Here is a 279,950-nt window from a genome sequence, read left to right on the forward strand (position 1 = left end):
CTTCACCTGTACTCCTGAGCACGCTGGTGTTAGGCTCTTGCTACTGTGAGGATCCCTGGAAACTCCCCCACTGTCTGCTTTTTCTGCCAACACCATGTGCCAGATCTCCTGGGAAGCTTCATCGGGGACTTGCATGGAGAAGTGATTGCCCGGGAAGAAGATCCCCTGTCCTGCTAACACAGGTTGCAGAGCGCGGAGGATTGTGAGTGCTTTGCTGTTAGTCGGGGCGAGGGCGTCGGGAGTGGGATGTGCGGGAGGATCCAGTCAGGGGTACCCGAGCCCAGCCCCACCCCAGGGAGCCCGGCTCAGCCCAGCCCAGCCTGGTCGAGCCCAGCCCATTCCAACCCATCCCTGTCCAGCCCAGGGGTGCCCGCGGGGTTCCGGCGGGGCCGGCACGGGAACGGGCAGCCCCTTTGTGCTCACCCGGCCGGTGCTGGCGGGGCGGAGGCGCTCGGCACGGAGGAGACTCGGGGGCTGCGGGGTGCGGAGCGGGGCGCGGTGTTCGGTGCGCAGTGTGCCCGCGGAGCGGACCCGCCGTGGGAGCCCCTGTCCGTCGGGGCCGTGGCTGCCAAAGCCCCAGGGCGGTGCTCTGCTGCCCAACCGGGATCCCGCTGCCGGGCCGGCTCTCGGGCTTGGCCCGGAGACCGCTGGGCTGGAGCTACCCACTTCCCCGAGCTCCGCAGGACGTTGTCAGACCCTGGCTGCCGGCTGCATCGCTTGCAGCTCCCTCGCTGCCACGTTTTTTCTGCCAGACCGTGATCCAGATTTCCCGTGTTAGCATCCCCAGGGACCACCGTGAAGAAGTGAAGACCTGGGGCTGCTGGTGCAGGTCAGGAATGGGATTGGGGGTGTCTGTCCACTATCATAGCACCCGGCTCGTCCTGGCCCACATCACTCACCATCAGTTGGGCACAGAACCACACAAACACCTCCCTGGAGGGCCTAGAGCTGTGTTTGGTATTTATAAAGTCGCTGCTGAACTTGGGAAGACAGGTTGCAAACACCGAGTTCAGACTGCGGAACTGATCTCCATAGTCCCTTAGCAGTGAAGTCCTTAACTGTGCTTTTAGTGTGCACACAGGAGAGCCCCATTGCGAGCAAGGAGATTACTCACTGCTGGCAGTGTCAGCCCAGAGAGACAGCTTTAGGACTTGTTTGCACTGGAGATCATATTGCCAGTTTCCATGTTTGTGTATTTATGTACCCTTACCTATGACTTTACTGGATGTTATACAGCCACACACTCAGGGTTTCCTTCCAGAGGTGGTGCAGCAGCAGAGTCCCAGCATTGGGCAGCTCTCCAGGATGGCTCCATGGAACTGGGCTGTGTGTTCAGGTGCTGCTCATAAACGTTACTGGTGTGCAGGTTCTGTGCTGGTGCTGTGTTCCTACAGGCTTTAAGAGAGATGAGAAAAACTGCTGGTGACGTGACACTGTTCAACAGTGCAATTTATAATGGCTTTTTAATTTAGTTAATGCAGATAAAGAGGCTCTGCTAACTTGCCTGTCCATTAATATCACACATCTGTATGTTTTATGAGTAATATTCCGTATCCTGGAAACAAATGTTAAACTGAGACCTTGAGTTCTTTAAGAAGAACTGAGAATTATTTTAATAAGATACAATATTTTGATAGGATTTCAGGGTAGTTTTCTCTATTTTGATTCAAAATGTTTTGAGGAATTGTCTGAGAACTGGCTTTCTGCAGAATGCTTCTGTCTCTGCAATGCATCTCAACTAATATTTTGTTTATCCTAGCAAAGGGTGAAAGCTTTCCAGCTGGTCAGCATGTTCAGGAGAGACTTGAGACCTGATTCTTGGTTCTTCAGCTTTCTGGTGAGTCTTACTGTAACTTAATTTAGTATTTGAGATAATAGTAATGCTTTATATGAATGTTATGAAACATTCTCTCCAACAGGTCGGTAGCCTGTCCAGGAGTCTCTTTGCCTTTGCAGCCCTTGCCAAGAATCAGACTTCTAAAGGTTAGTGTTTTTATCAGCACTTTTGCATGTTTTTACAAGCAATATTCAGCACAGAGAAGGAACACATTAAAAGGTGTCCAGCAGCAGAAACAGAAGTAAATAAACTATAAACTTTTTCTGATACCTGGTTTTGTGCCTGAAATTGTATTTGCAGAGCTAAGTATTTGCTTGGCTAACCATGAAATTAGTGTCTAAAATTAGGTAAGTACTGCTCAGCTGCTAGTCTTTGTGCCACTGTAACTGCAAACAAACCACATTATTTTATGCTTGTAAATTGCATCTGCAAATGCAGAAGCTGGTAGGAGCTGGGAAATGGGGATAAAATGAAGACATTTCCTTGTACATAGCTGCTCTTGGAACCAGCTACCCTGAGGGCAATCCCTGGGGGTATTACAGTGAGGTTTTAGCTTGGGCTGAGCTTGGCATTGTTTTGTGTATCCCACTGAAGTGTGCCCAGCCCCTGCCCTAGGCCAGTAATTCAGTTTGTGAGCAGATTCACAGAAGTCCCTCATTTTAGGGCCAATGTAAAAACTCCAGTAGCCTGGAATTTTCTGTCACACTGTGCCCACTGAACATCCCAAGGGCTGGATACGGAAATGAGCTCCTGTCTTCAGCCCCTTCAGGATGGACCAGGCAGCATTTCTAAATACTTGGGGATGCTGCAAGAGACTGACCCTGTATTGCTTGTCACAAAAGTGGGTTGGAAAGGCTTTCTGCAACCCTATATTGTGTGTCTTTCTCCAGGTTTTGCTCCTGTCACAATTGAGACCTCAAGACACATGTATGAATATGTGGCCACTGCTTTAGACTGGTGGCATGCAGACAGATACTGTGAGCAACGCTTTGCTCAGTTGCTTGTTGAACCCCGAGGCAGTGAGCAAGCTTCCTTTAGCAAACTGCTGCATTCCCACCACATCAGAGGTTCTGTCTGGCTAAATGAAAGAGATGGTGTCCTTCACAAGCCAAAACGGAGACGTGAGTATAAGTGAGCTTGTACTATTTGGACATGTTCACTGCTTGGTCTTTTATATTCTGACTGGAAAAGTTGCCACTCAGTTTTCACTGTCATTGTGGTACCACCCAGGACCTCTAGCCACAGTCTGGACCTGGCAATATGAACAATGGTGATCCCAGCACATCAGCTGGTCACTGACAAAATATTTTAATGCATTGCCACAGAAGGGAGTTACAATGGGGCTCCTCTGCTCTGCCCTCCTGTACCATCCACCTCTAAAGCAGGTTTAGCTGTGCTCAGCCTCACTATTAGTGACCTGCAGGTCCTGCAGAGCAATACTAGAGACAGGGCCAGGAGAATAGGCACTTCTCAGCAGCAAGCCACCACAGGGCAGATGCCTCGGACATCTTATTTGGGATGCTTAGGAACATGTGTTTCCTTCCATATTCACTTTCTGCAATCCTATTTGCTAGAAACCTATGTTTCTGGAAATTACACTGGCTGAAATGATTCAATCTCAGCTTGCCTGCCTTCCTGATCCCCTCTAGGTACGAGGGAAACAGAAGCCTTGCTCTATACTTGCAGGATGTCCTTGCCTGCAGGGTCCACAAATTCTTGAGTAGGAGGCAAATGAAAATGATGGCTTCATCACAGTGTAAGATGATCAGGCTTTAGCCCATGCTTCTTCTTTTATGCTGGCAGAAATATCTCTTTCTAGGGAACCACATTGTACCAGTCCTGGTGTTTGGAGACAAAACAGACACAAAATACGTGAAGGTGCTCTCTGACTTCCCAGCCCTGCCTGCTGTCACAGCCTGCGCCCACCTCCAGTGGGACACCAGGACCCAGGAGATTGCTACCATCTTCTCCTATGCTGTGCCAGCTTTTATTAATGAGTTCCAGCTCCGTGGCTTTGTTGATGAGGAAGGATTTGTTCGATTTGCTCTCATAGTCCACGAGCACCATTCCCCATATCTGCCTGTGTTCCGTGCTGACGGACAGTGGCATCACTTCTGTGTGACCTGGCAGCAGGAGAATGGGACCTGGGCCATCTATGCTGATGGTAAAAGAAGAGCATCAGCCAGTGGTTTGTGTGCTGTGGGGTCTGCCCCCCAGGCCATCTACGGTCAGGGGACTTTCATTATTGGGCAAGATCAAGATTCCCTGGGAGGCAGCTTCAAGGAGAAAGAGTCCTTCAGTGGGAACATCACTGACTTGCACATCTGGCAGAAAGTTCTCCGCATGGAGCAGATTGAAAAGGTTCGATCATGCTGGGTGGTGGAGGAAGACCTTGTATTTCGGTGGAGCTCAAACACTCTGGAGATTGAAAGCACTGTTCAGGAAGTGACTGCACAGTTTCTTTGCCCAGGTAGATCTCATTACCCTCACTGCTTCAGCTCCCTTCTGCAGAGGGGGTCAGCATGCAGGGACAGTCCAAGAAGCCAGTCCCATCCTTGGAGAGGGAATTTGGTGCAGTTTGTGGAACAATGCTTCTCCTTTGGGAAGAAAAGCAGAAGCACATTCAGAGCTGGGTTGGGCAGTTTACAAATTGTACTTAGAAGCACAGTCATCACTGAACCCTTGGTCATTGAAGACCTCTGCAATGGCCCTAGCAAAGGCAACTGCTCAGATGTCCTGAGGATGATGTGTTTCTGGTGGACCTGGGCTTTCTCTTTGTTTGTGTTTCCACAGGGCCTGTTGAAGAATGCCGAGTTTTTGAAGTTGGCAGCAGTGGATTCAGTTACACGTCTTGTTTGCAGGCTTTGCCTTTTATCTGTCTCTACAGAAAGGGTACAGCAGCTATTCTTTATTTATTCATTACTTCCACAGCATTCATTTCTGGAGGTCCTAGGTAGGATGATGGGCAGTGATGGGGAGGCCTTGTGTCTGCTCTGAAGGAATCATATGCAAAACCTGCTGTAGCTGTGACACTGCTTCAGTTCAGTTGCAGATTACTTTGCTATTCTCCAGTTAAGCTGTGGTTGTACACATTTACATGGCTTCTGGATGCAGTGCTGTAGAATGCATCCCAATCCCGGCATCTCCAGACTCATGGGCCAGGGGGACATGGGGAGGGGGCAGTCTGTCTCTGGGATCTTGTACTAGAAATAAGATAGAGCTGTGAAGTCTCCTTGTCCTGAGTGTCCTGCAGACTTACCCACCACATGAGGACCAGGCTTTGAACATGGCATGTGATAACCACACTGCTAGACACCACAACAATGGTTATGTTTTATTCTCAGATGCATACCAGCAGCTGAAAAAAGCTCATCTAGAATCCAGCCATTCACTTGTCGGCCGTGTGAACACGCTTGCAGAGAGAACTGTGGTGAGTCCTGAGCCCCAGCAGTGGCAGCTGACACCAGAAGCAGGCAGGAGCTGTTGGGGTGGACTTGCTGGCACCTATGGGTATTCAAGGTCACTTTGCCAGCAGTGTGACCAATACAGATGTAACTTGTGCTGTGACCAAACAAAGTATTGCTTCAGGTTGACTCATCTCACTGAGTTTGAGAGGCTGGAGAAGAGTTCCAAATGTCAAGGCAGATCTCCTGTGATATGCCCAGTTAGCCAGGCTAGTGTCCTCACACCAGTGAGGCATGCAGGACATTCTCAAGGCATAGCTGATGATCAGGCAGAATCAGCTCTCTGCACTAAACTGCAACATCTTTTTCATGGCAGATTCCTGAGAGCATCTTTACAAGTGATGTCCAAGACATGAACCTCTCTGTTGCTCTTGGTGCTCTTGATGTCTTGGCAACTGTTCTGAAGGAAGGAGAGGCACCCGTGCTGGAATCATCCGACCTTCTTTCAGTGCTTCAATTACTAAAGCAAGTTTCTGATGTGGAAGTCCAGGAAGGAGAAGAGCTGAAGATGTTGGAGCAGTTGGGCCAGTATTTTGTGGAAGTGACCCAGTTAATCTTGGAAGAGCAGAATATTGAAACATGGTCATCAGTCAGCCAGGTAATGGTGTCATCAGCAGTCTGGCTGCTGTGTACCACAGCTGTTCATCTTGTGTGTGCAGCTCCTTGGCCTGCTGTATGACCACAAGCAAAGAACCTGTCCTTGCATGTAGCCTTTCTGACTGTATTCTGGAGCTTGTGCAAATGCTGCAAACATGGGCATGGAGCCTCTTTGCCAGCTCAGATAAGGACCAGATACCTTACTGTTGTCTTACTTGCTGGAGGTGCAAACAAATTCTTCTGCAAACAAGTGCAGTCAAGTGGTGCCTTCCCTGCAAACTCCTCCAGTGGTTGTCTTGGTTCTCTTCAAGAGACCAGATAATCCTTGAGGTCCCTTCAAGCCTGGTATTCTGTGAGGCCTGATTTACAGGATTACACAGTTTGCAGATTCCCAGTGCTTTTTAGATTCCTTGCTCCCACATCCTGCTCCCTCTGGCATGGCAGTGCCCTTCACTTTATGGTTTGTTGTATTTTCCGTGGGTGGGCTGCCAAGGAGCTATTCGTCATCAGCCCCCACACTCTTCAAAACACTGTCAGGCTTTGTGTGGGGGATTTCCAGCATCCCACCCCCGTCAGGATTTTCCCTATTAGTTTCTTCCCGTCTCACATGGGTCTTTTGTTGTGTCTGTTGTATGATCTGCATTCTCCACCTGACTCTGGGAAATGTGTGGCAGCATCTGGCCTGGCCAATGCTCCAGGAACCAAGCCAGGGACCTCCAGAGATGAAAGGATGCTGAATAGTTCAGTTTACCTCATTGCTTAGAGTTGCTTAGGTCTCTGTGGTCACAATTACTCACAGCTTCTCGATAGTGGCATAGAACCAGCTCTGGCCCAGTGTAGCTGGTGCAGCAGATGTATTTGCTGAAGGAGAAAGGGGTTGAGTTTATGTACTACAGGGGTGGCGCTTGTCTCCTTGCTGAAGGAACTGGGAACATCCTTTAGTGAAGAAATCAAAGGAAAAGCAAACCAAAAGCCTTCACCTCCAACTTCTCTTTTTCTCCCAAGCATTTAAGAAAGCTGTTGTGAGCTGTGGGAAGCGTGAGCTGGCAACGCAAGTGCTGATTTTCATTGCTCCCTCTGTGTTTGCAGGTTATCAGAGGGCCCATGGCTGTTGTTGAGCTCTGCGACAGAATGGTGTCACTCTTGGCTCCACTACTGACAGCAGGGAGGACAAAGATCACGGTCCAGCATCAGAATGTTGGTGAGTGGCACTGGCAAAACTGGGGGAGGGCATCTTACCAAGACCCAGCTTAGTCATCCTGTCTGGTTCCCAGTCCAAGTCAGGAGACAAACTTAACCCACAGTTCGCACTGAAAGGGATCTGTCTGCTACTGCTTTGAGTCTTGACTGGGTCCTTGTGTCCTTGTGGTAATTTCCTGTAGCAGCAGCTCTGCAGAAGGCTGAACCTTAGATCAGTATTTGTTTTTGCCCCTCCACAGGGATGGAGGTCAGGAAGCTGGAGCTGGGCAGGCAGTTGAGCAATGAGGCATACCTGGTCCAGACCCCTGAAAAAGACAGTCACGATCTCATTGAAGTTCCTGCAGAAGAAATGCAAAGACTGAAAGCCAGAGGTGGGTTATGATGCCCATGCTGCCCTGGGTCTCACCTTGCCAATTCTGCATCTTCCTTAATGGCAAGAACAGTCAAGATTAGAGCAGTGGTGCTGCAGTGTGGACTGCTCAGAGCTGTTCTGTGTGCCTGTACCTGTCCTGCAATGCTCTGTCCCCCCAGGTCTCCACAGAGTTGTGGTGAAGAACATGTGGTTTGGCTACAGCTCCCTGCAGCGCTGCCTGTCCGGCACTGTCAGCACTCATGTCTTCCAGGACATGGCTGCCTCTGATGGAGGACAGAAGTGAGTGAAGCACAACCTCCCCCCTCTTAGCACCACTGGAGAGCTCATTTCCAAGTCTGAGATGCACCGTATCTCTTCTGCATGACTCTTGTCCCCGCGAAGTTATCTGCTCTGTTGGGATGGGCTGGGGACAGAAGTTGTGGGGCTGCTGCAGGGTCCCCTCCTGCTGGGGCAGAAGCTTTGGGAGCCGGGATGCCTCTGAACAGCGGCTCCCAAAGCCCTGGAGCTCTCCAGGGAGCTCTCTGGACACTAGGTGGGGATGGCAGCTCGCACATGCAGCACTGCTGCTTCCCGGACCTCAGGCTCAGCCACTGTGCTGCTCAGCTGCCAGCCGCTTGAGATGCTCCAGTTCCTCATCTGCAGTTATGGGGGGACTGGTGGTGGTTTCTGTTTGCCAGGTAATCTGAGGTACTTTCTGCCCTGCGCCCAGGCCCTTTGCTGGTAGCACTGAAGCACTCCAGAAGTGGCTCTGGGTCAATCCAGCTGTTTTACGTGTATAATGTGAGACCCTGTTTTCTGGTTCCTGGTCCTGTGCTTTCCCTGACAGGTACCTGAGCACTGTTGTGGGCACTGCTGTGATCTCTGCTGCTCTGCTTAGTGACTACCAGGAGATCAGCACGTCTGTGCGCTACCGCCTGCAGCACCGTGTCCAGGTACCCTGAGCAGGGGCTCTGCTTCTAATGCTGCACCCTGACATGATAGGCTGTGCCCAGCCTTGGCTCACGGCCCCCAGAGCTCTTGGACTCACATTTCTTTGGGGAGGTGTTTTTCCTGTGCTGACAGACCTTGTTGCAGCCTAGTGAGTGAACTGCATCAATCTGTGTGTGTGTATGGATATGTAATCTCTTCTCCCTCTCTGCCTGCAGGACCTGTCCAATACACCAGTGGGGCCCATCTGTGCCTTCTGGAACTTCAGCCTCAGGTGCCTTGTTTCAGTTCAGGTCCCCAGATTTATGAGCTTTTATTTCACCTGGAAACCCAAACATAACAATATAAATGTAATAGTAAGAGTAGGGATCTGTAATTCTTCTCCTGCTTTGCATGTTGGCATTCTTTATCTGCTGGATTAGAGCACTTTCCTGGGAAGATTTCCCTTGGAAAAGTCACTCACAAGCAAGTGACCTTTAATGAGGTATATGAAACTAAAATGGAAAGCCCTAATTAATTATGATTGTTGCCTGCAACAAAGAAGGGTTGGTCCAAGTTATACAGCCCAACAGACATGCAGGACTCCCAGCCTCATACATACTGCTTGGCACTGAGATGTTTTTTGCTGAATGTCACCGCAGTGAGCACAGACTGGGATATATCATGGATTGGTAACTAAGTCACTCAAGTGCAAAAAAACCTCATTTGAGTCCCAGTCTTGTAACAGGCGTGGATCAGTTTGAGGAAGGTGGGAAGAGGGTGTCTGTGGAAGCAGCTGTACAAAGTGTTCCACTAGCCCTGCTCTGAATTTGCTCTTCTCTTGGCACTGGAGCAGGTTCAGAGGGGCAGCACTGCCAGGGTTTTTAACGTACATGTTGGCGCTAGGCCTATTTTCTTGTGCGTGCCTGCTGAATAAGGCAAAGGTGCTGAGACAGGATGAGCCAAAGGAAAGTCCATATGAAAAGATGTCTCTGATATCCTCCTCTTCCTCCTTTCAACTCTGCTGCTTCTGGGAGAATGGAGTTTCCTCAACACCTTAGCTTTCTGATTAAGTGAATGGTAATTTCCATGCGCCTTCCCTGGGGTTTTTTTGCTGCATGTTAGCCCAGATGCTGGTGGGATGTGGTCCACAGCTGGCTGCTCTGTGGTGACGTCTCTCCCGGACTCTACTGCCTGTTTTTGCAACCACACCACAAATTTTGCTGTCCTGCTGCAGGTGTACAATATGCAGGTAAGCGAGGAGCCTTTCTGTGCTGCTCTGGGGGGTGGATGCCAACCTGGGAGCAGTCTGTGGTTGATCTGTGAGGATTTTGTGTCTTCTGTTGTTTCATGATTGGAGCAGAGGACCACCAAGGAGGAACTCACACTGCAGACCTTGACTTTTATTGGATGTGGAGTTTCTTTCTGTGCTTTGATAGCTACCTTCGTATTATTCTTGGCAGTTGGGTAAGAAAAGTCCAGACACTTGTAGCCTTCCCTGTATTCTTTTATACTTTGCTTCAGAACAAGTAGACAAACAAGATACCCTTTGCTGGTAGCAGAGGGCAGAGAGAGGAGCAGTGATTGTTGGCTACAGAGGGGGTGCAGTGCTGGTTGTTTCTGTGGAGATGCTTGTATGAGATGTGCACACACCTGAGTGTCGTTGGGAAGACTTTAAGTGATAACAGATAATGTTACCATACAAGCTGCTTTTCTAGGGTTAATTTTTATAAAATAAACGGAGCAAAGACTCTTTTTGCATCCTTTCCTGTGACTGCATCTGAGGGCTTCCTCTCTTCTTGCTCAGTGTCCCCAAGAGCGAACGAACAACCGTGCACAAGAACCTGATCTTTGCATTAGCTGCAGCAGAAGCTCTGCTCATGTTCAGTGAACTGGCCAAGACCAACCAGGTAAGCTTGCCAGAAAGTGTTCTGTTGAGCCAGCAGGACCAGGCCTGATCAACCATTATCGTCAGAGCAAACAAAAGTGTAATCACTCTTGTTAATGTTTCATTAATCACTCAAGAACTCCTCCCGGTGCTTGTGGATGTTTAAACACATTTCTACACATAATTTGCTCTTTTCCTCCTGACCATACACACTCAGAAGCTCCCAGAGGACTCCACCTTCTCCTGAAACAGCATGTGATTTCTTTTCTCTCCAGGTGGTGTGTTTCATGATCACTGCCTGCCTTCATCTCTTCTTCATGGCAGCCTTTTCATGGATGCTGGTAGAGGGGCTTCTCCTCTGGAGCAAAGTGGTAGCAGTCAACATGAGTGAAGACAAGAGAATGAAGTTCTACTATGTGACAGGCTGGGGTATCTATAGGCTCTTCTGCATCGGGTGCTCAGAAAAATGTGTCAATTTTTTGTCTAGGAAAAGTTTCAGTAGGATAGATTCCCAAATGTTTGATTTGATTCAGTATGAGAGCTGTGTGCCGCTGCTCTGCAGAGGCTGTATCTTTGTGTGTCAAAGTGCAAGTATTGGAACATGTAAGTTAAAAACATTTCTGTTATTCTGCTAAATCCAAGTGTTCAATACAAAAAAATGGAGGAGGAGGTTAATGGTGAGTTCTTGCTCTTGGAGAGCATTACTAATCTCTGATAGTAACTAAAATATAAATATGTTCCTTACTAAGCACCCTTTATTCTGAGCAAGCCCTTGAGGGACATAGAATTTATTTGAATAAACTGAGTTTCATGTTAAAGAGGAGCCTCTTCAGGTCAGTGCTCCTTGCAAAACACACACCTAGTTGGACATTGGGCAACTGGTTCAAGTATTTTGGATTGTTTTATGTCTTTGATTGTCCATTTTGTTAAAAAAGCAATCTGAAGAGTAAATTGCTTTGATCGGGACTCAGGACTTGGAATGCTTTATACCTAGGAGAATGATGCTGACAGCGTATAAATCTGGTCTTGCAGAGCCGGGACTGATTTCAGCTGCAGTAAATTGATGTTGCTCATGGGGTTTCAGAGGCTAAGCTGGCTCATGCTGGAGTGTGTCTGCTCAGGGGGGGTTTGAAGCAATTGTCTAGAGCACAGCTGACCTGCATGGGTCAGCTCTGCTTTTCCCTGGTTCAATCTGTGCTTTTTTCTGCAGGCTTTCCAGTCGTTATCGTGGCTGTGACCCTTGCAACTTCCTTTGACAAGTATGTGGCGGACACCCACTGCTGGCTGAACATTCAGACCAACGTCATCTGGGCCTTTGTTGGCCCTGTTCTCTTCATCCTGGCTGTAAGTGCCAAAACCTGCCAGGAAGGTGCGATTCCTTCGTGTCTGGTTTTAGGAAAGCACTGCAGAGTCAGGGGTGCCAGCACTTCTGTAGCTAAGGCAATGCTCACATTGTGCCTGCTGCTTTTATAGGAAATGTTTTATTCTATATATGCTTTCACAATATAAATAAATCCCTTTAGCCAAAGCAGCTCTTTGATAGGAAAAACGTGTTTTAAGAAAACTTCGCTGACCAGTTCTTGTATTGGCTGTTAAATTAGGAATGTAGATAAATGTGTAGTTTGACTGTGACACTGCCCTAACTGAAGGTCTGATTTTTATATGGGAACATCTATGCCCTTGAAGTACTATCAGTATCATTATACAACAACACAGTGGCAGAAAAAAGTGCCATGTAAACATGGGTCCAGAATAGACACTTAACAAGGAAGACATTCTGTAGGAGAAGTTTAAATTTAAGTTTTCTAGAGTTCATACATTTGTGGATAGCTTTATGAAGTATTTTGTTCACTGCTTTCTTAGCAGTGATACATTTCTCCCCAAGTTATGACAGTTATTGAGTTCCAGCAAAAAAGCCTTACCTCACTGAATCTGAGATTACAGAAGGTAACCGGGTCCAGTGCTCTTCTTCTGTCAGGTGAACACCTTCGTGCTGTTCCGGGTGGTGATGGTGACCGTGTCCAGTGCTCGCAGGAGATCGAAGATGCTGACACCCAACAGCAGCCTGGAGAACCAAATTGGAATACAGATATGGTGAGCAGGGAAAGGGCTGGTTTTCCCAAGTGTGGCTTCTATGGGTATGAAATAGTGGAATTACTGAAATCAAAGCTACCCTGGGCATGTTGTCATCACCAGGAGCAGCACTTTGGGTCTGGGAATGGTCAGTGTGAGCATACTCAATTGTTTGCAGGGGTGACAGCATGTGTGGGAATGCAGGTCACTGCCAAGCTGTCTGCCCCTTCCTTAGCACCAGCTCACTGTACTGCTAAGCAGCTTGCTGGTGTGCATGCAGATGTCTGGTAAAACATCACTGTAAGGAAGTGAAGTGGCAGCTTGGGGTGTTTCAAGGAACCCGGGAGCCCAACTCAGTGCCCAGATTCCATGGAATTTTAAAGAGCTCTGAGCTGCAGAAGCAGCTCCTCTCCACTTCACAGGACATTGCAATTTGAAGGGGTCATAACTGAGTTTGTCTCAAACCTATCCCATCTTTAGCACTTGTGTGTGCCCCACAGAAGGATGCCAGCCGTAGACAGTGGAGGGGTTTTGGCTATTTGCCATTATAAAAAGCATTTTCTGTGTCAGTTTGGGACTTGGTGGATTGGAAGTAATGCTGTTGGGGATTCCATCCATGGGGAAAGGGGCGATGTGAACTTCTGTAATCAGTCAGTGTAGAAAGACCTCTAAAAAACTGCTGCTTGAGTCATTTCTTTATCATCCTCTGTGGATCTTTATTGTTGTTAGCTGGCGCCGGATACCCCTGCTAGACACACATTGTTCCCCTCTATCATAAATAAATTTTCCCAAATTTACAGGATCACAAAGATAGGGCATTGCTGGAGGGCAGGGTGACATCCATAGACTAGTAAAACAAATACAGAAGACCTCCTTAAAGCCATGATTTGGGGCAAAATAGCTGTTTTCTCATGGCTGATGACGTCAAAGAGCTCCCTTTTTGCTAACTCTCAGTGATAAATAAAGAGCAAGGCTGGCACACTGGAGGCTGGGAGGTGAAATGTTTGGTTTTTCCCCTCTTAATTAATTTTGTTTGCAAAGGAATTTGTTCCATAGCTACCATCTTGGGTGCCTTTTAGTGGACACATCATCTGAAAGGCATTTGCTGGGAGAAGAGAGCCGTCGCCAGCATGGAGACAAGGACAGTTTCTTCTAAACCCCAAGATAAAGGCCAGAATGCTCCTAAACCTGTGCAGCTCTTCCAGGGCAGATTTGCTCAGTGCTCTGTATAACCTAGTGCAGATGCCCCAGGCAGATCATGCTGAGACGCTCAGCAGGGTTTTCAGAGCCAGCCAGGGTTTGGCAGTCACTCTACCAGGACATCCTGGGCTCGGGGATGTGTCCACAACCAAGACACCCCCCGAGAGCTGCTGGCTGGGGAGTGGGTGCTTTGAAATGTGTCCAGGTAACCCTGAGCTCTTCTTCCTGACAGGGCCACAGCCAAGCCCATCCTGGTGCTGCTGCCTGTGCTGGGGCTGACCTGGGTGTGTGGGGTCCTTGTCCACCTCAGTGTCATTTGGGCCTACGTCTTCATCGTGCTGAACTCCCTCCAGGTGAGCCCTGCACCTCACATGTACCTCCCATGTACTCACATTACAGCCAAGCACATATCTGCAGTTTCTTGTGCTTCAGCATACTTTACCTGTTCTAATAGTCAGGGACATTTGTCAGCCCTGAAGTCCAGCCCAGCTTTCCAAAGCTGCTGTGCCGTTTTGTTCAAGGAAGCTAAGTTGATGCTCCCAAGATACAAAATACAGCTCTGGAGACCTTGTTCATCTAATGGCCTTCCAGCAGCAGTCTCTGAAGTGTCCTACTGGTACCACAGCTGTCCAGTTCAAATCTTGTTTCTCATATTAGATTTTCTGACATTAACATGGTTTCAAAATGACAAGCTAATATGTTTGTAGGGAACTTCATTTTTTTATTTGGTCATTTAATGGATAATTAAAATGGAAACTGTCCAGTTTAATGGGGTAGACATCCTACCTGCCTGAAATGAGGCTCATTCCTGCAGGAGATGGACTCTGTATGCCAGCATCACCACTGTTATAATAGGGCTGTTCATGGGAAGGGTCTCAAAAGTCACATCCAGCCATAGCTTGCTTCACTGCTGCTTAGATGGTGTGTGTTCTGGGATGAGTGTTTTCCACCTGGTTCATGTTCAGACATACTTAGAGGTTGTGGCCCAAGCGCTGTAACAGGCAGAGACAGCTTCCCTTTGCTGGGAGGCCAGCTTTATTGCAGGGAGATGAGAGAAAAGGAGTTAAGAATCAAGCACTGAAAATCTTTACCTCTAAAGTCTGTGTTGTCTGCATCCATGCAGCTGCTCCCCAGGGATGCTTCCAGTGCCCGGTGAAAGCCGCGCTGGAATCTGATGGGATGCAGGAGTGTTAGGTGGAACAGATTGAGATGAGGGCTGGTGATCGGAGCATCACACAGAGAAGCTGGAATTGTGTGTCCTTGTAGCTCTGACTTGCAAGACCTTGGGGACATCATCTTATCTCCTTCAGCTTCTTCATTCCTCTTAGGCAGCACCAACTGGCTACATTTGTAAGACTATTTGCTTGTCTTGGCATCCTCCAAGGCCATGGCTGTGGCTACCATACTTCAGAGTCATGTTGTTAATATGTTAGTAGTAATAGGGATCTCCAGAGGGCAGAAAGTAACCCTGGTGTGTAAAGAAACACTTAATACTTGCTTCTGATTTCACAAAAAGAGTTTAAAACTTCTGACAGCCTGTATGTAGCTAAGAGAGCAAAGCAAACTGTATTAGTCACAGCAGCTAGGAGTGCTCCATTCTGCACTGAGCTAGGACTGTTCCCAGGATCTCACGATATCTAAAACTTGGGGACATGAGGTGACAAAAAGTCCCAGAACACGTGCTTGCCACCTGCGATGCAGAGCATCAGGCCTCTTGTTGGCAGAGAGAAAGCAGCTGTAGATGGAGCTAGAGAAGCACTGAACATTGCTCCTGGCGTGCAGCAAAGCATGGTCCAAGGGAACGATGGAGCTCTCTGCAGGCAGGCAGTTACTGGCAGCAGGGAGCCAGCCTCGGGGAGCACGCATGGACTCAGTCCAGCCCCTGGGGCTTGACTATGCCAGCACAGATAATTCCTGCGGGTACCCACACAGCCAGTCCTGTCCCTTGGCGCTGGGTATTCGCAGGTATATCTTGCCCAGTGCTTAAGAACAAATCCTACTCCATGGATCCAAGTCAAGAGAGCAAATAGGTGTTACCCTCCAAACCATTTGGATCCGAAGATCCCATCTCCCTTTTTCCTTTGGATTCAGTAGTAATTGGCATCTCCTGCAGCTTTCACTTACGGATCAGCAGTTTGCAGTGCTTCCCTCTGGAATACTTGGCCAGATCCAGTTCCAAGGGTAAAATGCAGGCGTTATCACCACGTGCACAAGATGGGTGGTTGCTCCAGGCGCCGGTCCAGCAGCCAGGTGCTGCTCACGCACATCCGTCGGCTCTCAGATGGGGCTATTCCAAGGCCAGGCAAGGGCTGCCTCTCCACATCTCCACTAGTAAGGATACCAGAAGAGTGGCAGGAGGCCTTTCCTAACTGTAATTAAATATAGCATCAGTTCTCCTTGCCTCCTTATGTCATGCTTAGGTTACTGAGCAGAAGAGAACTCCAGGCTCGGTGTTGTGAAGAGATGGGGTGAGCAGAGCTGAGAACAGCACCAGATATTTTCATTCAAACAAAAAACCAATCCTCAGGCCAGGTGAACAAATCAGAGCACAGTGGCCCAGCACAGTGTTTCTCTGCCTTGCTTCAGTGTTTGTGCTGTAAAAACATTGCAGGGCTGTTGGAACCAGGTAACCTTTACAGCCTCTTCCAACCCAAACCATTCTATGATTCTATGAAATCCCATGATAAGTTCCCTGTTCCACTGACTGCTGATACCCCTTGACTGTGGCCTGACAATGTCAGTGCGCAGCCTACATCCTTCACGGCTCGCTCGGCCTTTGATTCATGGCTGATGCCAGCAGAGGGGCTGCGGGATGCTGGCTGTCATAACATGGATGCTGGGCATATGGTGTTTTTGAGAGACAAGGAATAACTCCTGAAATCCCTAAATGTGTCTCTGGATGATACACCTCCTGAGACTGAGTGTCACAAACCATGACAACGTCCACCTTGGATGAGATAGGAGCCAAGGTGTCTGCTGGATCAGGATTTGTTTTCTTTCCTTGCTTTCGAAGTTATTGCTGCTTTTGTTCTTCTTTCTCCTAAAGCTCAGTGGGAGCTGTGGCTGTTACGTGGATGGAAAGTCAAGGGTTTGCCCACAACTGCACAGTGCTTTTTTGCCTCTGTCCCTTCATTACCAAGTTCAGGTCAATTTGCAGACTACCCCACAGGAGAAATGCTGGTGGGAAGCTGTGGAGCTGAGAGAAAGCAGGGACAAAGCTGTTCCATATCAGCCCCTTTGCTGACTGTCTTATGGATCGCCTTGGGATTTCCGTTAGGGCCAGTGCACTCTCTCATGCGCGAGTGTTGCGCAGGGAAGTTTTGCTGCTGTGGCTGTTTGTTTGTTTGACTGCTCTTCCTTTATCTGCTGAAAGCAAAGCCTGTCTTCAAGGTTACCCTGTGCATCGACACCAAAATGACAACTTCTCCAGGCAGGCAACACAGGAATTGAGCCGGGAAAAGCAGCAGGGGAGCGGTGCTGCACTGGAGGTGGCTGCCATGGCTGTCCCACAGGATGGCGAGCAGGAGGCTCCCTCCAGCCCATGGTTTCAGAGGTAGCAGCACCAACACCCTCCAGCACCTAACGCTGTTGAGAAACAGCATAGGTAAAACCTGTCAGCTTCAGTTGAGCTTGTAGAGCTGAAAGGATGGTCCTGAGGATGGCTCAGGGCCACTTGCCTGTCTCTGGTGAGAGGGGACAGGAGATGGTGTTGCACCCATGCAGCATGGAGATGGATGGGGTGTGCAGAGCGCAGCAGGACCTGCTTGCTGGACGGGCAGACACCAGGCAGGAGCATCCATCCTGCCCTGTGGGTCTCAGCACACGCTCTGGTCTCACCTGTGGCCACGCAGTGACTGCCCCGCCACGAGCGAGGAGCTCTGGTGTCCGGAGCCCTGCAGGCCGCACCAGCACAAGATGGCGTGTGGGGAGAGCGGCCTCCTCCAGAGCCACAGCTCCACTTCCGCCCGCCGCAGCCGGGCCTCCTCTGTTCCTCCTCTGTTCCCTGCCCTGCTCCCTCCCTCCCCGCGCTTATCCAGAGGGATTATGTCAAGGCAGACCTGCCTTGGCAGCCTGAGCAGAGATCTGGTCTGGGGGAGTGCCCAGCAGTGCTGGCTGAAGGACAGGTCATGGCGCCGTGCCAGGGTACTGCTACCACTGTGCCTGCCAAGAGCTCGCAGATGAGGAGCGAGGCTCGCTGAAGACAAGATGGATTGCTTCTCTTGCTGCAGCTGATTTATCTATCTGCGATAACAAAACACCCCACAGATATAACATAAATCTGGTGGGCCAGATAGGGCTGCCTTAAGGCCAGAATCATGGGTCTGGAGTTGTCATTAGCCCCAGGCTGTGGCCTCCAGGCGATGCTCGCTCTGGCCCTGCCATGGGCACTTTCCCTGAGCACATCCCACAGCGGAGCTGGGCACGTGGGCCCAAGCGTTTGGTTGTGGTGGAGCACGTCACTGCTCGCTGGCCCCTGTGCTGAGCCAGCAACAGCACCAGTTCAGCAAGGAGGGAGAGGATGGCTGAGACCGTGCTGGAGGGAAGGATTGTCCAGCCTGGGGCTGAGCAGAGCCTCTGGGTGCATACCCCATGGAACCTGGGTCACAGGGTCCTCTTGGCGCTGGGGTCTGTCACTGCAGGGGACAGAGGAACTGTCTTCATCTGTGGGAGGCTGCCAAAAGCCCCGCTGGGGTCGGTGCTTGGTGGGAAGGGCGGTTTGCTGCCCAGGTTTCCGTTCCCCAACGATTAACTCCTGATGGTTTCTGCTTCTGAGATCTGAAAGGAGAAAAGGAGAAGGAAGAGGGGCTGGGGCAGGGACCATCTCTATTGAATTCCCTGTGAAGAGCCTGGTCTCAAGTGCGATTATAAGGAAGGTCCTTCCTGCCTGCCTGTCTCTCGCTGTGCTGTGCCCACCGTCTGTGCTTCTTCCCCTTAGCTCAGTCTTTAACCATTCTAGTGCTCGTCAAACTGATTTCCTCCCATGTGAAGCAGCACAAACAAGCCATACATCTCTAACCTTCCTGTGCTCTTTCCTTTGCAGGGCCTGTACATATTCCTGGTCTATGCAGTCTATAACAGTGAGGTAAGAGATGTGCCTACCTGGGGCTCAGTCACTCATCACAACAACTGTTTATCAGCAGTCAAGCGGGGAGTTGTAACAGGCAGCATAGCCCTGACTGTGCTTCTGGAACAGTGGTTGCTTTTTCTCCATGACTGGCTGGGGGATCTGTGGCTCTGCTAGAGCTGCTGTGGCCCTCTCTAATGTCCTTGCTCTGCTCCAGGTGAGAAATGCCATCCAGAGGATGAAGGACAAGAAGAAAGCACTCTCATTCACAGTAAGTTACAAGGCAGCCCTGCTACCCACTTCCTCCACCAGGCACCCACCAGAGGAGAGCCCTAGACATACATTTGGTCTGCTTTGAGGAGGTGATGTTGGAAAGAAGTCTTATGGGGTTTCCTTTGTCTCACTTCTTTCAGTCCTGTTGGACAATGCAGACCCAGAGATAATCTACCCTGATTAGGCAGCTACCAGAGTGGGATGGGGGTCAAAAGTCCCAGGGGCCACAGTGCAGATGAAATCGGTCTTTACAATTGGATCTGGAGCTAGCAGACTCACTTTGTAATTTTCATTGTTCTGTTTCTCTTCCCTGTCATTACAGAACTGCTCTCATCCCATCAACTACTTATCAAGTCCAAGAAACACAACCTCCTGGGAGACAGGGAAACCTTCGGTAGCTGAGAGCACCTTGTCGAGCCCCATGCAGAAAGACCCTCCAGTGAAGAACATCACCAACAAAGGTAAAGGGAGCTGTCATTGCTGTTGGCCCAGGCTGTGTGAGGAGACCACAGTAAAATGTTATTCCCAAGGTTTAAATGTTAGCGCATGTCCATGTTAGTGTCTCAAAATGAATTTTCTTCAGAAAGGGAGGCAAAAGTGGCAGTAGGAAATAGGGGGTTTAGCTTCAGGGTGCAAAAAAGTGCTGCATGCTTCAACCGGTTTGTGGGTACAGTTACGCAGTTAACATGTTAAGCCCTTTACTTCAGTGGGAGATACTTAGGGGACACAGAGCAGAGAGCTCTTATAAAGCATGAATATTCCTACTCTCTAACCTCCAAACTCATGGTGCTGCTTCACCCCCTAGGAAACTTTGGAGCCAAAATTCCCATGGGGATTTCATCAATTATGTCACCTGAGAGACCGGTATGTAATGTCTTCTGTTATTCTTCTACCTTCACCCAGGCACAGAGCGTAGTGGTTACATAGGAGTGGTGCCTGGTGGTTCCAGTGAGGAGCTGGGACTCAGGACACCCAGTAGTGATACCAGTTCTGGCACAAATCCAGTGGTTTATGTTGAATAAGTCCCAGAAGCTGTCTGAGCCACCCACCCTGTGTGAATAAGGAGCCCCCCTCTGTCCCAGGGCATTAGAGAAGTTGCTGAGTGCTGGTGAGGGCCCAGGCAGGGTGTCAGCACAGCATCCATGCTCTCCTTCTAAGTGCCAGTCCACACACACAGCCTTGCCTATCAAAGCAAAGGTTTTGATGCTCATCCTGAAGCCTCTGATTAAAATACAGCATATTGATTTAATTAGTAGCATATTGATTTAAGTCACTTAAAGCATTTGAGATGTATGTTTCATGCCCATAGTGGCCACTCCTGGTAGTCAAGCCAACTGAGTGTTCACCATCTTCTGTAGGAGAGTAAGATGGAGAGCAAGGTGGGCTGGTGGGCAGGAGCTCCTGGCCAGTGACCTGCCTTGGCTGTGCTGTGGTGGTGCCAGAGGCAATTACATGAGCTGGGGCAGGGGCAGGCAACAGGGGACAGCATGTGTTTTGTAGGAAGCAGAAGAGGAGGAGGCCCCAGAACAGCCAATTTCCAAGGCAAGACCTCGCCCCTGAGGTGATGGGGAACCAGCTCTGCTGCCATGCCAGGAGGGTGACTGTGGCAGGGACACAGACAAACAGGAGCCAATGAATCTGAGCCAGTAAAGCACCAAGCAGAGGCTGGTACAGATCAAGGCAGGAGACTTCCCCCAGGGATAACAAATTAAAACTGGGCAGCAGGGGCTTGCTGTCCCTGCAGTGGGCAAGTCACATATGTCCAGGGGCAGCAGGCTGGGTTGTGCTGCCTGCAGCAGAGCGATGTAGAGCTCAGTGAGGTATGGCCTAAAGCAGGGAACAAATTAGATTTGACTACTGTGATACCACTTCCATCTCCCACTATTAAAATGATCATCAGTCCCTGTGCACTTGACATACAAGTGCTGTAATTTCCTCGGAATAATATCCAACACTACTTTCATATGAGTCTCTCACTGAAGGATCTCTCTCCCTCTCTAATATTTATCCTTTGAAAGCCTGTGTCACATAGACAGCTCTTATTTATCCAGTAGATAATACTCCTATAGCTGGCATATCGTTTTGAAGCCACTCAATAAAATCCATATTTTAATCTCTCATGATTTATATTGTGGTTTTGCCGTTCCACCCGGGTGCTGAACACCAACCACTATTCATTCGTAGGTGATGCTTTTCTCAGCCAGGCAGGTGGTGGCTGTGTAAACTGGGAGCAGGGTAAGCTCCTGGCACCAGACAGGGGACGTGGGCCAAAGGGATTAGCCGAGTTTCCTAAGGCAGAGAGCATTAGGAGGCAGCAGATCTCCTAAATGCTGAGGCCTTGGCATTTTCTAGCAGGTAAAGATAGAAAGCGCTTTCCCCCATGAGGGTCACCAAGGTATTTGCTGTATCTTTGCTGCTTAAGCATTGCATTTTTAATATACTTGTTTTCTTTCTAACTCATGTGGATGCAGCAAAAGGCCCTGGATGGTGCTACCCTCCCCCAGATAGGTGCTGCTTTCTGTGCTGTTCCTTATTTAAGTCAGTGCTGTTTTTCCTGCTCCCTGGCTAAATGAGTCATGGCACTTGCTGAAGGAGTGGTGAATGAAGAATGTCACTGGCAGCTGCACAATAGTTTGGATGAAGAGAAGATGCTACTTAAAACCGTTTGAAAACACTTAAAATGACAAAACACAGAGCGAGTGAAGATACAAACACAGACAAGATGTTCTTGTGTTCCAGGTTTTTAAATGTTGTTTGGTGATATTTATTGCTGTTGGGCTGGCAGCAGGAATTTCACACCTCACTTAACCGTTAATGATGGTTAGCATGGTGCAGCCTTGTGTGCTCTCTTTCCACCGCAGAATGGGGGGAGAAAGTTCTCTTTTCCTGGATTTTCCAGTGGTCTCCAGTATGGTGTGCAGCTGTGTCCAGGGACATTGCACCGTGCTTGCCCCTTGGGGACTGGGATGAAGGCTCCAGTTCCCAGCTTGTGCAGTGACTCAGTGTCAGGGAGTTTGTGATGCAGAAGCTGGGTGATGTGGGAGCACTCTCTGACCCTGGGAGTGTGATGGGAGGTTACCAGCAGCCAAGCAATCAGATCTGTACCTTTTGCTAACAGAAGTTCTCCCCTCTTTCAGGCTGTAGAGCTGACAGCATTCAAATCCTCAGGTAACATTTGCCTACATAATTTTCTTTCATTTTTGTGAACTGTGGTTTCTGTGGTTGCTTTTATTTCCAAACTGACTTGGTGGGTGCAGCCCTGGCCAAGCCATTGGCAGATCTGTGTCCCCCTGACGAGATGAGGAAGAGGAGGGTTTTGGAAGGCCCAGCACCAATGGCTCAACAGAGGGTGCCTAGCTCAGGTCATTTGTCTGGGTTCTCCCCAGAAAGACCTGGGCTGCTTTCAGGGGTGGCAATGGCTCTTTGCTGCTTACAGGGTATTTTAGCACAACAGCTGCTGCAGAAAGAGCTGGTGGGTGTTAGAAGTGCCAGGGAAGGTGGGGTGTTCAGACAGGGTTGGATTTATGAGCTTAAAAGCAGCCATTCAGCTTTTTCTGTTTCAGGTTGTAGAAAGGCCAATGTCACCATGGAGGTGGGTAGAATTAAAATCAGAAATCCCTTCTAAGCTCCAGCCCTGAGTGCTGGGGAAAAGCTGGCAAACCTCAGCTCCTTACCTGCCTGGCTTCCCTGCCTGGCTTTGGGCAAGTCACCAGTCCCTCCAGGCCATGGTTGCAGCACATTTAGCTTTATATGTTTTTACTGAGTACTTCCAGCACTCTGGGAGCAGTCTCTGGATGGGATCACTCAAGCAGACAGTGCAGGGAAGGAGCACTGGGGATGGATTGACAGTATTCTTTCCTGCATGGTTACATTCTCTTTTGTCAAAGGCAGCAGTGCATTATCAGGTTTCTGATTTTGCTCCACATTAAGTGTCTAAGCAGGGCATGCTTAGACTATTTTCGAGACGATGCCACCCTGAAGCATTGCAGCTTTCCTCCCTGCAGTGGACCCATGAGCAAGGCAGAAACGGTGGCATCCAGGACTAAATGTGCTGCGGCATTTCAGGCATAGGAGCGGGGTCTCAGAGACAGCAAGACCTACACCCAGCACATGCGTTTGTGCTGTGTACCCCCACACTCCCACCTGCTCCTGCGTATTTTCATCTAGCCACATCTGTAATTAAACTCCAGCTGTGCAAAGAGGTGGGTTGTTTAGTTTGCTTTTGTTTTCTCAGGTAAGACCTCGGGTTGCTTTTAAAGCCTAGTTTTGCCCAGAGGATGGTGGGGAAGCCGGGCTGGGCTTGGTGCCTGGCTCCTCACACACTGACTGATGCACAAGGGCCATAAGCAGGCAGAGGTGCAGGGCAGTGCTGTGTACAGCCACCCTCTCTGCACGCACCAAGAGCGGCTCCTCGCACGCACCAGGGCAAGGGAGCCCTCGGTTGGGCAGTCCTTCAGCCTGGGGTGAATGAGATGATCTTGAACCAGAAGAGCACTCCTCTGCACACTTGTGTATGTGCAAGCTGGCGTGCGGCACAGCGCTGGTGCTTGCTGTGCTGTGCTGCTCCAAGGCTCCAGGCTCAAAGACAAGTGCTTCCAGCCATTAGAAGAAATAATGAAAGGCAGTAATGTCCAGCTGTAGTAATGCCTGGAAGATCCCAGGGCAGCTCAGCGTTGCACAGGCTCCCATCTTCACAGCTTGTTCAACAGAGCCAAGTACTGTGTAGCTCTTGGGGAAAACAGCTGCCAGGGGAAGAAACCTGTGTGCTTGATGGTGGACAAGAGACAAATCATTGCAACATAGATGCTGCTTCTCTTCTCCTATTTATTTTCTCCCAAATAATGTCATAAAAAGAGACATATTTTGCCCCCCGTATCTTTACCTGCAAATTTCCAACCAGCTTTAATGAGTATTGTGATGTACCAGCAGCAGGAACTCATGCAAAGACCCAGGAGGAGCCCTGCCCTGCAGTCCAGCAGGGAGAACTGGTGGGCAGTGGGAGTGCTGGACCCTGTCCACTGCTGGGAGGTTCAGGGCTTAGCTGACCTGCTCACAGTCTCCCAGGAAAGCTGTGCTGGATCTGGGATGGGATCCACCTCAGCCATGCTCTTGTGAGAGCCATGGGCATCGTGCTGGCTCCAAGTGCAAGAGGCAGCAGTGATTCCCTGGAGGGAGGTGGGTGAGCTCCCAGTGGGGTGTTAGCACATGTGAGGATGAAGGCAAGTAAAATCCAGGTAAATATAGGGCCGGTTTCAGACCCACAGAAACGAGGAGTTTGGCAGGGTGGCTGTGGCCTGGAGGTAGGCACAGGCTCCCTCCCCACCTCCCCACCCCCAGTGTTAGGGCTCCCCCCGCAAGGACTCAATTCACGCAGAGAGGCCACACGTTTCAGCAGTAATGAGCTCCAGCCCAGCTGTACAAAGCTGCACACTGCAGCAAGCCACTGCCTGGATTCATTACACCCTTTATGTAAGCAGCGGATGGCCAGGGGGGTTCACATATTTGCACAAACAATAAGTACTGTCTTCCTTGTCTTGGCAAACAAGAGCTCCAAGAGGCCTCCACATCCTCCATCTCTTCAAGTGATGGCTGCTTTGTTTCCCCACGATAATTTCATTATTCTGTTTGAATACGTTTATATGTTGCTAAGCCACACATAGCAACATGGATCTTGTTTCCATGGCCCACCCTTTCTCTGATCAATATCGTGTAATACTGCAACTCTTGCCATACCAGGTAAATAAGACTGGGTTTAAAATAATAGGGAAATTATGAGTCTTTGGGATTCAAAGCCAGTAAAGCACCTGAGTGTTGTGGGCACTTGGAGAAATGCAGACCCCCCCATGCCTACCAAACTGGGCTGTACTGCAGTGGGATGGCTGCTGCCATCCATGCTATGGTCCTTCCCAGCAGGCAGAAGGTACCTTATGCCCTGGTAGAAGGAGGGCATCAGTGCTCTCTGCCATGATAGCACTGGTATTTTCATTAAATCCCATTTAAACCTCATTCTCCAGCATTCTCAGAGCTTGCAGTTGTGCACAGTGGGCTAGTTACTGAGCAGGGAAAGAAGAGGTTTCTCCTTACAGCCACAGCCCCATGCACAGAGGCTGGTTTGGCTCCCTGATGTAAGGACCATATTTCAGAGACCCCTAAATGGGCAGAGGGGTCCATGGGATGGCAGAGCCACCAGTGCCAGACCTGTGGCTGCCTCCACGCACCGCTCCATCCCATGGCAGGTTTGGGCTGTGCTTTTCCACAGGAGTCCTTTGGGAAAGGGAGGGACCCCTGCCCTCCCCTCCCTGCCAACACAGCTGAGACCATCTCTCTTTTGCTTTAGGTTTCTGAGAAGTTTCTAAGTGATGGGCCCAGCACACCGAGGCCCTGCCAGCAGCCAGGAGGACGGCAGGTCAGAGGATATGGCTTCCATGCGGAGGGCTGGCCCAGGCCAGGCAGAGCTGTTAGCCCTGCGCTTCTTCCTAGCAGCATGTGTGGACAAAACCAGGGCAGGATTGGGGCAGCTGGGGTCTCATGGGGCTTTACCTTCTGCCCAAGGATGTCCGTGGCAGCCATGCCCATGCATCCATGCCAGTGAGGACCACTGCCTTCTCTGGCCCTGCTGCCAGCCCATCACACCGCCCTGCTGGGGAAGGGTTGGGGACACACTATGTAGGAAGCACATGCACTAAGGAAGACAGCTGGCTTCAAGCCTTTTTCAAACTGGCTTCTATAGCATCTTCTGCTGTTTAGGACAAAAACCCTCTCCCTGATCTTCCTGGGGCTCCCACCCAGCTGGCGTTGCCCCTCTCTAGCTGGGGTTATGTTTTCTCTCCCTCTGTTCTTAGCATCCTACTAGTGTTTAGAGCACATAAAACATGTTGGGGTTTTTTCTGATTATGATGACAGTAAATGCTGATTTTAAAGGCAGCCTTCTCTTCTTGTTGCAGTGTATCCATGGGAATGGGCTGGTGCTCAGCAGTGCCTTTACACAGCTGAACGCAGTGGAGGGCAGGGGATCAGGGCACTGCATGCTCCCATATGCTATCTCCTGCATTGCACTGCATTCCCTGGTCTCAGCACGGCATGTGCTGGCTCACGTGTGTTCATGTGCTGTTGGGAACTGTAGCCCTCCAGCAGCCCTGTACTGCTCAGGAGAGTGAGATGTGAGCACAGACCATCACTGTGGTTATCAGAGCCAGCCAAGCAGAACTGCCAGCCTCTGGGGTGGGGGCAAGCCAGGGCGAGGGGCACTTCCCAGCACTTGCAATCTTACAGGCAGGACATCAAAGCTATTGCTGTGCTTAGCTGTGGGTTTGCTCCCTGCCACAGTGACCACCATGGGCTATATGGCAAATTCGAAGCCTAAACTTATTGCCCATACACGTTGTTGTTCGTGAGCTCACTTGCAAAACACACTCAGAGTCGCTATGGCAATCCCAGCAGCACTTTGAACCACATCTTGAGTCACCACTGCCTTGAATCACAGCACAGCAGCAGCAGGGTTCTGGTCTCTCTGAAGGCAGGCAGCACCCCAGGAGAGACCCATGGGTACCCACTGCGTGCTGGAGACAAGCACTGCTCTGCTGCAGGGATGCCAGGCAGGACATCCTGCCTGTCCTTGGGGAGCCAGGAGGGGAGGGTGGCACTGACAAGGAGGGTTAGAAAAACAGGTAAAAAAAACCCCAATCTGCCTTTTTAAATGAACTGCAAAATTTATTATAGTGGTTTGCTCCTGACAAGGAAGTTGTTAACCTCCTGCCTGGACAGGAAGGGTGGGGAGTGGGGAAGGGGAGGGATGAGAGGGAGAAAAGGATGCGAGAGACAGAGAGAGAGAGAGAGACACTTAAGGACACTTCATTTTCTGAAAATAAAACATCTTTTACCTCCCGAACCATTTTCTCCAGTTCTTTTTAAGTTCACAAAAAGAAGGCGGCGAAACCGACTCACAGACTTCAGGAGGAAAATGCACAAACATGTTGAAAAGCAGAGACAAACATGCTCTTCTGCATCTAACAAGCTTCCACAAACCGCACAGCTCCTGGCACAGCGTCTGCAGCTCCTCAAGGCACCGGCTCTGCGCAGAGCCACTGCGGATGAGAGCCCCCATGGAATGAGGAGCAGATACCCACTGTGGGAAGCAAACCTGAACCAACCCCAGCCACACAGGGGGAACCCAGTGGAGGGACCGTGGTGGTCTGCATGGTGTGGGGTGGGAGGGAGGAGAGCACAGCTGAGTCCAAGAGCAAGCAGCAGCAAGATCTGACACATCACAGCTGGAGGGGCTGCAGCCAGTCATGCCTGTGAGCCCCTGTCCCATGATGGGAGAGGAACCGGTAGCTCTTTGCCTGTGGCTTTGGCACAGCTTTTGCTGTCACCTGGGGACACGGGGAGTCTTGGGGCTCAACCCGGCCTAGCACAAAGCACAGGACAATTGTTATGACTCCTTACCCGCACACTGGGGCAGGTAAACGCAGGAGGGGGCTGCACATGCTGGTGTAGGGCAGCTCTGGTGTGTTTGCAGCCTGGATGTGCTGCTGGACACTGCACCTCCCTCCTGCCCGGCTGCTCTGACAGCATCTGTGGACAGGAAGGGGACAGGGTCTGTCTCAGGACACTGTCCCAAGGCTACTTCATCCTCATGCTTTGGGAACCAGCTCAGTTCACAGTGCTGCTGCTGCCTGGACACTGTGACCTGCAAGCGTTCCTGCTCTGTGGTCACTGTGCTGGCACCAAGGGCACAGCAGCAGGGCCATGGGCCCAAAGACTACTGAGAACGGCACCCTGCTCCCAGTACCAAATCTCTTAAAGCCTCTGCATCAAAGCTGTGACATCCCAGAGATGTGCTGACCATGGACACATGTGGGCTCTGCCTCTGCCATGGGCTGCAAAGCCACAGCTGCTGCATCCAGCACTGGCAAGCACTGAGGAAACAAATCTCAGCCAAGGGCTCAGCACTGCCTGTCCCTGCCTGCCTTTGCTCAGCCAGGACAGTGGCCGGATGCAGAGCAGGCATCAGCACTGCGGGGAGTGAGGACCAGGGACCTCAGCATGTGCACCTTGAGGTGCTGGTATGGCTGCATGGGGCTATCTCCAGCCCCAGCCTCGGCATTCTGCTTTGCTCCTGCAGAAATCCTCTGCCTCTATGGCAGTGCCTGGGGACACCCCAACCACTGCAAAACCACAACCCGGGGGAAAGTTCACCTCACCTCTCCCCTGCCCTGTGCACAAGGGGCCCTGAGACATGGGGCAGGGTTAAGGGAGGGATGGCAGTGGTGGAGGAACAGCAGGAGAGGAGCATAAATAGGAGAAAAGCCAGAACAGGCTTTACCCTTCCATTGCACTACAGAGATGGGCTCGGTAGGCAACAGGTCAGGCAACGCGTGTGCAGAGGAGCCAGGCAGCAGCGCTGCCAATGGCACAGTCTGGCAGCTGAGCCCGCGGCCCCAGAGCCATCAACTGTCCTTGCTGTGTATTAAAATAAACCATCTGGGACTTTTCCAATAGCACGGGTTAAACAGCATCACTGAGAAGGCGGGGTGGAGAGGCTGCACCTGCCTGTCAGCCCCGGGCATGAGTCCTGCCCTGGCCACGCCGCTGGCAGCACCGGGGCTCTGCCGGGTCCGTGCTGGCAGCTGCACTCAAGTCCTCTTGGCGTGCAGCATCTCGATGAGGAGGTTGTTGCAGGGCACCTCCCCGCTGAGGTGCTTGTGGTACAGGTACTCCTCTGCCTGAATGCTCAGCGCCCGGACCTCAGAGAGCCGCAGCAGCAGCTGGCGGAACTTGTCTGTGGCGTGGGGGTAGTGGCACAGGGTGTACTCCAGCAGCGCCGCGTTGGCCTTCTCCTGAGCATCCTTAGCCAGCATGTGGTTCTCCAGGTACTTCACATCTGCAAGGGAGGAGAATGATGGTGAAGCGGTGCCAAATTCACGTGTCTGCCCCAGCCAGTGTGCTGGGTGTACCAGGAGGGACCTACACTCCTGTGTCCATACCCCTCGTGCACAAAAACACAGCGCAGGAGAGGTCCCATGCCCCATCTCTGCCTGGCCACAGGCTCCCCATCCATTCGCTTCCTCCTGTGTTTCCCCTGACGCTGAAGATGGATGCCCAATGCCCATGGCAGCAGGAAGGCCGGTATCCCCCTCCCTCACCGCCCAGGAGGCTGCAAAGCCAAAACATGTTAGCAGCTGTACCGTGCACAGGGAGCTGTTGCCATCAGCCCCCTTTAATTCCTGAAGGTCGATGAAGTGTCTGAATTAATTCCCCAATAAACTTGGGCTTTCTGATGTGGCAGCCAGGCTCACCAGCCTGGAAACCCTAATCCTCTGCCAGGGTCACAGCAGCTCCCCCCGATCTCGCTGCCAGCTCTGCTGCTGCAGGGTGGGAAGCAGTGCATCAGGCAGCAGCACCACGGCACAGGCAGGGTCTGGCAGCCAAGAGGCCACCACAGCCCAATGGCAGCAGATTGTCCCTGGGGACCACTGGTCTATAACTGCTCTCCAATTGGCAGCCACAGCAGAGGGTGACTGAAGGGACAACCCAGGCTGGTGGGCTGGGGCTCCTCCAAGCTTTTGGGGCAACCTGAGCTGGGGTCTGCTCTCCATGGATGCTGCCTCGGTGCTGGGGTGGCCGTGAAGGAAGCACTGATTTTTAATCTGCAGAACATGATAAACCAGCCCCGCACACAAGTTTCAGTGGCTGTAGGGAAACAGTGCTGTGCATTGCCCCATCAGCCAGCTACAGCCACAGAGAGCAATGACACCTTGTGCCCACCCACAGGAGATCTCGCTGCAAACGCCAGCACTGAGCTCATTTGGGGCAAATGCATTTAACAGGTTTACTGTATGGAGCTGCCCAGCAGCGCTGTGCTTGGTAATGGGGCTGCCAACTCTGCTGCCCATGTCCAGCAGCCACTGATGCAAAACTCAGGTCTGCATCGGCAGGCTGGGAACAGGGAAACCTGGGCATGGTTCTGGCCAAGGCGACAGGGAGTTTGCGGTTTATTTCTGGTTTTCATCCCCCAAAAGCAGGGAGTTGCACACGGCCGCACCCAGAGGGCTGAGCACCTTTTGGGAGGGCAACCTGCGGTGTTGGTGATGGAGATGCCTGAGCAGGAGGGAGCAGATGTGGCTCCTGCACCCATGGGTGGAGGTGTCTGTGGCCTGCCCACATTAACTGAGAACCCCTTTGGGCTGGCCATTGCCCCTAACACTGTTCCAGCCCTGTGAAGCCGGGAGCCTCTGGCTGATGCTGAGAGGCCAGGGAGCAGAGGTGCAGCTGGGGGGGCTCTGGGGGTAACACAGCCTCTGGCCATGCCCACAGCCGGGCTGCCCTGCAGGCTGGGTGCTGCATGGCATGGGCACAAAGCGCTGCAGGTCATGCCAAGATGCACTTTATCAGATCACCCTTCCCTTTCAGTCCTGTGGCACATTTGCTCCTATTGTCTCCCTTCTACCCGGGCTGTTGTTATGAAATCTCTTTATCTGCATAAGGTTATTGTGCATGACATTAAAAAAGAAAAAAAGAAGTTATATTGATAAATGTCGACTCTATCCCCTGAGTTGGCTCAACAATAGCTAGTTCTACTGGATGAACTCACCTGGTTCTCTGAAAGACCCTATTCACTGTTTAATTGAATATTTGAATAATCTTTTCATTCCTGCAAGGAATAAAGAATGTTGTCCAAATAACATTGACTCACTTCATTTAGAGACACTGCAGCAGTTGCAAAGACTGTCCTGTGACAAAGCCTCCCATCACACATACAGATATGCCTGGGATTATTTCTATGCCCTCAAGTGTTCTTCCTATTCACAGCTCCTTTTGTTTGGGAGAAGCTGCTGATAAATTGCAAACGCTTAAGGGAATGTGGGCTATAAAAGCCTCTCTTCCTCCCCTCCCCAAGAGTAGCTGCTTCATGAATGTAAGTCATGAAATCGAATGATAGGTCAATCCATTAAGGCTCTATTAAGCCCTTCTGTAGAACAAAGCTAACCTGTGCCATCCTCATAAATATTGCTATTTTGAGAAGCCCTAATTTTAATTAAATCTCTTTACCTGCTCAGGAGAGAAATCTATTTAGAACTCAAATGGCAGCTCTTGTGAGTGGGGCTTGGCTTTGACTGTGCTGTGGCAGAGTGGTAAATGTGGAAATTCTCTTGTTAAAGGCAATTACATCCTGCACATAATACACAATCCCATCCTCTACAGCTGAGCCTGCGAAGGGCAAATTACTCCAAGTGAGCTCTGCAATATGGAGAGAAAAAGTTGGATTTGGGGCAAAATGATGTATGGGAAAATACAGCTCTTTGAGTCCACGCCCCACCCCCCACCGAAAGCCACTGCTCCAGGGAAGCGATCGGCACAGCAGCCCGTGCTCTGAGAGGATGCTGCTTCTGCTTGCTGGGCTGTGCCATGCTGTGTTGTGATTGCGAGCGGCAAAGGGACTGGCCCTTGCAGTGCCGAGCCCCACTGGCTCCTTTATTTCCCAGCCTAGGAACTGTTTGTGCCCCACCTTATCACTGTTTGAACAGCAAATTATTGTATCTAATGTCTCTGGATTTCAAAACAGCTCTAGAGGAAGAGAGAGCTGCGGGAGGAGATGCTGCAGGTGCAGGACGGAGGCAGCACAGCTCCATGTCCGCAGCAAAACCGAGTCAAACTAAAGGATCATCCAGACCTGACAGGGCCCCAGAGATGGGGGAGTGGATTCCCATTCCCACTGCTCCCTAACCCATTAACCCAGTGGCAGTGCTGCTCCTGGAGCAGGCTGGCTCCTCGGCGATGCTGACATACAGAATGCAAACTCTTCCAGCAGTGTGCATCCAGCACAGAGTGAGTGCAGCTTGTGGGCTGCTGCACTTGGCAATGAAACACAGAGGCACTGGCAAAAGCCCCCCCCCCAAGATGGGACCCCCCAGATGCAGAAGTGCAAGCACAGACTGAGGCACTGGGAGAGGGTGGGGAATGGGTTGAGATGAGGATGGCAACAGGATTACCCCAAACTGGGCTTATGGATCCAGCTCAGCACTAACATCCAGCTGCTGCAGGGACTCAAGTACAGGTTTCCCTAGGGAAATGCCTGCCCTGTCCAGGTGCATTCAATTAGCAGCAAGTATAGGAAGTGAAGTAGCTGCAGTGGCAGAAGTGTGAGCCAGGAGCACGGCAGCCAGATGAGCTCCTTGGAGGCCACACCATCACCCTTGTGCGGGGAGGTCAGACCTCTCACCAGGATGGGGCTGAGGGGAACGTGTCAACACCAGTAAGGAAGGCAGCCAGCAGCCTGGGGTCCCCGTGGTGCTCAGCACCACCCACAGCCACACAGCCCCACCGAGGGCTGAGACTGCTCTGGTGGGATGCTGATGGGCATGCCTGCCTTGGGAGCTGCATCCCTGACTATGGTGCATGGGAAGCGCAGGGTGGGAGCAGGCAGAGCCGCGGTGCATCCCCAGGGATGTTGAGGGAGCAGCAGCTCCGGTGTTTTGTCTAGGTGAGGCGGCCCCTGTGAACCTGCCGCCTCAGCCCGACCGCAGGCTCCGGGATGAGCCTAATCAGGAGCACAGGCAGCCCCTGTCCAGAGCAGTGGCACGGGCCCAGTGACGCAAATCCCGGGAGATAGGGCTGCTGCCTCTGTCAACACACCTGTTTTGCTGCAGCCCTATCAGCCGGTTGTTTCCCTGCCCGCTGCGATGGGCGAGGGACCAAAACAGGCTCTGCTCAGCCAACAGGGCAGCAACATCCCCCATGGATGGAGGCAGAGCAGCAGCAGGGATGTTTTGGACCCCGCGGTGGGGTGAGGGAGCTGGCAGGTCCCAGCCCTTGCTCCTGTCTCCTCATTAAAAGCCCGTTCACCCCATCCCTGCAGCCACCGGCATGGCCAGCCCTGGGCTGGGTGTGCTCCCTCTGGTTTCACTCCCACCCCTCAAAACCCCTCAGCAGCATGGCCATGGCCTCTGAGTGCAGCCACCCCTCACCCCGGTGCCCCTGCAGCAGCACTCACCGAGGCTGAAGAGGATGAGGAACTTGAGGCAGACGTACTCCTGCCGGTCCACTTGGAGCGAGTGCAAGTGCAGGATGAGGTCCTGCGTCCGCAGCATCAGCGTGTTCAGGACAGAGCCGGCCTGGGCTGCGATGGTCGACACATCCACCTGGGGGACAGCGATGGTCAGCCATGGTCACCAGCCCCCCCTAACCATGCTGCGGGGGACCCCATGCAGGGCAGGAGCTGGGCACCATCCCATGAGAGGTATGAGGCTGATGGGCACAACAGGAACCCCATTTCTCCAGCACTGCTTTGGTGCTGGCATTGCGGGCACCCACAACTCCAGAAGCTGCCCAGGGAAGGAAGGAGCCCCTTCCCACATCCTGCCTCTGCAAGTGCGGGTGTCACTGTTAATCTGTCCACAAGAAAGAGTTTTCTCCAGAACCAGGAGCTGGATGGGACAGAATGGGATGGGATATGATGGGATGGGATATGATGCAATATGATGGGATGGGATGGGGCCTGCCCCACGCTAGGTTGGCCAGACTCGGCCAGAAGTAAGACAAAAGTCACCCTGTACCCCCATCCAGCCCCACCACTCGTCCCCTGCCATCCCTGCTGCAGCAGCTGCTGCGGTCTCTGTGAGCCACCACTCACCTCCTGCCCGGTGACCAGCAGCAGGCTGTGCTCCTTGCCGTGCTGCAGCTGCCGGAAGACGTGGTCGAAGACGAGCAGCTCGCTCCAGCAGTTCTGCAGCAGCTTCATCTGGTCACCAACCTGAAACACATCCAGAGCAGCACCACTGACACCATCGCACCACAGCATGGCAATGGCAGCAGCAGGGGCTGTGTCTGTATAAGCCTGTTCCTAGTGGCCAGGCTGTCCCCACACCACCCCCCTGGCTCCCCAGCTCTGCATTCAAGGGTCACCTCCCTCTTACCAGCTCTGCAGCAGCAATGGCTCAAACTCACACCATCAGCTGCTACAGCACGTTGCCGTGTTAGCACTGGACCTGGGCAGGACTCACATGCATCTGAGTCTCACCATGAGCACAGCAGAAAGGGGTTTTTTAGCAGACTGGCATCAGTGTGGAAAAAACAACTTGTTTTCAAGTGCCCAGGAACAGAGCAGCGATTCCAGTCATCAGAGAGTTACATGAAGCAGACTGGACGAGGCCTTTTGTCACCAGGATGAGGAACGCCTTGGCATGGATGCAGCATCAACATGATGTCCTGGAGAGGTGACAAACCTAAGGCTCCCAGGTGACCTGACCTACAGAGACTTGTCAAGCCCCAGGTTTGCTTTATGCATGCATCTGCTTGTCAGCTCATGACAGACAGTGCAAGGGGCATCACATTTGTACATCAAAATCACAGTCTGACTGTGAACAAGCTCCTAGCAAAGAGATGCTGCATCTGATTAATGAAACATTACTTCACCTCACTGCTGGTATCCCCTGCATCACCTCCAGCCCCCCCCCATGGTGGGTGGGTGAAGAGGACAGCAAGGCTGATGCCCACAATGTCTATAGTGAGGATCACAACCCCCAGCACCCTGCAGCCAGGTTACACCTTTAGGCTCACACCCCAGGCATGCCTCACACTGTGCTCACGCAGCACCCAGCAGATGTCCATTGGGAGCTGCACCCTGAACTGGAGGAGAGGAGATGGGCTCTGAAGCAGCTCAGTGTGTTTGGGTGGCACTTGCTGGCTGTTATCAGCACTTGTATTCCCTTATCAGGCACAACCTCCTTGAACCACACACAAATCTTTCACAGAATGAGTGCTGGCCACATCCCTGGGCTGCTGCACAAGGTCCCTGTGTCTCTGGGAAGCCCCTCTGGATACTTTAAGATGAAAGAGGCCAGCACCCGTCCTCACCTCCCTGCCCAGGATGGAAGCTTTGGGTCGAGGGGGCACAGAGTGGCCTCAGTGCAGCACCACAGGGGAGCCACCAGCCATGAAGCATCAATGTACCTACTGCTGCCAGGTGAACCCCTGCCCACACGAGCGCCTGTGATCATGTTCACATCTGCATGGGTGCTGGTGTGTACATGCACGCACAGGTATACACGTACACAGCTATGCTGTCAAAGAAATGCCTGCATTACCTGTGGTAAGAAGATCAACCCAGGATGGGACATGAGGCACACTGCCATCCCCAGCCTGGGGAGCAGGCAGGAGGTGAGCCCTGCAGCTGCCTTCCCTACCACCCCTCCAGGAACCACCAGCTTCAGCAACGCTCTTTGCAGGACCCCAACTCCTTTCTGCAAAGAGCTGAACCCCACCTCTGCTTGGAACCCCCCTCTTCTACAAGACTGGTGCAGGGGTTGTCAGTAACACTTCCCTGCAGAGCAAATTCAGCACCAGCAGAAGAGCTCTGCAGTGCCATTGTGCTCGCTGCCTTTAATAGAAGGAAGACAGATGCAGTATCACAGGGCTGGATAATACCCTCGTTTTGCTGAAGAGGCTGCAATAAACCAGTGCTGGGAGATTGCAAAAGGAATAGAAGTCAGATGAGAAAGAGCTTTATGGTCTCGGAGCCCAGCACTCCCCGTGAGCCACCGGGATTTGTCTCTCAAGTGTGGTGGGTGGCCAGAGGCAGACACAAGCAGCGCGGGGAGGGAGATGCGGTACAGAAGGCAGTGACGACAGCCAGGGCTGCAGCACCGCTGCTCCCCGACGGCAAGAAACCTGCCTGCAGCGAGGTGCAGTGGGTGCAATGGGTCTGCCAAGGTTGGGCTCACTGCCACATCGCCCAGAGCAGTGAAGGAGCCACGGTGCATGGCCCAGCAGCACAGGACGTGAGGTTTCTGTTCAGCCACTGAACAAAGAACTGGGAAAAGCTCATTCTGCATCAAAACAAAATGGAGATTTTCTGCATTTGGGAAGCCCTCTGCCCCAAAGTGAGTGGATGGCTGCAGCCTCAGCCAGCCCTCACAGGGACCCGGGCCCCCGGCATGGCAGCGTGCTGCCAGCACAGCCACACGCTCCTGTCTGGTGCCGAGCTCCTCTGCTCCAGCTGAGTCGCAGTGTTGTTTTGGAAGCTCCTTCCTGTGCCTCATTCCTGAGTGGGACGAGCTCCAGAAGGGACAGGCTGAAAGTTTTGCCTTGAAAATGCCTTTAAAAAAAAAAAATCAGCTTTTCCAGAAGGAGCATTTCAACCATTTTGAAATCTTTCCTTCCTTTAAAAACTACTGATCAGCTTTCCCACACTCTGCAGGTGGTTTCAGCTCCCGCAGCAGAGCAACCCCTGCATCCCAACAGCAGCACGCTCTGCCCTGTGTGGCTCCTGCATGGCCGTTCCTCTCCCCTGTGCCCTTTCCTGGCAGCATCGCAGTACCCCAGAGCCATGTGGCCATGGCACTGGAGGGACATAGCTGGGACCCGGCCTTGCCTTCACCCCAGCACCAAGCGGGGTGTCCCCACGCCCTGGGCTGGGGCAGCAGTGGGTATCCTGCTCCGGCTCCCAACTGGAGCTCACCTCCCCTGCACCCAGCACCAGCTTGGCCCCCCCAGGAGCAGAGGCTGCTGATGGAAGGCCACTCAGAGTCAACCAATCCTCAAAGTGAGGTGGCACGCATGCACTTTCGCCTTTAAAAGTTAGCGCAAAGGATCTTCCTCTTTTAATGTCAAGGCTTTTCCATGGAGAGCTTTATCAAGGACCTGGTGCAATCTGTCTTTAAGAGGCGATTTTAATTATTATTATTTTTTAAAGCAGGCATTTAACCCATTCACAAAACGTGGCAGCAAAACCCTCGCCAGGCAGGGAGAACACTGCCCTGCCACCCAGCCACTAACAGCACCTTGCTGTGACCCACATCAAAATGCACTTCCCTGTGCCAAAGGCCTGGGATCGCAGGTCCAGATGGGAGCAGGGTGTGCAGAAGCATGGGTGGCAGGATGTGCAGGGCACTGCCGGGGTGCAGGGCTGCAGGACCCGCATGTGGATGCAGTTTTAAACCTGCTGCAACAGGCACAGGGAGAGGAAGCCCCTGGGAGTGCTGGGGCTCCCTAGAATGTGGCCAGGCCACCCCAGATCCTCAGCACCCCAAAGCTGGTCAAGGGCAGATGGTGGCACCGAACTGGGGGATGCTCTGGACCGCCCATGCAGGAAGTGGGACTGCGCCATCCCCACAGGCACACAGCACATGCCAACATCCTGAGCTGCAGCCCAGGCAATTGTTGGGTGCAAGCAGGACCCATCACCTTGGCTACCAAGAAGTGAAAAAGTGGTTTACTACCGACTAGCCACCTGCAGTGAAACCCCACACAAGTCCAAGGTGTTAACGGTCAGTGAAGGTCCCCATCCCACTGCCCAGATACCAACGTGATGGGCACTTTAAAGCAAAAGAACATCGAGACTATGTTTAGAGAAGGATTTCGTCTCCCTGCTGGCAGAGCACACTGCTGTGGCACAGGCTACTGCTTTATGCTGGGGAACTGGCTGCAACAATGCACAGGTACTGGGACTCTATGTGCATCTGGGACGAGGGCAGGGCTGTGCCAGCCGGATCACTGTCAGGCAGGGGAAGCTGTCACATTTCCCCCAGTGCACAGGATGCTAAACATTGCTGCAGCATCCACGACCAGAAGGAGATTTTAAATCTGCCAAAAACGCTCTGGCTGCTGGCCAGGAGATGGGGTCAAGATGACCCACGCATGCTAAAGGCAGAGAAGCAACTGACTACAAATAGGCTTTGTCGTGGCTCTGAGATCTCTAACGAGAATCAAGGGAGAGCAGCCCAGCCCCAGGAACCCCTTGGTCTGCAGGAACAGTGATGTCCTCAGTGTGTGTTGCTCCCCCTCACACACTGGTGCTTGCCCACGGATGGGAGGGTGGTTTGCCCCAGCCCCATGGCCACAAGGGGCTGAGGAGGGCATCAGCATTAACCCACCTCCCCACAGCCACACCGTGCCCCTCCACCAGCAGCAGGGACCAGCCCAGCCCAGCCTTCGGGCTGAAACCATGGCAATTTGTTTAACATTCCTGGCTGCTCATCCCAATCTAAAGGTCACTGCACCCCTTGTGCACGACATTTATATATATGTGTGGCACTAACACCTATATAAACCAGTCTAAGATACCAAATAAACCAAACCGAAGCCAGGCACAAAGTGAGCGTGCAAGCGCGTGGACGCACATCCCTCCCTGTGCCTCTCTCCATACATACATACATAAAAAAATTACATCTGAAAGGACAAAGTTGCCCGAGACTCACGACCCAACAAAATATATTTCACCCCCGGCCCATATTTTTCTTCCTGAAGAGATGCTGCAAATCTTCCCCCAGCCCTGACACATCTCATCTAGACTCAGTTAAAGTTCGTATTTATGGGCGTCAGCGCTGACCTCTTCCACCTCCGCCCGCGTGGCCTCGCGCCGCGGCTGCCTGGCCGGCCCTCGATAAACAAGCGGGCCCCCAAATCCCCCTCTGCCGCGCGGCATTATTAGTCTTGCCTCCGAAGGCCAGTGCAGTCCGTAATTCTCTGCCTGGTGACACGAGATGAGCGCCGCGACATCAGTCTCCGCGGCGGATTGGCATGGGGACCCTCGTTTGTCAGTGGCAGACTGACAGAATTACTGGCCCTTAAATGAAACGATATATCTGGGAAGTTAAATCTGTTTTCAATCTGACTGCCCCGCGCCTGCGGGCGGACGTGGCGTGTGAGCCGATGTCAAGAGGCCATTAGCACAGCTCCCCCCTCTCCTTCCCCAGGCGCAGCGCTGGAGCCGAGGGGGTGTCTCTCTAACATCCCCCCATCACGGCCACCCTGCTGGGAGGAGATGGCGAAGCACCCGCTCTGCCACTGCCCCTCGATGGGCTGCGAGTGTGGGAATGGGAATGGGAAGCAGAACTGCCAGCTCCAGAGGGGTCCGGCTCCTGCTCTCTCTGGCAGGGAGCAATGGCTCATCCTAACCAGCCACGAACCAGTGCACCCCTGTGTTCCCGAGGGTTTGCTCCCTGCTCTCCAGGCTCCCTGTGAGGCCCATGGGAGAAGCCAGCAGTCTGCAGAACAGTCCTGCAGCAGGAGCATGTGGGTTCTGGGAACATTCAGGCAGGCAGGGGACACCGTGCATGGGGTCATCTGCCCGAACCCCCCCATCAACCCCCTGAATCCCCTCCCTGCTTGGCATCAGCCCGGCATGATGCCCCAGAGCAATGTCCCAGCACAATGCTGTTCCAGCCTGCATCCCTGCACTGGCCTCAAACAAGAGCCCTTTCCAGCTGAGGACAGAGACCATCCCTTTCACACAGATGTTCCCAGGGGACAGAGAGGCATCCCTTGCTCCCAGGAGCCCTGAGCACCCAGCAGGGACTGCCTGAATGATGGCCATCGATCTCTGGGATCACGATTTTACTCCGTGCTAGCAGGCTTTAGGGTAAAGCCATAAACTCTGCACTAGCAGGAGTTCATTTAACGCCCCAGCAGCTGTTTGCTTTTATGTGCTGGGCAGCAACAGCAGTGGGGTTTCAGGAGCTGCAGAGCTATTCCTGCATCCCAACTGCTTCACTGCATGGGCCCAAGGGAAAGCTACTGCCCTGTGCCAGGAAGGAAGCACTGTGACGGGTTGGTGGAGAGCAGCCTGGGCACCATCCCCAGGGGGGACATAGCACAGAGGGGCCCGGGCACCATAGCACTGTGCTGGCTGGGCTTGGACCTGCCTGGTTAGGCTGTGCGCTGTGGAGCCAGCACAGGGGAGGGAGCCAAGGGCAGCGACAGCCACGCTTTCTCCCGCTCCCTCTGGACAGTGCCCTCTGGTCCCTGGCCCTGCAAGATGCTGGGAATCTGCCCCATGCTCACTGCATGGATAAAGGCAAAAGGGGCAAGCCCCCAGGATGGCAGTGACGGATGGGGACGTGCAATCCTTGGGCACCACACCCCGTGTCCTGGCCATACTGGGGACATGCCCCACTCCCGGTAGGATGCCAGTGGTCCTGCCCAGGGGAGGCCGCTGGCGGTGCCATTTGCCTCCCAGAGCCCCATGGGAAGAGGAGCGCCCACTGATGTGGATTCACACGGAAGCAGCCTATTTTGGTGGCACAATCAAGCTGACAATGGAGTTACAAGGCTACGCAGCAATGCAACCGGGAGCTGCATTTACACTGTTTACAATATCTCCTGCAAAACAACAACCACCCTGTTCCCAAAATCCACGCTGGACACTGATATGATTGAAACGAGCCCGGCCCACCCCCACAATGCCATTTCCTGACACTGTTCTGGCAGCTGGGGGCTATTTTGAGCTATGAGGCTCTGCCACGCTCGGACCCATGGCACTGCAGGAGGAAGGTGATTTTGGCCAGAGCCAGGTAGCACAGCCTCATGCTGGAAGCACAGGAAGGCACCCAGGTCTCCCAGGATGTGGCTCTCTGGGTTTTGGCCCCATGGCTACATTTTCTCTCCCATGTTTGCCTCAGTTTGGGATCGTGGCGCAGGACATGAATGGAAAACGACTTGCTAGAGGGGATGGCCTGGCAGGATGGGGTCAGCTCCACACTCACAGGCTGCCGGCGGCAGCAGCAGCTCCCGAGGAGGTTTGGTGGTGTCCCCTGTCCCGCCAGCCCTGCCCCGGCTGCCTGGCGCTAGTAGGCACCCACCTGACAGCATCGATTTTCCTCCTAAAGGCAGAGGAGGGAATTGTCTCAACCACAATTCCTCAACGTTACATTTTTCAATTATATCTTGAGCTTGACACCGCAGTCACTCTGCGGCGATTGCTCCCACACTGCCCCCGCCGTGATGGATCTCAAATCATTAGCCCCGCCGTGACAGCAGGAATTGCTCCAGCAGTGCAGCCGGGCTCCGGTGTCTCCAGCCCTGAAGTGTGGGGAACCAGGCGCAGGATGGGGACGCACCGGGAGATCCGCAGCCCACCACAGCATCCCATCTTCATGGCACTTCATCCCCAGTCCTACCCGCCTCCCATCTCCCACCCAGTGCAGCATCCCTACCCCTGCCCGGGCTCCTACCTCCAGCTCCTTGAAGAAGATGCAGCTCCGTGCCCACTCCACGATGGAGAAGAGGGTCTGATCAGCCATCTTGCACATGAGGCCGAAGGTGCTGAGCTTCTCATGCCGGCCTTTGCCTTGCTCTTGCTGCAGGCAGGACAGTATCCGTGCCTTGACCTGGGCCTCATCAGGCTCCAGCTGCAGCAGCTTCATGATGATGTCGGGAATGTCAGGAGGGGAGCTGCTGGGGTAGGTCTCTGGGTACATGTAGGTGGGCATGGACTCGTGCACGTTTGTGTAGTGGTCCGGGTACTCGGACTTGATGGCGCGGTTGGGGAAGGAGGGATAGTGGTAGCTGGCGAGCGGAGGGTGGCTGGGCATAGTCATTCCCAGGGAAGGTGTTCCATAGGGGCTGCGCTCGTAGTCAATGGGTGTCAGGGCGGCCGGGTTGGGCGGCAAGGTCTTGGCCATGGCGTGGATGCTGTGGATGGTGGAGGTCAGGCTGTAGTCGTTCTGCACCGGGGACATGATCTGAGGCACAGTCTCCAGCTTGAAGCCATTGGCACGGATCAGAGCTTTCTTCTGCTGCTTTAAGGCACGGTCCCGCTTGTACATGGGTCCAAACTTGTTCCTCCCTCCACGCATCCGATCTGCACGCACAGCTGGGGGAGAGAGGGCAGAGGCTGCAGTGAACCTGCTCAAAAGGGGACCAGTGCTTCCATGCAGCATGGAGGAAATGATGGGGGGGGGGATTTGGTGACTAAAAAGGGCTGGGGGGGGACCAGGGAGACATTCCCAGGAAACCAACCACAGGCTGTGCTGCTCCCAGCCCAGCCATGCACACCACGGATGTGACATGGCAGGTTCAGGCTCTGGCTCTGGTTGGTGTCACCCCCAGAGCCTCTGGGAATTGCAGGAAAGGAAAAGACATTTGGCTTTACCTACAAAATGGGCTGGGGGATAAAGCAGTTTGCATCCCTTGTGGGTTAAGGGGGCAGCCTGAAGCCCGAACAGATGAGGAGGCTCAAATCCCTGGGATTTCCTTGTTTCTGCAGAGCCTGGGACCCCAGAGCCTGCTTCCAGGATACAGCCAAGGAGCAATGCCGTGATGCTGGCGGACTCACTCCGACAGCCCCATCGCGTCTCCCGGTTGGAGCAGAGCAGATGTTCCCTCCGAACCCCAAAGAAGCCCAAGAATGTGTCAGCGTGGGAGGGAGCAGGTGCTTCTCTGCAGCCCGAGCTCGTCCCTCCGCACCGCTCCCGAGGCAGCCCACCCTTGGAAGAGCCTCAGCTCGCTGGGAGCTGGATGGGCGTGCGGAGGGATGGAGGAGAGCGTGCCTGGACTTAGCATCAAAGGGAAAAACCCCTGCGCTAGTTCCCATCCCCGCTGACAGCAGGCAGGGTTTGCTTTTGTGGCTCGTCTGTTACCTCTGCCTCCCCTTCCCCTACTTATCCAGCGGCCGGGGGAAGCAGAGCCAGCCCCCCCCTCCCGGAGAGCCAGGCCACCTCCCAAACTCTTCCCCGGCAGGCTGGAAAGGCGGGAGCACGGTCGGGAGCAGCATTTCCAGGGCGAGCAGGAATGTGCTCCCAGGGGAGCCGCCCCGCGCTTCCTCCCTCATTCCTTATTCATGAAAGCAGCATCTCTCTGGGAGAGGGCAGCCAGAGCCATCCCCTGAGCCGAGGGGTGCTGTGGGCCCCTGGGTCCTGAAAGCCTGCCCTGGGGTGACAGAGCTGCCCCGGGCAGTTCCTCACTTGAGGGGTACAGGCTGCAGTCACCATGTGTGTGTACCCCAGCCCAGATGCCCCGGGGCAGAGCCTGTCACAGCCTGAGCTGGCACAGGTCTGGCATCCCCAGACACACACCCAGCAATGCCAGAGCAGACCCAAATCTCCACTGAACATAGTGAGTTACCACCGCCACTCGAGGCAAGGCCCAGCAGTGCCCAGGGATCCCATCCCAAGCCAGATCCCCATGACCCTGGGAAGGGCGCTCAAGCAGGGACCCCACTGGTGATGCCTACGAGGGTGCTTGCAGTTCAGTGTCTCAAATCCCCCACAGGGGACCACCAGCACACCTCCTTCCCTCTCCCAGCAAGGGCACAAAGGGAGAAGAGGCCTCAGAATTCCCTCCTGCTCCACTTTTCCAGCCGTTGCACCTCACTTGGGACTGGGGCCCACTTGCTATTTGCCGTGTCCCAGCCAGCTGTGGGAAGCAGTCAATGTGCCCTATCTCTGGGGCAAGGGGTCTTCAGAGAAGCCACCCAGGAAGTGCCTGCACCCCATGCATACCCCTAATAAAACCATCCATAGGCAGCCCCAGGGCCACACACCGGGGTGCAGGCAGCCAGCACTGGCAGGGCAGCAGGAGCGGGCCCCCAGCCACGCTGCATCACCCCTTCCTGCTCCATCTGCCTGCCCAGCCCTCATCCCCATGCAGAGCCTCGGCTGACCTGAGCCGCTGCCCGAGCTCTGCCTCCCCTCTCCCATCCCCTCTGCCTCCATTCACCTCTCCCTGCTTGGGGAAGGGGCTCTGGGGGTGCCCAGGGCTGCAGTCAGGCTTGGGTCAGGGTTGTGCTGCTTTTCCCAGCCAGGCTTCCCTGCAGCGTCTCTTCAGGCACTCTGAAGGGTCCTGTGTCATGACTCTGTCCCCAGAATTAATCCCCTCAGGCTTGCTTTTGTCCTGTGGAGCTGGGCGCTCACCTTCAAAACATCACCTCAGATTCCCTGCCCCGAAATGCTAGGAACTAAGGAAAGGTGGGCTTTGGTTTTTAACACAGAAGAATCAGTCCCTCAGGAATATCACCCTCTGATGTGTGACCCACCCGACTAAGGAGCAAACAGCAAGAAAATACAACAAAAATGCTGTTTGGGAGAAGCAGCTTCCTAACACCCCGGCCTCTGCCCTCCAGGACACGGGATCGAAGGAGCTCCATGGTGAGCAAGACAAAAACTGCAGAAAAGGGGCAAGCTGAGACCGTGCCTGTGCTGCAGTCACCCCAGTCACTGCCCCCGCCCGCTCCAGAGCCCTCAGCCCCTGCCCAGTGCCCAAGCTCTCCTGCAGCACTGGTCAGAAGTGCCAGAGCATGCACGGACTGATCTAGGGCACCAGTAACTCCAGCCCGGGGAGGAGAGAAACCGGGATCTGTTTGGAGACGGGGCTGGAAGCCGGCCCACGCCGGGAGTTTTCAGGGGCTGATTTCGCAGCTCGATGTTGTTGTGTCTTACTCCTGCGCCTCTGCTCGCAGGCTCTGCTCCCGCTCCGGGAAGCGAGCGGCTGCCGTGCGAGAACACACAGTACCTTGTGATTAACCCGCACCCTGCCCTGAGCTCCCGGGAGGGCAGAGCCCTGTGCACAGCGCTCGGCCAACAGAGGGGCCTCGCCCCAGCCGGTGCATCCGAGCGCTTCCATCCGCTACAAAACGAAACGATTCCAGGGGCTAAGAGGCGGGGGTGCAGCTGACTCTGGGGCTGGGGGCTCCTTTCTGTGTCTTGTTTTTCTCTTGCAGTCTATTCCCGGCGATCTGTCCCCCCGAGAGTTATTCTGTAGCACATGCTAAGCGTTGCAGAAAGCACAACGCACGACTCGGGGATATCTGGGCCTGACTCTGATGTCTCAATCGGGATCGACTTTTCTGAGATGAGCGAGGTGGTGGCCATGGGGGCTGTGACTGCGCTCCCCGAGAGCCAAGGCGAGAAATCTTGTTACACTAAATGTCACCTAGTAGAGAAATGGGATTCGTGGCGGGTCCGCAGCGGTTTTATTGCGAGCCTCATCATTTTTAACGTTTTCCTTAAGTCTCGGCTTCTGAAATTAACACTAATTCCTACGCTTAAGGAACACAATAATTCCTACGCTATTTCCCAACCGTTCTGCCAGCAAAGAAAATCCTGGAAAGTTGCAGCCGCAGCAGCCAAAACCCCCCGGGAAAAAAAACCACAACAAAACAAAACAAGGAAAAGCAGGAGGCGACGCGAAAAAACGAATTTTTCCATAACTTGGGAGGGGAAAACGGAATTGAAGCGGCCGCGGGAATCACCGGCCCGGGGACGCGGCGGGGCGGCGGCGGCGGCCGGGGACAGCGCGACCGCCACCGGGGAACCGCGGAGAGCCCGCGGGCCCCGCAAGCCCTGTTCCCGGTGAGCCCCGGTGTGCCCCTACCTTCCAGGCGCATCCCCACGGTGAGGCACTTCTGGAAGCGGCAGTAGGGGCAGCGCTTGCGCTGGGTCTTGTCGATCTTGCAGCTCTGGTTCTCGGTGCAGGTGTAGTGCTTGTTGTTCTGCACCGTCCGCTTGAAGAAGCCCTGCGGCGGCGGGCGGAGGCGATGCGGCGGGCACCGGTACCGGCAGCCCGGCATCGACACCCCGGCAACCCCTCCCCGAACCCCGCTTCCGACGGAGACTCCCGCCGTGCTCCCGCCGCCCCCCGCCGCGGTCGGGGCTCCCGTCGCGGCCGCGCTCCCGTCCCGCTGCCAAGCGCGAATCCGCCGCTAACGAAAACCGGCGCGGAGCAGCCCGCGGCCGGCCCCGCTGCCCCGGCCCCTGCAGAGCCCCCTCCCCGCTCCCTGCACGGCCCCAGCCCGCTCTCCCCCGAGCAGCGGTCCCCGCAGGGAGCCGCTCCCCGCACGCCCCGGCTCCCGCACGCCCCAGTCCCCGCACGCCCCAGTCCCCGCACGCCCCGGCCGGTTCCTACCTTGCAGCTCTCGCAGGTGAGCAGCCCGTAGTGGTACCCGGAGACCTTGTCCCCGCAGACCGGACAGAGCTCGTCCAGGTCCTCATCATAGGAATATTCCATCCCCTCCAGCGGCCCTGCTGCGGGACAAGCCAGCGGGTCAGCGAGACGGGACGGGGACGGGGAGCGCGGCCCCCAGCCCCTGCGCTGGGTGCGGAGGGGAGCGCGGCGCGGCGGAGACCGAGCGGCAGGTGCCAGAGCCGGAGCCCTTTATAGCGCCTGGAAGAGCATCTCCATGTTGGTGCGGGCGAGCGGCCACCCCCCGGGGGCTGGGGAACCTCCTCTGGGGAGTGCGGGCTGCTCACGGCGCCGGGGACGGGCTGGGGGCGGAGGGACCTGCCAGCCCGGGGACACGGGGACTTGGGGCCGCTCTGCCCCGCTGCCGGCAGCAGGGTCCGCACCACGGGCCCCGCACCACGGGCCGGCAGCTCCCGTTAGCAGCCGGGGGCAGGAAGGGAGCCGGGGCTCGGTGGCTCCGGGCGGGAGCAGCGCCCGCTGCTCGGCCAGGCCCCAGCAGCACCGGGACCGGTTGGATGACACCGGGCACCTCTCTCCCGAAGGGGTATGAGACCTTCCTTGCTCCGCCGGTGGAGCTGCCCCACGCCATCCGTGGGGAGCAACGAGCACCCCACCTTCCCAGGCATCTGGTCCGGGAGCAGCAGGACCAGTGCGGGAACCGGGAGTCCAGGGCTGGAGCACAGTTAAACGTGTCTGAGCAAGAGGAGCACCCCGCAGCCGGCCCCGCTCAATGCACAGCCCCCAGACCCCCGGGTCCTGCCAGAGCCACCCCTGCTACCCCGCACCAAGAGGCCCTTCTGGCTCCCAGAGCCTGGGGAAGCTGCGTGAGGAGCGCTGGGGCATGCAGCAGCTCCGGACACATCCGCTGGGGCCGCTGATGGTTCAGACCTAGCGCCGGCCACCCTGCGAGGAGCAGCCACTGCCAACAGTGTCCTCCTCTGCCTGCCAGGCAGCGCTTGTTCGCTGCCAGGGTTTAATTCATTGCTGCACATTCAGGGACTCTTAATGAAACGTTCCATGACGGCAGCACCCGGCACAGGAGCACCCATGCTCCCGGCACGTCCTGTTTATTGGGATGATCCCAGGCCAGCACTTGGCCACAGGGAGCTCGAGGCTCTGGGCTGGGCAGTGGAGCTGAACCCATCCCATCAGGGCCAACCCGCTCGGTCAAGAGACCCTTTGTGGCTGGTGCAGTCACAGCCTTGTCCCAGCACGGCAGGACCCAGCTGCCCGCACAGCCATGGGGAGGGAGCTCCTCTTCGAGGTGTTTTAGTGCTCGGGGAGCTACAGGGAGGGCAGTGATGCAGGAGATCTTCGGCTGTGGGTGCCGGGAGCTCCCACACGGCTGGGGCTGTGCCACCAGCAGCGCCCCATGAAGAGGCCAATGCCAGGGCTGCTGGCCCCACATGGTTCATCCCGCACATCTCATCCTGCACATCTCGTCCTGTCCAGCTCATCCCGCACGGCTTGTCCTGCACGACCCACCGCACACAGCTCATCCCGCACGGCTCATCCCACACCGGGTGCGGCGGGTAGGAAGCGGCGCTGGCAGGGAGAGCAGCAAACAGGAAACGGGCTCGGCGGAGCATCGCTCCAGAGCCACCAGCGATGGAGCCCGGGCTAAGAATAGCAGTGGAGCAGCCCCCGGTGCGGGGCAGGAGCGCTCCCACAGCCGGCAGAGCCCCTCGGCCACAGCCCCCATGAGCTCCCGTGGGAGCCGCCGGGCAGCTGTGGAGCCGGAGCTGCCATCCGGGAAGAGGAACCCCGAGGGGCCGCAGGTTGGGAGAAGAGCCGAGCGAACGCCCTGAGGAACAAAAGCAACTCGGAGCCAAGGGCTGCGGTGCCGGCTGGTGCGGGATGGGGAAGGGACACGTGCTCAGCCAGCTCTGGACACCGAGGGGTCCCAACCGCTTCCCACACATCCTCCAGGGTCTTGGGGCTCCCTGTGCTCCCACGGGTAACGCACTGGGGTGACTGGGGAACTACAGTCACCGGGGGCTGGGCCTCCAGAGCCCCTCGGCACCCGGGTCTGTCATTTCTGTGCAGCAGCATGGCCAAGGGGCCAAGGCTACGGCGAGGCCTCGCCCTGCTGCCCGCAGTGTGCAGACCCTCTGTCCCCACACCCTCTAATGGGGATGGGGCAGGAAGCAGAGGCCCACGCACGGCTCCTGCTTCCTCACCAAGCCCTGCCGCGTCCCCAACTCTGGCCTTGGCCGCCACCAGGCCGGGGAATGGCGGCAGTGGCTGGCAGAGGGGCAGGACGGAGGGACCGAGGCTCTCCCCACGGACACGTACTCACCACGCGCTGCCTGCACACGCTGCAGAGTGGGGCTGGCACCGCAGGAGAACCCCCGCACCGCCCGTCAGGAGCTGTGACCCGAGGAGGTGCTGGGCACCGCTGCCCCGTCCGCAGCGGGATGGGCGATTTATGGGACCTGTGTCCGCCGGGAAGGTGTCGGGGCTCTGGCTGCGCACACACCGCCCCGGGCAGGACATCGGCCAATCTCCTCCCCATAGGGGCCAGGCTCAGCCGGGATGGACCCACTTCGGTGCCTTATTGGCTTCTGTGGCCACGTGACCATGCTGAAAACCATCATAATTAAGCTACAAAACGCTGCCCATAAACTAGCATTAGAAAGTGACAGCGGAGATAAGTGGGACCCCTGCGGCAGATATCGCGGCACAGGAGAGAGACCCCGCGGGGAGGCGGGGGGCACCGGTGGGTGGGAGTGCACCAGCACCCACAGCCCTGCTGATTTACAGCCCAGGGAGGGAGGAACGGGGCCACGGGCACAGGGCAGGAGGAGTGTGAGCCCATTGCACCCATCCAGTGCCGTCTCCTCTGCAGGGGAGGGTGGGAAGAGGCTCCTCCATGTGAGGCCCCATGTCTCACAGCGAGAGACATGGTCGGCAGCTCTGCATGTGCCAGAGCGGCACTCACAGAGCAGCCAGCCCCTGGCAGTGGATGTGTGTTTCCTCTATGTCTCCCCATGGGCGCCGTGCTGGCCGTAGGGCTTGGTTTTCCAATCGCCCTGTGAGAACACAAGGGCAGCAAGGCCGGGCGCTGCGGTGAGAGGCTGCACGTTGAGACCTCCCATCCCATCAGAGCAGGGATTTGCTCCCACCGCTGGCCCCGCGCTCCGGCCATCCATCACCGTGGTGTCTCCTTGTGTGTTTGCACACAGGGTCCTGCTCCTTGCCTTGTCCTGCAGCGATGACGGCCCTGAGGACGGGCTGGCAGCCATGACCCTGAGCCCTGTGACAGCACAGCGACGGCTGTACCACAGCTCTGCCCTAAGCGGGCAGCTGCTGGCGCCCCGGTGGCAGGGCAGTACCTGCAATCCCAGGCTCAGGGGCTGGGGAAAAGCTCATTCCTTTTGGCATCAATGCAACCCTGACACAGCACGACGGTGAGGGCCCTGCAGTGCACCCACGCTGAGTGGGGGGAGCAGGGAGAACCCCCATAGCTGTGGCTGCAGGCAGAGGAGCGGGAGCAGGGAGCTGCAGAGCCCTCCTTGTTTTTTCCTCGCTGTGCAGCTGAAGCGAGAACTAAAAGTAATGAAAACAGAGCTGTGGAAGGAGGGCCAGGCCTGGAGCAGCTTCCGCCCCGATCCCCAGCAATTATCAGCCCCGTGCCAGATGTTCCGACGCGATGCCAATGGCAGAGAAAATAAATCTGTGGCCGGTTCAAGGTCCCTGCACGCAGCGGCTCGCGGCTCAGCACCATGCGAGGAGGGGACGGGGCTGCGGGGCGCTTCCTCCCGCCGGGCATTGTTCCCCCGGGCAGCCCCGGACACTTGCTATTTTTGCAGCAAGGTGTTGGCAGGGGTCAGCACGGCCCCCCCGGCCTTGGGCACCTTCCTCTGCGCGGGCTCTTGCCAAGGCTGCGGCGCAGCTCCTGCAGTGGGTGCATGGCCCCGGGTCAGGGCCGGCGCAGAGGCCGCGGTGCAGCCCCTCAGGTCTGCGCTGGGGGCAGTGGGAAGGTGCATGCGGGAAGGCTGCTTCGGGGCCGGACAGAGCTGGCTCCCGGCAGAGCGGGTGCGTGGGGCTGCGGTGCTGGTGATGCCCAGGCCCATCTGCAGCGTTGCGCCAGTGCTGGCACCAGGGCCCTTTGCAGCGGCAGCAATGACCCCTTCCCCATGCTCCTGCTCTCCATCCCCGTCCCGCGCTGGGGTTGTGCTGGGACATGGGACCAGCTATGTCCTAGGAGGCCTTGGATACCCCTGGCAGCACGCACTGGCCAGGGCACCCGGGGCTGTGCTGAAGGCTGTGTGCAGCCCCAGGGCTGCCCAACGACAGGGAGAAGGTGCAGACTGGGGTGACATGCTAATGGCCACAGCACCCAGGAGGAAGGGATGGGTTGGTCCTGCTGCACAGGGCCCTGAGGGTGTGCTGGGGAGGGGATGACTGCTGTTCAGTACCAGGGATGGACCCTAAAGTTGTCTTGACACAGTCATGACTAAGGGACCAGCGCAGCCTCTGCTTCGTGCCCCTGATGGGCTCAGGCACCAGCATGTCTGGCCTGGTGGAGGGTGTCCCTGCCTGTGGCAGGGGGTTAGAACTGCATGATCCTAAGGTCCCTTCCAACCCAAACCACTCTGATTCTATGACTCCATGACTGCCCTACCCTATCTCCTTGTGTCTGGGCCATGGGGCCGGCGTGGCTGTGCCGCAGCCAGAGCCCTTGGACCCATACCACCCGCTGCGGGCCGCCGCCGCCGTGCTTTGGCTCCTTTCTGGTGCGTAGCCTTGATGCTCAGCAAAGCATATCTCTTCCTGGGATTTTATCTCCATCCACTCAGCTTATCGGCGGCGGGGCAGCCCTCCTGCCTGCGCCACGTTCCCGGAGCGTGCCTGCAGCAGGTGTGGTCAGCACTACCGTGTGCCAGAGCCCGCCGCCTGCCCGCAGACCCTGACCGCCGAGAGCGCGCGCGCGGCGGGGGCTTTGGTGGTAGCGTTCCCGGTGACATTACCTTGTCCCCCGCATTCTTCCGATGCCACGCACGCCTCGCCCCGGGGCTCAGGCGGGCCCCGCGCAGGGCGGCGTGTGCAGATGTTGCACAGGCAGCGCCGGGAAGCGCTGGTGGTCTCCTCCCCGGGGGGACTCATTGACATATCAGTCACATAGTTCTGCATAATTGGGACTTGGATGCAGACTCTCTTTATGCTTCCTCTTGGCAGTTGCCAACAACATGAAGCACTCCTGGGTCAAAATGACAGCCTTTTGTTTACTATTCCTGCTTATGTGCCTCATTTTCTTCAAGGATAAGAGCTCTTTATAGGAATCTTTATTGTGATGAGGTTAGCAGAGAGAAAGATTTCTCTCCAGCTTTCTCTCTCTCTTTCACAGCTGATTAAAGGGGTCGGCCCACAGGGACAGTGATGTGGAGCTCCAATCCTGCACTCGCATTGGGGTCCCCCCGGCTGTGAGCTGCACCTACTCTGGTGCAGTCCTACCTGCTCACCCACCAGCACACAGCCCCAAGAAGGATGCCCGGGTTGTCCCGTTCTCCTGTGGGACCACAGGCTGGAGCTGCAGGGAGGAGATGCTACCAGCCTGAGCAAAGGTACCACAGAACCCATCACCCCCAGGAGCTTGAGCAGGAGCTTACCTCTTGAGCGCGCTGTTACCATGCTGGCAATGGTGGCCCATCCTTCATCTGACCTCCACAGTAGTGATCAACCCTGTCAGAAACACCATGAGCGATTCTTGCACCTGAACTTGGCAAACCAACACGGGAGACTTGTGATGGTCCAGTAAACGGCAGCCCACCAGTCTACTGCGTGCAATGGACTGGTTTTCAGGTTTGAACTCCAGTGACAGTGATAGTGACTGGGCAAGAGATGTGAGAGCAGTTGGTGAGAAGACAGGGAGAAGCTCAGGGAATAGACATGGTCAGTGATGGACATCAACAGCAATCCATGCCCAGCCCTGCTGACAATGCACACAGCCATCCGCACAGAGCCCTCCCCTGTTGCTGGCTGACACCAGCACTGCAGGCATGGTGACCAGCCTCCCCTTGCAGCCCTGTCCCAGCCAGTGGCCGTGGGGTGACACTCCTGGGGACAGCAACTCTTTGGAAGAGGCAAGCAGCTTATCCTTGAAAGTTACTTTCCGAAGGCCAAGAGTGGGACTGTGACAGAGCAGCCTGACAAACACATCTCCCAAAGTCCTTGGGCCCGATAATGTATGTCCCGTGCAATGTTGACACTAGTGATCCACCAAAGATCAGGTTAACAAGTTTGACGTTAGTGACAGCGTGATTTGTTCAGCGCTGGCTCTGAATTCATAGAGCGGCTGGCCTTCGGTGATAAACTATTGCAGTGCGTGCACGAGGCTGTGGCAGTTGTCACCAGCCCGAGCACCGAGATGAAAAGGAAGCAGAGCTCTAATCAAAATACAGTGGTCAGGAGAGGTTGAGCTGGAAATTAAAATGTGCTGGTACTTTTCCCACACCACCCTTGCTTTCCAGGCAGCCTCCTGTGCCAGCCAGGGGAGAGGGGAGAGGATGCACCATTGCTTCTTGCTTGGTTTGAAGGTGAGGACAAACCCATTGCCCCACGTGTGCGGAGCATCCTCTGCCACCTCCTGGGGAGCTCTGCCACTGCTGGCCTTCAGGGCTCCCTTACAGGGAATAAATCCAGTGTTAAAGCTGCTCAAGCTGCACCACAGAGGAGGAGAACTGCTGTAAAGAACTAACATGATGGAGAGGAGACATGAGAGCGCTTGGCAGAGGAGCGGGGCAGCAAGACTCATGCCAGGATGGAAGCTGGGATGCAAGAAACCCTCTAGAAGGAGCAGGGAGGGAGCAGGTATGGTGCTGGTGGAGCAACAGACCGGCTCCCCCAAAGCTGGGGACACAGCAAAGGGGCAAGTGATGCAAAGAAAACACCCCAGGAACAACCAGCGAAGGAAAGCAGGGTCTCACTCTGCACTTCTCTGAGGCTGGGGACAGGCTCTGCCCCACACAAGAAGTGCTTATCACGATCCCACAGCTCCATGTTCCAACCCAGGAGCTCTGTCAGGGACAAAATCCTTCAGCTCAGGAGAAATACACGGAGGACTGCACCCATGTGCCAGGAGGCAGATGCTGAACTGCCATTTCTTTGCTATAGAATCTCCCATTAATAAAATAAGGGGCGGGGGGAGGAAACCTTAAACACTTGAGCACAAGAGCTCCTACACATTAAAAGGGAACAATTTGCATTCTGATGGGTTTAGCAGCGCAGCCCCGTGGGAGAGAGCCACGGAGCTCGGGGCTGCTGCTCACTTGGAGCCGCCTTTGTGGCAGCGCTGCGGCTCCCTGAGTGGGCCTTCGCGTGTGCTCCCTAATACCCATGGAAATGTAAATATGTAAAGTGCTTCTTAGTCTTTAACACGCACCCACCTCGGTGACACGCGAGATTGCTAAATGGTTTCTGCAGTTTCTCTTCGGAGTACGCTGGTCAAGGATTCCTGGTGTGTTTGCCTGTTCCCATTATGCCTCCTGCCTGCAGCAGCCTCTGCTGCACGGGTCTCCTGCTGCTGCTCCCTGCGGTGATGGTGACCACCCGAACCACTGCATCTTCTGGCCATCCCACTGACAGGATCATCATGTCGTCCCAGGTGACAGCGCTGGCGTGGCTGTGTCCTGTGTGCCATGGTGGGCACCTTGGTGGTGACCTAAAGGAGAAACCCCATCCTCCTGCCTTCTCTGGGAGAAGGGGAAGGGGACCACCGGGTGCCTGTTGCATGGCAGGGCCCAGAAGACCTTCACTTTTTGCATTGCCCCCACTCCTTTCATCCCCCCTGCAGAAGGACCCCCCTCTGCTTCTGCTCCTGCCACTTAGCCTCCTGCAGACAGCCCCACTCTTAGCAGGGTTCCCAACAGCACCATGGCCATCCCCAGACCCACAAACGCTTCCAGCCCTGGCTGCTACATGGCAAGATAGCAGCAGGCAGGGCACAGCAGCGCTGCAGCACCCAGTGCTGCTCTGGGCTCCATCCCCCTGATGTTGCCTCCCCACCGAGTGAAAAACGCTGCTGAAAAGGAAGCTTCAAGCGAAGAGCAGACACCACCAGTGCAGAACAATTCACATTTATTAGTTCATACAGCTAACACTCGCTACACATGCGTTCAACACTTATTGGTCACATTTCCACAGGTAGTCAAGTCACAGAGCAGAGCAGCGGAGCAGGGGCAGGTCGGGCTGACACGGACCCGCACCAGTCCCACTGCAGCAGGGGGACCGGCTGTGCCATGGCATGCCCGAGACGTGCCAGCAGAGACATTCATTTGGTCATAGTGTAGTGACAGGGAGGCAGCTCCTGAGAGGTGCCACACGGGGCTCCTCACCTCCTCATGCTGTGGGTGAGGGTGGCAGTGGCCGGACAGAGTTTCCTGCCCCAGCCCCGGCTCTGAGCGTGCCAACGTTCACCGTGTGTCATGCCGAGGCAACATCCTGCTTCCCTGATTTACACAAGGGATTGTGGGAAAAATGAAGTGTTTTACTGGGAGAAACCATCACCTGGAACAGCAGCAGAAGGACCCCAAGACTGGGACCGACCCATCCTGGATACATCCTGCAGACCAGCAATGGGCTGACACAAGCACATGGCAGCAAACTGGACCCATTTCCTCCTGCAGCACCCTGATGCCCAGGACATACACGAGGGCTCTGCAAGGTCCCAGGCTACAAATGCAACTTCTGCATCGTGTCTGCACCAGGACAGCGCTGGAACAGTGGCTCGATGGGCACCAACAAAAGCCAAACTGGCAAAAGCCATGTCCTGCCCTGTGGACACTGTCACACACAGCCACAGGACACTGCTCACCCTGTGAACAGTGGCCCATTGTGGCAGCGGCCACAGTGGTCACCACCTTGGCACATCAGTGCTGGGTGAGAGCACGGTGTGCACAGCCCAACGCCTTCCTGGGGGCTGGGAGTCCAAGTCAAAGCCATCACCCACAGGTTGAAATGCTGTGGCAGTAACAGGAACCAAGCCACAACGAGAAGGGAAACAGAACTCCACCATCACTCCCCTGTTCTTCAAACACTGTCAGTATTTTGTTTTTCACACAATCCCTTTGAGATGATAAACAGGATGTCACACGAGGTAGTTTAGTTATGGAAATTGAGTCAATAATGTTATCAACTATTACAAGACATTTTATAAATTGAAAGAAAACAATGAATCACAAAAGGCTTTGTTAAGGTTGATCTCATCTGGTTTCAATTTCTGTTTCTTTTTGCCCTTGGGGGCATTTCTTCCACTGAACCATGTTGCTTCTTTCATAGACTTGTTAGAGGTCAGCTGCGCATGAGCTCTTTTCAATTTCATCTTTTTCAAGGGGAAGGCATTGCCTGGATTGGCCCCACCAGCTCTCTGGAGGGCTGGCTCAAACTCAGATCTGCAGGTCCTGGCCACTGAGAGGGCCCTGCAAACTTTTCCTGACTCTCATCAGTGCTGGCATCAGCTGTAACTGAACCAGGGTTACTCTTCAGTCCACAGCCTGACTGACCCATAATGCTAAAGCTGTACAGACTGGAAACGAAGATGCTGTAATTCATAAGCAACAAACTGAGTGCAGGAAATTCTGCAACTGGCTGCCAGGGACATACTGGGAAATTCCCATTTTCCCCTTGTCCACGAGCACTCAAACACGTAAGGCAGAAGGATGAGGGGATGTGGAAATACAGACAAACCTCTCCCAGCCCTGGGAGCTGGTGTGCCTTCAGCAGGAGTGTGAGGTTACCAAAACCTGCTCTCCATGCAAATCCCCTTGCAACAGGTCAAACGGCAACGTGCTCCTTCGGGATGCTTCAAACACTAGAGCCCACCTAAGCCTTCAGTAGGCAAACTTCCCACAAGCCGAAGTGAAAGCTTTCCCCCTGAAATCTCTACATGGGGCTTCATTCAGCTTTTACTGGGTCCTCCAAACAAGTCATGAAAGCAGCAACTGCTGCAACATCAAAACCAGGGTTTCTCTGGGTCACATTTTAAATACTTATCCCTGAGCTTCTGTGCATTGCAAACAACACACCGTGAACCCGGAGAAACACCACGGCTTGATACTGACATCCCATGCATTTGATTTACACATCATCTACAACTTAAAAATCAGCTTCATACTTAAACTAGTTCCCCAAGTTTCCCCCTTTCTCCTGCCCTTTATGTGGCAGGGATGATTGCCGCTTATTATCCTGAGAAATAACAACATTTTCACAGACACCAAGCTTCATAGCTTCAAATTAAAACCAAGAAAGAAGAAAGAATGAACGGTAAATAGCACATTCACAGGAGAGCTTTTTTTTTTTTCTTTTTTTTTCATTTAAGAAAATGTAGTAAAGATAAAAGAAATTCAAGTTTCTTTAGAAAAAAGGTTGGTTTGAAGGACAAGACCAAAACTCCTGCACCTGAGGTGGTTTTGTTCTGTGCAGAGGCCTGAAGAGCGAGGGCAGATCTGATGTGTGCGGCAGAGGGAGGGACGGGCAGCAAGTGGCACTGATGTGAGCTTGAGCCTTATGGGCTACTGCAGGGTGAGGGCACAACCACCCAGGACTCGCCCTGTGAGCAAAGCAGCCCTGCAAACACACTGTCAGAGCGAGCAGGCTCTGCTGACTCTCATAGCCTCAGTCCAAGTAACACCAGCACACCAGGAAAATGGGTGTTCCTGCAGTTATCACTGTGACTGATCTCTTTGCACTGATCACCCTGGAGATGCCCTGTTCTCTCTTTAGTCTTTGTGTGATGGGAGACAGCAACAGCTCAGGATTTGAGTTACAGAAGGATCCAGAGCTGCACCGCGCTGACCCAGAGCGCGCAGTGGCTCTGCACAGCTCTACGGGCTAGCAGGCAAGAGATGGGAATGATGAGCACCACTGCATTATTAACAATTAGAAAGTAGTTAATGCATATGCAAAACGGCTGGAGAGTTCCCTCCTGCTGCACTGGTTTTGCCCTCCTCAGGTACTTGGCATCCCTGAATGTCCTGGTTGGTCCCCCAGTCCTCTCGAGGGGCCAGGCATGCTGAGGACAAGGGCTCACTACTGACACACACAGTGGGGTCAAGATTCAGCAGCCTGACCCACAGGCAGACAGTGGAAGAAAACCCAGTTACTTTCAAAAAGCTTTTGTTCAGGTCCCAGGGACTGCCCACTCACACTGGGACTCAGCCCCATGAGCTGGAGCAATTTCTGCTCTGTTCTCTGCACAGGGTGACCAGTTCCAACCTGTAAAACAGCAATCAGGACACCTCAGCAGAGCCCATCTGAATGTGTGAGCCTGAGCTCTTCGTATTTATGTCCCAAATCTCTGTTCGGATTAAAAGTAACTCTTCAGCCTTCCATCTGCACAAATGCTATGAAGGAGAGGAGGGGGTCAGTCAGCCAATTTATCTTTCAAATCGGGGTAAAAATTGACTTGTCACAGCAGAAAATTCTACCAAAGACTATTATTGTTGATTGATTCCTCTATGACAGAAGGTCAGATAAGCAAGAGCAGATAGATACCAAAGATAATGAACTTCCCCCTACTAGCATTAAGCACAAATAAAATATGAGTCCCTGTAAACCGAATGTTACGTGAAGAATGGAACAAAAATTCCAACCTTTCCAGGGCGTCCTTCAAACCAAATTCACAAATACATCTAGTGACTGACCTAACATCTCTACGTCTCTAGCTACATTCCTACCTTCTCATAATACCTGAGTTTGCAATGCAACACATTCACTTTACCCTGTTTAAAAAATACAAGTCATTAGAGGACTTGGTGCAGAAGATATTAAGAATGACTGTCCGGTGAGCTAGATTCTGGGTTGATACTTTAGCTTCTTCCTTACTTGTCAGTTTAGCAAGGCTTTTCTACTCCCTACAACAAATGGGTTATTTGGTAACGGATGCTGCTGCCAATCAACTTTTGTAAAATTTGCTTCATACAACAGAAAGTAGAACATTCTTGTCCATTCATCATCAGAAATGAATTTCGGGTTTTTTTGTTGTTGGTATAGCATTAGTCTTGGGAGTCCATTTTGGATAAACACAGAATACCTAATAGATTATTGTTGTTTGATATTTGGCAATGTGATGACCACTTTTATGTACACTAATTAAAACAAACTCTTATTCACCAACAGATCATAATAATTCAATAACTGCAGAACAGAATTACTCCTATGCAATTGTAACGATTCCTTGAGTGTATAAAACAGCGAGCCAGAAGATAACCCGTAATAAAAAGATCATATCAAGCTATTTGGAAATTAAAAGCTGAGAAACACTTCCTAACTTACAAACAGATATACTAACATCTTCCCATTTACACTTGAGGTATGTATGCAGAAGGCTTTCCTGAGAAATACACGCTTGTCCCATTTGACAGTCAGAAAGTAAATGAGATTCACGGAACCACCTTTGGATTGTGGAGCTCTGTCAAGCTGAACTGCTGCTGGGCCCAGCAGCTCTTACCCGTAACATCCTATTTAAATAATGAAAAATGAGCAGCTAGTGGACTTTTAGGAAAGGGAAACCATCAAGCTGGAAGATGCCCAAGCGGGATTGCTGCCATGGGTTCCCTGCGTGAGACCACGGCTGCCGACTATGCGAGAGATGTGCCAAGCCAGTGGGTCACAGCATCTCTTGGGCTGCAACTGAGGAAGCACCCGCTGGGTGAAGGGGAAGGAAAGACAACTTTGGTGAATGAGGTTTTTCTCCTGATCACCATCACATTCATCTCACAGCAGCTTCAGTACCTCTGAGCAGTACTCACTTTGTGCCTTCATCAGCACAAGACAAAAAGGTAGCAAGTGGTCCCTCTTACCCTGAAGAAACAGAAGCTGTTTCCCAAAGTGTTTTTAAAACAGCATTCAAACATTTGTTGATGAACCCTCTTGCTACATCAGATTCATATCTAAGGACACAGGGAAGGAAATCCAGCCAGGGCAACACAGCTGCCTAGGAGAGTGACTGGGTCTTTGAATGTTAATTCTGAATGAAGGAGATGAGAACAAGGTGTCTCATCCAATCTCACCACCACCACCACGAGCTTGAAGCTGTGATGTTACTCATAAGAATACCCAAGTTTAGAAAACAACAGCACTTAGCAATTGCTCAAGCAGCTAACCAGTTGTGATTAACCCAGCTCTCCATGCAGTGGAGTAGTGTGGAGGTTGTGAGATGGAAAATGCAAGCCCTGCAACACCTAGGACAGAACAGTTTACCAAGTACTGCATTAATAGCATTTTCCTGGTAGAAGGAATTCCACAAGCAGCAAAACAGTTCTGGCAGGATACGAGTATGGATTATGCATTCCCCGAGTCCAGCAGAGAAAGCCATGCCAGAGAACACTGGAGTCCCTTGCCCCATTACACAGGTCACACTGAATCACAGGGTACATTAACTGTTGCCAGAAACAGACTGGGATTGCTGCAATTCAGAAGCCTCCTGAGTAGTCAGATACCACCCTGGAGGAACACACTCAAAGGGGCAATCCTGCCTCTTCTCTAAGTAGTGTTTTCCTGCTTTTGTGAGCCTAAAATGGATGTTAAGGAAGTGACAAGAAATTACTTGCAGTTCTCCAGCAACAAGAGTACCTTTGTATAATGCCAGGAGCCTGCTATGAACTGCAGCAATGCAGTTTCAGTCGAATGGAGAGGTGCTGCAGCAACAGTGAGAGGCCAGTGGGTTAGGCTGGGGTTGGGGCAGAGCCCACTCCTGCAGCTCCCAGGAGGGGACAGGAGCACTGAGCCCCTTGCAAGCTTGGGAATATTTATCCCACTGGGGCAGGATTCAGGGAAACTGCAGGAACTAAACCTGCACTTGAAAACTGCCAGGGGGAAAAGAAACCAACTGGCTAGAGAGACTTTTCCTTCTTCTCCACTTCCAGCCTTTTAAAAATTATTATATTTAAAGATAAAAAGCTTGGCACTTCTCTAACACCCACTTCACCAAAATCGTCCATCTGGGATACTAACAGCTCTGTCGATGCAGTGAGGCCATTTGCTCTCTACGACAAATGCTTTTGGATACAAATCATGGAAAGAGCAGTGCACAAACAGCATCTTCTCCTTGAGGTAGTCTTAGTCATCTTGGTCCCGAGCCCCCAAATACAAAAGAACTAACCCTAACAAACACTGTAACATTAAACATCTTCACATTCTGTAAACCGCTGGAGAATGCATCTGCTGCATTCATACAGAACCATGTGCATCGTGTTGAAGATCATACATTCAACTCTGTCGTGAAATAAATATATAGGAAAAAGAGTAAAAAAAACCAAAACAAAACAAAAAAAAACCAAACAAAAAAAGATTCTTGCTACAACAGCAGGGACACCACTGCCCTGGCTCCTGCCTGGATCGCGTTTGCCCCTCTCCCAGGGTGAGCCAGCTCCCTGCCCGAGGCACAGTGTAAAGCACTGGCCTGGCCAAGCTGGGCTCACTCTTTGCTCACACTCGTCTTGCAGGAATGTAGAACAGCCTTAAACAGGAGAGGCAGCTGCTCCAGGGGAACATTCACCATTTTTCCTGGTAAGAGAAAAACCAGAATTAGCAGCCACTCCTGAATCAGATTTCAGAGACACCTAAGCCAGCAAGGCGAGCAATGGTTTTACCTTGAACCTCTCAGAGAAACAGTTAATCATCCTACTGCTACATTAGACATTTGATATTCATTTGGACACAACAGGATTTATTGTTTACTGAATAGAAAGCAAAATAAATGGTCAAAGTCAGATCAAAATGATTTCTCCACAATGGAGCAGTATTTATAGAAACTGGGAAAGACTAAATCCTGTCTCTCCTCAAACTCCCTTGTTGATCTCAATGAGTAAATTATGAGAGCTACTCTGTGATTATTATCTTGTTCATTACGACAGAGTAGGATGAAGCACACAGAGCCTTGACACAGGGAGGCAAGTATCTCCCTTTGCCATAACATTCAGGAACAAACAATGTTTTAGTAACACCAGACCTTGTAGACCTAATTAGTGACACAACTGCATCTGAAAGTTCACCTGCGGATTTCAGAGGTCCAAATGAGCTGAAACCTCGGGGTTACACTGTGAATCTGCCCACTGCTCTCTCTACCATCTGCTCCATAATTAAGCACCATTTCAGGGCTCTCTGTTTCTTATTACTACTCAAATCAGGATTGCACCCTTTTAAGGCAAAATGCCTCTGAGTTGGGATTGAAAGGAGGAAAATAAAAGGAGAACCCCCCATGGTACTTAAAGGGCAGCAGGTCAAAGCAAGGCATGTCTTTTTGGAGCAGGACGTAACACTGCATCTGCCAGCATTACAAGGACAGCTTGCAAACAGCCAGTCTGGCTCGGTGAGCTAGAGCTGATGGGAGATGGGCTTAAAGGTGGGTGAGGAGCTTTGACAGAAGGTCCCACACACACATCCTCCAAAGTTGGCAAGATTTTCACTGTTATAAATTGTTTTGTTTCAAAAGAAGTGAATTTCGTAACTTGTACATGATCCCGTGGGAAAAGAGCTCAAAAGTTACCTGCAATATATCGTATCTCTGGCAAACACATCATTAAATCCGGAAAACGGTTTGGCTGGTGGGGATATTTGTACTCTGTGAAGTCCTGGCAAACATACCAGTACCGCTTATTCAGCTGCTCCAGTTGGGATGCATTGGTCAAACCCCTGATATCTGAAAGGGAATACAATTAGAGCAATGAATGAAAACATGACAAAAACATCCTAGAAGAGCAGCAGCCTTGGACTTACTGCCATTTCTTCAGGAAAGACAGACTGTTTTCTATAACTCTAAGCTTTGTCCCTGCTTCAGAGACTGCCCAGTTAGGCAACTACTGGAATTCCCATCTCCCCTCCTGGCATGCCCGCATCTCCTATGCATCTTTACACCTATGTCTGGGCACAGGATTTCCTTCCACAGAGGGCCAAGATGAGAACAGCTACTGTCTTAAAGTGCTCATCTGCAGAGCTCAACAAACGCATTTGGAGATAACAGCTCCAGCAATCTTAAATCCCCATCTGCCTGGTGTAAAGCAGCTGTATGTCAAGGTTTAGTCCTCGCAGCAGATGCAGCGTAATACTTCCTCAGACAGAAACATGTTGATTTTAGCTATATCATCCTGCCTGAGGAAAGCACTCAACTCTATAATTCACGGTATCATCATATTTCTCCCCATCTGTTTATGAATTATGTCATATGAGCTTTATAAACTTGTCAACTTCTTGTTTTTAAATTTAGCTTTGCCAATGTCAGGTAACATGCACAGAGGAAAAATGGGCATTTCCAAGCTATCAAACGGGCAGGAAGTACAACTGCCACCCTTCAGTGTGATCAACAGCATCGGCATGCTGCTGGGAGTCCTGGGAAGGATCCAGTGCCGTGGAGCAAGGAAGCTGCAGACCCTCAGTACAGAGTCGTATTGTAAAACCATCTGACGGAAGAGGCATTTATCTACTGCCCAAAAGCTGACTTTTAAAAATAATTCTCAGGTATTTCACATAAAAAATTGCAAACTTCAACTAAAAATAAAAGAAGACAGGAAGTTAATGAAAATACATTTTGGAAAACAATGGAGACAGCTCGAGAAGTGTATTATCCAGTGTCAGGAAACTGCCCAGGGAAGCAAACCGGAACCTCAGCCCGGCACAGATTGAAGCGTCAGCACTATCTCCTGCTGGAAATGAGTGGGGGAGGAGAGAGCCTGCAGCACGGTTTTACAGACTGCAACTATCTTTCACACCACAACAGACTTTGGGGACATTTATTTCCAAAATCACAGCTCAACGCCATCCATTGAGCTTTGTCTCTCACAGTTCTCTTCTTTTACAACACGAAGAAACGTTGACACTGGGCCACAACAAACGACCAGCAAGCAGTGGATTGAGACGCTGTGCAACAGTGGAGACAGGGATAGGCACTTCTGAGGAACAAACACAACCTATCCTGAACTATTCCAGCCCTCTGCAGTTGTTAGGCAGCGACCAGGGTCTTCTCACATGTTGAAGAATTACTCTGCATGGATTCTGAAATGTCCAGGGTCTTGCAGCAGCCTGGACTGCCAGCTTTAATACCCTGGTTAGTCAACAGTCCCTTCTTAGGCTCAATTCATTGCCTGCACCTAAATACTTCATTTGGGATTACTTTTCCCTGTGAAGAGTTAGCATTAGGTGTAGCATCTAAAAAGCAGGAAGCCAGCTAGATGACCTAAGTATATATCCTGAATTTTAAATATGTATATCCTGGCATATATATATTATAGATATTTATATTTTATGTGTATTTTATATATTTATATATATACACACATATTTTATATATATATTTTATACAGATATATATCCTGGCATTTTAAATAGCCAGAAAAGCTCGGAACAAATACATTTTCTAGTTGGGAATCTTCAAAAGCTTGTTATGCAAACAGCCAACATTTACTTCAGGAAAAGAAAGTGATGCCAATTAACTGGCTTTAAAATATCCTTCAGTTAATAGCTAAACAATTATCTAAAGCAATAATACTTTTAGATGAAAAGTCTGTTAGCAGCTGGTAAGTCACCCAAACCTTATCCAGAAAGGTTTCACCAGTGTCCCTGCTCTGTTCTTATCCTGGCATTGGTACCCATGGTAAATATGTAGAATGACACACTTACTGTGCTTGTTCCCTGTATTTAAAGGCAACAAAAATTGTCTAAGCAAATGAATTCATTTACTTCCAGGATTTCTTCAGGTGGGTACCCAAGTACCCTGCTCTGCATGTGTATGGGCTACACAATGGTAAACATGGAAGTTTCAGAGCTCGAGTCTCTTCACTGATATCAGATCCCTTCCTCTTATTTCTCATCAGGGAATCAAAGACTGCTTAGACGGTTTCAGAGAATTTCTCCACTGGGGCCAATACCTCCTCTTCATAGACTCACCTTGATTTAGGAAGTTAATGGCTTTCATACACGCATACTCCTCATTGCTGACCTTCAACTGGTTAAATTTGCGAAAGAGGTAGATCAACCGCTCCATCACCTCCATCCCCTCTTCACTGAATCTGGAGGACAGAGATCACACATCAATGTAGACAGGACAGAGTCCATACAATAAAGGCAAGAAGCTTATTAAAATAACTTCAGAGAGTTTAACATCTTCAAGGAGACTTAACAAAATCTGTCATGAAAACTGCCCAAAGTCTGCTGGCACCACTATTAAAGTAGAACTAAGAAGGAAAATTACTCTCACAGACATGACTGCTATAGATATTTTAGCAAAAAACAGCTCTTGGGGATTCAGTTCATCACCAGCCTGCTCTGAGAGGAAAAGGTTGGATAGAGCCAGAAATCTGCACAAACTGCTTGCGTGCTGTACGCACACTGCTTTGCCTCTCTACACTTGTACTTCCCCACGTTTCAATGAGGACTGTGTCTCTCTCGGGCCTCCTCCGGTGATACAGCACTGCAGGCACACAGAGCCCACATCCCGCTGCACAGATACTGCTTCCTGGAACAAAGTATGTTTCCAATAGGAAAAGTGCCTACAATTTCCTGTATCTGTAGAGTGCTGCTGGAAATAGCTTTGTTTTAACACTGAGGAATTACACTGGCCCATGTGCAACAAGTGGCACACACTTCATTGATCTGACAGACAGGTGAGGAAGCTCACCTCCTGAAAATTCCCAGGAGTGACTCACAGAGATCCTGTGCTTCCACAAAGCTGTTCATTATGGTTTGTTCATTTTCCTCAGCTGAGAGTTTCTGGGGTGAGACATATTGCAGGAAGGCTGGGATCCTTGTCACGAGTACAAATATACATGAAACCACAAATAACCAGTGTTAAAGGAAGTGGAACTGCAGGGGATGGCCTAAGGTTGAATTGTGCTAAGTCCAAGGAATGCATGCTGCTTCTTTTTAAACTTTCCCCCTCAAACAGGATTCATTGCACTTCATGTGCATCAAGATGCAAACAGGAAAGGACTGCTGCTAGTGTCACTGTCAGGGATCCTCTGCTGGGATCTAGATCCACAATCCATACCAGCCCTGGAATATCTCAGCAGGCAGAGCTACATTCATTTCTGATTCTGTGCCATTTGCTGAAAACAAGCTGGTTTTGCTCCTCAACGTGCACACTTGCCAAGGGAAGCCAGTGAGAGATGGGCTGGAGAGCATGCACTGATGCACAGGGAATGCAGATCTTCCCAAAATCTCCTGGGAGATTGCACGATGGAGGTTTTGCAGGTGCAGAATGAGATCCTCCTGCTGATAGGGGTGCCAGGCTGCTTCTTCAGGAGTGATGCCTCATGTGTGCACCATGATAAAGCCATGGTAACTGGAGCTGGAGAGAGCAGATTGCTGCCAGTGCCCACAGACACGCTCTGGGACCATCCCACATGGGCCAACAGCCAGAACAGCCTCTTGGAAACACATCTCATAGCAATACCCCCCGTTTCAAAGACACCACATATTGCAAAAATACTCAGAAGTGGGACAGAAGTGTTTAGGGAAGCTTCAGCTGCACTCTGGCATTGTACAGCACAAAGAATACGAGCACAACCAGAAAGCCATCTTTGAATAGAGCAAAAAATAGAACCTTTTTCACTGAAGAATACCTTATTTTGGCATGTGTGTTTGTTTACTTCAAAGTTATTTGTAAAATGCATGGTGGAGTTTGACCTCAGAGAAGTGAAAACAAGCTGTCTGAACTGCAGGTCACTTCTTCAAGAAAGCAATATTGTAAGTGATGAAAGCCTTGTCGGCTAATCTAAAGTTGTACAAGTTTTCTTGCTCTCAAGTTGACATTAAAAATCGTGCAGGTGCAAGATTGCAAAGCTCAAGAAGTTAATGAGCACAAAGACCACTCAGTTGTGTGTTGGGTTTAATTGTTTTTAGAGCATGCACATTTTTACCAGCCACTCATCACTTCATAAATCCAGGAGAGCTCTTCTCTCACTCCTGCAGTTCAACTGTCTCACTTTTCTGTGCATACTTTCCTCCCCCTTTCAAACAAAGCGGTTCTGTTTTTCACAGCCCTATTTCTTCTCGAGGACTGACTCCTACACACACTTCTCGCAGTTTACACCAGGCAAGTTTCTGGCTGAGAGTTATCGGGATCAGCTGGGGAGGAGGGGGAAGGGAAGCGCTATCAGGAGTGCTGGGGGAGGTCAGGAATCTATTCATTTCATATTCATCTCCAGAAAAACAGCACAATGAAAGAAAACATTTGATCTAGCAGACAAACAGAACATTTAGCCAGTTGTTAGCAGTGATTAAAACACAGGGCCTGGGGAGCTCATCCTATGCTTTCATTGGTCACCTACCTAAGCATTAGCATTGCACCCATCATTTTGCTAAGTAAGAACAAGAATTAACCCCCAAGTACCAGACTGGCAGCTCAGTGAGACTTCTTCAGCCAGCTGTGAGATGTAATGAACTTCTGTTTGCAGTCATTACTGATCAATGCCAGAGGAAATGGGGGCTCTTTGAGAAAGCCCATGAGTCAGACACCTCTTTGAAAGAGCTCCTCCCAAATCCAAAGGGATCAGCTTCTCCGCAAGTGTACTGGACAGAAGACTGATGAACTATCATGAACTATCCCACTGCCACCTGCAGACAGTCAAGCTACAGCTGAACTACCATAAAGACAACTGGGAGGGAACCATGCAGCCTGAGACCCCTCACCTGTGCTACTTCCCACTAAATGGCTTTTTTGGTGTGCATTTTCCTATGTCATGATGACAATTAATGATACTTGAAAAGATAAATCAGAAGAAGAGACTGCAGAAACATTCTACTCCTGAGAACATCTATTTTCATCCATGTGCACAGATCTTCTGTGAAGGACTTTTGAGGCGACCAGCTCTGAATTGCTGGTTTCTGAAGGGCGAGGATTCCTCCTTTGTCTTGTTGTCTTACTCTCGCTTGTATTTATCACAAACCCAAAATGGAAACAAACACTTCTCTTTTGAGGCTCTGACCAGGACAGCAGGAATAAAAGGACAGCTGAATGCAGGAACAAGTGTTATTGTGGTTTTCTATGACCCTTACTATTCCTTACAGGAGCAGCACCAGATGCATGATGAATGGCCAGGCAGAACAGCACTGGGAAGGAACCTGCCCCAGGAAATGAGACAGCTGGGTCCAGCTCCTGGCTCCTCCACTCCTTCACCATGGTCTCAGCCAGCCAGCGCCTCTGGGTGTCAAAACAGATGCACAAAGGAACCTCAAAGAACCATTAAGATCCTGCGATGGCTGAGGACCACAGCAGTATTTTAAATCTCTGCTCATCACTTACATCCCCTGGTGGCTCGTGCAAAATCACCATACCTAGCAAGGGCAGAGTGCAGGGTGGGCAGCAGTTTCCATAAACCCTACCTATTCTGCCATAATAATGTGAAATTGTGAGTCTGCTACCAGAAGGAGGATCTGTCTGGCACCAAGACTGCAAAAACCCCACCCAGACCAAAAAACCAACACCCTGACCAAAATGATAAATGAAAAGCAAGCTCCTCAGAGCACCAGTCAGTAAATGATATGGAAAAAACAAGAGCTAAGTTGCAACATCTTTTAAATTTATGTAATCAAAACAAAGAAACAGCAATTAATAATGAACACTTTGATAATGCAGATAACCAGCTTTAAGAACAACCTTCCCACACGTCCAAAGGGTTTTTAAATAAGACTGTCTGTCCTGAATCTCAGGGTTACCCAAAGTGTTGGTTAGTTTTACTCTCCCCATGAAAAAGGCAGTTCATTGGGCTGTGCTGGAGGACAACAGCATCGCTGCAGGAAATTCAAACAGCATCACGTACCTTCCCCTGCAGAAGGAAGTTTTGACTCAATACTGTCTAACCATGGCATATTTTCTACCCTTGTGTTACCTAAAAAAACTGAAAACAGCTGCAGGTGAAATGACCTGTCCTGGGAGAGGTGGCAAATTGGTCACAGGGCACCCACCATCTCCTTCAGCACTAGATCTCACTCCCTTACCCACAGACTCAGCCTGTCATCTCACCTGTGCAGCTCATCATCAGAAGGAGAATACTTGGAGGTGACATCTGCAAGGTCACCAAAGATCTGCTTGCTGTAAACAGTCAGCGAGGAGAGCAGGATGAGCTCCTGCCACGTAGAGCTGAGCAGGCAGGTATAGTCTTTGATGGAGAGTTCACAGAAGAACGGCAGCTTCTTGATCCAAGCAATCTGCCTGAAAAGCAATTCATCCGCCAGACGACACAACAACGCAAACAGCTCTGCCTGAGTCACTTTATACCTGCAGGCACAGTTAATATGAAGGCATAAAATCCATTAAAAACATTGAACGACATCATTTGACCAGGCACTTGAAAAGCAAGCCAAAACCCCACAGGAATTCATGTCCAAGTGCCCAATGTGCCAGTTCCCAGGGTTTTGCAGGAGCTGTAATGGTCAGCACCCATCCTGCCCAGCTGAGGGATGCGAGAGGAGCCACCCCAACTGCTGGGGTCACCCACCCTACCAGCACCCAGCCTCAGAGAGCCCTGCAGCTCTCACTAACGAACAGAATACCCAGCTTTTTTCCACCTATGTGTATTTTGCCAGCTACCTTGCTTATTACTAGGCCTTCTGTACAGTTATTGTAGTCTCAGGGCTGAAACCCATCAAACTCCACTCCTGCACAGCCTCAGCCTGGCCATGTGGCCTGGAACCCCACACAAGGTCTGTGCATGCCAGCTCCAGCCCCAGGCAAGGGCACAGGGCATGCACAGGTTGAGGTCTGGTTTGCTGCTTGCACTGTGATTACATCTTCTCCCAGGGAACGTGCTCCCTGTGCCGATCAAACCGTGAACACATGCACCCAGCAGCCCCCTCACTGTCAGCAGCCCCTGTGTGTGCAGGCAGAGAGGGCCAGGCCAAAAGGACATCCAGGAGCAGGCAGCTCTGGGCAGCCTCTTGCACTCACTCCGTGCACACTCACCCGTCCTCAATGAGCATCGGTGTGCCGAGAGGCTCCAGGTCCTCCGCTGACACCAACTGATTGATAAGACTGTGCGACTGGGGGTCCAGGCTGCGTGTCTGGGGGGGCATCAGAGCCGAGTGAGCAGAATAGCTAAAAAGGTGCGGGAGGTACTGATAGTGCGTGGACACCGGTGTCCCGATATATTGATCCCTGAGCGCAGCGAATCCATTCAGCTCCACGGACCTACTGGAAAAGGAAAAGCTTTTTAATATACCCCCCAAATTCCACCCAATTCATTAGAAGGTTGTATCTAGCTCCATCAGAAATGTTAATAAAAATATGGAAAGAAAACAGAATGAGAAATGCCTCTGTATTTAAACTTTCCCTGGGAATAATTTAGAGTGTGCAGACCAAACAACTTATATTTGCCTCATGTTGAGCCTGGCTCCATGAGCAACCATTCAGATTATCAAAGCATTTCCACCCCAGCTTCCTTAAAGGCTAGAATTTGAGATTGTAAACTAAGTATTTATGCAAGCAGTGAACACAAATATCTCCCAGTTTAAGATGCAACTGAAAGCAGATGGAATGCAAGTCTGAGATGCTTGCTGTGTTTACTATTGAAGGCTGCATCAGGAGGCTGGCACTAACAGTAACTGACATTAATATAACACAATCAATCAGTCACCTAAATGGAGTAATTTATGTTCAAAATCTGAGCACAGTGCAGAAAAAGCTTATTCAGAATGAGCAGTGAAAGGTAACCAAGTTCCCATGAGCTGCAGAAAAGACTTGATATTAAGAGACATTTTAAATACGATTTCTTTTTTTGCCTTCTTTTACATTTGCTCATGAGGGTTTCACCTCCCAGTTCAATTCTCTTCAATCCAGTGGCTGTCTTAAAACACAATTAGAGATGTAAGAATCAGGGAAAGGCAGTCAAGATTACTGCCATAAGGAATTCTTCCAGGGGTCATTCCCACCTTGAAGATGGAGTAGAAACAGGTGAAGGCTGGTTGCTCTCAGAAACTCCATTCCCAGGGGAACTATGGTCACTGTCTCCGTTGTTGCTCCATGACATGTTTGCTTCTCCCTCAAATTCTTGCCCAGACATAATTCTCTCAATCTCTTCCTCTGATATCTGTCAAGCACAGGATTATTATGGTTACTTCAGCTGAGAGAAAGAACAAGGCAGAAGCTCTGTATGCAAACACCTTGACCGTAGGGTCACATCCAACAGAGAGGAAATCACCCCAATACCAGGAGAAATGTTTTGCCATTCCTTTACATTTAACAACATACATGAAAAATTCTATTTACAGCTAATTGTGGTGACCTCCAGCAGAACAATTTAAGTGACGATAACACAGTAGGCAGGAATGGACACATGAAAAGATGTCAAACACACACAGCAACAACCCGTAAATCAGCGGCTGTCACACAGTGAAAAACCTGGGAGTAATTGAGGCCAGCTCATTGGGAACATCACTCAGTAGAGGCAGAGGTAAAGGCAAACGGAAAGTGGGGTAGGCTCTGGTTTGATAAAGCAATTGAGAGAGGCAAGGTGACGTACAAAATTAGCCAGGAAAACACTTTCAGGGGATCACTGTTCACTATTGTCCCCCACAGAAGAACCAGGGGGCACCCAACAGAATCAAGTACCTAATACTTAAAACAAGTATTGGGAGAGTAATATATGTGAAGCTAAAATAGACTAAAAAAATAAAAAATCAGATCAACTGAAGTATAAACTGGAGAAGCATTGCACAAGTAGTGGGATAAATGTAACATAAAAGTTGTGGGGCTTTCCTAATTCTGTGTATGTCCCTTTGTGAGGCTGTCACATAATATGGAAATACCTTGAGTAAACACACTGCAAGACAGTGCCATGCACTCTGAACATCATTAGAGCCAAACATTGCTCACAGAGGCGCTAAAAGTTGTTACCTGGCCAGAAATGAAATGTTTGCTCTTCAGCTTTAACCAGGATCTAATGCTGTTATAAATATCATGTTTGCAAACAGCAGGAATGTTTTACCATTACAGAAACTTTTTACTCTTTGAGCTAGGCTCTCTCTGATGCTGACCCCAGGCATGGCTGCACTGTCTGATTCTTGCCTTTCTCTCAGTCTGCTACGAAGAATCTAACTGAACAAGCTGTGTGTCTGGTTGCTTGGCTTCTCATGGCCTGGTTTTGGGCTGGGGTGACCAGTCTTTCCGCAGGCACACAGAGCCACAGAAAATGCTTTCAGTGTTATTACTAGTTTATTAAAATAAATAGTAAAGTCCTAAAAGACCTCTTTTCTAGAAGCAAGCTGGAAATGGCCATCATTTCTCACGCGTACAGTACAAGCTGTTGGGCTGAATTACTTTGTGCTTTACAAGACATCTCCAGACAAGCTGTGCCATCAATCAGTGAGACATTTACCGGGTGCCCCCCTTGCAACAACTGAAGGAATTGCAGCAGGCAGCCCCTGAGATTTACTGGGAGCTGTGGAGCCGTCCTTGTGCAGCTCACAAAGGACAGAGCGCCTCGAGCCTGGCCGTGCATCCACACAGGCACCTGGGACTGCTGCGGGGACAAGCAAGCACCGAGCTTTATTTACAAATCTACAGTTCATGATGTATTTCTAACGCTCGTGGAGAGCCAAAGCCCTGCTATGCCACAGCATGGCTGAGAAAGGCTCGATCAGATCATCCCAAGGTGCCACAGTCTGAGCCCACCACCACAAGAGGAGCTGTGTGCTAAGGGCAAGAGAGTAAAAGCTGAAGGGAACCACGGAGAAACAGCTGAACATGCTCACCTGGACAGGTCCAATGCTTTTGTTTCTGCCTCCTGGCATGCCATCTTCTCTGATTGCTGAAAGAAAACAAGCAAACCTAGGTGAGGAAGGCTACTGTTTGGTTCTTGGTGAGGAATGCTTCTGTTGGGTATTCCAGAAGTACACAAGAAGGTATCTACTGTTTTGAGGAAAACATCTTTGTGCTTTAAAAGATTCATTTTGTTCATCAAAGCGGTTTACACAGAAACCTCCAGTGCTTTCCAGGGCACTGGAGAGATCGAGCTGTACATGTCGTGATCCTCACCCTAACAGCATGAACACATCGATGGAGCTACATGCGTTACCCAGGGAGTTTACTTTCTTGTGTGCTCCGTGAGTGACAGGTGATGCAGGAACAGCAACTCTTTAACACAATTAATTGCAGTATAATTTGAGAAATGGCACATGGAAAGCAACCCTGCTTCACCCTGGAGATAACCCAGTGAATGCCCACAACAGCTAGAAAAGTACATGCGAACACCAGCCTTTCTAACTGCACTGCACACAATGAACTACCATGAGCCAGACTCCACCTGGGGAGACATGAACCAGTGCTGCAGCAACACGGAGATAAAGCACCTCAGTGGTAACTACTAACACTGCTGTCACTTCAGAGAGTCAGATCTCTACTGCTGTCACAGAAAATGAAGGGGAGATTTTACCCAGCCGGCTGCACACAAAGCTGTCACTGAGCATTCCTGTTACTAGCCCGAGCTGTGCAGTTTCATTTCAGAAGGGCAGCCCAGTTTCTCAATAGAGCAGCTGCATTTTTAAAGCTCTTTAAACGATTTCCAAGGAACTTCAACAAAGTCCAATTAAGGGGATTATCCTGGAGAGGCTTTTCCACCTTCCTTTTCCCTCTGCTTTTAACTTTATTGGCAGAGCAGGCCAGCAGAAGCTGACAGCAATCGAGGACCAGCCCTGCTCCTGGTGTGCTGCCTCTCCCGGGCCAGGTCCCCCTGTTTATCAGGTCCCAATCTCTTTCCCACCATGACCTGGCCAGACTTGGCAGGAGGCTCTCCCCAGCTGCACAGTGACCTTGCTGCTGCCGGCTGGCCTGGCCCTGCTTGGCACACAGGGCTGCAGGAGGCCCTCCCGGAGCAGAAAATGACACAAAATGTAAGGAAAAATTTGTCTGTTGCTTGATTTTAGATACCCTCAGCTCAAATCATCCTCGTCTGCGCTTGCAGCTCGGGGATTACACACACTCAGCTAATGCAATCACAGCAAGGCATCTAAACTGCGTTTTCCTGCATCATAACCCCCTCGTCAATCAATGCACATCACTACAAAATGTCTGATGATTTACAACCACCCCTGTGGCACCTTCCAACAACATGTTACGAGATCAGAAATGCAGTTTCAATCCTTCTACTGCAAACTCTATCACCCCCATGTAACAGCAAGTAGTTTTATTTTAAATGCCAGGCAGCATTCAGTAAGCAAACTGCAGAAGCCACAAACACAGGAGAGAAACCGACTGTGGTTACATTTATAACACAGAAATCTCTTAAGATACAACAAGACAACATGGTCTTTTTAACAAATATGGCTGTTCTATGCAAGCTCTTTCCAAAAAACCCTTAGTTTCTCATGGAAAGAAAAGGGACTGATACAAAACTGAGCTGTCCCAGTTACCTCTCTGTTACTCCTTTTAGGGGTTTTTCTAACATAATGGAACTACAGTAACTGTTTTCCAATTTTGGGGGGAATTTCTCTACTTTTCCAAACTATTTTGTGATCCATAAAGCTTCTCAGCTAATGGCACTGTGAGCAAGGGATGGAAATTGTCCGGATCTTTTGATTTCCAAGTGCTATCGGAGGAAAGAAGAGGGAAGCAGGGTGGAGACCGGGCCAGGAGGTGGCGCTCTGCCCCCGCGGGTGAGCTGCGCGGGCAGGGAGCGATGTGGCTTATAAAACCCCAAACACCGCCCCCGGAGCGGCAAGATCCCATGAGAGCAGAGCAATTCACGCTGCAGACCCTTAGGATACACGTTCCCAGCCAGGTTCTGGCTGCCCTGAGCTGCGCTCTCATCACCGGGTGCTCAGCTGTGGTCCCCAGCAAGTGGAACTCCCAGAAATCATTTGTAATCAAAGCGGTCAGGAGATAAGCTTTCCATCTCAGCCCCAAGATACCCTTCCTAAGAAAGATCCTGGCGGATTTGCAGTAAATTGATGGAAGTTTTAGTGCTTTTGACAGGCGGCTTTCACATGAAGGATGACACTGAAGGCATCAATAGCTACATTTAAAAAACATGAGATGACACCCTTGTTTAGTGGTCCCTCTCGCCACCCCACCAGCACATCCAGGAGGGAAAGGAGCATGACCAGCTACTGTGCTATGGCAGCACCCACTCCTGCTCCAACTCCTGCGAGTTGCCATTAAAACAACAAATCTCTGCCTTCAATGGGTAACAATTCCTGAGATTAAAAAGCCAACAGATTGGAGTGAAGAGTCTATTCTGGTCTATTTTTTATTACTAATTTCTGAGCTAATAAAGATTTTCCATCCTGAAGATGATACTGTAGCATTTCATCAGTCTGTACATAGGGGGACTAAGGGGTGGCTGTCCCTATCCCAGATCACATCTGCTCCTCAGTGACCTCGTACTTGGCAAAACCACCTTTGGCATTCCCAGCCCCACACCACTGTGCCTCATCAACCAGAGAAAGGTGGTAAGTGAAGACCCCCATCACTGTGGAGCAGCTGCAGGTCAAAGCTCACAAAATAAACAGGTAAATCTGACTCAGATCTCTTTGGCATTTTAAAAGTCTATTTAAACACACAGATTTTTGCCACATTAGTATAGTGAGGTATAAAAACAGTGACCATTTTGATCAGGGAAAATGCAAGGTCAGATGTTAGAGAGGACTGTAAATCACCTTCCCTGAAAAAAAGGGATCACAACAATCAGTCCTCCAAATATTTAGACATGTTTTCAATTCATACAGATCTTTCCTCCAATACAGTAACAAAGTACTTCAGAAAGGATTTTTTATCCATGTATCGTTTTGCTGAAACTTCTCTTTTTCTTGTGCAGAATTTGAGAGGAAGAAGTGCAATAGAGAATGGCAGCTGAGGCTGGGCAGCTCACATTGCTAACACAGGTCCCAACCTGTACCTTCCCCTATAAAAAGACCAGTGTTCTTTACCTTTCCTGTTCATCCCCATCTGGAGGCATTTGAGCAGGCGGCAGTACTGGCATCTGTTGCGCTGTTTGCGTGACATGACGCAGTTCTTGTCCCGACTGCATCTGTAAACCCGCTTGTTGCAGATGCTCCTTTTGAAGAACCCCTTGCAGCCCTCGCAGGAGATGATCCCATAGTGCAGCCCCGTCGCTCTGTCCCCGCAGATCAGGCAGGTTCGCTGATCCACCCGCTCATCTGCAAGAGAAGAGGAAAGGCTTTCTGGTCAACAGAACAGCTTCACTGAGTGATCAGAGACTCTCCTGAGGGGAATCAGAAAGGCATGCCGTGGCCTGCCTGGATAGGCGTTCCCAAAGCAGAACGTGGCATAGAACACCAGTCTCACCAGCCGGGCCATAGGCACCGGCTCTGTGCCTCTGGTGAGGAGCCTTTACTCCTCACCACCTTTAGTTTGGGAAACAAAGTGCTGTTTAGATCGTGAGGAGCACACTACAGCCATAAGAGGCCACACTGCTGCCAATGCCTGCTTCTGCCACGGATCAGGGTTTTCTACCTCCATAGGCAGCAGGTCAAACCCTGTCACCCTGGGGCCAAATGTGGCTTCCCTGACATACCTTATGGATTCCCTTAACAAAGAATAGAGAGGAGAGCAAAGAAATGGATGCTGTTTTCTCATCATCATGGCATAAGCATGCTGTGCTGCCCCAGAAGTTTATTCCCAACATAGAGGGTTTTTCTCTGGACATTGCGCTTGGTGCCCAGTGATGCTGGCACCCACTGTGGACACTCAGTAGGAAACCCCTTGAGTTTCTGTTAGGTCAGTTTGATGAAGCAGCAGGCACTGTCAGGTTCCTGCAGATCCATGGCACAGCACCAGAGAGCAGCAGCACATGGCTGCAAGGGGAGGCTCCATTTCTCACCTTCCCAACACCGTGACTGGACACTTGGAGCACGGGTGACAACGTGGCTCTCCCCAGCAGCCCTCACTGAACTTCATGCTGTTGTTGACATGAACGTTGAGGGGAAACAGGGTATGAAGAGCCCTACCTTGGCTGCACAGGCCGGGGTGTGTAAATACAGAAGTCGTGCCTGGCAGACACCAGCGCACACAAAATGCTGTGACACCTTGTGTATTCCCAGGGCAAGCACCTCCCTGCTTCCTCCTGCAGCTCCGGCTGCACCAGCAAAAGCCTCACGACAGACATCAATGTCCAGAGCCCAAGTGAATATTAGTACAAAAACAATCACACAGTGATGTGATTTTACTGTTCCTTTTCCAAATCTTTGGAAGGCCTTTGATGGCTAAAAATGAATACTGAGGACACCGAGCAACAGGAGCTGTCACATTAAATTCAGTATCTTCTGACTGTAACACTGCCTGAGAGACAGAGCAGGAATGATGAGAACCTGTGAGCAAGCAGTTGAGCTCCACACACACGGGTGTCAAAGAGAAAGGAAAAAGTACATGATGGCAGAAGAGAACCCAGATGGATCCTCACTCATGTGCACAGGGAGGCCTAAACCTTGCTTCACATCAACAGGCAGCTACACTTAAAATGATGCCAGCAAGTTGCACCAGCAGCTTTCTCTGTAGCAGATGTTTAGCACAGGCAAACAGCTTGACCCCTCACACACCAGGACAATCTGCCTTCCCTGCCCCAGTGTTTTAACCCATTAGTATCTCAGCAGATGCAAACAGAGCTGCACTTTGAAGATCGGCACAAGTGTGTGCAGGGTTACACACCAACCTGCAGTGTACTTCATGGGGCTGCTTTCCTAAATGTCACGTAAGCATTACATGGATGAACAGATCAACCTGGCTGAGCAAGGTGGTGGCACTGAGGAACAGAAAGGACACTGCTTTGGTTTAGAGCAATGGGACTCGAGGAACCCCACTTCTGTCTTCCACTCAGTCGAGCATTTCCTGTGGGTGCTGGTTACACCAGATTGTTTCCGGTATTTCTTGGCTTGAACACACAACAGTGCAATCTCCAACAGGCAGAAATACCCACAGCTAGAGCAGGACCTAGGAGGTGACAACAGTTCTCTGCAGCTCCCTGGGGATGGATGCTGCACATAGTCCTCCAGACAAGCCTTGGGTATCCGAAGTTTAACTTGAGTCCTGTCCTTTCTCCCTGGAGTTTGTATGATATGTGTATTTAAGCACATGTAGTTAAAGGCAAGCTGCTTAGGAGCATATGCTTTCCAGAGCCTGCCTTGTGGACACAGGCTGTGCTGTGCACAATTCCTCTGTGTCCAACTGTTCAAACCACTGCAGATAAACTCCTCTGGGGCAGGAGCTCACAGGATAGCTACAATCAAATTAATAACGGGGAAATCAGGAGTACATGGCAGTGCTTGGGGGAGACACCACGAAGCAGTCGTGGTAGCAACCTGAGAAACCAGTGCATAGCTTCTTACTACTGGGGAACGCAACAGAAACAAATGAGCTAAATGTAGTAGAATCAGAAATGAAACCAGTTTTCAGTTACACACACCAAGTAAACATCCAGACCAGCTGCTCTCTCATTCATGAGCAACCTCCTCCACAGTTTAAACCCAGGAGAAACCACTAGCAATCTGTGTTAATCTTTAAAAGGTTTGCTACTGCACAGCAAGCAGATTTGCACCTTTCTGCAAGTTTCAGTGCAATTGCTGTAAAACCTTACAATAAAAGGATGAATGAAGGAAACTCCAACTTTAACTAAAAAACATTCACGCTGTCACCACCACACTAAAACGTTCCCAGTTTTACAGGACAGACAACCTCAGGTATGTGCTTAAGGCAGCCCCAAAGGAATGCTGGCACAGATCAGGGCTGAGGCTATCGGAGCATCTTGCTGAAGGGAGGCAGCTAAACATGACTTTGCAGTCACCAAGGGCATAATCTCTACCTTCAGCTATCTGATAAATGCTGGGAGGGGGCCAAGGGGATTAGCCTAGGACAGAAGAGTCCTCTATCTGCAGGGTTTAGCTCAGCCCCAGCTTAACTCCTGGCCCTCCCCCTGCTCCCAACAGCAGTGCCATAAATCGCAGGCACTGGGGGATCCCGAGGTCAGCAGCAGTGTCCGTGCTGGCCGCTGGGCATGTTGTGCCATGGTCCGACAGGCTGGGCTGGAACTGGGGAGCCATGAAAGTACCGGTTTGCACACACAGAAAAGGCAGAGGACGCTGGGGATGGCTGCAGCATCAAACCCCAGCGCTGCAGCCCGCAGCGGATCTCATCCCACGGTGGGGCGCAGGGCTCCCTCCTCACCCCAGCACGCTGATGGCTGAGGATGTAAATGAGGGCTCACTTTCAGGCACAGCTTTTTTGTTGTGGGAAGAATAGGGCCACTGCCTGGCGAACAGGGAAGCCTGGATGATTAAAGTGAGGAGGAATGAGAATCCTTCTCTCACCATCTCCATCTACCCGCTAGCAGGGTGAGGGCGAGGTGGTGTGAATGGCGCCATCCACAAGAACCACACAGGTCTCCCTAAGGAAACTGTTAACTGGGGGTGTTTCCAGATTAAAACGCATGGTAGAACAGCAGCACGCACTGTGAACAAAGACACGGACCTCCAGGGACTCCAGAGCTGCCCGTACACCCTGTAAACCACCCCTCACACTGAAGTGCCAGGTAAAAAAGAATCACCTACAGAAAGTCTGAGGCTTTCAGAGGTCTAAAAAATCCTGTAGGAACCATGACCGGGCCCAGGCCGCTCCCCCTGCGGCCCATGGGTTTGCTGGCTCCTGACCTTTGCTATTTTTCACCCTACTTAATGCAAGCGCCTTGTGTAGGCAATCGGTGGGAGAGCCGGGGCAGAATCGCAGCCAACTTCACAGAAATGGTACAGCTGAGGCAAATTTAAAGCAGTTTTGTGCTGGGGGTGCTCTGAACTCCCTTAACCCTGAAATTTCACTAGAGCATCAAAACACGTAGGAAGTATGGTGATTTTAAAGCAAATAAACCCTCCCTCCTCTGTCTCTGGTACCTCTCACTCATTTCCACACAGAACAACGTAGATCAGGAAACAAAGCAGTTGATAAGAAGTTTTTACAAATACCTTTTGCACGTGTTTTATTTCAGAGAGAAGGCGGAGGAAGCTCCTTCCCCAATCTTCCTGACGGGGCTTACATTTAACGAACTCATACACGGGATATTGCGGCTTTGTTCTCACCAGCCATTGTAGCAGGGGCCACTAAATCAAACAGTTGCTGCTACGACAAAAGCACTCACAAAAAAATCTCAACCTCATCTTGAACCCTGAAGATTTTTATGGCTACTCCCTCGCTAACCCCTCCCCGAAGCCACATTAAAGGCTGCATTGTTTGCAGGGGTCATGGTAGGTTTCATACCACATTTTAATACAATGTAAGTTCGCCCAAGAATATTATGATGTTATACAAGAGTCACAGAAAAGAAATCGCTCCTTGTCTGTTTTATAAGGGAAACAGTAGAAGCAGCTCGCTTGTTTTTTAAGTCTTGCTTTTTCCCCCTCAGTGAAATGAGTAGTTTTGGTAATTTTTAGAAGAAAATTCCTATGGATTTCCAAAAGGAAATACCTTTGAATCCTGCTGAAGCCAGGGCAAAGACACGCACAGAAAACACGAAAGAGCATGAATTCATGAGTGCATGAAAGAGCATGTAAAATACCCAGCAAATCAAGTAAAGTATCAGGACAGGCATCCAGCCCCCAGCAAACCTCCATCACCGCTCCCACCTGTATGGCTCCTGTGGATAAACACCCCGAGCAGGCTACCGGGAAGCGCCTGTGGTGTTCCTAGAGCAGGCGGGCAGCGCGGCGGCATTCCTGGAGGGAACCAGATGCTTCATCTCCGTGGTCCCCCATGGCTGCGAGAAGGCTCGCACCCACCCCTGCAGATGCAGTTTAAAACGGTACAGCAACCACAGCTCCCTGATACTTCTCCTTGGGAATAGGACTGTGTGCCTGTGCAGCCAGCTTGTGTGGCTTGTAGCATCGGTGCTTTATAATGGAGCAGAGACAAAGCCTTTATTTCCTAGAGTGAGGCCAAAAGGAAAGGCACAAACCCTGACCCAAACTCCTCGAGCTGGGATTTGGTCCCGCTGCAAAGCTGCAGTTTGCAAACTTCCTCCATTTCTACCCCAGAACAGGATTTACAGCTAAGAAAATCTTTCATAGCTGAAAAAAGGTTTTCAGACCACACTCAGCGCTGCGATTCATTCATGTATTTAACATCTTTTCAACTGTGTATCAGTTATTTGTTTCCTGATTAACTGGCCCTATCCCACAGGCCCTGCAGTACCCTTTAGCTGGGTCTAAATCTCAAGCTGCTGAATACCAGCTGTTTGAAGAGGGGGAGCAGAAGGGGGAGATCTCACACATGTGTTACTTAAATCCTACCCAAACCTCGCTGGCCTCTGATGATGCCTCAAGCACAAACAAGCGTGTTAAGGTTTCTTTTTCCCCTTATCTTCCCTAACAAATCTTTTCAGTGTCAATTTTTAGTTTCGAGTAAAGCATCTTGATAAATTCAAGGCACAATTGGTGTAACTCCCCCCTTGCTGCCGAGTGCTGCATTGTCCAAACAAGCCCAACCCCAAAACTGGGCTTTTTTTGCTTAAGGGGCTTTTCTTTAACTTATAATCGATGAACACAGGGATTAAATTTTCTGTTCAGCAGCCCCTCCCCAGGACAGCAACGACCTCAGCAGCCGGGCCCATGGCTGGGTGCACAATGGGCTGGAACATCCCGCTCCTGTTCCCCCATGGACCCCAATGGGGGATCCCAGCCCCACGCTGGATGTGAGCAAAGGCACCAGCATCCTTCTTGGGCTTAAAGAGCAGATTGTGCTGCCCCGGCTCAGGCTGGCCATGGTGGGAGCCTGAATAGAATTAACCCTCTGTGAACTAAAACAAAAACATTTGTGTGCCCAGCTGGGATAAAGGTTAATTTAAATGGACAAGCCTCCCCAAGTCCTTTAAGATAAAAAAGAGAGGGGGAAGGAAAGGCTGCCTCCAACCTTATTCTCTGCACTGTAAAAAGATGTTCTATTTACGGAGACATTTAAAAAAGCACCAACCAAGTACGAAAAGAGGAGAAATGCTGCAACAGGGGAACGGCCGAGCGCATCCCAGCGCTGCTCTCCCTTTCCAGTGATTAAACACAAACCTCACAGTCTTATTCCACACTGGGTTTGTTTCTGCCAGGGAAGAGTTCAGTCAAATGAAAACCCTCATAAAAAAAAACCAAGAGAAACCATCGGCTGCTCTTTTTCGGGTAGCTATAAATCAAGAGTGTGCAGCTGATGAAACCCGTCACCCTTCCCTTCCTGGGGCTGGGACCAATCACCATTTGCATATCAAAAACTCATCTGTGAAATGCAACTTCTCCCGGCCAGGCTGGGAGCCCCTGTCCCTGCTTCTCCCCCTCACCCCAACACCCAGCCCTGTGACCCACAGCACCCGCGCCCCATGGGACCCAGCGCTGGCCCCGGAGGTCCTTATCCCACTCCATTGTGTGGCACAGGGAGAACGGACGGGCCTGATCCTTCGCTCCAACCGGTTGTTGCACAAAGAGTTTGGAACAAAAGCCACTGCACCAAAATGTGCCCCCGTTGGCTGGAGCGGCTGCGAGCGGCCTGAGGGTCTCCCTGCATCCCGACCCATGCTTGCTCTGTCTATGGATCCGCTCCGAGCTCGCACCCGCTCTCCCCAGCGATAGACTGTCCCTAAGCCCAATTCCAGAAAAAGAAAGCTTTTTGCAGGGTCCCCTCGCCCTCACTCCAGCACGGCCACACGCTCTGAATCGAACCCTGCCTTACTTAGCCTCTATATTCTGCACATCGATACATTACAAAGCAACAAGATTAAAAACTGACTGAAAATAACCCCCTTGCACTCACTGAAGTTATCAACGTGCAACGATTGCGAATGATGCACAATGAAGAAAACCCAAGATTAACCCATAGCCACCAAAGGCAGCAGCCCCTGCCCACAGGGAGGCAGGGCCTCGGCACGGCTGAAAATAATGACTTTTCAGGATGTGCTACCCGAACAGCAACGTGCTTCCCTTCAGCATCCCGTCCTCACCCCGGAGGAGAGCTTTGCCCCTGTCTCCAAACACGGGGTAGGGGGAAGAAACGCTGTAAAATATCAGTGAACTAGTGCTAGTCCCTGGAGAGATGAGCTTCGTTATCAAGTGCCTGCATGACCCCGATGCTATCAATAATTAACGATACTAAAAAAAGCTCTTCCAGATGGTCAAAGCGATTAGGAAGTTTAAAATATAAACAAATTAACCCATAAAACAAACTAATACCCCCGTTTTCCCCCTCGTTTTTAACCACATAATCCGCGCTCTCACACACACCCCCCCTCCCGCAGCTCGCAGAACACGGAGAGAAAAGGGGGAAAAACCCCCTCACGGCTGCGGCAGCTCCGCGGCCCGGCCCTGGCCTCGCCCTCGGGCCGCGCACCCCCGGCGGCCGCCGCCCGAACAAAGGCCGGCGGCGCTGGGCCCGGCCCCGCTCACCTTCCATGCAGGTCGAGTCCCGCTTCATCCCCCCGGCGCCGCGCTGCTAGGGCCGCCTCATGGCGGCGGCGCGGCGGGGAGCGGGGCAGCGGCGCGGGCGGGGGGGGGGGCCAGCCCGGCTCGGCCATCGCCGCCGACCGCGGGCCGGGCCTATGCTAACGAGCAGTGATGTCAGCGCCGCCTCCGCCGGGCCCCGCGCCCCGCCGCGCCCCTGCGGGAGGGGGGTAATGAGGGGCTGCCTCGAGCGGAGGCACCGCCGCAGGACGGGCCCGGGCACGGCGTCGGGAGCCTCCCGTGGCTGAGAGACCCGCGGGTTAAACTGGTACCTCGGGCACCCCGGCAGGAGGAAATGGAACCAGGGAATGGTTTGGGTTGAAGGGGCCTTAAAGCTCCTCCAGCTCCAACCCCTGCCATGGGCAGGGACCCCTTCCACTGGAGCAGCTTGCTCCAAGCCCCTGTGTCCAACCTGGCCTTGAGCACTACCAGGGATGGGGCAGCCACAGCTTCTCTGGGCACCCTGTGCCAGTGCCTCAGCACCCTCACAGGGAAGAGCTTCTGCCTAAGAGCTCAGCTCAGTCTCCCCTCGGGCGGGTTCAAGCCATTCCCCTTGCCCTGTCCCTACAGGCCCTTGTCCCAAGCCCCTCTCCAGCTTTCCTGCAGCCCCTTTAGGCACTGGAGCTGCTCTAAGGTCTCCCCTTCAGGAGCCTTCTCTTCTCCAGGCTGCCCCAGCCCAGCTCTCTCAGCCTGGCTCCAGAGCAGAGCTGCTCCAGCCCTCGCAGCATCTCCATGGCCTCCTCTGGGCTCGCTCCAACAGCTCCAGGTCCCTCTTGTGCTGCTGCCCCAGGGCTGAATACAGGACTGCAGGGGGGTCTCCCAGTGCAGGCGAGGGAAGGCACCATGCTGCCCACCGAGTGCCCCTGACTCCTAGAATCCCAGGCTGGAAGGGACCTCAGGGATCACCTGGTCCATCCTTTCTTGGCAATGCATGAGCTCGATTGGAGAGCCCAGCGTCTTGCTCAGTTACCAAATATTACCCACTATTTCTTTAAGCTGATAACAACTATCGACCAAAACCATATGCTTGGCTGCAATCATGACGGAGACGCAGTCCCGCGTTACAATAAGCAAACACAAGCAGCCCTAGGCAGAGCTGCCTGCCCCCAGATGCCAGCATGGAGGGATGCTCACCACAGCTCCCTCACCAGGAGAACACACGTGCTTTGTCTGTGACGATACAGAGATTTCCAAAGGGTGAACAGTCAACACAGCACGAGCCATTTCCCAGCCTTCATTTACAGAACTGCAGTAAGTCGCCAGACTAGCAGGAGCACATCATCCTATTGCAGCATTCCCCCAGTCATGCCCAACACCAGCTGACTTAGCTGCCTCCCTCAAAACAGGGACCCCCATGGTGGCACTGGTGATGGTGAGCTCTCCATCAGATGCAGCCATGTGTTTCTCTGCACTAGTGAGTATTTTCATGAAGTTCTTTTGCTCCTGCATTCTCCTCCGGGGATGAACTCAGCCTTGGATATTGTTCAGTTCACGTGTCGTTAGTGCTGCAAACATGAGATGCCCGATAACCTGTCCCAGTGGTCTGCTGTGTTCGGCCAAGCCCAAACCAATGCTCACTATGCCAAAGGCATATAAGGGAATGCCCAGAAACATTTCTGCCAATGCCCAGTTCAACCTGTCCTCCAGACGAATGCACTGACTCCATTCAAAACCCATATTCTACTTCTGTTCCTCATCCTGAGGCTCAACATGCTCTGGGAAATGGCTGACTTAAACCAAACAAGGCACAGAGGCAACAAAAGAGGTCATATTTCACCCGATCCCAAGCCTGAAATTTTATTGCTTTCTGGTGACATCCAGCAACACAAATAACCCCATGTACACGCAAGAGCAGAACTCAGGAGCATCCTCCTGGCCAGGATGGATGGGGCTTGGAGCAACCTGCTCCAGTGGAAGGTGTCCCTGTCCGTGGCAGGGGGCTGGAACTGGATGAGCTTTAAGGTCCCTTCCAACACAAACCAGTCTGAGATTCTGTGATTCTATGATTCCCGCAGGAGCAGGTGCGTAACGCAGGAATGAGCCGTCACAAACCAGTCCTGCACTGGGCCAGGTCTCCAGTTTGCTTATGCTGTCAATATGTAAAGCTGCTGTGTTGGTCCTTGACGTGCTCTTCAGATTGACCTCTCTTTTTTCCCTCTGGAGGTTACCAAAGCAGGACTGTGTGAGGAGCCGGTGACGCCACGCATGGCCAAGGTAAGCGGTCCCCTAGCCGCATTATTGACACAGCTGTTTGCAATTGTGCCTGCTCCCAAGGCTCTGCATTCTTCATCCCATGTGAGCACTCTGCTTGCTCCCGGCACCCCTTGGAGAAGTGTGACCAGAATGCAGAGCACTGATTTTGCAACACAGCAGTGTGATGTGGACACAGAGATCTGAAACAGAGCAACTTCATCTCAGGATAACACACCGACTCGAAGTTACTCACACAACTGCTGCTGGGATTCAAAACGGAGATACACCAAAACCACCCAACCCTGCTAATGCAGAATCTACTGCAGTTATTGACAAAACCTGGCTGGGAAAAAAGGCTAAGTGGCCAAACAACCCAAATCTTTCAAATCAACTCAAACCTCACATTAAATACACGTCACAGTTTGCCCATAATAAATCCTTAGGGGTGGAATAAAAACTGCACAGATATGGAACTGTTCTGTAAAATGAGAAGCCAAACTGGGAATGGACATAGGGCAGGCAAAGAGACAAGAGAGATTAATTCTCTTGTCTGAAACATATAGCCCTACAGCAAGGCTGGTAAAAGGAAAAATCAAGTGCCTGGTCTTTATTTTAGCCTGAATCAGCCAGTTCATACCCCAGATAGAAAAAGCTGACAGTACTGTAGGTGACATCTAAAGTTTTAGAATAAGACCAGTTCATAGCAGTAAAAGCCAAAACCACAGACAAAAACTGGACAAGTGATACTGCCTGGAACTGATTTATTGCCTTGATGTTATGGCCATAAGGGACAGGCACAGGGAGCAAGAGGAGGATGAAGGAAGTTCTCCAGAGCATGCCAGGCATTGGCTCATCCATTACCAGTGTGGTCACCTGCATGCAAGTGAGGACAGGAAAACCACAACATTTCACTGCAGTTTGCCCACAGTGAACTGTGGTGCCAGGCAAAGCAGCCAGATCTGGCCCATGTGGACCCAGGATGGGGCAGCCCTTCCTCACGCTCTTGCCCTCCCACCCTCAGCCACTGTTCCATAATTCTCCAGCTCTAGCGAGGCTTTACCCATTTTCATGACAATCGGGGCTCTGTTGTGCAGACGCAGTTTGAGACATCGGCCCCTTTGTGGCATGAACAAAGTCCAGGCTGCGGATAACAAAACCGAGCCCATCTCAGTGCTGAAGGCAGCTCAACCAAAAGCTGCCTCCACATCAGTGAGCTTCCCCCAAACCACATTTAAATACTAACTCAGTTTGATTGCAAGCAACAAACAGCACCCAAGGAAACACCAGAATCCTGCATTTGTTTTTATTTCCCAGTGCCAGTGGCAGCATCTCCATTTTCCAGCCCAACACGGAGCCCGTGTGGTTCAGCTCTCCCAGGAACAGCCCCACATGCACAGGAGCCCCACAGCTGGGGAATGACACCCAGTGCCTGCACACCAGAACCAAGCTGGTTTGCAAATGTAGAAGAATAAATGTTCTAAACTCAGATTAACAGAGCTCAGCAGCCTCAGGACTGCAGACGTTACCACTGACAGCCACTGCAGTGAGAGAAATGGTTCCAGGTAAACACAGCACATACTTTCCCCCCCAAATCTATTTCCCTCCATCCACATATACAGATATCTCAGAGAAAATCAAAGTAAAATTAAAATTGTTTAGAGAGGCTATGGAAGGAGCTGCAAGAAATGATAATAAACATCCTCCTGACTTCTGATAGTGGTTTAATAACGGATGCAGGTCATTCCTCTGCTCCCAGCATTAAACACATCAGGAATGTGATGTTAATAATCCTGGTGAAGGTAATCACTTGCTGCACATAAATTTAAGCATTTTCCTCCATCTTATTAGTTTGCTTTGTCATCGTGCAAAATGAATCCTTCCACCAATTTCCAGTTTTATCTATTTATGTTGTCATTTGCTTGGCTACTGAATTTGCCATCTCAGGCTATCGAACAGCTTGCAAGAAGCATTTCATTGCAGCTTGCTTGATGGGTGACAAACAGTGGAGACTTGCTCTGTACAACAGAGGGAAAAGCAGGGGGGGGGGAGGTTAAGGGCTCCTTAGAGAGGTCGCCCTCAGAGGAAAAAAAGGAAAACAAATGGGATTGCAGGCATGAGAAGTATATGGTTTTACTGCCTTAGTGGGCAAGTACAAGAAAGGAGAATTGCAAAGGGAGAAGCTTTACATTTCTATGAACAGGCAATTGAGCTCCATTCTAAACCCTTTGCAGAAAGTGCTTCCCTTCTATGGGATGACTCTATCCCATTCTGGGATTCACCCAGTAACCCAAACCCATTCACACAGCATCAGATCATTCTGGAAAACATGGGGAAGTCCTTGAGTTGGGTTCCCATAATCAGTGACAGCCCCAGAGCACCCCAAACACCTGCAGGGCCAAGGCAACAGCGACCCCAGGGCTGGATCTGACCCTTACACCCTCCTCGTGTCCTTCTCCAGCCCTTGTTTCTCCCAGAGGGACAATATTCAGCCATGGAATTCACTAAAAGAACCCCAGGTGCAACAGTGGGGCTTTACCCTGGCATTTCCCACCTACAGATCCAGCACACCCCATCAGCAACAGCAAGTGCAGAGACGAGCAGAGATATCTTCACCCAAACCTGAGATGTTCAGCAGGATGCAGGAGCAGATGAGAGGCACAGAGGCGAAAAGGCAGAGAGCATCTCCTGGATCTGAAGAAGCAGGAATAGTTTTGTGCGCTTAAGAGGTAAACTGAAAAGCCATAAGATTATTTTACACCTGACTTACATAAATAGAAGTCATGTAGCTACACTGGCTTGCTGCAGTTACTGGTGGTTTTAATCACAACAACAGGCCAGGGTTTGTTATTATAACTATAAAAAACTTCAGCACTAATGCTGCAGATTCTGTACCTGCACCAAGCACATTGCTATGACTGCAATTGCTAATGAGCTGGGTTAGATCATTAGGAACATGGGACAAATCCTGCCTGTGAACTACCGGACTCCTTTGTGCCTCTTGCACGTTGGTGGGACTTGGCAGCAGAGGCAGCACATTACAACAGCCCAGAACCCAGCACTGAGCGGGGCATAAAGGAAACACTGAGCAAAGGCAGGAGCATCCCTGTTGCAATTAGGGCTGGCTCCGAGCACAGAGAAAAATGCATGTATTCCATGGGAAGAGAGAAAACATCAACAAGTATCTAGCCCGTGGGGCTTAGGAAATGTGCTACACTGGAGCACTGCTGTGCCCTCAGTGAGACAGGACCCCAACCCAGCTCCACGTGCAGAGGGGCTCACCCTGCTCCATGCTCACTGCCAGCCCCCAACGTGCTGTTTGACACTGCTGTGTCACTGAAGGGTCCCGTTTTCCCAGCAGGAACCAGCTCCAGTCCAGGCTGGCGACCGGACAGGAGAGGGCAGCAGCTGACAGATGGATGGACGGCTCCGCACGCAGCCAACAGCAGCAAGCACAGAACGGGGTACAGCAGTGCTATACAGATATATATCAAGATTTAAAGATCGGCTTTTACTGTCCTCAGGAACAGAGAACTGTTGACGTTTGTAAAACTGTTTGCTGAAAAGGAAAAGCTGAACAGAAATGTCCTTCCAGAGAGTAAAAGCATGGAGCAACTGTTTGGAACACCCACACCCTTCCCAGGTACCTGATCTCCCTCATACTAATACTGCTCTTGCGTTTGAATAGAGCAAAAGCTGGATCCTGAGAAGATGTTATCTCCCATCTTTCTTCTGCTAAACCTGACCCCAGTCCTTTCCTTCTGATAGAGTCTCAATTTTCACATCATCTCTCCCCGCAGCTCCAGGCCCCAGATACCACCCACCCCAGGCAGCTCAAGGTCCCAGATTAAGAGGTACGTGACTGGCAGGAAGAGCCGATTTTACCAGGCTAACTCTAGGGAACAAAATCTTCCATCCTCCTCTCTGCTTGTGAAGCTGCTCAGGACAAACTCTTCACATGGTTAATACTGACAGATAGTGAGGCTGCCATGGAGAGGGGGCTGCTTCTTTGGGTGTAAAGACTGAATCGAACATGCAGCATTTAAGACAATTAGGTTTTCAAAAGGAACTACACTAAACATTTCTTTCATGTGTAATCAAATTATGTTAAAGCAAACCTCATAATTTAAACCATTCCATTGGTCAGCTCCTATTTGTTTTCCCTGCACCCTCATTTTTGCTCCAGATCTGTCACATTACATTAACACCTTTCCTACTCACTGCCTACAGAAATAACAGCCTTCGACATGCCTGCACAATCCATTTGTCCTGCTCTAATTACTTTTTGACATAGCCTCTTTTGCTGTTATCTTGCCTTTTCTGACCTCTGTCTGTATTAAAGCCATTTAAAACAATCTTTAAGCTCAGTATCTATTGTGATGTGTCTTATATGATACTCCTGGAATATCATGCAGCAACATTTTGTAAATCAAATATTTAAATCCATGGTAATAAGAGGATGCACTTGAGCAGGAACACTACAATACTACATATGGGAAGCAGCTACAACTGGTTCTTCATAACACGAGTCCCCAAGACTGCAAGACATTTTCAGGATGAAATTCCTATAGTCATAAACCTGTTCTACATAACCATGTAGCTCAAAGATAAACAGGGTCTTCTGTGTACTCAGGAGCTTCCCTCAATTTCACAGTGAGGAGGAAAGCAGGAGAAAAGAGAAAAGCAGTTATCTTGCACAAAAAGAACCCCAACAACCACCAACCGAACTGAGGACTGGGCAGGGTGCACCAACAATGGCAGCTCAGGATGAAGCATGACAAATCACACCTCTCTGCAAGCCCAGAGAAGAAACCAGGAATCTGTAATCCTGATATCCTTCTGTTTTCATCAAGCCCATTCAAAAAATGTGCCCTCATTTTCCTTTGTGGCTGATTCACAGAAGATGAGCCTTCAATTACCAGCTACTTCCCTGGCTGAAGCAGAAGAGAATGCTCTGTGCCAAGTATCTGCTTTGGCTTTGGAGTCAAGAACTTACTCCACGTGGTGGAACTAATTTTTGGATATCGAGTTGATCCCCATGCACATGTGTCTCACAATACAGCCTAACTACATCTTCACATGCTATTTTCCACAAGATCCATCCTCATGCTAACTTAACCGGTAGCTAGTCAATATTTTACTCCCATCAGAAGATACTTCACAAGCCTACATTTGCTCTGGTTCATTTACAGGCTAATTATCCAGTTCACACAAAGTCTGGTCTTCCATATACAACCGGTACAGATACAAGCAGAGCTCTGCTGGGAAAGCACAGCTCTGTATTTTGTCTTCCAGATGACAGCACTATAAAACCAACGGGGGACAAACCCAGAGTCAATTAAAATACATTAAATGTAATGTAACAATGCTGTGATTTGTCATAGCCATCCCAGAGATGTTATTTCTTTGAATTTCTTCAACTTTGTCCTCAGGATATGAAGAGCCCATGAATGTTGTGGAAAGCTCTTCCCACGACAATTCCCTACACACATTTTTATTTCCCCCTTTTTCTTTCCTGTCAGCAGCCCTGACCACAAAAGCCCATCTCATTAAGGCATCTAAACATAGAAGGAGCTTGTGGATGCGAGACCAGACCAGTCTGCTACTGGTCTGCTTGTAACATCCCTTTTTGTAGAGCTCTTGAATCCCTACGTGCTGCTGAATGATGCTGTCAGTGGAAGCAGCAGGGCAGAGGGTGGGCACAGGCCAGGCGCTTCCAGCTTTATTCTGCAGCATCCACAAACGCACTTCTTGCTGGAATCATTCTTTGGTTTGTAAAGTCACTTTTTCACATCTACTTCCCAACTTTCTTTTGATACAGCTGTTGGAGCAGATCCCAAACAATAATCACTACCAATTACGGTGTCCTCCCTCACATCTGTATTAATAGCATATCTAAAATCAATGTACTCTTCCCCTGGTGTTTCTGTAGAGCAGGTAACATGCACAGGAACAGGCCCCCTGCAAGCCCCAACCTGGTCTCAGAGAGTGGCTGGAGCAGATCAGAGTGGGCAAATAATTACAGATGCTAAAACTAACCCTTCTTGCTCTTTAACTTTATTTTTCCTAAGAGAAACTTAAATTTATTTTCAAGAAAGACATTTAGTTCTCCATTTAAAACAATTCTCCTCATCCAAACCCTTTCAGACCACCACCAGTGGTCTCCCTCATCCTCCGTAACGCAGTGCTGGCAGTAAAGCCAAATGGCTTCTCTTTAAGCAGTTTGTCACCATCAGGAGGGTCTCTTGGGCTTCACATTTCTTCTTAAAACAACCACAGATGTTTTGGGGACATTTGGGAATTCGGGGTGAGTAAAAGTGGTTTGTATTTTAAATTTGTGCTTTTTAACCATAATCCCACATCGCACCCTGAATACAGCAACAGTTCCACTACCAACAACACTCTTCCATTATCACTGACTTTTTGATTTTGTGTTTTTATAGGTCTGTGATTCACTTCTGGAGATGGCTGTAGCAGCAGTACTGCATCACAGTATTCAGTATTGTAACGTGGAAGCTCTAACCGGGTCTGCTGGGGTAGAAGTTGCACCAATAGAAGGAATTAGCAACAGCTACAGCTTAAAGGCAACAAATAGCATAAAATGTGCCTGAACAAATTCAGACACTTGCAATTTGTAAATACAAGTTATCCAGCAAATTGAGTCTAGAGCATCCGTGGTTAATTGGCTGATTTCTTACAGTCTAGGCAGAGGTTTATCTCAGGAAGAGAGCTCCATGCAATTTAAGCCTAACCAGGTACCAATTTATACACCCCTGGATCCTGCTGGAAAACAGATGGACAGATTGCCAGGGGAATAGATTCTAGAGGGAAGGAACAAAACCATCCTAAATTAAGTACCCTTGAAGAGGCAGAGATGTTCAGAGAGAGCTGTAGCGGCTCTGACACTGATTTCAAGCAGAAAGAAACCAGCCTGAGACTGGTATTTGCCCTCAGGTCCTGTGGGATTCAAGCCAAGATCCATAAAGGCTCCACCACTTCTAAAGTCCTACATTTCCTTCCACCGGATTCCAAAATGATGTGGAAACTATCTTGAACTGGAAAAGCAGGAGTCTGAGCTGATGCTGTGCTGGAGCACAGCCGATGGAACAGCTTTTTAATAATATTGAGATCGCATCACATCTAATAGCAGGGGCATGTTCATGCCTACATGAATTACTCAAACAGCCTGTACACACAGGACCAAAGGCAACAGACCACCAGATTTACAACTTTTATGTTTTGCAAGAGAAGAGGTTCCAAGTTCCTCTGCACAGCCAGCAAAGAAGAGCAGCTCTTCCCACAGCCAGCTCAAAAGCAGCACGCAGCAAAGCCAGGGACCTTAATTCCTTGTGCAGGAGCCTCGTACTGAGAGTACACCCAAGTCAGGACAGTGATTGCTTCCTAACAGATGCCTCTCAATTGCCTACTGAAGGAATCCACCTTTCTCCATGACCGCCTGGGGATGCTGGCCCCTAAATTAGAGGGGTTGATTTCCCCTCATTAAGCATGTCCTGAGCTGCACTCCACTGAACACTGCCCTCTTTACAGCTTGAGCTGCAAGCTCAAGAGAAACACTAAAGCCCCATGGAACCCACCGCTCCCACCCTGGTTTCACCAGCTTTGCTGTGTCGGGAACGTGAGGATAACAGATTACCTAAAACAATCAATCCCTCTTTGCTGCTCACAAGGGGCTGAGGAGCTGCTGCAGCAGCGTGTCTGTGTGTGCTGGGGCAGGACAGCCAGCCAGAACTGCCCCTCCATGCCTGCATTTGCATTTTGCCAGCTGAAACGCAGCAGGCCAGGCTGCCTGCTGATCATTCCCATAAATGCTCCCACAATGCAGCGCACCCGCGTTTCACCAGAGGGATTCTCTCCAGCACGAGGTGCTGTAAGAAATGTGGGATGATCTTAGAGGAAACAGGGAAGATTCAGATCCGAAAGGAGAACAGTCTGCCCCAATAACAATGCCTGGATTTCAGTGTTAAATTTTTGACATGCGAATCGTATGATATATTGGTGGTTATTTAAGATAAGCCCACTTGTGTTTTTGAAAGTTAGACATTAAAATCTGCATTTGTGTTTTTTATCATGTATCTTGAAAACAAAGCTCATAAAAAACTCCCCGTGCTTACCACCAGGCACCTTATCAGCAGAAAATATGGGGCTATTTGTGCTGTGCTGTGATGACTTTGCAGCGCACGTACGACAGAAGACAGTCTTTGCTACTCACTAGAGACACTCTCTCTGTGTTCAGATTCATGTACTAGCACAGCGAGGGTGGCACATCGTGTGTGAGAACAGGCTAAATCACATCTAGAAAGTTCCTATGCCGAATTTAGCAAACTATGCTTGTGCTACATTTATATGAGCAAATGTAAGATGTCAGATAAAGTAGATAAGGTATGAGGATGCAGTCAATATTTGGTTAAATCAAGAATTAGGCTTATACTGTTCTAGAGACATGAATGCCGCTTAACAAAACAGAATATAAACATCCACAGGGCAGCAACCTCTCACTGAAAGCAAAAGACATCCATCTTTTCCTGTGTGTATTGCCATCCCGGATATAAGCCTTGCTGAAACCCAGCTGCATTATTGCTTACTATTTGTAACAAAATGCAAACATTTCCCTTGTGCCCTCAGACAGCAATCACAGAGGAATCCCTACACTCCCACCTTAATGTATACTATTGTGGGGAATATAAAGCACTCTGATCTCATCTTATCCACCCACTAAATTGCTCCAAACTTTTCCTTGTGCACATTATCTGCAAGTCCAGGGAGAAGCGGCTTTATGCAATGGCAGCGCAGGGAGTGCGGGGTGACAGTCTAACATGGTGTCCTGCTGAGATCCAAGAATAGCGATGCCTTAAAAGGCAGCGATGTTGAGATCACAAGGAAAAGAGAATTAGGGCACAGCTGTGGAGTTCTGTAGGCTAAAACATAGACTCAATATGTCAGAGAAAATTAAATCACGGAGCTACATGCGATTTCTAGTCTTGTTTCTAACTTCGCTGTAGCTGTGCAGGATTGGGACTTGGGTCACGCATGTGAGTCGCTGTGTTTCTGTACACCGAAATGAACAACTGAATTAATTTAAAAGGAAAAAATCAAAGGGGTTAGGTGCAAACAATAAACACACCCATGTTTTGAATGATGTTTACACACTACTGCAGCTCAAACGTGGTTTTATAGGCAGCCTTCTACCCGGCTCCTGAGGACAAACAGGAATGCCACAGCACTGCTTGTGAAACAAGCAAAGCTCACAGCTTTACCTGCAAAACAAAGGCAAACTGAACCAACATGTTACCGATCTAAACATAGCTGAAAATCCCCTGTTTTCCTACTGTTGTCGGATAAGGGAAAGAGACTCTTCCTTAAAAATGAAGGTACCAAAACTGATAAGAAGCTTTCCCACCTTTTTCCAGCTTGAAGAAGTGATGTTCTCACATTTCCCAGAACAATATCTGCATATAAATTTGCTGGTATATTTTTATGCTTGAAGCTCAGTAACAGCTTTGGGGGATGCCAGGGCCTGCAAGCACTGGCGTGAGAGGCGTGCTCTGAGCACAGAGGTTGCACAGCTTCTCCCAGGTCTTCTCTCCCCAGATCCAGACAAACCTACAGAAGGCACCATCACAGAGGAGTTATTAGACAGTAAAGACTATGGAACCAGTGGGACCCTGTAGATGAAACAATGGGCTTTAGGCAGAGCAGGACAGGCTCTCCCGGCTGAACTCCCTCTCCGGAAGCACTGAGCAATGCCTCACCCAGCACAAGTGGCCAGGCTTTACCTGACAAGATAACTTAAATTATCTCTGTAAAAGGCTCTGAAGGACAGGGACAGATAAGCGAGAAGATGGAGGAGAAAAAGAAGCTGGCAACAAGGGAGCAAGAGTCTGACTGGAACAAGGCATCTATAGTGAGCTTTCAGAAATAACTTGTACTTGAGCACTACATGCTACAGAACAGCAAGAAAACAGAGGTAGGAAGCTGCACATAATTATGACTTTGTTTAGCTAAGTATATTTCCTGTGGAGCTCGCAAAGCACAACTGCATGCAAAGCATGCAGATTTGTTGATATCAGCTATCCTTTGTCCCTAAAGAGCTCAATTATACATCTGATTTGTATACAGAGTTGAAAAACCATTACAGGTTATGTTTGAGCTGCAAGCCAGAGCTGTGGATCAACAACCTACAGGAGCCAATTCCTATGAAGGGATAATAGATGGAGAGATTTCACAAAGGGTAGAGAGATCAGCAGCCAACAGACAGGGAGAAGCTAAAACAGCCCAATGAGGGGCATCCCAGTGAGTGTCCAACCAGGGGATGGTGTCCAGTGGGATGGGAGCTGTTGGCCCACCTCCCACTGCTGGAGTTGCAGAGCAGTGTGCACATGGCATTGCCTTGGAAGAGGGGGAATGTGTATGGGAAATGAGATAACCAAGGGTGTAGGGGATGAGCAGGAGCAGTGTGTGAGTTCAGTTTGCAGTGATGAAGGTGAGAAAGCTGTCTGGGAAACTGCTAACATTGGGAAGGGTCCTTATATATAACATAAGACAGTCCTCGAGCGCAGGTTTTGCACGCAGGGGTACATGTGCACACCACAATTTAATAGAAAAAATCCCAAATATTAGAGACGAATTGCTTTTCCTGAGCAGAACCCTGTATCACTGACTTTAAAGCACAGCCTAGCTCATACATATGCAATGCTCTTCACAAACACTGCACGTGGTGCAGAAAACAATCCTGTAAATGAGCATGCAAAATGAGGTCACGAATTCCCCCAGCACATCTCTCGCAGGAAGGCTCATGGCAGCCACACAGGCTCCCAGTGTCCACACTCAGGTCCTCACGGTCACCCTCTGCCCTCCTCGTGTGGTGAGAGCCCTCTTCCCTCTGCGGTGGGTTTGCGGCTGCGCCCAGCGCTTGCCCTGACCCACTTTCCTGCAGTATTTCTGCATAGCGACAGAGGTCCTGGCAGGACAAGTGTCACCTCCCAGCCCACGGGATTCTCCATTTCCTACTGCTTCCACTGGCAGAATGTGTTCAGCATTTACAGGCAGGCACGCATGAGCACGGCATTTACACAGCCATGCATGTAAACCGCATAAATCCCAGGAAGAGAAGGAATTAGAACAACAACAACAAATCCTGGTCTCATGTGCAGAATATTCCTCTGAAGTAGAGGCAGGGCTGGGAGAGCAGCTAAATCAATATCCATCCGGAGGATCCTCCTATCCGCTTGGAAGAAGCCCGGCGGTTCCCTTCTGGTGAAAGCTCTTTTAAAGGGACTTTGCTCATTTCTCTCTGGCCGCTTTGAACATTCCTATTACCCCGAATCAACCCTGCCCTTTGACTTCAGCCAAAGGAAATACTAACTCACTGAGCCAAGCAGAACATTATTATTCCTTCATTACACCTAGCCAAAGCTCTGATATTGTGAGGAAATGCGTTTTCCCACCCCAAGCCCTGCACACCTCACAGTCCTATTTCAAATCCGCTCAATCCCTACAGAACTACAGTGGATGCACTTGTAGCCCTGATGGCATCTCAAGGCTTTTCCTTCTTTCTCGCCCTAGGTGAAGCATCTATATTCCCTCTGCTCTGAAATCCTGTGCTGAAACTATAACAAGCCAAAAATGCTTCAATGGGAAATTTCACAAACAGAGGATTATGACTTCAGCTACAGAATAAGCAGCAGGAGCAGATGGAACTCTTCAGAAACAATGCTTCCATTTTCATGCAAATTTCCTTAGTAGTTAAAAAAAGACGAAGAAGGGGGAAGAAAGAAAAAAAACCCCACCAAGATATCAGAACGCTTTACAAATGGAAGGGTTCTGAATGATGCTAAAAGCAAAGGGCTGGTAGCTCTGCTCAGTCCCAAGCACTTTAGCAGCAGCCAGGAGAGGAAAAAAAGCAGGACAAAGTAACCCCAGACGCTGAACCCACTCAGAGACACGAGAAGAGAAACGGGAAAGGGAGTGGAAATGTATTTTAGTTTTTATGATGCTCAACACCACCCGCCTTGTGATAATGCATACTTCAGAGCTAGTTCTTATGCTCTTTAAGAGCACAGGCTTCATTCATGAAGCAGCATGACAAAAATTCTTTATCCACTTGATGACTACAGAAGGTGACAGCCACTGAGAAACGGGCAGCCACAGGGACCCTGTCAGAGTGCTAACCTGCAGCGCTCCTCTCGCCCAGTACGAGTGCTTCCCTGATTACAAGCACACAGACATGCATTTTTCATAGCTGAAATGTGGAAACGGAGCCAATTCTTTTGTTATTAATACTGGCAGCATACCCTAAAACACAAACACACACACAGAGTGAGCAGACTCCATTTCTGGCTCTGACACTGACTTGTTACTCAGTTTTGGTCTTCATTCTTCCATCATCTTTACGCCTCGAGTGAGAGAATTGAAGCTACTCCCTAACTCTCACTGTTGTGAGGGTAACTGACTTTGCACAAGGTAACTCTGTGCCATACTACAGTATAAAACACAGCTGTTTCGTGTACAGAACACATCTCAGTGGTAAGAAATGGGAATACTTTGGAAGGCCCGTGTTATTTTTTATAGACTACTTGTTTTAAGTGAGGTTTTAAACACAGGGGAAGCTGTATGCACAGAAAAGCAAGAACGGAACCCACTGCTGTTTGCCCCTGCTTCCCCCTGCATGATGAGCCAGGGGAATGCTGCAGCCAGGTCCCTTCCCGGGCAGATTCCATGTGCCACCAGCCCCACACCAAAGGAGCAGAAAGCCACGGGCAAGACCAGCAGGGATGATCCCTTTAGATCACCTAGCCCAAACCCAAGTGTTCTTGCAGACACGGCCTTTCCCTGGTGCTGCTCCTGAAGTTTTGTCATGAGCCTTCATAAATGTCTGTCAGTTCTTTGAAACAATTTCTATCTCAGCTTCATGTTATTCTTTTAACAAAATTTCTCCTTCCTTTTTCATGTAAAGAAAACATACAGTTAGTTTTATGTAAGACTGCAAAGAGCGTTAAAGTACAGGCCTCTGAACCACATGTTCAATACCAAGAATACTTCTGTTTGATCCCATTCTACCTACACTCATCTCCTTCATCATGTCGATGGCCAAATCTTTTCACTTTGAATTTGCTTTCAAACTGAATCTCCTTCCTTCCTCATCGAGTTATATGGATTCAAGTAATGACAGCTACCAAAAGGACAGAGCACATACAAAATAAGTCCAAAAAATGGGCTCAATAGGTTTATTTTGAAGCTTTTCCTTGCTTACTTCTTAGCAGAAGGATGTACAAGCAGAAACAATCTCCTCAGTTAATCCCTCCTTGACCCAAATTAACTTTTTCCAAACTATTTCTTATATAGTTTCTGTTACAATCTTGCCTGAATGAACTCAATGTTTCAGTAACCCATGGAAAGGAAGAGAAGCAGCAGTGGGGAGGGATATGAAGATAACCAAGGGCTTAGCAAGCCCTCAAGGACAGGAACTGTTTTGTGGTGAGAAGTGCTGCCCTTCACACTGAAGGCTGCTGTAACACGCGATCAGTCAACGAACAGAGAGTAAAACACCGCATCATGAATTTGTCTGAAGGCATCTCTATCAGTTAAGCCCCTCCACTTTCTCTCCACCCCACTGCCAAACTGCATCTCTGCTCAGAGCTGACTTTCTGGTTTCTAACTATTCCTGCTGCCGCATTTCTCACACACGCTTCACCCATTAGCAGAGTTAACGTCAGTGCGGATGACGGCCGTGTGAGCCAGTCCTGCCCTGTTCCTGATGCTGATGAGGTGACGGGCAGCCAGCACCCATCAGAACAGCCAGGAAAGGGATTATTTACAAACCAGCAGTGTCCAAACAGCCGCAAGCACCTCCCTTCAGATTAACACTTGGGTTTCTCTGTATCTACAATAAAGATGATATAGGGGAAGAAAAAGACAAGTATCATTTACGCCCTCAATTCTTAGCTGTCTAGGGTTTAAACTATGAAAAGAAATGAAACATATTTGACCCAGATGCTTGGGGTTTGCCTGTCTGGGTGAGCAAGCTTACTGGAAGATTCCTCCTTCCTCCTTCCCCTCACTTGTTACAGCCTTTCTCCAGGATGGGAACCACCAGAAAGACTCAGGAATAACTGGGATAAGCACAAAGGAGTATTGGCTTTGCCTCCCTTTTAGATGTCTCAACAGATCTCCATTGCTTTTTCCTTTCGACTTGTGTAAATTTTATGCAGCAAAATACAACACCAAGTTGACTACAGTACTGTAAAATGGCTTAAGGGTTGAAAACTGGGTCCAACCCCCACATCCTCCTTGTAGCCTCATCATAACTGACAGGGTCCTGCAGGCCCAGCTCTGCCTTGCAGGAACAGCCACGGCAGAACAGCGCTGGCTGCAGTGCCCTTGCCTGGGGAACTTGTTCTCCGCGACTGCTCCAGCAGTTTATTTCCCAATGGGAAATGATGTTTTCCATAGCTTTAGTGAAACACTGTACACAATGTACATCCAACTGAACAGGACCTACTGTTTTGATAATGAGAGCAACGTATTTTGGATGAGCCTCAAAATATTCAAACAGCTTAACCATTTGAAGATCACCTCTGGCATGGGAGCCAAAAAGAGGTATCTGGGGATTGGGATGTGATGGTGTTCATACACTATGCCAAAACACTGCTTCTTTTTCTACCCCCTACCATTGCCTATGCCCATTTTAGGGCTTTTAGATTATTTCTGCAGATTTAAAACTGGTTTACTGGAGCACTTCTGACTCTTAGGGACTAAAGTTTCAAAATCACCATAGTCTTGTTTTAGGCAGACAGCACTAAATAACTTCTAATTCGGGGTGTCTAATGTACCAAGAGTGCTAGGGCTGGAATCCAATCTCAGCTATAGACCTAAACGTTTTACACTGCAATTTGCCCCACTTGTTTGATTTTTTAAAGCAAGTCTTAAAAATAAAGCATTAGGAGAAAATATAAGGATATTACATTAGGAGAGTTCATTACTTGCGCACCATATGGGGTCTGGGAAGTACAGTAGGTCTATGAAGCCACACACGGGAGGCTGTAAAAGCTCCTACAGTTCAAATACTGTTCAGATAGCTTTTAAAAACCATACTATCCTCAAAGACACTCTTATGGGTTATTTTTTTATCTTTATAAATAGGATCAAAGATACTGTACGCTTTTCAACCAGTGCAACCCATAATTGACCACTCAGAAGCACAGGCATGCCCCAGTAGGCACAGGAACACGTTTTTTAACAATAGCATCAACCACGTTTCAGAAGAATTGTCAAGTGACTCAAGAAGTGAAAGAGGAGACAGAAAGGAAGCTGTCTGGAAACCGGAGAAGTTCCTAGGATGGTTATTGTGGGCAGAACAGACAGCAGATATGAGCTATCTCCTTCACACTCATGACAAGGAGGTGGGAACCTCTTGATCTACATCAATAGCAGCTGTGTGATGCTGATATGAGCCTGGGTCACCATGAAAGCAGCATATTAACCTTTTCCCTCCCCCCCGAAATTGCTTCCTTTGGATGAGTTCCATGTAACTGCCACTTGTTTTTTCATTTCATTTTCATTTTCCCTTTATGCATTCAGCCAGCCCTTGAGGGTGAATTCTGTAGAAATCCGTGTCAAGAATGCCCAGAAGGGACCTCTGACCCCCAGTGTCCCAGGAAGGCCTCATAGTGCCAACATTAGGACATGTCCAAAAATGACCAACAAACCTCAGTAACCAAATAGCCCAACCTCCACCCCAAGGAGGGTGTCCCGTACTTTGGTCTCCCCATGTCAAAATGTCCTCAGAGAAGAAAGAAAGGTTGATGACTGAAAACAAGCAGAGAAAGAAGACTAAAAAGACTGGGAAGAAGAGGAAATGGAACAAGCACATTAACTCCTCCCCACTTATCTCCAGGGTCTTGCATTCCCTCTGAAAGCACTTTACAAAACCAAGATTAGAGCATCCTCGCTATGCAATTCCAGAGACATCCCAGTGTCTTGTTTTACTGTTCCAGCACAGGGAGAGGTTACAGACTAGTCCATGGGAGCAGTGTTGAGTTTTATTAGTCTAAAACCACCAAAACTAGCAGGTTAGTGGAATTCATTCGTTATCAGATGGTCTCACTGGAGAACGCACTTAAAGGCATTTTATGTCTGTCCTGCAATAAAAATGGCAGTAGCTGTTCTTGCCATGCTGCAGCACTGGTGGCACTTGCAAAACAGACGGAAAGACGCCCTGATGTTACGTGTCATTCAGAGGCAGCTTTGCCAATGATTCAGAGTGGGAATTGTCCAACTGCTCAGAGGAAACAATCCCTGGGATGTTTTCCCGCAGTCTGCTGTGTTGCTTTAGAAGCGTTGGAACCCTACTATGACATGTTACTTCTAAGTATAAATGCCTTTAAGTATAAATATGAAGTTGACTGCCAGTAAGTCCGATCTGCATTCCAGCACTAACCATGAACACCGTCCGGGCCGCATAGCGACCCTATTTCCCAGTGGACCAGAAAGGCCAGAAACAAGCCTCAGGGCCTGCGGACGAGACCCAGCCATCTGGCATGGCCCAGGGCCACCCTCCCAATGGGCTCCACACGTCTGGATGCCGAGATCGGGGTGACAGCCCCCTAAAAGGGCCCGAGGCAGGCTACCCGTGCAGCCCGCGCGTTGCTTTGGCCTCCCGAGCGCGGTGTGGAGAACCGGCGCCTTTCCCGGGGGTTCGCTTTGGCCGCATTGTGAGATGGAGACGGGACACAAACCGCTGATGGCCGCGGGAAGGGAGCGGGGCGGCGGCCCCAGGCCCAACCCATCCAAGCCCACCCCACCCCGCCGCCGCCGGCACCCAAACAAGCGGCCCCGCGCCCCGCCGGCGGGGAGGCGAGGAAGGGGGGGGACGGGACGACGGGACACCCTCCGGTGCGCGGGCGCGGCCCAATCAGGAGGCGACTCCGCGCGGATACAGCGAATCGGCGTCGCCGCAGAGCGCACGTGACCGGCTGCGCCCCTGCCCGTCATCTGAGCCCTATATAGCGGGGCGGGGGGCGGCGGCCGGCGCTGCGCGGCGCGGGGGCTCCGCCGGGGCCCGCGGACAACTCCGCCGCCTCCCGCGGGCCGCACGGCGCCGCCGCCGCCCGCAGCCGCGCTCCGCACCGCGCCCGCTGCAACTTTTTGGAGCGCTCAGCCCCGCGCGGAGCCTTCCCCCGGAGCGCGCCGCCCCGCCAGGTAAGGCTTTCACCCCGCTTAACCGCCGGTTCGGGCGGGCGCCGCCGGGGGAGCCGCCGCCGGAGGGGGGGAGCGGGAGCCGGCCCGCAGCCCGCCGTGCTGCCGAGGCGCGGAATTGGTTCTGGTTTTCTGTCCAGTCTCACTTCTGCACGTGTTCCTTTGTTCTCCGAACAGAAGCTGTTCTTTTTTTTCCTCTCTATCCGCACGCACACCGGCCGGTGTAATGCGGAGGGGGGCTCGCTCCTGCGGATGCCGGGGCTGGGGAGGGGGGCCAGGCGGCTGTTTCCTTCCCCCCCATTCCCTCCCCGAGGAAGCGCAGGAACTCTGGCGATCCCCGGCGCTGGAAGTTGCCCCCGGGCCGGTAGCCAGAGCCGCGCGTCGCCCGGGGCCGGCGGGCAGGAACCGAGCCAGACGGGGACACAAAGGCGGGGGCAGCCCCCGGCAAGCCGCGGAGCGGGGACGTTGACGAGGCGGGGGGGGGGGGGGTGCCCCCGGAGTCCCGCTTTTGTCTGGCCCCGCCGGCCGGGCCGTCCGCGATGGCACCTGCCCGCCCGCCCGGCGACGGTATCGCGACCAGCGACTGCTTAAGCGACAGTTGTGGCGCTCGGGGGAGGCAGAAGAGGGCCGAGACAGCCCGAGTCCCAGGCTCGCTCTCTGGCCGTGCAGAGAGCTTTTGCTTGCACGGAGCAGTCCATCAGCCCTGTCTCGCTTCCATTAATTACCAAAACCATTAGCTAACACCCTTCCCCCCCCCCCAACCCGATTTACAATATCCCTCCCATTCCTGCTCAAACTCTCATTCCAGAAATTTTTCTTATCATAACTTACTCTAAAAGAAACTTAATCCGTTTGCTCCCAAACCATCTGCAGTTATTCCCTGCGTTGTTTGCTGTGTACAATAAAGGCTCACTCAACATGCACTTAAATCTGGTATGCTCCAAGAAAATAATGTTCATGAACTTTTCCTATCTGTTTCTTAGCAAAGCTAACTTGCTTCGAAAGCTATAAGTAGAATTCCTCAGCAAGTTTAGAAAGTTGAGAAGGGGCTCATTCCCCCTCCTTGTTTTGCGCAGGAATGCGAGATAGCATATTTTAAAAGTTAATAAGTATTAAAAGCCACGAGGAGCATTAAAAGTGTGTTCCCAGCCCTGGTGCTCGCTGCAGCCGAGGTGCTGGGGTGTGGACCCGTGCGTGGTTCGGCGCTTGCAGCAGAGGTTATTCACATGGCTGTTCGAGAAACTCCATTCATATATCCGACTACCTGGATTTGAATAGAAACCAGACAGCAATTCTTTCGTCCCAGCCACTATTCGCCCTGCTGGACAATAGCGATTTGTTAGCACGCAGGCACAAGCCCTGGGACACAAAGCTGGAGGCAGCAGAGATAGGGGCTTCACTGCACAGGAAATTACAGCTTTTGATGCACTGTTGGCAGGTCTGCCGGTTCAGAAAAGCAACATGACTGTGCCATGTTTAAGAGCTCCTTACTGCCATTTTTAACCACCTAGAATGTCATAAAAGCTTTATTGTCACAGTACATAAAATCATGAAGTCCATATGGTTACTTTTCAGCTGCAGTCGCTGCCCCGTGTCTGGAAGGCAGAAGTATGGTCTGGTTGGAGACTTTAAGTCGGGGGGGGGGGCGAAGGAAGACATTAAAAGAATTTAGAGGACAGAAAACCTCAAAGTGGTTACAAAAAGCAGAGATCTGTTGCTGAGGCAGCCAATGCCTTGCCTGGGATGCGGTGGGGTTAGAATGGACTTCATTCAACAGTGGCTGGACAGATGATTTCATCATAAAGGGGTCAGTAAATTTACTTGGTGCATCTCCTCAGTTGTGGAGGAGGAATTACACAGTTGTGTCAACTTGGCAAATACCAAAATAAATAAGAAAAACAAACCACTCGGTGTCTGGTACCTCCCATTTCCCCTACTTTCCCCCCAGTCTGGAGTTAAAATGAGAACTCCTCAGAGACTGGGCTTTAATCTGCCGATTGGAGCCAATGAGCAGAAATGATCAAGATTAGAAATCTAACCAGTGGGGTTTATTAGCTAAGGAGCCTGCCCCTCGCTGTGCGCAGTGCCTCGGCTCAGGGGTGGAAATCCCTTCAGTCTTCACCAGAGTAGCAGGAAGGTTGGGGCTGTTCCTTGTCATTTTCCATATTTCCCATTATCTGACCCACCACATTAGAATCAGGTAAAATAGCCTAATTTGATACTGGGGCTCTTAGAAGTTCCCAAAGGCATAGAGCATTAGAGAGCAGTTGGGAGTATGTCTATGTGCAAGTATCCCTACACACACAGCGGGAATGACTTAGCTCACCTCTTCACCCAGGAAAAACAATGAAAGTGAGAGTTTAGTATATTGCACTTGTGAAGGGTGTGTGTTTATTATGAACTGCAGAGATACAAAGTACCCCAAAATACAGCAAACAAAGGTTGGGATAATGGCTGCTCCTAAGCATGTTTTATCAATGCAGTCCTTTTGACATTAGCAAAAAGGGAAGAATTTAAAAGTGAGGAAGACAGATCCGTGTCTGAGGCATCCGGGAAGTCTCGTGCCTGTCAGGCAGACGGTAGACTTGCTTCCATTGCTCTGGTGAGCTGTCTGGGGGGGGGGGATTTGCCCTGTGTTGCTAAAACAAACCCCATTTTGAAACAAAAAGAAGTGAAATCCTTTCTGTAGTGCTACTTGGAAGATGAACAAAACACGCATGCATATATATATAAATATATATATAAATAATGTGAGAGGCTTGTGCATAGAGTTTTCAGCTGCTGTTTCAGAGCATTAGAAATACAAATGTGAATGTAAATACTTTTCCCAGGAGTCAGTCTTGTCTGAATAATTATATAATTTCCTTGAATTCTCTTCCTGATGCGGTACAATGCTTTGGGTGTATTACGTCTCAGTAACACTTGGGTGATAAGAATCAAGGGTAGATCACAAACAAGCTATTTTAATTTTACTTTTTTTTTTTTTTTCTTGCTGGTACTTGCATATCCAGAAAGACCCAAAATAACCCTTTGAAAAAGAATATTACGGATTATTTTTGTTAAATATTAAGGATATTGATGGCTCTACCTACAGAGCACCTACAGGTTAAATACCATGGCATTCATAAAATACAGCAATCTCTTCTGTTACCTGCAAGACCACTAATACTTGGTATTCACCCAGAGGCTGATTTTAAAGCCTACCCCTTGAAAGTGCTGCCTGAATAAATATGATGGGTAGTTAAATTCTGCCCCTGCAATTGGATCTTAGAGTTTGAATACCTGTTAAGCGTGTCACTTAGAGTGGAAAGCAGACCATTAGAGGTTAGCAAAAAGAGCTTCTGCCTAATGAAAATAGCCATAAATGGAATGTCTGGGCATAACCCACCCCCATCAACATCTGCATAGTCGGCTTGGACATGGGAATAATCCTGTCATGCACATAAGAGGCTGCTGATGGCTGTTCTCATGTGGTCAGGGGGGTTTTAAACTGCACATTGAAATAACAGATAATATCAAAAGCCAGTTTTTTCCCCAATTCTACTCATGCCTATTCCAGTAGAGAGTTTATAAAGACACCCAATAAAGAAGTAACCCGTTGGCCACTAACAGACTTGGAAGTTGCAGCTCATGCAAAAGACCAACGTGTATATAATCAGAGTATAATATACAGTATTGCATTACAGGGTTAGTTGCCAACAAAAATGCATCAGGTATGCTGAAACCCAGCAATACACTTGGCAACTTAACAAAAAAAATGTGGAATCCTAAGAATTTCATTTTATCTTGCTAACAGCCAGCAGATGCTGCAATCATCTCAAAACCACAGTATTGATTAATATCACTCAGAAGCTGGAAATGTTAAGCACTCAGAAGACAATAACTGGGTATTTTTATGTGAAGGAGAACATGGAAGCAGGGTTTTTTTTCTCTCATAAGAAGCAACACAGACACACAGGCTGATGACATCACCTTTTTAAATAGACTTCAGTCATTCTGACTTTCCCTGCACTGCCTGAAAATAATGTGAACTGTCAGCAGCTGTCCAGAGCCATAATACAAAGAAATTAACACAAGCCCCATGAACGACCATCGCACAGAACTGCGTATTCTGAGCGCACTGAAGTGCTGCACCTCACTATCCAAACCCTTCTGCATTAATCCCACCACCTAAACACAGGTGTATGAATGAATACTGTGGTAAGCTTGAGAAGTAGAGTTCTGCCTGCTTGGTAGCAGGTCAATTCTCACTACCTTACAATCCTATACAACTTGGTAAAGCCCAGACTGAGATGAGATGCTAAAATAAGATGGAGTGCACTCAGTGCATTAACATGCCTCACAGGATGCTGCCAGCAGCTTACAAGGGGCTCCTACATGGCACAACTCACAATAGACATCAAAGTGTGTGTTCTGCTGGCAGCTCTAGGGTGAGGCATGATGGACCTCAGCATTGATGCTGTCATTTCTCACCAAATAAGTAACAGGCACATTGGAACCGTGTTAGTGAGGTCCAACCAAGCATAGGTTATCAATCCAAAATATTCCCGTGCTACATTTAACAATTTTTAATTTAATAAATGAAATTAGTTTATAGTTTTCTTCACAAGTACCTTGTCATAGGAGCATTCACGGCTTTACCACTTAGCTTATTTCAGGCTCAGTGGCAGACAATATATTTACTTCAGCACAGAAGTACACATCATCTTTTCTCCTGTAGAAAGTCCATAGTGCCTTCTGTAAACAACGCTACCTCTCAAAGCTGGTGTCATGAACAAAAAGGCTCAGTCTGGTCTACAGACAGAGGTGGTAGGGGTTTAACCGTACGCACTGTGATTTCCAGTCTCTTGTATTTACTTATTTACAGCTGCATGTGACACAGCACCCTGGTGTGTCAGCACTTCTCATCTACATAATCACAGTGCCTCAGATGTGGGTGCCATAGGTCTTGTGCTTGGAGCTGAAGTGATTAGTCCAAGGGAAGGCGAGAGCTCGCCAAGTCAGAGAGCATTACACCTCATGAGAAAGCCTGGGAAGCCTGACAGGGCAGCTGCATTACAAAATGTGGTTATACAAGGGACAGGAAAACTCTCCTCTGGATCTCAGTGCTACGAATGGCTCTTCAGGTTCAGATTTAGGTGGGGTCTGAAATTCAGACCTTTAAGATGATAACACATCTGCAGACGGGTCACATGACAAATACAGGATCTGGTTATAAAACACAACACATTCAAGTTTGCCATATATTTTTTCTGCTAAAGATTTAAATATCATGTGGCTTTAGCTTTCTTTCTGTTCACTGAATATCAAGGTCAATTAGGAATGATGTCTGGCTAGTACTCTCAGAGCAGATTAGACAGTTGCATCAAAAAACTAGGACCATGTATAGGTCATCTGTTACTGTGACCTAGATTTCTGAGAATCTGTTCAATTTGTTTTATTGAAAATGTGGTACTCAGTTCTGTTTCTCATAGCAAACCTCTATAATAGCAGAAAATAGCTTTATTAGATACTTACAGACATTGCTTACTACTTCTTGCTAAGACACAAAGAAAATCAAATCCATACAGCAGACCTGTGCCTGTCATCCATTTAATTTTAAAATAACTTAAGGTTCCAAAAGGCTTATGCCTTATAATCTAAAGCATTTGGTCCACATGCCAAATACTCAGCAGTCTGAAATACAGAATAGCTTAGGTTCAGCTTTGTTTGCCCTATTTAATTCATCTTTTGCCTTCAGTAACCAGTGGATAGATGCAATATTTCTGCAGCCTAGTCTGGAAGTGAAGAACATACTTAAATATTTGAGTGAGGCTCTCTGGTTTGTATCATCTGTGTGAGCTTTGTGCTGGCCTCAGAAGATAGTTGGTTTGGGTTTCTCAGCCCCACAGCAGAACCAGGCTTCCCTCCTAAAGGTGTTTGCTTACTGAATGTAATGATGTGGCTGTCTGAATTTTGACACTATTGCAGTACATCCACCTATGCTTTCTGGGTTGTCACTCTGAAACCACATAAAAGCAGATTTCCATTTGGAACGTTTTATGACAAATTTCCTCTCCTCGCACAGCTCTTAATCGTTTCAGTTAGAAAGCAATTACTGCAACATAGATCATGCACAAACACACCAGTTTGTTGGTGTAGTTGGGAGAGGGAGAATGTATCTTAAAATATTAGAAGCAATTTTCTGAACACCAGTGAGTTCAGTGTAAAACTACCTATAAAAATAATGAAGCAATGGCAAAATCCACGACTCAAAGCAGTCCACCAACCAAATGCTGGAATTACCATCATCAACATCAGTCCCTATGGCTTGTCGTGCTGTGATACACAACGTATGTGGGACAGTTGTGGTCTCATCACAGAAAAGGCAGGTATAATCATACAGTAGTAGAAAGGGTACCAAAACAAAGACAAAAACAAGCCAGTAGACTGAGATTCGCAGATTAAAATCTCCAGTACTTACTCCCTCATAAATTATACTTAGTAATATCTGTTCCAATTTCTTCAAAGTTCTAAAGCCAGTTCTACCAAGTCGTCTGCATTTTATACTACTTTCATATTCAAACTTTTATGTGCATCTCACAGCACACTGGGACCAATTTATTTTATAGACAAGATAAAAACCCAGCAATATTTGGGTGACGTTATCCAAAGATCATTCTTCTAAATGAACACAAGTACATTTTCCCCTTTCTGTTTCACATGATGGCTGCATTTAAATAGGCTAAATGTATAATTCAGAAAAGAATGGCTGAGTCCTGCTCACCTGGGGGTCATATCCACATCCATCCAATATTTAAAACCACACAAAAGCAAATAAATTAAATATATGAGGGGAGGAGGAAGCCTTTCTTCCAACAGAGTATTTGCCTGGTAACCAGATATGAAAGCAAGACTTTCCCCCCCCAGAAATCATACTTGCTTGTTCTACAAGAGTCTTCAAAGCTACTACTATTTTAAATTTTAACACCTGAAGAACAGTTGCAAAGATGCTGCTGCTGCTCTCTGAGTAGCATATACAAGCAGGGGGAAGAAAAACACAATAGAAATACAGCTGAAGTTCTGTCAGGTCTATGCTGTGTGTGCATGCTGTAGTTTAGATCATTTGTAAGCGAGGCTAGATGAATTTGGTGTGAAAATGTGAGCAAACAGCAGATAAACGTAGTGGAAATTGTTCTGTGTGTAGCATCCTTTCAGCTCAAAGGGAAGTTTTACTTCTTACTGAGAGAATACTATGTTTCCATCTAAGCCAGACCTTGGCAAGTGAAAAGAAATCTCACAAAGACTGGGAGGAGCATGGGGAAGGTGAGAGGATGGATCGTTCACCTGGCTTATTCTTGCTCATTACAATGTAATTGTCATTTTCTTTGCTTCAGTTATTTACAGTTACTGGAAGTAAAATCTTTGTTGCACTGAGTGTATCATGAAATGGAGTCTTACAAGATGACAGCATAAAATTGACCCAGAGCTGCCATGCTGCCGAAACCAGACCAGAGTGAGATTTCAGAGGTGTTTCTCTTGAGAAGAGCTCCCAATCTTGAAGCCTATCAGATGAGAATTGCTGGGTTATAAAGCTGAAAAGCAGAAACTAATTATCTTCAAAGGGACAGCTATCAACGAACCAGGAGGAGACACGATTATGAAAAGCAAATCCTTCATTTGATTCCTCTCCATCCATACTGCTTCCCAGGCAGATAACCTAAGCTTTATCCAGCTAGAATTGCTAATATTCCAAGCTGAGTCAGATGTAAGTCCAAACTAGCATATATATAAAGAAAAAAAAAAGTAAATCTATATTTTCATATTATTATGTACGATCAAGTGTGTGAACAGGGGTACACTGCAGCAGTTAAAATGAGAGTCATGTCACTGGTCTGAAGGTGCAGTGTCCTGCTTAGGAATGAACATTCCCTCTGTTTTAATACAGTCCTCATAAGGATCAAGCCACACAAACAAAACAAGCACCTCAACTTTCTCTCCTGATCACTTTGCAAGAAGATACTTTCCCCATATTTATCAATTGCACATGCAGGTTCTTCAGTCTCACATGGAAGAACTAAAATGATTTCTCCTAAAACACCCGCACCAGGGCAGGCATCGGAGTCAGGAGGAGCCCACACAATGCAGGCTGTGCAGCGTGCACTGGCTCATCAAAAAAGGAAACCTTCATTCCAAAAGACAGGATTCTCTTTAACATTGTCATCATTGCAGGAAGAACAACAAGGGAATCTCAGTTTGCCTATTGAGACTCATATGAGAACAGGAGGCATTTTCTGCCCTGAAAAAGGCCGGCCAAGTCCAAGCAAAAAGGCAATTCTCTCCAACAGAAGAAATAATTTCTACAAAGACTATCATACTGACGACTGTGCCAGCGATTTCTTAAATGCTAAAAGGCAGAAAACAATCTGAGTAACAGAATCATCTGCAGTTTGGATCATCTCTCTCCCTCCCAAAGCGCAGCCACAGGAACTATGCCTAAATTCACAGCTCATGGGAAATCTTTTTGATCTTCACAGAGACTGAGTTGCCAGCCGAGAAGAGCAGTCAGCATAGGCGGAGCTTCTGAAGAAGTCCTCATCCTAAAGTCACCACCATAATAAAGACAAAGCATCCTAGGTCTAGAGCAAAGCAGCACTTCAGTAATGATGAACTGTTAGCATGTTTAATACACCAAAAGAGACAATGTTATTTATATCTACAGAAGCTGCTTACCCAGCATTAGGTGCGCCAGGGCACTGTACCACTGCAGGAATTCATCTCTGTTAAAAATGATGAATCTAAGATAGACAACAATCTTCATGACAACAAATACTATTAACTTAAAATATGGGGGATAAAAGTTCACAGGGAAGCTGTGCAAATTCCTGAAAGAAATATGCTTTCATGGTTACTGAGTGCACAGAAGCTTGCCTCCAGAAGTCTCCGTGTTGAAAAGTGTCTGGAAGGCAGGAGATGATTAGTAGGAAATACGAAAGTTTCTCCTCCTTATATCCTTGGCTGAACACCCATTAGCCACTGGTTTGGTTTTATTTTAGAGTCAGAACTGCTTTATTGATTGCAGCCAACAGCTGCAGTTCAGCAGTGGTCCCAAACGTCAAGGTAGGGTTTTTTCCCCAGCAAAGATAGTTTGTAAAGTTATGTGCAATGAGATGAAGATACACTATTATTAAGACAACCTGGGCTGACATCATTTTTGTTCCATGTATGCTGCAGGTACAAACAGCTCATAAAGGCAGCTCCAGAGCACATCTCTGTTGGGTCTGCTTATCCCTTGGGGCATGGAAAAGCAGTCATGGTCCTGAAGCAGCTCCTTAACTCCTCCCCAGTTTGCCAGCGTGAAATTGTACTGAGTCCTTTGGGAAGTTTGGTGAGGAGGCAGACGTGGCATGTCCGAGCCCTTCACCTCACACAAAACCAACTTTGGAGACAGGATAGCTAGCTGGAGACTAATCCAGTGTGATCAGTCCTGTGTAAGTAGGTCAGCAAGGAAGCTTCTGACTATGGTAATGTCTTGCAGCTCCAGCCTCCCTTCTCACTACAAGCACATTTGACAAATACTTGCTTTAGCAGGTAACAAGGGATGGAGGGGTTGATTCTGAGAGCTCTCGTGTGTGTTCTAGGAAGGTAAAACAAGTTTTGATTAAAAAATACAGCTATTTCACTATTTCAGTGGCTTGGAAAGAGTTCAGTAAAGTGCTTAAAAAAACCCCGAGAACATCTGATTACTCAACCTGGGATGTCAAGAACATCCAGAGTAGCTCACTCGTAAATGCCTTATTTGAAAATATTATCATGTTTGGCAAAAGAATTAACACCAAAGTGATTTTACTTTTCTGCTAAAATCACATCCTGAGACTTAGTTCAGTATTTTCCAAGAATGAGGAATGTATAATATAATTTGTTTCGTTACAGATCACCTCCCTGTAGTACAAAAAGCTTTCCACTCCTCCATATGCTCTTGAAACAGAAGCTCACACATCAAGTTTCTGAAGAGCAAGTCAAACCATTTTTCCCTGCTAAAGCCCATCTTCGATATTCTGCATCCCCCTACAAACCAGAGCCATTGCCAAGCCCAAGGCAGCGTTGCTGTGCTTTAGCTGGCTCATTTGTGCAGGTGAAGATATGAACAGACAGGATGAAACTCTCTAACCTTCACTGGTTTGCTTCAGAGAACTGTATTTCACTGGTGACAGTCTGATTATTTAATTGCTCTCCACTCATCTTTTCAGAAAGCTGCTCAGCACAATGATATCTTTAGGGCAGCCTGTACCAGAACTGGACAGAGGATCATTTCAGCAGTTACAGAACCAAACGCAGATGCAACAGCCTCTATTCCTATTCAATAATTCATTGTTTGCACAGTAGTAAAAGTCAGATTGTGCACACACATGCAGTTAATTATCTACCACAGCAAGTGCTGTTCTGTGCAGCGGAGTCCTTTATGTTCACACATGGGCTACATGCCTTCTTCCCAGACATGTAACTTTGCATTTCACTTTGCCAGAGCATTCATTTATGCTTGATTCATCTAGAGATCCACATTTGTGTCACTTTTCTGTGTAAAAAACGCCAAGACCTGCTAACATCTGATACAGTGCTTCTCCCAGGCCAGTAACAGCAATGTTTTAGGACACAGCAAATAGTCACTCTTAAAAGAGTGTGCCGGCTTGATCAGGTTCCCACTCAGAACTGCATTGAGACCTACCCATTTGTCATTTCTAAATCTTTTTAACATTTGCCACAGCAAATTTGTATCATACCAGTTTAAGTTGTCATACGGTATTAAGTCAAACACCTTGCAAAAGTCCAGGGTATGCTGCACCCACAAGCAGGCTTGTCAACTCAAAATGAGATCAAAAGACCTTGATGAAGTCCTCCATAAATCACTGGAAACCAGTATTAACATCATTTCTCTCAGGTCCCAAAAGAGGTCTGCATTTATTCTCAGTAGCATCATGATCACAGCACTACGTTCTAAAAGGGCAAATGGTTCAGAGTAGTAGCTTTGTCCCTTGATTTCATGTAATCCCAAGACTCGTCAAGTCCAAACTCTTGGACAGTTAAAAAGCTCCAGTGCTAATTGTAGAAGATGGATGAATTTGAAGTGTTTTGCCATGGCATTGTTACTTAAACACTCACCCAAATTTCAGTGAAACAGCAGCAAGAACTAAAATTACTGGCAGTGGTTACATGCTCTTGTCTCCCTGTTGTCTCAAGGTGTATTTGCATGCTTACATCGCTGAGGTCATTTACATCCACAAGCAAAACACTTTTCCAGTGTAAAATTCTACTTCAGCAATCTGTTCCCTCCCTGATTCCCATTGTTACACTGATGACCTCGCAGCATTCCCATTTCTAAGACATTCCACATACAGAGCTAATGGAGTCAGGTTCTCAGAGACCCATGTCCCGTGGTTGATGGCCTTCAGGATCTAACGGGGGTGTCAGGTCCACTTGATGCTTTTTCCATAGAGAATAAGCAATAACAATTGAGGTGGCAACTGTCAACTATGGGCTGGTTTCAGTGCTTCCTAGGCAAAAGAAGTCTGACAGGAAAGTATATTGAAGACTCAGTACAAATAAATTCTGGGAAGTGTCAGACCAAACTAAGCCTGCCACAGAATAATAGCAACATCTGCCATGCTAAGGCAAAAGAAGGAACAGAAGTTCCTGTACAGTAGCTTGGCCAGCACTCACTGAGCACAGGCTTTTCCAACTGCCCTGCACTCACCCTGCTTAAAACTGTCAACGGGTGCTTTGCTCCCCACTGTCGAGGCTTCCATTAAGCATAAAGATATTTCAGTAGGGAAGGAAAGCAGGGTAGAAAATAGATGAAAACTGACATGCCCTATTTTGTGGTAAGACACAAGCAGTCACTTGAGCAACGAGAAAGTGCTAGGACTATGTGGAAGATAAATCATATCTCCATTCTGGTAGCACCCACTACTATAGTTTTCTTGATGCAACAGGGTAACTCTTTAAGTTTCCTTACACTATATAGATGTATACATACATGTGTATGTATATACACACACAGAAGACAGAGAAAGGATGTGGATACTGAAAAGAGAACACTGATTTTATGTGCAGTTCTGCAGGTAAAACTTCCAACCACAGAACAGTTGTAAAGATTTCATTTTTATCTGTCCCGAGCCTTGCACAAACTGCCCAGTTACAGTATGCAGAGAATTATTTTATCATTTAGGAATAAGACCAAAAATCTAGCTGCTGGAGTGCTTTGAACTTTGCAAGAGGGAATGAGCAGCCAGGATATAGAAATAACATGTACGGTTTGGTTTTCCCATTAAGAAATTCAAGCTCTCCAATTGTGAGATGAGAAGATGAAAGTTACTAAGTCGAAGGTCAGCAGAGGTACAGAAGGAAGAAGAAATAGCGAGCTGAGGAAAAAGCCTCTCTCACAATGTAGTTTAAATATAAACACTGTTTTGGTTTGTTAAAACATGAATTTCATGCTTGACTTGAACTTGGTTCCCTTGATTTATGTTACACCTCCCATATGTAGTCACCCTTCACACTGAAGCCTAACACTCAAGGCTGAGTGTCACTTGTTATTAATTCAAGTTTTCTTTGTTTTCTCCACCAGCTCATACTCCAAAAAGACGGCAAGAAAAAGGTGAGACTAATTTTCAGAGAATTCTGTTGATTTTCAGTATGAGTTGATATGTAACAGTATCTAATCAGTCCCTTTAGGCGCAGACTACAAACTGTATTCTCAGAGCAAGCTCATCTCTCAAACAGCTTAGTATAGTAAGTTGTTTCAAGTACTTTATTAGACAATACACGTGCTGTTAAGTTACATGTAACAGCTCAGGATATTCAGAGGGACACTTCACAGTCCTTAGGGCAAGAGAAAACACTCTGAATTAAAAGCAAGTCTCCAGAGCTTTAAGTGATAAATTGCCCCATAATCCTGCAGGCTCCGCTTCACTCACAGCAAAGTTATTTCAGATATGGCAACAGATTTCATTTTTAACAAATGAGCTGCATGGTTTGAGAGAGAGGAATTATTTGCAAGCCAGGTGGAAAGAGAGAAGATAATTGGACAGATGCAAGATAGAGGTTTAAAGAGAATAACCCCCTTTTTCCACTTTTCAGGGAAAAGCTAATACAATTCTCACCAGATATTTATGTGTTCAGTTTACAACTTGCACTTAAGCTGCTCCAATAATGTTCTAGATCGTATTGAAAGCGATGAGAGGATCAGAAGGACTCCTCAAGGCAATGGTTCACTTTGTGCATCCCGGAACACCAGGCTGCCTGGTCTCCACTACAGGGAATGGAGGACTCTGACGCTGAACAGAAAGTGCCTCTAAACTTGCACATGGTATACAGACTCATTGGTGGTTCAGTGATGCCCATTTGTGCTTTTATCAAGAAGAGATGGGGTAGGCGCTGTAGGAATACAGACATAATGTACTCCAGTAGGAAGCAGATCCCTCTGCTATCACTTTTGTTGGTTTACAGTTATGGGCATCCCCCCTCTTTTTTTCAGTTGAACTTTATATCTGAAACACTCTGAACACCTTTAGTGTAGCTGTTTAGAACACATCCACAGGAAAGCTTTTCCACAACCACAATTCAGATATTCAAAGCTGTTTAAAGAAACACTAAGCCAACTTAGCATCCATAACTGTTACACTTCTGCAATTCATTAGCCCTCATGGTTCCATTTTGTAATTAAAATAACTTGCAGTTTAAGACTTTACAATAAAGAATGTGCAGTCCTCAGCAGTGTTTCCACTCCCAGTCTATGGAAAACATATGCATGGAAAATATGTACAGCGCATGTATACAGCCATTTTGGATAGCTTCAGTGAACATTCAACGCTGTCGGTGAGTTTGAGAACTAGAAAAAACCATCGACCGTTGACTGTACCTTGAGGTTTATCACAACCCCTCTGTTAAACGGAAAGCTTGAGCCTTCATAGTTTTTCACATATGGTTGCCGTTAACAGGTCATGATTTACAGATTATATTAAGAACTACAGAGGTTGAGTTTTTCCAGTCCTGCTTTCTTCAAAAATGAATTGGTGCATAAGAAATATTTGTTTTCTTAAAAAAAAAAATACTATACTGGAGCAGAATTTCTGTAAAACAAAATATCTAAGAGTAATGGAGGGTTTTGTATGGGCAGCACAACAGCAGTAATGTATCCACGCCATATGGTATACTTGGAAACAAATCTGAGCATGGTGTATGTTCAAAATAGCAGAATACAGGCCAGATCAGGAGGGAAACCTCGTTTCCATTTGGGCTGGCAACTTGAGCTTCGCTGGAAAAAGCTTTGGAATGTCAGTTCATTTGCTCACAGAAACCTGTGCTCGATTTCTGCAGCTGCTCACCGGGAACGCTGGCCAAGGACCGGATCCCTCCCAGCAAGGTCCAGCTGCTCCCACGACTCAGGCTGTCTCTTTACAACCAGGCAACTGGGAAAACGTCCTTCCTTTCAAAGCAGCAGAAAGCCCAATGCACAGGCACCTCAGCAGTACCCACATGTACCCTTTTCCACCCCATCTGGGTGATGGGACATGGTACTGCATGCAGCAGGCTCCAGTAACTCATGCCTTCACAACAGTGAAGGCACAGGGACTGCAGAACCCATAAATGAACAAAAAGACTCAATGCATGTGCCAGGAAATGTTGTGTTGGGCTGCTGTAAAAGAGATCTTGTGTAATGTTACTTCTGTATATGGTCACAGGTGGGCAGCACTTAAAATAGGCACCTGTGTCAGGACCAAGACAAAGCACAGCCTTTTAAAAGTTAATGCTGTTCCCTTCAAGCCAGCTTTACACCTTTATATGCTCATATTGTGACCTAGCAGCATTAAAATATCAAAACAGGCTTTTCCCAAAACATAAGCCAGTAGAAGGTGGTTCAGGTGATAGTTACATACACAATCAGGGCCTTCCTACCATAAAGAAGGTCTAAAAATCCTGAACCACACAATAGCTGTCTGAAACAGTTCTCAAAGCAATAAGCCACTTGTCAGTGGATACCTCAGTGAACACGATGGTGGTGATGTTCTTCTGATAGCCAAGAACTAGACTTGGTGAGGGCATGATAAATGCTTTTAAGCAGGATGTCTCTCATACTGGTGTAATGTGAATACTTCTGGCAAGAGGCCCAATCCTCAGTGAGTAGAGAACAATGTGCTGTTTGAGATTTTTATAGAGGGTACATGCAAGGATAGGGAAGCGTCACCCATTTTCAAGCCCTTGGGGTACACAGATTCAAGAACCATATAAACTACAAAGTGGAATAAACCAAGCAAAATAAATCACCTTTACAAAGGTGATTTATATCATATTTTAAATGTAGTTTCTAAATGAAAATGTTTTTCTACTACTCTGCCTGTGGAAGTGTACTTGGCCAGAAGTCACCAAGATTTTAAGCCCTGTAATAGTTGTATGTTCTGAGATCAAGAAGGCTGCAATATGGACTGTTCCATGGGAGAGAACAGTAACAGTGCTGCACAACTCCAGCATCTAATGGCTGCAATCAACATTCATTGCTGTCGGTGGGTTTTAATTCCTGTCAACTCACTGATCAATGAATGCAAACTGCGGACCAGCTACCGGAGAGACTGCGCACTCGTACACCTCAGTGCATCTTTCCTGCAAGAGAAGTGAATCTCCCTGAAGTAGTGCTACACTCAAGCTCTGCCTGCCAGTAACTGCATGAAGCAGGTCTAGGGCCCTACCACCAAAGACATTCAGGACACATCATCCAGCTGCTTCTTTCCAGGCACCTTGTTTTGTGATAAGAAGCTCCTCTTCATTTTAGTATTCTATGAGTTCCAGCAGCAGTGCAAGAAAGATCTCCTGCATTTCTGTACAAGTCTTCTGCACTGCTTACTGAAGCATATTAAAAACAGTATCTCGCACTAGGTGTATTCTTGTGGTGGTTTGGGTTTCTTGTTTGTTTGGGGGTTTTAAGAGAATTTGAAGTTACTAGGTTTGCACAAGTACAGTATTTCTCATTCATACTAGAAAATTCAACATTATGTGTCCAACTTCCACCACAGCTTTGCAGCACAAATGAAGGTTGATGTCATTGAAGCATTAATATAATTTGTGCTGCAAAGATGTGGTGTTGGCTCCCAGTGACTTTCTTGACATCTTTCTTCCTCCCCAAACCCTGAAAACCCACACCTAGTGATACAGCAAAATGGACCTGTAAAGGCAACACACCACTGCCCCCCTACTCTGCTCTTGTGAGACCGCACCTGGAGTACTGTTTGCAGTTCTGGTGTCCTCAACATAAGAAGGACATGGAACTGTTGGAACAAGTCCAGAGGAGGCCACGAGGATGATCAGGGGCTGGAGCACCTCCCGTATGAAGACAGGCTGAGAAAGTTGGGGCTGTTCAGCCTTTGAGAAGGCTGCGTGGAGACCTCATAGCAGCCTTCCAGGATCTTAAGGGGGCCTATAGGGATGCTGGGGAGGGACTCTTCATTAGGGACCGTACTGACAGGGCAAGGGGTAACAGGTTAAAACTTACACAGGGGAAGTTTAGACTGGATATGAGGAGGAAGTTCTTTCTTGTTAGGGTGCTGAGGCACTGGAATGGGTTGCCCAGGGAGGTTGTGAATGCTCCATCCCTGGCAGTGTTCAAGACCAGGTTGGACAAAGCCTTGGGTGACACGGTTTAGTGTGAGGTGTCCCTGCCCATGGGAGGGGGTTGGAACTGAATGATCTGAAGTTCCTTTCCAACCCTAACTATTCTATGAATAGTTTCTCACTCCTGTCAGAGGTTATATTCCACAAGCACCTTCAGCCAAGTCATCTCCATCCATCCCAGTATTTAACTATCTTTAGAAGCTGAGAGATGACAGCTGCTACTATGGCAGCTACTCCTGAAATTAAAGCACATCTGTATCAGAAAAATGTCAGAAACACAGAGAACACATTTCAGTATTGCAGGTGTTCATCGGGTTGTAGCCCTCACCACATTTCAGTGTTCATGTTTCAGCCACCCACTCACTTAATTCTTCATTTTACAGCATGTAAGTGATAGCAATAGAGCCATGGACAGCATCATTATAAGCCTTCACAGCACTCAGCATGACACAGCAAAACCACCCCATTACCACCAAACAAGAACTTTGCTGGCCTGGGAAGGAAGGGGTCACATTTCAGAGGGTGATGGATGAAAACAATTGCCTCTTTCTTCTGTCCCTTTCCCCTCAGATTCCCCAAGTCTCTGCTCCCAAGCCACCTTATTCTCATGATGTACTCGTGAAGGACTTTACACCACGCTGGACTCTGCGTTGTGGTGTGCTCCTTTGTCTCTCCTCTGCTGTTGCATCCTTCTCCCTAGAAGCCCAGCCCTGCCCCACCTAAAAGTCTGGATAACTTGCAGTGATCTTTAGCCCAGGTTAAAATGAGCATTAAAAGCATGATCTAATTCTTAAGAAGTGCACTGGGATTTTCAAAGGGGCAAAGGGGGGGCAGAGCAGTTGATCACATAACTCAATAAAGTCATGCTTAACTACATAGTCCTTTGGTAAATCTGCTTCCAGTAAAGTGCAAATCTATAGCTTTACATGGTTATAGGAAATGAAGCTATGGTTATAGGAAATGAAGCTCCTATGGAGCAGCACTGAGCCCTATGAAGTGATCAGCAAGAGATGACAAAGGACTGAAGTTGTGGAGCTTCGGATTGATGGTGGTAAGAATAGGAGGGGGCAAAGCAGAATATTTGCAATGATAAAAGATGCTGTTGCAGGAGCATTCTCCATTGCTGCAGTGGGCAGGGCAAGCTGCAGTTACAGTGGAAAAGATTCTGGATGGAAAAGCTTTGTGCAGGAGGAAGTGAAGCAACAGTGGCGGGGATGGCTGCCACAGACAGGCTCATTCACAAGTGAGAGTGCACAACTTGGATTGGTTTTTACCAGTGTAATCTCTCACATGAGGCACAAGAAAGCACTTGTGTTACTATTTTAAATAGACATTCAGCCAACTGGTTTTCCCCATATGCACCCATATGGAAACACAAAAGAAAATACAAGAGGTGTTCATCTTCACTACAGTGAGATGTGAAAATAATTCACTGCAATTACTCCGAATAAGACATTTCAGACAAACAGGAAAAACTACAGTAAAGGTACCATCCCCCTGCTTGTTAATGCATGACAAGCAAAAGGCTTAAGCAGGTGCTCTGCAGACCTCAGATGGCTCTGGATGCACAAATAATCTTAAGAATTCAGTTTTCGACTGCTGTGAAAATCCTCAAGTTCTTAGCTTTAATGATGTTTGGTAATTAGACAGCAAGGGAAAAATCTTCCAGGGGAGGACAGCTCAGGAGACATGCTCAGAGTTTTTCAAAATCCATGCTTGGGAAGTTTCAGATGTTTCTGGCACCAACTGTTGGCTCCCTACCAAAGATCACCACCCTGCAGAACCACCTGCCCCGGACCTTGGCCAAACTGAGCACAACAGGATCTCACTGAGCACCAGCATGTCCAATGCTGCTGCTACAGAAGCTGGACAGGATCGGAACTGCCCCGACAGGGATTGCCAGGGCTCGTCCATCAACACCCAGTGATGGCCACACTCAGTGCAGCACTCCAAGGCTGCTCAGTTGTCCACCCGGCACTCGGACCATGTGGCAGGACCCCAGGAGCCATCAGCACACCCACACCACGGCTGCTGCAGCTCTCTCTACCCACCAGCACTGAAGGTGGATCAAAAGACAGGAAGACATCAAAAGAACTCAAGGAGCTCAGTTTATTTAGTTTATCAAAAGTTTATATAAAATATCTTCAGAAGTTTGACAAGCATTTTTTTCAGTTTAGCAAAAGATAACAGACATGAAAGCTGGAGCTAGACAAATTCCGACTAGCAATAACATACAATTACCGAGGGAAAAAGAGGGTTATTCAGTTCATGTTAGCCTTGCTTTTAGCATTTGGCAAATACATCCCAATGTGAGAATGCTGTGGAAAATCTAGTTCTGTTTTAGTAGCTTTTAATGCACAAGAGGCCTGAATGCAGTAAATCTGAGCTGTGTCAGGTTACCATGATTCAGAGTATTATCCAATATACCTTCATAAACTATACATGTGTCTAAATGGCAACTTAATTACTCTATATATGCATGTGAAATTATCTGCTTCCATAGAAAGTCATCACCCACATGAAAGCCTAGACAGATACCTACAAAAGTGGGCTTTATTGATCAACAAGCACATACCAGCTCTGTGTTTACAACTCAGAGCCTGCTATACATTCATTCCACATGACTATTGATATCATAAAGGATGGAACCGTATATTCCCACTGTAGAGGAACCACAGTTCTCCGCAGCTTTAAGTGCGAGTTCATCACCATGATGACACAGGGAAGGGACAGTGTCCTGGCTCTGGCAGGCTTTTAGCAGTTTTGAACATCTGAACATGGTTTTTAAAATGAGCTGCCAGTTAATCGTCTGCCACATTTGTAAAATCCAGAAGATTTCAAAACAAAATGGCATGAAAAGTTGCTTTAAATGAGGAATTTTCCCTCTGTTACAGTTGTCTTGTATTTATGCCTGTAACTTCTACAAGTCCACCAAGGACTTGTTGCCATCTAGTGGATTGTAATCGACAAAATACATTTGGTCCCTCGACACAGCAAATACCACTAGATGGAGCATTAAGAATTCTGAATTCATTATTTTAGGTGTCCAGCAGCTCAGATTTTCAAAGCCTCAAGAAGTTACAGGCCCAGAAAGACAGTGAAATTGAAGAAGATTTCATCAACTGCTTTCTGTTCCATGAGAAATTCCAGGCTACAGATTTCCAAGCATAATATTGAAACACTTCATGTCAATGTAATTTATCAGCACCTCGGGTGTTCCCATTGCTACCATACAGGCATCTACGTTACAGCTTTCACCAATACATCCCTGGTGTCAAATATCATCTGCAACCTGCATCTGCTGGTATAAACAGTAATGTATAGACCTGGTCTTCACTACTTCTGTGAGAAAGATGTGATCAACTGTCAAATATGGGACTCCCACCTCCATGAATAAGCATTAGCTCTAAAACTTGTCAAAAGTCTCAACCATGAAGTATGAATTCACATCTCTCTTTATATCAATTAAAAATTCCATCTCCATCACAGGTGGCAAGAAAAGGGTACTTACTGCCCATGGAGTTCATAGGAAGGACAGGAGAGGAGGAACTCATCTGCTCCACATCTGTAGCTAATGGGAAAGTGAAAATGAGAAAGTTGTGATGTGCATATCACCAAGGAGTCTTTCATTCTGAACACTTCCATTTACATGTAAATTCATTATGCATGTCTTTGATCACCTGAGGAAGCTGCTTTGAGAAGCAGTTAATTTTTAACAGCATCGTCCTTCCCTCTTTTAAGATACTTCTCTCTCATACAAGCTATCTGCAGATCTCCTTCTAGCAGTGATATTCTCAAACCACTGCAACTTAGACTGCCAGCAGCAATTCAGAACCATTTTCAGCACAAAAATTCTGAATTATATCAGCTTTAAACTCTATACAGTATCGCCTTGTAAGCAGAGCATTACTGTGGAATGAAAGGACATGATGATCTCACATCTTCAAAAGATTCCTGATAGGAAGAGAAATCCCCTTCCAAAGGCATGCAAAATGCTGGCATTTGATGTGGAATAGTATCACAAGCAAGCATCTTTAAGATGTTCCAAAAGCTGAAAGAAGAAACAGAACTACTTTCCTGTGTTTTGTCAATGAAAACCCCCAAATTCAAAATGTGATCTGAACCAAATGCCAGAGTCCCTCTGCATTTGGGAAAGGGTCCACTTTACTAGGACCTAAACCAGGAAAGAATCATCTTCCAGTAACAGGGACAGTTTTAACCCAAGATTAAGTAAAACAAAGATAGATTCTTTGGGGCTTGATCTCTCAAATAACCACATTCACTCTTAGCATATCACCATAAACATCTAAGTCAAACAAATCAGTCTCCATCTCCATCATTTTGATGCTAGTTTGTACCACATGATTACATATTGTATGATTCTCAGTTAGCTGTAAGACCCAGTAAATGGATACTACAAGTTTACATTCCCAACCACAGAACGCAGCCCCAGAAGCGCAACTTCAGCCCACAGCCATGGTTTGCTGTCAGTCCGAATCCCACACTCCACATTCTTACAAATCCCACGCTCCACATTCTTACAATTCCCATTTACCCAGCAGCAGGCAGCTCCCTGAAGACCACTGTTTACACTGAAAAGTGCAAAGTTCTGCTCCAGTTAGACAAAACCACAAACAAATGTAAACACTTTAGCAGACCAGCTTTACAGAATGTGAACAGCAGACACAGAACCATGCTTACACTAACTTAATCCTCCTGCCATGCTTTCCTGCCACAGCTAGTAAGCCCTTTGCTTAGGAGCCTACTCAGAGTTGCTACACAAAGCTAGCAGCTTTAATTTCACATGTTAAATACCAGCCACAGTTAAGAACAGCAACAAACACAAGCACAGATTTATTGAGAAATGTTGAGTTCTTCCTGTCCTAATCTCCATTGAATTAAAGATATTTACTGCCTAGGACATTCACACACTAATTTATAATCTCACTTGGCTCTTCCTCACAGATCTTGTACCAGTGTTCAGGAAGCTGCATTTCCAACAGTCACACTAGAATATACTTTAGAGGTCTCTGGTATGCTTGGAGAAAAAAAACAACCCTGATTTTGTATCTTTCTATTTTCCACCTTCATACTACAATCTCTCTAATGTGGGAAATGCCAGCCCTCCAGAAGAACTAACAGGTTATACACTATAAACATTTTTCTTAGTAAAATGCATACGTCATGTGCAGTATAGCAATTTCAGACACCTGGAAAGAGCTTTATATTTTTTCCTATTTAAAGCTACATATGCTTTCACATACAGCCAAAATAACGCTAAAAGGGCAGCAGTAGTTACTTGATTCTACTGAGAATGATAGGATTTAGCCTGTGTAAGTATCAGTATTAAGCACAACTCAGCTTTCAGAAAGGTTGAAGTAACAGATTAGCAGATGGTCATTTAAAGGTTACCTGCTGCTCTCTGGCAAGAAGAGGTCAACTGCCCAGCAAGCCAGCCAGATGGCATGGAGCCGGCTGCCAGCAGAAGCACTGCTTAAGAAGCCATTGTGCGAGTAGCAGCCACGATGGGTAGTAAACTACACCTGCAAACATCTGGAATAGTTTATCAAGTATCATTCAAAAAGCATCTGAGTAATGCATGTGCCTTCTGAAGAGAAATTTGAGTGGTGAGCATTTAGAGAGCCACTGTAAAATTATCTAAGTCCTGTAGTTTTAGACCATTCACTGTAACACCATGCTAAAGGCTGTAAGTAACAGAAGTCTATTTCCCAGCTATACTTGGAGAGGATAATTTTAGTTCATGCCTGAAATTGTATATTTTAATTACTATTTCTAATGTGTTCACCAAGGCTAACACTGCAGTCACAGCTGTTTGGTTGTTCAAGTTTGAAGTTACAGAATTGCCCCAGTGTCCTGTCAAGTGCTGCTGTAAATCAAATGATGCCATAACGCAGACTGCATGAGCATGGAGCATGGCAAGTCTACAATATCAGAAGATAAAGTGGCATTACTTGTGCTTTTATATACAACTGGCCTTGAATAAGCAGATTTTAAACAGCTCTTTATGAAACATGGCAATGCTGGGTTTGTTCTCTTATCCATAACCCCCCACCCTTCCCTCCAGCCCTTTCTGTCTTCATAATTATATGCAACACATTAAACTCCTAAAAACAGTTCAGCAAAGAGAGAGGAGATATGGATAACAACCAGCCAAGATTTTGGAAACTGGTTTGCTCCAAAAGATGAAAAGAACAAAAGTCTGCTGAGCTATGAAGAACAGCTGCTGCCAATACAACTATTTACCCTCTGACCTCTCCTCTGCCCAGTAAGTGAACAGTGCCAATTGTTTTCTTGTATTATATACTGTTTACAAGCCCAGAGTGGCATGAAAGGAATTAATAATTTAGCTCATGGAGCTGATGACCTTTATTGGGGTACCCCTATTTGCTGAGCAGAAATCAGAGCAAAAAGCTCCCTTGAAGCCACAGGGTTTCTTTAAGAGTTTTTCACTTTACAGCCTAATTGGCCACCATAACATAAATCAATTATTTCTCCTGTTTCAAGCAACAATGCTAGCTATTCTCAACCACTCGATTTCTGACTTCCCTTGGCTCAAGCCAGGCCTTGTTCTTTGACTTTTACAATTGTCTAGTAAACATGATGGCAAGGACAGCTTGGAGAACTTTGCAGCATTAGGAACATTTGGGAACACTGGCAAAAAAAGGTTATGCTATTTTGAACTTCTCTTGACCTTTGACTGCCCTTGTCCCTGTTTATGCTAATTGAAGGGTATATGGGCTACTCCTAGAAATGAACTTAGCCTGAACCTGTGACATAACATTGGACTTTGAAGATACCCGAGTTTTGGTACCCCCTCCCCAAAGGTTGTCATCTTGTACACAGGAAGAGTACATCAGGTAAAACATGGTCCCCTGAACAAATGCAGGGACACCCAAGATCAAAGAAGGCAGAACATGCTGATTCAGCAAGTTGCATCATCTTCCACTGCTTCTGACCAGCTGCTTGCCTGCTGGAGATCAATCACACACATGGATCTGTTTGGTATATCGGCAGTGGTGCTCCTGGGGTTGCAAACAGAAGGACATTTGCATAGCAAAATCTCAGTAAGTTGGATATCTTTTTAGTAAAGACTTTCTGAAATATCCATGCTAAAAACAGGAATTCTGGCCTTTAAAAAAAAAATGCAGCTAATGTAACATAGGATGATTATAGACTACTTCCTTCAAAAGCTGAAACTGAAGCATCGGAACTTCCAAGTAAGAGAAAGCAACAACATCCCTAACACCTTTCGACAGAACTAGACTTTGTTATCATTGATTAATTCAGGTTAGAAGGCATCTCTGGAGCTCATTTAGTTGAGCTTTACAGTGGAATCAGACCTAATTTCAAGGCTGGATCAGCTTGGTCAGGGGAGACTGTGTCAAAAGCCTAGGTTGAGAAAATTGCTCTCTCTTCAGGGATCCAATAATTTCATCACAGAAGGAATGAGGCTGGTCAGGCGTGATCTCCCCTTGGAAAACCCACAGTGAATGTTCCCAATTACCTCCCTGTCCCTCAAGTACCTGGAAACATCCTTCATGAGGATTTGTTGCATACTCTTCCCAGGGACTGAGAGAAGGCCGACCAGCCTGCAGTTTCCCAGATCAGCTACTATTCAGCAGAGCTGAGTTAAAGGTAATTCATTATCCCTTATCAGCTAAATTTTACTATACAGAGACATTCCTCCCCTTTCCCCTACATCGAGTAGAGCTTCTTGTCTCACCTCAACACTGAAAACACACACTGTTTGGAAAGAGGAGTGGGAAGTAAGGTCATCTCATAATATTTTCTGTTAATGAAAAGAATTTAAACCAATCACAGTTCCTGCTTACCAGCATCACTGAAATGAAACATTCATAGCATATTAGTATATTTCACATACTTAAAGAGCTATACCTGCACTGTATTCCTCAATAAACACTATACAGACATTGTTAGTTTAAATGCCTGTTTACATTCCAGTAAAATTCTGTCAGCATGGTATCTGATTTATTGATGCCATCAAAAGTCACAGGATTCCTGAAATGCCTCCTGAGACACAAAAATCAAAGCAGAAAGGAGATGTGTGTTGTGTGGTATCAGCTTTACCACATATGTTGTGGGCTAGATTTCCAGAAGCTGCCTGTGTTTTCTGAAACAGATCCCAGTGCCCTTCCTGAAAGCTGACCACTGCTGACATCTTCACCAGGAGATTCAGCAGACAGCTCTTCTGTAACACGGGTGATGGAGATGGAGGAGCCACAGCTCGCTAACAGCAAGGTTCATTAGAGCTGTTCTCAAGCCAGCTCGTTCCTGTAAGGGGGCCCATATAAATTTTGCATCTTATTTTAGACTTTCAGGCTACAGAAAAGGAAAACTGAAGTGCACAAACAGCAAAGCTTTTTAGAAAAATAATTACACTGAAGAAAGCCTCCTTCTATTATTGTTTCAAGCACCTTCCTCATGAAATTCAGTGATCTACAGCCTTCCAGCCTCATTGAGTACTTCCCTTTCAGCCTTACCAATGCCAGTATCTTGGGGTTTGTTGGAGTGAAAAGCTTACATTGAGCATTTGGCCTCCCAGGGGTGGGGATTACATAGAGGCAAGAATCAAGGGAAACTTGATTCCTTCTCCCCACCTACCTCTCTGCATAGTATCTACCATGTTTGCAAACCGTATTAGCGCCTGCTGCTTGCAATTCCAGAAACACTTCCCTTTCTCTTTGGGGCTCATTCCAGCCATATCTGTCTACTGCTATAATCACATTTTGCAGGATGCCACATCTCTAATTAGCTTTTAATTGTGATAGCACACATCTAAGCATCTTAAACAGGACATCAGAAACTGTTTATCAGGTAGAAAAGATTTTTCAGGACAGAAACATCATTCCTATTATTTGGTTATTTATGGCTATTTGTCTCTACTTGTACTAGAAAATTACCTTAAATACAAGGGAAAAAAACGAAACAACTGCAGTTTTAAAGGAAGCTCCCATTCTTCTCAATAGGATAATAATTTTGGAGTGAACTCAGTATGCACTGTTGTTCTGAAGGACTATCTGAAATTTTAATTCTAGTTTATAAAAACCATAGAGGCATTTTGCTGGTTTCTTTTAAAAGGTAATGTACAATTTTGCCTTTTTGAATCTCAGGTTTTAAGACATATGATTACAAGTTTTTATAATTCTAAAGTAGCTGATACATACATCTCCAAGGGAAAATCTATTTCTAGTCTTCCTTTTGAAGCTGAGCAGTGTGCTAGGTGAGCAAACACAAATGTTTAAAGATCAGCAGTTTATATACTCTTTTCAAAACCAGAGTAATTATCCAGTAGCTGTGATTTACCATTCATTTTTTTATTACGCAGCATCAAAACTCTATCTTACATGTATTAACTCATCAGTAAGTCATGTCCCACTGTGCTGACAGCTGGAGAAGTGACGTTTATCAGTATCTTCTCTTCTGTACCTGCATACAGCTTGTTCACCACTCAGTTCATGAAAGCAAGACCCTGCTCATATGCAGAGTGCCATCCTCCAGGTGCAGCCTTTGCCCACCCCTCCCTGGACAGGCTGAGCCACCTCTTCACCCAGCTCCCCAGCAGCAAACAGGAGCATGTGCTCCAACAAGAGAGCACAGCCAGGCCCAAAGCTGAACTGTACATACTTCAACAGTGAACCACTCTAAACCAAATCACTGATGCCAAGGAGCTACTGTTTGTGGTAAGGAGCTTGTGCTCTCTCCTGAAAGCCTCAACATGCTAAGGCACAAAACAAACACTACAGAATGGCAGTGATTTCAATGGGCTGTGAGTCAAATTAAAAGAAGTCAGGCAACATTTCATTTGAGGGGCTATTCAGGCTGATGCTAGAGTCTTGCACAGGGGTGAGGAAAGAGATTTAGTACTCCACTGTATGTGTGGGGATCCACGTGAGTCTTCCAGCTACCCAAACTGTAGCATTCTCATCTGCAAACCCTCTCCGCACAAGCAGACTACACTTCAGCTGGTTAGAGTCACAACAAATATTAACATGCTTTTAAAGTTGTAGCTTAATTTTTAATGCCTGTGATAAGACCCATCAGGAGTGTATTCCTGTCGCTCTGCAGGTGGATGTTGCAGCATCTGTACAGTACAGCAATCCTCAGAAAGGCATCACTCAGTGCTATCAGCACTGCTCCCTCTCTGCAAGGCTATTCTATGCTTCAGACCATGCAGCCAAGGCAGGACAAGACACAGGCATGGTGACTGAGTGCTATGTATACATCCTCAAGAATATATAGTCACACTTTGTTCCTTGACTGTGTGCTAAGCTTTAAACAAAGACTAGGACAAGTCACTGCAGACAACTGGCATAGTTGCAGTTCAGACATGTCCACTGAATAAAGAAACACTTAAAAAAAAAATCAATGAAAAAAAGCAGCAGATAAGCACCCAGCAGCTCTGCCAGCTTCCAGCAGTGTTTAACCTCCCTTCACTTATTCCACTCCTGCAGTGCTTGCCAAACTTGCACTGTGAAGTGCAGGGCAGAAGGCCACCACAGCCCCCATTTGTTCTGATAATATTTCTCTGGCAGCTGTCTCAACAACACTTGACATCTTCATACTTACGAACCAGGGACTCTCGAGTTCTTACCTTGTATGTTAATTAGAAATTAATCACTCTAGAAATCAGAATGAGAACACTCCCACCTAGGCACTCCCTGCTGTTCATCACTGTCGTGTTTCACAGATGGCCGCGTTCTGCTTGGCCAGCAGTGTGGGGTAAGGCTTGTCATTTGAGCACGAGCCTACTGCGCTCCAACCACAAACCATGTCCAAGCTTGAAAACATCTTACTCTCCTAAAGAGAAAAAATAATCCCTGTGTGACCTGATCTTTAGTGGAGGGAATAAGCTGAGACTGGCTGTAGCACTGCCCCACTGTACTGGTGAGGGCCAGGTTGCACAAAGCAAGCCCAGGAACACCCACATCAGAGCTTTTTGCATGCTCCACTCCAGATTTCACTTTAGTTCATGCAAACCCTCCATTTTTAACCTATGGATATTTACATGAATAAACTTCCTAGATATAGGAAAAAGATTGGTGTGTACATTATGGCTTACCCTTAGCAGTTTACCATTTTGAGCTGCAGGGTGTTACCCTCCTTTTACTGATAAATAGGACAACTTTTATGAGAAAAAGTGAAAAATTCCTAATAATCAAGGTTTTACCCAAAAAGCAATAGCTCAAAAACAGTTCAAGAAAGAGGGTTTCAACCTCATTTTAGACCAGACTAGCACTGAACTAAAAAAACCTTAAAGATTATCATCAGCTCTATAAGAAAGCTGCAGAGCTCGAAGGGCACCCTTTCAGAGCAACACTAATGGTACTCTCTTGGCAGTAGAGTTGAAGCTGTTTAAATTCATACACTTAAAAAAGGACAAGTAGCTCTGTACCTTCACTGACTATGAAAAAAGGGAGTTTGTTTTTTAAAAACAGATATTAATGTGAAATCCATCTGGGTATTTAAGTAGGGTAAGCTATTACAGTAAGTATCTAAAAGAAAAATACATTTCCTAGGCGTTTGGTGTGAGCATGCAGTTCTGTCCTTTGGTTACTTCTATGTGTAGAAATACATTTTATTTTTTAACTATTCTTTATTTAGAGGTGTACTTACAAACATTCCACATGGCAGTTTTCTGCCTCAGCTGCATGCTGATTATTTCTGCTCTTCAGTGTTCATCCAAGGCTGCCATGAAATATTTCACCAAACAGCACAGTACACTGTTGTACCCAGCCACGTTTGCAATGAAGAGAAGTTATAAATTTACTTCAAGGCAGCTTTAGATTCAAGGTCATTTCAAAGCTTTTAATTACTAACCAGGATTTGTGGGGTTTGTCCTAAGCGTTTAAGAGCAGCTGGCAATCTCATTCATTAACTGTTACGCACATGAGTTGCACACCAACTATTTAATACTTGAGGCAACCATAGCAGGGTGTGCTGGCTCACCTCTGGCACCTGCCAGCTACATCCACATGCTCTGAGACTTGCTGTGCCCAATAAACCAGCCCAGCATGTCATTTAAAGACATGTATTAAACACCAGGATTTAAGAAATCCAAAACCTTAAGTCAAGAATATTTCTGATACAGCATTTCTCAAGTTTTAAGGGTTAGAAATGCTCCACCTTGGCAGATACAGGGTGCACTGGAACAGTAAGTGTTGTTCCAAAGGTGCTTTGCAGAAAACTGCTATATGCCAGGAAAATGCACTTCATGTTTGACGCAAGTCGCTGAAGTCCTGACACCTTTTCCGTGAAGCCAGGACAGAAGAGGCTGGCCATTTTAAAGCTACAGCATTTGTTTCAAATGTCTGTAACTATTGATAACAAGACAGACAGACACAGCACATGAACCATGCAGCCAAATTAGTGTCAACCCCCACTGAACATATTAGAGCAGAAAGCATCACCAGCACCCAGAAACACCTCTGCAAGCCAGCAGCCAACTTAGGAGTAGCACTGCCTCTGTGATCACCCACAGCTACCCAAGCCACACTCACATCAGGCATCAGCAGAGCAATGCCAAGCCAGGCCATTAGCTCAATGCCTCTTATTTCCTGTCAAGAAGTGTTTTCCTAGGGAAGGAATTCTAGCAATCTACTTGCCAATTATTTTGCCATAAATATTGTGGCATTTCTGATGCAACAGCCATTGCACAGGTTTCCACAGAGAGAACAAAATTACAGACAACTCTCTTGTTGCAATTTATAGCATCTTACTAGAAGAATTCAAATAACCCTTATCCATTTGCTACAATAAAATATCCTACAGATGTTGACAACTACTAATTGTTGAGCAACCCATGTATCTGTATTTTTAGCAGTTTGCAATAAAAGCCATTTCAAACTTCAGTTGTTTCATGAAGAAAGTGCAAAATTAAAATTCTGCTCCTCTGAATAAAACCATCATGCTGCTGTCCTGGCTACTCACAGAACACAGAGGTTTGGGAGCAGGAAACAAACCCATCACCCATCAGCTACAGAAAGGTAAAGGAAAGAAATCTCCAACCAAAACATAGCTCAACATGACTGGAAACAAAAATCTTTAGTTCAAGATTAAGTTGCCTGTACAACATCAGTTTTCTTCACAGATTGTCTTTCACAGAAGACAGAATCCATTATAGCAAGGGTTGAAGTTACTACCACTGACTAAGTACAAACACAACACTTTTTCCTTCTGTCAACATGAAGGAACATTTCTGGTAGGGCCACTGATCCCCGTTTCCCACATTGGGTGATTGATTACGCTCTACCCCTTAGAAGAGTTGATTGGTTTCCTGGTGCCAGGAAAATGATTGATGAATATTTGAAGCCATGGGCCTCTCTTCCTGCTGGGCGTCCTTTTCACATGTCTCCAATGGGCCCGAGGATTTTTTTCAAGACAAGGAAGTGTCATTTTTATGGATATCATCCTGTGACAGGGACAGTTCACTGAGCAGAGGCCCTATGTAAATCAAAGTGAAACGCTAAAGGTCAGCTCAAGTGTTAAGGTGACAGCCCCATGCAGCACATAGCAGGTATGCAGGAAAACACAAGCAGGCAAAAAAAGCTTTACAAAGACAGCAAGCAAAGCAGGAGGCAGTGAGTAACTACACCGTTAGCTTGCTGCTGCATAGTGGTAGCAGCAAGCTCCTGCACCAAATGCAGGCTTCCTCAGTTCTCTTCCATTTTGTAAGTGAAATGGAAAGAGACCCAAATCTGGTGGGAGCTTGGGTTTCTCTTAAACACACATGCACACTTTCGAGGGAAAAAACCATCAACCTCTAAAGCTTAGGATAGCATTCTGGCTGCTGAACACCAACTAAGGGCTTCTAACGAGGCAGCAATGAGGAGACCAAGCTACAAATCCCCAGCCTGCACACTGGATCTGTGCCATCCACAGAAACCCACCACAGGGTCCAAGCATCTTACAGTTAGTAAAAAGTTAGTACAAAGCCTTCTCATTTCAAACTCAGACACTGTCATTCATAGAATACCAGTTAGTTTTTATGAGTAGGTACCTGAATCAGTGTTCCACCACAGGACTGCAGGAGAGGGTCACACCACCAGAGCTCTGCTGCTGGAATTCCAACCGGTACCACCAGGAAAAGCTCTTCCTGCTACCAGTTCTAGCTTTGCTGTGTGTAGAGAAGACTCAAGCAGTCGTGAGCACCATAGAGATGCTTTAAGTAAATATGTTGGTGTGCTGACAAACCGGTATGGAACTGCAGCGGCAAGTACAGCCCAGCTGTAGCTGAGAGGGAGAGAGCAGCGGCCATGGCAGGAGATAGTGAGGGGAGAGCAGCGGCCGCCATGGCGGGAGATCGTGAGGGGAGAGCAGGGGTGGCCATGGCGGGAGATCGTGAGGGGAGAGCAGGGGCGGCCATGGCGGGAGATCGTGAGGGGAGAGCAGGGGAGGCCATGGCGGGAGATCGTGAGGGGAAGTTGTGAGGGGAGAATAGGGGCGGCCTTGACATGTGAGGGGAGGCCATTGTGCAGTGAGGGCCACTATGGGAGGCAGATGAGGGGTGGCTGTGAGTGAAGATCATGGGGGCAGCCATGACGGGAGATCAGTTTGCCTTCAGTGACCTGGTTTAGTGGTGGACTTGGCAGTCCTGGGGTAACAGTTGGACTTGATTATCTTAAAGGTGTTTTCCAACCTATTTGATTCTATGAGAGAGAGAAAGCACTTTCCCAGTTCCTGGATAAAGAATACCACTTCAACAGAGCTTGGAAGAAGCTGGATGCTTGTGTTGAGAAAACCCTTTCCTGGATATAAGCACACAAACTATCACAACATGTCCGAGATACTCCCATGAGTAAGGCTGTCATATGCAGAGAGCAAAGCCAAGTTCTTTGAGTACCCAAACCACTCGGTGCAGGCTGAGCAATGCCTCTGCTGAACTGAGACCCAAACCTGACTGAAAAACATCAACTTTAGATAAACCAAGCCCTGAGCTTACATTCTACTGCAAAATAAGCCAAGACCTCAGCTGAACGGTTACCCACCTTAAACCAAAGCCCCAGTAACCGAGAATGACATCTTACATTATGTGATTTGCAGGCTGTGATACACAGAAAGATCATTTCTTTACAGATGTTGACAGAACATGCACACAGGAGATGGAGTCTCCTGGCAAAAGCACACACAAAACGGCTGAAGGAACAATATACTTAGGAATAAGACTTTGTATTGCCAAACAACATAAACCAGTCGAGTTACAGCTGTGAGACTGAACGAAGGGATTCTTGGAGGACGAGATGGTGTTTGGCACAACCTTCAGAGACCAGCGGTTCTTTTCCGGGCTTTACTACAACCACGACAGGGATCATTTAATCGCTTGGCTTCAGGATCTGAGGGCTCCAGAACAATTCCCACAGATAAACCCTGTGCTTCTCAGTAGTGCCAGAGTCAGCAGCCACTAAGCAGGATAAACCCTAATGTTTATAGGAGCACTGTGCTCATTTACAGTTTCATAAAGTTAACAGTGCAGAGAATCCACTGCACTGACTTGAGCACAACACAGACCTTCGGAAATACGTGACACCACTGCAATTCCCATTTCCTGCTGGAATAACTGATGGGGCTTTATACAACAAGAGAATTTCGAGATTTAGTCCCAGGCACTTGAAATTCCAGTTTAAATTTCCATGAAATACATACAGTTTCAGCTGAGAGATACTTCAAGGCAAGGACATGGCACCAGTTTGCAGTCAGCCTGGCATTATTGCCCTGGCAAATTTTGATCCATTTTTTCCTGATGCATCCACAAAGGCAAAAAGGGCTTAAAAGAAGTAATCCTCCACACACTGACCAGACATTTCTCCAAGTTTAAATTTCACCACCTATACAAGCCTGTAACAGGGATGATTAGGCAACGGAAGGTAGACATGTAACTCATGCTCCCTGAAGGACACGGGGTCCACCCTTTGTAAATGAAACCTCCTTATCGAGGAGCTGGAGTAGAATTCACATACTCCAGACATATACTGCTTTCAAGATAAGTTATTGGCAATCATTTACCAATAAAGAACTTCACTGAAGCTAGCCTATCAGTGGTGTATTTCCTCTTTGTAACAAAACCTGTACAGAATCATTTTTATCAACATATAAAATCTGAAAGTCTTCTAATTAGGTAATTAGAACTGTAATAATTAAGACTAAAGCTAAACCTTGAAGGGTCCTCTTGTCCCCCAACTTCCCTTTCTCAATTAACTCTGCAAAGTGATAACCACCCTGGCTTAGAGGCTGGAAAAAAAAAAAGAGGAAAGGATCAAAAGGCCAGTTTAATACAGCTGGAGGGAAAGAATGCATTTCAACTCACCAGCAACCATCTAATGAAACCCTGGGCCAATTCTTTATGTAAATTACTTAATTAGAATTACCAGATTACACTGCTGAAGGCTTTATTTAAATAGGCAGTTTATCAACAGGATAAACTGTGCTCTCATTCCCAGAGAATGCTAGTGTAAATGCATCTGTTCAAAGCTACCACCATGGAAGAGTCAAACAGCAATTCAGTAAACTGCTTGCACATTCTCCCCACCAAGAAAAAGAGATACCACGAATAACTTTCCAGAGACAGGACACAAGGATGACTATTGCTTCCCAACAGTCAAGAAACAGATCTCCTAAATGGAAAATTTTTCCCATTTCCTATGATACAATATCCTTATACTGTTTCATAGCAAAGTGGGGGAAAAATCCTGCTGCAGTGTCGCATCACTCTCTGCATCTGCTGAACATGCACTGCTAGTCCTGGTTTTAGTACAAAAAGGCATGCATAAACCCATTTTCCTCATTAATGATCTACAGAAGCCATCAATACCAAATTCCAACTTTACAGAGAGGTATTTTTCCCCTCTTACCATCAAATCAAACAAAGGAATAAAGTTTTTCTTCAGTTACAAGTCTTATTTCCCATCATAGCTTAAAATTCTATTATCTATTATTCTCTATAACTATTTGCAAAAGCAAGAGCATTCCACATTCAACAAGCCAACAGTGAATCAAAATAACACTAGCTTCTTGTTTGTTCAGAGACATTTGACTTTAGCAGCATTGCCATTCAACAACTCAATTTGTTTTTCTTCCTAAACCTTCAAAGAAATGTTTATAGCAAGTAAACTAAGACCTAACTATATCAATGAAATAGTCTTTGTTAAGCAACGGCTTATCTCATCAGATGCAAAGCAATCAAGCATAAAGAACCACTAAAAATGTCAGTGTGTGCCAGTAAAGTTTGAGAGTGCTGTGGAAAAGGGAAGGGATGCAAGCAATGGGATTTTTCTTTGAAAACCTTGCATTCTTTGTGCTCTCGCAACTTTCCTCTTCTCTCTGGTATGAAGTTCATCCAGATCAGTAATCTGCCTATCTGAAACTGCTCATTTTAAGGGAACACAAAATTCAGGTAGTTTCCTGACACTTAAATCAGTCTTCCAAGACCACACTACACAAAGTATCTGAAGTTACCTTAATTCTAGATAACCTTTTTTGTCGCTATCTTAGTTAAAACATAAAATCATTAAAACTGTGTAAAAGCCACCCTGTTCTACTCAGAGGAAACAGACACCAACTGAAGCTACGGGGAAACTCATCTGAAATACAACCCTATTGAGAAATAATTGCTAAGAGTGCAGGAAAAATTAATGCCTTAATGAAGTGATTAATAGAATTCATTTTACTCACTGCAACTGATTTGCTCAACGGCAACATTTTCTACATGAAAGGGGATGTACTGAAATTTGTAAGGGAAAACCATCATCTTATATGCTAAGAACGTCAAATGCCCCCTTAAATAATGAGGTTGCAATTGCCTGTAACTGCCGAAATGAAATCTGTAACTGCCTTTCAAAGTGATCCTGAGGCTCTTTCACTGAAGACGCCAATAAACTTGCAGCAGTTTATTCTGGGTTAACACAGAAGCCATGTGCAGAGCTTAAGTTCATTAATGATTTTAACGCAGCCACCAAGAATATTTATATATCTAAAAGTAGGATTATGATCTCCTCCACAGCAACATGTATGTCATACAGTTTTAGCTGATTTTGTAATGAGTGAAGATGTCGCACCTCAAGGTATCAGAAGTGCTATGAATCCTCCCTAAAAAGAGGGAACATTACAAGTCTTCATTTACCATTCCCATTTGCAGATATTTTATAAGCCAGCAAAGTAAGAAGCCAATCTTTTCAGCTCCTCCCCCGGCTGCTGGAGGCTTTAGAAGGACTGAAGGTCACACAGTGTCTCAACACCGTGCCAGTATTTCACGTTTTTGAAGGCAAAATAGTAAAAGGTTGTTACATCATCCATTCAGGAGGCTAGCCGAAGCCACAGGTACAACATCTATCACTTGAGATAGCCATACAAGACATGAAAGTAACTCTTACAACGAATCTGATGAATTGAAAGATATTCCCACAAACCCCTATATTTCTGTGGGGGAGAACAGTATGTGCTGACAAAGGATGAATTTGGTTGCATTATTAAGGACACCAAAGCAACAGACACTTCCCAAATTAAATCAGAAAGTTCAAAAAGTATTAAGGATTAAACGTATCTTTCATCCAATTGGACATCTGGTTAAAAAAGGATTAAAGCGTTTCTAGCAGCCTCACAACTTAAAGCTACATTTTAGGGTAATTACAGAGATAGGCAGCGCTGGTGATTACAGAAAAGGGTACGTTTTGGGAATGCCGGCACCCAGCAAATGCCAGCGGTGCTGCCTGATAAGAAGCTTCTTTTGTCTGAGCAAATCCTTTGTAGAAAAGGGTACCTTGAGATGGTAAAATGCAATTACAAACCACAAAGGCTGGCAGGGACATTCAAGTGCAGATGCGGTATCCGCACGCTGGGAGTGTTAAGTGTCCCAAAGCGGCCCGGGCAGAGGCACCCGCGCCGGTTAAACGGAGCCGGCAGCTCGGGCGCAGCGAACCGGGGCAGCACCGGTGCGGTGACCACCGGGAGCCGCCACACGGAACATTTAGGTGGAAAACCCCACACTCACAAGGCGAGCCAGCGGGAAACAGCTCTATCTGGGGATGGGACCCGCCGCAAACCGGGGACAACCCCGCGTGTCCACGCCCGCCCCGCAGAGCCCCGGCGCTCTCCAAGCGGGACGGCGGCAGCCCTGACAGCGGGGACAGGCGGTGGGCAGGGCGGGCAGCGCGCCGGCCGCAACCCTTTGTTGTGCCCCACGACCGCGGAAAGCCGCGGCCGCCGGGAGCCCCCGAGCCCCGCCGCACTCGGTGGGGTGGCCGAGACGCGGCAAGCGAAGCCCCAGTACCGCCGGCTGTGAGCCCCGGCGCGTCACCCGCGCCACACGGATACCCCCTCTATATCCCCAACCCTGAGGGGCGGCCGGGCCGAGCCGGACCTCGCGCTCCACTCACCGTTGCGCGGCGGTCCCTTAGCAGCGGAGCGGGGCTCCGGGAGCTCTGCGGGCGGCTCCAGCTCCATGGCGGCGCCGGGGCCGCGGCGAGGCGGGTCTCAGGGGCCCCGGCGGCCGCGCTGCCCCATGGCCGCTCCGAGCGCTGCTGACAGCCAGAGCCGCCGCTGCGGACGCCGCGCTCGGGCCGAGCCGGGCCGGGGCCGCCCCGCCCTGCCGCGGGGCACGACGGGAAGCGTAGTCCGAGCGCGCCGCCCGGATGTACCCGTGGGAAGGCACCGCCCCCGGCACCGCCCCCTGCCGGCACCGCCCGGCACCGCCCGCCCCGCCCCGGTGGGCTCCGAGCCGCTGCCCACCCCGGAGTCGGGGCCGCCCCCGGCTCCGCTCTGGCTCGCCTGGGCCTGGGCACGGGGAGCAGCTGGGCGCTAGGGGGCTCTCTCTCCCCGCCCCAGCGCGGTACGGGCACCGGGCAGCCCCGAGGACGGGCCGGACGGGCACCTGCCCCGACAGCTGAGGGGACCTGTCCGTCCGGGAAGTGGGCAGCGGGCAGCCCGGGATACCGGACAGCCCCATCTGGGCTAACAGCCAGCCCCGATACAGGGAAAGCCCGGACCGCCCCGGGGCGGGCACCGGACAGCTCCGCCCGGGCGGGACCGCGCCGCCCCCGCCGTCGCGGCGCCGCTCCTGGGGCCGGTGCCGCCGCCGGGCCGGGACTAAGCGGGGCGGAGCGGGGCGGGACGGGCGGAGCGGGCGCTCGGTGCCGCTCTCGCCATGCGGGTGCTGCTGCTCCCGGCGCTGCTGCTCCCGGCGCTGGCCGCCGCGCGGGGCGCCGCCACGGTAAGCACCGACGGATCGGCACCGGGGCCGGGCGGGCTCCGGGGGGGTCCCAAAGCGGAGCGGACGGGGCTCCCCTCGCACGCTGGCACCCCGCGGGCAGGGCGGGCGGAGGGAACCCGGCCCCATGCTGGCACCGGTACCGCAACCTGCACCGGGGACCGCGAACCGTGTCGCGGGGCCGGAGCTCCCCGGTGCGTTCCTGCAGGAACAGACCCGCCGAGCTTCGATCGGCAGCGGCCGCGCCGGGGGAACGGGCAGAGCCCGCGGTGCCGTCCTCGGTGCGGAGCCGGGCTACTCCTCGGGAAAGGCTGGTGCGGTTCTGGTGCGGCCGCTCCCTGCGCTGCGGGGGTTTCGTCGGGGGGAAAGTTTCAGGCTGCGAGCGTGTTTGGTGGGTTGGAAGGTGCCCAAGCCCCGACGCTGCAGTGATGGGCTCTGTAATGAGCGCCTCCGTGCCAGGAAGAACAGCCCCAGTGAGACTTGCCCCGTGGAGGTTAGAAGAGCGCGGGAGCGGGACACGCAGCGGGTGGGAGCCCGGGGCTCTTGGATCCAGGAGTCCCCAAGGCTGCTAATCCTGCGGGGTCAGCAGCCGCGACATGGGGACCAGCTGAGCGAAGGGGTGGGAGCAGCACACAGGGAGGAAAGGCGCTGATGCTGGGATCACCAAAGCGTTCAAAAGCCAAGATTTTCTCAGTCATTTAATGGAATAAGATGAGAACACAGCTGTTGTTTGCAGCGGCTGTTTTGGGAGTGGTGCCCGGCGGAGCCCAGTGCTGGGTTCCCGGAGAGGTTTTAGGGTGATGCTGTCTGAAAGACGCTGGGGTTTACAGCCTAAGGACCTGGGCAGCTTTATCACCTCCTCCATCCTTTCCTCCCCCTGTGCACGTGCTGCCTGCTGTGCATGAAGGGTTTTTTTGAGTTTTTTTCATTAGGGATGAGATCCCATCGATGAGCATTCGGGTGCCACATGAGCGATTCGTATGGTCATGTAACCATGACTGACACAGGACACTCAAACAGTGCCAGTGCCCAGGGCCTGGCCGCCATCAGCCACGGCTCTGCCTCAAAGCATGTTCAACGCGTTGTGCCAAGCCAGGGAGGAGGAGGAAGAAGAGGAGGGTGACATGGTTTCCCTCCTGTCACGGGGACATGCCTCGCAGCAGCTGTGCAAGAGGCGCGCAGCGCGGCAGCGTGCTTATCAACACAGCGTGTTTTCCTCCGAGACAAGTCCTCTGGCAGCAGGCAAAGGACAGCTTAAAAGCTGGCCAAGGTTCACTGTCAAAGGTCCCGCTCTCTCCAAATAATGGCACAAACTCAGTGCTCACACGGATGCTCTTGCAAGAGGTCTGAGAAACGGCAGCGCTGGGAAAATTACCCAGCTCGTAAAACTGGAGCAAGGAAGCCCTCGGCAAAACACTGGGATGCTATCCAACACCAGCCATGGGTGTGCAGCCCCAGCACGGAGCTGGGATCCAGCTCCAGAGGAGCGTCAGGCCCACCTGCCTGCACCCTGGGCTGGGGTCTGCAGGGAACAGAGGGACTCAGGGAGAGAGCCACCTGGAGACCATGCAGCCCGCATGGAGGTTTCTTAGATTCCCACAACGAGCCTTCAGCAGGGGCTGCCCTGCACCCCCGTGTCCCGACCCACCCACACACTGTCCCGTCCCATGAGTGGCAGGGGTGCAGGCTGTTCCCTGCAGGGTTGCAGCACAGCCAGGCACACACTGATGAAGGACCCCCAGCCGATGAACCGAGGTGGGGTGACCCTCATGGAATGGACTGCGTGGGGGCCTTTTTTATGAAGACTTCCTTGTTTATAGGCTTTTCTGCATAAATAGAACATACGGTTCCTGTTTAAGGAAGCTGTTTAAAAGGCAGAACGAGGTTTAATGTTACTACCTCACGTGAAGGCTGCTCCGGCTCTTGTGCAGGAAGGCGCATTGCTGGGACGCGGGAGGGAAATGGCTTGAACTGGGAAGTCCCTGGGAAGGAGTTACCCCTTTGTGCCGGGGGGAGCCTCTGTTTGCTGCCCCCCATGCCCTGTGCAGTGCAAACAGCCGCTGATAGGGCTGCTCGGGTGCATTTGTTCCGCATGGCTCCAGCCCACTCATGCCCCACCTCAGCGGGACACGCGGGGCCTCCGCGCCGGCCGTGCCTCCCTCCAAGCGCTGCCAAGGGCGGTGGGAGGGAACGCGTTCTGCTCCTATGGGAATGAGCTTCCAGCACAGGCAGCTGCAGCCCTTCCCTGCGGAAGGTGCTGATGGCAGGCGGGATCGCAGCGTGGCCGGGGTTTCGGGCTGTGGTAGCTTCACTGGCTTGGGGTGTTGGTGGCAACAGTGGGGGTCCCAATGGGCACAACAGGACCTTGTGCAGGGCTCCCATGTGGATCATATAGTGCCATGTACATGGAAGGACAGAGCTGGTGGCAAGGGCAACAGCCCAGCTCCGGGGCCAGGGAGCTGCCTGGGTGTGCTCGGAGGGGCCAGCGGCTCATGTCCGGGCTGTGAATTGTCCGGCCTGTTTGCACAAGCACCAGCATTGCCATGGGGAGGTCAGGGGGCCCAGGGAAGAGAGCCTAGAGAGGTGGTGTTGGGGACAGAGTCCCGCTCCCTGCTGCTGCTCCCTGCTGAGAGCTTGATTAGATCCTGTTCAATTTACAGCCCTCTTGGCCGCCTGGTGTTTTCCTCCCAGCCGGCAGGACCTTGGTTTCCCTTTGAAAGAGAGAGGCTTTTTTGAAATGCAAAACGCAGGAGGTTTTGCTGCCCCTTTTAGGAATGGGAGCCCCTGGCCCAGCCTATGGAGAGCTGGGGGTCCCTGGAGAGAGCCGCTGCCGGGTGCCACCAGCGCATCATCCCAGTTGGGCGTGGGAAGGACGGTGCCTGCATGGCCTGGGTGCTGCCTGCAGGCAGGACATTGGCCCTGTGGGCCTCTGCCCTTTCCCACGCTGCACTGTGCTCCAGGGGAGGATGGGACTGAGCTCGTTTCCCAGCTCTGCCACCATTCTGTTTCCCAGGGTGAGGCAGAGTCCCTGCGGGCAGAGCCCTCTCCCTCTGGGGTCACCCCGCTGCCTCTCCCCTTTCTCCCACTTTCCCGGGTGTTCAGAGCAGGCGCATCTCCAGACATGGGGCACGCAGCGCAGCTCCCTGCCAGCCTAGATGTGCCCCATAGGTGCACAGCAGTGGAACGGGGTGAGTGGGACATCGCTCCCCATCCCAGTGGGGTGGCTGAGCCACAGCCTTGTTCTCAAGCACAAGGGGGAGAGGGAAGAATGGTTCCTTATCTGCAGAAATGAGCCAAAAAGCACCCTGGGGTCTGTAGCGTGAGTCAGGGCCATGTGTGGAAACAAGGGAGTCCTTGAGTGTGTGCCTCAGGCCATTGCGAGAGTCTGGAGGGGCTGAGCTCACCCCGAGGTGGCTGCATGTCACCATGAACAACAGAGCCTGTGTGGGCTTGGGGCTGTGGGTGTGGGGGAACAGAGGCGCTTCTGGGTCTCCTTGACACTGTCCCTGCTCACTTGGGTACTGCTGGAGGCTGGGCAACAGCTACAGACATGGGGCCAGTGTATGTGGGCACAAAACACTCTGGTGGCCGCGGGGACAAGCTTCTGACTGGGTTTCGTCACTGTTACCCAAGTGCAGAGTGGTGGGACAGGATGCCCTGGGCAAGACAATGCCCTGTGCTCTTTGAGCACAGCCAAGAGCCCTGGGGCAGTGAGGAGGCTGTGGTGGCTTGCTGGGGTCAGCAGGGTCCTATAGGGCTCTTGGGCAGAACCCCAGGCTCAGCAGCCATCCCACTGCTGCTTGTGCCCCCCTTGCAGGTGCTGGGTGAGGCAGACCAGGTCCGGATGACCTCGGAGGGCTCCGACTGCCGCTGCAAGTGCATCCTGCGGCCGCTCAGCAAGGACGCGTGCAGCCGCGTCCGGAACGGCAGCATGCGCGTGGAGGACTTCTACACGGTGGAGACAGTGAGCTCGGGGGCCGACTGCAAGTGCTCCTGCACCGCCCCCCCCTCCTCCCTCAACCCCTGCGAGAACGAGTGGAAGATGGAGAAGCTGAAGAAGCAGGCGCCCGAGCTCTTCAAGGTACCTGCAGGCACAGCGGGGCTGTGGGCTGGAGACACCCTCCTCATGCCCCCTGTCCCTGCCCCAGCAGGCCCACAGGGCAGTGAGCATTGTGGTTCCTGTGAGCAGGGATGGAGACGTGTGGGCATCCACAGCCCTGCCCCATGCCCCATGCCCCATTGTCCCTCTGCAGCTGCAGTCCATGGTGGACCTGCTGGAGGGAACGCTCTACAGCATGGACCTCATGAAGGTGCACTCCTACATCAACAAGGTGGTGGCTCAGATGAACACACTGGAAGAGGTGAGTGAGCTCAGCAGGCACCGTCCTGCAGCGTGCTCTGTGTGGCTGCTCAGGAGCATCTGCGAGTGCCATTGGCTCCCTAAGTGGGGCTCCAGCCTCTCTTCTCCTCCAGACCATCAAGACCAACCTGAGCAGGGAGAACGACTTCATGAAGGAGAGTGTCCTGCACCTCACTGACCAGATGAAGCGCTATGAGAACTACTCTGACATCATGATCAGCATCAAGAAGGAGATCTCCAACCTGGGCTACCAGCTGCTGCAGAAGGATGCTGCTGCTATTCCTGAGAGCAAGGCACAGGTACCCTGAGGAGCTGGCTCCTCACAGGCATGGCTGGTGCCTGTGGGCTTGTGCCATGGGGCAGATCTGAGCTCCCCCAGGCTTACAGTGGGTGCTGGAAGCTCCCGCAAGTGCCTCAGGGTGCTGGTATCCATGTCTGGTGCCTGTGCCCACTGCCCTTCATGGTGGCGGGAGGGAAGGGGAGGGAGGGGGTCTAACCAGGCTGTGCCCCCCAGGACACAGCAGGAGGACGAGAGAAGGAGGCAGGACGGTTCCCCAACACCCGCAAGGCACTGGGGGACAGGGCGCCCCCCCGAGCACCCAAGGAGAAACAGCTGAAGCCCGAGAAGCCCAAAAAGGATACCCCAAAGGCCAGGGGGGGGTCACAACCTACACCCAAGCCCAAGCCACCAGCACACCAGCAAACCGTGGTCCGAGGCATCACTTACTACAAGGCCAAGCAGGCAGGAGCAGCGGAGGGGCCGGCCAGCAGCCGAGGTGAGCACCAGGGAGCAGGGGGCTGGGGGGACCCTCCCACCGAGGCGGAGGGCCAGAGTCTGCCCCACAATGCACTGACTCCTGGCTTGTCCCCCATAGAGAGCCCTGCGAGGGGGATGGCTGTGGTGGAGCATCAGGAAGAGAAGGACCCACCAGCTGAGGGGACCCCAGCCCAAGCCATTGCACAGGCAGAGACCACCATGCCCAGCACCACGGCTGCACCCAGCACGGCCCTGGCCCCCCGCACCACTGCCCGCAGCCCCCCTGCCACTGCCCTGGGCCAGGGGGCTGACAGCAGTGGGGGCCCTGAAACACCAAACAGAGGTGAGTGAGCAGGGGACTGAGACGGGGAACCCACTCGGGGTCCTGGCTGCCGTGGCCAGGCAGGAGGCATGGGGTAAGCCTTCCTCCTCCTCTGTGGTACCCAGTGAAAGAGGTGGAGTGTGAAGGCACCATCGAGTCGGTGGAGCCCCCCACAGAGCACCACAGCTATGGGCGCAACGAGGGGGCCTGGATGAAGGACCCAGCGGCCAAGGATGACCGAATCTACGTCACCAACTACTACTACGGCAACAGCCTGGTGGAGTTCAGGAGCCTCGACAGCTTCAAGCAGGGTGAGGGCTGGTGGCTGAGAGGGCACAGGAACCCCAGCTTCTCCTGGGGGGTGCCTAGCACAATGTAGCACCAGGGGTGGTGGGCAGCTGATGGGGACCTGCGCTGGGGAGCATCCATGGGGCAGTGAGGGGGACACAACTGGGCCATCATCTGTGGGACTCCAGTGCTGTGAGGGGTCTCAGTGCTTGTCCTGCCCACTTGCAGGCCGCTGGAGCAATCTCTACAAGCTGCCCTACAACTGGATAGGCACTGGGCACGTGGTGTACCAGGGGGCCTTTTACTACAACCGTGCCTTCACCAAGAACATCATCAAGTATGACCTGAAGGAGCGGTACGTGGCGGGCTGGGCGCAGCTCCACGATGTGGTGTATGAGGACACGACACCCTGGAAGTGGAGGGGCCACTCGGACATTGACTTCGCTGTGGATGAGAGCGGGCTCTGGGTCATCTACCCCTCCATGGACTACGACTACTCGCAGCAGGAGGTGATCGTCCTGAGCCGACTCGACCCTGGGGACCTCTCTGTGCGCAGGGAAACCACCTGGAAGACAGGGCTGAAGCGCAATGCCTATGGGAACTGCTTCATCATCTGCGGCATCCTCTATGCTGTGGACACCTACAACCAGAAGGAAGGGCAGATCTCCTACGCCTTTGACACGCACACGGACACGGAGGCAGAGCTCCGGCTGCCCTTCCTCAACCAGTATGCCTTCACTACGCAGGTCGACTACAACCCCAAGGAGAAGGTGCTTTACGCCTGGGACAACGGCCATCAGATGACATACGGGCTCCGCTTCGTGGTCTGAGACCCCGGCCGGGTATGCAGAGGGTGGGCACAGGAGCGCAGCAAGAGCCCAGCTTCCATCCCAAACCCCTCCCATCCGCTGTGCCCATCACCTGCACCGTGCCCGTTGCATTGCGGGGCAGGAGATGCAGGTCTGCGCACCCCAGCAGACACCCCCATGACAACGTGGCCTCTGGGGCCACGGGGCTGCCCTACAGCTGGCAGCTTGGGCAGCGTTGCCTTCCCGGGGACACAGGAGAGGAGCTCAGCCCTGTGTCCCCGCAGCACCGGGAGGCAGCCATGCCTGTGCCAGCGGCAACACGGCAGCACCCACCCCGTGCCACCGCACCATGCACCCGCCTGCGCTGCACCCAGCCTGCTGCAGCCCGTGTTGGCTGCACACTCACCCTCACCGCCCGCTGCCAGCGGTGTGAATGCCGTTAACCTAACCCAGTGTGGGCTGCTGGGCACTGTGCCCTGGCCTGCACTGAGCTGCCATGGGGCAGGCAGGGCCCCCTCGCCGCCAGGGCAGGAGGAGCAGCCGCCAATTGCTATTTTAGGAGACGTGATTAAGATGCCTTTGCTTTTGCTGCTCATTAGCTTATTATTTAAATGCATTCACCTGAGCTGTGCCGAGTCCCCTCTCTGGCAGTGGGCACAGAGCAGCCTGCCCGCAGTGCCGGGGTGCCCTGCTTGCACCCTGCCTGCACCCAGCAGCAGGCAGGGAGGAGGTATGCTTGGCTGCTCTGTGCCTAAGGCACGGTGAGGGCTCAGGAGCGCTTGGCTTGGTTTTGGTCATTTTAGACATGAACAGTATTAAAAACATAACAGATGTGAAACCAGGCTGTGTGTGCCGTCGTTTCTCCCCAAGCCAGGCAGAGCTGGCACTCACCATCCTCATCCCATGCCCAGGCATGCCCAGGCATTGCTGGCACATGTGGCTGCTGTTCATTGTGCATCTGGTTGGTGCAGTGCTCTGCACACTGAGCCTGGGAAGGGCACCCCACACCTCCCCCAGCAGCACCCAGCATGGTGCCATGGCTGCACCCACAAACCCTGGACTGGGCAGCTCAGAGGCAGGCAAGTCCCTGGCACAGGTCTGGGGAACAGGCCCTGATGGATCCTGCGGGAAAAGGGGGTTTGGGATTTCCAGCTCCGAGCAGCAGCAGGGAACTGAGCCCTGCTGCAAGGAGGATGCTGAAGGGAGAGGAGAGGATTGCAGCTGAGCGTGGGCACGGTGGGAGCAGCTGCCCTGACTGCTGCACAGTGTGGTGAGTGCGGAGCTGCTGGGGGGCGGTGAGAGCAGCCCCCGCGGCCCAGATCCATCCTGCTCTGCCCATACATGCCAGGGCAGCCGCCCTGCCCCATGACCGGTGTCCTGTGGCGCTGTGGCCGGGCTCCAGCCTCAGAGCTGAACCAGGCGGCTGAACCCGGCATCCCAGGATGTTGGCACGACTGCAGTGTCTCCTGCACAGACCCAAAGCCGGGCTGGGGCACGGGGCAGTCTGGCATCCCCCTCCCTGGCCCCATGCTGCACCCAGGTCCTGCTCTGGCTTACTATAGTACTGACCGTCCCTTGCCCCTGCCCATGTCCAGGCCCCTGCTCCGGCGGTGCTGTGCATCCCTCACTTGCCTCCAAGTCCTCACCGGGAGAAAGGAGCTGGCTGACTTTTCCCCCCAGGCTGGGTCCCTGCCAAGCTTTTATCCAGCGATCCCCAGCAAATCCCTGTCCAAACAATACGGATTTCTGACATAGTTTTGCAGTAAAGTAAACTCGCAGCACATCTCTAATTCCAGGCCTTTGTTGTTCTTCAGCAGGGGCTGCTGTGGCTCTGTGTTGCCTCACTGCGCCAGGCTGGGCTGCGGGACACCCCTCTGCTCCCCTCGGGAAGAGAACACGGGGATGGGAGTAATTAAACCCTCGTGTCACCTCCCTGCAGCTGTGGGGCCTCTTGCAAAGGCACCCCTCTGAGAGCATGGCCCTCGCTGCTACTAACACCGCGGTAACGAGGAGCTTTAATTATGCCACATGACAGGCTCCTCATGAAATACCTGCTCCCCCCATGGCTGCCTGGCCTTGCCCCAGGACCTGCAGCTCCATCCCACCACAGCTGGGAGGGGATGGCAGGGGTGATGTAGGATGATGTGGGGTGATGTAGAATGATGTGGGGTGATACAGGGCATCAAGCCAGCTGCAATGCGTGGCCTCACAGGGGGTTCTCAGCAGCACAAGCTGTAACAGAACCAGTGCTGCAAAAGCTGGGGTGTAGGCACTGCAGGAGCAGCCCCTGACACAGGGCTTACCTTTGGCTCCCCATCCATAAAGCACCAGCAGTGAGCAAAAACAAATGGGCTCTTGTTTCCAAATGGGGTTATTGTGTTGGGTCCTTTGGGCTTCCCGGACCCCCTCCACCTTTTACTCAGTCTAAAGTCACCCTGATCCCCCTTCTCTGCTATTGTACATCAGGGAACCACATCCCAGGTCGGGTTCATGGAAAAGTCTCTGAGCGCCTGCTCTGACATTCCCTGCCTATGGCCCAACCAGCCCATCCTGTCCGATCTCCAGCCCCAGGTTCTGGTCCTGGTCCCAGGCAGGACGGGGCTCCTTAGCAGGACACGGTGGGGATGTGTGGCCAGGGACAGGATGGGCTCCCGCCGCGCCGGGCGCTGCTGGCTTCCAGACATTCCTCCTGTGCGTGGCCGGCACCACCTCGGCTCATAACGTGATTAAAAGATTAGAATCTCTCAGCTCAGCAGCACGCAGCAAATGAAGCTTGAGACAGGGATGCTGGGGGGCTGCAGTGCCCGAGGCCCCCATGATGGTGCCTGGGGAAGGGTGGCTGAGGCCATTTGGGCTCCACTGTCGGCTGGGTGAGGCTGGGCAGTGAAGCCCTGATCCCCTCCCATCTCCCCCTCAGTTACTGGCTGGGGTTGGTTTGTTTGTGGTGGGTTTGCCTCATTCCTGGCCCTGCTGGAAGTCCTGCCTGCCCTGCCATGGAGCTGGCCTCATCCGCACCATGCCATGGTGCTGGCACAGCACAGAGCTGTCTCGGGGCTGCAGGTGAGCCCCAGGTAAGGGGACCAGCCGTTGGGAGGGCAGGATACGCAGCAGGTAGAGCATGGCACCAGCCCTGCATCCCGGATGGAGCCTGTCCCTGGCTGCAGCCTGTTGGCACATGCTCAGGGTGCACTGAAAGCCCCAGTCCTGTTCCACCCAAGTGCTGGAGCCTCAGTGGTGCAGCCCAGCCACCACCAGCTGCCCTGTGCCCGCCGCATCCTGGGCACAAGACACTCCAACAACTCACCCATGGCCACGCAGCCCTTCCCTGGCCACAAAGAGCCAAGAGCTGCCTGCTCGGGGGCTGCAGGGCTGGGAATGGCTGTGCTCGGAGCTTCTGATTGCAATCGGGCTCTCTTCCCTCCATTCCTATCTCCATCCGGGAGCTGCTGACCCAGGAAGGAGGTGATGCGCATCCAGAGCAGGTGGAAGCGAGTGCTGGGGCTGTGCCCACATTGCAAACACGCTTCAAAGGCAGAGCAGCAGCACCGAGCGTCACAGGGATCTATTTTTATTGCCCTCCCTGACCCGTCCCTCTGTGCAGGCCCCGCTGCCGGCAGCCCTGGCAGCACAGGGAGGGGAGGCATTTCCCGATGTGCCTCTCCCTGCTGCTCCCCAGGGACGTGTCCTGGCTCCCGGTCACGGCAGCAGCGCAGCAAGATGGAGCTGGCACCGCTCTGCACGCACACTCGGCTTGGGCATCCTTGCTGAGCCATGCTTGCAGGGCAGCGCCTCATCGAGATGAGTATCCCACCAGATCATTGCACCCCCAGGGGAGGACACAGCGCACAGGGCTCCCTTCGGAAGGGGTGTGTGGGTGCCCAGTACCAAACCCGCTCAAGCGCTTCCCCTTGGCCAGGGCTGCTCTCGCAGTGGGGAGCTGCTTCTCTTGTAACCGCAGCGGAGCCGTGTCTGGAAGTGCAGCGGGGGCTCAGGATGCGAGCGCTGACCAACTCAAACAGCGCTGGGGTCGGGGAGCAGCGGGCGCTGCCGGCTCTGCTCGCACCTTCCTGCGGCTGCAGGGGCCTGCCAGAAACGTGTGGTGGGGAAACGGAGGCGTGAACCCACCCGCGGGAGCAGGGGCCTCTGTGTCCCTCCATGTCCCCCTCTTTGGGATGGGGCAGGCACAGAGGGCACAGCTCAGCACTGACGCTGCTCCCAGCATGGCGCTGCTGCAGAGCAGTGGGCGCAGGCAGCACCCATCCGCAGGGCCATAGGTGCAGAGGCTGCCGATCCCGAGCGGCAGCAGGAGAGGGCTGCGTGGCTGAGGTGGCAGTGGCCGGAGGGAAGGGAGGGAGCCCTGGGCCTTGGCGGTGCCGCCGCTGACTCACTCACCAGTGGAAACAGGAATCTGTTCCCGGGCTTGACACTGCCAGCTCCAAACCATGCCAGTTCCCCCAGCAGAGGGGGGTACACCCTGCAGCACCCCTTCCCTTCAGCACCCCATGGCACAGGACACTGCGCTGCCCATGGGCCACTCTCACGGCTGGGCTCTGCTCACCCCTGTCCAAGGGCTCTTCCATCACCCTGCAGATGCGCAGCCGGGCTGGCAGGGAGCAGGAGCCTCTGTCCCCTGGGAGCCCAAGGGCCACCTTCATCCGGGAGCTCCCTGGATGGTGGGATCAGGGCCCCACTGCGCAGCACCTGCATCCAGACACTGCTCGTATTGATGGGAGCAGTGGGACTGGGGCAGCGCGGGGCAAGTCCTCCCCCAGCCCAGCCAACAGAAGGGGCATTGAGGGCAGGGAGCGGGCGGCTGCCCCGGGCAGAGCCTGCCTGGCCGGAGGGATGCGGTGTTTCCCCACCAGAGCGGGCGATCACAGCGTGGGGTTTGCTGTCAGCCCGATGCACCAGACACTGCTCGCACGCCGCCGGGCGGGACCGCCTCTGCCCTCGCACACAGAGGGATGTGGAATGGTGAAAGGCATCTGGATACGGCCAGGGCGGTCGTTCCCAAGCTCCCTGCCCATCCTGCCCTGCGCAGCACCTTGCGGGTCCCACCATGCTCCCTGCACGCCCTGCTGCATGCAGAGACCAGGGTCAGCGCTCAGAGTTACCGCTGCTGAGGAGCCATCCCAGAGGAGGGAGGTGAGGGGAGCAATGCCAGGAGCGTCAGAAGAGCTGGGGCTTGTGTCCATCACAGCAAACACTGGCCAAGGGAGGTGAAGACCTTGTAGGGCTCGCATCTGTCTCTGCTCCCTCGGCAGCTCTCCCCTTACCCCTGACTCCTGCCCCAGCTGCAAATGAGGTCCCAAAGCGGGTCCTGGCAGGGCCCATAGACACCATCAGCGCTTGGCCGGTGCCTACTGTACTGGGGGAGAGGAACATCTGGTCCTGCTGAACACTGCTCAGGGCAGGCGGCCAGGGCTCCCTCGGCAGTGGCATCAGCCCTGGGCCGTGCCCTGCACTCAGCCCCTGGCTGCTCCTCCCTCCTCATCCCCGCCCTGGAAATGATTCATTTGGTGAGGAGCAGCTTTCCCTGGGCTGCTCAGGAGCAGGGCCCCGCCGCCCCGTTCCTGCTCCGATGCTGGGGGACAGCCGCACTTGCAAGGGAAAACGAACCCTTCTGAGCCTCAGAGGCCCTGACGCTCTGCAAACACTGGTGCTAAACCAGCAGCAGCACTGGCAGCTGTGCAGGGTCTTGAAGGAGAGTGCTGGAGACCCCCAGGCACTGATGACACAGCCCAGGACAAGCACCTGCCTTGCGCTGCAGCAGTAACAAGCATCTTCTCCACCTGTGCCCTGGGGGAAACCCGTGCTAGAGCCCCTCACTTCACCTCTGCATCCATTTGGACAATCGGGATGTTGTTTCTGATTTAAGGAGCTGCTTGTCCTTGGGATGTCTTCTGTGACAGAACAGTGTAATTCTGATGAAAGGGCTGGACTGGTTGGTTTTGCCATCCTGCTACGGGTGGATGGAGTAATTCAGCCCCAGGATTTAGTGTGGTGCCAGAAACTCATTTACCTCCTCAAATAGCTGCTGTGGATTGTGCACAAAGTGAAGCTGGAGCTGTCCTCCTGTACTGACTCCTGCTTCAGCATGGGGATGGCGGCTGGGTGCAGTCCCAGCTTCCCAGCCAGGTGTCTGGCAGGTCACCTACTCCCCCTGTGCCAGCATTCCCTCTCCCAAGGGAGCAGCCCCACACTTTGCTCCACAACCCTCTGGGCAGGAGGCAGAAACAGTCTGTCCTTGGGGGCAAATGCTGGGCCTGACCCAGTGCTGTGGGGCAGGATGAGGCTGCACTGAGCTGAGAACCCTCTGGTTTGCTCTTCATTTACAAAAGTGTACAGAAAAGGTTCAAAAATACATCAGATTGACGGGGATTTCAGTGACAGATACTTCAGTTGTATCAAACTGATTTATCCCCAAAATCGGCCTTGCAGCAAGTAGGCAGTTGCATCAGAGGCGCCTACCAACCTGAACCATTCCCCCTCTAGAGCTGCTGACACACAAATACCAGCAAAACCCTCCCAGATGTGACTTCAGGATGCTCAGAGGTGCCAGCATCAAGCTGCTGTTTGGGCATGTGTTTAGAGTCTTCTCTGGTCATGATGCTGCTCTCCAAACCTGTGACTTCCCCTCGACGCTGCCATCAGAGGCATCCACCTTCTTCCTACACCCATTTTCAAGCTGCCCCACAGCTCACACCATCCAGGAGCAGCCTCTGCAATGCCATTAGGGTAATGTTACCTGCCTTTGCTTTTCAGTGTCACAAATGCTGGCATGAGCCCTCATGCTCCCCTCAGCAGCACTGCCTGAGGAGCATGGGGCACCCGACACCCATCTACAAGAGGCCAAAACGCAGGTGGGCACAACCTGATAGAAGCAGCCTGCATGTTTCCCAGCACAGGGAGCAGCCTCTTCCCTTTTTCCAGGCACCAGGCTCCTGGGACAGGAGTGTGTGGATCTGTGATCCTCGCCACGGTGTGCTGGAGGGCCATGCATGCGGGTGAAAAGCACGTGCTTCTCCAGGAGTGGCTGCTGCCACTGCAGGGTATTCAGAAACCCAACACAAAGCACTGTGTAACCCTGCCTGACTTCATGGCAATGGGAACGTGAGCAGAAGGAGCCAGTTCCCACAGGCAACAGGCCATACTACAGCACGTTTCAGCAGCCTGGCCCCATTTGGGGCTCAGGACTGAGCTGTGCCAGGCTGGGCCTCCTCTGCCAGATGTATCGTGTTCAGGACCACGCTAAGCTCCCAAAGCCACCGCAGCCAGTACTAGCGTCATTGCAAAGCTATCCCTCCCAATAGCTCAATATATGGGAAATTCACTTTACCACACATAATTAGACCTCTCTCTGGTTGAAACTTGTTTGAGGCTCAAAAACCCTTCAGATGTATGCTTAGCTCAGCGAGCAGAATTAAGATCTTTTTCCTAAACAGAATCTGGATCCAATCTAAGGACCCCCTAATGGGTAGAGAATTTTTTGTGCTAGAATGCACTGGCTACACTAACACGAACCATGACTGCTGCATCCCTGATGCTCGAGCAGCACTTCATAACTCTTCCTTACACCAGCACCAAAAAAGGCCTTTGGAACTGCAACTCCATCTGAGTCCCAAAGAACTCCATGGGGAATGGAAAGTCAAACCCTTTAACTAGTTCCGCACTTCACAGGTGGAAGCATGGAACTGTGAGACCAGAGTGCCTTGACTGAGAGAAAACAACCTTAAAGCTCAGCTTTTTCCAAGTTTCCCTCACATGCACACAAGAATGCTTGCTCTGGAACTACCAACCCCTTTCTACATTTTCCTAACACTTAACTGGAACTTAGATTCCCCTCTTCCCATCCCAAAGCATGTAACGCAGTGTGCAAACAACAGTCTGGTTGAACTATCCTCATCCAAAAGAAACACCGCCAGAATCAATTCCTCTTTATTCTCCAAACTCAAGGGCAAGCACAGCTCCAGCCTGGAGGCTTTGTAACAGGCAGCAGTGCAGCTTGTGCAGGTCATTGCCCACAAGCACCTGCAGTCCAGCACAGACACAAAACACACTGCACATCCAAATGTGCCCTTGCTGAGAGGTGCCATCAGGTGGAGCCTTCACTGTCCCCATCACCCCATGCACAACCTCACACTTCCAGGAGCTGTCTGCAAAGATTGAATCAGCTGCAAGTGGGAACAATTCTGAAGGATGATGCAGGAACCCAGCTTCCCTGCTGTAATTACGGGAGTTTCTTGGAAGGAGGCTGCAGCAGCCTCTGGCCACCCCTTGCTGCAGCTCAACTTGGCAAGCCACCTACGGCATCCATCTGAACCAGGGAAAGACAGATTCTTTGGCACTAGTTGCACAGAGATCCAAACCAACTGCTGCAGGAAGCCTTCAGTTTCAATGAAGTCTGCTAAAACACCTCAAAATCTCTTCACCTAACACAAAACACCGGCACAAGACAAAACCTAAACATTCAAGGTACTGAAGCAATGAACACTGACTCGCTGTAAGCATCTGTGTCAAGTTTCAGCTTTAAATCAGTCTGAAGCTAAACACTTTACACATTAAGTTGAACCAGCTTAAAGACCTGTACCATTCTGCCTGCTTTTCAAAGAGGACAATGATCTTAAACTGCACATTACTATTTTCATTAGCAATAAAAGCTCAAATAAACTTTCTCTGAATGCTCTGATTTCTCCTCATAAAGATTATGACATCTTTATCTCACTACTACCAAGAAAATGACCACAACAGCTTCCAAACAAAACTCTATTTAATGAGCCATACTCAGCTGGTATCAGCAAGGACTCTCAGCACCCTGCAGGTTTATGCCTTGATGGCATATTTCCGGGCTGGGTACAGACGTTCCTTTCGCTGCTGTTTTTTGGTCTTCAGGTTTTCTTCATGCTTGTTTAACCTGCGCCGCATGGCACGAGTCTTCTTCGGCCGCAGATCGAGAGGTTTATACTTTTTGCCCTGTTTGCAGAAACAAACAGTTAAGGGACTGTGATGTCCCAGTCAGGTGCATGAGCACAAAGAGAGCAGCACCTTCTAAACAAGCTGCTACACCCCAAAGAGGTGATGCTGTCCAGAAGACCCTCCTGGCAACAGCAGATTCACACCAAGCTTACAGAACTTGGGGGAGGCTTGCAATAAAAAGGAGTCACGACTAGAGAACTTGAAAACTGAACACACACATTTTCTTCTTGAGCTTTTAAGGAACAATCTACAAAACTGTTTCTTTCTTATGAAATATGTATACGAAAATAATAAGAGATAAAAGATCACTATGTGAGATGTTTGTTCTTACCTTGTAAAACTTCCTCAAGTTCTCCTTCTGGGTCTGATTGATAACAGTTAAGACTCTGGCAATGGATTTGCGCACCACACGTCTGCAGGTGGGAACAGAAGGATGTCACAGAACACACTAACACAGCAGCGCCACAGATCTAAAACCCAGTATAAAGGAAACCTGTGCATGCTACAACCACGTAACTTACGCTGCAGCACCTTGTAGCAAAACACCAACAACTTCCGGCACATCTCAGCTCAACATCTCCGACCACAAACTCATTTTCAAGCCTTTTTGTACCGTTTCCCCCCCTTTCTGCGCAGTACAAAGGGGCCGCACGGATCATAATGTGCTCCTCAAGCACAGCGCGCCCCAGCCCGAGCCTCCTACACGTTACCGGCAGCCAGCACCGCTCACTCCCCCGCTAAGGCTCAGGCAGGCCCCTCCGCCTGCCCCCCGCAGTCACACCGACAGGCGTTAACCGGGACGCGGCCCGGGCCCCACTCACATCTTGGAGAGCTTGGAGGCGGCCCCGCCGGTCACTTTGGCCACGCGAAGCTGAGACAGCTCCACCTTCAGATCGTCCAACTGCTTCAGCAGCTCCTCCTTCTTCTTCCCGCGTAGGTCTCGGGCCTTGATCTTGGCCTGCGTACGGCGGCGAAGCCGTGAGCCCCGCTCCCGGGATCCCGCCGCGATCCCCGCCCGGGCCGCCTCCCCGCGGCCTCCCGCCGCCCCTCCGGTCCCGCATCATCGCCCACCCCAATCTCCCCCGCATCGTGACGGCGGCGGGGCCCGGCCGGCAGCGAGACCCGCGCGGATGCCGCCGGATTGTACCGGTGGAAGCCCGCAATTGCTCACCATGATGGCAGCACCGGCGCCACTCCGGGCAGAAGGGACGGAAGCCGCGAGGGGACAAGAGGAGGCGCTGTCGGCCGGAGCCTACCAATCCGCGGCTGGACGGGGGGAGGAGCCTGCGCTGCGCACCCCCCTCCGCCGGCAGCGCGGTGGTACCGGCCGCGGGCCCTGACAGGGAAGGCGGGAGGCGGCGGCGGGACAACGGTGGCAGCCCCGGGTACGGGGCTGCAGCCCTCAGGAGGGGGCTGCTGCTCTGCCGCAGCGGATTTCTGCTGCCGCCGAGCCCTGGTGCTGCCGCCGCCGTCCCCCAGTCTCTTTCAGCCGCTGGAGCCGTCAGAGTGCAGCTGGTGCTCCCGCGCCGGCCGAGGTGCGGCACTCGTACCCCGGCAGCGGTGGGGATGTGACGGCGGGCGGGGCGGGAGCGGGGCTGGGCTGGGCTGTGCACGCAGGTGGCCGGGCGGGAAGGAGCCGGTCGCGTCCAGTCGCGACAGGCCCGGCCGCACGGTGGCGCCGCCGCACGCCGCCTCCCTCCGTATCCAGGCAGCGGCGCCGAGCCTCACGGCACCGCGCGGGCGGGAAGGGGGGGGTCTTGAGTGACGGCCAGTGGAGCCAATCAGAAGGCTGCCTCGCCGTTAGCCCGGGCGCTCCTCCAATAGGTGCGGGTGAGGGCGGGGCGAGGCCGGCCCAGACTAGCGTGAGGCGGCAGCCGCGCTCCGTGCAGCCGAAGCCTCCGCCGCGGCGGCGCTGGCGGCTGTGCCCGGGAGCGGTGGGAGGTGGCGCGGATGGTGAGGGGAGCTGCCCGACAGCGCCTGCCCCGCACCGGCCCGGCCTCCAGGTGTGGGGGGCGTAGCGGCGGGGCGCGGGCGGGGCGGCGGCGCGGGCGGGCGGGAGCGGCGGCGGCTGCGGGCGCCTCGGGGCAGGCCCGGCGGCGGCGCGCCCCTCACCGCTGTCTCGCCCCTCACCGCTGTCTTGTCCCCGCAGAGCTCCAGGCCCGGCGGAGGAACCCTGCCGCAAGCGGAAGCCCAGGTAAGGCGGGAGCGGGCGGCTCGGCAGGTGCGGGTGGGGGCGGCCGGGGCTGTGCGGAGCAGCCCGCACCGGTGAGCAGCTCCCGACGGCGGGCGGGCTCCGCCGCGGTGTTCGGCGCCTTCTGAAGCTCCCCGGAGCTTCCCGCGGGGTCTGTGCTCTGTGCCAGGGCTGCGATGGCGGTGCAGGCTGCCGAGGCCCTGTGCCTGGGTGCACGGAGCCGCGCTCACCGCTGTCTGCTGCGGACGGGGAAGAGGAATACGATGTGACACGTCTTCTGCTTAGGCCTTGCTTTGCAATGGAACCGCGATCGTTTCCAAAACGGTCCCCTCTTCATTAACTTCTTCGTTCTTGATGTTATCTTCCCTCTCCCGGCTGGTGGGGCTGGAGGTGTTCAGTGTGCTTTTGACAGGTAGCCGGATTTCTGCATCGGAAAGTGAATCCTTTTGGATGGAATGTTGCCGGATTTTACAAGAGCTGTCTGTGCTCGATATACAAATTGCAGGTTCGATGGAACCGTCCTGGATTTGCTCAGGTTTTGAACTTTTATCTCAGCAGCTTCCACCTCTCCAAATGCTTGTTTTGTACTGAGAAATGCTTTGGACAATAGGTGATGTGAAATGCCTTTGGGGGTGGAAGCTGGAAGGTTGTTCTGTTGTGTCAGTGCCCCCAAAAATTCTTACCCATTGCTGGCTGTGAAAATGCCCATAACCAAAGTCTGTCCCAGGTGAAACACTGAGGGTCAGTACTGTGGGTTTCTAGAGTCTGGGTCTAGTCTCCCACCACAGAACAGGACCTGTTTCCATCAAAGTATGTGTCACACTTCTGTACTTCATTAACCAGGCTCCAAGAGCCTGTGGTTAAGCTGTGTCTTAGCTAAGCAATTCTAGTCTTCCAACCTGCAAAATGGATCCCTTAATATAAAAACCTGCTAGATTTTGCAAGAGCTGCCCAAATGCAACCTGTATTTTTCAGTATCTTGTCTAAACTGATGCAAAGCAGCACTGTTAAACCCCATGATGACTTAAAATGCTGGTATAAGTGAGTCTCCCAGCATGCGTGTGCTCTCCCACCATTCCTGTGAGCAGCAGAACTGCAGTGTTGGAAGCAGCCTTCAGAAATCCTGGAAGATCATCCTGGTACGGCTCTTGCTGGGGAAGTTTGCAGATGCAGTTACTGCCTGGTGCATCTTCTCACCTTGTGTGAACCCTGCAGTGTAACAGTTGTAACTGCCCTGGCTCAGGCTCATAAGGGAGTGATTAAGAAGCATCACACCTAACTGTAGGGCATGATTTTAGAAGAGATGATGCTTTGTTTTCGAATCAGATAAGTCACTCTCAAAATGTTTTGATGAAGTGAATCACAATTTATGTTAAATGAAAGAAACTGGGTCACCTAAGTAGAAGCAAAGAGCATAATTCTCTCCAGTTGTGCTGAAATAATACAGCTAGCCTACACAAATGTAATAGCTGAGTTCTTTGCTACAGAAAATACAAAAAACATTCCTAGAAACTCAGTGGAGAGAAGAAATAATTTGCTGTGCTACAAAGGAGATTGTGATCATTGTTTTATCTTGAAATACAGGTGCAATACAGCATCAAAATTCAATTGACAATCCATGTCGTTTACAAACACTGGAAGATTTTATCATGAGGATGACTACTTGGGCTAAGTGCTACATGTAAGAATGATGCAGCAGCAGTGCCGTGGTCTGTGTTCACCCTGCTTAGTTGCGAAACTAGATCTACAAGTGATAGAATGCTGAGAGTGCCTAGCAGTGGGAGGAATACATAGCTTGCCTGTGTTGTTATTCACCTCTTTTATTTGGTGGAGGGAAGTAATAAAAATGGAGAATAACAACTCAAAATATTGATGAAGCTTATAACCTGAGTCAGTTCTGCATTGAAATGAGATTGTGTTGCTGGTAACGCTGCACTGAGGGCTGAGATTTAGGAAGGTGGGAGGATGGGGGCTGTAACTCTCCCTCCTCTGCTGCCAGTGCTGCTCCTGTCACATGATGTGACTGCACAGTCCTCTGCTCGCACTGCAGCTGCACTCGCCCTGGCATGTGCCAGCCAGATTTCGCCTCTTTTTGCATCACTTATATGCTGGTTTGGCTTTGTTGGCTTTAAATGGAGTTGCTGATAAGCTGCTGCTGTATAAATGGATGATGGGAATACATTTGATCCTCTGGACACATTAATTTGTTGGCTTGGCTTTTATTCTGCATGGTGGCAAGGAAGGAAGAGTTCTGGTGTGAAAGTGTTCTGAGGTGATGCCTAAATAGATAAAATTTAACTGTATTTTAAGTGAATTCCCCTAACATGCCCTCCCCAGCCCCCTAAAGCATGATACAGCCATCAGAGTCTTATCACAGAGATCTGTGTCTTGATGTCTTTTTTAGCAGAACTTTTCATAGCTTTTGTTTCATCTAAATGCTCATTTGGAGCAGTCTTTGGAGAAGGAAAACCGGGACCTGTACATGCAAGTGTTACAATAATTTTCTTTGGTATTCTTGCATAAGAACATACTGCAGGCTTGGCTTTTGTAGCTGAGCTGCTCTCTTTAAGCACATAAGCTCTGTTCTGGATGTGGTCTTTAAACAGGCTAGAAACAGAGGTATGGAATGGGGTATGTGTTGCAGCAGAAGGAAACAGTTTAAGGGAGCAGACCAAATTGTGTGTGGGAGCTGCATGGCGGGTCAAATAGAGGTCTGTTTCTATAAAGTATGTAAGTTAGTTGCCAACACAAATATTACCTAGCAGTTTACATGTGCTGAGAGAACACAGTACAGCCCTGCAACAGGAATAGAATAGAATAACCATCAATCTGGTTCCCTGAGGATGTCAGTCAAGAAAGGAAGTGTGCGGTGCCAAAAAGCCTGGATGGAACAGCAGGTTTAGAGGACTCGTCGTTTGAAGTATTTTTAATTATTGCTATTATGATAATGGAACACAGACTAGAGGCTGAATTTTTAAAATATAATTAAAGCAGAAGGCAGCAGAGGGATTTCTCTGCTGTGTGGCTGAGGAATGGTCTAGGAGCAGCTCCTACTGAGGAGGGTGAATTCCCAGTGATGATGCTCTCCGTGCAATTCCCGAGCTTGCTCACATCTTGCTGCCAAACACAGTTTGGAGAGAAGAAGTGAATTGACCAGATCAAAAAGCTTTCCTGTGTATTGCATTCTCTTTTGTCAGGGTAAGGCTCCAGTTGGATAGCAGCCACAGATACCTTGGCTGAGAGTGCTGACAAGATGCAGAGTGTGATGATAGCTGCCCTCCAGATCGGACGCTGGTCTGGACTGCCATTTGAACCATCTAGTAAATCATTTGACTTGCCAGAAAGAGCTCTCTTCATCACATTAACATCAAGCTACCTTGTATAGCAGCCGTTCAGTTCTCCATTAATGTGTGAATCAAGGAGTTAAAACATCAGTCGTTTTCTGAGTAAAGAAAGGGGAAAAAATCGATCTTGTAACTCGGATGCTTTTCAGGAATTTGGCCGCTCTGGATGCGAGAGGCATGTGCTTTTCCGCCCTGCTTTAGGTGATGGCTTAGTTCAAGGGGGCCCAGATTTGGCTCAGTCAACAGTTGTGTTGGCGTCTTGCCATTAAATGTGCATAAAATGGAGCTGACTGCAATTCCCTCCTCACTCTAACATGGAGGGGCAGCCCATGGAGACCTGAGGCCCCGGTATGCCTTGCTGGAGGTTGACTTGGCTACGAGAGGTGTCCTGGGATGTTCAATCCCTGCAGCATAAGCTGCTGTATTATGACTTGTTTGCTGTTTTTGAGTCCCTTGGTTGTATTTGAGTGTCTTGTCATAACTAATGCATTTCAACCCTTGTTGTGCCTGTGCTTCCAAAACCTTTCTCCCTTCTCACAGTGGCTTACGTGCTTTTCCAGATGCACAAGGTTTGTATCTCACTTGCAGACTCTTCCTATGACTTCATGGATTATGTGCATTGCCACAAAATGAAGATAAAACACAACTGGCATTTTAGCTGCTCCAAGAACATTGTGTGTAAATAAACCACTGAATAGTTTAGCTTGTGAAATGTAAATACACACAGCATGGCCTGCCGCAGCGGATGGTGTTTTTCTGTCTCCCTTCTTCCCCTCCCACCCCTGCCAAGAGTAGGCTAGCCTGATGTTCTTTTTTTCTATTGCTCTTTCATACAATGCAAATGACTACTGAGTACCATGTAGGTGGCATGCAGGCACCACTACAGATTCATGATTTGAATTTGGATGAAAGGAAGCGCTTGCATCTTCTTCCACGTTGCTTCTGAACCATCTTCTGTGGATCCCAGGGCCCTGGTGACCCAGAAATTTTGCCTCGGTCTGACTTTGAGCTTGAGCTCATTTTCAGTAGCACACGACTTAAGTCGGTAGAAGAACAGAGGCCCAACTGTGATGACATTTTTAGCCTTTGCCCTTTGTTCATCCTGTACACAAAAGGTCATGAACTGCAGTGAAAGCAGGCTCACAGAGGGCACAGGATGGACAAAGGTGGAACAAATTGCCAGTGGCAGAAACATAAAGAAGAGAAGCAGAAGTTTTGTATTATGAAGGTAATTGAAAAAGGCCACGTGCATCCCATGGTGATACCATGTCTCTTGTATTTAAAGTGAGTCCACCCATAGTGCGTTTAGAGGAGCCTGCTGGTGAGGTGTGGCTTGGATGATCGCAGTGTAGAAGGCGAGAAGGGACAATACTGTTTCCATGGTATGCTGTTAGTGAGCAGCTCTGCATTGTGCTGGGAGCAGAGATGCCAAAGCTGCAGCTCTGGATACAGACAGGTGTGCTTTAACCAATAAAAGGATTTTTAAAGATGTGTAATATAAATGAAAAGCCTGATTCTATAGAACAAGCACTTATTTGAAGCTAAAATAGTAGGATTGACACTGCATCCTGGATATTCAAGCTCATTTGACTTGGAATGCGGTTGAATTTGTGGTGTAGGCTGTTTCCCTATAGGAAGTCTTGAGGCTGTTCCTGCTGAGATGTCAAAGGTAATGCAGAGGTGGCAGCTCATGTTAGCTCTGAGGTCTAAATATAAGACAGTGTTTGCAAAACTTCTGGTCTCCTGATATGCTGAGGAATGAGCCACACATTCATGTGAAAGTATTAAACTTTCAGTTTGCAGTAATAAAATAAAATTCTTATATAACTCTGTGCCTGCTGTCTGTTACTTCTACTTGCTATAGCAGCCTGCATCTGGAGAACTGTGCGTGTGTGTCTTTATCCTCTTTTCTTGTATATCCCCTTCCTTCTCCTTTCCCCTCTTTAGGAAACAAAGTTTATGCAATTGCACAGTCAGGAGCCCTCTTTTTTCTTCTTCTCCAAGCAGCTTTTAAATCACTTGCCTGATGTCACCAGTGTTGCTGTAAGAAGAAAGGTCCTGAAGGTTTTCTAGTGAGTATTTTTCACAGAACTCCAGGGAAGTTGAAGGAGAGCAATGTGTTTGCTGCACCTACTGATGGGAAGGGGGGACGGAAGAGTTGTATTTTGTAGGAGGCATCTGGCGAGCTGCTTGGCATTTGTGGAGTCCTGGGATGGTTGAAGCAGGTCCCTTTGTGTGGGAGAGCTGGGGTTATTGTGGTGGGTAGGGAAAGAGCAACGGCCACATGCAGGTCAGTCTGGACCAGGCTTCCTCGCTGTGGAGCAGAGGATGAATGTTCATGCACAAACGTGTCGCTGGCTCAGTTGGGTTTGTATGGTTTTGCTATTTTTTAAGATGTTTTCCCTCTTGCAGAAGTAGGACTAGCTCTAAAGGTTAAGCAAGTTAGCTGTAAAAATAGTGTATTTTAATAGAAAAAACACTTTCTTGGAGATTTCCCAATAAGAGTAGAACTGGTTGCATTTACAGTGAGGCTGGCTGAAAATCACCTGCAATTGGCTTATAAAATAGAGGTTTCTTTACCCTCCTAGCTCACCTCCTTTTAAATAAGCAGAGAGAACACAATTTGACCAGTATTATCAGCTAAATAAAACTGCTTCTTGGTTCTCTTTCTTAAGTTACATTTTAAGTTGCTTTTTATTGTGGTGTTCAAACAGAAAATGTCTCCAGAGTCTGGGCTCTGCCCAAGTCCTTTTCATTGTGCATTCTGTGTGCATGTTTACACAGCAGTGAGCATAGCTGGTACAGAAACACTTCAGTTCTTTAAGGCAAACCTGGGTGCTGCTGTCCTGGACTGCAGACCCTGCCAGGGGTCCATGGTGGGGCCTCAGCCTGCTCACAGATGCCTCCTGCAGCATCCAAGAGAGCTACAGGGAAAGGACCTTGGTACCTCTGGAAGAGCTGCAGCCACTGCAGTGCAGACGTGCCCCGAGGTGAACAGTGGTTGGGGATGAGAAATGCCTGTGTTTGGTTCCAACTCTTCCTAAAAACCTTGGAATAATAAAGAAATCCCTTTTCCCCCCATGTATTTTATAAAGAAATGGTCTGATGTATAATTGCTCCTTGCAGTTCTCTCTGAAGTACAGACTCCAGCAGTCTGCAAAGCTCTCAGTGCGTGCCCACACGCATATGGGAGGCTGTGCTGGTGATTTATTTATTTCAGTGTTTCTTGAGTAGAACTGAGTGGTGTCTCAGGAGCTTTGGGACAGTGTCTCTCAATGGAAAATGAGGTGTTCTGGTGAGAGGAATGAATCTGGGTTCTAATTAATTTGGTGTTGTCTGAGGCTCTGTCAGGACTAGCACTCCCAGCAGATTACATGGAAACGCACAGGTGGGTTTCCCAAAACGTGCAGTATAGCTTTGAGAGAAAACGTGAGAGCGAGTATACCAGTCTGTAGAAGGAAAGGAGAGGCAAACACAGAGCAAAGGTAGACATCTTGCTTGATGAAGGTAAGATCAGATGTTGGTAGAGATTTGAGACATCATGATTCTAGGCTTTGGGTATGAATGATCAAGAGCTTAGTTTTATCTGTTACTAATCTGCAGATAAGAAATGGATAACAACTGGGCATCTGGATTTATATCCTGTCCTCTTTTGGCAGTGATGCTGTGGGAGATGTGCTGGATGAAAAGTGGGAAAGAGAGCTGGTCTCTGACTCAATGTTTGAGACATATAAAATCCTGATAGATTGGAGCGTACTTTCCACGACTGGTTTCTGTAGACAACGGTTCTAAATAACATCTTAGCTTGGGGAAGTTCCTGTATCGGTAAGGTAGCTGTAGAAAGTCTCTTTGCTTTTGCTTTTTGGTTACCACTTGCATCTCTAAGTAAGGAGTGGGAAGCATTTGAAAAACAGAGTTTATATTTCTGTGCTGTGATTTCCTGATTAAAATGGTAAACCTATCCACAAAGCTGTGAATCAGGATGCAGCCATTACTTACCCTTATCATCATTTCACTTGTCTAAGCACATACTTCCTGCTCAACTCCAGAATGTTAATATTAATCAGAGCCTCAGCTGTAAATCTCAAGCCAACATGATGCAAGCAATGAAACTGCAGATCAGCAGGAGTTTAGGGGCTGTAGTTGACATGGCAGTTTACTGTTCTGTATTACATCTGTCACAGACAGTTCTGATTCTCAGGCTAAAGGTTAATCAATATAGTCAACCCACTCTCATTCAACACTCAGTTTGCAGCTTGATGACTTGGGTGGGTGGAAAAAACATGAGCATTTCCTCCAAAAAAGAGAATGCTCCCTCCTATCCCCATCCCCAGCACTTACCATCCTGGATTGTCCTGTTAGATGTGCATGTGCTGTCCTGTTCAGGAGGTTGTAGATGGGTTATTTAAGGGACAAAGCTGAAGGCTCAGTAATCAGAACGGCTGGAGCTTGAAATAAAATACAGATTCTTGTTCTAATTTTAGTCAAGAAGCTTCACTGGGTCACATTGACCATTGATCTCTGCATTGTAATAAACTTGTTCCTGTGCATAGCGTGAATGTTTAATATCCAAACTTTATCCTTGGAAGGCTGCAACACCATGGCAATCAGTAGTTGTAAGGTGTGTGAAGTCACCTGTTAAGTGACACAGTGAGTAATGTGTTCTGATTTTTGGAAGAGTTGCTTCTCCTTCTGCTTACAAAATCATTCTGTGTTTTCTGAAAGGGATAGTTTATAAATGTCTGCAAAGTTAAGATTAAATTCTTCTGGTTTTGAAGTAAGAAAGACAGGTTGTATATCACATAGTGAAATATGGGTGCTCCATGCTGCTCATGTTCAGTACTATGGACTCTAGTTTCACTAGTAAAATACCAGACAGAACAATGACATTGCTGAAGTCTTTGTAATGAGATTGTTTGCCTCTGGTAGTGTAAGATGAGACTTTTAAGTCTAATACTGGTGCTCTGGTGAGAAGAGAGCTGTTCTTTCAATTGACCATTTAGGTGAAGTAGATAAAACACTGCTAATAGGTACTCACAGCTTTTATTGTCTAAGTACTCATGTAGTGAGGTGGTTCAGGTTGACCGGAAGGCAGGAGGTGCTCAAGATTTCACAACTTGAGCAGAAGTGATGGTTTAGAAAAAGAGCAGTTTTACAAGTGCTGTGTCAGGAGGTAGAGGTGCCACATGCAGCCAACTCTGCTCTGCAGCTCTAGGAAGCTGCCCCCAGTTTTACCTGTCCTTGCTTTCTGCTGCCCCTACAGCATCACTGAATTCAGTGGAGTGAGGTTTTATTTGCTTGAAGTTAACGACTGCCCTCTTCTACCAGGCAGCTGAAGGGCAGGTTATGGTGATCCAGGCTAAGTAAGAAATATGGCAAAGGAGACGTGCATGTAATCAGTTATTTAACATATTTATGCTTGACTTTTGTCGTCAGTTAGATTTCCTTGACTGTTCACAAAGCGTGCCTTGCTTTACAGGCCCAAGCCCCGGTATAGGGACAGTTGGGAGTGCATACTGTTGACCTCAGCGCTTTTTCCCTTCCAGCTGAGCCTGTAAAAACCTTAGCCAAAAGACAGCAAACCACAGGGAAGTGGAAACGTGTGTGATGTAAGTGACATACAACTGAAAATACTGGCTAGCATCATGAAACTCCCATCCGCTTCCCATACTCCTCCTCCTGCTGCTGTTCAGCCCCAGCTGCTTTGCACAGTCTCACCATCCTCTGGGATGCTTCTGCCCTGGGTGCTGCAATGGGAGGAATATGTAAAATCTATTAATGGATTGGACAAAGCGAACCTGGAATTGTGGGTTCTGAGAGGGCGTTGGAAAGAACCTGGCACGCAAAGTGCCGTGCTTGGCTAGCACAGTTTTTCTGCCTTGTATGGCCTGAGGAGTTGGCAAAATCTTGTGGGAATAGTAAGTTCTGCTGTAAGTCGCCATTTTCTGACTTATTTTAACAGTCTTTTAAACCAATGTTTCAGTGTCTCCTTTTGCAGACTCTGGAGATCTTTTTTTCTGACATGTGCTACTTAAGAAAAATTGTCATGCAAACCAGCCCAGCAGTTTCTTTTGCATGAAATCAAGGGAAAAGCATCCAGCACAAGAACAAAACATTAAATAGGTGGTATTTCTGGTATAGCTGGGCTCTCAAAATTGGCAGAACTGTCTGCAGAAGAGGAGCACAGATCTGTGGGGTTACTTCTAGAATCAAAGAGAAGGAGAGGTCCGCTTTGTGGATGTACTGCTGGTTGCATTTTATGTATGTTTTTCGTGTGGAGCTCAGCAGTCCCCTAGGAAAGGGCCATGTCAGTAGCTATATTCCTCCCTTTGCTGTGCCCACTTGCTGTTTCTAATAATAATTCTTTCTCCTGTATGTAATGGTGCTGCATTACAACCTTCAGCGCAGGGAAGATCAACTCGTGATAGTTGTTCTTTCTTTGTACAGCACCAAACACCACCACCTCCAGAGCATGAAATGCCAAAACCAGTGCATGAGAGAAGTAATTTTATTTGCCTTCTCTGTTAGCTGGCAAAGCCACCTTCACCTGTCATTTCACAGCTCCTGTTGTCCTTTTCCTTTCCATCTTCCCATCTTCCCTTCATATTCAGGCATATGGCTGAATGAACCTGGGGTTTGAATTGCAGCAGCGCGTGTCTCATGCCTGTAACCAAAATGCTTCTTTCAGTTGAGATCTGTGGAAGAATTACCTTCTGGCAGCTTTTCTAAGGATCTCTCACAGAGGGAAATTATCATGCCTATGACTGCTTAATTCTTTATTGCTTTTATTTCTTTCCTGGTTCAACTCCTTGTTTTGTTTCCTGATTATTGTTTTCCTAGAAGGAAGACTCTTATTGCCCATGAAGTGATTCAGCCTAAATATCTTTATAATGTATTTTCTGTATGGTGTTATTTTATGATCATCATGAAGATAAATTTAACATGTAATGAGTAAGAAACCAATCCATTCTGGGCAGGACTCATGCTTGCTTTGCAAATGTAATCTTTAAGGATTTTCAGTAGTATTTTCCACTATACTATGTACATGTTTAAATACACTGGGTTGTTCAGAAGTGCTCCTGTTTTCTGAGTGCAGTGCATGGCAGAGCCAGAAAATGCCTTTAATTATCCTGCAGGAGAATGAAACTTGATCTCATCCACTGTCACTGTCCAAAGATGATTACTGGGAGCACACTCATTCTGCCATCCCAGAGGTGTTACGTCTGTTGTGCTCGTATCTTCAGGTCATTAAGAACAGAGATAGTTTCATAATTGTGTGAGTAACTAAGGCTTCACTTCATTCTACTTCAGCTGTGATTTAGTTTTTTTATTGCCAAATAACCCAGAAACAAAGAGGGCACATTGAGGCTTCTCTGTTTAATTTATGATGTACTAAGGGGGTAGCTTTTCATGAGCACCCAGTCATCTCCATCCATTATGTTGCCTTAGATCAAGTGTCTTCTGGTCACCTTCGTCCCTCTAAAAGCATCAGTAGAAAATGTGATTAATTTTAGCATCTTACTGTTTAGGTGCTTAAGGTTGAGTGAGAGGAATATCATCAAAATGTTTGACCCTGAGGTTAGGCTGAGCGTGTCTGGAAAGATGAGAGATGCAATTTTTACAGATCATGATACAGGGCAGAGTTTTCTGAGTTTCTCAGGGTTCTCTTCTGTTTTTCAGGTCTCTGCTTTTTGTGCTTGGGGTAGCTTCACTTTAAAGTGGGACTTGATTAGGCATTTGCTGGTAGTTTGATCTCTAAAGCAGTGCAAGCTAAAGGCTTGATGTAAGTGTACACATGTTGGTGTATGTGGCTTTTAAGATTTCAGCTTACTCAGTTGTAGATTGAAGATGTAATTTTGCGGGTACTGTAGTTTCACATCTGTGTGGAACAGTTTTACCAGTCGGGCTTCCCTCCTGGAGACAAATTTGAGTGACTGAGACCTACTTCATCTCTTCTCTTTCAAAAAGTAAATCCCTTCCTATACTAGGAAGTGTGCTCCTTTTGTCTGATTCTTTGTGTCTTTGCCTCTCACCTCAGCTGTGGAGAAACACATTTTAGCCTAAACTTAGGCTACTGGTTGCCTTAATACCATTTGAGTGGCTTGATTGCAATAATTGTGTTTTCATTTCTGAACCTGTGAGTAGAGGAAAACTAAATGTTCTAGTGGAGTCTCTCCAGGGTATAGTAATTTTTAAGGTCTCTGTTCAATGTCAGAACGTGCTTAAGTGTGGCTTGTTTCCTAGGTTCCTTCATCAGCATCTCTGATAAGAAGACAGGTTGTTCCCTCAGTTTGTGACAGTTTCTATGAGCAGAAAAGGTGCTTTTGCCCTCTACTTCAGTAGTAGGTCCCAACCCATGTGCCAACGGCTGTATTGAGAGGCTGACCATACAGAATAGTCTCCATAACCTAAAAGAGATTTTTTTTTCTTCTTTCTGTGCATCTCAAATATCTTTTCTGCCTTCTGATACGTCTTGGAAGGTATCAGAGGCAGGCAGTGGATTTTATAGCATATCTTTTGTTGATGGCATAAAACCCCTCTTTGCAGCTGGTATAGCAGACTCCTTCAATGTGAGACCTGTAGTTGGTTTTACTTGCCTGCACAGATTCAGTTGGCCCCTGTTAGCAGTGGTTGGGTAGTTGGATAGTATAACTTAGGGGTAACATAAAATAAAGTCGACTTTACCATTAAAGGAGTGATACACAGACTGTATGAAACATACTTTGCAATTTAATCAAGGTCCTAAATATTTGACAATGTATCTGAAGCTGCTCTAGAGTGCCTGGTACCACAGTGGAGCGCTGCCGAATCCAAGGGCCTTGCTGAAGGATTTAGGTCACCTTTGCTGCGGAGCACACAGGACCTGGGGTATTGTCCCTCTTCCTGAATCACCTCCTGGCTATTTCTGACATCTGTGTCATCTTTAAGTCATTGGTGTTGTTTGTTTCATGCTGTGTGAATGTAAGTGTTCAGAGATTTCAGACACAGGCTGGTGCTTCATAATATTCATTTCCTGCTTGCTAAGCTCATGCCAACAGCTTGTGACATCTGGTTGGTGTGTTCTGAACACTCTTAGCTGTCTGGCACCATGCTGCAGTTACCAAACAACATGTAAATACTTCCTACCTTTTTCTGGAGTTCTTCAACAAGTGGTTTGTGCAGTACACCCCATGTCCTTGCACTAGGGCTCTAGTGCGCTGTCACCTGGGTGTGTAACAGATAAGTGCATCTTGTCTAAACTGGGAAGTCACTGAACTGCTTGGTTGGCAAGATCTGCTCACTGACTTACCCCAAAAGCTGGGGAGGAACTGCCAATTTCTTCTGCGTTTGGTGGGCATGAACTGTGTGTTCAGGGAGGTAATTCTAAAGTCTGGTTATTGTGAAGTTGTTTTTGTAACAATTAAAAGATGCGTCTGGATAGTTCCCAATGACTGCATGGAGTTCACTTTGCACAAAGAGCATCCAGACTGAGCCTCTGCACAAATGGAAACTTGTTGCTTAACGAAAGTGTTTACCAGAACTGGTAGAGAAGTTGCTGGAAGTAAAAGCTCTGCATTTGCCCAGTTAGAGATGTGTTTATCTTGCACTAAAATTCTTAGAGCACAGAAGAGCTAAAGACCTGGCAGCCATTTCCAGAGGAGCTGCAGCTGAGAAAGTAAGATTTTTAAGAGCCTCTCTGCCTTTACAGGCTTTCCTAGTCCCTTACGTACCCAATAGTAGGATTATTTCCATCTGTTTTGTTCAGGTGATTCCTGGACAATATGCCATTTTGCTTAGATGAACAGTAAAAATAGATCTGCAGGTATAATTGTGGGCAGTGCGAGCCATGGAATTAAACACTCATGAGGAAGTAGAGAGGAAGCAGGATATTTTTCAGCATTCTGTCTAAAATTGCTAGGTTTTAGCAATAGGAACTTGTGAGCTACAGTTTTCAGCAGTTAAAGAAACTGAAACGTGAATAGGACTGAGGCTACTCTCTCTAAATACAGCTGCAGGATAAACACCTCTGCAGAAGGGCAAATTGAGAGAGGATTTCTTTGTCCAAGTATGAAACCCAAGTTTGTTACAGTCCTTTTGTTGGCCATTTTGTGTTTGTGAAGACACTCCTCAAACTTCCTTTATTTTATGACTCTTGTACATCTTTTAGTTTGCTCTGTTAAGTAGTTCATTGTGTAATCATTAGCCCCATGCTTTGATTCTCAGCTGTTGTTTTTAATGAGTCTTGAGAAGTGTAACCTGTGGGAGAACTGCATGCTTTGTTTGTTTCCCTCCCCATGGATCTGTACGTGCATCTAATCTGGATGAGCTCATAGTAGCCCTCCATTTTTGAGTAATATGGCTATTTTCTTCTTCGTAGGACTGAGTTTGCCCTAAAAGAAATCATGTCATCAGGAGGAGCTGAAGATGATATTCCTCAAGCAGAGAGGAAAACAGTGACAGACTTTTGCTACTTACTGGATAAATCTAAACAGCTATTTAATGGCTTAAGGTTAGTGCATTTTGATACTATTCCTTCAGAAAAGCATTAGAACACAATGCTTTAGTATGCAAGCGATGCTGAAGTCAGGTGTACAATGAACATATCGAACTCAAACCCAGTAAGTCTGTTTAGGGAAGAACAGTGTGCACCTATGTGTAGGTAGTTTTGGACCTTGTATGTAAGAATGTAGAAGTTCACACGTTTCTGAGACAGTAGGGAAGGAAATGTGAGAAAGGAGAGCTGAATGTCTCAGGTCAGTTAACAGTAAACTACAAGTTGGAAATCTGTGAAATGGATGGAATTCATACTGAAGTGTTGTGTATGAAGTACACAATGAAGGGGCTAGGTGTGGCTGTATACATTCAACTGCATGCAATTCCCAAAACCCACAGTCTCTGTACCAAAAAAGGAATGAGATGGATCAGCCCAGGTGAGAGAAAAGTGGGGAGAGAATATTTTGAGGGAAGAAATTTAGGAAGCGACAAACAGAAACATCCAAACCATACCCTGTATGTGTCTAGTGAAACAAATGCTTACTCTGAACTGTGGAGAAATGTAAAATCTGCATTTATCTACAAAACATCTGCAATAACAGCCAGAAAGTCTGGCTCTTTTGTCAGCACCAATGAGAGGGGAAATAAGGAGAGTTCAAGGAAAATAGTTCACATTTGGACAGTGATACAGGCATCCTGTTAATGTCAGTATATGCTGAAGTTAAAGACTGGTTTATTTCTAAGAGCTGGTTTATTTCTAAGCTTTGCTGTCAAGTCTCTTAAGCAACATGGGGTTTAGCTCATATCTTGTTGGCAGTTCAGCGTCTTACTGGTCTCTGAGTAATACTGTATGTTTGGGCCCATATAGCTTGCTGTTATTCAAACACAGATGGTTAGCAAAGATGTTTTTAATTCCTCCACCCCCTGCTATTGATAATCCTTTCATGTGCTTTGGAAGTTGATTACCAAATCCAAAACAAACAGTTTGTGCTCCAAAATCTGAATGGTAAATGGGCAGTAGAGACAAGGAGTTCTTGATGGTTGCTTTCGACACCCCATGAAACAATCTAAAGTAAAAGGACTGAGATCTTGAGGCCAGGATTTGCAGGACCATATATGCCATTGCATTGGCTTTCTGATGCAGCTTGCTTGAAATTTTGGCTTGAGTCACTGAAGAGTACAAATTAATACAGTTCGTGTCTGGATGCCTAATGCTCAAGTTCAGATCAAAGAGACAGAATACCTACAGCCATTCTGTCTTTTCCTTTGGGCATGGAAGGAGTTGGTACTTGTATCAGATTTCCAGATGGGAGATGTAGTTTCTGTGTATATCCATGGTGCTTTGCAAAAAGAAATCTGCTTGTCCAACTACATGAAAAGAAAATAGAAATTACCTTTGGATGAAATCTAGGCAATAAAAATAGATGGGCTTCAACAGCTGGCTCTGCTCTGTGAAAATACGAACGTACCAGAGAGAGCCTGCCTCTGTCCGTACTGTAACTTGACACAATTAATGTAGTGTTTCTTGCACTGAACCTGACCCCTATTTCACCTGTAAGAGCTGTGATTCCTTTGGGCATAGTGACTGGATAAAGCAGCATTATAATTTTCAGGTGTCTCCTCTGTTAGTGCTTGTTCTTTTCTGGGTATTTCGCCTGGAAATGACTTGGCAGGTATCCTAATTCTTAGTCCAGTTGCCTGTTTTTCCCTCTAGGGTAATAAATGCATTTGATGCATGCCTGCCTTCTTCTGTTTTGAAGATGATGATGGCCTTTGCTGTTGTGTTATATGCCATTCTGTTCTCCCTATCATGTTTCATGGAAAAGAAGTGGTGGTGGAGGGAGAGGAGAGCAATGATTTCCTTCCTGAAACCTCCTCTGGGCACTTGAGCAACAGGGAGCTGAGCCGATAGCTGTGTTGGCAGCTGCTTAGCTGTTGCTGCTGCCAAAAATGCAAGGACTCAGCCTGCCACGTCTTTGTTTCAGTAGCATTTCCTTCCTCTCTTCCCAATACAGATGCCAAATACAGCATTTGAGGAAAACATATGATGATCTGCCAAGGTTGCTGCTCCAAAGTATACTTCATGCTCACACTACCACTGATACCGTCCTTTTGTGGCCATGCCTGCTAGAATAACTTAGAGGGGAGGTTGTCTTTCTAGCGTCCCTACTCCCTTTTTGAACACCCTGAGCTGTAAGTTAGAAACAACTGGTAATGAAGTATGTTCCAATAGCTGTTCTGTCCTTTCTCCACTCCCATTTGCTTTTTTCTTGGAGAAAAGGCTGGAAAGAGGAAGTGTGTTAGAAAGCAGTTTTTGTAGTGCACTGTCACCAGTTATTATTTTATTTTAATGTTTAAAAAGTGCTTAAATGTGTTCAGTATCACAGGGATGCTTGATGCCTTAAGAAATGCAAAGACTTTCCACATATATCATACTTTCTCAGATCAGGTCTCATTTTGCAGGCTGCAAGAATCACCACTGCTGGCCTTTTGTGGAAAGAAGTGATAATGGTTACCCATTTATTTTGTAGACTTTTAGCGAGATGCAAGTTGAATATCTTAGTTCTGTTCCATGCTGCTGCTGCTGATGCAGGAGCAACAGGACCCCGTTAGCTTCATGTAATGCTGCAGGCTGTACCCGATGTGGTACTGGGAAGGTACTGACTTCTCACACCAATTGCATCAGTAAGGCAAGTTACTGTGAGTGCTGCTGGTGTGCTTACTGTCTTGGTGGGTTACGAGATGTGATGAGGAAGCTACACCACATGCCGTTATCCCACTGCTGCTTAGGTTCTGAGAATAGGAGCTTGTAATTACTACAAGTCTAGGAACATAAAAGGAAATTGTCTTTTTTATCACCTGTCAAAACTGTGAATGTGTTTAAAGCTCTGAGTGTTAAACTTACAGTTATTCTAACCTTCCTTTTCGAAGCACACTGCTGAGTCTCTAGGACTTTCTCAACATCTTTATATCTCTGGAAGTTGTCCTTGTGTGACAACTTCCATGCGGTGCTGGCTACACAAACCTCAACACCTTTAACTGGTTTTCAGCCAGCATTACCTGGCTTCTGCCAACAGCATGGATGAAATGAATTACTGACAGAAAATTAATTATGAGCACATAAGTAGTGCTGGTCTTTGCTGAGACTATAAGCAGGAATTGGATAAAATTCTGGGCTGCCTGTGGAATTTATGTACCAGCCACTCTAGTGTGGCAAGAGAACTGGTCTTCTGTGCCCAGTATGAGAAACCCATCCTTTTAGAACATCTGAGTTTGTGTCTTCATGTCCAGTTTGGAATGTTTTAAAAGCCAGGAAACTTGAAACACTTTCCACTGAGTTGGAGTTGGAAGGTTGGAGGCTATTGTAATGAAGTGTGTATCTGTCTTCCTTGTTTGGATAGAACTGTCCTAAATCAAAGCATCTCTGTTCCCTCCCCTGCATCTGGATTCCTTCTCACTACCACTTCCTCCCTCTGGTAAAGCTCATAGTCATCAGTAGGAGAGGAGTGAGTATCCAGACCACTGCCTGTTCTCTTCCCAGCATCCTTAGCCAGGCACATCCTGGAGAAAGCTGAGCCTCTTGCCTTTTTCTCTCTCCATTGCTCCAGTATCCTTCTGTAGCTCTGGAAGCAGCAAAACGTCATGCTGTAATGTAGGTCTTCTGCTCTCAAGTTGGGTGTGTATTTGCTTCTGGACCATATTTTCCCTGTCTCCTTCATTGGGAGGAGCTGTATTAATAATCCAGTCTGCAATCAACAGAGTCTTTAGTACTCCTGGGTTATTTCTTTTCAAATAATGCAGATCCTCTGGTCTGATTAAAAAACCCTGCACTAAATGTCCTCTTTTGCTTATGCATCCGTTTTCTCACAGCAGAATTTCTTGATATGTGGGAGTGACACGCATGATGTTCAGAACACAAAACAGTGAATGGATGGCAGCAGTGGCAGCTCTTGTCTGCAAAAATCTGTGGTGAAACCACGGTAATGTATTGTCATAAATGAAGTTTTATTACAGCCATGTCAGAATACTATCAAAAGAACAAGTGCTACTGTCTGTTTCCATGGAGATCTTTCCTGTTCCCTGGGGAGCTGAGGAATTGCATGGTTATTGTGCAGCTATGCCAACTGCAATTAGGCGAGCACGCTGCTTGAGAAATACATATGTGGACACCCAGCAGCGACTGTGGACAGCAGCAGCGAACACGTGGGCACTGTGCTCACAGGGGCTTCTTAAAATGCCACTGGTATTCATCTATTCAGAAAGCAGTGCAGTGGGTTGAGGCAGGGTTTGCAAGAATGCTTAGGCTTCTCCGGAGGAAGGTGCAGCACCGAGGGAGAGACAGAGGTGCACAAGGGAAGGTGGCAGGTGAGGTGTAAAGAGTGTATTAGCTTATGATGAGGGGTATAAGCATGATCAGCAAATAATTATCTGCTTAGTTCTTCATTTGTGCACATACCTACTTCTCAGTGTTTGAGAGAAGAGGGTTTGTTTTCTTGTTTCCGTATGTTAGACCTTTGCTCAAATGTCCTCAGCAACTTTGCCTTGAAAGCTCAGTTTACTACTGGTAGAGTTCTTGGGGTCAACTTGCTAATTCAGGCATTCTTTAGGTTAGTGCCAGGGCCCTTTGAATGTATTATTATTTTCAAATGATTAGTGTTGTTTTGTATTTGTATTCACTCTTTTTTAACATTGAAACTTGTGGATGTGCTAATTAAATTTATCGCTACCTCTTGCTGTATCAAAGCCTGCAGTGTATCTTAGGCATGTATTTGGACACTTCCTTAACTTCTTTTGTTTAGCTGAAAAGTTTACATCTACTACAGTAGAAAGTGGTGAATCATTTATTGCAGTAAGTGCTTTAAATTTGCATGTGTTTGTATCGAGCTATATTTGGATGAAGATGTTGGTGCCCTGAAGCACATGGTTATACTCCTGTTTCCCACTCTCTACACCAAAGGATGTTCCAAGTTGCTGAGCAGCCAATTCCATGTTTGGGGAGATTTTTTTTACTATTATTTCAATTGTTTTGTTTTTTTTTAATCCTGCCCAAATTCCTTGGCATCTTCCTAGAACAGCAGCAGCAAGTACTGGAATGGTTTTCTAGGCTGGTAAGAGTCACAGCTGATAACAGATTCATTTTACATGTACTAAGCTAGGCCCTTCAAGCTGTGTGGGAAGTACAGCTGGCTGATGAGGAAAGGAATATTAATTTCCTTTTCTACCTAGGGTGCTGTTAAAGCAATTACAGAGAGCAGAAATGCGCCAGTATGCTGCTCTGGAGATAGCAGTGTACTGCTTTGCTTGCCTTACTCCTCCAGAGGACATGGAGTGGTTTCCAAAAGGAGGTGTTCCCCTCAGTCTCGACCTCCCACGTTTGGAAGTGGAATATGCTGCTTTTCCATGGCCATCTTCTGAAGCCCGGGATGTTGGATGGGATGTTAACCAGCAAAGTGGTTTGAAAGAGCATTCCCTGAAGAAATCATTCTTGAATCAAATGAAAGATTATGCCGTCTTGAAAAGGTGTTCCACTTGCAGAGTTGTACACCTCCTTTGAATCAGCTTCAGAACGGATTTGTAGGCAACAAGTGCTTAGTGAGCCTTCTGCTAGGAGTGAGAGCACAACCCTTCAAAGCTAAAATCCTTGGGAGTGCATCATCGTTGTGGGTTGGAGGTGGAGGGAAATATATCACATTGGAAATTGAGTGGAGGTATGAAAGCAGAGCTGAATTGGATTGACTAACTCAGTTATAGCACTGGAAACTGAGACCAGAAAGCCAGAAGGTCTCAGGTTCTGCCATGTCACTTGGTTAGAGGGTGACAAATTCTGTGGTGATACGTGGTATGTAACCCAACATTTGAAAAGTGACTAGACAGTCCCTCTGGAAGTAGGAAGCAATAATCAGATGACAGCACTGAAGAATTTTCTTCCCCCCATTGCAGTCCTTCTTGGTATATGAAATTAATATGCTGTCTGCTTTGTGGCATGTTTTTAGGGATACAGTGGTCAGATCATGATATATGTGCTTCCTACAAGCTAAACAGGATTTCAGTGGAGATTCCAGTAGCAGCAGGTTTTGAGTATATACAGGGATCATGGTTCTTGTTCTTGATGCAGGAGGAGTTATAAAGCATTTCAAGTCAATTCTGAACAAAACCATTCTGATATGGACACAAATCTGCTGCTGTCATGCTGGGCTGATTGGAATCTACTCCCTAACTCTGCGCTTGTCATGTCTCTCTTGCAGGGATTTACCACAGTATGGGCAAAAGCAGTGGCAATCCTATTTTGGGCGAACATTTGACGTTTACACCAAACTCTGGAAGTTTCAACAGCAGCATCGGTAAGGGAATGTTGTAGGCAGACATGTTCCATGGATTTAAATGCAACTTTAATCCTTGGTATGCCTCGGGCCTCCAGTGAAGATTGAGATTTCACTGTGTTATTCAAGCATGAAGGGAGAGAATAGTCACTTCCTGTAGCGCTTACTGTCTAATGAACTAAAATGTTGCAGAGTTTCCAGTGTGACTTTAACAAAACCCTTTGCTGTACTTGAATGCATGTTGCTTTAATGTATTACCAAGGAGAAGTTTCTGCAGCGCAGAACCCATCTGGAATGGTGTGAAGCATCCTGCTGCAGCGTGGGCTCTGATCTTTCACACCTTACGTTGGCTGTGTAGTCTGAGTGTTCTCCTGGGAAGTTGTGACCTTTTGTTGTGTGTATTTTGTGCAACATACTTATGTCTACCTCTTGCAAGTTTATGCAAGATGGGTGGTCCTTGCTCTGGTGTGTGTATGCGGTGCTGTTGGCTCCATGAGGGGCTGCTACTGGGAATGCTATACCACTAATGAAGGCTGAATTTGCCCATATGATGGATCTTTGTCTTGTCTGATGTTCTGAGACATTCTGGAATGTCTTATAATCTTTCTTTTCTCTCTTGCAAAATAGACAAATATTGGACAATCGGTATGGGTTGAAGCGGTGGCAAATTGGGGAAATTGCTTCCAAGATTGGGCAGCTCTATTACCATTATTAGTAAGTAAGCATGCACAGAAAAGGTTTCAGTAGGGCAATGTAGTGTTCATGGCAGTTCCTTGGCAAACACTTGGATACTCAGCCAGGAGCAGTCAATGTATCTGTCGAGTCATGGTCGCTGTTTCTAAACGAGAAGGCCCTTGGGACGCATGGGGGTGCTGCAGAGAGTGGCACCTTTAAGTCTAGTCATACTGATACTTCCAAAGGCCTTGTCTCCTATCTCAGAAGTGTCTCTAAGTCTCCCATGCATACTGCATTTTACCCTTATACAAAAGTGTGATTTACAAGTCTGGGAGCTTAACCTTCCTTTAAACTTTTTAATTAACCTGTCACCTGTGTATACGGGTACAAGATAGGCAGATCTGATTGTTATCTGATGTGGAATCCAAGCTCTGAAACCTCTCTTCCCAGCAGGCACAAAGGATGAGAGTCTGGCTTTCATATGATGTCACTTAAGAGGGAGTTTTGCTATTGATGCACAAGAAGGGTGGATTTGGTGTGGATTTCCTTCTGAAGCAGTGAGCTAATCTGATTCTTCCTCTGCAGCTTGCGCACGTCAGAAACCAGCTATCTCAATGAAGCTTTCTCCTTCTATTCAGCAATTAGGCAGAGGTCATACTACTCCCAAGTCAACAAAGAAGACAGGTAAGCCTGAATGAATGCCTTTGTTTTTTCAAGACTAGAATGGTGTGTGAAACAGGAAATAACTAAACTGTGAGAGTATAACTGGAGTAAAATCAGTGTTGTTGAAGGAAGTTTCTTTTAATCTCCTGCCATGATTAAAAAACCTCAGTAGAAAAAGAGCTTTGCTGGATGATTGGAGGAATAGTCTGGTATCTGGTCCTGGCTAGAAAGCTGTTAGCCCCGAAGTGTTGTCATTTTGGATCCTGAACAGTGTCAGTGCTGGGACGTAGCATGCTGTGGCTGGAAGATAGGTCAGTTGTGCTGTAACAGAGGAACCGTCTTGATTCTAATCAGGCTTTTCAGGGGAACATCAGTTAGTACTGCAGTACAATAGCCCTCTGTAACTGACTGGGAGAAAGTCCAAGAGCTTCAGGAGGCGTAACATCTTCCTTTTAAGATGCTATACTGAGAAAGGTACACTTGAGTGTACAAAAATGTGCTGCCTGCCAAGAACACAGACAGATATAAATAAGAACAGGTAGAGAACTCAGTTCTAGATCCTGATCTTACATTTTAGCCAGTAAACCTGAGTTCCCTCATTAAAGAAGAAATGATCTGAGGTCATCATGGAAGATAAATACAGAAGGTTAGTTAAGGAGCTTCTTACCAAGGATTCAAGGATCTCTGGACTTCAGCTAATTGCACGTCTTTAGTCTTGCTTATGTCTAAACACACTTGTGTGCCACAGAAAGATGAAAGTTTCCCTGCTCTGTTCTGATACCTGTTGATCCTATTATCTCTTAAAAATCTCTCAGTTTCAGTCTGAGTGCTTGAGTTGTTTCAGTCAAGGTAGGATTGACCAAACATGTTTCTAGATGCTGTCAGAAGGTTTTAGAAATGGATGAGTAATTATGGGCTGTGCTGACTTGCAGATCTCTTAAGTTGTCGCATGTGGGTGAACTGAGCCAGCTGTGATTATCATGTGGTGCACTGGGGTCAGATAGTGCCCGTGAACTGACAAAAGGTTTGAAGAGCCAGCGGTTATATCTGACTCCCATGCCTGTTCTCATGTAAGGAGACTGTGGGAAAGGGGGAGGCTGTGGCTTTCTTGGTGTATGTTTTATGTCCCTGTACTCAATTTTAAGTAAACCTCTTAGTAGCCAGGTAGCTATTGATCTTCACATGAATTCAGTTAGAACTCTTAGTCTGCAGAGTGTTCAGCCTTGCTCTGGTCTTAAACTCTTCCTCTTCCTTACCCCTGCTGCTTACCTGTGTTCTCTTTTAATCTCAAATTTGGCTGTGGTGTTTTTGTTGTTGTGTTTAGGCCTGAATTAGTGGTTAAGAAGCTGCGTTACTATGCAAGGTTTATAGTGGTTTGTCTCTTGCTCAACAAAATGGATGTTGTAAAGGACCTTGTAAAGGTATGTTAAAATGAGGATAAAAGTGCTAAGGGGGGGTGGTTGATGGCTCTTCTTGTTATTAAGGAATCCATAATATAGTCTGTTTCAGTTGAAATATCACTCATTAGATATATGATAATAGCTGCTGTTGCAGTGTAGCTTTTCTGTTTTTTTCTCCTCGTTTAATGGATTGTGCTGTTGGATGCCACAGAAGGAAGGAATAACATGGCTAGAGCTATGGAAAGATTCAGTATGATGTCACCATTTGGCTAGAGAAAAGATTTACAAATGTATATATTAGGAATAAATTGTAAAATGCATGTTATTAATCTGAGAATGTGGGGATCATCTGATAACTCTGAGTACATCTTAATTCCTGTAGGGGATTTAAGACGCTGGTGAAATCTTCCCCAGCAAGTCTCCGTGTCACAGTTACTTGGAAAGCCAGCATCTCTTAGCTTGATGTTGTGCTCATTTCTCTTCCCTTCCAAACTGATCTCTCAGTCCTATGTCTAGAACACATCCTGAATACATTTTACACCTTCCAGAGACCCACCAAAATTAAACTTTGCCAAATGATGTAGGTAATGCTGTGAAATTGGAGAGGCTGGATCTGCATATGCCTCTGCTATGGGAGTAAAGCTCTGAATGCCGACAAACACAAGTCTTTAGGTGCAACAAATAGAGTGCAAGCTAAAGCTGATCACTGCTTTTCTAGTATATGTGGCATCCAACATAGCGATTCTGTGAATCAGACATTTAATAATGACACTTCAAGCTCAGATGATTTGATAGCATTGTTTGAAAACCAAGTAAATATGTTCCAATAGATGCAGGCTAAATAGGGAGATACCCTTTAATGACAACAAATGAACCCCAGCCTCTTCCCAGTACAAGCTGGTGTCTGGAGCTGAAAGCCTCTGAGCCTGAGGATGGCAGGCGGTGTGCTCATGTTTGGTGTAGTGTTAGATGGTCCTGCGAAGAGCCAGGGAGTTGGACTTGTTAATCCTTATGGGTCCCTTCCAACTTGCGATCTGTAATGCTTCTCCTGACAGCATATGCTTCCCAAACCTCCCTAACAACCTTGCTGCAAGCAGCTTCTGGTATTGACAGTTTTGTGTAGGTTGCATTGCTGTCTTGGTGTCTAAGCTTACTTGAACTGCTAGCTTAGCTTAGCAGCAGCTAAAAAAGCCATACCATTCACTTTCTCAGTGTATTTAAAGTTACTTGTAAGCTGAAATTCGAGTCCTTGGTATCTGTAGCTTATGGTAATAACCAGTGACATAGCTGTATGTGAGTGGGATAGTTATATTTGCATTTGGACCTACTTAAAAGACACTTTGCATTGCCAAAACTCAGTGTAACATTGTCATTCTGTCTCCTAAAGAGCGCGTTTTGGCTGGCATGTTAGTCATAAATGTGCTGCATATGTTCTCAAGTAATTACTTTTTTCTTTATTAAAGGCCAGCACAGCTAACCAAATTGTAGTTACTGACTGCCTGTTAAGCTCTGGGTTTGAGAAATGACTGTGATTCTTTGAACTTTTTTACATCAGGAGCTGTCAGATGAAATTGAAGACTACACTCATCGCTTTAATACTGAAGATCAGGTGGAGTGGAACCTGGTTCTTCAGGAAGTGGCAGCATTTATTGAGGTTAGAATACCGTTCCCTTTTAGTTGTTAGCTTAAAACTGAAATCTGCTGGCTTGCTCACCATAGTGTTCCTGTGTCACCACCTCTGTGTGGTAAGCAGATGTGCCACGTGCAGGGGCAGTATTCCTCTCCAATTTAATCATGGAGATGTACTGGAAGAGTGACAGATGTCAAAGTGAAGAATCAGACCTGGTCATGTAAGGTACTGAAGGCAGAACCGTGAAGCTGAGAAGCACTTGGTCACTTTATTGTTTTTGCTCTTGGTGTTCAGATCATGGTGGAATTGAAAGCACAGCAGTTATCATGGCCAGTACTTCAGAGAGGCTGCCAGCTCTGGTTCTGTTGTTGTGGAAGCCAGTCCAACCTGTTGATGTTTTGATTGTGTTTCAAAGTGTACTTTGTTGGAGTACTGGTCTGTTGTGCTGGTAAATCATAAGCAGTATATAGTGGAAAATAGGGTGTAAGCATGGCATTTAACTGATAGGCTCTTAGCATAGTTGTAATGTGACCAACTTCTAAAGTTTATTAAAAGGAAAATATCTTTTTTATTCTGTTCAATGAGACAGTGTTCTACTTCCCTCCTTTTGTACCAGATGTCACTGTGTAATATGAGGATTTGTTTAAATATTGCCAGAGTGGATGGCAGCATTACCATTTGCTCATCTCCTTTGCTATTTATTTCTAGGAAGGGAAGGCAAACTAAAATAGTGCAGGGTCCTTCTGTATTAGGAATGTTTTGTTTGCTCCGTGTGAATTTGTGAGGCTGTTGGTGACATTTGGTTCCTCGGGTATGGAAAAGCTGAAGCAGAATTTGTGTCATTTGGGGAAGTATGTTTTTCTCTTTGCTGTACCTTCATGTGCTTGTGCCATGTATTTGCTTGCAGTCCCTTAGAGCTGTTGCTTTTCCAGGTGGTAAGGCATTGCTCTATTACCTGCATATAAGTATATGTATGGTAAATTAAATTTAAAGGTCTGCCTCAGTTATGAAACATTTACTGTAAGTGACGAGCCCTTTGGACTTCTCTCTGACTGCAAATCTGGACGTTTTCTTGAATTCCTGATTTATTCTGGTTGCTTTTTTTAGGCAGACCCTGTCATGGTTTTAAATGATGACAACACCATTGTAATCACCTCTAACAGGCTTTCTGAAACAGGAGCTCCGTTGCTAGAGCAGGGAATGATAGTGGGACAGCTTGCTCTTGCGGATGCGCTCATTATTGGGAACTGCAACAACCAGGTAAAAGAAATTCTGGGGGCTTGGGTTTGTATCTCTGGAGTTCAGAATCCTTTCACATGTGAAACCCATTCTGATCATACAACAGAGATGCCAAGAGGGGCAAACATGAGAATATTTTGATTGTGATGTGTGCAGTGACACCAAGAAGAAGAGGTTCTCAAAAAGAAGAGTTAAAAATTGAATATTAATTATTAAACCTGTGGTACTGACCTCCTATTGCTTATATTAATCAGATTAATTAAAGTAGATACTACTGATTTTCGCACACTGGATGTTTCTTAATAACATTCAAACACAAGAGGCCTCTGGCATGTGTCTAGAAAAAGCCTTAGACTTTCATATGGCATACTCCAGCCTGTTGCAACTCCAGTCGCAACAGGAAGCTGCTTTCAAAAGACGTTCAAGATCTTGCTTTTGAGATTATGACAGTGAAGTTGTACAGATTTCATGACCTCTCCCTGAGGTCTTTTTTCAGGTAAGCAAGGGAGTTGTATCTCAACTACAGTTTGTGTATCTTTTGCAGATTTTGTCTAAATTCATAGTACATAGTGGTTTCAGCACTTGATCTGGAAATACCCCAGAAAAGTCTGTAATTTGCAAAGTTGAGGGGTCTGCACACAAGTAAACTGTCCTGGTAGACCAGTAATAGATAGCCTTTGTCTTCTGTGAGCTCTTCTAAAAGTCATTCACGGGTGTTTAGAGAGTCAAAAATGACACTAACAGATCCCTGAGAGACATAAATGGTCTGTCTGGTGTGCAGTTTGATCTCTTACCTGGATAATTCCAAAGAAATGATGTTTAATCTGTATCTGGCAGAATAAACTGTTTGACTCTTTTGCAGGTCAAGTTCAGTGAATTAACAATTGATATGTTCCGAATGCTACAAGCACTTGAAAGGGAACCAATGAATTTAGCATCACAAATGAACAAACCTGGAATGCAGGTTAGTTCCATTTCAGTGATGAACCTGGACCTGAACTGGCCTTTTTTTGTTTGCTTATTTATTTATTTAGTTTGTTTATTATAACAAATAGAAATATAGAGGGTTATGAAACTCCTTTGTAATATATGGCTGTTGGGTTCTTTGTCTCGTTTGCTGTTTCTAACAGGAATCAACGGAGAAACCAGCCAGGCGGGAAAACCCCCATAAATATCTACTTTATAAACCAACTTTCAGCCAGCTGTATACATTTTTAGCAGCATCATTTAAGGTTTGTGAAATCAGTGAATTTATTTGTAATAGAAAAATATCCAGAATGGTATGTGACGCTGAATAAAATGTGGCTGAGATAATCCTTTATACTTCAGGATAATGAAGCCTTCTTAAAATGTTCAATATGTTCTTCAGAGGGGTTGGAAATATTATAGATCTGTGTAATTTGTATAATAAAGACAAATCCATTGACTGCTGTGAAGCGAGAGGGAAAAAGATCATTTTACAACAGAAACCCAGCTTGCTGTTACACAGCAGTTGTATCATAGCTACAATACAGCCACCTTCAAAGTGAAGCCTGAATAACAGCTCTGCAAGCAGCTTTAGTAGTGGTTATCCAGGATCCAACATTGTGCATGGCAGTACTATGGAAAGCCTTAAGTAGTGTGATGTAATGTAATAGTTGCATATGATTGTATGTTATCCAGTAATTTTATCTGTGTGTGTCTGGAGGTACACACACATATATAAAGACATTTATAGATACAGACATACATGTAAAAAAAAAAGTGTTTCCTATATATATTATATAGGAAATATTTATTGAGTTAAGAGATTTGGAGAACAGAAGAATCTTAAGAACATTCTCCTACTTCATGTTGTGCCAAGCAATCCAAAATCAGGGAAGTATGCCAAGAAACTGATGCTCTTAAGCACTGTGTACCTGGTAGGTCTCAGTTCTGTATCCCATTCAAATTATATCTCTCTCCTGCATATGTTATATTTTTATCTGCATGTCTTTGTTACCCATTACTCTCTTCCGTATAAATAATCTATACATTTGTAGACTTTAATACAGTTACTTTGGTTATTTAAGTTCAGTAAAGTTGCTGGGCTCATTATGCTTAATTATGACTGTACAATTGGGATTTAGTAGTAAAAAGAGCACATGAATCCATATAAAGAAGCAAGTTTTAGTCTGTTTCAGGAAACAACTGTAAAGAAACAGCTGGTGAGGTGATGGAAGTGTTTCCTCTTCATACTTAGGAGTTTGGGTGCCTGCTTGCTCAGCCTTTTGCAGAAATTAAAAGCATCTGTTTCCTCATGGAGGCAGCCCATTAGAAAGGTGGAAAGTAGGTTTCTTTTACAGGTCTGTCCAGAAACCTGGATGTGTTGTGCTTGTTATCCAGATGAGAAGGGTCTGGGGAAGAGGCAGATGTTGCAGACTCTGGGGTATTTGGAAACAAAGAACTTCCTTTAGGACCCTGAGTTGCTTGACAGTTAGGGTCTGCATGGATTGTGGCAGCTTTTGCTTTCCGTATCTTGGAAAGCTATCAGATCTGGCTAGGTAGCAAAAGTCTGTGTGAAAGCAGATGCTTTTTTTAGTGCTGCTTGAGCCTCTAATATCAGCCTAGAGGTCTTGGCGAAAAAAGGTATGACTATATCATCAGTTCACATTTTTGTCTGTGCATTCACCTATTTGAAGGTATGTGTGTGTGGCAGGGAAGGGTTTATGCACATTTAAAGAACAGTGTGAAGGGAAGCCAGAAGCAGGAGTAGCCTGATCTTAAATGACAATGTATTTATGAAAGTGATGATCAAATATTAAAATAAACTTACACATTTCTTCCCTTGCCACTCCTCTCTTTCTCTGAATTTCAGGAGCTGCCTGCAAACAGTGTTCTGCTGATTTACTTGTCGGCCACGGGCGTGTTTCCATCAGGTCGTTCGGATAGTGAAGGTACAATAAAGGAATGCTCCCTGTCATGAACAGGGCTTGAATTCTCTTTATGTTCCAGGACAAGTGACCAAGAAAGATGTCACAAAGCTCCTTTTAAAAGACGAGTCAATTTTACTCTCCTGTCTACTTAGTAAGATAGTCTTTTTATTCCACAAACAATAGTTCCCTGTGTTTTAATTAGTGTGCATTAACCTGAAACCTTTCAAAGGACATACCCAGTTTTTGATGCATCTGAAGTATTAAAAGCTTCACCAGTTTTGAAGACCACATGGCTCAGTTGATGCATCAGTGCAAAGTTAATAAAATGTGATTCTTTCCAATCTCCAGTACTGTAAGAACACATGGGCAGGAGATGGGTGGTAAAAGGGCTAAAGCATCTGCAGGGACTGTTCTATTTGCACGCTTCTTAACCTGACAATTCAAGCCCTTCTCATGATTTCTGACAATTCCCCTCACTTCATCCTCCTGTTCTTTGCAACCTAGCAGAATATTTGGATGCAGCTGCAATCTAAAAGCTGAAAACTGGTCGGCTGATCAAACACAGTCAAAAGATCTATTCTATAATTAAGGAGGAAAAAAACATCCTAAATATTGTACACACCTCATCTATTTGAGACTTGCATTCCTTTATAAGATGCATGCCTTGTCCATCCCAGTGCATGATTTATAGAGCTCTCAAAATGTTGAAAGACAAAAAAAATCCCTGTCAGCTCTGGATTGTGGCAGTGATTTTTTTTAAGTGCTTTCAATATTTTACTTTTTGCTGCAACTTGGTGCTAGGCTTTAACTAAACGGTGTTCTTTAAAGCCTGTGGTATGTCCCCTTCACTGCATGTTTTGTTTCAGCTTACTGTAGAGGCATCCAGGCTCTGTCATCTGAAGAGCTGCATACTCACACTTCACTTTTCATTCAGTGAATCCCATTACAACTGCATTCTTTTAATAAGGTAGTGTAGCCTGCACAGACCAAAAAGTTCTACCTTATTAAAAGGGAGAGCAGCTGCAAGTTGCACCATTTACTGCCTGTAAGCCATTTGTGTTTGACAGATCACATTTGTAACAGTGCTGAATTAATGTATGTTCTGTTCCTGATTTTGTGTTCCCAAAGCTTCCCTTAAATGGAAAGGTGTCTTACGTATCCAAACCTGAAAATAGTGCATTTGGTGGCCACACAAGGGTCAACCAACTCTGCAAATGTGTAACAGAAGGAAGAAATCCTAATGCTTTATTTTACTAATGTTAGTGGCACTTCATACCCATAGCAATGACTGAAGTATTTTCTGGTATCTCTAGCACCTTTTCTTTCTTGATAGGATTTTATATTGTTTATAGCCATTACTTCCGTCCTTGCTCTCCACCAGACAGTTAGTGGGTAGCTCAGTTGTGCAAACTTAGCAGAGCATTTCTTTAGCTTACCCCTGAAAGCTTATTCATCCTCTGAGCTCTCTTATCCCCTTTGCAGTGTTGTAACTGCAGATGATAGTATTATATCTGTTCTGAGAGGCTGCAGGGGGGGTTTATTGACTTAGCCTCATTTTTGATGAGATTCTGAATCTAGAATATGCTAGCTCATACAGTAGTTTTACAAAGGTATTGATTTTCCCATATGAAATGTGTAATGGGTTTTAATCTGTTCTGCTGTGTAGTGCAACAAGAGCCAATATTTGGATCTTTTGTACTATGTTTACGGATAAATAGCAGATAAATAAATTAGAGGTCATGAAGTTGCATTGCTTGCTTCTCTTTGGTAGCTGCTGAAACTACTAAAAAAGTATAAAACTGAACCTGTAGTTAGTAAAGTCTCCACATTCCTTCATCTCCTTACAACTGCAGTAGTTCCGATTCACTTAGTTTTCTGGGATTTGTGGTTGCTTCCTGCCTTTTGTGTAATTGTTAAATCCATGGCAGAGATGAGTTGCCTGTGCTAATTGAAGCTTTCTTTTTTGCCATGTGTAGGTCCATATGATTTTGGTGGTGTTCTGACAAATAGCAACCGGGACATTATAAATGGGGATGCTATCCACAAGCGAAACCAATCTTACAAGGAGATGCACTGGTAAGTCTCATGTGTGTGGCAATGGCAAATCAGAAGAGTTTGTCTTTAATAGAGAAAAAAGCTTCAGACCCTCTTGAACTCAAATTCTTCAGTGTAAGACATCATAATGTAGATTGGCTTGAAGTTAAACAATTAGAAATTAATATCCAACTCTAAATGATGATTTAAGCACTCAGAAAGTATTACTGTGACAATACAGACTCTTTATTACTGGAGAACTTCAAATTCATGGTCCGTGGCTTCTCAAGAAGATAAAACATCTCTTGTTGGGAAAGGACTAGTAAGAAGTCCAACAGCCCATGCTACAGAGAACACCAAAATAGTTTTGCAGTTACTCTCTGAGGATGTATCTGAGGCCTGGGGCATGGGGAATTTGCTTGCTTTGTATCTGGACATGGGCAGCTGCGTGTCTAAGAACCTTGTGCAGTGTCACAGCTCTGCAGCAATTCTAGTGCTCTGTGAAGCATCACTTTCTTTTTCCAGTCTTCACCCTGGAGATCTCTACCCTTTCACAAGAAAGCCCCTGTTTATCATTGTGGACTCTTCAAACAGTGTCGCCTATAAGGTAAGGCTCTTGAAGGCAGGTACTGGTCTGACAGGATACAGTGTCAACCCCTAGTTAGCTTACACTTTTAACAGGCTATTTTTTTAAACAGTTTATATTCAGTCTTTCTTTTCTTTTGAGGTTGTGCATGCTAGTCAGGATCTGATCCTATGAATAGGAACAAGAAGGAGAAGCACATGAACAGCCGCTCATTGGAAAGTAATAAATCCTCCTGGAGGGAAAAAAGGTTCAAGATTTCCAAGGTCTCTGGTGGGAGGTTTATTTTTGTTATATACCAAAGACAAATCTTGGTGTGTGTGCGTGGGGGAGGGAGATAACTAATATGCTTTTCTTTTTTCCAGTCATCCAACACTCAGTTGCTTTTAAGGAACAGAAAGGAGTCAAAGCATTGAGCCCGATCTTATAAAGCTCAGGGTGTCGGTGTCTGAAAAGTATCTGAACCAAGGAAATAACAAGACTCAAATTAACATCCAGTCTTATTGTAGAGTGGTACATACTTGGACATTGAGCTTGCTTCCTAGAGTGCTATGGACTTAGAAGTAGAATTAGTCCATGCCAAATCACCTTTGGGAATCTGCAATTTGGGTAATACAGAAGCTGGCATTTTCAGTCTCAGTTGCCAGTTGAATCTGGATAACATTTCAACATTTATTTCATTTGTGAATGGGATGTTAAGAGTGTGCTATATCTGGGGAAAGTGCCACTTCCTTCTGTCTCCCTTTTTATAGCTCCATTATGTGCAGTGAGAAAAGTGAACGTTCACAGCTGAATTTCAGAGGAGGACTAGGGACGTCTAGTGGCCAGATGAACTTGGTCCTTGTTCAGTTTCCAGAGTCTGTGTTATTTGTTTTAAAGGCACTTGTTGGCCAACGAGAGGTGCCAAATCTGTGATTAGGATGATTCAGGATAATGCTGTATTGAGCCAGGGAACTTTTACCTGACAGTCTTAAAAATGATCTGGCCTCTCTATAGGGTTTTTGGTTTGTTGTACTATAATGCATGTCAAAGAGCTTTTAAAATACTACTGCACTTAACTTCACCACACTAGATTTTGGTGCAGATCTGCTTTTTATTAAATCCATGTCCCTGCTTAAAGGGAGGCAAATACAATTGGAGTGATTTACTTGTCTTTCTGAGAAAATAAGGATTTGGTAGCAATTTATTTTCCTTGTTCTGCAGTGAACTGACCATCAGGAGAATGTGAAGTACATAGAAAGTGAAGCACGCCAGTGCTCTAGCTGTTAAGCACACTGAGCAGCTGGTGTGAGAGGAGTCCAAACCTGCCTGTCTGTAAGGAGTATAGAAATGTGAATTCTGGAAGTATTTCAGAACAGGATTATGGAAGTGGCTGCTAGGAGCTCTGACCCAGATCAGAATCATGTGGGCCCAACTGTGAAGAATCTAAAACGAGAATGAACAGGGGGAAGAAACGCAGGAGCATGGGCCCCTATTAAAAAGATCTGTTCAGCATTTGAGAGCTCACATTCACCTTCACAGTCTATTGCTGCTGAACCCAGGCAGATAGATGTGTGGGGCTGGGTTTAGGTGTTTTGTTTTCAGCTGAAGGTAGATGGCAGAGCTCTCAATCTCAGTGTTTTCTAGTCCTCGTAAACTGTCTGTCATCATTCTGTGCGTGCTTATGTGCTTGGTTCCTTGTCACCAGAATATACTGATAGTGTTGTCCTGTGACTATCTTCTGGGTGTGCTGTGAGAGGCTTTGGAGACTCAAACAGTGGCACAGACAGAGGTTCTGTGCAACAGTGTGAGAAGGTGAAGTCATTGCATTTACCGACTTTTTTCCACATGGCTGCTCTGATCTGTTCCGATAGGACAGTAACTATCCTGACATTTAAATGTCACCGCTAGCAGTACTGGCAGGAACAGCAACTGCTCACACATCCTTTTCCACAGCCCATTTCTGCTCTCCTGCATGCATTCTCATCCTCTCCCTCTCTCTGGAGGGCTTAAATGGTGAAGAGTGAAAGTAAGTCCTGCCAGGAAGTGACTTGCCAGTTTGTCAAATCAGCGGCACTTGAACAGCTTCCTCCCCTATATATTTAGCTGAAAGTGGAAGATTACTGCAAATCCAGCATATCTACTTAAAGCCCTGATTTTTTTTTTAACACTTCCATTTAAATATAGATGGGATATGGCTGTGTTCTTGAAAGCTACCACTGTGTATGTGGGTGAAATAATATTTTTAAATCAATATCTTCCTGTAGCTGTGTCTGTCTATGATTATGGTCAAAAGCAGAGTCTTTAAACATCTAAACCAAGGCAAAAACTCTAGCCAGTAAGAATGCAAGGCCTTTGTCAGTGGTGTGGTGTAAATGCTCAGCTTAGTAAAGCTTGCATGTGAAGTGACTTCTTCCGGAGCTGATGGGTAGTTCTTTTTTGGAAAGAGATGTACATGAAATGCACTTTAGAAAGCAGAAATGCTTCTGTTGTCTTGAGGGCTGAAGTAAAACAGAGTTGATTTTGAAATACAAGTGTGTTTTACCCTTTTTGGAGTTGTCCATGCACTGAAAGGTCCTTACCTAGAGCTCTTCCCAACATCTAGGATGCAGGGCCGGTTTTTCTGGTGTACCCTGTTGTCCTCTGCCCCAAGCCATGGCTGTCTTTGTTGCATGTGTGCCCACAGTGTTTTCTGTGGAAACCAGGAGCAGAGGAGGGGATGGTGAGTGAATCCTGCTGTTTGCTTGGGCTGTGGTAGGCAGCTGTGTGGGCAGGAGCTGACACAGGAACCTGGGAGCTTGAGAGCTTTATTCTCCAGGGTCTATAATTTAGATGTAGCGACTGGCATGAGCAGTTGTCTTCCAAAGAGCACAGTCTGTGTTTAAACTGTGTAGTTTCTCCCCTTTGCAGGACTTGCTAGCTATGTTGACTTACCTCTGCAGACTCCAGAATGATCTCAGATACTGTCAGTGAGTAATACCTTTCCTGACATACATGAGTGACCCTTGGTTTTGCTTTATAGCTATAGACAGGGTGTAATTGCATTGTCGTTTTTACTGATGCAAAGTCTGCTTTGGTCTCTAACTGGGTGATACGAGGCAGGATTAAACATGTGCATCTGCTCATGAATACTAAGCATCCATGTAACCTGCCAGTATTCAGTGTATTCAGTTCAAGCTGGCACTGCCTGGGGTGACTCCTAGGGTGTTTTGCTGTAGCACAGTTTTACTAATTACAGGGCTGCCCTGCAGTTACTGTCTTCATGGTAATAGTCTTTTTTTCTTCATTAGATATAAACCTTAGTATCTAGCATTACAGATCTCCCTTGGGCCCTTAATGAAAAAGAAGGGGGTTTAGGACTAGTCAGCACTCTGTCAGGTATAGGAAATGTTTTGATTAGAGTAGGTTACTGTCTTTAGTAGTTAGCAGGCTTAGTTTCAGTGAATGAATTTAATCTAATTTAATTGCAATACACTGCCTGGATGGGAAAGTTCCATTTGAATTAAGCAGAAGCCAGAAGGAATAAAAAAGTTAGCTTTTTAATGACTCTACACAAGCAAATAGTTCTGGTGATATACACCTTGCATTTACAACTTGCCAGTTGTAAGACTATAATCTGAGACGTGTGCTCTCTTATGCGCTCTGGATGCATGGTTTGCATGTGTGCTCTAGCAGGGTGTGAACATGATCATTTACATTTGCTATGGCTTTGCAAGCCTTCAGTTTTAGGAAAGGTGTTTTGGTGAGAGACATAATGACAGCTGATGAGGTTGTGTAAGTGAATGTCTTGTTTTCTTGGTGGTAATTACTACCAATCAGGATACCTACCAGACAGATACACAGTAGGACTGTATCAGGTCAGCGTATGTGAAACTGGCCAACGGTATCTTTGAGGTTTATGGAGAAAGTCTTGTGCAGTGTTTAAGGTGCTGGTGGAAGGTGCATGAAATGAGTACGGTGAAATGAGGGTTCAGTAGAGCAGATGTTAAGGTTATGACATGCTTGCTTTAAAGGAAATTTATTATAAAACATTTCTCCACTGGGCTCTTGTGTTTCATCAGACACAGTTCCTCCCTGCTAGAAAGAAAAGGGGAAAGAAATGACTGTGGATAGTTCCATTAGTATTGAGGAAATATGCTAGATGTGGTTTGACCTGAAAGCCAGCGGCTTTCACTTCTAATGCAGAACATGATTTATTTTTCTTTCTTTTCCAAGTAATATTACTATGGAAAGCCATATTTCCATGAAATTAGTGTCTGCTCTCAGTGGCAGTGAAATGAGAGAACTGCAGTTCCTTCAAGATGTAATGGGTTATATTCTTCCTGTGGTGTGATTTATGAGTAAGTCAAGTTAACCTTACTGCTGATACTGAGATGTGTGACGGGCATTAGTGTCTTCTCTGTCATTAATAGTCTTTGTTTGTACCCTTAACGTGCTGAATACTCAGAAGAAAAGTGACCATCAATACTTCAAAATTCTTATCTGTTACAGAATTTCACCAACCTGTTCGGACAACCATTGGTGTGCTTGCTTTCTCCAACAGCGTATCCAAAAGCACTACAAGGTATGTGCAGTATTGCGTTTCGTAACAATTCGCATCATATATCTATCCCAAACAAATATAACTTAGATTCTTCAGGAAAAGATAGCTTTTCACCACTATGTAATCCCTAGATCACATTAATGTTCCCTGAAGTAGTATGATAAAGTTTAGCTACTGTTTATGGTAAATAATTCATCCTGACAATGATATTTCTACGGATGGTTTCAACAAGTGCTGGGAGACAAAGTCTCCTCTACATGGAGACTTAGAAAATTGCCAGCCAGTGCTGGGGTGATTATCATGGTTATTAGCACTTTGGGTAGCTGTTAGTCCCAGAAGGTGAGCAAAGTCAGTGGCTTTGTATGCCCTGAGAAGGTGCATTTACAGTAGGAACAGGCAATGAAACATTATATGCTTAAGTCTTTGTGACTACTATAAAACAGAAATCATTCGAGACTTTCTAATTGGAATTCATTGTGTTAAGGTTATTATCCATCACAAAGACAAGTACAAAGGCCTAGCCTCTTTCAGCCAGCATCATGAGAGAACATGCAAGAAGTAGAAGCTTCTCATTTGTTTTGAAACGATTCCTGTTATTTGGCTGAAGCTTAAGTAGAAAATAAGCACTCTAGTAATGAAATAATCCCAAACACACCAACTTGAAACCATACCCAAGTCCTGAAAAAAGATGCACCAAAACAACTCAGTAATCCTTGCTGAGGTGGAGGTGGCCTTTCTGTTCGGGCACGTGCTCTTGTGTACATTGCCTTTTTGACTTTCTGGTTGATTGAGATGAAGCTTGGACCCCTGTGTAGCATGTTGAAGTGCATGAAGTAAATGAGCTTCAGGGTACTGTGATGCCCAACAAAAGGGCAAGTATGTCAGCTGTGGAGGGTGTCTATAGGTTCAACTGCCTGTAGTTTTGAATGGAATAAGAATGCCTATGTCTAATAACTTCTCTCTAGGGTTTATAGTCGGTATTTTCTATCAGTTGTTTCAATTATTGTATTTAAGCTGTGTGCTCAAACTGAACACACAGGCCTCCCACAATTCACAAGAAAAAGCTCATTTCTCTTGGTGTGAGAGCATCTCTCCAGTAAGCCTTTATTGCCAGTCACTGCATCATCTTGACAGCAGATCTACCACAAGAGGGGAGAAGGTGTAGATAACACAGAGGCATAGCTCCTCTGTTACAGCATTTAGTGGGTGAGCGACTTCATTCTGTGGCAGGGACAGCTTTCCTGTTTCATGTGCCAAATGCATCTCTTTGTCTATTGATTTACTTTATTTCTTTTAGATCAGTCCCAGCGGGGCAGCCTCTTCACACTCTTTCTGAACAATCCTTTAATGGCATTCCTGTTTGTCTCTGGATTATCAAGCATGCGCAGAGGACTGTGGGAGAAGTGTCAAGATTACCTTAGGAAAATCAACAGAGATATTGCCCAGCTGCTGACCCACTCCCGATCCATAGGTATGTACTGCTTAAGCACATGCTGGTTTTCCTTGCTCTGCTTTTCCAAGGGACAGAATAGGGAATAAGGGGAACACACGTGAATTTGTAGTGGTTTCCCATAAATCTCTCTCTGTTCTTTTTTTTTTTTAATTTTTCTTTTTTGAATTCATTTTTTTAAGCATTTCTAAGTTGATTTTTTTTAAATTTGTCTTCTCTACAGATCAGTCCTTTCTTCAGTTTTTTGGGGATGAATTTCTTCGCTTGCTTCTAACAAGATTTATCTTCTGTTCGGCTACTATGAGGATGCACAAAATTTTCCGGGTATGCAGGGATATCTGTCCCTTTGACAACCACAATCCAGTGCATGTAGAACCGCACTGCCTCAGGATGGAAGGGTCTTAGGGCTAAGCAGATCACTGTGACATCAGAAGTATAACTGATGCCCACATACCTATGCCTACAGCTTGTGTTGAATCTGTGCTTTTGTATCTCTCCAAAGGCACAAAGCCTTTGACTTGCTGAAGTCCTGCTCCTCTACAGAAGTAGCGGGCACATTCTGATTCGTTTATGTCACTCTGACCAGCTTTATGTTCCTCTTAATAATTCAAGATTATTTCTACACAACTAAAAATGTGTAGAACAGGAACATAAGAGGAAGTGGAGTGGAATGTTATTGCTTGAATGTTTTCTAGTGTGAATGGATTTAGAAAGGTCTTTGAAGTGTAAATAAATAAGCTAAGCAGGAAGATGGTATTTCCCCTCCGTGTTGGTTAATGCTGTGCCAACAGTGAAGGCTGCTTCTGGATCTACACTATTTTATATATGAGTGTTGGCACATAAACTGCCTGCTCCATTTTAAACACTACAGAAAAGAAATGGAAGTTGAAGCACAGAAAGGTACAGTATTCATCTTGTCTAACTGCAGACATCTAGTAGCTTTCCAAACCTAAGGTAGCTACCTGGACTTTGATACAGGGAAAAGAAGCAGCTCTTCTGATAATGGAGATAGATTTGCCCCCAGTGTCTTGGATATTTGGTTTAGGATGAGATGAATCTCCCACTGGAGCTTCATTTAGATGTCTATAATTTCAAGAAATAAACTCCAGTCTAGGAGGTAAGTATATGTGAAGTCGTTTTGTCTTTTGTGGTGTTTTCTTCCTTGCAAGGCTTCTGTGAACATATTATTAACCATCTTAGAGGAATGGTCATTTGAATTGCCACTATGACACCTCTGAGTCAATGGAAAGGGAAAACTGGGAATGCTGGAGTCTTTTCTCTCTATCTGGCATGCTAAACATGGCTTGAATGTCTGACTCTCTTTGTTTTCACTGTCATCTAGCAGGAGACTCGAAACTACCCAGAATCTTACCCTCAGCTGCCAAGAGATGAAACGGTGGAGAACCCTCACCTCCAAAAGCACATTTTGGAGCTGGCTTCCATACTGGATGTTAGGAATGTTTTCCTGGAAAACACCCTCGATGACTATTAAAAGAAACTGTCTTACTGCAAAGGGGTTTCCCTGGCCACAGATTTTGAATGGTGCAGTTTTATAATGTGAAAATCATAAAAGGAAGTACTTGATTTTATTTTTCAATTTAGGACCATTATTTTAAGGAGTAATAATAGACAGCTGTTAGTTTTAGCTGTTCCATTCTGTATGGGGTCAATTTTATAAGCAGAAGTTTTCATGTCTTTTAAATGTTAAACTAAAGAATCACTAGAGGTTTATTTCTGGTCTTGTGGCTATCAACCACATTTCCAACAGCTGATCCTAAGCATAGAACTATTATTGGTTACCTTTAGGCCACGTTTGTGGAAATCCTTTATTTTTATACAATTTTAAGAAATTGGGAAGAAAAAAATCAATAGAAAACCAATATTTTATCCCCAAAGAGTCTGGATTTGAAATGGTAAAGATGGAACCACGCAGTGCAGACCAACAATAGCAATAAAACGAGTCCTTCATAACAAATATATTTTTTCAGTCTTAGGCAAGTGAGTAGACAAAACTGTGGACAATTAAATTGCATTTGGAGCAGTGGGTTTGCAGTTGTAAAGATACTTAATGCTCCCTATAAATTTGACACAGCAATTTTATATATTAACTTTGTACTCCTGGCCAAGAACACAGTTTCCACTCGGCTTCACTGACAGGTGGTTAGCAGATTAACAGATTACAAACCCAAGAAAGCTAACCCTCATTTCTCACTGTATATGGGTCATCTTGCTATTTGTATTGCTGCCACAGTTTTCCAAGCGGAGGGGCCATTCTTCATTTTGAGGTGTTAGATAGAAATTCTTACATGTCCAGCAGGTGTATCCCTCCTTTCAGTATATGGATGGAATGTGTGGCTCCCTCAGTGTTACCAGCACCTCATAGGAGCTCAAGGAATGTCCCATACGGTGCAAACATGAGCCCTTCCTGTTGCTTGTTTACCTGACCCATTTGTGCTGGATCCCTGTGCCACAGGAAGAGATGCTGATGCTCCTTGTGCAGGTCAAACAAAGTGGGTGCTGCCATAAAGCCCTATTAATGTTTTGCATGCCCGCCCTTGCATCTCAGTCCTGTCTCTGAACCAGACAGAGGGGCTGTAATGATGAGTGGCAGCACTGCAGGCTCCCTCAGCCTCTGATGCTCAGTTTGGGTATGCTCTGTACAGTAGCTGGAGAAGTATGTTTTGACTGCTAGGAAAGTGCTTGCTGACTCATTTGCACTGTGCTGCCTGCCTTGCAGAGCTAGAGGACCTCTTGCAACTCCTGACAGTGAAGGTGTGAGCAAGGAGAAGGAAAGGGAAATATTTTAAACTATTAAATGAAAAAGTCTATTGTCACTGTTCCATGGGCTGCTAGAAGAGAAGTGAAAGGGCAAGCCTGATCAGTGCTTTTCCAGTGGGTAAGTTGAACCCCAGCCATGCTTCTCTTTTTAGGTGGAAAAGTGCAGAATTTGTGGGTAGGCCTGTTTGCAATGCCATAGCACAAGGTACGATCTAGCCAGCAGGAATAGTGAAGGGCACTGGTGGACCCCATTCAGCTGAGGAAAGCACAGTATGGAACAGCAAGAATTGCTGGAGTGTAGCTCGGGAGTTTGCATGAAGGATCTTTGTAGCTGGGCTGAAGCTTTTGTCATCCATTCTTTAATTTCCCAAATGTAAAATACCCTGTGAATGCTCGTGTTAGTTCTAAGCAGTCTCAAAGCTGGTATATTGAGCCCCCACCACTTGGTGCTGCTCTTCTTTGGACTATGGCAGGACTTCATTACCTGGGATGTGGAGTTTATTTTGAAGAGTGTATGTTTGTGTGTGTGCATGTGTGTTCTAGGCGTCTGTGTGTATATGTACAATACTCATACATTTACTGGCTGGTGTAAATTGTAAATATGTATATATGTATAGGTACTTGTATATGTATTAAAAAGAATGAAACACTGCAATGTCTATATACAAAATTTATATATACACACATACGCCACTTTGGGTGTATTCCACAAGGTGTTGCAGATCATTTGTGGTTGTAGTAAAGATTATGGCTCTTCTGCCATTGTAATTTGCTGTTTCCAGGGACTTACTCTTGGACCATAAATTAATTCATAGTTCATTTAGGTACAGGCCTTAGTTACCCAGGGGAATGAGTACTCCTGTATGTATTACAGTGATAAGATTCATGTATTCTTAACTGTGAAGCTGATCTTTCTTCGTGGTAGGAGGTCCCCAGTTACATGGGAATTTATGTAGAAGCTAAAGATACAGAAATCCTTCATTGCAGCAGCGAGAGACAGGTTATCTATTGCCCTGCCTGCTGCTCCATCAGCAGTGATCAGCTTGCATGGAAAAAGGGAATTTAGTTTTCCCCAGCTCACTGCCTTCCAACTAAATGCTTTTGTTTTGCTTTAGCTTTTGCTTTGATGAAGATGTTCTCATTTTGGTTCCAGATATCTGGAACAGAGTATGCTATGTCTATGCATAGGAGTGATGATGGTTCCATTAGTGTTGGCTGATGACCTCTGGGGCATGTTGCTTGTTCACTGACTGGGAGAGCCTTGGCAGACCCAGTCTTCATTTCAGCTGGGCTGAGGAGTCCTTGCTTGTGATCTGAGAGGTTTCTAATCCACTTTTCAGCCCTAATAGGAGGTTCTGTTTGCTTGTTACCAATGTAGATCTAATCAGAGGAGAATGCACTTCTTAAAAAGCAAAAAAAAACACCTGAAGAAGCTGGAATGTAGGAGGAGAATACAAGGCCTTTGAAATTAGTTCAGAAGTCAAACTTACCAGTGATGACTGTCCAAATCAAAACTTTGTTCTTGAGGTCCCTCATTCTCTTCTTACCTACTAACCTTTTGTTCAGAAGGGATGCTGTTGGCAGGGATATTCAAAGACTAAGATTTCACTCCTGTTGTGTCGGTAGGAGTATGAAATTGTGCTTTCTAAGCAAAAAGCTGATACAACCTCTAGCTGTAGATAGGATGAGTATCTGATCTCGGATTTTGAGCCAATCCCCTCCCTTCCCACCCAAAGCAACTGCATTCAAGATGAAAATACTGTTATTTTCCCCTCCAAGTAAAAGCTTGTCTTGTTTCAACTTACTAAGTTGTTCTAAACTTGTGCTACTATGTGCTATGTGCTGTGCTCGTAGGTACCTTCTCAATGTATGCTTATATGTACTGAAGAAAAATTTGGTTTATATATCTAGCAGTCCTCAGTGTGGAAGCAAAGTAAACCCTGAACCATTTTTAAGTGAGGAGAGAACAAATTCTTTTCTTCTCAGGCCTAAATCCCTCCCTCTTGTCTCGCTTCCCATTTCTCTGTAACATAATCTTTATTGCTTATGTTGGTGGAGAAGACTTGCCACCACCAGGCAATCTGCAATTAAAGGGGTGAATTCTGCATGTAGTACATCGAGAAGAGAATGTGAACTGGACCAAAGGTGTCCTTATTGCACTACTTCTGCCTGGCTCCCCACTTACTGCACATGGCATGTTCAAACCCCTCCTTTGTACCCCTGCTCAAAGTGGCTGTAGAACATCCAGCCAAAGTTCCTGCTGTTGCTTTGTCTTTTCCCCTTTGAATTCTCAAAATAACAATGATGGGAATACAGGGTTATGAGGTTTAATGCTCTGGCTTTTAATTACTCTTGAGATGCATCATTTTGCTTCATGTGCAAGCTAAATGGAGCAGTAACTTCTGGGAGCTGTGCAAACCAGACTCGCTCCCTGGAGTGCTCTCTTGGGAACTTCCAGGATGGTTTGTTTGGGTAGCTCAGCAAAATAGTATCTGTCAAGTCATGACGTACTAAACCTTTCATGACTATTCCCTAGGGGGATGTCTTTTTAAGGATCATAGGAAATAGATGGAGAGAACAGGAAATCAGGCTCCAAATCATCTTCAAAAGCTACAAGGTCAGTAGCTGTGGTCAGGCTTTCCCCCTAAGGATGGGATGACAGTGATGCTCCAAGGGTCACCCCTGGCATGCTGCTGTGAAGCACCTCTCCTTTCCCACCACCTTCCCTGTGCTGTAACTGTGCTTCAAGTCTACTTTTCCTGGACAGCTAAAAAGCTTGGGATCTGTCTGAACAACTTTCTTGTCTTGAGGCTTCTTTTGTAAAAGCTTTACCTGTGTTAGATTCTCTTTCAGTAACTGCTCTGACTACAGACCACCACTGATAGCTGTGGCAGAGCCCTTGTTCCGTCCTGCCCATTCCATGTTACGTGGCTGCTTAGTATTGGTGGCTCATCTGTGGTGGCTGCTGCTGCTCCTGGGACTGAGGGAGCTCTGCAGGCTGTAGCAGCAAGAATAAGCTTACAAACAAGAGTGACAATCTAATATACAGAGCTGAAAGCTGCTCTGTGCAACTCTTTAATGTCACACTGGCTGCAGTCAGCATCTGTGTGCAGGAGGCTGGTGCAGAGGATGGGGCACAGATCTCCAGAGCAGGGGTTCTATAGTCCTGAGGTGGCTCTAGTACATTTTTAGTGTCCTTGACTTTTACAGCAATACTGTTTCTGTGACCAAACATACTGCAAGTGCTTGGACGATCTGGATGTCCACAAATAGAGGAGGGGAAGAACACATTAAACACGTATCTGCTTTATATTTAGGAGTCGGAGTAAGCCACATTTTTTTTCCCCCTCTCCAAACCATAACTCTTGTCATGACAGAGACATTTCGTTCATGATTTCTGAACTTGACAGATCTTTTGGGGGATTAAGGAGCATCTCTGAATTCCTATTGACTTACTAAACGTGCCAGCTGCCTGGATGCATGCATAGATGTTTTCCCCTTAGAGATCCTTGTTTCATTCCCATTGAGAACAGACTTGGGTGCAACTTGGGGACCTGAAGGAGCCCCCTACGCAGCGCAGCTCTTCCTTTGACAGTAAAAGCCCGGTGTGAGTATCTGCCCCATTGACTGCAGATTTCTTTTGCCATGTGCTTATTACCACTTCTTGGTCCCAAGTGACTCTTCATAAGCAGGATTCCACCTCACACAGGCTAAAAAGCTCAAATTGCTTCTGCCTGGCCAAGGTTTGAACAAGGGGAATGCAGATGGGAGAGGGAGGGCCCGTTGTGGAAGGGCAGAGAGGGTCCGTGCCTCGGGCAGGAGGAGCAGTTCGCCACTGAGAATCGGATTATTTATTACCAAAAGTAATTTTATAGTGAACTGGTTGAAAGTTATTTTACAACTGTGTGCCTGTATATCGTATTTTGGTAAAAACAGATATTTTACTTAAAACTATATAGATAAATATATAAATAAACTTTTTTTTTTGAGCAAATCAGACTCTGTGACTTGCCACCAAAGCCGGGTAATACCAGAAACTGTTCTGCCGTTGTTCTCGGTGTCTCTGGGAGGAAGAAGTGAATGTTTGTGTCGCTGATGGGGATCTTGAGGTACCGCAGCCCGCAGCAGCCGGGGCGGGTGCCGCTCTCCCGCGGTGCTGCGCTCCCGTTCCCCGGGTGCTCGCTGTCCCGCTGCTTCTCCGGTATTGCTGCGGCCGTTCCCCGTTCCCTCACGCTCCCCCGTGCAGCCCGAGCCGCTCACAGACACCACCATCGATGAACCCTGCTTCGCGATCGTAACGGGCCAGCGGCGCCGGGGCGGGTCCCACCGCGGCTGCGCACAGATCCGCGCCGCTTCCGGCCCGCGCGGCGCTTCCGGGTCAGTGTCGCCAGGGGAAGCGGCGGCGGCGGCCCTGGAGTCCCGGTGGCGGCAGCGGCGAGGCCAGGCCAGGCCATGGGCGGTGAGAGGGGTGGCTTGATGAGGGGTGGCCCGGCTGCAGCGCTCGGTGGCCGGATCCCGGTTGCCTCAGAATGCGGCAGACGCCGCCGCGGGCCGGCCTGTTGGGGACGGACGGGCCTGACAGGGACCGGCCCCGGGCTTCCCTCGCCTGGGAGTGTGGGCCGGGCTGCGGACACACCGCTCCCGCAACGGCCGCCGGTCCCTGCCTGTCCCGGCGGAGATCGGCCGTACCTCAGCACTGTCACGGTTTGGGTTTGTCTGGGTTTGGTTTGGAAGGGTTCTGATTGTGTATTGTAAAAGGTCTGATATTAAAAGGCATTTATTTATCTTTAAGCACTTCATAAGTAGAAATGTTTAGTGTGGAAACCGTATCCGTTTCATTTGCAGGTACTGTTAGGCTCTGAAGGCTTTAATGGAACTAGAAACGCAGTAAGCAGGTGGATGAGGCACAAAATTAACTCTCGACATCTGGGAGCTTTAAACAGAGTGACACTGTATTAAGTATATTGGAGGTGGTGGCTTTTCGGAGTACCTGGATATTTCAGTTCAGCAGAGCAGTAAAATGTTTGCAAAGCTGAAAAAGAAGATAGCAGAAGAGGCAGCGATTGCTCCCAGGCCAGGGGGAGCTGCCCGGATACCCAGGTCTGTCAGCAAGGAGTCAATCACGTCCGTGGGAGCAGACTCCGGAGATGACTTTGTAAGTTCCACCTTGCTTTGAGTGTGATTTCTCTACCAGTGTTTCCGGGATGGCTTTGTAAACAACAGTTTGAAGTTTGCTGTATGAGTTGAGCGTGTATCGTGGTGTCTCTGGAGGGGTACCCCTTAATGCATATGTGAATTGTTAGCTTGAATAAACTGAAGTACTGAGGAGAAAATGTTTGTGTGTTAAACATAGGGGTTACCAGGAGGTTTATTCCCATGTAAATGTGAGTTATAAAGCTGTCTCAATACAAAACACTGTTAAACAGTTATAAATTAGTGAGTAAAGCTGTAGTAGCATGTAAGATACCTATTTGTAAGACTAATTACTGCAGCAACAGGAAAGCAAACAGGATGCTAGTTATCATGTTATTATGAACCTGTGTTTACCTCTTGACTTGCTGGTACTCTTCCTACTCAAGAGTGTTAGTTATGCCCCTGCCAAGAATGTGTCCACCGTTCTGTTGCACTCAAAACTATTGTAGTTCCTCCACTGTCTGGTCTAAGCTCTCTTTCATTCTAAAGCACTGTTTTAGCAAGTTGTGTAAGTCCAGGAGTGTGTGGGTTAAACAAAACCCTCTGCCCCTTGGTGGCTGTCATATGTTTGAAAACACGGATTAGGGGACAGTGTAGTGCCAATGCTGGAGCTGACAGCACCCATGTGTTGACCATGGAGCGAGTCGCTTTATCGTTCTGGTTTGCTGTCTGCAGAATGAAGAAGGTATTTATGCTGTTGAGGTTTAACTTATTTTCTTCTGAAGCCCAGCTGAAATTCCAGTTTTGTTAAGCAGAAAGCTGGAGCCTGTGGTATTTAAATACATTTTGCAATGGAAATGCATCAGTCTTGTGGTTTTCTGGTTATGTTTTTTGTGCTTAATACTCTCATGTAGAAATTGCATTTATCACTTTGTGTGTATAGAGAACAGAAAACAAATAATGATGGTGGCTGAAGTCTTGAGTGGTTTTCAGAGAATCTCTGAGAATTGATTGTTTCAGCAATATTCATTCAAAACGGCTTTTAATACTGATTATTCTGGAGAAAAAAAAACCTATAGAGAATCGTATGTCAGCTACACAGTGAGCTTTCCATGGAAAGACTAGTGCTTGGCTGAGCTTATCCCACTGCTTCTTTTCTACTTAGTTTTTCAAGACTTTCACTTTGCCCCATCCTGAAGCCTGCACTGTAAAGCCTGGTCTGTGTCCCCCATAGTTGCTCTGTTACGCCATCTCCTCAGTGATCAGTTTGAACAAACAGCTTTCAGCTGTGGCTTCATTTAAAAGCATTGTGTATTACATTGCAGAGCTGACGATTTAAGCCCTTAGTGTTTTTCTTCTTCAGCACTTTCTACACATTCTGCTGTGCTAGGACAACTTTCCCCTTTATGTGCAAAACGGAAGGTGGGATAGTGTTTGTTATCACAGACTTAATGTATGGCAGGATCACTTTTTCTAGATCTTGTAAGTCACCTGAGTGTTGTTTTTCTACCAGGCTTCTGATGGAAGCAGCTCTAGAGAGGATCTTTCATCTCAGTTGTTCAGAAGAAATGAACAAATCAGAAAACTGGAGGTCAAGCTGTCTGGTATGTGTCCTGATAGGTATAAAACCCTGTTACTTCAGCAGATATTTTCCTTTGAACTAAAGCGTTTTAACTTATTAAAAGTACATGGGTTTAGGGTTTGGGTTTTTGTTTTAATTACTTGTAGCAACCCTGTTCATAGACATCTTGGTAGCATCCAGTATAACTGATTTTTCATAAGGGTGACTGACTCTCTTCTGCTCATTTCACAACACATTCTCTGGTATTGCCCCATTTTGTGTAAGTAGCACGCCTGGGAAAGGTCCTCCTGTTTGTACCATTTACCCTATGGACAGTCAAAACTATTTGCTTGTGTTCATTGTTACTGTCACCCAAGTTTTCCTCAGCAGGAATGATTTTCTGATGGAGAAAATCATCGTCATTTTCCACTCATCCTTTTTTCTTTTTTATTTCTTTTTTATTTCCTTCCCTAAAAATTTCCTTCCCCAATGTCTGTTCATTCCTGGTCTGTGCTTCTCCCTCCTCCCACAAGATTATGCTGATCAGATCCGAAACTTGCAGAAGATAAAAGAGAAGCTTGAAAATGCGTTAGAAAAGCATCAGGATTGTATGTACTTCTCTTTCTCCTTTTCTTAAGTTGAAAATTGTTATGGTTGGAAGGGAAGGGGGTTGATACTCAGATGCTTTAATCATTTCCTTTCAAGCTGTGTCCCTTAAGGTTGCGAAGAATTAGAACGCAAGTTCTTGCCTTGTTTACAGTGTAAAAAGCAGTGATTGCGTGCTGGCTGTTGAACAAAGCTCTTGTTAGATTCCTTATGCCAAATTTGGGGCTAATGTGCAGGAGAGACCTCTGGGAAACTTACAGCTTTGTTACAATCCAGTGAGGAGCAGGATTTCTGCAGTCTGTTATTTCTGGCATTTGCCCAATGTACAAGCCGTGTGAGGTAGTAAGTGGCACAGTGTAAGTGCTAGAGAGTCAAGATGGGGCTAATTACTTGCAGAAGCAGCTCTTTAAAGTTATAAAAATCTTAGAGAAAATTGAGAAGCAATTTTAAGAGATGAGTTTTTATCATAGCTGGTGATTCTCTGTTGATAGCCTCCATGAGGAAGTTTCAGGAGCAGAATGAAGCTCACCAGGCCAGTCGTGCCAAGATGGCTGAAGGAATGGCATTGGCCTTAGAGAAAAAGGACCAGGTAATAGCTTGAACAACTCGACTTTTGACTGTCTGTGGAAATCAGGGTGCATGACCTCGATGTTTTAAGCAGGTGTCACCATTAACTAAAATAGTTGTTTGGCAGTGTGTGTGCTTGCTGTGGCAGCACTGAGGAAAGAAGGGAGCATTAAGTTCAAGTGCCAGAAATGGTGTGGGACTTGTCATTGTTCTGACTGCTCCTACTGTTTTAAAACCAGCCCACAACAAGTTCTAATGGAAGATTAAGCTTGCACTTGTGTGAGATTCAATTGCAGTAGGCCTGTTGTCACTTTCATTCTACTTTCATAAAGCTTATTCAGTAGTATAAATGATTCTTCAGCCTTTATGTATTAGAACACTAGCTGTTACTTTCCTTTTGATGATTATTTTTTTAGTCATTACCACATCTCTGTATCTTTGTTAACAATTTGATTACTATAATTGCTGTCCTTGGAAGTCTAAAAATAGGTATTTATTTTTTCCCCTCCTTTCTTTCTTGTTCAGGAGTGGATGGAAAAGCTTGGTCAAGTTGAAAAGGTAATTAACCTTTGGGTCTTTGTTTGGTTTTAATGTGTCTGTATGTATGTGTTTGTAAACACCACCCTGCAGACTTCCTACAGCACAACCAGCCCTTTCTATTGTTTGATCTTTCGTCAGTGGGAGAGGCCAAGCATTATCTGCATATCAGGAGATATTTCTGGAGTTATTTTTCAGTGGAGAAATAAAGAATGATGGGTTGCAATGAGAAATATGTACTTCTGTAAGGTGGAACAATAGCCTCCTTTACTGCAGAGGAGGCAACTGGGATGCAGAAGGAGATAGTGACTTTGAAGTCATCTGTTTCATCAAATAAATGAAACTATTTGGTAGGGATTTTTTTTGCTACAGGATTTCAGTCTTGTAGTTAGAGCTATTTAGCTTAGTCTATTTTAAAGTATCTGCTGATTATGAAGACGTTAAACATGCTACTATTTGCTGTCAATTTTAGAGTTCAGTTAGGTGATCATTGGCTGCAATGTGATGAATATGGGGGGGTTTGAGATCTTTGAAGTTTGGTAATTTGTTCCACATTACCTACTGCAACATGAGTGTGGAAGAGCTTCTAGTTCTGCACGCAGCACCATCAGAGCCTTATGGTTGCAAGACAAGATTCCTTTCCCAGAGAGTTGTAACTAAACTCCCAGTGACTTGAGCATGCAACTATTCTTGGATTCCTTTTGTTTTTGTTGGTTTATCAGGAAAAGAAAATACTTGAGAGACAATTGCAAGAAATAAGGGAGACAAGTTTGAACCTTTTTCAAAAAAGAGATGATATTGATGAACTGGAGGGCTTTCAGCAGCAGGAGATTGCCAAAGTTAAACACATGGTAAGATTATTTTAACCTTTTTTTTTCCTCCCTTCCCTAAAATTTCTGTTAGAATACCAAGTTAGTGGTAGCTCTGCATTATTTTCTTTAGCCTTTGTGCTTGTATACAGTCTTGGTCAGTGTTAAAACCTTAACAGTAGGTATCTGCATGCAATATTACATGGTTTATTTCAACAGTGACTTTTCTGGAAGTTATTTATTATCTCGCATAATTCAGCTGATTGCTTAATAAAAAGATAAGTTTCAATGAGAAGGCTTGATCAGTATTACCGGGTCATCTGTATTGTCAAAGACAATGTTCTAATATTCAGCTTTTGAAAAAGGAAGAATCTCTGAGCAAAGCAGAGCAAGAACTAGAGGCATGTGCTCGAGAACTAAGCCACACTAAAGAGGTGCTTCAGGATGCAAGCAACGAGTCATCAGGCCTAAGGAAAGACCTTCAGGAGTTGCAGAAGCAGTTCTTGGAGCTAGAGGCACAGAGGTATGGATGTGGTGTTTCAGGAGAAGCAGCATGTGCATTTCTCCTTTGCTTTTATTTCATGCCTACTTGTGTGTTTTGGGGAAGAGTTTATATATGTAGTGAGTTGACTGAATAATTGCTTCTCATATGCTGATGTGGATGTGAGTGCCAAATTTATTATTTTTCAAGCCAATTAAGTACTTGTTTAGGGTTTATAAGCCTGTTATGATTTCTTTCTTTCATTGTTTGAATGCTTAACTGTAACTTTCTGTGGAAAATGTGTAATAAAGCAGTGGCTGGTTTTAGGACAAGAAAATCAGTCCATTTTTATAAGCAGCAGAATTATCTGCTAAAGATTATTTTTCTGGAACATTATGTCACTTTTTTAAATTCTCTTTCCATGAAGGGATGAACTAATGACAGCTGAAACACATGCAGAAAATAAGATCACTGCTCTGGAGTTAAGAGAACAGGAGCTACAAACTGTCATTCAGCAGCTTTCTGTAGACTTGCAAAATGTAAGTTTGAGTTGAGATTTGATTCAGAGAGCTCCTTGTCTGCTGAGGTTAGATTAGATATTGCTTATGTGGGTTTGGAAATCTAAGTTTCAAAGCAAGTGATTTCTCAATTTTCAGGCTCGAGTTGCTGGTTCTGGTTGTGAGAAGAGATTGGAAGCATTACAGATGGAGCATGAATCTCTGAAGATGGAATATCAGCAACACAAGCAAAAGGTTAAGTGTTTGCAGATGCATCTGTTGTTGGTTGATATAAAGGTGTACACTTGGGTAATGCACTCCGAGTTGGGAATCTGTTGTCTGGAAAGTGTTTTAGGATCATACTGTCTTTTCAAATAGGACTTTTCTCTTTCTAGTCACACCTTTCAAAGACAAACCCCAATGGATTAGCTGAAAGCTTCACTACAAAAAAGATTCTGTCATTTCTTGTTCTCACAGGTGACTTTTGAATTTGCTGAGAGGAATAAACTTACTGAGCAGCTGCAGGAAAAAGTGTCTTCCTTGGAAAAAAAGCTGGAAAGAAATCTGTCAGGGGATGAACATGTGCAGGAGCTACTCAAAGAGGTAATGATACATTTATAGACTACTTATAAGTGTAACCTTAATGAGATTTTGGGGTTTTTTTGAGGACATACATCTCACACGTGGAAAGAATTTATGATGATGGAATGCAGGTACATTTGTACATTCAGTGTATATTGGTGTGTTGTCTGTGCTGGATAGAATTCTGTGGGTGGCTACATTGAGCCTGCTCGTGTAGGTAGCGCACAGGTGTTGTTATTGGTGTTTCTGCATTGTCTGTTTATGCAGAAAGTTAAGCTTTCATAAAAATCTTTTGTTTAATGCCTTAAACTTGGCCTGGCTTAGAAAACCATGACCTAGCTGCTGCTGCTGAGAGTTTACATCTGGATCATGACAGGATGCCAATGAATCTCCCATTCTTAATGGTGTCATCCCCAGGGCAACGTGATCTGTGGAGGCCCAGTGCAGTAACATTTAACTTGCTGTTTCCCGAGACAAAGCTGTATTGCACATGAAAGTAACTGTTCCATTTTAGTTTGACCTTTTTCATTAACTAAAAAGAAAAATGGTAATTTAAAAAAAAACAACCACCACCAAGGATTTACCTCTTTGTCCTTCCTCCTGTTCTTCATCTCAATGTAATCTTCAGAAAGCTACTCTGGAGCAGAAGCTGGATGAAACCAGGCAGCAGGTACTGACAGATAGAATGCACCACACTGAGACTGTGAACCAGTTGGAAACACAAGTAAGTGTATTTTAGCTTACCACGTATTCTCCCTTCCTCCAGCCTCTTTATGCCTTATAGCTGCTTCCCTCACTGCACTTGTGCTGTCAGCCAAAGGTGAGATTGTGTGTCACATTTAGTCTTAAAAAGGAAGTCTAATTGATCAATGTCTCTAGTCAGTGTGAAGAAGGGCTTGGTGGCTCTGAAGTTAGAGATTTTTTGCATATCTTCCCTATCCTGACAAACAAATAGCTGCAGTGCAAGCATTGCCAGGGGTGGTGTTGTACAGAAGTTTTAAAAGCAGCTTGTGTCAAATAGGCAGCCTTTCTGAACTGTGTGGTTTCAGGGTTTAATGTTTGCTTTCCCCTACTGGATCATCCCACATTCTGTATGTTTTTTTCCAGTAACATAGATGCCAATGAGTAAGGCATTTAATGGTTATATTTTAGAATAAAGAACTGGAACAAAAACTACAGATTGCGACAGAAGAATTGAGAAAGAGCAAAGAAGCAGCTGCTGAGCAGGATCTGAAGATCCAGAAGTTGGTGAGTGTCCTGCACGATCTTTCACTGTCCAGTACTAGATTAGTCTTCAGCGTCTCCAGAGACACCCCCGTCTCAGTTTGTTTTGTACTCAAGTGTTTTCTTGTTGTTTGTCTCCTAAACTAGTGTCTGTGCCAAACTAAGTGTTGCTTCAGTTTCAGTTGTGTCTCCTGGAATAGCATCCAATTCTTATCAGAGCTTCAAAATACCATTTTATTTACACAGTGTACTTTATTTCTCTTCAGCAAACTGATGTAGAAGATGAAAGAAGTAAACTACAGCAACAGATTTTAAGTGAGAAACATCAGAATGATGAGAAAATTACTGGGCTGGAGTCTCAAATTGCTGCTCTTGAAACAGGTTGGGAGTTGGATAAAACAGCTGCTCAGCACAAGATTGTAAGTACAGAAACTGTTCACTAGGCAATGTGAGTCTTCACAGTGTTATTTTAATACAGGCTGTGGACCTTGCAGGTTGTCTGAATGTTCTTATTCAGCGCTCCTGGCATTATAATAGATGATCTTATACTTTGAGAAACTAAATGTAGACAAAGCGTCTGATGTGTTTAATTGTTTAAGGAAAGCATTAGGAGAAATGTACTTAGTGTTAAAGCAATATTTATTTTACAGAGCCAGTTGGAGAAGGAAAATGAAATGCTTAATGGAAGCAGAGAAGAGTATGAGAGTTCTTTAAAAAAACAGGAGTCTGAACTGAACAGGCTAAAGGTAAAGGCACAGTTGGTCACTGATGTTCGAGTGAACTTCGAGAGACAGTTACCAGCCAAGTGTATTACATTCTCAGTACTTGGAGTCACATTATATTCAGGTTGCATATCCTGTAAATTGTCTTTGGTACTCAGTAGAGATGAATTTGAGGAGCATTACAAAATGGCTGATCCATTTCTGAAACAGTGCTTGTGTCTGCCTAAATCAGGCAGAAATAATCCACTCCTGTATTGTCAGGCATGAAGAGCTTTTAAATCCTGTGAGCAGTAATGAATGCAGAATAGTTCAACATCAAATTCCACTCATAGCATTGAAAACAAAAGTTAAAAGCTGAAGTTGATCAAGTATTTACATCTTCTATTCAGTCTTTTGACTATAAATTTAGGTTTTAGGAAGTTTTTTTCTGTAGCTACCCGTGGATGCACAACTGGGTTACTCCAGTTGTTAGATTAGTTGGAGGAAGCAGCTGCTTCTTTGTAATAGAGACTTCAAGCTAGAAGATTTTTTAAGCATTGAAATGTTCAAATCAGTTCTGTGTTGCTTTTACATGTGCAGATAGTGGCAGTGCTGTAAAACAAAACAGTGATTCTCCTTTAGAAACTTAAATCATGGTGTGTCATAAATTATAGTTGCTAATAGATTTGGGATTAAAGATGGGAGACGGACTTGATTTTCATTGTCTCGAGTAACCTCTGAATTACTTTTGGTTTGCAGAATGAATTGAGCAGCAGAGAGACTGTCAGTGTTGAAATTGCCAAAGCATTGGAAGAAACACGAAAGCAGAGAGAGGAATTACAACAGCAGGTTGGTTAATACCGACAGTCTACAATCTATTTGGGTGCTCCCCATCTTTCACAGACCAGACAAGATTTAGTCCAAGTTATCAGAACAGTCAGACAGTAGTCACTAGCTACTAAGAAAGAATAAAATGACTGCTACAGCTGAGCCCAGGACAGGGTAGGAGGTGATCTCTGGTTTTGCTCAGGGCTATTTTACAGCTGCCACCTGGTGGTTATGAGGCAATCGGTCTTTATGGCACGGATCATCAGGAGCAGTGTGGTTTAGCTCTACCAGCACATTGACTTCAGTGCTTTTTAATGCGGACAGCATTATAGAGGTGATGCCTTCTGTGAGGCTCTGGATAGATCAAACATCTGTGTTGTGGTATCAGTGTTATATTTTTAATGACTTCTGTTTGCTTGCTTTGCAGGTTTCACATCTGTCTTCATTAATAAAGGAAAAAGACCAACTGATTGATGAAAAATGTGATACACTTCTAAAACAGCAAGAAGAACTAAGACAACTCAGTCAAGGTTAGACCAAACGAGTCCATTGTATTCCAAACACCTTTATTGATATACAGGCTCTAATTCTAGGCTTTCCTGGTAGATTGTAATAATTGTAATTTCTCTTCCATATTTAATCTGTTAGAACTTTCAAGATCTTGTATCCTTCAGTAGCAATTGGACAGTCTCTCTGCTTCCCCTTTAAAAACAAACCCACTTTTTTCAATCGGTCTTACATTTGTACACCATAAATTACAAATCTTACTTATTGTAAAAGGTTGTTTTGCACAAAATGTGGAATATATGACACAGATCAAAACCTGCTACTTCACTGCAGCACTTAAACTGCACTTGCTTGAAAGATTATTTGCATTCTTAAAGAGCAGCTGCATTTGATTCAGTAGACTGATACTAAGCAGGTCTCTCCTTTCTCAGATCATGAAGCTGTCTTGCTGCAAGTGCATCAGTTGCAATCTGACATAGAAGCAAGTAATAACCAAGCAGTGGAGAAAGAAGAAATGGCAAGAAAGGAAATCGATGAGCTGAAGTTGCAGATGCAGGAGTGCCTATTGGCCAGAGAGCAGGAGAAAAATGTGAGACCACTGTTATCTGTTGTTCCCTGTCTTCCTAAAGAAAGCTGTTTCCTCTCAGAGCTGTGACTGCTTCATGAAAGACAACCCCTTATTTTATCTGACTCATAATGTATCTTGAGAGAAGCATTATGAAACCAATGAGACAGTCCCAAAAGTAATAAGCAGGCCAGGGAGAGATGTGGCCAACTAGATCGCCACTAGTGTTTTCTGGTTTAAAAGAGCAACCACCAACCACCCAAAACCAACTACTAAAAGAAGTCTAACTTTGTGCCTTGGGAGTGTTCATGGGCTGAAAACGTCATCTCTCTCCAATTCACTGTTTATAGGCTTTAGAACCAGAGGAGTCGACGAGAGCCTTGAACAAGCATTTCCATTCTCCAGAAAACTGTGTGGTGGAACAGAACGGAGAGGTAGCAGTTGCAGATGTCATTCAGCTTCAGAAGGATAACAGAGAGCTGGAACAGCAGATTGCTGAGAAAAACAAGGTGAATTGAAACAGCAGAAACAGCTGATTGTCTTTTCCCTCTTCACTAGGAAGCCAAATAATTGGTGCTGCCCATGCTGCAGCATTAGAAGGACAGGCTTACCAAAATGGCAATTTGAATCTGGTATTTTGTGAGTAACATTTTTTCCCCTCTGGACTGTACAGGGATCTAGCAGCGGTGGATTAAAAACTGCAGCCAGAATTGTAGGAATCCTTATCTGTTTTGGAGGAAAGATGCACCAAATACGATCATTTGCAGCTTTCCTGCAGAGCTCTTTTGTGTGAATTCTGTTCGCTTCCACTGTACTGTCACATGAAAAGTCAAGTATCCTGTCACATTCCTGCTAGTGTGTGCAGCTAAGAGAGGCAAGACATTCAGGCTGCTCCTTCCGAGCTGGCAGCGTTGTTTAATGATTGTTTCATTCATTACATTTGTTTGTCATGGGTTTTTCCAGATATCTGAGGGTCAAAATACATTCTGACAGTGAATGCTGTGTTGACACTATCCTTTGCTGTGCTTACAGATGATAAAGCAACTGCAGCAAAGAATGACAGAACTCAAGAAAACCCTCCAGAAGGAGTTGGTAAGGGTTATGCTTTTTCAGTGTTTTCAGCTGGCACTTGCTGATAGTTATTTGCACTACTAAGTCCAAAAGCTTGACTGCTGGCTAGAGTGTCATTTTTGTATTACTAGGGATACCTGCAGTTTCCTTACGTTTGCAGGCAGATTGGTGAGTGAGGTGGGTAACCGTCACCACTCAGCTCCTGAGTAGAGAATTTTAGCTACAAATCTGTGTCTGGGCATTTAATACATTTCTGTAGAAGGAACAACTGAGGTTTGATTACTACTTAGCTGCCATTCAGCTAAGTTTTACCATGGGACTGATACCTGCCCCAGGGAAAGGTCCCCTTTAATCCCTCTTACAATTGTTTTTCTCTTCAAGAAAAAAAATCCATGCTGGTTTGAGTACTGTACATGTAACAGTAGCAGCTACTAGCTTCTGTTCTAGAGTCTAGGGAGAGGTGGAGACGCTTCTCTTCTGTGATCTCCTGAAGGACGAGAAGCTTGTCCTATTGATGCCCAGGTCGTACCCACCTTGTGGATACAAGCCCTCTGTGTTAGGTACCTCAGACCTAGATGCTCTCCCAGTGTCAAGCTGATGGAGTCTACAGCGTACTTCTCTTTCTCTGTTTTTAGAAAATAAGGCCTGACAGTGAGGTACCTGAAATCCGTGAAAAAGCAAATTCTGAAGTGCCTAATGCTTCTGTGACTGTCACAAACAACTCTGATTTAAATGACTCGAGGGAGATAAACTTCGAATACCTTAAACATGTTGTACTAAAATTCATGTCCTGCCGGGAATCTGAGGTAAAGATGTACACTCACCTTCTCTTTCTAAGTCTTTCTGTCTTTAGAAACTGCCCCCTGTTACCTGCTAAGGATGCTTGCATGCCAGTTCCATCATTCTACACTTACAAAGTTGATTCAGGGTAATGAAGCAAAACAGCTAACAGTAACATGTTTGAACATACAGATTACTGTGAACTAAATGAAAGGGAATTGTGAGTTTCTAAGAGGTAGTTCTGTCTGCAACTGAAAGATCTGGATGCCACAGGAGCTAAACTGCTTCTCTGTTGTAATTGACTAGGCTCCCTATTTGTCGCCTTTCCCCAAAATATGCAAACCCCTGTTAAAGATCAGAAGACTAGGGAACACAAATGGAAGAAATAAGATATGGGCCATCCTAGTCTGTGGGAACTGGGGACAATGGAAGGCTGCTGGTCTGCTCTTCCCAGCTGTGACTAAAAACTCTGTGACCAAACCTACAGACAAACTGGGCTGTACCACAGTCCCGACTTTAGAGCCAGAGCATCATAAGTGACAAATACTGTGGTTTTTTTCAGGCATTCCATCTCATTAAAGCTGTATCTGTGTTACTGAATTTTTCACAAGAGGAAGAAAACATGCTGAAAGAAACTTTGGAGTACAAGGTAAGGAGTCTCTTCCTCTCATAGTTTCTAATGGGACTCCCAGCCCATAGAATGAAAGTTCTCAGATGCTGGGAGATCAGAAGTATCTTTTCCAAATGCTGTAGTTTATTATTAAAATGTTAGCTAATCACATAGATACATGTTGGAAATTGTCCATTTCAGTGAGGGGAAATAGCAGCTTTCTGGTGCTTCAGAGGCGTGACTGCAGTTTTGCCCGGTGGACTCACTCTGTGGAGGGAAGCTATAAGCTCCTTGCTAGAGTACAGTCAAATGTTTAAAAGTAGGAAGCCAATTCTTGGTTTGTTGTTTTGATGCTGAGCTTAAACACCTGGATCTGTTTCTCCTTTCCATGGCATGAAATGAGATCTCCTTATGGGATGTCCCTGGCTATGTGGTTATTAGTGATTGCTCATAAATGAGTGCTGCAGCATTCTGTTTATAAATAGTCCTTTCCCTCAAATGATGAGGAGGTGCCTATGTACCATATTATTTCTTCTTCAAATCTTCAGCTTCTTAAGTGTGTGAACCTAGCATAATGTTATTGTGCTTCCTGTCCTAGATGTCATGGTTTGGGTCAAAGCCATCTCCTAAAGGCAGTATCCGGCCGTCTATCTCGAGCCCAAGGACACTGTGGCCTTAAGGGAACCTGAAAATGGGCAGTCAGCATCTAGCCACTTTTTTCTGTGAAAAGGACGCTGAACACACTAATTCAGGTGTGTCTTAATCACTGTCATTGCAGTATTTTGTACAAGAACTTTTGACACTGTTTACAAAACTAATACTGTGCAAGGAGAAATTTTCACTACAAACTGAAACCTCTTCTGAGTTGGACTTGGGGACCGTTGTCTTGATGGAGTCTTAACAGAAGTCAGCTCCTTGTGTTCATCAGTCTTGTTTTCTTGGCACCAAAGGGTAATGTTAACCTCACTAATAGCGGTGCTGGCAGTTCAAGCTTCTAACACGTGCATCTGTTATGATGGTGATTCCAGCTTATGTTATGGAGTGCTCAAGCTGAGCAGCTCTAGGCACAGTAAAGCTTCTTGTCTCACTGTGGAAAGCAAGCAGTGGATAAACAAATAATACTGGCAGTACTGTATTGAGTTGTGGACCGTTTGAAAAGCCTTTCAAAGAACAGGAGCAGGAGCTTTAACCAAAAAAGAAATCTGCCTTGCCTTGTTATACTGACATAACTACTAGTTTGCATTTTTTCATATCACTGTGTAATTTAAGGTGCGTATATCCTGGCCTGCAGTCCCGAAGGCTGCATGTTGATGATGATTATTTAATTTGAGAGCACAACTTTAGAGTTGTCTGATTTTACTTTTCTTAAAGAAAAATAATATTTAAAATGGTCTTAATTATAGTACCTAATACTCAGTCGCCTTGAAAACTAATCTATAAGCCTGTACCATAGGTTGTTAGTGTAGGGAAGAAGGGGTAGTAAACCATTTTAAATTTTTAAAGCTGAATTCCAGGTATTGTAAATGCACACTGAAAATACCTTTTATTTAAGAAAGAATCTAGTGACAAAGGGTGAAGAATATTGGTACTAATCACTTTGATTTTTATGCTAGCAACAAATGTTCATGACCAGTATCTGCCTCTTTGGTTGTGGTTTTCTGTACTTCAAATACTGATGCTTAAAAACTGTTAGGAACATGCAGTGGGCTGTTAACTGTGTCCTAACGACATGGTAAAAGAAATGCTGCTCGTGAGGTTTTTGGTTTTGAGGATTCAATTCAACTCCTAATGAATCTCTTCATTCCAGCACTTGCTTTCCTTCCCTATTAAGAAAAGGGGACCAAGGTGGTGCTTGCCTCCTGGAGGGGAAGCACAATTTTGCCCACAGTTATTAACAGCACTGCAAAATCTAGATTAAAATGGGCAGCAGCAGCAAATCTGATTTCATAAAGGACATACTTTCCAAAAATGACAAATGTATGGGATTTGATGAGCAGGGTCCAGTTCTGGTAATTCTCTTACAATGAGGTTTGTGTTACTAACAACACTTTAATTAAATATGTTCAAGAAACTCAGCCTGTTCTCTAGTGGAGATAGTTACTGTTCAGGTTTTTAACTTAGCTTTGTTAATGGGATCTGGATGACCTTGGTGGTGGCAGTCAAGGTGCAGTGTTATACAGCATGTGAGCTGCTCCCTGCTTCCATGCACACACTCCTTGTGGTAAAGATGAGTTTCCTTCCACATGAGGTCAGTCACCAGAGTGGTCAATGTGCTGCAGATCTGTACCCAGCTGGCCTCCCCAGTTTTTGTTCAGCAGCCATACCCCAGGCACAGGTACTTGCAGTAGCTGTTACCTTGGCACAAGTGATGCTCCTCAGTTTAGAGCTAGGTTATATTTATTTGAAGTTAAGAAAACCAACAGGATTTTCAGTACAATAAGGTTTGTCCAAACAGTCTTTCAGTAACCTGATCCATGGCACTTAGTGATGGCATAGAGAAGTGCATGGGCAGGGTACAACTCCGCTCTAATATGAAAACAGACAATCAAAGAGTAGATTTGTATCAGTTGTTTCTCTACTGAAACAAAGCAGGGCAGGATAACCTGTTGATTCTGGGAAGATTTTTCTTCTCAAAGATCTTTTGCTTCAGAATATCCCTTTGCTCTGCCCTATTTCTGTGGGACCTGAGACCAGGGGACAGGATTCCCTCTACTCACGCTGATGCCTGCTGAGCAACTAATCGGTTTATGTTGATCCTGGCTTGAAAGGTTACTGCTGAACAGTGAGAAAAGCAGTGCGTGCAGCCTGGAATGGAGTGACAAAACAAGATCTTAGATTACATACTCACTAACACAACTTCACTTAAGATCCCAAAGCTCATACTGGATCAATTTACCATAAACGAGTTCTTAAGTGTTGAATTTTCTTTAGAGATCAGAGCAAGAATGGTGTGTATACATATATTAAAAAGCCAATGCACTTTCCTTGTATAAGTGATATACATAATCCTTTCTATGGCCATTGGATTTCTTTCCTTCTATGCTGTAAATATGGATTGTATTATGAAACACTATGAAATTTGTGGTGCAATACATTTTGGATCAAAACCCTAATCCCGATTTCTTTCTCTTTGTAGTTCTGGTTATCTCCACTGGGCTGCTTTAGCTATTTAAAATTGAGAGCCTTTTAGAGCATGAAACAAACCCCACCTTCTGCCCAGGGTAAGCACGGGTGTGCCACGTCATTAAGGCCTGTTTCTCATGGGGAGATAACGCCAGGAATGAGGCAGAGAGCTTCTGCCTCCTGAAATCATCTTTCACAGCTGCTGCTGCACTTCTAGCAGCTGATAAAAGCACAGACTGAGTGGAGTAGGGGCTGGAGCAGCTGCTTCATGTGGAGTAGGCTCCTTTGTGCCAAAAAGCAGATAACTTTGCCAGGCAAACCCCAGTGCTCTTGCTATAACTGATGCTGGAGACAGCAGTGGTTTGTGTCTGGACAAATCAAGGTTAAAACCTCTGTGCTCACTGACTCAGCTCATTTTGCTACACTTCAGTCCTTCAGAAGGTGAGGACACACTAATACAGAAACAGTAAGTTCTGAAGTATTTTGTCCATCCTAAACTGTCAAGAATATGAAAGTCAAACCAGGGGTGATTGTTTTACATTCACTGTCACTTAGAAGCCTTGATGGGAACAGCTGAGCTTGGCCTCACTCCCTGCAGCCAGGGAGTTGGATTTGAGGATAGTTCTCTAAACAGGTAAAGAGCATTCATGCAAGGGTGCACGCTTAGCTTAGAACTCCTGCAGTGCTGGCCTGCTTCTGAGGAAGTGTTAGATTTAGTGAAAACCAAATTACTTTAACTCGTGTGATCCAAGAGCTTTATTGATGCAGCAGGCACTTTACACTGAAACCAACCCCACGGTCCAACTAGTCCGTCCAGTATGCAACCACCATTGCACCAACCACTTCTCCCGCCCACAAGCTGTCAGGGTCTTGCATCTGCCCAGGCCACAGCTACCTCGTGAATCAGCAGCACACGCAGGATTCTGTCTCACCACGCTTGGATAAAGCAGCATCTGAAAATACCTGTTCTATTACAGTAATAGGAGGCAGGAGTGTGCCATCTCTCTGCCTTTTATAGAGGGATCAGGAGAATGTCTTGGCTCCTGTATGTGATAGTTGGAATATGCAGGAATACCTTTACTATGCCCCCACCTTTAAGGTTAAAAGCATTCCAAGAGGTTTCCACAGTTATTTCAGTAGATTGCAATCTCTAATAAAGATGGGCCAGTGTAATTTCAGCTCATTCCTTCTTCCGAGTCCAAAACTGATCGTCGTCTTGGTTCAAGTTAATAGTCTTTTAAACAGTCTTTCTTGCTGTAAGAACTCTTACTATGGACCCTAGTCCACCTACTGCTAATGCCTGTGGGGATGGGAAAAGGAGAGAGGTTACACAGAGTCACTGCAAAAGGCATCTTAAAAGAACAATCAAGTGTTTAATAACAGAAGAGTTTACGGCTCTTCTCTAAAAACTTAACTTTTCACCCCTTCTTTTGCTCTCAGGTCTTCAGCAGTTAATTGGGGAAAATCTATTTTGCTAGCACGTGTGACCACTACAGACATTTTAAGCCATTTTGTTTAGGTACTAAACCACTGTGCAGTGTCAGGATGAAACCACACTGCCCTGCAGCCCGCAAGGCTCAGGAACAGTGCTGCTCTCCGTATGACTGCTCCAGCAGTAAATACAAATGAGAGTGATCTCTGACCCAAATTACTGCAGTGCCTTTACAGTAATATTCTATATAGGTACTCTGTGATGTAAGAACCAAAGTACTGAAGGGCAGACAAAACCAAACACAATAATTTAATAGCCCAAAACCACTAAATCTGAAGGGAAATGACTCCAAAATCCAACTCCCTGCTGGATGCAGAGAAGGATCCTGGTGTCACATGCCTCTGACAATGCAGAATGTCTCACCTCCCATATCCCTCAGTGGGAAAGGAGAAAAGGCCCCTCCCATTTCATCTGCAGATGGATACGATGGTAAAAAACTAAGTATTAAAGCTGACTGCTTAAAATGAGGCATTTACTCTGCAGACATCATTCAAGTGTGAGTTTTACAGTCTGAAATGAGAACAGCGACCGACAGTCCGCAGCACCTCGCTGTGTTAGGGAACAGGAACACAAAGCATCCATCTGGAGCAGAACCTGCTCACACTGCGGCAAGTGAACATTCCCAACTTCCCAGACCTGATCAGCATGGGGACAACAGCCCTTTTCCAGAGGACAGACTGGTACAACTGCCGAGAGCTGACGCCTCTCTGAGCAAGCCACACGTCCTACCGGTAGTGCCAAGCAGCAGAGCACCAGCCAGGGTGTAAGCCCTGCCCAGCCCACTTCAGACCTGCCTGGTTCCCTTCTACACAAAGAGGACGGGATGCTGTACGTGTGCCTACGTGCTCTGAGCACTGTCACCTTTCCAGTCAGGGTGGTGTTGTGTAACACTGCACACTGGCAGCACCCACCCGTGGTTACCTGAAAACAGGCTCCAGTGGAAACAGCAGGAAAAAAAGTCAAAATAACCAAGCAGAAACCTGTTCTTTTGTGTCCTGAGGAACTGCCTCCTGCCCTGTCAAGGTCTTGTAAAGCCAGTGACAGCTGCCAGCAGCTGGACTCAACCTGAACAAGTTCTGTCCTTACACACCACAGAAAAACACCCGTATCATGTGATGGACCAGCATTAGCAGCACCTCTATGTTACAGGGAGCTGCAGTGTTCCTATGGATCAGTTTTCCAAGGAGGAGCACTGACAGCTGGTGCTATAGATAAAACCACTGCAAGCTGGGGCAGATTTCACTTGGAATCCTGCCCGGGGTGCCCAGCACTCAGCTGGTGAACACATCCCACCCTCCCCTCCCGCAACAGGCACTGCACAGAAACACGAGAGGACGGCTCCGGATCCCAGTGGAATCTGCTTGGATCTCCAAAGCCTCTCCTGTTACTAAATCCGGTTCTGAGCTGTGGCATGTGCTGCCAGCAGCCTTCAGCTGATGGAAACAACCAGGCCTGAGCACCCCCTTTGCCAAGCACCCAGCTTCAAAGGGACGCTGCCCCTGCACTGCTTAACCATCACCTCCTCAGCTCCAGCTCTGTCCCCTCGGTGGGGCTGGCCACAGAAGAAGCCACTGCCCTGCCCCATGTCTCACCTCTCCCCTGGCTGGGGTTAAAGACTTGAACTACAAGCAACTGCTTAAAGTCCAACCTCGAAGAGACCAAAAAGAAACCGCAGTTGCTGTGCTCCTTGGGGATGAGTCCCTGCCATCATCTGCTGCTCTCACCACTGCTCCTTCCACTTGCTGAGCCGGGCGCGCACCAGACACGTACCTTTTCATGCCACTGCAGTAATATTGCACTGCTGTTTTCTGTTGGCTTTTCAAATCCTTTATAAATGTACTTCATTAACAAGTCAACGCCGTTTCTGTCTAAGGAATTCACTGCTTGTTCTATTTCACTGCTTTTAAAAGATGTGAGGACTTTAAGCATGGTTCCCTGGGCCTGCTCCTGTGAAGACAAGGAAAGGAGAACAACATGAGAACCAGCAAAGCCGGAAATGATCCCTAGACTTGTGTTCAACAGTGGATGCTGAGGGCTGGTGGCTACACTGCAGGCTGTGTAGGTGACATATTTCACCTCGGGATTCAGGAGTGAGTAGAAGGAAAGGGTGAATACATGGGGACTGCATGCACAGCACACCGCTGTGTCACTCAGGAACAGCGCAGGGGTGCTGAGGGGATCTCTGGGATAACACCACGGCATCACACCACTTCCCAGGGCTCCACCACTGAGACCACATCCCTGCCCTGCCCAGTACCTTCATGGCCTGGCTCTTCATGTTGGCGGGGCTGCTCCGGATGGCGGTGTGGAAGGCTCGCAGCGCATCCCCTGTGCGGCACAGAAGTCAAGGACTCATCCCTGGCAGTGCTCACGGCCAGGTTGGACACAGGGCTTGGAGCAAGCTGCTCCAGTGGAAGGGGTCCCTGCCCGTGGCAGGGGTTGGAGCTGGATGGGATTTAAAGCCCCTTCATCCCAGACCAGGCTGGGATTCTGTGACTCCACCGGCAGCTCCCGGTGAAGGTGAAAGCCCGAGGGTCTGCAACGAGACCGAGCGGGGCGCTCCAGGGGCCGCTCCCCCGCCCGCAGCGCAAGCTCTCGGCTACGAACGAGCGAGAACGCGGCGGCGCCTCCGCGACCGTCCCCGGGTGCCACCGGGGCCCGTCCTCCCGCCCCGGCCCCGCTCCCCAAGGATATTGCCTCAGCAGCGCCTCCACCTCGGGCCCGGCGTCGGGCTCAGCGGCCGCCGCCTCCTCGGGCTCCTCCACGAAGCGGTTCTCATCGTACTGGTCGATGTCGAGGCGGCGGAAGCGGGAGGACAGCGTGCTCCGCGCCATGCCTCCGCCGCGGCCCGCCCCGGAACTGGACCCAGACCCGCACCCACCCCGGAACCGGAACGACCGGGGGAGCCCTGCCCCGGGCAGAGGAGGCGGGACCCGGGGCGGGCTGATGCGGCGGTACCCGCCCCGGGGATGGAGGGATGGATAGATGGATGGATGGATGGACGGGGGGAGAATGGTACATCGCGATACGGCACAAACACACAGCATCTGGAAAAAGTCAGAACAATGATTTTAATGTACAAACCCCAGCGCTGTAGCAGGTCGGTGCGTTTGGAACCGGGATCTACGGAAAACAAAATAACCCCGGGGGATGTGGGGACAGGGAAAAACAGCCCTTCTGGCCACGGTATCCACGTAAAACAAGCGGTGACGGGACGCACAACCCCGTCACAGCATCAGGCAGGAACTTTGCTGCTGAAATTTCCTTTAAAACTTACCAAAGGGAAGGGGAACCCGCCGGGAGCGAGGCGCTTTCCGCCCGGAGCTGCGGGAATGGCTCAGCTACACCCCGAAACGCGCGAGAACGACATGCAGTAGTATAACTCTCAAGGGCGTGTTACAAATACTCTGAAATGAATCTAAAGGTAAAGGGGAAATAAAACCAAACCAACTTTGCTACAGACACCATCGTACACAATAAATTTAGATAACTTAACAATAAAAAAGGCAAGAGGCAGCATTTCAGCAGCAAAGTGCTCGATAAAAAGTATATTGTAAAGGGGACGGTACAGGGGAGGAGGGAGGCAGCAGGCGGGGAGAGGCCTCAGAGGAAATACGGCGTGGTTGTCCTGGGAGGAATTACACGTTCTGAATCCGGGACTGCACGGAATAGCTTTGGTTCTCTTGTATTTACATCTTTAAAGACCATGATTGAGGCGATATTTCCACAGCGGTAGCAGTAGTTTGGAGCGGACCATACCGTTACCAACTTCTCATCAAACATGAATTTGTAGCCTTCATGGACCAGCTGGTGCGCTCTGCAGATGAGCTTTAAGTTGTTGATGTGGACAAACTGCAAAGGCAAAAAGGGAGGTCAGACTCCACTGAGCTTCCCTGTGCACTGAGCTGCGGCTCAGCCGTGCCACAGTGTGCTGCAAAAAGGACGTGGAGGCAACGCATGCCATGAGTGCAGTATTCATAACAGGGCTGACACAGAGGTTAGGGAGGGTCAGCATGGATTAGCCCTGACACTAAGCTCACCATTCTCCACAGTACCAAAATTAAGGATTTTGAAGAGAAATGGTGGTTTTGTTCTCCTAAATCCTTAAAGAAGCTTCTGCACAAACCCCCGTGATACTCCTGAGTCTCCCTGCATTACTCTTTAAAATACAGATGGGCATCACCACATCTGGCTCACATGGCACATCTTTCCAAACACTCCACTGCCATGACTTGTTTGCAGCTATCTTAAATGGGAAGCTTATCACCCTGTGGTACCCTCAACCCATCCACTGACACGGTAAGCACCGAACTGAGCTGAACGCTTCAGCTGCTCTCATACCTGCAGTCACTTTGTGCTGCACATGGCAGCATCATTACCTCATTCGTCACCTTCGCCCCGAAGAGCCAGCCCGCTCCTCGTGGGCTGATGGCCCATGTGTCCACGTCCTCTGGGTCAGACCAGACCAGGTCACAGAAGGCGCCTTTGTGAGGAATTTCTTGATTACGTTCAATGGTTCGAATCTGATCAAGTGTCTTGATGTCTGGAGAGAGGCCACCGTGCACACAGAGGATCTGCTCGTCTATCAACTGCAGCAAAAGGAAGACAAATCCGAGACACTCAGCACACTAATCCACCCCAATGCCAGCCCTGTGACCCGTCAAGGTCACCGATTCCAGCGCTCCCATTTAGACAGCCTGTTGTGTGTTCTGAACGTGGTGCTTCACTTACAGCCGCTATCGTGAGCATGTCAAAGACTTTGGTGCAGTACCTCCAAGCATTAGCATTTCCGTATTTGGTTTGGCACTCATCTGTTAAACAGAGAAATCCCTTAAATGATCAGAACGCGTTCAGAGACCAGAGGTGAACACTGACAGCAGAACCTGCAAGGTCAGGCCTGTGACAGAGCCCCGTAGGGAATGGACACTGGATCCTGCTGGGCTTTGCTTTCCAAGTGACACAGGGAAAACAGGGTCTCATGTAGCACAGCAGAGAATACTTCCACTGGGGACTGACCCTCAGTGAGAGCAGCCCAGGGCTTCAAGCAGCAGATTCACACAGAACTGAGGTGGGAACCTGAACCAGAAGGGGTTTAAGGGGCTGTACAGTAACATCATGGCTTTGCGTAGAACAGGAGAGCAAAGCGCATCCTGTGTGACTGTGCTCTACAAATGAATGTGGCACCAGAAAACACAGATACCAGAGGGCAAGAGCAGTGGGACCTGGACAAAATGACATTCTACTTCACACACACAATGATCACATTAACAAATGATGGGAGCCCACTTCCCCTCTGCTCCCAGGAACACCCAAGGCAGTGCTGCTTCCAAGAGGGCTCCCAAGGGAATTACGCGTCCGCCCCCATTCACAAATCGTTTGGATAAAGACTCACCATAAAATCCATACACCTGTGTTATCTGCCTGCTCTCGTGATTGCCTCGCAACAGTGTGATACGATCGGGCCACTTAGCTTTTAGTGCAAGCAGGTAAGTGAAAGTCTCAAGACTATAATAACCTCTATCTACAAAGTCACCCTGCAAGTCAAAAACACAGTCATAAAGGGAGAAACAGGCAAAACGCAGTGTTAAAACCATCCACAGCGTGGAAACACCCCAGCACCGAAGGGAAGCCAGGATCCATCAGATCCATGCTCTTTGGTCACTCAGTTTCAAGTTTGCCTGTGGTCACCCAAGGCTGCCCCAACCCAAGACCCAGTGGGCCCCAGGCCACCCCTCACGATGGCGGGGGATGCTGCCCGCTGCAGAGCTCAGACTCAACACAATGAGCCCCGACAGCACAGGCCAAGGCAGCGCTGCCGGGTGAACCCGGTGGGACTCAACCGTTAAACCGGGTCCGGAGGCACCTGACGGGGCAGGGGGGGCCGGCACCACGTACCATGAAGATGTAGTTGGTGTCAGGGACCTGCCCGCCGGTCCGGAACAGCTCGCACAGGTCGTAGAACTGCGGAGGGAAGCGGAGGCCTGAGGGCCGGCCCCGGTCGGCGGCGGGGGCGCGGGGCGGCCGAGCGGCGGCGCCGTTACCTGCCCATGGATGTCCCCGCAGACCGTGACGGGCGTGGAGACGGGCTGCACGTTGGACTCCTCCAGCAGCAGGTCGCACACGTAGTCACAGAGGCGCTGCGGGAGGAGAGCGGGTCAGCGCCGGACCCGGCACCTACCGGCACCCACCGGGACCCCCGGCCCGGCCCAGCCCCGGCCCCGGCGCCCGCCCGGCGCGGCCGCACCTTGAGGTCGTTCTCGGGCAGGTACTTGCAGAGCCGCGCGATCTCCACGTACTTGTCCAGATCCAGCGGCGCCATCTTGGGACGGCGGCTCAGGGCCGGAAGCGGGGCCGCCGACGCCAGCGGACGTGCCCCGCGTTCCGCTTCCGCTTCCCCGGCGATGGGGCCCCGATCGCTGCCGCCGCTGGAGCCGGGGCGCCGCCCGCAGCGGGGCAAGTGGTGAGCGGGGCGGGAGGGGGGCGGGCCCGGCGCGGGGCGGCCCCGGCTGAGCGCTGCCCCCCTCCCGCAGGTACCGGCTGTCGCCGCAGGGGGAGCGGCCCTGCGGCCGTGTGGGACACGGCTGCGTTCTCCTTCCCGGTTGCGGCACCGGCCGCGTCCTGATCCTCGGCGGAGCCGACCCCGCCGGTGCATTCGCGGACGCGCACTTCGTGGAGCTGGGTGAGGGCCGGCACCGGGGCCGGGCCGGGCCGGGGGCGCAGCGGGGCCGGTGCTGACCGCGCTGTCCGGTGCCCGCAGGCGCGCTCCGATGGGCCCCTGCCGGCTGGAGCGGGCTGAGGCCGCGCTATGAGCACGCCACGTTCCTGCCCGCCGCTGGGACCCCAAGGGTTTGGGTCTTCGGAGGCGCCCACCCCGCGGGGAACCGGAGCTGCGTCCAGGTGCTGGACCCGGGTGAGTGACCGAGGGCGCGGAGCCGGTGCAGGGCGCGGGGAGGGGGGGGTCGGGTGGTGCCATCGCTTGGGATGGGAGCGGAGCGTGGTGCCTGTTCCCTGGGGAGGGCTTTGTTAATCAGTGTCTTCATTAGAAATAGGAACCTGGGAGAGCCCTGAAGTGAGCGGGGAGCAGCCACTTCCTCGGACCTTCCACACGTCCTCAGCAGCGGTAGGGGAGTGCCTGTACGTGTTCGGAGGGGGAGAGAAAGGAGCAGAACCAGTCAGAGATCAGCGGCTTCACGTGTTTGACACAGGTACCTCTGGACACATAAAGGGCCCTTATGGCAAAGGGCAGAACTCAGCCTCTGTTGAACCGGAGCTCTGCATTTCAGATTGTCAAAGCCATAGAAACGTCAGGCCCCTGCTTTGGCTGCGAGGTTAAATGGATGGGCGAGTGTTCCTCACTGCACTGGTCTCTGTGTAGGCACTGGGAGTTTGGGCTAAAGCAGCAGCATAAAGCTCTGGGATGAGGAGCATCGTGGGATATGGGAGTGGTTGGTCCCATTTTCCCAATAGCCAGTTCCTTTCCATGGTGGCATCATCCTGTGCTGCCGTATTCATTCTTCCAGCCCTGCATGGACCAGGATGGGTTTGCTTTCCAGTTTGAATTAATCTGCCCTGCTACTGGGTGACCAAAAAAGCACATAGAGCTCCAGTGGGGCCATGATGCTTGGTCTTTGATATCACAAACTCCTCTCCAACCCTGCTGAAGCACTTCCTTGGGAAGCACTGGGGTTTTCTTCCTTACACGTGTGCTCCATTTACAGCCACCCTGACCTGGTCCCAGCCAGATACTCACGGTGACCCCCCTTCTCCTCGGCACGGACACGTTGTGGTTGCAGTTGGGACCAAACTCTTCATCCATGGAGGTTTAGCTGGGGATGTTTTTTACAATGACCTGTTCTGCATCGATACAAGTGAGTATGGACAGAGGTACCAGAGTGATGCTGCTGCAGGATGGGTTTGGATTTGGGGGACCTTTATCCTGCAAGATCAGCTCTGAAGTGCTCCAATTACCCAACTTGCTTAAAACAACAAAACTTGTGGGGATTTTATAACGCATAACCACAACTGTGTTCTTTTTCCACCAGCTGACATGAGGTGGGTTAAGGTACCAGCCACCGGTGACATCCCAGGAGGACGAGCATCCCACTCATCAGCTGTGTTTAAAGACCACTTGTACATTTTTGGTGGCATAGGTCCAGAGGGGACGCTGAACACTACATACAAGTATCACACAGGTAGGGAGGCTTCGCCCAGCTGCACAACAATAAATGCTACTCAGCTGGAGAACATGTTACCCCTCTGCTCCCAGCCTTCACCCCCGGTATCTACTGTCAGTACCCTGCAGTTACATTGAGAACCAGTCCAATGCATGGTGGGTGCCCCACGGTGCTCTCTAAGGCTGTGAATGTACATTTAAAGGTGTGCATTGTGTTTTTGCACTGCAGAGAAGCAGCAGTGGACACTCCTACAGTTTGATGCCCCTCTGCCTGCTGGGAGGCTGGACCATGCCATGTGTGTCATTCCCTGGCAGGCCGGGAAGAGTGAACACACAGGAGCTGCTACTGGGGAAGCCACAGCTGGTCCCCTGCTGAAGAGCCAGGATGAGGAGCATGCTGGGGCCACAGCTGTGCATCTGCTGTTGGTATTTGGTGGGATGGACACCCAGGGGGAGATCTACAGTGACTGCATTGTCAGTCTGATTGAATAGCAGAGCTGTGCTCCTGCACAGCACCAGCCTTTTCTACACACTTTTATACTGTCGGGTTACTTCTTGGCAATAAAGAAGTTCTTACCCTCAAATGGATGGCTCTCTGCTAACACCCACCCCGAGGCATGGTGCATGATCCTGCTGGACCCAGGGAGAGCAGCTGCTGCAGGGAAGCTTCATCCACTGGGGCTTGAGGTTGCTGGAGTTTGAAAGCCTGGAAGGACTCACACCATAGCAGGGTGGCTTTCCAAGCAGCTCACATGCGGGTGGCTACAGAACACAGTTCACTGCAGAGGCACAGTGTTACCAGGGAACAGGCTTTTGGGAGGATGATCTGGAATGGAACTGTCAGTTTTGAAAACGAGAGAAAGTGACCCCCACACCAAGGAAAAGGTGAATTGTTGAATGGTTTTGAGGTGTTAGCGCAGCTACCACAAAAGCTCCTGCTGAACTCAGTTTACCTCAGCCCATGGCTGGGATAAGGATTATGGTTAAGTAGGGGAGACTGAGTTCTTATTAGGCTTTTAAGAAAATTTTGAAATTAACATTTGAGTGTTCAGAAAATAGGTCCATTATGGCCCATGAGACCCATTAAAGCCCTTAAGCCTAGTTCTAGGATGCAGGGAAGTGCAGCTCATCTTGTATTTCCTGCCCATGCATACCTCCAGTGCAGGCAGCACTGCAGGAGAACTGCAGAGACCAGCCCCATCAGCAGTTACTAAGTGGTCCCTCCCTATTATAAGGATCTGTAAAGATCACACAGAGGTTAATGTGCACCACCACACTTCAGAGTCCCCATTCCACCCAGAGGAGCTGCAAGGGAGGGGTGAAGTAAGTGTAAATCCCACCCGAGGGGGAGGGTAGGGCTGCTACCATCTGCTCACCTTGGAGGGTTTGAAGCCCATGGTTCAGGACAGTCCATGACCTGGTTAGAACTGGTAACAAACAGAGCTAGAGCAGAGTACAGTGTAAATAACAAATTTATTGTGGTCACTTCAGGTAGAAAAGCTCTACACCAAGCTCACATGACCGCGTTGTTAAATAGAACGTTCCACTGCCAATACCTCTACACCCATTTGCATTTACACTCCCCCCCAGGCCCCTTCCCTCCCCAGACATCAAGCAACTGCTAACAAAAGCAGTATACAGCCACTTCGGGCTAGCGTTTCCAGCTCCACTCACGAGTGAAGATTCAATGTTACATTCCAAATTAAGAGTTCAATATTTTAAACAAGTGTTCCTTAGTCCAATATATACACAACAACATTCGGAGGTGCCAGTGTCTACAACTCATCCTTCTCTGCTGCTTCCTCATCACCAGGGGGAGGGCCAGCGCTGCCATAGAGCTTGCTAACAATTGGCTGAACAACCTCCTCCAGCTCCTTCTTTTTTGCTTTGAAGTCATCAATGTCTGCATCTTGATGGCTCTCCAGCCACTCGATCTTCTCCTCCACTGCTTTCTCTATTGTTTCCTTGTCATCAGAGGACAGCTTACCCCCCAGCTTCTCTTTGTCTCCGATCTGGTTCTTCAGGGAATAGGCATAGCTTTCCAGCTCATTGCGGGCATCAATGCGCTCTTTCAGCCTCTTGTCTTCCTCAGCAAACTTCTCAGCATCATTCACCATCCTCTCGATCTCTTCTGGTGTGAGCCGGTTCTGATCATTTGTAATGGTGATCTTGTTCTTGTTCCCAGTGCCCTTGTCCTCAGCTGTGACACGGAGGATCCCATTCACATCTATCTCAAAGGTAACTTCAATCTGGGGGACACCACGAGGGGCAGGAGGGATTCCAGTGAGATCAAAAGTTCCCAGAAGATGATTATCCTTGGTGAGGGGACGCTCGCCTGGAAGACACAATGAGACATGGTTTGTACCTTGCAAAGCTGTGAACTGCGCTCTTGTAAGGGTGGTTTTGATGCCAGCCCAACATCTGTCCAGGCACCTCCTGCAGCTGGAATGCAGCCATGGAAAAACATGAAAAGTTCCATTAACAGCTTCTGATGCAGGTGTAGCAGCTTGATCAGAGCCACTTCAGAAAGCTACCACTGTACCAAGCCCTCCTCTATGAGGGCAGAATCCATGAGTGTCTAGGAAACACCTACAGCCTTTTAAGACAGCTGCTTATATTGGGATCTTACAGACATATTCCAGCTGCCACATGGGCCATCATGGGCGACACTCACCTTCATAGACCTTGATGGTCACAGTGGGCTGGTTGTCAGAAGCTGTGGAGAAGATCTGAGACTTCTTTGTGGGAACAACAGTATTCCTTGGGATTAGTTTAGTCATTACACCTCCAACAGTCTCAATGCCAAGTGTCAGGGGACAGACATCAAGGAGCACCAAGTCACCTGTAACAGATCAAGGGTAAGAACATGACACAAATTCAGCTGGAAAGAAACACAAGAGCCCATCACTGCAACCAGCATCCTGAGGCCTCAGAGGCATAAAACTTCCAAGGACTGGAAACAAAATGAGTCCTCCTGCACTTGTCCATAACACATATCCCATGTCCATAACACATGTATTCAGTCAGCATTCCCCTGGATAACAGTAAAGGGGTCATTACCTGTATCTTGGTCCCCAGAGAGGACACCAGCCTGGACAGCAGCACCATAGGCAACAGCCTCATCTGGATTAATGCCACGAGAAGGCTCTTTCCCATTGAAGAACTCTTTAACTAGTTGCTGTATTTTGGGGATGCGAGTGGAGCCACCAACAAGCACAATCTCATCAATATCAGACTTCTTCAGGTCAGAATCTTCCAGAACTTTCTGAACAGGTTTCATAGTGGAACGGAACAGGTCCTGGGAAGATCAGACAGGACTGTAAGGCTCTTTGCCCCATGTCTAGTCCCCAGTTACAGAGCATGATAAACATCAGCTGGCTCCTGACCAGCCTGATGAGATCTCAGCTGTCACTAACACATAGCCCCAGCTGCCCACTTTGCAGTGCAAGCAGGAAGTTATTTATACTCCAAAGGGCAGGGTCACTGCACATTTGCAGGTCTCCAATCTAAAGCTGAGGCAAGGGAACTCTGCCTTTCTAAACTTACCATGTTCAGCTCCTCAAACTTGGCTCGAGTGAGAGTCTCTGAGAAATCCTCTCCTTCAAAGAAGGATTCTATTTCGATCCTAGCCTGGTGCTGGGATGACAAGGCTCTCTTGGCTTTCTCCACTTCCCGTCTCAACTTCTGCACTGCTCTGTTATCCTTCCTGACATCTTTCCCAGTTTTCTTCTTGTAAAGCTTGATGAAGTGCTCCATAACACGCTGGTCGAAGTCTTCTCCACCCAGGTGAGTGTCACCATTAGTAGCCACAACTTCAAAGACTCCATTATCAATGGTGAGGAGGGAGACATCAAAAGTTCCACCACCCAAGTCAAACACAAGGATGTTCTTCTCGCCCTCTCTCTTGTCCAATCCATAAGCAATGGCAGCAGCTGTTCTGTACAGGGAACAACCAAACTGAGGACACTGGGACCACCTCTCCCCCAGCAGTGGGCAGGAGGGGTCAGAACACTTACGGCTCATTGATGATGCGCATCACATTCAACCCAGCAATAGTCCCAGCATCCTTTGTGGCCTGGCGCTGAGCATCATTGAAGTAGGCTGGCACTGTAACAACAGCATGTGTAACCTAAGGAGTAAAACATACAAATTTGTTACAGGAAGAAAAGCACACAGTTCGTAATTAACCACAGCAATGCCCACAACAAGCAGCTCGCTGTTCTTAACAGGTGAAAACCCACCTTCAGCTCAGCCCACCCAACTGGGTACCTGTAGGGACCAGCAGCATGAGGCAGATTTAGGATTCAACCCACCCATGTTCAGTTTTATAGTGCTGCTGGCTTTGCATTCTTAGTAGTAGCACTCATGAACTTACTTTCTTCCCCAAGTACGCCTCTGCTGTTTCCTTCATCTTTGTCAGGACCATAGCAGAAATTTCTTCAGGCGCAAAGGTTTTTGTCTGCCCACCTCCAACATCAACTTGAATATGGGGCTTGGCTTTCTTTTCAACAACCTGAAAAGCACAATATATACTGTTCAACCCATTCAGCCATTCACAGAATGACTCCTACTTGCCCGAGTGTTCTTCTCCCTCTGAAAGTTAAGCAAAGCTTGTATTAACAGACAACTTCCACACTAGCTGCTGTCTGTACACCACATCCCTGCACCCTAACCCTCTGAGGGGACAACTAGGGAACCACAAAGCTGCCCAGAAGGGCAACATAACCCAGTAGCCTCTTCTAAGAGAAGGTGTAGGCCCCCCACCTCCCGTGTACTCAGACCCACCTTGAAGGGCAGGTACTTGATGTCCTGCTGCACAGAAGGGTCATTCCAAGTGCGGCCGATTAGCCGTTTGGCATCAAACACAGTGTTCTCAGGGTTGGATGTCAGCTGGTTCTTGGCAGCATCCCCGATCAAACGCTCCCCCTCGGGCGTGAACGCCACGTAGGACGGCGTGATGCGGTTCCCCTGGTCGTTGGCGATGATTTCCACGCGGCCATTCTTGAAGACGCCCACACTGGGGGACAACGGAACCGAACCGTCAGGCGGCGCCGGGGCCTGCACCCCCGCTTCCGCTCCTCCCTTTCCCCCCCCCCACAGCACAACCGCTTCCGGGGGCCCGCAAGCCCGGCAGCCCCCCCACCCCCACCCCGGGGGCCTACGGACCCAACCGGCTTCTATCCCCCCCACCCCGCGCCCGTTCCCCACGTACCACGAGTAGGTAGTGCCGAGGTCGATGCCCACCACCGTGCCCACGTCCTCTTTCTTCTCCTCCTCGTCCGCCCGCGCGGCGCCCACCAACAGCAGCAGCGCCAACAGGACGCGCCTCATGTCGACCGCTCGCCGCTCCTGCGAGAACCCGCTGGTCACAAAATGGAGGCGCCACACGCGGGGCCGCCCGGCTCCGTTCCCCGTCCCCGCCCAGGCCCCTTAGGCCGCGCCGCTGCTGCCTCTTACCGTGACCTCCGGACCCGCTGCACCCCAACTGCTGCTGAGCGGCCAGGCCGCACCGCCCGCCCTTATATATCCTCCGTTACTCCTTCGTGGAGGCTCGCCATTGGCAGCACAGCCCTAGCTGGAGCTTCTCCATTGGTTGGCTGCTACTAAGCTGGCCTTCCTTGATTGGCGAGAGTCAGGCTGTCTCTCTGACATGCCTGGCGCGCCCCCCTCTCGCCACCTTATTGGTTCACCCCGCCGGCGGCGCGGGCCTATCAACAGAGAAGCGTGAGCCAAGCGGAAGGAGCCTATTGGCTGGGGGCGGCTGTCATGGCGAGGCCAGGGCCTCGACCAGGGACTGATTTGGGGGGGGGGGGGGGACGACACACCACTTTCTGGAAGTTTCCATGGTTACCGGCGCCGGTTGGCGGGAGCCTGCCATTGCGGGGGCGCGGTGCGGCCCGTGTCCCGCGAAGCCTCCAGCCCCGGGGCACCCGCATCGTGGCCCGGTGAGGCCAGCCCCCCCCCCCCGAACAGGCTGTACCCGCACACCGGTGCCCGTCACCCCGGCCCTGAGCCACCGAGGGAGCGCTGGGACACGGGATAACGTGAGCGGTGGTGCTGAGGGGATGCGGCGTTCCCCGGGTGCGCCCTGGGGTGTGCGGTGCAGTGGGGTCTGTGCTCGGGAGACGCTCACCTCCTGGTGAACCATCATTGTCTGCACCGAGTCACCGCGGCCTCGCTCCATGTAACTGCCTGCAGGGGTTACATCAGCCCCTTGGCTTCTCGGGGTGGGAAAGGCCATAGGAAGGGGAAGGTGCGGGCCTTTGGAGCGTGGATCCATCCATGTGCCCCTGTCTCAAGTAGGGAAAAGGCCCAGGTGCATCTCTGACACGTGTTGGCTTGCATGCCTGTGGTCATGTGTGTATGTGGCATAGAATCAGCTAGGTTGGAAAAGACCCTTAAGATCAAGTGCAGTCATATTGCCGAGGGCAGCACTACCCATGCCAGTAAGGGCCTTGTCTGTACGTCATTTTATCTACTTACCTTTAAAAATCACATTTAAGAGCAAAAATGATGACTGTGAAACTCCAAAGCTGAAGCTTTGGGTGATTGGGGAGTGATGGAGGATGAGGAATTAAAAGTTGCTCATTCACTTTGGATGGTACCAGATGTGAAATCTAACAAAAATAACCCCGAGTGATTGTAGTATAAAAAAGCAGTGGTTACAGAGAGACCGCTGTGTTCAGGCACCATTCTGTGAGTGTAAATGGCTTTTGTTTGACAGCTGCCCGGATTTCTTACAGTTATGAGGTGAGATACTGTCAAAAGATATTGGCACTGAGCACACACCCAGCAAATGCCATTTTTATCTTGATACTGGTGTTTCTGAGGTATATTTTGTGTCCTTTGTATCTGTTTGTGGTTGTCATTTTTTAATGGAATTATCTCTGCATTGCATTGACATTGAGTTGATTTTTCAGCTGTATGAAGACAGGCTGAGAAAGTTGGGGCTGTTCAGTCTGGAGAAGAGAAGGCTGCGTGGAGACCTCGTAGCAGCCTTCCAGGTTCTTAAGGGGGCCTATAGGGATGCTGGGGAGGGACTCTTCATTAGGGACTGTAGTGATAGGACAAGGGGTAATGGGTTAAAACTGAAACAGGGGAAGTTTAGATTGGATATAAGGAAGAAGTTCTTTCCTGTTAGGGTGGTGAGGCACTGGAATGGGTTGCCCAGGAAGGTTGTGAATGCTCCATCCCTGACAGTGTTCAAGGCCTTGGGTGAGATAGCTTAGTGTGAGGTGTCCCTGCCCATGGCAGGGGGGTTGGAACTGAATGATCTTATGGTCCTTTCCAACCCTAAATATTCTATGGTTTTCTCCTTTTAAACATCATGAGGTGTCTGATGGGAATTACTGAGCTTAGTCCTTGGAAAATTATGTGCTGGCATGGCTTTGTGTCCTGAGAGCTCCAAATAACGTAGGCATTTTATTGCTTCTTAGGACAACGGGTATGTGTAGCAGTTTCATACTTCCAGGCCCTGAGCTTATTTCCCACTGTTCTCCAGGGCACGGATGAGGTGAATATAGCCGGTGTTCCATGCTCCTGCTGGGAATCCAGACATCTGTACCATACCACACCTAACAGTTTGCCAGCGCCTTTGTGTTTCTTTGTTACATTTGCGTTTGCCACGGTTGTTTCTACAGTGTTATCTTGAAAGTTCAGCTACAGAAAACATTCCCTTTTATCAGGGAATTCCGAGCAGTAACTGTGTCAGTTTAGGAAAAGGCAGTGGGAGGTACGAAGTGTGAATGTGCTGCTTGAGCATCCCTTGCTGAGTGGGCTGTGCAGTGATGATAGGACTCGGACTGATATGGGGTAATGCAAGGGGGCATGGGCCGGGGGCGGGCGGAGTGGGGCCGACGGCGGAGCGATGCTCCGCCGTCGGCCCGCGCTCCCCCCGGCCCCGGCCATGGGACTACATGTCCCAGGAGCGCGGTGTCCGTCGCCGCCCGCCGCCTGCGCAGTGCCGCGCCGGGCTCGGGGCCGCAGCGGGAGCCGGGCAGCGACGGCGGTGGAGGAGGAGGAGGAGGAGCCGGGCGCTGGCCGGGTACAAGCGCGTTCGTTCCCCCCCCCCCCTTCCCCGTGTCCGCGGCATCGCTTGACTTCCCCCCGCCCCTCCGCTCCGCGTTGCTGTGAAGAGGAGGAGGAGGAGGGCGGGGAGCGGGAGGAAGGCGAGGCCAGGCCCCGGGGCCTGACAAAACCCTTTTGGTTTTGCAGGGAAGCGAGTGGGAAGCGGGCCGTGGGTAGGTAGGCTCTGATTATCGATCTTTGACTGCGGGGAAGGTGGGGGGGAGGTACGGGGTATACGGGGGCACTGGGAGAAGTTGGCTCTGAGGTCTCTTCTGGGGGTTTGTTTCGGTGCCTTTTTGCCCCGCCAGCCGCCTCCGGCCCGGAGCCAGTCCTACCTGCCATGTTAGTGTCTGCGAACCGGGAGCTCTTGAGGTTTGCGGAGGTATTCCAAGAATCGGAGCACTTGGCGGCTGGGGCCCTCTTCGCTCTCGGTGGGGTGGGATTGGGCAATGAGTCGCTATCGAAGTAGCTCGGTGTGAACGTCGCTGCCGTCTCCTCTTTAAGGCTTTTGTGTGATGCAGGTCTAAAACTTGTAGCTGGAGGAGTACTGGGACTTCCCTTTTTTGTTGCCACTAGACCCTTAGTGCTGAAGAACTCGGTCAAGCAAGTATCTGCCTTTTTTCTTGCAAAGTCATGATACTGTGCTCTGAAAGAGGAGAGCTGTAAGGATCGCGCTCTCAAACCCAGCGTGTGACACTGACCCGTCGGTAGAATGCTGGTGTTTGTGGGCAATGCAGTTGACTTGCAAGTAGAAGCTGCAATCTGAAGATGATGCAGGGGAGAACAGCACAGACAGTCCATGAGATCTGAAATAGCCTGCTTTTGTAAAAGCAGCAGGATGGAGGCTTTAGGAAACAGACTTCTCTTTGGAGGACTTAAGAAGTAGTTAAGATACTCCACATGAGGGTTTGGTGTGAGATTTGTCAGGACCTGGAGAATACACTCTGTGTTCAGTAGCAGTTACCGTTTATGGCAGAGCATGGATGGGATGTGTGACAATGAGGAAGGAGACTACTCTCAAGAGTAGCTGGGAACAGGTTGTTTTTGTCAGTTTGAGGGCTTTGAGTTCTGCACTTCTCACTAAATATTAGTATGACTCCTTACTTAAAGGGAGCTCCTCTTTCTAGCATCACAAGCAATTGGAGCAGATTTTAGCACAGTTGTATGCTTTTATTTTATGCAAGATGGTAATGCTGTAATAGATAATTTAGTAGCCTGTGCATTACTGATAAGTTCTCCTAAGGGGCATGAGAAATGAGGTGCTCCTATCACATAAGTCTTGCTTGCATAGATAGTGTGTCTGACTAGCTGCAGAGCAGCAACTGGGCAGAAACAAACTTGAGGTATGAGTTTCTTATTAATATTGATTAGATAGTTGAACTGCAGCAAATTGAAATGCGTTTTGCATGTCATACGCGTGTTTTGAGATCACGGGTGTTGTAACGTGAGAGTTGAGCGGGTAAATCCTAGGTCATGGTGAACTGTCCTGCTGAGAAATGGACTTTTTTAGCTCAGCTTTGGAAGATAGGCTGTTAGCTTATGCACAGAAAGAAGACTTGCTAGTTATTCTGTAAGTATTAATGAAAGAGATAGTTCATGTGGGGTGAATTAGCATGGAAACTATTCAAGCTTGCTTAGGAATTAATTTTCAGTAAGATGGAGTGATTTCAGTTTTGCCTTGCCCTGCCCTGCCTACATTAGATCTGCCCAAACTTGCTTTGGAAGTCAAGTCTTGTGTAGCAAGACTCAGGAGGAGCAAATAACCCTGAGCAGGAAATGCAGGAGGAGGAAGGAGAATCTGGAGTACTGGCAGTATTTACTACTTTACTTAATCCCTTTTCTGCCAACTGAATTGCAGAAATACTTCATAGAGATGTTGCTTTTTCCTATATGCCACAGTATAAACCCACGTACTTTGAACAGTGGCCTCAGTACCTAAAGGTTAAAGGTTGTGTTTTCCAGGACTTTTAAATGTAGGAAACAGTCTATGTCCCATGTTCATCAAAGGCATAGACTGTCTTTGATTCTGAACAAACTTGTGTCACGCTGTTAACGGGCTAAACATCTGTCAAGTCACACAATCTTTGTTGTTGATGTGTTCTTGAATTGTTGTGCTAAGCTTTTGGTAGATTACTAAATAGGTGTGAAATAACTGACAAGAAACTGGAATGTTTTCATATCAAAAGGCAATTGCTAAGGCTGAAAAGTGATCTGCACGTAGCAAAAGCTACTTCAGCCACAGCGGACTCCTGGGTACCCAAGTTTCCTGAACTGTCTCCCTTATACAACTATGTTCATACATCTGTTATTTCAGGAATGGTGCCTGGTAGTCATAAACCAGGTACTTGGGTAATTACAGGCACCTTTTTATTTACGAGAAACTGATACTGGAGTTAGTACCAGCTGAGGTACTACAGCTCTGCTCTAATGCTGCCTTTCTGGTGTGTTACCAAATACCAGCTGTGGTTAATTGCTTCCAAAGCTCTCATCCCCAGTGCTGGCATGGAGTGAATGTTGCATAGCCTGGTCAGAGAATGTAACTCTTGTCTTTTCACACTGATCATAAGGGAAGAAGGATTTTGGAGAGGGGCAATGTGTGTCCTGTGGATGTGTTAGCAGTACAATAGCTTCTTCTTCCAAGACCGGCTGTGTTAATAGGATCAGTCTCTGAAGAGAGTAATGGTGTGTGTATCTTGCTCAGCTATGAGCTGCAAGTTTTCTTCAGAGCCTGTCCGAGGCCTGCTGAACTACATCTCTAGTGTGCTCAGATGTGCGCTACATCTCTGGTGTGCTCAGATGTGCACTACGTCTCTGGTGTGCTCAGATGTGCACTACATCTCTAGCGTGCTCAGATGTGCACTACATCTCTGGCGTGCTCAGATGTGCACTACATCTCTGGCGTGCTCAGATGTGCACTACGTCTCTGGTGTGCTCAGATGTGCGCTACATCTCTGGTGTGCTCAGATGTGCACTACGTCTCTGGTGTGCTCAGATGTGCACTACATCTCTAGTGCGCTCAGATGTGCGCTACATCTCTGGTGTGCTCAGATGTGCACTACGTCTCTAGTGCGCTCAGATGTCTGCAGAAATTTAAGGTGAAGACAAAGTTGTTTGCACTGTTGCTTGCTACATGTGCTTGGCCTCAGAATAGTTCATTTGTAATCGTGGGCAGTGGGAGGGAATGAGGCATTGCTCTTCACAGAGATGTATTTCAGCAGCAATCACTAACAATCAAGTTTAATTTTTATGGAGGATTATAAAGATGGGAAAGCTGCTTACCCCTTTTTCTTCTACAAAGGGTAAAAACTGCTGCCATGCAGTTGACTTCCTGTGGATCGACAGGAATCCTGTGGATTTTCATAGTTGGCAACACGGTGGTACTTATTAGCCTGCTGTGGTTCAGCTCCAAATCAATTCTCCTCTTGCTTTCATTATTTCTGGTGTTCTATAGTAGCGACAGATAAGTGAGACACGTGGGTGGTGGCCAATTGATAGGGTATTATCGAGTAGTCATGGGAGCAGTATATTTGGGAGTACAGATGCAGGTAATAGTAGTCTTTGGAGCCTCGTTTTGTTTTGGGCCTGAAGCGTACGGTGGGAATTAGTTTACAGCAAACCAGACTGCACAGCAGTGTGCAGCTTCTCACAGTTACTCAGTGCGTTGGTGTTTCATCTGATTCATGGTTGTGATGCTCTGTCATGAGGAAATGCCCAAATGAGTTCTGTTCTGTGCAGGTGGTAGCTTCACTTTCTTGCACATACTGTCTCTTTCTTTCTTCTCAGGTGGCATCACAACTGGTACAGTATTGTTTTGCAGTAGCCAGGCCTTTTTTACTGTTTTGTTGCTCCTTTTGTTTGCTGGACAGGTGGATTATATGTGTGTGTGTATCAAGACTCTAGACTGTGTGGGAGTCTTGTTTGTTGAGTAATAACTGATTTTATTTTAACTGTCTGTAGCCTCTGAAAGGTTTACCAGCAATTTAAAACTGCTGTTCTGATAATCATAACTTACCAGAAAAGGTATTTTGTTTCCAGGACACCTTGTCTTTTTTGCTGACTGGGCTTTTGGAGTTTGCTCCTACCTGTGGGCCAGGGGAGAAAAGAGCAGTCTTTCTTCAGAGGTGTTGGAGTGCTTTGCCCATCCCTGATGCTGAAAACACCTTCTTTAGGTAAAAAAAAACCCCAAACAAAACATACTGAGTGAAAGAGTGGGAGAAATGGCTTTACTTGGAAGTATGAGACACCTCAGAAGCAGTTTAATTGGCTTGTCTACTGTTAAATGTGTTTATAACGAGTGACACATAAATAGAAACTTGTTCTGCAATTTGGCAAGGCAAAGGCACAGGAGTGCAGGCAAAGTGAGCAGGCTGTTCATGGGGGTACCCCATGTACATCCTCTGTCCCTTCCCAAACTTGCTTGCAAGCAGAAGAACCACTTGGGCTAACATTCTGTCCAGAAAAGTGGAGCCTGTGGGTGGGCCCCTTGAAATGGAACATATCAACTGAATCTGTTCAGGTTTGATAAACTATGAACGGCTCTTAAGCACAGCCATAGAGCAGAAAGCATCTGAAAAGGCAGAAGGTAGTACTGCAGATCTCATGTATGTATGTTTCCTACGGATGCAACTTCTTCTCCTGGCAGATATAAACAGTTTGTAGCGTGATAACTAGCTACTACTGTGTTTACAGGCAGTATCAAGTTTAATGCAATTTTTTTGTGAGCCCTTAAATTCTGGGACTACAAATAAATTTGTTGGAACAAGTCATTCTTTGTTTCTCAAAGAGCTTTGGCAGTGATGTCAGTGGTTCTTTTTCTAATCATTTCTGAGACCATCCTAGTTAAAACATCTAAATTAGTGCATCCTTCAAGTGCTTTGCATAATCTCATCTTTGGATGCATGAGCTGCTCGATGGGTTTTTTGTTTGGGTTTTTTTGGGGGGTATTAAGGTTTTTTGGGGGGTTATATTTCTTTTTCAGAGCCTTAGATACCCAGTTGTCTGGTTTTGTGAGCAATGGCCTTTAAACCGTCAGGTGTAATAAGAGTGCTATTTTTTACGCATCGACTTGTGACAGAATCTCTTTTAGTCTCTGCTCTGGGTTTTGGTTGTGAGGTTAAAACTGCAGATGAAAGAACTTAATTGCACACACAAGGAGCAGTGATGGTTGTCAGTGCACCTGGTCATCAGGCTGAGAAAAAACCCCAACAAATGTAAAACCTGTGTCTAATTAGGGAGCTAATCTGTATTCTTCAGAGTGGATCATCTCCTGCTATGCTGAGCAGTGAACCACAGATCTTTAAAACACTAAAAGGGGAGAGTATTAGGCCAGTGCATGGTACATTATTTGTAGTTTCTCAAGCGTGGATTAAGTGGTTTTATGAGGCAGGGCTCCTCTGGAGTCACTACAGGTTGTGGGAAGTAAGATTTTCATTTAGCTATAGTATGGCTTTGAAGGGTTCATAACCAGGTCCCTTGACAGGTCTAGCATGTATCTGTTACAGTACATCTAACAGCTGCTAGAGTTAATTTTTAGATGGATTAGCTCCTTGAACTGGTTTTGAACAGTGTGGTTCTCTTTATATAACCGCTAACTGAGGTGTTTTCTGATTACGAAGCTACAGCTGATGTGACATCGAGACATAACAGTAGTTTGCGTCGATTTTTGTCCCTGATGTGCTCTGAAAGCCTACGGATGTTTCGGTTTTGTCTCTTTAAAAGCACATTTTTGGATAGCGGCCCAAAGAAATATTCTTCTGAATTGAAATATTCAAGGAATTTTTTTTTCTGAATAAATTCTACTGTTGAGCAAAGTCTCCAGACTTATTTCCAACTTTGGCCTTATCTGAATAGTGATACTCCCTGGTTTTTCTCATATCCACCAGATGGGCAGTCAGGATAGGACTCCTTTTCATCCCCATGAGGTTGTCACCTGAGCTGTAGCGAGGGCCAAGTGATGGCAGTTTCTTAGGTTGTGTGCTGGAGGAGTTTTGTAGCACTGTGTGCATTCCTGTTTCAGTTCATGAGTGTGAGTTGAAAGTCTCATTTGCTGCTATGCAAGTGTCCCTGATATGCTGACCTAACAAGGAGTTAATGAAACTGGTCATTAGGAAACCTTGCATTAAGAGTGACTCAGTCATTAAGTGGTGGGTTTGAGAGAACTTAGTAATGTGCTGACATGGAAGGGGAACAACAGCATGTACTGCAAGGTGTGAGTTTATGACCTGCTTATCACTTCACTGGGGCTGACAGAACTTGTTCCCTAACTGTTGGAATTGACCTGTTTCGTTTCTTTCTTTCAGTGAGGACTCTGTAACCCACTCGCTGCCCAAGATGGTGAAGCTGGATATACACACGCTGGCTCATCATCTCAAGCAGGAACGGCTCTATGTAAACTCAGAAAAGCAGCTCATTCAGAGGCTCAATGCAGATGTATTGAAGACAGCCGAAAAGCTGTACCGCACAGCATGGATTTCCAAGCAGCAAAGGATTAACTTGGACAGACTGATTATAACAAGGTGACTTGGGGGGTGAGGGTGGTCCTGAGGAGAACGAGCTCCTAAGCTTCAGTGAAGCGCAGCAAATCCATCACATCATTCACACTTGGTATCTGAAGTCCTTTGCTGTACTAATCATAAAAGTAGTAAAGTTTTAAAGCAGATCTTAACCAGAGGATCTGACTCACCTGAAGCTTACTTGTTGGCTACTTAAGCTACCTTTTTCAATACGTGTTTGTTTCAATGCTGGTCATAGTTTATGGGAATGAACTCTCCTTATTCCTGAATCTGCAAATCATTTGTATTAACTATAGGTAAAGACATTATTCCTTGGTAGTAGTCTTGTTGATAGATCTACCATGGGGCATCTTTTATGAAGTTTGTTTGCTTAAGAGTTACTTAGACTGTTTCAATGTCTTTCTTTCCAGTGCTGAAGCTTCTCCTGCTGAATGTTGCCAGCATGCTAAAATCTTGGAGGACACACAGTTTGTGGATGGATATAAGCAGCTGGGATTTCAGGAGACTGCTTACGGAGAATTCCTAAACAGATTGAGAGAGAACCCTAGGCTTATTGCATCCTGTCTGGTTGCTGGAGAGAAGCTCAACCAGGACAACACGCAGAGTGTCATCCACACAGTCTTTACCTCCATTTATGGCAACTGCATCATGCAGGAGGATGAGAGCTACCTCCTCCAGGTCCTCCGTTACTTGATAGAGTTTGAACTGAAGGAAAGCGACAACCCCAGGCGGCTGCTGAGACGAGGCACTTGTGCCTTCAGCATCTTGTTCAAACTCTTCTCTGAAGGACTCTTTTCTGCAAAGCTTTTTCTTACTGCAACTTTACATGAGCCGATCATGCAGCTGCTGGTTGAAGATGAAGACCACTTGGAAACTGATCCAAACAAGTTAATTGAGAGATTCTCCCCGGTACAACAGGAAAAGTTATTTGGAGAGAAAGGCACAGAAAAGTTCAGGCAAAGAGTCCAAGAGATGGTTGACTCCAATGAGGCCAAGCTGGTGACCTTGGTGAACAAATTCATTGGCTATCTCAAACAAAACACTTACTGTTTTCCTCACAGCTTGCGATGGATTGTGTCACAAATGTACAAAACACTCTCATGTGTAGACAGGCTGGAGGTTGGGGAGGTCAGAGCAATGTGCACAGATCTCCTTCTAGCCTGTTTCATCTGTCCTGCAATTGTTAACCCAGAACAGTATGGGATCATTTCTGATGCTCCTATAAATGAGGTGGCAAGATTTAATCTGATGCAGGTATGTTTCACTTCAAAGTAGTCTTAAAAGAAAAAATACATGAGAAATATTCTTGGTCTTTTTTTTTTCCCGACTAGAACTGCTGTTACTACAGTAAAGGGAAAGGTACTGTCCCTCCTTCCTGTAATATGGATGCTAACAAAATATTTGCATTAGTCATTGCTGAAAAGGCATGTTCTAAAGTTTATCTTTTAGTTGAAAATATTGACTTAAAAAAAATGATAGTGTGTATTCCTTTGTCTCTTAGAAGAGTTGCAAATGGACCTTATAAAAGCTATTATAAGGGATGGAAGTTAAAGTGTAAAAGTGACTGTTAAGATGAATTCTGGCATGTGTGTAAATGCATATTGTGCTGTTCCGGCTAATACTAAGTCTTGTGCCAACTGTGAGCTTTGCTACAGCATCACAGTTGGCAACTCTTTAAAATGGAGAGTTGTTTTGCAGTTGGAGATTAATAAGGAATGTATTCTCTGAAACAAGGGTTAGCCCTCTTGCTATTTTTTTTCTCCTCCAACATATTCTTAGTAAAATATATGCAGCCTTTTAATAATCTCTTAGTTTAAGATGACCTAGATTCAACTCTCAATTCCGATGTGTTGTAAAAACAAAACATGCTTTGTTCCTGGGAAAGGGGGCAAGTAGGGATGCTCATAGCATACTGTGTGTGCAGATTTTCTTGTTAAATGCAATGACTGGGTTGGTTTTTTTTCTGAAGCTTCTTGCATTTTCTGTGTCCTGAAAGCCAGTGCAGGCCTCTGTCCGCTCAATCAGAAGTATTTCTTGGAGTCTTAAATGGTAAAAATATGTAGAATAGAGAAGTGTTTTCAGCTATTTTTTGTAATTGAGTCCATCATGATGTTGTTTTGAAATGCTTATTCTTCATGCTTCTCTTTCATTTCAGGTTGGGAGGCTTCTGCAGCAATTGGCCATGACGGGTTCAGAAGAGGGAGATCCACGTACGAAGAGCAACCTTGCTAAATTTGACAAAGTAAGAATGTAGACTGAAAAAGCTGACTCGTGTGTCTGCTTGGTCCTTCTGCAGTCCTTTTCAGACATTGCAAAGGACTTACTCAGTGTTTAACTTCCAAGTTACATGTACTGAAAAGCAGATTAAATCTTGCACAAAGCTGGGAACAAAACCTTGAGTACTAGAGTTAAAGGTCAGAGATTCTTGCTTTTACTCTGACATAATACTTATTAAAAGAAAACATAAAAAGGAAATTAAAGCTAGTTACCTTTGAAACTGAAATGCTGAATTACTGCCTGCAGCTTTCCTACTGCACCTAAAGAAAACACTCTGATCTGAAGACAACTTCTATATGAAATCTGGTTTAACACCAAGCAATTTGTTAGTGCAAGTAACTTCTGTTCCTTTTTTGTGTAGTTTTGCTTTGTTTTCCTCAGCTTTTCCTTTATCAGTATGAATCATCTGTAGCAATGCTGAAATTGACTTCATCAGAGGAACAGTGAAACTGATGAACTTTGATGTATTGTTGTATGTTTAAAAACCCGTTGATTTGCTTGTGTAACTTCCAGGGTTTTGGTAATTCTAATTGTTACACAGCATACGAAGTTGCACATACTTGTATTTATTATACAAGTAACATTCAATCAGGTTAGAAAGTGATATTATGTGTTGCTTCCTCGTTTCACTTTTAGTCTGTGCTTAACAGCTTCTTCAGAAAGGGGCAGTTAATTACCATAGAACAGTTTTAATTTTGTAAAAAAGTATATGAAGACACTTAAGTAACACTTTAGAATGCAGAAAAGGAACGAAGGAAGTGATGAAACTAATTGCATGCTTTCCTTGCTTACTCTTCTGTGATTTTAATGGTATATAGTACTTTATCCTAAGATTTTAAAAGTAGGAAGCAAAACTTCTACTGTTATGTAAAGTGCTTAACTCTTGTTGTAACTTATGTTCTTTCCAAACTCTAGTAAGTGGTCTCTCATTAGAAACTCTTTCTCCTCTTTGCAGAGCTGTGTTGCTGCTTTCCTGGATGTAGTTATTGATGGGCGTGCAGTTGAAACTCCCCCAATGTCTTCTGTTAACCTTCTGGAGGGGTTGAGCAGAACAGTGGTTTACATGACGTACAGCCAGCTAACTGCTCTGGTAATATCTTATGTTCTTAAGTAGTAGTATAAACCTGTCCCTGTACATTTACAGATAGGGTAAACAAGGATAATTTATGCTGCAGTTCTTAGTAATTGTAAATTTTCAGGTTGGCTTTATGCGGAATGTAATGTCAAGTGATCAGCTTAAGGAAGATCGGATGGCTTTGGAAAACTTGCTGGCAAACTTGCCCCAGAACAAACCAGGGAAAAGCAGTAGCCTTGAAATGACTCCGTATAACACCCCACAGCTTTCTCCTGCAACTACTCCAGCTAACAAGAAGAATCGATTACCAATAGGTAAGAAGAACAAGCAGGCTTCTTGCATGATCTGATACCTTGATGCATCTTCTGTGCCATTTCTTCAGTCACCTCTTGGGGCTACTCTTTGACTACACCTCCAGTTCCTGCTTTTTCTGTGTAGATGGTGAAGATTTTTCTTTTGCATAGAAAAGCCAGGTAACTTCCTTATTTTCTGGTGCCAGTACGGTGAGCTCCAGCACTCTGATTGAGCTTGGGAAAAACGCTGGAGTGCTAGTGCAATGATAATAAAGGGAAAGTTTGAAAATGGGAAGCAGATCTAGGAGGGAATATTGCTTAGGAAAGTGCTAAGGTCCAAGCAGTGACATTTAATTAGTGGGATAGAAGAAGTTTAAATCTTTTGTGTCTCAGAAGAGACCAAATGGGGAAGAGCATGAAAAAGTAAGAGCAGAACTTTCAGAATATATGCCAAGAAGATCAGCTTGCTTCTTTCTTCATTACATGCCTGGTTTTAACTCCAATTGTTAGTAAATTGTAATGCAGCTTTGCCTGTTGGGGTTTTGTCCTCTCTTTGAAGAGGATTCTGAGTCTTGAACTTGTCTATTCCAATAATATTTTCTCTTAAAATAGGAAGTGTGGTACTCATCTTCAGTGTATATTTATATGACTATGACCACATGGGATGTTTTTGTTTGTTTGAGGGATTTGGTGTTAGTGTGTAACAGGATGAAAATATGTAGAGCCCAATAAGAGGCAAAAACCTCACAAACCAACCCCCAAGCTAACCTATCCCATGTTGTTTTAACTCTGCTTCTGAATGGCTCTGGTCTTATGCCTACAAATTAGTGGCACAACAGCATTTATTTTATCGTATAAATTAGTTTTTGCTCAAAGTTTTTATTTGTTTTGTTTCATTTTAATGCTCTCGAAATCCAGGACAGCAGTTGGCAGCCATTACTGCCTGGGATACTTCTGCTACCAATCTTTCTGCTCATATAACTCTAGTAACCCCTTTTGGTGGGTAATGCCCTCTTTCTGTTCTTCTCTGTGAAATGTTTAGTTGTAACACGACTTGAGCATGCCTTTGGTTTACTTTGGCATTCAGTTGCTTTGCCAGATTTCTTTATTGATTTTTGTTTGAAACTCATTTAATATGTACATGTAAGTTTTAAAGACACTGTGAGTGCCTTTGTATGATAATCAAAATCTGGCTTGGACTTGTGCACACTTGCCTTGTTTTCCAGATCAAATAAAGAAATAACTGGTGCTATGCTGCCATACTTAGAAATCTTAATTCCATGTGGGTGTTTTTCCTTCCATGATGCCAAACATCAGAATATGAGGCTACATGAAAAGATTAAAAAAAAAGATGCAAAGCAATCAAAATAAAACATCTGTTAGAATACGATTTCCCTGCTTTTTAGAAAACTCCTAAATAAGTGAATTAGAGTTTTAAACCAGAAATGGAGACTTTTTTTGTTAGTTATAAACTTCTTAATTTTTTCATATAACTCATTAAAGATCTTTCTGTGATTGAAATATGCTGAACTTGTGTAGGCAAACAAGACATAGTATAACTCATTTCTCTAAGCTTTTATGTTGAAAGTTTGCTTTTTCACAGTGCAGTACTCTAAATTTAAGCACCAGTTCCATCTCACAAAGTTTAATAAGACTTTGCATTTTGTGAGTTTATTGAGTAATTCAAACCACTGTGGTTCTGTATTTCCATTGTGTTGTCTTTTTTACCTCCTTAAACAAGGGAAAGCTTTCTAGTGCTGATATTGAAAATATTTTCATAGCAACTCGTAGCAGAAGTAGATCAAATATGCTACTGGATCAGCATGGAGATCATGAAGGATCCTCCCAGGAGACTATCCCAGAAGTTCAGCCGGAAGAAGTGCTGGTGATTTCTCTGGGGACAGGTCCACAGATTACTCCAGGAATGATGTCAGAAAATGAGGTATGTAAAATCTGTCACATCTCGGATATTTTAAGAAGTACAGCCTCTGTGTTTTTTAATAGCAGAACAATGATGTTGTGATGCTATGTTTTGGTAATAAATCTGGAATGGGAATTAAAATCCTCCCTTTATTTTACTGAACTTGGGAGTTGTAGCTTTCTAATTTCCCTTTGTTAGGTGAATTTTTTTTCCTCACTTAGTATATCTGTAAGGTGTGAAAACCAATATGTAAACAGAGGAAAAATGAACCTGACAGATTTATCAAGAGGCTTTTGTCATCTAGTGTGCTTAAGAGCAAAGTCAGGCTACTGTTTCCGAGCCTGAAGAAACTGATTCAGTTACCTTTCTGCATGCTCTGTCCTTTGGATCAAGTGGCACAGGTGAATGACAGAACTGGAACACTGATCCCGACAGTTTTGGCAGCTCAGACTTGAAACGCACAGACCTAGCTTCTTGCGAGGGCGGAGCTGTGGTCACATTGCCAGGAATGCCTTCAGACTGTGCTGCTTAGGGTAAGGCTGGTTTTACAGCCTTTTATTTCCCCAGCTGTAGCACAGCTTCTGCTTTCATCTTTGCTGGCTTGCCTGGTAGTTCAGATTATCTCCCTTTGCAACCTGCTGAGCATCAGTTTCCATACTATATTAGTCTGCTGGGGCGAGGAAGGAGCTTGTGGCTCCATTATTATCAGGATTTGTCTTACATTCACATCATGGTTGCCTTATGTTCGCTCCAAGCTCTGACTTTGGAGATAGCTGTCTTTTTTCAAAGGGAATGTTATAAATCTAGTTGTGTCATTAACATTTAGGGAAACAAATGCAAAAATGCATGCCATGTTTTAAGGAATACTTGTTTCTTTTTCCTACTTTCCAGGTCTTAAATATGCAACTTGCAGATGGTGGACAAGGAGATGTCCCTGTTGATGAAAACAAACTCCATGGTAAACCTGATAAAACCTTGCGCTTTTCCCTCTGCAGTGATAATCTGGAAGGAATATCTGAAGGTGAAGGGCCACTTAAGTCTTCAAGTTGTTGTTTTCCTTAACTATAAAAGGAACTTCTGTTAAGCACAGCATGTCATCTTTGCCATTTTGAAGGCTGTGCTATTTTACCCTGAGAGCCTGTCTTTTCTCTTAGGCATTCAAATAAAGACGTATGGAGCTGAACTCTGCATTCAGTTATGCAAAGGCATAACCAAGTCTGAGAATTAGGAAGAACAAAACTAAGTGTATTTAGAAAGAGAAAACAGAGAGGGTTTTGGTTTGCTTTTTTTTGCTGCTGTTTTTTAAATGTAAGTGCAGTACTAATTATTAAGATAACTTAAGTTAGCTCTAAATTTAGATTTCTCAGACTTTATTTTTCATCATGTTTTAATAAGCTGTTACATATCTCAGAATAGTTTCTGGACTCTGGACAACTCCTTTATAGGAACATCAGACGCAGCAAAGCAGAGGTTTATTTCTGACATTGAAGAGGTTTGTACAGGTCATGCAGCATGCATTATATTGTGTAACTTCCATAATTTGGTTTTTGCTCTCTCTTCTCAAAATAAGGAAACAAATTAATGGCAAAGACTTCATTGACTTTTTAGTTACAGTTAAGTGATAGTAACAGTGAGATTCCAGCTGTTTCTGTAAATGTATTTGTAGATTATTATAATTAGTACTATACTAAACACGGGAAGTGTGTATCATGTTGCAGGTTAAGTGTCTGTAGAACCAGGATCAAGAGTAGAGCAAATGCACATGTAGTTCATCAATTCAGTATTTTATATTGGCACTGCTACTTCATTTCTTTTCATCTTTCCAGTTAATTGTGTCCTGGATTGTTCATACTGTATATTTAGGAACTGTTACTCAAATCAGACTTACAGTAAACTGCTGTTTTCACAGGTCCTTCCAATCGCTCCAACTCTGTGTCATCTTTGGATTTAGAAGGGGAATCTGTGTCGGAGCTTGGTGCGGGCCCCTCTGGGAGCAATGGTGTAGAAGCTCTGCAGCTGTTAGAGCATGAACAAGGCAGGTGCATGTTCTCTAATACAAGTGCCTGAGGTGCTGTAGATGCTAAAGCTGAAATTCTCTGGAAAAAGGTTGAAAATTTGACTAGTTTGGGAAGAAACAAGTGAAAGTTTTCCTGTGCAATCACTGTTGTGTATTTTTTTTTTTTCCCCCAAGAAATATTTCTTGTAGGCTGTTGTTAGGAAATTGCATGAGATTTTGAGGTCCTTTATAGGAAACTGCTTGTAAAGTTTTGCTTGATACCAGTTTTGCCTTTCAGGGAATAGAGTGATCTGAACTGGGATAATCTTAAAGCATCTGGATAGCTTCTTGTTTAATGTATGTTTGTCGAATGCTGAAAAATGTTGTCCAAAGAAGTTGTGGTGTCTCCAGCTTGGAGATAATCAAAACATAACTGGCAATGCTCATGAACAACCTGCTGTAATTGACCCTGTTTTGAGTGGAGGGTTTGGGCTCGAATGATCTCTGGAGGCCATAGCTGTTCTGTCAAAAGTTCTTCTTACAGGGATTCTATCAGTTTTGTCTGTCAGTTGGTTGATAGGTCACCATGTGTAGTGTAAAATGTTTCTTAAGTCTCAAATGGACTTAAAAACTGTTTCCAGGCAGCACCTCTTCAATAGTGCTTTACAGGCCCTACTTTAAAATGCTCTTATCTGACAGAATTAGAGGGTTGTTTGTTTTCCTATAATGTACTCTTACAGATTTTCAATGAGAAGTAACTGGAAAAACCTTTAACAAATTGAGCCCTTTTTGTTTTTACGCAGCCACAACTCAGGATAATCTTGATGACAAGCTCCGTAAATTTGAAATCCGTGACATGATGGGGTTGACTGATGACAGAGATATATCAGAAACCGTGAGTGAAACTTGGAGTACAGATGTCTTGGGAAGTGACTTCGATCCAAATATTGATGAAGATCGTCTGCAGGAAATAGCAGGTAACTTGGTGGTGTAGCTGGTATGTTAAAATGCTTCATGCTTGCTCTAAACTAGCGAAGCTGCAGAGCCCTCCTCCTCTTCCTCCTCCTCCCTTTTGAAATAGGTGTGTTTGCATTGACTAAACTGGAGGATTTTGTGTGCATGACCTGAATTGTATTTAGTTGCTTATTCCTATTTTTTCAATTTTGTTTTTCATGGTGATTTTATTAAGGACACCTAAAATGAATTCTTATTTTCTCTCTGATCAGAGCTGTCTTCAGGAAGCCTTTATCTAGCTATACGCTTCGGCTTTACTTTTGCAGGTGCAGCTGCAGAGAACATGCTAGGCAGCTTGCTGTGTTTACCAGGTTCAGGATCCGTGTTGCTTGATCCCTGCACAGGTTCAACCATATCAGAAACCACAAGTGAGGCATGGAGTGTGGAAGTATTACCAAGTGATTCAGGTCAGAATCGTGCAGTTTTTGCTTATTTCTTTAGCATGAATCAAGACTCTTCTAGAGGCATAGAGTGCCAAACAACAGCCTCTTCCTCTCTTTCTTTGAGAGATTATTGCCCTAGGCTTAAGTTAGTGTTTGTGAATGCTTCCCGTAGTAAAAGGACAATCTGTTCCTAGGCAGGGAGAAGATGGAAAGCATTGTGACAAGTAACTCACTGTTGCTTAAGAAGTTCTTTGGGGCCAAAAAGGGCGAGGGGGGATTGCAGAGCAGACTTCTGTTTGCTTTCCTTCTCTGTGACGTTAAGTAGGACTACCTAGGATCACAGTTTGCTTTGGTTAATGAAGATTTCACTGTATAGTGTTGTATCTAAGAAATACAATACTAAAATAAATAAAAACTACTTAGAATGCCTGTGCAGATAGAGCAGTGCTGTTTGTGCTGCATCCTGCTTTCTGTATAAAGGACTATAAGAAAACACTGAAGTAGTTGAGTTAGCTTAGAACTTAATGTACTAAACCAACACATACCCCTCTTCCTTCTTTATGTGAACATTAAGGGAGCATGGTATTGAGTAATGATACTTTTTCTCTCTACTCTTCATTGTCTCTCTTTGTAGAGGCCCCAGATTTAAAACAGGAGGAAAGACTACAAGAACTGGAAAGCTGTTCTGGGCTGGGCAGCACATCTGATGACACAGATGTAAGGGAGGTCAGTTCTCGACCCAGCACACCAGGCCTCAGCGTTGTATCAGGTGAGTTTACATGTTCTGTTAGGAAGTGATCAGCACCTGCTTTGCTGCACTTCAATTATACATCATTTCACTCAGAAGATAACTTCTTCCACTCATTCTGGAATTTTCAAAGCATCTTTGTTCATCTTACAGTAGAAAATAAAAAGGCAGCAGAGAGTCAAATACTCTGTGCTATAATAGCCATGGTTAGCTGTGGATTATGGATTTGGAAGAAACTCCTGACTTCCTTGCATTTGGTTATATTGTCACAACATTATTTTTATTTAAGTAAATCAGCATCTATCTACTTCACTTCCTTGGTTTCTGCAAAGCATTTAACAATTAAGTGTCTTTCTAATGCCCATTGTCAAAAGGTATTCATGACTATGTTAAAACAGCTGAAGTTGTACAGCAGAAAAAAACTTTATTTTAGGAGTGTAGAAATTCATTATGTCTCTAGATGCTGCTGTGAGTTAGGACTTGATTATGGCAGTGTTCACCAAACTTTTTAATAGCTTCAGGGTCTTTCTTCCTTTTTCTCTGAAAGACTATATTGGATGCTTCTTTTGTTATGTGTAAGGTATTAGTGCAACATCTGAAGATATTCCTAATAAGATTGAGGATCTCAGGTCTGAGTGCAGCTCTGACTTTGGGGGAAAAGATTCTGTGACAAGTCCTGACATGGATGAAACAGCTCATGGTAAGTTACCTATAAAGGAGAATTAGAATCTCTGGTAATTGAAGTCTCACAAATGTCATTTGTAGAATCCTCAAATTTTACAGTTTCTCCCAACTTCAAAGTTTTGGTGGCTAAGCTCAGTGCTTTCCTTATTTGCTAGCACCATGTTAGTCTGACAAGTTGATTCCAGTACTTTACAGTGGTAGAGCTTGAGTACTAGATCTAAGATCACCTTTTCCTAATTCGTTTTGATCACATTGACTGCCCTCTTGCATTTTGGAATTGGTCTGCTCTTCAAGATTTCCCTACTTTTTGTGATGGAATTCTTCAATCATTTCAGCATACTACAGCAATCTTTCCATATGAAAATGTCTTTAGAAATATTTTGCAGTACAGGTTTTTATAAACTTTTGCTGTGGAGGGCTGTTTTTCCAATGTCACTTATGTTGTAAGTGGTTCTTGGTACAGCATTAACTTCTGTGTTTCAGGAGCCAGTCAGTTGACATCTCCTCCTTCTCAGACAGATTCTTTGCTTGCACTGTTTGATCCTCTATCATCAAATGAAGGTGAGTTGTAAAGAATAAGCTTTTTTTAAAAAAAACAAGCATTTTCAGTGCTTCTGTATTAATACTAGCTAATTTGGAAGAATCTTAAAGAAAGGCATGCTTTCTTTTATGCTTATGACCACAGGTGTATCAGCTGTAGTAAGGCCTAAAGTACATTATGCAAGACCCTCTCATCCACCACCTGATCCCCCAATCTTGGAAGGAGCCATAGGAGGTAATGAGGCCCGATTACCAAACTTTGGGTCTCACTCTTTAATTCCAACTGATTTAGAAGCATTCAAGCAGAGGCATTCTTACCCAGAGAGGCTAGTCCGCAGTAGGAGTTCGGATATCGTATCATCAGTTCGGAGACCTATGAGTGATCCTGGGTGGAACAGACGTCCTGGAAATGAGGAGAGGGAGCTTCCTATGCCAGCCACCAACGCTGGAGCAGCTGGTCTGGTGGCTGCATCACAGTCATCATCATCATCTCCCAGTAAAGACTCCTCCAGGGGAGAGGTAAGGCTTCTATACATCTCTTTGGTTTTCTCTGTGCGTGCCCATTGTAATTATGCATCTAATGCCAGAAAGCTGTTATTAAAGGTGTATAGCCAAGGAAATACAGTGTACTTTTGTTATCTTGTAAATGTTGGCCAATAATGTTTTACAGGTTAAAGCTACAGATGTTCAGAGTGGCTTAAATGAATCTGGCTTCTCTCAACATACTGAATGAGCTTTACTTGGGTTGGTGGGACTTCAGAAATACAGATTTGTTGAAGTGGCTAAATTTGAAATACTGCAGCATCCTGAAAAGTAATTTTCTCCAACAAAAATAAGTGAAATCTAAGTTTCTTCATGTCTTTGGTTTAGCATTTATAGGCTGCCCTCTTCAGGAGGAACATTTCCAACTTCATCTGCTACAGCTTTTGTGCCCTACTGTAGTTCTGTTTTTACAGTCAATGTAGCAAAACCTGATGTGAAGGAGGAGTTTTGTCTTTGCACTTGATATAGTAAATGCTCAAATGTAGACTTTGCCCTTTTTACAGATTGAAGAGCGAAAAGACAGTGATGATGAGAAGTCTGACAGAAACAAACCCTGGTGGAGGAAACGTTTTGTGTCTGCTATGCCCAAAGGTAGGATCAAGTCCATCTGGTTTTGGTACTTTAGTAAGAGTGCACACTGCCTTTATGATGTCTTTAGTCACTTTTATGGAAAGTGCTTACAGTTTCACTTTGGAAAGCCAACCAAGCTGCCACAGACTTGTGACACAGTAAAGCTGTACTGTTTGACTTTGAGAAAGACAGGATTCATACTTATAAAATTGCAAGTGTTGCAGTAAAGATAGAATTACTGAAATACAAAGTATGCAGAATTTATAAAGAGGAGTGTAAGCTGAAACAAATTTGATTAGGCGTTGTGTTGTCGTAATCATTCAGTAACCTTGGAATCTTTATGTAAGACCAATCGTTTCATAGTTGTATGATATTAACTTTATTGCAGCTTCACTGAGAACTGGTCTTAATTTTCCACAGATGGTAACATGCTAGTTGAAGGATATTGATAAGTTAGGTTATCTCATGTAACATGGCATGAGTGGAAATTAGGCTTTGTGCTATTTGCAAAGTAAAGCTTGTTCAAGATAATACTTTCACGCTGTGAATGATATCAACTTGGGATGGAGCAATGTGTGTAATATTAGATATTCTACAGACTTCCAGTTAGAAAAGAACCACCATAATCCTTGAAGATTAACTTTCGATGATGTTACAGTATTTTAATACCATTTTGTTTGCTTTTCCGTTTGACAATGTGCTGTGTTTGCATCTTTTTCTTGAGCTTAGTAGTGGGAACCAGTTGCCAGAAAAGATTCATGTCATTATGAGCAATATTTGAGTTAGGACTATTAGCTAAACTGAAGTGTAAATATATATGTAAATAAAAATGGGAAGCTATCTCACTCCCTGGTGAGTCATTGCCTAGAGTGTATAGTACCTGGAAGGCAAAACTGTTTTGCCTGGTTCATGGTAGCATGTCTGTAAAGGTGTAACTTAACTACATATGATGACATCACAGTTCTGCTCCACCCTGTAGATAGACTCATGCTTTTATTGAAGTTTATTGCATGACAGACTTCTGCATTAGCCACTTTCTTAAAGTTTCTTTAATCTGGCCATTATCTCAGAATAGTCTTTGATAAAGTACCTTTCATTTTCAGCTCCTATTCCATTTAGAAAGAAAGAAAAACAAGAAAAAGACAAAGATGACATGGTGCCTGACAGATACTCAACACTTCAAGGTATGAGAATAATATCATCACAGTAAGTTTCTCTCGTAACATGCCCTCTAGAGTTCCAGAGTGCCCACCAGGTATCTATTTACAGAAAGATATAAACCATTGTAGTTAATGTTCACAACTGGTTTTCTGAATAAGACAATGAATAAAGACTTCTTGGCTTGAAGGCTGCTTTTAAACTGTCATGCTTCTGTCAATATCTGTAGTACTGGATTCTTGACTACAGTCTTCACTTTCCCTCCCACACCCTCTCATTACAAAGCTCATGTCCTTATCATAGCTGAGCTGTAAGGACAGTTGCAGACACATTCCTGTAATAGTTACTTAAGTGCCAAAATAAACCTGATTTGAACCTGGGTGTTTAGCTTTCAGTTTGCCTAAGTATTTCTAGAAGTCTTCAAATATATGAGAACTATTTATGTATGTGGTATAAATATGCTAAGGATCTGGCTTTATTTGTTCTCTTTCATTTTACTTTTTCCTGCTTTTGCTTCAGACTTTATAAATGTATTTGACTTGTGGCTAGATGAAGACAAGCAGTTATTTGTTTCATGTGGCTAAACCAGAGTGCAAATGTGTAGGTCTAAATATTTGTATTTGCTTTCAGTTGGCACACACTACAAGGCTAACTCCTGTTGTTTTTAATGGTGTTTTCAGATGATCCCAGCCCAAGGCTCAGTGCACAGGCACAAGCTGCAGAGGACATTTTGGACAAATACAGGAATGCAATCAAGAGAACCAGTCCTAGTGAAGGAGCAATAGTAAACTATGACAGTGCAGGTGAGAACCTGGCTTTCATAATCAGCACTGACATAGTTTCTCCTCCTTAAAGATAAAAACACTTCAGCATTCTAGACCAGTGTTAGTACTAACAGCTGAACAATATGAACTCTAAAGCAGGAACATTTTGTCAATTAATCTGAGACTGGGAATTAAATCAATATTCCCAAGGTCTTTCAAAACTTACTTATAGATTGTGTATTTTTAATATACTCTTTTCACTTATTCAGAACAATTTGTTTTATTTGCTGTCTCCATTCCCTCCCTGACCTTAGGATAACAAGAAGGAAATAGAGAATATTAGTCCAGTTTCTTCTTCTCACTCCTTGCTTCAAGTGTTACATTGGTTATTTTCATTTCCATAGAGGCTATTGGGGATGGTGAGAGCATGCATGACTCTCCACGTGATGAGGCTTTGCAAAACATGTCTGCAGATGATCTCCCAGACTCTGCAAGTCAAGTAGCACAGCCACAAAGTTCTGCTTTCTCCTACAGGTAAATACATTTGCAGGTTTAATCTTACCCACCTAATAGAGTTAAGAGCTGAAGCCATGTGATTGTTTTCCAGAACAATAATAATGTGGATCAATTGTAAACCTTCACGCACTTTAAGCATCTCATATCATAGTATCTCATGGTATTTCGTATTTCCACAAGTAAAGGGGGTGTATTCTAACCTGAGACAATGGAGCAGGTCAGTGTTTAGGAAGATTTCTCTGAAACTGTTCTAGGTGCTATATTAAAAGAACTGATATTCTGAAGTCTTGGAAACATTGCTATATTAAAATAAATGATAAATAACTTTAATAAATAAATAACTAATGAATAACTAAATAACTAATAACTAAATAATTAATAACTAAATAACGATTTAATAACTAAATAAATGATAAATAACTAAAATAAAATGATAAATAACTTTTAGGCAGTACGTAAGAAATAGAAACAGACAAAAAAGTAAAGACTGCTTATTGAAGAAGCAGACCTTGCAGCAGCTTTGTTAAGAAAATATTTTTCCTCTTTAAGGGATGCAAAGAAGAAACTGAGATTGGCTCTTTGTTCAGCAGATTCCGTTGCCTTCCCGATGCTGACGCATTCAACAAGGAACGGTCTGCCAGACCACACAGACCCTGAAGGTAAATGTTCTTCATACGTCCAGATATTTTTGTACTGTATGTGTCTTTTCCCCATCTAATGGCATCTGTACTGCACTGTTTATGGTACCTTCTGTTTGGCATAGATGCAGTAGCCATAACCTGCCTTTTGCCCCCAAATACTATTAGAGTAACTTGTTTGGTTTACTGAGTCTTTACATTGACATAGTATGTGTTTTGTTTCATCCCTCTATTCATGCTAGGTTTATTTGCAAACAGGTGAATTTGTCACTTTTTCTGGTCCTCTTCAGGTTTCAGAATGGTTCTAAGTACTAAATAAGACAAAGATATGAAAACTTACCCCTTGATATCTCGTAAATTCAAAACCACTTATTAATTTGATCTTAAAATAACATTTATTGCCTGATGTAGAGACACTTTATTTTAAACTTACATGTTTCCCATATTAAAAAAGTTGTATTTTCATCATGCCTACATTTCTTTTCCTTAATAAATTTCTGTTGTTCTTTATTAGATAATGAAATTGTGTGCTTCTTGAAAGTTCAGCTAGCTGAAGCTATTAACCTCCAAGACAAGAACTTGATGGCCCAGTTGCAGGAGACTATGCGATGTGTAAGCCGCTTTGATAACAGGACCTGTCGAAAGCTGCTGGCATCTATTGCAGAAGACTATAGGTAGTTTGTTCATTATCTTATTATTATTAGGTTTCCAAATGCATATATTCACTAGCAGATTGGGAAGACCCCTTGTGGTTTAAATTGTGTTTTATCAAATCAGGCCTTCCTACAATATGATGAAATTGCCTCAGCTATCTGCAAAGGGCTTAAAAACCCTTGGACTTTAAGTCAGTCCAGATAGTAATGAACTCAGGTTAAATCAATCTGTGGGTAATGTTCAGCTCTAGCACATAGGAGATTCTGTTTGGAAGTTCCTTTGGTCTAGCAATCTGGAGTGCTGCAGGGGCAGTGAATTCAGGCAGAGAAATCTCTGTAAGGTGGAACTTCCTAATTCAGGCTTTAGCTTTGTTTTAAAAACAACAGTTTGAAGCTTCCTCTTGCAGTACAACTCAACAGTTTGTAAAGCTATTAGCCTCTATCTTTTTTATGAATCTGATGTAGAAAACTCTCTGTTTTAGGAAAAGAGCTCCATATATCGCTTATTTGACTCGATGTCGCCAAGGGCTGCAAACGACACAAGCGCACTTGGAAAGGCTCTTGCAAAGAGTTCTGCGAGATAAAGAAGTGGCCAACAGATACTTCACTACAGTATGTGTGAGGTTGCTGCTAGAGAGCAAAGAAAAGAAAATAAGGGAGTTTATTCAAGGTAAGATTTACTGCAGACAGTGGAGTGTTTATATTCCTTTACTCCATATTTAGGTGCTGGCTCGGGTTAATGTTTTAAAATACAACTTCTGATCTGAGGAGCAGATTCCTACAGCAGTTTTCATTTTAGCTGGTGAATGAACAGCTCAGATTACTGAGAGTTAACAGTATGTTGTGGCAGTTAAGGCATGGTAACTGGCTGCATGTTTCACAGACTAAGAGGATAAAGGTAATCTGACCTCACTTGGTCCAAGTCATAACTTCTATGCTAAATCATGTTACCTGACCCATGGAAGAAACATAAATACTATTAATTAGTTTAGACCTACTGTTTAATGATAAATTAAGTTGCAGCATTCAGTCCTTAGTACAGAACCTGTGGTTGCCTCTTAGAAAATACAGAGAACAGTAGTAGTATGAATCAAAGATTCAAAAATATCAGATCATAAGGGATAGTGGCACCAGGAAGACAAGTCCCTCAAAACAGGGTGATTTAAAACAGTTTCTATGATCTCTATGCACATATGGGGCTTAATGAAGTACATAAGAAATTTGGAGTCAGTTCTTGCTCCTGGAGCATATAGTGCTGCATGCTAAATGTGCCTGAATAGGCTGGAATTAATATGAGAATTCACATAGACTGGGATGAAAGTTCTAATAGTAAGATTCAGTGACCCTGAAAGGAGTTAAAGCCCTTTCATTGGATAAAAAGGAGACAGCTATTTCTGGATGATCTAAAAGAGAAATTGGCAACTGTAGTGTTTAGGCTGCTGGCAGATATGAGTGGCAGTTGTCTTCTGTTGCAGAGTGCTATAAATATGAAGCCAATGAATGGCCAGTTAGGAGCCAGAATGGACCATCCCATTTGGCCATGCTGCATTAACTTGGCTCCATTCCCCATTCTGTATTTTGTAGATAAATACGAATGTTGTAACTATGTATACTTAATAAAGGTAGGGGTAGGAAATGGTACCCATAGGTTTTCTTGATATCTTCCCCCTCAGCATCTGACAACTTTGCATGTGCTGGTTCCTACCAAGGCACTGTTGTAGTGATTGTTCTGGGTGTTATCTCTGTGGGTGGCTGGAAAGAAGGCATAAGAACTGGTACTGCAGAGGAAGTGATTAACACAGTATCAAGTAGAGTATTTTGACCATATGCTTTGCTAAATGTGTTCTGTATGCTTTTTCTTTAATTCCTCCATTTATTTCAAGTGTTTCTGCTTGTACTTCCCTGGGTGTGGGTAAAACAGAGCTTCAGTGCTGCCTGAAAAGAAATCTGAAGTAGGTTCTGGGCTCTTCTTTCCAGAGAAACCTATCAGAAATAATGGGGGTTTTAGTTAACAGAATGTTCTCTTTTTCCTTTATATCAGATTTTCAGAAACTCACAGCAGCAGATGATAAAACAGCCCAAGTTGAGGATTTTCTCCAGTTCTTGTATGGGGCTATGGCTCAGGATGCCATATGGCAGAATGCCAGTGAAGAACAGCTTCAGGATGCACAATTAGCTATAGAACGCAGCGTGATGAATCGTATTTTCAAGCTTGCATTCTATCCTAATCAGGATGGAGATATTTTGCGTGACCAGTAAGTTAATGTCATTTCAAGTACCTGGTTTCTCTTCTGCAGTTGGGGCAGATGGAAGCTCTGCAGTCTTCATGTGACAGGCTTGACAAAGTCAGCCATGCTGTACAAGTTTGTGGTTTCTTTCAGGAAGTGTTGTAAAAGAACAAGGAAGTGCTTTAGCATCATATTCAAAAGTTTGTGTTGGCAACACACTGCTAGAATAAAATTGTAAATGTAATGACTTGGGATACAGACTTTCAGATCTGCCAGTGTGTGTGCTGAGAGTGATCAAAATCTGTGTCAGAACTCCTTCTCTTTTTCTGTTTTGGTACAGTATTTTCCATGCATTTGGGGTTTCTGTGGTTTAGAACGTATGCTGTTTGAAAGCTCTGTTGGCCTGGATGGTAAAGTTGTCTGCATCTCATATTGACCTAGTGTCCATTGGCTGCAGGACCATCACGGTTATGTGCATTCCTCAAGATCTCTCTTGTAGTATCTTAAAAGTCTTTGGAAACCCCACGGGACTGCTGGCTGGCTGCTGCTTAAGTTTCACTCTTTGCTTTTTGTGTTTGTTTTCAGGGTCCTTCACGAGCACATACAGAGGTTATCTAAAGTAGTGACTGCAAACCACAAAGCACTTCAGATACCTGAGGTAACTCCTTTCTTTCACTTTTGTGTGTGTGCTGGCGTGCTCGGTTTTGGTTGTGGTTGGGATGGGGAAAGGGTTGTTTTGTTTTACACTTGGAAGTGTTGTGTTTCTGTCTGTGACAGCTGAAATATCATGCTGGAAAAACGTGCTGTGCCCATACATTGGTATCTTCCTTTGGCTGATACTTCCAAATTAATTTATTTCTGATTTTGCCACCTCTGTCCTGACTGTAAGATTTAAGAACCGCACAAGATGCCGTAACTTCCTGATAATTGACTTCAAAAGACAAGATTTGAATCCTTTATGTTTCCTATCTGATTCATATGCCATAGCTGTGGTTTACAGCTGTCAAGTTAACTTTCTGAGCTAGCCAGAATTAATGGAACCTTGCAGATCTGTGAATTTGCCCAATGCTTTCACTTTTCTCATGGCTAATAGGATAAGTAAAAGCAGGTTGGTAGGCTTAAGAAGTCTATCAGAGGTTGGATGTTTGCAGCTGTCCTACTTCTCAATTCAGCTCTTGAACTGTATGACTCAAAACAGTGCATGTTCATAAAGCTGCTATACAGAAGGCTGAGACATACAGCTCTACCTTCCTTTGAAACAGGGCACTGGAGAAGTCACAAAGAAGCACAGGCTAATTGTGTTAGTTGCACATAGAGTGCTGTCTCCTTGTAGTTTTTATTTAGCACAGCAGGAAACCACCTTCATTGTGAGTGTAATGGAACCATCTTGCTTTAAAGCTTACCGTTTCTCAGGGGCCTTGCTCCTGCCTGCTATTCTCTGGTACATCAGACCCTCTGTGGCGCACAGTAGTAGCTTGGACAAACAAGAACTGGCAGCATGTTGTTTTTTTTTCCTAGGTATATCTCCGGGAGGCACCATGGCCATCTGCACAGTCTGAAATCCGCACAATAAGCGCTTACAAAACCCCTCGAGACAAAGTACAGTGTATCCTGCGTATGTGTTCAACCATCATGAACCTGCTTAGTCTGGCAAATGAAGATTCAGTACCTGGAGCAGATGATTTTGTTCCTGTTCTGGTCTTTGTTCTCATAAAGGTGAGTTCTTTTGCAAAGATCACAAATCCCAGCTAATTCTTGTAATAAACAAGCAAATTTTGGGAAGAAAAATAATGCTTTTGGGTAACTGGAAGCATGCTAGATTCAAACCCAGATCCAATTCAGTAGGTTTAAACAGAAACATCAGAAATACAGTCACAATTATGGTTTTTGAATCCAAACAAACTGCATTTGGAACCAAGGAAATTGGGCAGAGATGTGTGTGGAGTGAATTAGCGTGGTCATTTGTCATCTGCGTCTGCTTAATGCTGTCCTTTTTCAGGCCCAAGATCCACACTAGGACTGACTTGCATTATGTTGCTGGTCTTTTTTAACATGAGTTTTTGGAGAATGGTCTGTCATGTATAAGATGCTAAAGCAATAGGCTTTTCCACGTATTGGAATCCTTACTGGTTTTACAGATCCTGCTGGTGTTGCCCTTCTTTCTCCAGGCCTGCTAGTCATTTTTCCTTGTAGGAAAAAAACACTCCCTTCACCAAGTCTGATGCCTTCTGAATGTGTGAAATTGGGGTGGACTGGGCAAACAGTCACTACTCTACAGGCACACTTCATAATCATTTATTAGGAATATGTGAGGATCACTGCACAAATAGGATTGTATTTCTGTTCTGTATCTTGTAACATTTTATGTTTAGCTTTGCAAACAAGCTGTGAGTATCTTTTTCTTCTTTAACCCTCAGGCAAACCCACCTTGCTTGCTGTCCACTGTTCAGTACATTAGTAGTTTCTATGCCAACTGTTTATCTGGAGAGGAGTCGTACTGGTGGATGCAGTTCACAGCAGCAGTTGAATTCATTAAAACCATTGATGATCGCAAGTAACTCAAGCAGCACATGTATGGGCAGACTGTTAGCAGAAGAAGAGTCTATAAGAATGTACAACAGCTGCAAAAGCTGAAGAAGAGACTTTCCTTGTATAATATTGTACAGAATTGAGGCATTTTAAAACACACCTTTACTAATCAAATTAATTTAACAGATTTTTTCCCTCTTCTCTTTTGGTTGCATTTTTCTCCCCTATAGATACTGGCACTGCAAAAGGGACCACAGTTTTCAGGTATTTTGGAATCTCAAAACATGCAGAAAATTCTTCATGCTTTTCACACCACCCTTCTTTCTGAATTCTTGCTCACGTGAATAATTCACTTCATTTAATTTCTAATATAAAACTGAAACAAGAAGAATCAGGGCAACCACTTAGTATACTTTCTAGCTTAATACACCTTTTATTAATAAAACACCAGCCACTCTGAAGGTTTGTAGTAGCTGACATTAGTTCTCAATTGTATTTCACCAAAACTTAAAACCTGAGAGGACAGTGTAAATATTATATAACTATATTTAATGCATTGCAATTATCTTTGGACTCGTTATCCTTTGAATAAACAAGCAAAAGCCTCTCTGACCTCTAACAGGTTGTGACATACTGTGTTTTGGTAACGAAAGGACTTCCTCGAAAGGCTAAGATTAAAGAAAGGGCAAACTGAACTATTTATTAAAGTGTAATTAAGATTACTGAAATTTTAAAACTGGAATTTATAGTAGATGGGGCTTATTAGATAGCTGAACACTCTTTGGCTAGGGCATTAGGGTGTTACAAAGGTTTGGATATATAGAGGAGAGGAACTGTAAGTTACAATAGATAAGTCTAATATAAAAAAAGGAGAAATAAAATACCTTACTGTAATATTTTTTCTGAGCTATTGTGTATACTGTACAAACCCCAAACAGAGATCCTTAACAGAACCTTGGTCTGTAATATATATTTTGATTAGTGACATTAAATACATACGCCAGGGGGTTCAGTGAATGTTTTTACTAAATGTTCTTCGTGTTGTCTGCTATGCAGCAGTGCAAGTTTTACTGTTCATATAAACTATTTTAAACGATAACATTGTTCTTTATGAAACATATCATGACATCAGTTCAGGGTGTTTTATAGATTTCTCACCCCACTTTTCCCTTAAACTGACAAGTACCAAGTTAAAGAAGTTTTTATGCACACCACCATATGGATTTCTCCTGGGTGAAATGGTCTGAGTGATGGCCAGTGGTTGTTACCTGTACGTAAGCACTCGCTGTTCTTTTTTAGCTGGAATTACAGTGAAAAAGGACAGCGAGCATTTAACTCTTTCATGTCAGTATTATTTCTTGCTCTTTCCCGAGTGTTCATTGCACTTCTGACGGAGGGATGTGTTAAGGCTTGGTGTCTCTGAGTTCTGGAAAAACAAAACCTTTCTTGCATTCTTTTTGAAATAGGGTTTTTATTTTATATGTGTGTGCATTTGATGAGTAAAACCTGTAAGCAGCTAATACTTGGGGAAAGAATTTGGTTCATTGAAATGAGAGCAATTTCTGTCAAGTATCAAGTGCTTGATTTGGCTGTGCTACTCATTGAGGCATAATTAAAGCTACTTACTTTCTAGGACTCTAGTATGTAACTCAGCATAGCAGCATTTTTGCCAAACTAATCACAGGTGAGAGGGTGGGATGGTAACTTCTATTCATAGTCTTTCTCCTCTGTTTGAGACTTGGTTTGTGTGGAGGAGCAATACTCAGTAGAAACAAAATTCTTCTGATCTGCCTTACTGTGGTAACTCGGTCTGTGTAGCACTGCAATATTCCAGTTCTTTAGCCTTGATGGGGTTTTGGTGCTGAACACATAACTTGATATTGCAAGCACAGCCCTGACCAATAACACTCAGCAGCGAAGCACAAACATGCCCTTGAAGATAAGGACAGGTCATATCTAAAAGCAATATAAATTTATTGATATTGAAGTGTCCTGTAATATTTAGTTATTACTTGAATATCTGAGATGTTAAGACCGATGTGCTTGTAGTCCTGCAGCTTGGGTTTTAGCTGGGGAGAGTATTTGTACAATCCCTAAAGGAGGCACAAAGACACTTCAGTTGGTGATTACTCTGCACTCTGCTTCGGTTTGCAGACCTGGTTAGCAGGATTTGACCAGCACCATCAGATCCTTCAGATTCGCTCTCCTTTATGGAAGGGGCAAGAACCATTTCCTTCACAGGTTTTATCGCTTTGTTTTTCTATGTAGAACTGGAGTCTTTATTATTGTTTAGTTATTTTTAAACCAGTGAGTGTTAAAATGAGTCCCAGATGCGCTGAGAGTCTTCATAGCAAGATGGTCCTTTGCTTCTTTTTTCCAGCCTACTCTGAAAGTCCTTTATTAGAGTCTTGGTAGGTGTAGTTAGAGAATTAGACTTTCTGAAGAATTAAAACCCTTCCTCTAAGGTCCTCTTACTGTTTTCCCCTGGTGTCCCATAACGTTTTGCTTTAAAATGACAAATTACATGTCTAGGAAGTGATGTTGTTAGATTTTGGTGTGCAATAGTAAAGGTGAAAAGACAGTGCATAAAGGACCAAAAGTAACAGCACTGCTGCCAAGAGGTGCCAGCCAAGTATCTGTTGCTGTAAACTTGGTGCTTTCTGTTAATTAACCTACTTGAGCCACTGAAGGATGAATGGAACATTGTGGGGAGAGGGGAGGGGTCCTCAGTAGCAGGTTGCAGTCAAGACTCAGTCATTGACTTCAGCGCTGGCTGTTGGCATGTCAGGAGGAGCTGCCAAATTAACCAATGGCATGGCAATGCCTCTTAATATTACAGAGATGGTGTTTTCCTTTTTTGGGTAGAGGAGGGAAAGGAAAGGGCTGGGATTTTTCATCCCTAGGAGATTCCTTTTAGCTCCTAACCCTAAGGGAGACTTTTCTCTAAAGCTTTTTGAAATCCCCGTGCAGGAATATGGAAACGCGTGTGGCCTGTTGGGTATTTCAGTTTCAAACCTTTTGTGTTGAAGACCTTGTACTACCAAATGCTGAATGTAACTGCCATAAACTTCAGGAAAAAAAAGCCACGAACATGATCCTGTTTCCTGTTGGTGACTTTCTGGTGAGCACAGTGTTGGTTCGTAGCGCTTGGAAATGTGAGTGTTCCGTTGAGCCAGATCCTCAGAGAAGTTTGGGAACTCTCTGCTGTGTTAATGTTGATGGCACATGGGGAAGGGGAGCTATAACAGGAGCAGGGGGAGGCCAGCCTGTGCAGCAGCAGTGCCTCAGGCCACTGAAGCGTGTGCTTGGCATGAGCATAACCCATGTGGCCATGCTGTGGTGCAGAGCATGCAGCCTCCGGCTGGCAGCAAGGCAGGAGAGTGGGAGCATCAGGAAAGCAGTGGAGGATGAGGAGAAGAATCCTCTTGTTTGGGTAACATCTGACTTGGTTGAGCCTGTACTACTTGAGAATTAATCTCTGCTGAGTTAGTAGTGTGTGTTCTGTACCTTTTAATTGTGCTTTACCTCTATTTAAAAGCTTTGTACTGCCTCTCCTCTTTGAAACTGGTAAAGCCTTTATAAATCTAAATTAATGAGCTTGCACAGTCTTGTATACAGGAACCCCATCTTGTCTCTAACGTGATTATTAATGTATTATTCTGTAAAAACTGATTAAAAGGAGAGCAGTTTGACCGCCTGGGTTTCATGTTTCTGCCTTGTTCAGTGCAGCCAGCAGTTGTGCTGGGGATGGCATTCCAAGTGTGAATAACTTCCCACTAACTTCACTGGGTTTCCCATGCCGCACCGCTGCTATGTTGTGTCCTCAGACCTTTCCTGCATGCAACCAAGCTCACGGGGAGTGGGCAGTGGCAGAAGAGAAGCAAGATCCAATTAACCCAGAGCTTTTGAGGGTTTAATTGTACAGCTTGGCTGTCCTTGTATCGTAAGGGTTAAAAATAGCTTCCTGCTGTCACAGGTGGTAGTGTGGGGACAGGCACCAGGGCTGCGTCCCTTCACTGTGTGTTGGCTGTTGCCTTGCTTGAGTCCAAAAGTGCTGTTTTACTCATTTATGAGAAAGTTTTACTCACCTGATTTCACATCACCTACAAGGCAGGAGGATCTCAGTGGCCACCACACATCTGCCCCAGTCCAACCCTGAGTGGGGCAGTGGGTGAACTGGTGGGACCGGGGCGGATGTGCAGTGCTGCCGTGAGCTCGGTCCCCGCAGTGTTATTGACCTTGATTCTCTCTCATTTGCATCCAGCATTTTTCATCCTCTGGAATATGGTGTTTGGGGACCTTTCCATCATTAAGTGGATTTACAGCAATTTCCTTATGTGTTTTCTCCAAGGGATTCTGTTATGAGAGGCACATTAAATCTCCATTAATACCTCATTATCCGACTGATAAGATTACCATGATAATGAGGCAGAAATTCTAATTGTTTCACTTCTTATTGTGCCTTTCATTAAATCATATACCTGGAAGTTGCTGTCGGAGAAGGGAGCTCCGGCCTGCAGACCCTGGGAGGTGAACCCATCCCCATCTACCCTGGTCCTCTCCCCTAGTGACTGAGGGGATGCTGGGCCATGATGGCCTTTCCTCCTGTGCCTCCTGCCATGGCCTCTTCTCTGTGCTAGGGTACAGGAGGCTTTCCAGGTGCCCCAGGGCTTTCAGTAACCTGTGCTGAGGAGCATGTTTTTGGAGAGAGCTTGTTTTGTGTGGCCCTGCTGTGGTTTTACACAGCCGCTTGCTCCTGAGGGCATTTAAGCAAAGGGGTGTGCAGCCTCCTTCGGAGCTGTTACAGCCCATCAGGTCAATGATCCATGAACTAAAAAGTCTCTAAGCAGGAGCAATTATTGTCTATCATGTGTCAAAGGCACCCGTATTGACCCCGATAGATGGAGCCATTATGGCCTGTTGAGTCAATGATCCATGAACGGGGGAGTCCCAGGGAGTAGAGGTGTCGCACACCAGGCCAGCACCATCCTGTCTGTCACTGCAGGGCATGGGGCTGTTGGGGCAGGGGTGGATTTGGGGAGCAGGGGCAGTGTGTGTGCAGGGGTCCCCCATGACCAGCAGCACCTGAGCTCTGCTTTGGGAGGGGAGGCACCTTGGTGGGGCTGTGTTGGCTGCGTGTTGCTGGTTAAAGTCTTGTCATGGCTGAGAGCTGACGGCCATGGGAGCCCCGTTTGGCACTGGATCCGGCCCCAGAACCGTCAGCTCCTTACAGGATCCTGTCTGGATCCACCAGGACAAGGAGCCCCTTTTGGCACAGCGTGGCGATGGGTGCGGAGCCAGGCAGCGCTGTGCTGCCCTGACAAGAGATGGAGATGGGGACCCAGCACTTGTCCCCCTGCCCGGGCTCCTCCTGGCCAGATCTGCATCAGCAAACAACGCTCCCCTGCACAAGTGGACTTGGTGAGGCTCCTCCTGTGCTAGAGGCGATGATGTCTCCATAGTAACTGGCACATTTGGAGGGCAGGAGACAAAGCCTGTGCGGGAGCGCTGGGCAGACCCCACAGCACAGCAGCACCCACAGCCCTCGGTGCTTCCCTCCCTTTGCTGGGAGCAAAGGTGACGCCAGCTTGGGCCTGCTGCCATCGATGCAGCACCTGCTCCATCCCTGCTCTGTGAGGAGCTGGATACGGCCCCGGTGCTCATGGCAGCAGTGGTGGGGTGTCACTGCTGCGGGGATGGGTGGCTTTTGGCCCAGAGCTGTGGCTCCAAGCGGGGTGAATGTGCTGTTGGGCCAGGTCTGTGCGGTGTAGGCAGTAGTGTCCTGCCCTGCCTGCCCTTCCTGTCCTGCCCTGCCTGCCCACCACTGGCAGCACAGCCACTTACCCACATCGCCAGCAGAGTCGTTGGGCTGGGGTTAATCAACATTCATTCATGTTTCCAAGTGTAAATTGAGCATTTGTTTAATTATGTGTAAGTAGCAATACATTCTGGCCATTATCTAAATCACTATTTTATTTCCTGGATGTGGTTTCATAATGCTGGGTTTGTGCTCCAGCCTCTGCATCATTAACAGAGAAGAGTTAATGAATATAGAAGCGTAAAGGCTAATTACACTTTAATTTACAGTCACGGTCTCATTTTGGGACCACATGAAATCTGTTTTGAAAACAATTAAAAAAATAAAGCAGCCCGGCGAAGGTCTGGTGAGTAGAAGGGGTTTGGCACAAAGTCAGTGGTGTCGATGGCTCTTGGTCCCACTGCAGTGCAGCCACTCGGTGCTGGCAGGGCCGGGGCTCCCAGGGGGCTGGTGGCTCCCTTCCTGTCCCTGCAGCCACAGCCCCATGGGGCCATGGCCCAGGCTGGTGGCAGGAGCACAGTGGGGCTGGCGGTGCTGCAGTGATGGTGCTGAGGGATGGAAATCGGAGCCCGAGCAGAGAGCACAGTTCACCTGAAGGAGACAAAGATTTATGGGGCTGCAGATGTTGAGAGCAAAGCTCAGCAAGACTGCTGACTGCAGCACTCTGCACTGCTTCCTGTTGCTGGGGGTCTAATGATGCGCTCTGCAGTGGGGCTCAGTGGGAGCGGGTACCGATGCCTGGGCAGTGTATGGGGACGGTGTCTGAACTGGAAGCTTGCAGCAGGAGAGGCAAGGGTGGGCAGTTTGAGGCTCCATTTCTGCCGTGCTGTCTACGGGAGGAGATTCCATAACCCCAGATACTGTTTGGTGTCACGGCAGCTCACTGCAGGCTGTTACAGGGCTTCATCCGGGGACCTCTCTGTGTCTGGGGACTCTTCTTCGACAGCCTCTGTGGGTGCTCAGCACCAAAACCAGGAGTGACAGCATCCACTGCAGGATGCTGGGCCTGGTGGGGTGGAGGAGACGCCGGCCATGCCACCCTCTGCCCAGCACCCGCCTGTGAGTGAGGGTCTGCAGCCAAGCAAAGCACTGGCGGAGCTGCTGCGTGGTGTGGCTGCCCAGGGCCAGCAAACACAGCAACAGTGGGTTCTGTTTGATCCTGAACGGTGCTGTCTGGCAGCACATCCGGTAGCATCAGTTCTGCTGCCCTCCGTACCTGCTGCCTCCCCCCTTCCTGGCCAGGTTTTGGGGCACAGAGCCCCAGCCAGTGTCCTGCTGCGGCACTGCCTGCACTGGCACTGGTGCTGATGGGAGGTGGTGGGGACCGGTGCCAGCACTGCCTTGGCTGTTACAGACGAAACCAGGTCTGGGCTGGGGCAGGATCTGTCCCCATTGGTGCTGCATCACCCTCCTGGCTCCAGCCATGGGATATGGGTGGGAGTTTGGGGCTGAGGCATTGGCTGGGCACTGCTGGTGCAGCGGGAGAGCAGGGCCCAGGGGAGCAGGGCTGGAGCTCTCGTGCTGGTGAGCGTGTGTGTGCGCACGCATGTGCTCCCGTGCTTCGCGATGGGTGAATACGTGTTCATATTCCCTTTATTGTTCCGGTTCTCTCTGAAATGAAACAACAGCCGAGTGTGGCTGCGGGAGGGAGCGGTGCCCTCGGAGCAGGAGGCTCATTCCCTGCGCCGGGCTGGCTGCCTGCAGCTGGCAGAGGAAATAAATCTCTGCGAGAGAACCACTTTGCTCGCACAGTCCCGGCCCGGCGGGGCACGGTGGCATCGCTCGCTTCTTGTTTGATTTAGCTGATAATCTTTTATGGGCCCAGCCGAGCCCTGGGGAAGCGCAGTGGATGCCGTCACCGCGCTGCGGCGGGGGCCCGGAGCTCACCGAGCTGCACTGGGAGAGCAGCAGTGCCCGGGGCGAAACCCTCTGGTGAGGGCTCCCCTCAGGCAGTGCCATGGCCATGCTGGAACATGGCCCACGGGTATGGGGTCCCCTGGGCTGCTGCCCTGCAGGAGGACCAAGTGCTGGTTTTGCTCATGGATGGGGATGGGATGTGTCCTTGCTGTCAAGGTGGCCCAGGGCCGTCTGCTCAGTGGGATTTAGAGGACTCGCACTCACGGTGGCTCGAGGGGCTCTGTTAATGCCTGTCCTGCTGATGGATGTGATAAGACCAGGACAGGGCAGGCTCCTTTACCAACACTCACCATCACAGGTACCCGATCGCCCTCGCTGGGTGCCTTGCTGGGTGCCCACATGTCCGTGTGTGCCCAGCAGTGTGAGAGCATCCCCATTCCACTGCAGGTACCTGAGGGCACCTCACCTCCCTGCCCTCCTTCCAGGGCAAGTGCTGTGGCACAGCCAAAGCCTTGCCTGTCCCTCAGACTGGTTTGTTATCTGGATTGTCACTGAGCGCAGGGCCATGTCACTGATGAGCACATCCAGGAGGCTGAGTGCCAATTGTAAGTGTTCACAAGTGGGAATGGATGTGGGTTAGGAACACTCCCTGCAGTAAGTGAGAGCTGCTTTCAAAACCCCACCTCTGCTAAAGGCTGCAGAGGAGAAGCAGCCACAGTGCCTTGTCCCACGGCCACACGGGTCCCTGCAGCACTGCTGCTCCCAAGTCATTGCGCTGGTTCCAGAGCTGCATCCTGAGCAGTTCAGGGATGCCCCCACAGCTGCTCCTGCCTCCATCCCCCCAACAGCTCACCTTCATCCTGCGCGCAAACAGTGACTGAGAGCGGCCCCGGGCTGCGCTGTGCCTGGTCCTGGGGTGCTCTTGCTGTGAGCTCACCCCAGGCTGTGGTGCCCCGGGGCCTCCTGCCCGCAGCCCCGGCAGAGGCGGCTGCTGCTCCCCCCCGCACAGCGCTGGTGCCAGACGGAGCTGCGGGTTCCCCTCCATAGCCCTCCGGAAGGCAGCACCTGAACCCGCAGCCGGGGCTGATGCGGTCTGGGGCCGGCAGCGGCTCCCAGAGCCTGTCCCAGGTGCTCTGTGTTGTGCCTTATGAGGGCTCACAGCTCCTGCACGGACCCTTGCAGAGGCACCGGTGTGGAGGGTGAGTGGGGGCTGCGGGTGGGTGGGTGGCTGAGCCCTGCCCTCCCATTGCTGCTGTTCCATCCCCATGGGACCCCAGGCCTCTGTGGCACAAGCAGCTGGGGTTCGATCAGGACTGACCTGGGTTGGGTGCCCATTGCTCCAGGCAGAGCGATGCTCCCGGCTGGGCTCAGCCAGAAATGCTCTGGTTCCTCAGCTTTCCATCCCGTTTCCAGTGCCGAACCCTGGTCCTCCCCTTGGGCAATCACCCCACACCTAATTCCTATTCCAGCACCATTCTGGCCAAGCCTCCCTGGTGCCCTCCCTCCAGCTGAAGGAGCAGGACTTGGCCACTCTCAGGGTGCCAAGACCACGGTGACCCCAGCACCCTGCATTCACCCACCCCTGGCAGGGCTCGGCTGCCCTTGGCTCCCTGTGGCAGTGGGGTCTGGAGGCTCTTTGTGCAGGGCATCCTCTCAGCCCCCACAGCTCCCCCTCGGCAGCGCTCCCACCGCCCCGCTAATCCTTGTCATCCCAAATCTCATCCGCGCTGATTTCATATTTACTTCCAGATCGCGGATGAAAATGTTGAACATCATCACCCGATGATGATTCCCCATTGACAGCCACTTTTTGAGACCTGTCAGTCAGCCAATTCTTAATCCTTTTAATGCGTGCTCTATTGATATTATATAGAGCTAATTTTTTAATCAAAACGTCATGTACCATTACATCAAATGCCTAACAGAAGCCTGGGTACCACCGCTTCTCAGTTACTTTTATTAGTTAAACTTTTCAATTAAAAGAATGAAACCCCACGTTTTGACAAGCCCTCCTTCCCCGTGCCTGGCACTAACCACAGCCCCACTCCCTATCACCTCTTCCAGCTCCTCCATGGCTCCCTCTGCACGGACACTGCGTGAGGGGTGAGCGATGCAGGGCTGGATGTGCCAGGGATGCTGCTGGGGATGGAGGAGCCAAGCCCAGGCCTCTTCACAGTTAAAGCCTTGGTGGGGAAATGGGAATTTTCCTCCTGTCTGGATGCAGCCTCTGACCTGGAAAGGGCCTCCCCGGATGCAGAGCAAGAGCAGGCGTGCAAATGCGATATGACAGCCCAAGACACACCAATATGGTTACCAGCTGTCCGGCCGCCACTGGGCCCTACTGGTTGGGAAGGCGATGCCCCAGTCACAGATGCATTGGGGGGGGGGGGGTGTGTGAAGGAAGGGCTTGGGCAGGGGCAGGCCCAGGCACGTATGTGCAGGCAGGCACTGACTGCCCAGTGCAATAGGACGAACCCATTGGGGTCCCACCAGCATCACCAGGGATGGGTGCTGGATGGGTGCTTTGGGAAACCCTGCCCAGCACTGGGTAAAGTGAGGCTGCAGCAGCCTTGGCAACCAACCTGCCCAGAGAGCCCCCTCATGGGCTGTCCTGTCCAATGGCCCTGTCCTGTCCAATGGCTCTGTCCTGTCCAATGGCTCTGTCCTGTCCAATGGCTCTGTCCTGTACAATGGCCCTGTCCTGTCCAATGGCCCTGTCCTGTCCAATGGCCCTGTCCTGTACAATGGCCCTGTCCTGTCCAATGGCCCTGTCCTGTACAATGGCTCTGTCCTGTCCATCTTTACCAATTCTCTCCCCTCCGGATCAAGCAACTCTTTGTAAATCTAAATCAATCAGGTAGCGCAGCCACAGACACGGGAACACGCGCTGTATCTTGTCTTTGTCGATCAATGCATTATATCATCCCATAAAACTGATTAAAAAGCGGAGCAGTTCATCTCACCAGGTTCCGCATCTCAGCGTTATAAATCTCACATTATGGTTAATGATTGTCAGTGCAGACAGAGGACGTGCAACCTGATCAGTATTGTGGTTTATAATTAATTATTGGAGCGTTCCTGCAGAGGACACGGGGCGGGGGGGGCTGTTGATTAGCAATTTGTTATCTCTAAAATGCCACAGAGCACCATAGAAGGGGAGTTTGTGTGCCTGGCACTGCCCGTGCCCAAGCACTGCTGCTGGGAGAGGGGTCCTGGTTGGGGCATGGCACCACCCCCAGCTCCAAGCTTGTGCCCCTGTGCAGGCATGGAGAAGCTCATCCTGCCCTGCTCACCCTGCCTGCTGCCATCCTCACTGCGATGAGCCGGGCGGGATGGCCCATGCCATCACACCAGCAGGCCATGCACGGTGGGGATTGGTGTCTGCAGAGCATGAGCATAGAGAGATAACAATAACCAGTGCATTGCTGAAGCCCCAACAGTGGGTGCAGAGCCCTGGGTGCCCGGGGAATGCTGTAATTGTGCTGCTGGCTGCTGCCTGTGCCAGCACAGCTCCCTCGAGCCTGGGGGCTCCTGCTGCCCCTCTTCTGGCTGCATCCCCCTCCCCGGGTTGCTTTGGGCACCCCGTTGTCCATAGGGAAGCTGCAGTGAACAGATGTCTCTGCCCAGCTCTGGACACAGGGATGTCGGTCCCTCAGGCTAGGCGCTGACCTGGTTGCTGATGCCAGCTGCTTGGAGAGCCCATGGCTGGATGATGCTCTGTCTCCCAGCCCTGCCCGCAGCCACCGAGGGGCTGAGACCCCTCAACTGCAGAGAACGCCATGGCCGGGGGGGTCTCAGCCCTTGGCGGCTGCAGTGGCTTGTCCTCTGCTAAGGCCTGGCCACCGTCCCCACTGCTCCCATCGCTGGCACCATTCTATGAGCTGGAGCAGAGGAAAGGCAGAAAATCCTTCAGGAGAAGAAAAAACCCAACCTCAAAGTTCCATTCAAAGAGAGCAAACATTGGCAAGTAATTGGATCGGGGTTTTATCAGATCTGTGTGTGTGTGAGGTGTCTTATCACGGGGATTTAACTTTCATTGATTAATAATGAAGCTTTACAGAGAAAGAAGCAGGGCCCTGTGCCAAGGGGCAGTGTCCCACCTGCACCGTGTGGTGGGATGGGGATCGTCTGCCCAGGTAGGGGCGAGCGCGGCCGCAGCCTGGGGGTCTCACCATGGCGCCCCTGGCTCCGGGGCTGCTGGGGCTGAGCACAACCGGCCCCGGTCCCGGTGTTGGGCTGGGTGAGGGATGCCAGGGGAGCCGAGCGGGTCCCCGCAGGGGGACGGGGACTGGGCTGTGGTGATGCTGGTGCGGCGCTGGAAGGCTGCTGTCAATGGCCTCAAGATGGCACGCTAAGAGTAGGAACCGCGTTCCAGAACAAAGGCAGCTCAGCCCGATCCCCGGCCGGTGCTCAATCCCGCAGCCCCATCCCACAGCCCCATCCCGCAGCCCCATCCCGCAGCCCCATCCCGCAGCCCCATCCCGCAACCCCATCCCGCAGCTCCATCCCGCAGCCCCATCCCGCAGCCCCATCCCGCAGCCCCATCCCGCAACCCCATCCCACAGCCCCATCCCGCAGCCCCATCCACAGCCCCATCCCGCAGCCCCATCCCGCAGCTCCATCCCGCAGCCCCATCCCGCAGCCCCATCCCGCAACCCCATCCCGCAACCCCATCCCGCAGCTCCATCCCGCAGCCCCATCCCGCAGCCCCATCCCACAGCTCTGTCCTGCAGCTCCATCTCAAACGCTGTCCCACAGCCCGCTGACCCAGTGTCCCCTGGAGCCCCTGTGCTCCCCGTCCCCAGCACTCTTGGGATACACTGGCAGGAGGTTGCCCGCTCCCTGCCATGCCCAGCTCCTGCCCATGGCTCCCTCCAATGCCCTGAGCATCGCCTGCCCAAACTGTCCCCATCGCTCCCCCTGCCCTGCCCAGGTCATGAGCCTCTCCTTCCCCTGCACTCTGGGTTCACTGGCAGGAACTACAAAAGCCAGAGCAAGGAGGGTGGCAGGAGGGTCCCGGGGCACCCACAGGCCCAGCCAGCGTGGGGCATTGCAACACCCTATGAACACCCTGGTGCTGTGCCATGTGTCCCAGGGGGCTGTGTCACTCCTCAGTCACGGCTGGGGGGGTGACAGGGCTGATGTTACCTGTCACAGCACCACGTGTCTGCAGGAACTTTGGTTTATGCTTCAGTGCACCTCTTCCCGTGATGCTCTGGATGCGGGATGCAGCAGTGGTGTGGGGGTGATGCTCGCAGCAAGGACCCACCAAGCCCTTCAGTGCCAGGTATGATTCCAGGGCGTCCCAGCTCCCCTTTCTTTGAGGGCTGCCATGCTTGAAGCACAACCAAACCCCCTTGGTGTGCACAGGGCCCCTATGGCAGCTGCAGTGCCCCTGCCTTCTCCCATAGCTCCCTCCCCATCCCTGCACCAGCGAGCCGGTGCCAGCATTCCCGAGGAGCAGAGCTGGGGCCACGGGGGGTGCCTGTCCTGCTAATTAGAGTGTGCCGAGGAGGAACTTGCTCAGCTCTGTCTGCCTTGACATTAAGACCTAAATTTGCTGTAAAACCAAATGGATAACGCACACCCACATCTATGAGGCTTTTAGTTCAGCAACAAGTGAATCCATCAAAGCCCAGCACCTAATTTAATAGCAATAATGAAAGGTGTGCGTCACTATTAATTTAAGCACTCCAACATTAGCCTTGCACTTAGAAACCAGCAAGGCAAAGCTATTTACAAATGAATGTACCAGGGCAATAAATTGAAAGTACTGGTTTGACCCGCGGTGGCTGCTTTCTTCATTTATACACAGATATATTTCTATAGATGCATTTATTCCCATCTCTTTAGCAAGGCCTCCCTAATTAAGTTGAAGTGGCAGGGAAAGTGTGGCAGTAACTGTGGAAAGAAGCTGCTAAAAACATATTTAATTCATTAGAACTAATCTTTGATACCATGAGGTTGGATAAAGGTTTGCAGTATCAGAGCAGGCCGCCAAGGAAGGCCAAGGAGATCGCCTGCACGCAGCGAGAGCATTTGCATCGTGTGGTTTAACCTCCTTGCACCAGAAGGGTAAATGTGGATGATGTGAGAACCACTGTTTGCATGGGGGCTATGGGGCACCAGCACTGGCACCAGCACCAGGAGCAAGGCAGGGACTGGGTCCGTGGGCACTGGGGTTCCATCTCCATGCGCTGTGTGCTGTGTGCCCCCAGGATGATAATGTATGTTAAGAGGAAGGTGTATGTCACCCACATTAAAGGAGTTTAATGTGCTCGGAGTCACATTATTGTACCCTTGTAGAATACATTATCTGTCATGCTGCCTTTACAGGCTGTCACCTCGCAGAAAGGCTGCAGTGTTCCTGGAAACCATTATCAGCCTCTAATGATATTATCAAAATTGGAGCGTGCGCCGTGGCATCGCCGCGGCTGCTGCGTTCCGAGCCCTGGGATGTGCCTCCTGCACGGCCCACCCGTGCCATGGGAGCACTGGGATGGGGCTGCAGCTCTATGGACTCTCCTGTGGAACCGGTCAAGTTCAATGGCTCCAGTGCAGAGTGGCTGTGGCTGCCCGGGACTTGCCCATGGGGAATGTGCTGAGCTTGGAGCCGCTCTGCTGCAGCTCCTGTGCAGCACTGGGGACATGGAGATGCGGGTGGATATGGGAGCATGTGGGTGATGGGGATGGGGAGAGGGTAAAGGCAGGGACATGCTGGGGTAGGGAGTGTTGGGAAGGGGCTGCTCAGCCTTTGCACCATCACCCTGGCGCAGGTTGGATGTGATGCTGAGGAGGCTGCGGTGGCCTCACAGCCTGTGGGGGCAGAGCTCAGGAGAGGAAGTTGGGGACGGGGTTGGGGTTAGGGATGGGGGTCCCTGCAACCCTGGCCCCGTGCTGGGGATATTCTCACCTCCGTACTGGTACCCCCTGCAAAACACAGGCTGGTAACCCATCAGGACCCAGCCCACATCAGCATCCGAGTACTGCCCATCCCTCTCCCATCAGGGGAATATCAAAGGAAAAAGGGAGCCTTCTCTTTTGGAGCGCAATCTCCCTCCTGCGACAAGGAGCCGCGTAAACTGATAAATTGCAGATTAAACGAGCGCCACACTCCACTCCAGTCCCTGGCTGTTAATTCCCCTGTTGTGCAATTCCCCGCTCTCAGGGCCTGTCAATTCCAGCTAATCGCAGGAGGCACTAAAACACTCTGCCCTGACAGCCCCAGATCAAGAAACCCCTGACTCCTAGCTCAGGTGGATTGCATGCATCACTTATGCACAAATCAGCAATATGCCAGCAGGGAGGAATTATGTCCGATGACAGCCCAGACACGAGGTACATATTGCCGAGCCGGCGAGCCCCAGCCGCCGTGACAGATTGCGGCGCGGGGCTGAGCGCTGGTGCGGGAGCGGCGCCGGCTGCACGGCCCCAAACGCAAGCAGCGCTTGTGCCATGGAGCCACCGGCGCCTCGACCACGCTGCTGCGGGGTGGGGGGGGTTCCTCAACCCCATCCTTGTCCCCATCCCGTGGCCCCGTCTGCGCTTCGTGCCCTGTGCTCCTATGGTTGCATAGGGACGGGAGCAAGAAGACGGCCCCGTTCTGCTCAACCCCATAACGGGAAAAGCCCCGCTCAGCCCAGCCCCAGCTCTGTGTTAACATTTCACTTGCCTTAGCCTGTGATCCTGGAAAGCTTAAATTAATGACAGCCTTGCAGTTGCTCATTAATAATTGCTTCATTACTGCATGCAACTGCATTCTCCTGACAATAACGGTGTTTGCTGGTGTATTTCTAATTATCTGGCATTTCAGCTCCCTAATAGAGCCCCCAGCGCTCCCCGATGTGAAGCCCTCCTCTTCAGCACAGCACAGCCCTGCCCGCTGGCAGCCTCAATGCCTCCCTATGAGCTTCTTCATCAGCAGTTCCCGGGAATAGAGCTGAATTCCAATGGCAAAGTCCCATGTGAGACTCAGAGACACCACGCTTGGTCCGAGCTCAGCCGCTTCCCCCCACGATGCTCATGGCCAAGTCAGTTTGGGAGCACGGGTGGAGCAGTGATGTAGAGCCAGGCGATGGGAGCTGCGGTGCACGGGGCAGGAGGAGCTCAGCGGGGCTGTGCCTTGGGAGCCACCACGGCCGCGGCAGCCCCTCTCGGGTGGGCTCTGAGCGAGCGGGAGCCTCCGCGGGTGCCCATGGTCGGGGCCCTTCCCACGCGGGGCTGCTCAGCGTTGGCAGCGGGAGCCGCTCCCCAGCTCCGGGCATTGCGGGAATCCCGCTCCCGACGCCGCGCTCCGGTGCCGAAGCTCCCCCTTGAGCCCTGGTTTAGCGCGGAGCCCGTCCCCGCTGCCCCCGCCCGGGCAGGGGCTCAGTGGCAGTTAACGCTCTCTTGTGACCTGTCAGAAAAGGGGATAAATGAGCGCATTATTGTTTCATTCCGGAGCTCAGCATCTGTTTGGGTAATCAGGGAAGAGGACCGGGAAAGCCAAGCAGGGCTGACGCACACGTTTTATTTAACTTTTCCTCTGTCAAAGGAGTTTAAACGTGTAATGAACAGGCCACGGTGATTTGAAATATAATCCCATTACTCTGATGAGATTACCAAGGCTGTGAGAGTTCACAAATCATGCTTAGGGTTTTCAGAGTGAACAACACCCTGTTGAGATCCTTTCTTCCCCCTCTCTCCTCTTTGCAGTTAAGTAGAGGTGTGCGGGGAGAATAAACCATGACAGAGCTTAACCCTTGCCAGCCCTCCCCATGGCTCAGCTGCTTCAGTGGCCCTGGGCAAGGGGCAGCACCCAGCACCCTTGTGCCCATTGTGCCCGCGCATCCCTGTCCTCGTCTCTGTCCTTGTCCCAGCCTGCACTGGGGTGTGATTTAAGGGGCATTAACTTCAGCAGCAGCAGCACCTGATAGTGCAGCCACCGCAGCAGCCCGTCGCCAGGAAATTCATGGGCCCATTACAAACACGGCTCCATAAATAACCCCCCCGTTCATCTCAGGGCTGCTCGCAGGGATGTGTGATGAGTTTTGCCTCCTGCTCCCCAGCAGATCCCAGCTCTGACACCATTACCTGTGGGGCAGCTACAAGAGACTCTGGGATGCACCAGGCTCCCATCAACCTAAACCCAAAGGAGCCTCTGGCTCCCATTGCTCCAGCAGAGTTCATGGCAAACCCCTGCAGAGCACCGGGAAGCTCGGACTCTTGCCTTGGTGCCAGCACAGGCCTGGGTGCCCTCTGATAAAAGGTCTCTCAATACTGGTGAACCCAAGGAGGTGATGAGGGCTCATCTCCATGGCAGCAGCAGCCTTGGCCACCCTCTCCGGACCGCCTGCTCCTGAGCCAGCAGAGTCGCTCAGCGGCTGTTCTGTTCATCCACACATCTCCTGGAGCACAAGGAGGGACCTCGGGGTCTCACCGCAAAGGGCACTCGTGTCCTGCCGGATCCGGGCTCCTCCGAGCAGCGCTGCTTGTGCAAGGCCAGGCAAGGAGGGCAGCGAGTGACAGCCCTGGGCAGCAGCGGCCGAGGGCAGCCCAGGGGCACCAGTCCCCCAGGGCTGATGGTACCCGGAGGGAAGCCTCTCTGGGTGGGTGGTGGCACTCGCTGTGATGCTCCCTGCCTCTCCCTGTGTGCCTGTGACAAGGGCAAGCCTACGCTTGGCTCCATGAGGTGCAATCAAAGGTGAACCCTCAGGTCCAGCACCCAAAGTAAGGGAGAGGCAGAAACCCTCTGGTACCTCAATGCAAGTCACTAAGGAACCATCCTCGTTGCATGAGCGGCAGCCACCCTCTCCTGCCAGCGCCTGTACCAAGGCACGGAAGGAACAGCTTGCTTTTCTGACCCAGTTGAATGCCCATCTGAATCAATTAAATCTACAACTACCGGGGAAAGACCAGCCCGGGATGGATTCGTGTTCAGCTGCGCACAGATTGCAACCATGAGCTCGGGTTTAACTCTTTCAGCAAATGCTGAACACCAGAGAAGTCTGTTCTGAGGGAGGGGACATTACCAGAGTTTAAGGCCTCCACACCAGGTATTCAACTGAAGCTGGTCTTTAAAAGTAAATTCACTTCTTAGCTGTGAAGGGCTCTTTTCATTCTGGGCTCCACACCTTGTCCATTCCCCACCAAGCCCTTGAGCATCCTCCAGCAGCAGTGTCCCATCCCTGCTGTGCTCCCTCTGGACAGGCTGCATGTCCTGGCTCCATGGGGAGGCTGCAATACAAATACCTCTCATGGAAGGTGATTTATGACATGGTGTAGGTGCACATGGTCCGGGCAAGTGAGTATGAGCCCACAAATGTTACCACAGTTGAGACAGTGGAGGGTATTTTATTAGGTGAATCTTTGGGCTTTACTGAACGCAAAACGCTCCACACAGTGAATACCTACTTATAATAAAGAATCAGGTGGCAACAGCATTAGAGCCATGGAAATGAGACTTCTGTACGTGCAGTTTAGTTCAGTTAAAAAGAAACTGGGTGGCGAAAGAACAGTCACGTAACAACTTTAATGTTAAACAGTTCACAAAGTTGGTTAAAGGAGTCATTTACATTGCATTAGTTGAAGGGTCCTTCCCCATTGCATCTGTGCTGCGCTTGCACATATAAAAGATAAAAAACTTGAATATCACACTATAAAATATGGTTTCTCCTGTTCTGCAGGTACCATGGAAGACTGTACAGTGAGACTGGCCTCCGTGGTGCGGGCAGGGCTCCCCTCGGGGCAGCACCGACACCGGCGCCAGGAGGGGTAACCTTTAAACACCAAGCACTCAAACGGACAGGGAAGTGTCAAACAGCCCTCTCTGCCCCAGTGCTAATGCCTAAAGGACGCGTTAAGGCTCAGCAAGTTTTCTCTATACAAAAGCAGGGTAAGAGGCTGAAAGAGGCTGCGCTGGGAGGCAGGAGGGAGCCTGCTCTGCCCCAGGACCTGCAGCCCGCTGCGGGCATGTTCTTGGTACTAAATCCACAGAGAGCTGTGCAGAGAGCTCCAGCTTCAGCGACTTGGAGAGATTTAGGAAAGACACCTCTGGTGCACTGGACCAAAACCACAGCTCTGGTTCCCAGCAACGCCATTCATGTGTTCCCTGATGCACTAAGGATGGACAAGGCCAGAACAGTTACAAATCCCAGTACAAAGCAGGTCTTAATGTTTATTATCAAAGAATAATATTAAGTGAAGGCATTTCTCAGTCCTCAGGTGCAGGAGGTCTCAGTGAGGAAGGGCTGATCCCAGCGCGCTCCTGTGGACAAAAGGATGCTCCTGCTTCAACCATGAAGATGCTGCCTTGGGTTTCAAAACATGGTGCTGACCACAGGCAGTGACCTCTGATAACACGTATGCAGAGCTGAAAAGCACAGTTAAATAAAAGCATTTCTG

General features: G+C 48.0%; 12 protein-coding genes across 30 annotated transcripts; 6 read left to right on the forward strand and 6 right to left on the reverse strand.

The window, feature by feature from the left end:
- Positions 1–409: 409 nt before the first annotated feature.
- ADGRD2 (adhesion G protein-coupled receptor D2) lies at positions 410–25,576 on the forward strand. Its single transcript, XM_061352582.1, has 26 exons — positions 410–829; positions 1,760–1,837; positions 1,920–1,983; positions 2,728–2,958; positions 3,657–4,307; positions 4,631–4,729; positions 5,182–5,267; positions 5,618–5,899; positions 6,988–7,099; positions 7,338–7,469; positions 7,630–7,750; positions 8,298–8,403; positions 8,617–8,672; positions 9,503–9,629; positions 9,741–9,844; positions 10,185–10,287; positions 10,541–10,694; positions 11,476–11,609; positions 12,244–12,359; positions 13,771–13,891; positions 18,580–18,621; positions 18,821–18,874; positions 19,199–19,337; positions 19,682–19,740; positions 22,014–22,044; positions 25,214–25,576. The coding sequence occupies exons 2-26, from the start codon at positions 1,790–1,792 to the stop codon at positions 25,219–25,221; spliced, it is 3,180 nt and encodes a 1,059-aa protein (XP_061208566.1). The 5' UTR covers positions 410–829; positions 1,760–1,789; the 3' UTR covers positions 25,222–25,576.
- Positions 25,577–26,561: 985 nt separating this feature from the next.
- NR5A1 (nuclear receptor subfamily 5 group A member 1) lies at positions 26,562–48,143 on the reverse strand. Of its 3 annotated transcripts, none has more exons than XM_061352589.1 (7): positions 47,848–48,143; positions 45,496–45,611; positions 44,965–45,106; positions 40,827–41,467; positions 33,509–33,628; positions 32,870–33,017; positions 26,562–28,759 (listed from the first exon to the last, which is right to left on the reverse strand). In XM_061352589.1, the coding sequence occupies exons 1-7, from the start codon at positions 48,065–48,067 to the stop codon at positions 28,512–28,514; spliced, it is 1,635 nt and encodes a 544-aa protein (XP_061208573.1). In that variant the 5' UTR covers positions 48,068–48,143; the 3' UTR covers positions 26,562–28,511. The 3 variants fall into 3 exon arrangements, with proteins under 3 accessions (XP_061208573.1, XP_061208575.1, XP_061208576.1); XM_061352591.1 differs by having other exon boundaries at positions 45,496–45,614; positions 47,852–47,993; XM_061352592.1 differs by having other exon boundaries at positions 47,852–47,992.
- Positions 48,144–55,042: 6,899 nt separating this feature from the next.
- On the reverse strand, positions 55,043–137,572 carry NR6A1 (nuclear receptor subfamily 6 group A member 1). 6 transcript variants are annotated; one of them, XM_061352618.1, is made up of 10 exons: positions 137,400–137,572; positions 121,505–121,564; positions 74,404–74,634; positions 71,233–71,288; positions 69,412–69,569; positions 68,447–68,674; positions 67,508–67,762; positions 63,433–63,554; positions 61,040–61,192; positions 55,043–60,057 (listed from the first exon to the last, which is right to left on the reverse strand). In XM_061352618.1, exons 1-10 carry the CDS (start codon positions 137,464–137,466, stop codon positions 59,969–59,971), a joined length of 1,419 nt encoding a protein of 472 aa, XP_061208602.1. In that variant the 5' UTR covers positions 137,467–137,572; the 3' UTR covers positions 55,043–59,968. The 6 variants fall into 6 exon arrangements, with proteins under 6 accessions (XP_061208602.1, XP_061208604.1, XP_061208605.1 ...); XM_061352620.1 differs by lacking the exon at positions 121,505–121,564 and having other exon boundaries at positions 137,400–137,571; XM_061352621.1 differs by lacking the exons at positions 121,505–121,564; positions 137,400–137,572 and adding an exon at positions 81,895–82,037.
- Positions 137,573–138,116: 544 nt separating this feature from the next.
- Positions 138,117–145,607, forward strand: OLFML2A (olfactomedin like 2A). Its single transcript, XM_061352593.1, has 8 exons — positions 138,117–138,232; positions 142,047–142,310; positions 142,483–142,590; positions 142,703–142,888; positions 143,104–143,365; positions 143,465–143,689; positions 143,794–143,979; positions 144,185–145,607. The coding sequence occupies exons 1-8, from the start codon at positions 138,167–138,169 to the stop codon at positions 144,784–144,786; spliced, it is 1,899 nt and encodes a 632-aa protein (XP_061208577.1). The 5' UTR covers positions 138,117–138,166; the 3' UTR covers positions 144,787–145,607.
- Positions 145,608–153,517: 7,910 nt separating this feature from the next.
- RPL35 (ribosomal protein L35) lies at positions 153,518–155,063 on the reverse strand. The gene is made up of 4 exons (XM_061352594.1): positions 154,913–155,063; positions 154,563–154,699; positions 154,073–154,154; positions 153,518–153,738 (listed from the first exon to the last, which is right to left on the reverse strand). Exons 1-4 carry the CDS (start codon positions 154,913–154,915, stop codon positions 153,589–153,591), a joined length of 372 nt encoding a protein of 123 aa, XP_061208578.1. The 5' UTR covers positions 154,916–155,063; the 3' UTR covers positions 153,518–153,588.
- Positions 155,064–155,595: 532 nt separating this feature from the next.
- SCAI (suppressor of cancer cell invasion) lies at positions 155,596–196,592 on the forward strand. Of its 6 annotated transcripts, XM_061352598.1 has the most exons (19): positions 155,963–161,348; positions 164,756–164,885; positions 168,045–168,144; positions 169,634–169,765; positions 175,995–176,090; positions 176,697–176,783; positions 177,330–177,428; positions 178,732–178,828; positions 180,363–180,461; positions 181,545–181,697; positions 182,539–182,640; positions 182,807–182,908; positions 184,513–184,591; positions 186,547–186,646; positions 187,130–187,211; positions 191,658–191,730; positions 193,007–193,180; positions 193,383–193,483; positions 194,502–196,592. In XM_061352598.1, exons 4-19 carry the CDS (start codon positions 169,659–169,661, stop codon positions 194,649–194,651), a joined length of 1,701 nt encoding a protein of 566 aa, XP_061208582.1. In that variant the 5' UTR covers positions 155,963–161,348; positions 164,756–164,885; positions 168,045–168,144; positions 169,634–169,658; the 3' UTR covers positions 194,652–196,592. The 6 variants fall into 6 exon arrangements, with proteins under 6 accessions (XP_061208580.1, XP_061208579.1, XP_061208581.1 ...); XM_061352596.1 differs by lacking the exons at positions 155,963–161,348; positions 164,756–164,885; positions 168,045–168,144 and adding exons at positions 155,596–155,744; positions 155,891–155,935 and having other exon boundaries at positions 184,513–184,573; XM_061352595.1 differs by lacking the exons at positions 155,963–161,348; positions 164,756–164,885; positions 168,045–168,144 and adding exons at positions 155,597–155,744; positions 155,891–155,935.
- Positions 196,593–200,284: 3,692 nt separating this feature from the next.
- GOLGA1 (golgin A1) lies at positions 200,285–216,109 on the forward strand. 3 transcript variants are annotated; one of them, XM_061352606.1, is made up of 23 exons: positions 200,285–200,396; positions 200,783–201,092; positions 202,584–202,674; positions 203,165–203,239; positions 203,729–203,826; positions 204,330–204,362; positions 205,064–205,192; positions 205,504–205,673; positions 206,059–206,170; positions 206,288–206,383; positions 206,606–206,731; positions 207,339–207,434; positions 207,863–207,958; positions 208,201–208,353; positions 208,585–208,680; positions 209,395–209,484; positions 209,891–209,993; positions 210,402–210,559; positions 210,886–211,044; positions 211,568–211,627; positions 212,242–212,412; positions 212,949–213,035; positions 213,595–216,109. In XM_061352606.1, exons 2-23 carry the CDS (start codon positions 200,958–200,960, stop codon positions 213,673–213,675), a joined length of 2,415 nt encoding a protein of 804 aa, XP_061208590.1. In that variant the 5' UTR covers positions 200,285–200,396; positions 200,783–200,957; the 3' UTR covers positions 213,676–216,109. The 3 variants fall into 3 exon arrangements, with proteins under 3 accessions (XP_061208590.1, XP_061208591.1, XP_061208592.1); XM_061352607.1 differs by having other exon boundaries at positions 205,516–205,673; XM_061352608.1 differs by lacking the exons at positions 200,285–200,396; positions 200,783–201,092; positions 202,584–202,674; positions 203,729–203,826 and having other exon boundaries at positions 203,183–203,239.
- A 748-nt stretch (positions 216,110–216,857) lies between these two features.
- ARPC5L (actin related protein 2/3 complex subunit 5 like) lies at positions 216,858–220,668 on the reverse strand. Its single transcript, XM_061352632.1, has 4 exons — positions 220,306–220,668; positions 219,869–219,941; positions 219,382–219,558; positions 216,858–217,419 (listed from the first exon to the last, which is right to left on the reverse strand). The coding sequence occupies exons 1-4, from the start codon at positions 220,656–220,658 to the stop codon at positions 217,357–217,359; spliced, it is 666 nt and encodes a 221-aa protein (XP_061208616.1). The 5' UTR covers positions 220,659–220,668; the 3' UTR covers positions 216,858–217,356.
- PPP6C (protein phosphatase 6 catalytic subunit) lies at positions 220,660–224,013 on the reverse strand. The gene is made up of 7 exons (XM_061352631.1): positions 223,856–224,013; positions 223,653–223,748; positions 223,507–223,572; positions 223,004–223,145; positions 222,343–222,422; positions 221,991–222,200; positions 220,660–221,463 (listed from the first exon to the last, which is right to left on the reverse strand). The coding sequence occupies exons 1-7, from the start codon at positions 223,928–223,930 to the stop codon at positions 221,215–221,217; spliced, it is 918 nt and encodes a 305-aa protein (XP_061208615.1). The 5' UTR covers positions 223,931–224,013; the 3' UTR covers positions 220,660–221,214.
- RABEPK (Rab9 effector protein with kelch motifs) lies at positions 223,961–226,368 on the forward strand. Its single transcript, XM_061352630.1, has 7 exons — positions 223,961–224,071; positions 224,142–224,290; positions 224,369–224,521; positions 224,655–224,816; positions 225,330–225,479; positions 225,654–225,803; positions 226,014–226,368. Exons 1-7 carry the CDS (start codon positions 224,013–224,015, stop codon positions 226,274–226,276), a joined length of 1,086 nt encoding a protein of 361 aa, XP_061208614.1. The 5' UTR covers positions 223,961–224,012; the 3' UTR covers positions 226,277–226,368.
- An 870-nt stretch (positions 226,369–227,238) lies between these two features.
- Positions 227,239–231,163, reverse strand: HSPA5 (heat shock protein family A (Hsp70) member 5). Its single transcript, XM_061352609.1, has 8 exons — positions 230,997–231,163; positions 230,570–230,801; positions 230,160–230,297; positions 229,801–229,913; positions 229,331–229,721; positions 228,845–229,082; positions 228,459–228,626; positions 227,239–228,119 (listed from the first exon to the last, which is right to left on the reverse strand). Exons 1-8 carry the CDS (start codon positions 231,113–231,115, stop codon positions 227,560–227,562), a joined length of 1,959 nt encoding a protein of 652 aa, XP_061208593.1. The 5' UTR covers positions 231,116–231,163; the 3' UTR covers positions 227,239–227,559.
- Positions 231,164–237,610: 6,447 nt separating this feature from the next.
- GAPVD1 (GTPase activating protein and VPS9 domains 1) lies at positions 237,611–264,583 on the forward strand. 5 transcript variants are annotated; one of them, XM_061352603.1, is made up of 27 exons: positions 237,611–238,020; positions 240,151–240,366; positions 240,774–241,617; positions 242,519–242,605; positions 243,596–243,730; positions 243,840–244,029; positions 244,927–245,007; positions 245,790–245,950; positions 246,821–246,950; positions 247,839–247,964; positions 248,729–248,902; positions 249,284–249,346; positions 249,957–250,091; positions 250,651–250,770; positions 251,238–251,315; positions 251,440–251,813; positions 252,341–252,428; positions 253,511–253,591; positions 254,246–254,368; positions 254,734–254,863; positions 255,395–255,504; positions 255,998–256,157; positions 256,619–256,806; positions 258,178–258,391; positions 258,950–259,022; positions 259,883–260,080; positions 260,782–264,583. In XM_061352603.1, the coding sequence occupies exons 2-27, from the start codon at positions 240,182–240,184 to the stop codon at positions 260,920–260,922; spliced, it is 4,389 nt and encodes a 1,462-aa protein (XP_061208587.1). In that variant the 5' UTR covers positions 237,611–238,020; positions 240,151–240,181; the 3' UTR covers positions 260,923–264,583. The 5 variants fall into 5 exon arrangements, with proteins under 5 accessions (XP_061208587.1, XP_061208585.1, XP_061208586.1 ...); XM_061352601.1 differs by having other exon boundaries at positions 237,612–238,020; positions 249,206–249,346; XM_061352602.1 differs by having other exon boundaries at positions 237,612–238,020; positions 246,821–246,887; positions 249,206–249,346.
- Positions 264,584–279,950: the final 15,367 nt, after the last annotated feature.

Source organism: Neopsephotus bourkii, unplaced genomic scaffold (genome assembly GCF_033783945.1).
Source record: "Neopsephotus bourkii isolate Nb327-2 ecotype Australia unplaced genomic scaffold, CSIRO-AGI_Nbou_v1 NB_659, whole genome shotgun sequence".
Classification (NCBI taxonomy): Eukaryota; Metazoa; Chordata; class Aves; order Psittaciformes; family Psittacidae; genus Neopsephotus; species Neopsephotus bourkii.

What these genes read in the sequence shown, in the direction of transcription:
- SCAI (XM_061352595.1), top strand. Translation starts at nt 155,692, where the DNA reads ATGGTGAGGGGAGCTGCCCGACAGCGCCTGCCCCGCACCGGCCCGGCC. An exon ending in CGCACCGGCCCGGCCTCCAG is followed by an intron (nt 155,745 to 155,890) that starts GTGTGGGGGGCG and finishes TTGTCCCCGCAG; the next exon opens with AGCTCCAGGCCCGGCGGAGG. An exon ending in GACCCACTCCCGATCCATAG is followed by an intron (nt 193,181 to 193,382) that starts GTATGTACTGCT and finishes TCTTCTCTACAG; the next exon opens with ATCAGTCCTTTCTTCAGTTT.
- NR6A1 (XM_061352616.1), bottom strand. Translation starts at nt 76,566, where the DNA reads ATGTGCTTAAATACACATATCATACAAACTCCAGGGAGAAAGGACAGG. An exon ending in TCCTAGGTCCTGCTCTAGCT is followed by an intron (nt 74,635 to 76,409) that starts GTGGGTATTTCT and finishes CTTCTCTTGCAG; the next exon opens with ATGAGCGGGTGGATCAGCGA. An exon ending in AAAGCATTGGACCTGTCCAG is followed by an intron (nt 69,570 to 71,232) that starts GTGAGCATGTTC and finishes TGTGCTTGACAG; the next exon opens with ATATCAGAGGAAGAGATTGA.
- RABEPK (XM_061352630.1), top strand. Translation starts at nt 224,013, where the DNA reads ATGGGGCCCCGATCGCTGCCGCCGCTGGAGCCGGGGCGCCGCCCGCAG. An exon ending in CGTCCAGGTGCTGGACCCGG is followed by an intron (nt 224,522 to 224,654) that starts GTGAGTGACCGA and finishes TGTCTTCATTAG; the next exon opens with AAATAGGAACCTGGGAGAGC. An exon ending in TACATACAAGTATCACACAG is followed by an intron (nt 225,804 to 226,013) that starts GTAGGGAGGCTT and finishes TTTGCACTGCAG; the next exon opens with AGAAGCAGCAGTGGACACTC.
- OLFML2A (XM_061352593.1), top strand. Translation starts at nt 138,167, where the DNA reads ATGCGGGTGCTGCTGCTCCCGGCGCTGCTGCTCCCGGCGCTGGCCGCC. An exon ending in CCGCGCGGGGCGCCGCCACG is followed by an intron (nt 138,233 to 142,046) that starts GTAAGCACCGAC and finishes CCCCCCTTGCAG; the next exon opens with GTGCTGGGTGAGGCAGACCA. An exon ending in CCTCGACAGCTTCAAGCAGG is followed by an intron (nt 143,980 to 144,184) that starts GTGAGGGCTGGT and finishes GCCCACTTGCAG; the next exon opens with GCCGCTGGAGCAATCTCTAC.
- GOLGA1 (XM_061352606.1), top strand. Translation starts at nt 200,958, where the DNA reads ATGTTTGCAAAGCTGAAAAAGAAGATAGCAGAAGAGGCAGCGATTGCT. An exon ending in TGAACCAGTTGGAAACACAA is followed by an intron (nt 207,435 to 207,862) that starts GTAAGTGTATTT and finishes GTTATATTTTAG; the next exon opens with AATAAAGAACTGGAACAAAA. An exon ending in AAGAAACTTTGGAGTACAAG is followed by an intron (nt 213,036 to 213,594) that starts GTAAGGAGTCTC and finishes TTCCTGTCCTAG; the next exon opens with ATGTCATGGTTTGGGTCAAA.
- ARPC5L (XM_061352632.1), bottom strand. Translation starts at nt 220,658, where the DNA reads ATGCTGTGTGTTTGTGCCGTATCGCGATGTACCATTCTCCCCCCGTCC. An exon ending in GTGGAGGCGCTGCTGAGGCA is followed by an intron (nt 219,942 to 220,305) that starts ATATCCTTGGGG and finishes TCTGTGCCGCAC; the next exon opens with AGGGGATGCGCTGCGAGCCT. An exon ending in TGAAGAGCCAGGCCATGAAG is followed by an intron (nt 219,559 to 219,868) that starts GTACTGGGCAGG and finishes TTGTCTTCACAG; the next exon opens with GAGCAGGCCCAGGGAACCAT.
- PPP6C (XM_061352631.1), bottom strand. Translation starts at nt 223,930, where the DNA reads ATGGCGCCGCTGGATCTGGACAAGTACGTGGAGATCGCGCGGCTCTGC. An exon ending in GCGGGGACATCCATGGGCAG is followed by an intron (nt 223,573 to 223,652) that starts GTAACGGCGCCG and finishes TTCCCTCCGCAG; the next exon opens with TTCTACGACCTGTGCGAGCT. An exon ending in ACATGCTCACGATAGCGGCT is followed by an intron (nt 222,201 to 222,342) that starts GTAAGTGAAGCA and finishes CTTTTGCTGCAG; the next exon opens with TTGATAGACGAGCAGATCCT.
- HSPA5 (XM_061352609.1), bottom strand. Translation starts at nt 231,115, where the DNA reads ATGAGGCGCGTCCTGTTGGCGCTGCTGCTGTTGGTGGGCGCCGCGCGG. An exon ending in TCAAGTACCTGCCCTTCAAG is followed by an intron (nt 230,298 to 230,569) that starts GTGGGTCTGAGT and finishes TGTGCTTTTCAG; the next exon opens with GTTGTTGAAAAGAAAGCCAA. An exon ending in CTCTGGGGACCAAGATACAG is followed by an intron (nt 228,627 to 228,844) that starts GTAATGACCCCT and finishes GATCTGTTACAG; the next exon opens with GTGACTTGGTGCTCCTTGAT.
- GAPVD1 (XM_061352601.1), top strand. Translation starts at nt 240,182, where the DNA reads ATGGTGAAGCTGGATATACACACGCTGGCTCATCATCTCAAGCAGGAA. An exon ending in TGTGTCTGCTATGCCCAAAG is followed by an intron (nt 252,429 to 253,510) that starts GTAGGATCAAGT and finishes TTTCATTTTCAG; the next exon opens with CTCCTATTCCATTTAGAAAG. An exon ending in AGTAAACTATGACAGTGCAG is followed by an intron (nt 254,369 to 254,733) that starts GTGAGAACCTGG and finishes TCATTTCCATAG; the next exon opens with AGGCTATTGGGGATGGTGAG.
- RPL35 (XM_061352594.1), bottom strand. An exon ending in GCCTCCAAGCTCTCCAAGAT is followed by an intron (nt 154,155 to 154,562) that starts GTGAGTGGGGCC and finishes TCCCACCTGCAG; the next exon opens with ACGTGTGGTGCGCAAATCCA. An exon ending in ACTTGAGGAAGTTTTACAAG is followed by an intron (nt 153,739 to 154,072) that starts GTAAGAACAAAC and finishes TTCTGCAAACAG; the next exon opens with GGCAAAAAGTATAAACCTCT.
- NR5A1 (XM_061352589.1), bottom strand. Translation starts at nt 48,067, where the DNA reads ATGGGGAGGAGATTGGCCGATGTCCTGCCCGGGGCGGTGTGTGCGCAG. An exon ending in TCACCTGCGAGAGCTGCAAG is followed by an intron (nt 45,107 to 45,495) that starts GTAGGAACCGGC and finishes CCGCCGCCGCAG; the next exon opens with GGCTTCTTCAAGCGGACGGT. An exon ending in TGCTGGTCACCGGGCAGGAG is followed by an intron (nt 33,018 to 33,508) that starts GTGAGTGGTGGC and finishes GCTGTCCCCCAG; the next exon opens with GTGGATGTGTCGACCATCGC.
- ADGRD2 (XM_061352582.1), top strand. Translation starts at nt 1,790, where the DNA reads ATGTTCAGGAGAGACTTGAGACCTGATTCTTGGTTCTTCAGCTTTCTG. An exon ending in GGTCCAGCATCAGAATGTTG is followed by an intron (nt 7,100 to 7,337) that starts GTGAGTGGCACT and finishes GCCCCTCCACAG; the next exon opens with GGATGGAGGTCAGGAAGCTG. An exon ending in ATGCAGTCTATAACAGTGAG is followed by an intron (nt 18,622 to 18,820) that starts GTAAGAGATGTG and finishes GCTCTGCTCCAG; the next exon opens with GTGAGAAATGCCATCCAGAG.